The sequence below is a fragment of the Chelon labrosus genome (assembly GCF_963514085.1).
Source record: "Chelon labrosus genome assembly, chromosome: 14".
In the NCBI taxonomy this organism is placed as follows: Eukaryota; Metazoa; Chordata; class Actinopteri; order Mugiliformes; family Mugilidae; genus Chelon; species Chelon labrosus.
This window is the reverse complement of record NC_140347.1, coordinates 1,102,690-1,346,482: the sequence shown is the minus strand read 5'-3', so window position 1 is coordinate 1,346,482 and position 243,793 is coordinate 1,102,690. Positions and strand designations below refer to the sequence as shown.

The following is a 243,793-nucleotide window of genomic DNA, read 5'->3' as shown; positions in this document are numbered from 1 at the left end:
TATTTGAGAGGATGCTGTAATGTGATGCAAGATTTACAGTATTTAGAGGAACTTGAGATCCCATCAAACCTAAGGCTGATAGCATCCAAACTACCCTACAAACTCCGGGAAAGGTGGCGTACCACAGCTTTTGAGACACAACAGAGAACTGGCAGGAGAATTGGATTTCAGCACTTTGTGGATTTTGTGGAAAAACAGGCTAAGATGCTTCTGGATCCGTTGTTTGGGGACATTCTAGACCAAATAACAAAAAAATCTATCCCAAGAAGCAAAAATGAACCAAAATCAATAAGAGGCAAAAACAGCAACTTCGCTACTTCAGTAGCAGTGAATATGGAGAAAACGGGATGTGCTGTAAAACAATCATCTATTCCACAACAACCTTCTCAAACCACACCCAGTCCCATCATCCCTTCCTGTGCATTCTGCCATGGGAAACACACTCTGACCGACTGCTCACAATTCAAAACACAGTCACATGACAACAAGGTTGAATTCTTAAGAAGCCATGGATATTGCTTCGGATGCCTACTAAGAGGTCATCTAAGCAAAAATTGTAAAAGAAGATTAATTTGTCAAGTTTGTCAAATGAAACATCCTACTGTACTTCATATTCTCGGTGCAAAAGGTCCAAGACAGGAAAATCAACCAAAAGCCACTGCTGAGACAAAAGAAACCCCCATAAACAGTGCTCTTGTTTCAGCCGGTGATGCAACTGGGGCCGGGAGAGACTGTGCACTTGCGATTGTCCCAGTCAGAGTTAAAGTGGCAAAAGGGAGCAGGTATATTCAGACCTATGCCTTCCTCGATCCAGGCAGCACAGCAACGTTTTGCACAGAAAATCTAATGAACCAGCTGAATGTGAAAGGACGCAAAAAAGAAATACTTTTGCGAACGATGGGACAGGAAAAGCCTGTAGGGACCTATGAGATCAGAGGATTGGAGGTTGGAGACTTGAAGGGCTGCACATATCTGGATCTGCCAAAAGTTTACTCACAGAGTAAAATCCCTGTCTCAAAGGAAAACATCATCACACAAGATGATTTGAAGAGGTGGCCTTATCTCAGTGGCATTCAGTTAATGGAAATTGAGGCAGACATTGAGCTCCTCATTGGGACCGATGTTCCTCGAGCAATGGAACCATGGAAAATAATAAACAGTCAGGATAATGGACCGTATGCAGTCCAAACCTTACTGGGATGGGTGGTAACTGGACCACTCAGTGTTGATAGTGCGACAGAATATGCTGGGCCCATTGCAGTGTCAAGTAACAGAATCTCTGTTGTTGAGTTGAAGGATCTACTCATCAGACAATATAACCAGGATTTCTCTGAGAACTTATACGAGGAGAAAAATGAGATGTCAGTTGAGGATAAACGTTTTATGGAGATTGCTTCCAGCTCAGCATTTCTTAAAGATGGCCACTATCATTTACCACTGCCTTTCCGGGACAAAGACAAGGTTATGCCTGATAACCATGGTATAGTAAAGGAACGCACACTGCACCTTATGAAAAAATTTAGAAAGGATACAGTGTATGCTGAGGAATACACCTCCTTCATGGAGGACATCATCAAAAAGGGCTACGCAGAAAAGGTTCCACCACAGCAACTTTGCAGAGAGGATGGAAAAGTCTGGTACATCCCACATCATGGTGTCTACCACAAGCGAAAGCTCAAGCTGCGGGTGGTGTTTGACTGTACATCCTTATTTCAAGGAACATCTCTGAACAAAGAGCTTCTCCCAGGTCCAGACTTAACAAACACCCTCATTGGAGTTCTATTAAGGTTTCGCCAAGAACCAATTGCAGTCATGGCAGACATTGAGGCAATGTTTTATCAAGTACATGTTGATGAAAAGGACAGAGACTTCCTGAGGTTTTTGTGGTGGCCAGAGGGTGATATCAGCAAACCACTTGAAGTTTACAGGATGAAAGTTCACCTCTTTGGCGCTGTATCATCCCCGAGCATCGCAAATTTTGCCCTGCGTCAAACTGCTGATGACAATCAGAGTCATTACTCTGATGAAGTTTTGAAAACCATCAAAACTAACTTTTATGTGGATGACTGCCTCCGATCTGTGTCAACGGTGGACCAAGCTATAAAGCTTGTCAAAGATCTCACTGAAGTCTGCAGTCGGGGAGGCTTCACATTGACAAAATGGGTCAGCAATAACAGTGAGGTGTTAGCAAGCATTCCTGAGCATCACAAAGCAAAAGCAGTCAAGGAACTGGACCTGGATAAAGAAAAGCTGAAAGAACACATCACAGTTGAGCCAGCACTTGGAATCCACTGGAACACTCACAGTGACACCTTCAGCTTTAAAGTGACTGTCAGGAGCCAGCCTGCTACCAGAAGAGGTATACTCTCCACAGTAAGTTCAGTTTATGACCCATTAGGTTTTCTCTCTCCTTTCATCCTGAAAGCTAAACAACTACTTCAAGAGCTCTGCAAATCCAGGTATGGATGGGATCAAGTTATTCCACAAGAATCCACAAGGACCTGGCAGAGATGGATCGGAGAGCTAAATCAGCTACTTGGATTTCAAGTACCAAGATGCATAAAACCTGAGAATTTTGACCCAGTGGAGACTGCGGAGCTGCATCACTTTTGTGATGCAAGTGAGTCAGGTTATGGTACAGTAAGCTACCTTAGATTAATGAACCAACAAGGCAGAATCCATATCTCCTTCATATTTGGAAAAGCCAGAGTCTCACCTCTCAAGCAGATCACCATACCCAGGCTTGAACTCACTGCAGCAACACTGGCTGTAAAAGTGGATCGGATGCTTAAGAAGGAGCTGCATTTACCACTCACAGATTCAACTTTCTGGACAGATAGTACATCTGTATTGAAATATATTCGTAATCAAACGAAGAGATTTCAGACATTTGTAGCCAACAGAGTTGCAGTGATTCATGATCTCTCACACACAAGCCAGTGGAGATACATAAATTCAAGAGATAATCCTGCTGATTACACATCACGAGGGTTACATGTGGAATCTTTCTTAAAATCAAGATGGCTGAGAGGTCCGGAATACCTGGGCAGAGAGAAAAAGACATGGCCAAAAATCACACAAGGTCTAGGAGAAATATCAGCAAATGACCCTGAGGTGAGAAAGGAGGTTACAGTCAACAGTATGAAGATTGAAAACCAACATCCGATAAGCACATTAATCAAGTATCACTCATCATGGAACCGACTTCAGAGGTCTGTGGCCTGGATATTGAAGGTGAAAAAACTACTTCAACTGCTAAGCCAACTAAGAAAGAGTCAGACACACGTGTCTTCAGAGATGAAAAAGAAACTAAAAGATGAGCATGGGACGCAAAACCTGTCAGTGGAAGCTGTGCAAGAGGCAGAGAGGGCTATCATTTGTTTTGAACAAGGATGCTGCTTCAGCCATGAACTTACTTACCTGAAAAATGGCAAAACCCTCAGTTCAAGAAGCACCATCCACAAACTGGATCCAATCCTTGATAATGGCATCTTGAGAGTAGGAGGCAGAATAAACAAAAGTGCAATGCCAATGCACCAGAGAAATCCAATCATTCTCCCAAAAGGTTCTCACATATCTAACCTCATCCTACAACATATCCATTATCAGGTTGGGCACTCAGGAAGAAGCCATATGCTTTCCAGGCTAAGTCAAAAGTTTTGGCTCCCTCATGCAAACTCCTTAGCCAGGAAGATCATCAGAAACTGTGTATTTTGCAGACGCATGCAAGCGAGACCTGGAGAACAGAAAATGGCAGATCTTCCTGAGGATCGTTTGTATCCAGACCTACCGCCCTTCAGTCATGTTGGCATTGACTACTTTGGTCCCATTGAAGTGAAGAGGGGCCGAACTCAGGTGAAACGGTGGGGGGTCATTTTCACCTGCCTGGTGAGTCGAGCTATCCACCTGGAGATGGCAAACTTCCTAACCACAGACTCATGCATAAATGCTATACGCAGATTCATCTGCAGAAGAGGATCAGTTATAAGTATCAGGACTGACTGTGGGACAAACTTTGTTGGGGCCCAAAGGGAACTACAAGAAGCTTTGAAAGAGCTGAATCATCAGAAGATTCAAAACACCTTTTTAACAGAGGGAATAAAATGGATTTTTAACCCTCCTTTTGGAGCCCACCACGGCGGAATCTGGGAGAGACTGATCAGACTAGTCAAAAAGATCCTCACATCTGTTTTAAAAAAACAAACACTCGACGATGAAACTCTATCAACAGCACTGTGTGAGGTAGAAGCCATCCTAAATGATCGACCAATAACTACAGTGTCAAGTGACCCCAATGATTTGGAACCACTAACCCCAAACCATTTACTTCAGCTGAAGGCGAAGACAACTATGCCACCAGGGATCTTTGAACAAAATGATCAATATTCAAGAAAGAGATGGAGACAAGCACAATATCTTGCAGATCTCTTCTGGAGACGTTGGACAAAAGAGTATCTTCCGCTCATGCAAGAAAGAAGCAAGTGGAACAGCATAAGAAGAAACTTTAGTCCTGGAGATCTGGTTATTATTGTGGATAACACAGCACCAAGGAACTCATGGATTATGGGCCGTGTTGTAAAGACATTTCCAGATGCCAAAGGTTTTGTGAGAAGTGTTTTGGTTAAAACCAAAAGCAATGTGATTCAACGACCAATAGATAAGCTCTGTCTTCTAATGGAGGCAGCAGGATGAATGGAGAGAGGCCGTAATTCTCCAGCCTCTACTATGGACTGTATCAGACATTCTGACATGATTATGAACTTTGATAAGACAGATGGTCATCAAGTAACTTATTTGAACTTTGAACAGCATGATTATTTGAAGAGTATAAGTAATTTCCATTGTGTAATTGTTCTATTTTGGCTCCTTTGAATCTTATTTATGTAATTGTTTTGCTAAAGCCAACAATTAGGGGCCGGGATGTTGGAGCCTATTGATTCTTTATATTTTGGAAATGCTAATGTTAATGATGACTATGGTAGATGAACTATTATTTATTATAATTGTTTTTTGCTGCTCAAGCTCCTCCTCCTAGTCAGGCCATCCTCCTCCTGTGATTAAGGAGTGAGGACAGCTGGTTTGCTTGGAGTCTGTTTTTTTGTTGAAGGAATGAAAGGAGTGAGGAGTGAAATAGTTTATCAACCACTAAATTAAGTTTTTTGTTTTGCTTATTGTTTGAAGTCAACCCGGAGAATATTTCTGTTTTTTTTTGTAAATAAATCCAAAACCTTTTTGTTGGAACCGAAACCTCTCCGTGAGTGCTTATTATTTAGTGAGTCGTAGACCTCCTCCTCACAAACTACTCTGATGTTTTTTACACTATTTTTTTGAAAGCAAGAGTAGCCATAACAATAGTCATCTTTTAGATTAAAGCCATCTTAAAACCATTACTGTGAATCAAACAAATTATAGATGCAAAAATATCGATAACGAAAATAAACACACTACATTGTGGTCACTTACACAAATGATTTGATTGAAAACAGTAAAACATAGTGTCATGTTGTAGGAAGTGAAAACATTTGACGTCATCCACAGTGGAACTTTTTTAATCTTAGGAAGGCGACTTATATGTAGACAATGTGTTGCTCATAAACACATCATGTACAAAGTCCGATCCATACTGAGACATCCTGTAAAGGGAAAGGGGAGGAGCTGACCTGAGCAGGTGATCAAGTTACATGAGAACAGGGAGTGAACTCTGAAATCAGTGCAGACTTCCTTTTGAGTTGACAGAAGAAGGTTGAACGATGACAGGGTGAGTGTTAACATAATATTATCACTTTTTTGACAGACTTTGTCCTGATTCTTGTGTTCTGAGCTCACGGTCATTGTCGCTGGTTGTCCCCTTTCGACAGCCTTTCATTGTCACCTCTCAGACTGACTCCATTCGAGGAGGACAGAGCAGAGCCCATCTAGATGTCTGTTTGTGACGGGTCCAGACTTTATCCTCCAGATTTTAGAGATGAATCGGGACCTTCAGACACAAAGTAAGAGAACTGTTGCAAACCCTCCAAATAGCTGGAACACTGTTTAATATTGAAGGCCTGCAGCTGACTACAAAATCTGTTCTTCCTGTTTCTTATAGCACATCAGGTTAATAATACTAGGCTAACCTGACCTATGGTATTATGATTTATTTCTGCTAAATGCATTTAAAGATATTAGATATTAAATGTTCACGATGGAAGAGAAAAAAAGAAGCAAAAAGAAGTAAGTGGAGTTTTGTTTTTAGCACAGAAATAGCCTTGTTCAAGTACTGTAGCTCTATCACATGACGTCTCCTCACTTGAAGGTTTTGTTAGTTATGGTCTGTTTCTGTCCCATTTTTATTTTTTTTTTCAGACACAGAGCATCTGTACGTACAGCTTGATTGTTTCTACTATACAAGTCAGGAAAGAGTGAATTTGATGTTTTAGATTTTGTCATTATATTAAAGAAAGTTGTACATTTATAAGCAAATTGTTCCTTTAAAAATTGTGTACAGACCCACATCAAAGTAGTCAGTTATCAATTATTAGCCACTATCAGTGAGTGGTGGTGTGTTTATTTGCGGAGACTATGCCTTTATTTCCTTACTGGGTGTGCTCACTTCTAAGGTGTAACCTTTGGTCAGTGTGTGTGTCTGCTTTAAACTGTGTACTGTGTTTGTTTCTTCCTGTTTTCAGAGTGACTCTGAACTAACCAGTCTGTTATAGATCAATCATCCACTTCCACTGTTATGATATTTGTAACTATTTTATGTTAGAGATCACAGGCAACTACATTCAATCAAAGGAATATTGCATTAAAATATTGAAAATATTTCTGTACCTTTATAAATTTTGAAATCAGAATTCAAAAGTCTCCAGGTGAAAGCATTGTTCTTTAATTACTCCTTATAAATGAGCTGACTGAAGAAGATGTAAACTCACTGAGTGTTACTGGTTTACCCCTCAGACTGATAGAAGTCCAGAAGATGGAGGAAGAAGATAACACAGCAGAGTCTACACTATACAGCTGTCTGTCGTTGAAGAGTGACTGGTCCAGATATGAGCCTCCAGAATTTAGTAATGAACATAGACCCTCAAAAATAAAGTAAGAGAACTGCTATGAATTAGTAACATTTTGATTCATCGAATCATTTACTGAAATATATTTGCTGAAATACTCAAAAAGTTTTTGTGACCGAAATGGAAACAATGAATCCTGTCATTGTCTGATTGTCTCTGTCAGCTCTCAGTTATCTAAAACAGCTGTAATGTAATCTAATAACAACTGTTACAAACAGGAGACAGATTATAACTGACAGACAGACAGTAAACAGATAATAACTGTTTCCTCTTTTGTACTGCCAGCTATGGGTAACTGCAGTACTCCTTCTCTTTTTACTCACTTTAAGGCCTTTTGATTTTACTCACACAAATTTTCTATATGGTAACCAGTCTACAGTCATCAAGATAGGGTATGTTGTAAAATACATCTCAAAACACTTTAAATTACAGTCTTCTTTTCTTTTGGGTAATGTGTATAATGTTGATCTTATACAGATCTTGGTGTGTGTATACAGACAATGACTGTCTGAGGTCTAGAACAAATGGAGATCACCAAAGAATGGGTTTCCTTATTTGTGTTGCTTTGCCAGGTCTTTACTGCAGCTGTATAATAACCATATAATGGTAGTTAGAAAAATTACAAATGTTGTATCAACGTCCAAACATGGAACTAACTTAAATTACTTTTATTTCAAACTTTATCAGTGAATAAAAGTGGGTGAGTGAATATACTTGTTGTTACAGAAATGTGAACCACAGACAGAAAGCAGAGTCTACAGTATCCGGCTGTCTGTCGTTGAAGAGTGACTGTTCCAGATATGAACCTCCAGAATTTAGTAATGAACCTGGACCCTCAGATACAAAGTAAGCGAATGGTACCAACTTGTTTATGATACATTTTACATCACTTTTGCCAGTTACAGTATTTTTTCTGCCCATGAAGATCAAGTTCTACTTTGGAAAGGTTTCTCTGGCAGAGATGGAAATAATATTTTCTGTCTTCCTCTTAGCATCTCTGAAAGCTGTTAGAACGCTGTGATCTAATCTCAGAGGACTGTTGCAAACATGAAATCATCTCATTATCCGCAGTAGTTGTAGTTTGTGTGTATGCAGACAATGACTGTCTGTAGTCTAGAACCAGTTGACATCACCAAAGACTTGGTTTCCTCCATTGTACTTCCAGGCTACAGGTAACTGTAGTACTCCTTCTGTTTTTGGATAGCATTGTCTACATTTAGGCGGCAGCAAAATTGATCTCAATTTAAGACATCCAAAAAAGGTTCAAAAAGGGCAACTGGACTTGTAGAGATTTTCTCAAAAAACTCTACAAGTCCAGTTGACTTTTTTTTTTAACCTTTTTTTGGATGTGCCATGACCTGGATGACTGAGAACCTTTACAGACATCTTAATTTAAGGCAGTCTTTTACAGATCATGGTCTGTATATTCAGTCTCTATAATCACTTTCTGAAGTCTATAACCAGTAGGCATCACCAAAGCATGGTCTTCTTCCTCTGTGATAATTTGACAGGTCTTCTATTTTTGGTTGTCTAATCACTTCTGAACCGCTGAAAAAGGAAGACTGCATATAAAACTAGACAATTCCCCTGCGGGAAATCGCGAGAGTGATGCAGTGGCCGCAGCAGTCTGCGATACCATGCTATATTGCTGCGACAGTACGATGCTACGATGCTACGATGATGCTACTATGCCGAGATGCTACTACAATGCTATGATGCTAAGATACTAAGATGCTATGATACTAAGATGCTACAAAGCTAAGATACTATGTTGCTACGATGCTAAGATGCTACAATGCAATTATACTAAGATGCTATGATGCTTTAATGATCACCTGTTCATATAGTCATAATATAATCCTGGTGAAAATATTTGCGACTTACGTTGCAAATAATTTCATGTTTGACTACAAAAAGTAATGGTCAGGTCAAGACAGGTATGAAAGTATTCGCGACTTACGTCGCGAATGTCTTTACTAAGTAGCATGTCTTTACTACCATGAGCAGCAGCTATAACAAAAAGCACAACTCAAATAGTCATTTAAGGCCTGGTTCCTTCTGACTGGATGGGTGTGAGTTTGATGTCATGCAGGGTACAACAAACCAAACAGGATGAGGAGGATGCAGTAGGCCTGGCTGAGAGAGAGAGACACTGAGAAGGGTCGTCCTTTACGCCCTTCTACAAACTGAAGGGCAGGTACAGGCGGCAGACCCCTCCCAGCTCCACCTGAAAGCCAGCATCAAATAAGGAAGAGAGTGGGAGGGATCTCACTAGGATCCCCAGACAAAGAACGAGCAAATCGTAACAATTGATCGTTAATCATAATAATTTTAACAATAAAACTCATTACTCCTACCTGAGCAATAGTTTAACAGTTTACGGCACAGTCTTACAGTTAGAAAAACAATAATATTAAACTTAACACATCCAGGCTGTAACAAGGAATCAGCGATGAAGTGAAGACCTTCAAATTGTCCTGCGAGTCCAGCTCTTTGTCTCATGTTGGACGTCACTGCAGTCTGTCTCGATCAGCTGGAGGAAAACTATAGGCAGACAAATAGACATGTCAAATAATGTTATGTAACATACTTAATATAACTCTTATGAGTGTTCAACAGCTCATTATTTATTTAATTAAAAACATCATATTATATTAAATTACTCCAATTATATATATACTGTCATTAATGTTGTTGCAAGCCATAAATGTTTCCTACTTTATGTGGTGGAATAATATATTTTTCAGTTTGACACAGTTTAATTTAAAAATATCTTCCCTTTAAATTGTAAAACTTCAACATTATTACTGTGATAAGCACCCGCTAGCAAGGCGGCGAATTAGCCGGCGGCTAACCCCACTAGCCTCCGCGTTAGCTCACGGCGAACTGCCGCGGCTAATTCGTGTTTAACTCCCGCGGGTCCGCGGTTAAATCCCGGTTAGCTAGCGGTTAGTTAGCGGTTAGCTCGAGGCTAACTCCGCGGTTGAGTCCGCGGCGTTAAGCTAGCGGCTAGCTAGCTCCGTTAGCTCCGCTAGCTTGCTAACATACATGAGCTATGCTGGAAGGCTAGTCGTCGGCTAAATCACTGGGCGGCTAGTCGTTAGCGTCTGTTAGCAGTTTAGCTATTCACTGACCTAATAAGATGAAGGAAACGGGTCAGGGATGTTCAATTCAATTTTATTTATATAGCGTCAATAACAATACAAATCGTCTCAAGACGCTTTACAAAAACCCGGCCTGAAACCCCCAGAGCAAGCCTGAAGGCAACGGTGGCAAGGAAAAACTCCCTTTTAACAGGAAGAAACCTCGAGCAGAACCCAGCTCATATGGAGGGACCCATCTGCCTAAGGCCAGCCGGGTACAGACAGAAGAAAGAGAGAAGAGAACAGCAAAGAGAGAAGAGAAGAGAACAGCAAGATAAACATACATCTGTCATAGATACACATATCTGACTAAAGTGTACATGTGGAATCTTATGATACAAACTGATGATGTTACATGACAGTTTGAAAATGTAAGAGGAATCATAGGCAGGTTGGAGAATTGTTCATTCAGGTAGGAGTGGATAACTGCAGGATTCCATGAAGACTGGGCAGGCTGATGAGACCACGACAACAGATGTAGTATAGAGCTCTGTGCCAGAGAAAAGAAAGTGGAGGATGCGAGAGAGGAGAGAGAAGAAAGAAGGAGGACATGTGTTTGGTGCATCGTCCCCCAGCAGCCTAGGCCTATAGCAGCATAACTAAGGGATGGTTTAGTCCAGCCCTAACTATAAGCCTGATCAAAAAGGAAAGTCTTAAGCCTGACCTTAAAAATAGAGAGAGTGTCTGCCTCCCGAACCCAAACTGGGAGCTGGTTCCACAGGAGAGGAGCCTGATAGCTGAAAGCTCTACCTCCCATTCTACTTTTTGAAATTCTAGGAACCACAAGTAGGCCTGCACTTTCAGACCGAAGTGATCTGCTGGGATGATATGGTACAATAAGGTCTTTAAGATACGATGGAGCTAGGCCTTTAAGGGCCTTGTATGTAAGGAGGAGGTTTTTAAATTCTATTCTAGACTTTAAAGGGAGCCAGTGAAGAGAAGCTAAAACTGGAGTAATATGATCTCTCTTGCTAATTCCTGTCAATGCTCTTGCTGCGGCATTTTGAATCAACTGGAGGCTTTTTAAAGAGCTATTTGGACAGCCAGACAGTAATGAATTACAATAATCCAGTCTGGACGACACAAATGCATGAACTAGTTTTTCAGCATCACTCTGAGACAGGATGTTCCTAATTTTGACGATATTACGCAGGTGAAAGAAGGCAGTCCTGGTCACTTGCTTTATGTGACATTTAAAGGACATATCCTCATCAAATATAACACCAAGGTTTTTTACAGTAGTACTGGAGGCCAAGGTAATGCCATCCAAAGACACCATGTGATTAGATAATGAATCTCTGAGATGCTTAGGACCAAATACAATAACTTCTGTTTTGTCTGAGTTTAAGAGTAGGAAATTACAGGTCATCCATGTTGTGTCAGGAGTTTCAGCAAAGCAGCCAGATATAATTTGTGTTTAAAATAAAGGAAACGGTCATAATGTCAGGTTCTGGCCCCCTACAGTACTGCAGTAATGGTTTGGGGGGTTTTAATGTTTTGGCAGATCATGTTTTCCACTGAGAGCTCTTTTCCCGCCTCTCGTCCCCAGCAGCTGCGTGTGTGAACGTGTGTAAGCTGGTTGGGGTCTGGTTGTCATGGCTACCAGGGTCAACTGCTCCTGTTAGAATGTCAGTTGGAAGACGGGGAAAGAGAGAGAAAATGCTGAAAAATCGCCTCGAACAGGAAGGACTTGTGGCCAAACCGTATTTCCAATCATTGAACCGACTTAACTTTGGGCATCTTGAGGCTTTCCTGAACGTCTACATATGCAGTTTGTGGGTAAAATGAAGAAATGTGACCTATTAAAGCGATTCAAAGAAAGGTTACGTCTGCTTTCCTCCAGAAATTTCCCTGCCTTTTTAACATGGCAGTCTATGGAGCTGTGGGTGGGTGTTGCTGGCGCATCTTTGTGTCTGACGCCAAAACTATAAGACTTACAGCTTTAGCAGACGAATTTGAGTGAGAAGACACATTTTCCTACGTTTCTATGTATAAATTATGTCTGTCGTGTGAAATTTGTGGCCACGGGAGCAGTTTCTGTGCAGTTTTTTGACTAACTTTCTTCTCCCCTCCTCACTCTAGCTGATGATGTCATCCACTCTAGCACAAACATTCCGCGCAATACACACCCATTATAAACCCTGAAATTTGAGTAAAAACCTACACAAATCTGAGGCTTCATAGTTTAAAAACGGTAAAAGTTGTCGACAAGTGAAGTGAATCTCTGAAGAGAAGGCAAGAGTACCTACGTTTTAAAGTTTAAATGAAGTCTCTCGGTTAAAGTATGCCAGAGCAGTTCATTGTTGAAAATGTCTGTTGAATTTTTTTTTTTTTCGGGCTTCTCCATTCATTTCAATTGGGAAATTTGTCGCAGTTTTTTCGCGACTACGTCGCGAAAAAATCTTGTTTGAAAGAACTGTATAGAAGCACACCGAGTCCGATCGAGACGCACGTTTTGACGTATTTTGTGTCTGTGTGCGACGAACGGTATTTGAGTTGAAAGGTTTCGAAAATCGGCCGTAGGAAAAAGTTTAATAATAATAATAAGAAGAAAAACGTAGTGAAGAACAATAGTTTGCAGTGCTTCGCACTGCAAACTATTGACCCCCATAGCTTTGCTATGAGGGTCAATAGTTTGCATTGCAGGCACTGCATCACTAATGATCGTCGTTGTTTGAATACCCTAAAATCAATGGTGCACTTAACTGTAACTTTAAAAACTTTATCAGTGTCCAAACATGGAACTAAATGCAGAGCTTGATATGAGTAAAACATACACTATATTACCAAAAGTATTCGCTCACCCATTCAAATGATCAGAATCAGGTGTTCTAATCACTTGGCCTGGCCCCAGGTGTATAAATTCAAGCACTCAGGCATGCAGACTGTGAAACAAGACATTTGTGAAAGAATGGGCCGCTCTCAGGAGCTCAGTGAATTCCAGCGTGGAACTGTCATAGGATGCCACTTGTGCAACAAATCCAGTCGTGAAATTTCCTCGCTCCTAAATATTCCACAGTCAACTGTCAGCTCTATTATAACAAAATGGAAGCGTTTGGGAAAAACAGCAACTCAGCCACGAAGTGGTAGGCCACGTAAAGTGACGGAGAGGGGTCAGCGGATGCTGAAGCGCATAGTGCAAAGAGGTCGCCGACTTTCTGCACAGTCAATTGCTACAGAGCTACAAACTTCATGTGACCTTCAGATTAGCCCAAGTACAGTACGCAGAGAGCTTCATGGAATGGGTTTCCATGGCCGAGCAGCTGCAGCCAAGCCACACATCACCAAGTGCAATGCAAGGCGTCGGATGCAATGGTGTAAAGCACGCCGCCACTGGCCTCTAGAGCAGTGGAGACGCGTTCTCTGGAGTGATGAATCACGCTTTTCCATCTGGCAATCTGATGGACGAGTCTGGGTTTGGAGGTTGCCAGGAGAACGGTACATTTCAGATTGCATTGTGCCAACTGTGAAATTTGGTGGAGGAGGAATTATGGTATGGGGTTGTTTTTCAGGAGCTGGGCTTGGCCCCTTAGTTCCAGTGAAAGGAACATTGAATGCTTCAGGATACCAAAACATTTTGGACAATTCCATGCTCCCAACCTTGTGGGAACAGTTTGGAGCGGGCCCCTTCCTCTTCCAACATGACTGTGCACCAGTGCACAAAGCAAGGTCCATAAAGACGTGGATGACAGAGTCTGGTGTGGATGAACTTGACTGGCCTGCACAGAGTCCTGACCTGAACCCGATAGAACACCTTTGGGATGAATTAGAGCGGAGACTGAGAGCCAGGCCTTCTCGACCAACATCAGTGTGTGACCTCACCAATGCGCTTTTGGAAGAATGGTCAAAAATTCCTATAAACACTCTCCTCAACCTTGTGGACAGTCTTCCCAGAAGAGTTGAAGCTGTAATAGCTGCAAAAGGTGGACCGACATCATATTGAATTCTATGAGTTAGGAATGGGATGGCACTTCAGTTCATAGAATGAGTAAAGGCAGGTGAGCGAATACTTTTGGTAATATAGTGTATTTGTTGTTACAGAGGTGCATACCACAAGCAGAGAGCAGAGTCTAAAGTATCCAGCTGTCTGTCGTTGAAGAGTGACTGTTCCAGATATGAGCCTCCAGAATTTAGCAATGAACCTGGACCCTCAGACACAAAGTAAGAGACTGTTTCCACTGTAAATTCACCTGATGGAAGATGATTTTAGGATGAAGTAGAAATGTCCTGCTAAAATATGTTTTAATGCAGATAGGTAAGATCCTAAATGCCACACTTTTCCTGTTCTCTGTAAATGTCTGAGCTTCTGGACAGTGATGTCAAATGTTGATATTTTTCACCAGCAATCTGCAAATGATTTTAGTAATGAAGAAATGTGTTGACAGAGAGAGGAAGAGGAGTCCTGTTTCTGTGGAGGAGCAGCTGTCCTGCTGTGCTTTGTGTCGGGACGTCCTGAAGGATCCAGTCTCTACCAGCTGTGGACACTGGTTCTGCAGACAGTGCATCACCTCATACTGGGACAAGTCTGCTTCATCAGGAGACTCCTCCTGTCCCCAGTGTGGACAAAGATCTAAAACAAGTAAGACTGTACATCTGTCTGCTGATGGACTCTTTTCTGGAAACCTGTTGATTTAATCCAGACACAATGTTGTGTTCTACAGCATGGGGATTTAAGATCATTATAAAAATCATTCTAAATGAACTCCTAGTGAAATTTCATTACATTACTTCTGCTCCTTCATACAGATCTGTTCTGAATCAAATGACCTGTGATTTCTGAACAAAAAAATTGCAGCATCTCAAACAGCTTCAAAACTTGTTAAAAGTGGACACAAGTACCCAAAGTGTTCCACATTGGATTTGTACAAATGGAATCTGGGAATCTGGCTACAAAAGACTACTAATTGCACTACAGGAGGCAATGTACACACAATTCAACCTTTGGATATTTTATTTTGCCTGTCATCTGTGCACATTATTAAATCCATAAAAAATTTGATATTTCCTCCATATGGCTGTTGTCCACGCATGTAACCCAGGGAAACCAGTCACAAAGGCATGTTTCATACATGTTTGCAAAGGTCTCGTACCATGTGAGGTCATTTTGTGTTTGTTGTCTGTAGTACAACAATTAACCCACCTGATGAAGGCAAAGGACCATGTATGGAATCGAGGCACAGGGCTGAGATTCTGTCAGACAAGTCACCATGTTGTGCATAGTTGACGTGGAATCGTCTGGATAGGCTCAAAAGGACCACAAAAGGCAAACCAACATTATCAGTCCCATCTGATGTCAACTGTTTATGGATTTGATTAAATATTGAAACATAAAAAGACATTCTGACTGTAAAAGTCGAAGCTTGTTTTACATATTTCCTCTGTTAGCTGAGGCTAGCTGGTTAACTCCAGCTATGTGATGCTTTGTATCAATGGAAAGAGTAGCTTCTCTAGTTTCAAATGATATCCAGCATGGCAGATTGGATTGTGGGTAATGTTAAGTTCCAATTTCACTGTCCCTCATATTTAGGCTCAAGTATAAACTACACTTGCAAAAACAGTTGTTTGTGTAGGTTAAAGTCTGAAAACTTAGAGACATTCAAAAAAAACAATACAACACAAAACAACCTAATGGTAATTACATAACATTCTGTCAAACTATTTGTTTGCTGCGTGGAAGGGCTTACAACAGGGATGCCTGTTTGCTTTTTGTCTCACGTTTGTTCTTGATTCCAGCAGATGTTGGTCTGCAGGAGGTTTTAGATGAACATAAGATCAGTCTGAGGAGGAGATGTGAACATGTGACTGAAGGAAGTGATGTAACAGGAAGTGGAACCCTCCTCAACAGGATCTACACTGAGCTCTACATCACAGAGGGACAGAGTGAAGAGGTTAATACCCAACATGAGGTGAAGCAGCTTGAGACAGCTTCCAAGATGAAGGCCCTCCATGACACTCCAATCAAGTGCCACGACATCTTTAAAGCCTTACCTGACCAACAGAGACACATCAGAGTGGTTCTGACCAATGGCGTCGCTGGCGTTGGAAAAACCTTCTCAGTGCAGAAGTTCACTCTGGACTGGGCAGAGGGTTTGGAAAACCAAGATGTCAGTGTGGTGATTGTGCTTTCGTTCAGGGAGCTGAACTTGATCAAAGATGAGCAGTACAGTCTTCTCAGGCTGCTCCATGTTTTCCATCCAACATTACAGAAGGTCACAGCAGAGGAGCTGGCTGTCTGTAAACTTTTGTTCATCTTTGACGGACTGGATGAAAGCAGATTTTCATTGGACTTCAACAACAGTGAGGTTGTGTCTGATGTCACACAGAAGGCATCAGTCAACGTGCTGCTGACAAACCTCATCAAGGGGAAACTGCTTCCCTCGGCTCTGGTCTGGATCACTTCCCGACCTGCAGCAGCCAATCAGATCCCTCCTACACGTGTTGACAGGGTAACAGAAGTACGAGGATTCACTGACGCCCACAAGGAGGAGTACTTCAGGAGGAGGTTCAGTGATGAAGAGCTGTCCAGCAGAATCATCACCCACATCAAGACAACCAGGAGCCTCCACATCATGTGTGGAGTCCCAGTCTTCTGCTGGATCACTGCTACAGTTCTGGAGCACATGTTGACTACAGAGCAGAGAGGAGAGCTGCCCAAGACCCTGACTGACATGTACTCACACTTTGTGATAGTTCAGACAAAGAGAAAGAAGAACAAGTACCATGAGGGACATGAGACAAGTCCACAGGAGCTGATGGAGGCTGATAAGGAAGTTCTTCTGAAGCTGGGGAGGCTGGCGTTTGAACATCTGGAGGAAGGAAACATCATGTTCTACCAAGAAGACCTGGAGCGCTGTGGTCTTGATGTGACAGAGGCTTCAGTGTACTCAGGAGTTTGTACAGAGATCTTCAAAAGAGAGAGTGTGATCTTCCAGAAATCAGTTTACTGCTTTGTTCATCTGAGCGTTCAGGAGTTTTTGGCTGCAGTCTACATGTTCCACTGTTACACCAACAGAAAGACAGAGGTGCTGAATAACTTCCTGGGGAAAGACTTCAAGTGTAACACGGCGCCTCTGAATGACTTCCTGTATGGAGTCATGAAGAAATCCCTGCACAGTAAAAATGGTCACTTGGACCTGTTTGTTCGCTTCCTTCATGGCCTCTCTCTAGAGTCCAACCAGAGACTTTTAGGAGGTCTGCTGGGTCAGATAGAGAACAGTCCAGAAATCATCCAGAGAGCCATCGACAAACTGAAGGAGATGAACATTTATTTTATATCTCCTGACAGAAGCATCAACATCTTCCACTGTCTGATGGAGATGAACGACCTCTCAGTTCATCAGGAGATCCAAGAGTTCCTGAAGTCAGAGAGCAGATCAAAGAAACTCTCTGAGATCCACTGCTCAGCTCTGGCCTACATGCTGCAGATGTCAGAGGAGGTTCTAGATGAGTTGGACCTGATGAAGTACAACACATCATATGTGGGACGACGGAGACTGATCCCAGCTGTGAGGAACTGCAGAAAGGCTCAGTGAGTCCTGATCACATAATTTATTGTCATTAGTATATCAACAAAACAAAGCTGAAACAAGGGTAACCGGACTTCTTGTAGTTTTTTTCATCCAAGTAGCTTCTTCACTTCTAAAAAACTGGTGGATAGTAGGGGTTTAAATATTTGTGGGTGTTGCTCATCAGAAACTCACATGGTTAGGGATTAGGGTCACCCGTAGGTCGAGGAAACTAATTATTTCCTGTTTCTGATCATCAAATAATGGTATTCGAATAAGCTAAAAAGGGGCGACTGCACGTTCATCCAAGGAACCTACTTAGGACAAAACAAGTTACTTGGATGTGGGGTGTAACGTCTTCAAGAAATTCTACAGGTTCAGTTACCATTAATTTTTAATTTAATTTAAATTTAATAATCAGTTAAGGGCCAGGGACTCTAGTCTCAAGGTATGAACATGGGTAAAACTTTTTTTGTTGTGATTTTTACTTTTAAGTTGAGGAATCTTTTGATTCAGTATTTTTAACCATTTCTTTATCTTTGTGTAATGGAGGCACCATGCAAACTTGACAAAACCACTGAAGGTCATTCATATAATTTTCTAAAGGTTACTGAAGACATAGTGACCATGTAAGATGTTTGGAGATGCTAACAAAGCAAACGTATCAAAGAGAAATCATCTCTCTCTCACTGTCTCTAACTGAACCGAGTTCAGTTAATGTTCTGGAGTCAAACTGAAGAAATGTTCACTTCAAACACATGTCTTCATCCTGACTGTCAAATCACACTGGCAGACTGTGGACAGTATGGAAGCCTAAATGTAACTCCATTTTCCCTCCTTCAACTGCAAAATGAAAGTAGAACAGAGATTGTCATTAGAAGTCTGCAGCTATGAGAGAGACTGAAGAGAGTCATTGTGTCATGTCAAACACAGTAAGATGAAATGAGATGAACCAAAGATGTTCATCAGATGATCACCTCACTCTGTTTCATACTCATTCAGTTTGGATCTAGAATGTAAATGATCTGATTTTATAACAGATTTTATATGTTTTCTAATCACAGACTTACCGGATGTGAACTTGCAGAGACATACTATAAAGTTGTGGCCTCAGCTCTGAAGTCCAACCCTTCCTATCTGATAGAGCTGGACATGAGTGGAAATAAACTGAAGGATTCAGGAGTGAAGCATCTGTCTGCTGGACTGGAGAGTCCAAACTGTAGACTGGAGACTCTGAGGTCAGTTCACTGACTGAAGCTGTTGTAGGTTTTCTTTATTTTTTCAGTTCAAATCATTGACTGATGTGTCGAATGTTCTTTAGTTGATAAATGTTCAGTATTTCCATGAGCACAAATCTGAAGACGTTTCTTGTTTTTCTTAAATGTTGTGTTTTTCCAAATGGCTGAACAATAGTTTTTGCTTGTGGCTTCAAATAGAAGTGAAAGATTTGAGCAGGGTTCATTTAAAGGTGACAGAAGTGGAGTCATGATGAGCAGATGATGTGAGCCTCCACAGGTTCATGTTGTGAGAGAGACAGGTCAGAGAAAGAAGAGAAAGACATGAATGAAAAATTTGATGAAGCTGAAGTTAGAGGTGCAGTTTCTCAACTAGCAAAGCACCTGCAACTGCTTTGTGCCCCAAGTAAGTAAGAGGCCTAGATGTTCACCATCTCTTAACCCTTTAGAGAGCAGAGGGCGAATGAAGGAGAAGAAAGAGATAGCAAGGAGGGCCGTGGCATTTTTGGCTAATACCTTCAAGTTGACCAAGTAGCTCCTCAGGCAACAGAGGACAAGCTATCTGTCCTTCTCCAAGGACGTCTTCAATAACCACCTTAAATGCACTTACAGTGATGGCTGTAGAGAAGAACCACTGCTAATGCTCATAACACCACCAGAGCCTACCAATTAGAAGGAGACCTATCTAAGTGAAGTGGAGGAAATGGTGAGGAGAGCAACATCAAGCTCTGCACCAGGCCAGAGTGGAATGCCCTATAAGAACAGCCCAAAGCTATGCCAATCGGAGAGGAGAGGGAAGATTGCCCAGTCATTGAGATAATGACGCATTTTGTACCATATCCTTGCTCATAATGGAGAGCTAGATTTCAGCATTGTAGAAAAGAGACTTTCCAACTTTCTGCTAAGTAAGTAAATTAAAAAGTAAAGTAAAGAGCTCTAGTGGAGGGTTAACATGTCAGAGATACAATCGAGGGGCCATGACGTAGCAAGAAATGGGAGGAACCTAAAGTAGGACAGAAGCAGGGGAAAAAATGAAGAGGACTTTTAATGAAACTTACAAACAATAGTAACAAACAACCCTCCATTTGTAAAAACAGGTAAATCCAATAAATGTGTCCAACAAAAGGTAAAATCCAAAAATAGCAAAAAAAATAAAAAATCTAAAAAGGGGAACAATGGAGACACATGGAAGAAGAACCACCAATAACCACCAATAAATCCTCCTGTCAGGGGTGTGTACTCTCTTTGACTTTGTTTTGCTTTTTTGCTTGTTAATCCTGTTTTTTGTTGTGTGAGGAACACATACACAAGGGATGACCTGCTAAACATCAGAACTGCAACACCATCAGATTTATTCCAGGATTTTATTGCTCCATCTGGGGATATTTTGGACATATTGGTCAAAGGTGCGCTCACCTTTGCCAACGCGATACGCCGGCGACGACGCAGGAGAGGAAAGCGCGCTGGCGCACTGGTGCGCCTTCGTCAGCGCGGACATCGCACTCCGCTGCCGGGCATTTTCCTCTCTAATGTGCGCTCACTGTGCAACAAAATAGAAAAACTCCAGCTACGGATGGGGAAAAACAGAGACCTTTCTACATCTTCAGTCCTTTGCTTCACCGAGACCTGGCTGAGTGGATTAATACCGGACTCCGCGCTGCAGCTGGAAGGATTCCAACTCTTCAGAGCGGATCGCCACACAGAGCTCTCCGGCAAGACGAAAGGTGGAGGTCTGTGTTTTTACATCAACTGTAGCTGGTGTACCGATGTGACAGTGATCCAGCAGTACTGTTCCCCGGACTTGGAATCACTTTTCATAAACTGCAAACCCTTTTACTCCCCCCGCGAGTTTTCTTCATTCATTCTGGTCGGTGTTTACATCCCGCCGGCAGCCAACGTCCATGACGCACAGCGCGCGCTGGCCGACCAGATTCTACACGTGGAGAAAACTAACCCGGACTCCTTAGTTATTGTCCTCGGTGACTTTAACAAGGGAAATCTCTCCCACGATCTCCCTAAATATAAACAGTTTATCAGCTGTCCCACCAGGGAAGACAGAACTTTGGACCACTGCTACACCACAGTCAAAGATGCCTTTCACGCTGTCCCCCATCAGACCACGTCATGATCCACCTGATTCCAGCATATAGACAGAAACTTAAACTCTGTAAACCCGCTGTGAGGACATGTAAGATGTGGACCAGTGAAGCTGTGGACCGTTTTAGGGCATGTTTGGACTGTACTGACTGGGACACTTTCAAGGCGGCAACAAACAGTTTGGACGAGTACACAGAAGCAGTGACGTCATACATCAGCTTCTGTGAGGACTGCTGTATTCCAACACGCACCAGGGTGAGTTATAACAATGACAAACCCTGGTTCACAGCCAAACTCAGGCACCTCAGGTTGGAGAAGGAGAAGGCATTCAGGAGTGGAGACAGAGAGAAATTCAAAGAGTCAAAGTACAAGTTTAGCAAAGCAGTGAGGGAAGCTAAACGACAGTACTCAGAAAAGCTGCAGAGCCAGTTTGCAGCCAACGACTCGAGCTCTGTCTGGAGGGGCTTCAAGAACATCACCAACTACAAGCCCAAACCCCCCCACTCTGTGAACGACTCACGCCTGGCCAACAACCTGAATGAATACTTCTGCCGCTTTGAAAGACAATGGGACAGTACCACGTCCACCACCCCCCACGATGACACCTCTCCCACCAGCACTGGTATCTGTGAAACCTCACAGGCCCTCACACTAGTGCCCCCCTCCTCCCCAACAACAACAGTGGCCAAGGCTCCCTCACAGCCGGTGGTCTCAGAGCCTCCCCCCTCCATCTCACCTCTCACCATCCTGGAGAAGGACGTGAAGAGGCTGTTTACGAGGCAGAACCCCCGCAAGGCTGCTGGACCAGACGCTGTGTATCCATCCACCTTGAAGCACTGTGCTGATCAGCTGTCTTCAGTGTTCACGGATATATTCAACATCTCACTGAAGTCATGTCACGTGCCAGCTTGCTTCAAGGCCTCCACCATCATCCCAGTCCCCAAAAAGCCAAGGACTACTGGACTCCATGACTACTGCCCTGTTGCCCTGACATCGGTTGTGATGAAGTCTTTTGAACGCCTTGTGCTTTCTCACCTCAAGGATTTAACAGACCCATTCCTGGACCCCCTGCAGTTCGCCTACAGATCAAACAGATCTGTGGATGACGCCGTCAACCTGTTCCTCCACCTCATCCTCCAGCACCTGGACTCCCCCAGATCATATGCCAGGGTCCTGTTTGTGGATTTCAGCTCGGCCTTCAACACGGTCGTTCCATCTCTACTACAGGACAAACTCTCCCAGCTGACCGTGCCTGACTCCATCTGCAGGTGGATTACAGACTTCCTGTCTGACAGGAGGCAGCATGTGAGGCTGGGAAAACACATCTCAGACTCCCGTACCATCAGCACGGGTTCCCCTCAAGGCTGTGTCCTTTCTCCTCTGCTCTTCTCCCTGTATACCAACAGCTGCACCTCCAGTCACGAGTCTGTCAAGCTCCTGAAGTTTGCGGATGACACCACCCTCATCGGGCTCATCTCAGGTGGAGATGAGAGCGCCTACAGATTGGAGATTGACTGCTTGGTGACTTGGTGCAGCCGCCACAACCTGGAGTTGAACGCCTCCAAGACAGTGGAGATGATTGTGGACTACAGGAAGAACACAGCCCCACTCCTCCCCATCATCCTGTGTGACTCTACAGTCAACACTGTGGACTCCTTCCGTTTCCTGGGCACCATCATCTCCCAGGACCTCAAATGGGAGCTGAACATCAGCGCCCTAATTAAAAAAGCACAGCAGAGGATGTACTTCCTGCGGCAGCTGAAGAAATTCAACCTGCCAAAGACAATGATGGTTCACTTCTACACTGCCATCATTGAGTCCATCCTCACCAACTCCATCACCACCTGGTATGCTGCATGTCATTCGCTCTGCAGAGAAGGTGATTGGTTGCAGTCTGAAGTCTCTCGACGAGCTGTACGCTTCCAGGACTCTGAAGCGTGCAGCTAAGATTGTGGCTGATCCCTCTCACCCTGGACACGGACTATTCAACAGACTCCCCTCTGGCAGACGGCTGCGATCCATCGAGTGCAGGACCACTCGCATGGCGAACAGTTTTTTTCCATCCGCAGTGCGTCTGCTGAACAATGTCAAGCCCCCCCCATGAACACATCAAACCCACTACCATCCCACAGTAAATGTTCTGGTGGAATATACATATATATACTGTGTATATATTTTTGTATTTTGTTGTATTTTTATGTTTATATATCTGAGAGCAAGTTTCTATATTTATTCTATAATATAGTTTCTATATTTTATTTTATTTTATTTTATTTTATTTTAGGCGTAACAACACCAAAGCAAATTCCTTGTATGTACGATCATGCTTGGCAATAAAGTCGATTCTGATTCTGATTCTGATATCTTCAACTCACATTTTATTGCAGGGCACCTGGAAAACAGAGTACTGTCTGACAGCCAATCATAACTTCACCAAACTCCCAAACATACTCTCAAAACATTATGATGATCCACATTAACAGAAAATCCATTTTTAAAGAGAAAAAATATCTCATTAGGTTTTTATCTACATCTTTTTATTCAGACTGTGGCGCTGCGGTTTGTCAGAGATCAGCTGTGATTCTCTGGTCTCAGCTCTGAAGTCCAACCCCTCCCACCTGAAACATCTGGACCTGAGTGTCAACGAGCTGAATGATTCAGGAGTGAAGCATCTGTGTGGTTTTCTGGAGAATCCAGACTGTAGACTGGAGACTCTGAGGTCAGTTCACTGTCTGTTACTGTTGTAGATCTTAAAGATCTAAGCTTTAATCCACAACTGATGTACTGTGCTCTATACAAGTGATACCTTTCTTTCACCAAGACTCCACTGACAGAATGTTATCAACATGTTAAGTTAGGAGCCTAAAAACAATACATAAAGTATAATTACTTCAATTCAAGATTCAAGATTTCTTTATTGTCAATTTCTCAATACGTTTGCAACATACAGAAAAATCGAAAAAACGTTTCTCTCTCTTTCTCACATAGTAATAAATAAAATAAAATAAAAACCTAAATAGACCTAAAGTGGGTGAAGTTGGCAGTGAAACACTTGCTATGTAAACATTCTGTATATAATATAAATATAGTGAATAAATAGAAAATAGAAATTTCTATGTACAACAGTGCAATGTATAGTTACAGCTTGTTTTTTTTTTTTTTAGCTGTGCAAAGGTGCAGTAAGGTGCAGATTGCTGTCAGAAGGCAGGTGAGGTAGAGTCCCTGTGTGATGGGTGGGTTATGGTCCGGCAGGGGGCATGAGGCGGGGGGTGGGGGGGGATGTGCAGAGTTCAGCACCCTGACAGCCTGATGGACGAAGCTGTTCAGCAGTCTGGAGGAGCGGGCCTGGAGGCTCCGGTACCTTTTCCCCGATGGCAGGAGACTGAAGAGTGGATGTAGGGGGTAGGAAGGGTGACTGGCAATGCTGGTGGCTCTGCGAGTGAGGCGGGTGTGGAAAATGTCTGTGAGGGAGGGCAGGGGGGCACCGATGATCTTGCTGGCTGTGTTCACTATGCGTTGGAGGGTCTTTCGGCAGGAGGCAGTGCAGCCTCCGTACCACACAGTGATGCAGCCAGTGAGGACACTCTCAATGGTGCCCCGGTAGAAAGAACACATGATGGAGGGCGGAACTTGTGCTCTTCGTAGTTTCCGGAGAAAGTAGAGGCGTTTCTGAGCCCTCTTGGCCAGTGATGTTGTGTTGTTAGTCCAGGAAAGGTCTTCTGAGATGTGCACCCCCAGGAACTTGGTGCTGCTCACCCTCTCCACAGCAGCACCTTCGATGGTCAGCGGGGGATGCTGGGGGTGACCTCTCCTGAAGTCGACAACAATCTCTTTTGTTTTCTCCACATTGCGGATGAGATTGTCGTCTTTACACCACTGCACCAGTAGGCTCACCTCTCTTCTGTAGTTGGCTTCATCGTTGCTGGTGATGAGGCCCACCACAGTTGTGTCGTCTGCAAACTTGATGATGTGGTGAGTGCTGTAGGTTGGAACACAGTCGTGGGTTAGCAGGGTGAAGAGCAGCGGGCTGAGCACACACCCTTGTGGAGCTCCTGTGCTCAGCGTGATGGTCTTTGAGGTGTTGCTGCCAACCTGCACAGTTTGTGGCCTCCCTGTGAGAAAGTCTAGCACCCAGTTGCAGACGGAGGTTTTTAATCCAAGGTGGCTCAGTTTTGGTATCGGTTGTTGGGGGATGATTGTGTTAAATGCTGAACTAAAATCTAAGAACAGCATTCGCACATGTGAGTTCTTTGAGTCTAAGTGGGTGAGTGCTAGATGGAGAGCAGTGGAGATAGTATCCTCCGTGGACCTGTTTGGCCTGTACGCGAACTGGTACGGGTCATGGGAGGGAGGGAGGATGGATTTGATGTTCTGCATGACCAGCCGCTCGAAGCACTTCATGGTGGTGGAGGTCAGGGCTATGGGCCGATAGTCATTGTGGATGGATGGGTTAGGGGTCTTTGGGACTGGGATTATGGTGGCGGCTTTGAAGCACTTGGGGACAACAGCTTGGCTCAGGGAGATGTTAAAGATATCGGTGAGGACATCCTTGAGCTCCTCGGCACAGTCCCTTAGAACACGGCCTGGAATGTTGCCTGGTCCGGCTGCCTTCCGTGGGTTGATCCTGGAGAGGGTCCTCTTCACGCTGGCTGGGGCCAGACACATGGCCTGCTCGTTCGGTGGGAGTGGGGACTTCTGAGCCGGTGTGCTGTTGTGTTTGTCAAAACGGCCGTAGAAGTCATTGAGGCTGTTCAGCAGCTGTCACAGGTCCGTGGTGGGGGTTTATAATCTGTGAGGGTTTGGATGCCACGCCAGAGAGACTGGGCGTCTCTTGTGTCGCTGAAGTGTCCAGATATTTTACTGCTGTACTGTCGTTTTGCTTCCTTGATTCTGCGTGACAGGTTGGCTCTGGCTGTTGCTAGCTCTGCGGTGTCACCAGCCTTAAAGGCTGCATCTCGAGCCCCCAGGATCCTGTGAACCTCTCCTGTCAGCCATGGTTTCTGGTTAGCACGAACAGTGATGGTTTTTCTGTGGGTGACATCATCTATACATTTTGCAATGTATGCTGTGACAGTCTCTGTGTACTCCTCTATGTCTGTGTGATCATCGTGGGAAGCTGCTTGTTTGAAGACATCCCAGTCTGTTGTGTCGAAGCAGTCCCTGAGAGCGAAGGAGGCCTCCCCTGGCCACACCCGTACATCCTTTTGTGTAGGCCTGATGATTCTCACTCTAGGTCTGTATGCTGGTCTCAGCATGATGGAGATGTGATCAGAGAGACCTAGGTGGGGGAGGGGGGATGCCTTGTATGCCCCCTTGCAGACTGTGTACACTAGATCCAGTGTGTTGACTCCTCTGGTTGGAAAGTCCACATGTTGGTAAAGTTTGGGTAAAGAAACCTTTAAGTCTAGGTGGTTGAAGTCTCCAGCTATGATGAGAAATCCATCAGGCTGCGCTGTCTGTTGTTCACTGATTGCCTGGTAGAGTTCGTTAAGTGCTTCGCTTCTGTCGCTGCTATTTGCCGCGGGGGGGATGTAAACAGCAACAAGCAGAATAGATGTGAATTCCCTCAGTAGGTAGAAGGGACGGCACTTCATGATAATAAACTCCGCCACTGGAGAACAGTGTTTATGTACTACAGCAGCATCCCGGCACCAAGCATCGCTGATGTAAACACACTCCCCGCCGCGAGTCTTACCTCCTGCCGTAAAGACTCTGTCGGCGCGGTAGCACGTTAGCCCGGCTAGCTGGATGGCGGAGTCCGGCACGTTGTCATTTAGCCAGGATTCCGTGAAGACGAAAACACAGCAGTCCCTCACATCGTGCTGCGTAGATCTCAGAAGCTGTATGTGGTCCATTTTGTTGTCTATGGAGCGTACGTTGCCAGAAGGGAGACGGCATCGCGGCTCTGTGTGGGCTAGCAGCTAGCCTAGCCTGGATGCCTCCGTGCTTACCCCGCTTCTGTTTCCTCTCACACCGCTTCCGACGCCTCCTTGCGGGTTGGGATGTAGCGGAGCAGTCTGGTGAGGTGGTGACAAGGCGGAGAAGTCCCAGGCCCCAAAGCACCTCTGCGACTTCCTGGTCCAGGCTGTGATGTTTTTGTGTTTTCTGTAGTCTAAAAAGACAGCAGCGGCTGTATCCTCTGGGTGTTATCGGTAGTAGACTGCACGTACTCGCCTGTGTGCACAAAGCACTCGAATACACACTCGAATACACACTCAAACACGCACTTTCGGTCTCAAAACGAGGAGAGAGAGGGGCCGCTGCATCCGTACGTGCCGCCATCTTGGTTTCACATTTGACTTGTCTTTCATTTGACAAAAAGCTAACTCATACCACACTTAATGAACTTTTTTTAACTATCTGTTCAACCTCTGTGTGTAGTTGACCTGTATATTGTTGAAATCTCAAAATCCCTTCAAGACTAGACGTCTGTGAATGTTTTCAGTCATCCACATCACGCTATATCTAAAACACAGATCAAACAAAGACAACCAAGTCTTAATTTCTAAATGGGAGTTTATTAGGAACCTCTGTGGATGGTCTCCACCTGAAATACATATGACCATGGTCTGTTAACAACCATGTACTTGCCTGAAAGTAGAGGATGGTGTTCAGATTGGGTGATCTCTTCTTTTCCTGACTGGTGGTTCTCTAATAACACATTGATGGACAGAAACTCTCCATACGTTATGTGTGTTCCTGACCTGAAGAGCTCGCTCAGAAGAGCTCTCCTGAATATTTCCCACAATTTCTGTTCATCCTAATTGTGTACTTGAAATTGCACCAACACCAAGTACCAATATACATATTAATGTGTTAATGAAAATGGAGCACTTTAATCTCAATAGTACTGTACATGAATCTATGTATTTAAAATAATATAACATGTAGCTTGAACTCTTAATAAATCGGTATAGAGCAAAATGCAACAAAAATGCATACACAAGACAATGAAATTCTTCAAAATAATCTTGTGGAAATAAAGGTATAAAAGACAGAAGACGCAAATGAACGATGCTACCAAAAATGTCACATCAAAGCAGATGGTAGTCACTGGAAGTGCTAACCTCCATGAGGCACAACTGTAACTTCCTGCTGAAATGTGCCATAGTGAGGGAAATTATCAAAACTGATCATTAGATGGTGATATGGTATTTATTATTATTCAAACATGTGAGTGTTACAGACAAGTGAAATTCATTGTTTATGTCATATACAGTGTTACAGCAAATAAGTATATAATCATAGCTAAATCCATAATTTTATCTACATCTTTTTTTTCTTTATTCAGTTTGATGAACTGCAGTTTGTCAGAGATCAGCTGTGATTCTCTGGTCTCAGCTCTGAAGTCCAACCCCTCCCATCTGAGAGAGTTAAACCTGAGTGGAAACAGCTTGCAGTATTCTGATGTGAAGCAGCTGTTTGATCTTCAAGAAAGTCCGAACTATAAACTGGAGACTCTGAGGTGAGCAGAGTCACTTCCAGTCAGTCCATGCTGCTTTCATTAGTATTGCCCTAAACACAGTTAGTATCAAAGATCCAAGCCTGCGCGTCACGAAACCAGCATTACATTTAGTAACCATGAGCAGAGGCATCCCATACTCTGCAGGCCTGTGTGTGTTCACTCCAACAAGTTAACATGAAGCTGAAAGGAAGCTGGCTGAGCTCCACAGCTGCTCCACTACTGCTCTGAACAGGACTGAAGTCCCTGCTGCTCTTTCTACTGGATGTGATGATGAAGTGAGACTCTGGAAACACTCATTAATCTCCCCTGGTGTTTCTTTTTCTCTCTACAGGTGGAGAGGGTGATCTTTGTGAAGGGAGGCATATTTAATGTGAGTGTATGTGAAGATATGAACTGTATATCAGAAAAAGAACTCAAAATATAATGTTTAAAGATATTTAAGGATGAAATCACTTCAGGAAGAATGTGAAAAAGATTGATTAGGGCTTTAATGACCAATAGAATATAGTTGATTTCATAAACCAACTCTTAATAAGTGTTGTCAATACGTCATTGTTGATACCAGGTTAAAAGGTACTAGAAAGAAATTAAGAGTTTTGTTTTATATAGTCAGACTAACAGAAATATAGCTCAAGTGTTCTTTAGTAACATACTTATCCTACATTAACTGAATAATGTGTGACATTTTATAATGTTGTTTACATGTGATATTAAATTAAAATATATTTTACATACTTGAATGGTAGGGAATTGCCAGGTATGGTCAGGACACATATAGGGAGGACACATGCAGAGAGGAAAGTCACTAGAAATCCACCTATATATATATATATATTTTTTTTTTTTTTTTTTTGGAAAAATGACAACAGATTTTGAAAATGTAGATTGAGAACAGAGCGAAAGACTGAGCATAAAGCGAGAGGCTCTTTGTATGCTTGCCAAATAAACCTTTTAAACTAAATCTATGGCAGTTTTCAGAACCTTTTTTCTGGACAACTGAATTTGCTGAAGAGATTTTGGATTTAGTAAAGTCACACCTTAATTCATCTTCATTAATTAAAATGTTGTACTGGAGCTCATGCTCACTACTAGACCTCATATGGGCAACTACTGACCAATAACTGTAATCAATAACTTGGCTAGCCAGCCAGGAGACATAAAATTGTGGAGAACCATGCTCGGGTGAGCCTACCTACATGTCACACCAGGCGACCAAAAGAAAAGAATATAAGAGTCTGATTCTCTGAAGTCATCAGAAGAAAAAGAAGTAGTAGAAGAAAAAGAAGAAGAATGTTAACACTCACACCAAGACAAGAAAAAACTTTAAAAAAGACAAAGAAGACTGAAAATATCAAAGATGCTTAAATATATATGAAATCACAACAGGAGGAATATGAAAAATATCCCTAGTTGAGAAAAATATAGTAATAGCACAGAATTGCATGACTAGTAGTAGATAGGAAATTAGAGGGCAAGAGCTCTGTGCCAGAGAAAAGAAAGTGGAGGATGCGCGAGAGGAGAGAGAAGAAAGAAGGAGGATCATTAACTTGGCCAGACAGCCAGGAGAGATGCATTTGTGGAGAACCCTGTTTGAGCAAGCCTGCCTGCATCTCAGACCCAGTGGCCAAAAAAAATTAATGTAAGCAGAGTCTGAGTCGTTGAGAAGAAGGAGAAGAATGTTATCACTAACTCCAAAGTAAGAAAATACATAAAAAAGAGAGAAAGATAACATGATAATATGATCAAAGATGTTAAAAAAAATTATGATCTTGCAACTGGAACAATTCAAAATATTTCTCAGTTTGTTATTTTTATTGATATATTGTTGTGGGAAATACAGTAAGATACAGTGTGACCAGTTAAAAGGTACTGGAAAGTGTATTTTCCATGGTCAGATTAACATAGAAATATAGCTCAAATGAAAGTGTGCTTCAGGCCCTGCGATAGACTGGCGGCCTGTCCAGGGTGTACCCCTGGCTCTCACCAGATGACAGCTGGGATAGGCTCCAGCAGTCCCCCGCGACCCTTAGCAGGAATAAGCAGGTACAGAAGATGAACGAATGAATGAAAGTGTGCTTCAGTAACATGTTTAACCTACATCAATATAAGAATGAGTGAAACTTCAGAAATAATTCTTTTAAAAACTATGATCTTAAATACCCTGAAAATACTGGTATAACCTGGGAGTGTGGGGTATAATGCAGCCCGTACTAGTGTACTAATAAAATTCCAGATGTTAGGACACCATTAGAAGAAAGCACGTTGCTAGAACTGATGGAAGGCAAATTTTATTAAAAAAAAAAAAAAAAACTGATGGAAGCCTTGATAAAAGCAGAGTTCTGTGAAGATTGTGAAAAATTAAAAATAAAAATAAAAGAGTTTACATACCACCGAAGCACTTCAACCCTACGGTGCAAAGCATGTTGCAGTGAGCACCGGAGCTGTTAGCGCTAGCAGTCCCGGTCGAGTATGGATAAGACATGTCAGCAGCCCAAACTGTTTTTTCTTTCTTTTTCTACTGTTTTTAATTGAAATGCAATGAAATGCATTTTTCCAAACATTAAAAGAGCTTGAGTTTACAATATTCATGTCTGTGTCCTGTGTCTATTATTTTATTCAGTCGTCCACTAAAATCCATTTAGATTTAAAATGTTGTTTTTTACGGCAAATATTGTTATGCGATTAAAATGTGATTAATTGAGATTAACTAATTACAAAGCCTCTAATTAATTAGATTCTTTTTTTAAATGGAGTCCCACCCCTAATATATATATATAAATATGTATGGTCTAGCACTCATTTTTACAGTACTTCTTTAGTCAATATGATTCATAATGCTAACTACTAAGCTTGCTAGAGTTTTTCAGCAGCTCCTCTCATTTGAAAGCGGATCTGTGGAGAGATCTCAGACATCAACTATCTTGCAGAGTCACTGGAGCAAACCAGAAACTAAGGTCAGTAACACATAGCCTCAAAGAGATGTGCATCATCTATGGCTCAAGGAGAAGTAATCACATCTTAAACAGCAAGCAGAGAAACTTAAGTAGATGGATATAGTGGTACATTATTGCTCTTTGCTTGGGAGCTCAGCAGCAGAAAGTCTGAAAGCTGCCTTGAAATAACATTCATTAATAAATCAGTTTATCTTGGATAAAAAAATATATACGAATTCATAGCCACATATTTTTTTATTCCATAATAAAAAACATAGTTGAAAAATAATAGTTGTAATGGAGGATATGTGGGGGACATCTGACTGAACAGTAAGTTAAGATGAGGATCTTACATTGATATCTTTTGTTTCATGACATTAAAATTACAGCTTTGGTTTTGGGATTCTTTTGAAGAAACTCTTCTCTGTAGAAAGTGTGATAATGAAGGACTCCCAGGATTTGCCAATACATCAGCAAACAAGAAATCACTCTTGTCATTACTTGGACACATGCATCCTACATCAGATGTTCAAATGAGTCCATTGCTACTTTTCTGAGTTGATTCAGCATGTAGTTTGTGTTTTAGAACTACATATATGAAATGTGCATTTACCTGTAGAAGTATCCTGAAACAGTATTTCTCAGTATTATCAATGTTATCAAGTGTTTGAAATATAAACTTTCTACTGTGTGAGGACACTGCATCCAGTAACCACTGGATAATTAATTATTGGTGGTCATAGCAATACTTTTTATTTTATTTATAATCAGTGATGTTTAATCTCTTTTCATTTATCATTAGTACTGAAAGACATATTAAATAACAATCCTGATAACAGTCAATCTTGGAAGTTTAAAGTTTAATAATTTTTTGGTACATTATAGTGATGTCAAGTTATCATTAAATCCTGTTTAATTTATGAAAATATATGATTGTCTTGGTTTTTCATCAGATATTCTGAATTCAGGGCAACGAAGAAAGTATAGTGGCACATGAAGGAGAACAAAAGCTTTTATTTTGATAGGCGAGTCATGTGTTAAACCTAAAGCTTTGTGGAATCAAAGCGTAGTAAAGTTGGTCCACGGACACATTTCCTGTCAAGGACACCGACTTTAAGTTTTATAAGGAAATAAGGAAGGTACGGTAATGTACAGGATTGGAGGAGATGTATAAAAACAAACTGAACCAAAGAACAAAAATGGAAATATGCTGGATAATAATAACAATAATAATAATAATAATTGTCTTGATTTTCAGCATGACTTTCTCCATCTATTGCCTAAATCTGACACGGATGTTTGTCAGATTTGAAGATGCTAACACTAATTGCTGATGTCAGATTAGTTCCTATGACATGTATCTACAAACAAGCTGCTGCTGCGCCAACCTCTCAGCTCACACACCGTCCCCTTCACGTTTACAAAGATCAGCAGTCCCATCTGTAGAGAGGAGGAGAAAGAAGAGAAGAGGTAAAGGAGTGTTTCCAGAGTCTCCCTTCATCATCACATCCAGTAGAAAGAGCAGCAGGGACTTCAGTCCTGTTCAGAGCAGCAGTGGAGCAGCTGTGGAGCTCAGCCAGCTTCCTTTCAGCTTCATGTTAATGTGCTGGAGTGAACACACACAGACCTGCGGAGACTTTTAGCATCAAGTCTGTTTCCTCTGCAGATTTCACTAATAAACTGCTGAGAGTCCTGAACGCTTCATTACTGCACCAACACTTTAGTGATGGATTTACTGCTGCTCCATTTAAACAAAGATCAGCTGACTAAGAAACATGGAGGCTGTCATTGAAGAGATCTGATCAAACTAATGACACATGTGATGACTCTGCTCATGGTTACTAAATGTAATGCTGGTTCTGTGATGTGCAGGCTTCAGTCAGACTGATCTCAGAGCTGTGATCAGTTGTTCATCAGATTTGATGAATGACCACCACTGTCTCTATACATCTTGGAAGGCTGTCAGCTGGAATCCAGCTTTATTTCCTGGACACATCAACACAACAACAACAGTCGTCTTCACATCAACTCAAACACATGATCACAACAAGCTTCTGGCTCATCTGATCTGATTGGCTGACTGTTGTCTCTCTCTCTGTCTTTCTGTCCAATCCTGAATCCTCTCACAGCTTCACTGAGAAGCTGCAGGTTTACAGGAAACACTGGATCTGTGATACTAACTGTGTTTAGGACAATACTGATGAAAGCAGCATGGACTGACTGGAACCCTCTACTCACTCCAGAGTCTCCAGTTTATATTCTGGACTCTCCACAAAATCAAGAAGCTGCTTCACATCTGAATCCTTCAGATTGTTGTAACTCAGGTCCAGATGTTTCAGATGGGAGCGGTTGGACTTCAGAGCTGAGACCAGAGAATCACAGCTGATCTCTGACAAACTGCAGTCAATCAATCTGAAAAAAAAAAGATGTAGATAAAGTCATTAATAATTCAGTCAGATCAGTCAGCAATTTGAAGGGCCCAGAAAAAAGACACCACAAGGACAAGTACACAAACATACATACACTAACAAGCTATTTAATTAAATTTGTATTTGTTTGGAACAATAACCCTGTTTACATATCAGATCTACAACAGTAACAGACAGTGAACTGACCTCAGAGTCTCCAGTCTACAGTCTGGACTCTCCAGAAAACCACACAGTTGCTTCACTCCTGAATCCTTCAGGTTGAAGTTCCTAGTAAGATCCAGATGTTTCAGATGGGAGGGGTTGGACTTCAGAGCTGGTCCCAGAGAATCACAGCTGATCTCTGACAAACTGCATCTCCACAAACTGAATAAAGAATAAAAGATGGAGATTAAATCATGAATAATTCAATCAGATGTGTTCAGGGTTTAAACGTGCAGCTCAACATTACAGTGTCCTAACAGCCTTTAAGCTTAATTGACTTTAACAACTAACAGCGGACATTTTCTGCAGTTTCAGATACAAACACTCGTCTCGAACAAAGGGACATTTACAGATTCATGGAGGAAAGTTCTGGATGAACATGGATTAGATTCAGTTGGTGATTAAACATATCAGATCTACAACAGTAACAGACAGTGAACTGACTCCAGAGTCTCCAGTCTACAGTCTGGACTCTCCAGAAAACCACACAGCTGCTTCACTCCTGAATCCTTCAGGTTGTTGTCACTCAGGTCCAGATGTTTCAGATGGGAGGGGTTGGACTTCAGAGCTGGTCCTAGAAAATCACAGCTGATCTCTGACAAACTGCAGCTCCACAGTCTGAATATAGAATAAAACAAATAAATTAAATCATGAATAATTTAATCAGATGTGTTCAGGGTTTAAACATGCAGCTCAACATTACAGTGTCCTAACAGCCTTTAAGCTTCATTGGCTTTAACAACTAACAGTGGACATTTTCTGCAGTTTCTGCTACAAACACTCGTCTTGAACTAAAGGACATTTACAGATTTATAGAGGAAGGTTCTGGAGATTCAGTTGGTGATTAAACATATCAGATCTACAACAGTAACAGACAGTGAACTGACCTCAGAGTCTCCAGTCTACAGTCTGGACTCCTCACAAAACTGCACAGCTGCTTCACTCCTGAATCCTTCAGGTTGTTGTTTCTCAGATCCAGATGTTTCAGATGGGAGGGGTTGGACATCAGAGCTGGTCCCAGAAAATCACAGCTGATCTCTGACAAACTGCACCTCCTCAATCTGATTAAAGAAGAATTGATGTAGATTAAATCTACTCAGACGTGTTTGACTGACTTTGTCCTTCTGTTATTGTGGATCTTCATCATTTCTTCTTCAGACATCATGTTAAAGTTTCAATGATGACTTTCAGTCTGGTATGATGTTGGTCCCTGATTGTATCTCTGACATGTTAACCCTCCTCCAGTAGAGCTCTGTTATGAATTCCTGGGTCGAGGCTAAAAAACAGAGGAGACTAAGCCGTTGTAGGCAGAGACCCTCGAGTCTGGAAATGAGCTCAACCTTTTGTCAGGTTCAAATGAGCAGCAGAAGGAGAAGATCTGGGAGTTTGTGCTGCATGACTCCACTTCTGTCACCTTTAAATGAATCCTGCTCAAGTCTTTTACTTCTATTTGGAGCCACAAGCAAAAACTAGTGTTCAGCCATTTAGACAAACACAACATTTGAGAAAAAGAAGAAACTTCTTCAGATTTGTGCTCATGGAAACATTTATCAACACAATAACATTTGACACATCAGTCAGTGATTTCATTCATTCATTCATTCATTTTCTATACCCGCTTATTCCTATTAAGGGTCGCGGGGATCTGGTGGAGCCTATCCCGGCTGTCATCGGGCGAGAGGCGGGGGTACACCCTGGACAGGTCGCCAGTCTATCGCAGGGCCAACACAGAGAGACGGACAACAATTCACACTCACATGCACACCTACTGCCAATTTAGAATCACCAATTAACCTAATGAGCATGTCTTTGGACAGTGGGAGGAAGTCGGAGTACCCGGAGAGAACCCACGCAGACACAGGGAGAACATGCAAACTCCACACAGAAAGGCCCAGTCGGCCCATGGATTCAAACCTGGGACCTTCTCGCTGTGAGTACATCATTGCTAACCACCTCGCCACTGTGCCACCCCGAGTCAATGATTTGAATTGAATAAATAAAGAAAACCTACAACAGCTCCATTCAGTGAACCGACCTCAAAGTCTCCAGTCTACAGTGAGGACTCTCCAGTCCAGCAGACAGATGCTTCACTCCTGAATCCTTCAGGATATTTCCACTCAGGTCCAACACTGTCATATAGGAAGGATTGGACTTCAGAGCTGAGGCCACAACTTCACAGTGAGTCTCTGAGAGTCCACATCCAGCAAGTCTGTGAATAGAAAACATATTTTTCTATATACACTTTCTTTTCTCTGGCACAGAGCTCTTGCCCTCTAATATCCTATCTACTACTAGTCATGCAATTCTGTGCTATTACTATGTAGAATGTTTACTGCTGTGTGTGTGTGTGTGTGTGTGTGTGTGTGCGCGCGCCCCCCCCCCCCCCCCCTTCTTGTGAGTATCTCTGGCCTGGAGTGGTGTGTTTCCTGTGGAGCTCTATACTACATCTGTTGTCGTGGTCTCATCAGCCTGCCCAGTCTTCATGGAATCCTGCAGTTATCCACTCCTACCTGAATGAACAATTCTCCAACCTGCCTATGATTCCTCTTACATTTTCAAACTGTCATGATTCCACATGTACGTTTTAGTCAGATATGTGTATCTATGACAGATGTATGTTTATCTTGCTGTTCTTCTCTCTTTCTTCTGTCTGTACCCGGCTGGCCTTAGGCAGATGGGTCCCTCCATATGAGCTGGGTTCTGCTCAAGGTTTCTTCCTGTTAAAAGGGAGTTTTTCCTTGCCACCGTCGCCTTCAGGCTTGCTCTGGGGGTTTCGGGCCGGGTTTTTGTAAAGCATCTTGAGACGATTTGTATTGTTTTTGACGCTATGTAAATAAAATTGAATTGAATTGAATTGAATATTAAAATCTGTTGTAATCATTTACATTCTAGATCCAAACTGAATGAGTATGAAACAGAGTGAGGTGATCATCTGATGAACATCTGTGGTTCAGCTCATCTCATCTTACTGTGTTTGACATGACACAATGACTCTCTTCAGTCTCTCTCATAGCTGCAGACTTTTAATCACAATCTCTGTTCTGCTTTCATCTTGCAGATGAAGAAGGGAAAATGGAGTTACATTCAGCCTTCAATACTGTCCACAGTCAGAATGAAGACATCTGGTTGATGAAAAAATTTTTTCACTTTGACTCCAGGACATTTAGAATAAGTTGAACTCAGTGAACAGTTCCAGTTGGAGAGATGATCTCTCTGCTACCTGCTTCCTAGAAGGTGAAGGAAACAAATCTAAAAGAAAATAAAGACAGACACTCCTCTGCCAGACTGATCTTTGCCATGTGAGACTTTCCAGCATTCATCTGCCTGACTTCTTCATACTCTGCCTGTCTCTGACTCATCTGCTCCATCTGACTACTGTTAAACAATCTCAAATAATCTCAAACCTAGAATTTTGTCTTTGCCCTCTTGGTTCCTGTTTGGTTGATAATTCTTTGCCTGCCTGTGCCTGTCCGATTAAATGATAAAACTCCACACGATTCTATGCCTCTTTGTGCTGCAATTGAGTCCATGCATCACACATTTAAAAAAAGAAACTATAAAATGTTTTGTCTCAAAAACCTCCAGCTTAACCTCTGATGTCCTTCATTCCTTGTACCAGGTTTATACAAAGCACATCACTCAAAGATAAAGAAATGTTAAAAAAATATATAGACAATTAAACACAAATTTCTTCGACTTAAAAGCAAAAATTTACGTTTTTATACTCAAAGCATTTAAACAGCTTGAGAAATAAATACTCACAATGTTTGATGCAAAACTTAGAACAATGCCAATAATTTAATCCTGTTAATATCTGAAGAACTAAACTACTAATCTCCATTGATTGATTCTATTTATGATCACAACTCACCGAGCCTTTCTGCAGTTCCTCACAGCTGGGATCAGTCTCCGTCGTCCCTCCTCTGATGTGTTGTACTGATCTATGTCCAACTCATCCAGAACCTCCTCTGACATCTGCAGCATGTAGGCCAGAGCTGAGCAGTGGATCACAGAGAGTGTCTTCTTAGATCTGTTCTTTGACTTTAGGAACTCTTGGATCTCCAGATGAACTGAGAGGTCATTCATCTCCATCAGACAGTGGAAGATGTTGATGCTTCTGTCAGGAGAGATTTTATCAGTGTTCATCTTCTTCAGCTTGTTGATGGCTCTCTGGATGATTTCTGGACTGTTCTCTATCTGACCCAGCAGACCTCCTAAGAGTCTCTGGTTGGACTCCAGAGAGAGGCCATGAAGGAAGCGAACAAACAGGTCCAGGTGACCCTTTTTACTCTTCAGGGATTTAATCATGACTCTGTTCAGGAAGTTATCAAGAGAACTAATGGTGTACGAGAAGTCTTTCAGCACGTTGGTCTTCTTGATGTTGGAATTATTGTCATCATAATCATCATCAGCAAAATCATCATTATTGTCATCATTATAATCATCATCAGCAAAATCATTATAATCATCATCAGCAAAATCATTATAATCATCATCAGCAAAATCATCATTATAATCATCATCAGCACAATCATTATTATTGTCATCATTATAATCATCATCAGCAAAATCATCATTATTGCCATCATTATAATCATCATCAGCAAAATCATTATAATCATCATCAGCAAAATCATCATTATAATCATCATCAGCAAAATCATCATAAACATTGTCATCATTATCATAATCTTCAGCAAAATCATCATTATTATTGTCATCATTATAATCATCATGAGCAAAATCATCATTATAATCAGCAGCAGCAAAATCATCATAAACATTGTCATCATTATCATAATCTTCAGCAAAATCATCATAATTATTGTCATCATTATCATAATCTTCAGCAAAATCATCATAAATATCATCATCATTATGATGATCATCCACAAAATCATCATAAATATCGTCATCATTATGATAATCATCAGAAAAATCATCATAATCATCATCAGCAAAATCATCATCATTATTGTCATCATTGTAATCATATTGAAAATAGTCATCCGAGCCATTCCACCGGAATTCATCCAGAGACTTAGTGGGGACACGGTGATCTTTCCTCAGGAAGTCTTTCAGCACCTCTGTCTTCTTGTTGGTGTAACAGTGGAACATGTAGACTGCAGCCAAAAACTCCTGAACGCTCAGATGAACAAAGCAGTAGACTGATTTCTGGAAGATCACACTCTCTCTTTTGAAGATCTCTGTACAAACTCCTGAGTACACTGAGGCCTCTGTCACATCAAGACCACAGCGCTCCAGGTCTTCTTGGTAGAACATGATGTTTCCTTTCTCCAGATGTTCAAACGCCAGCCTCCCCAGCTTCAGAAGAACTTCCCTGTCAGCCTCCATCAGCTCCTGTGGACTCGTCTCATGTCCCTCATGGTACTTGTTCTTCTTTCTCTTTGTCTGAACCATCACAAAGTGTGAGTACATGTCAGTCAGGGTCTTGGGCAGCTCTCCTCTCTGCTCTGTAGTCAACATGTGCTCCAGAACTGTAGCAGTGATCCAGCAGAAGACTGGGACTCCACACAGGATGTGGAGGCTCCTGGATGTCTTGATGTGGGAGATGATTCTGCTGGAAAGCTTTTTATCACTGAACCTCCTCCTGAAGTACTCCTCCTTCTGGGGGTCAGTGAAGCCTCGTACTTCTGTTACCCTGTCAACACATGTAGGAGGGATCTGATTGGCTGCTGCAGGTCGGGAAGTGATCCAGACCAGAGCCGAGGGAAGCAGTTTCCCCTTGATGAGGTTTGTCAGCAGCACGTTGACTGATGCCTTCTGTGTGACATCAGACACAACCTCACTGTTGTTGAAGTCCAATGAAAGTCTGCTTTCATCCAGGCCGTCAAAGATGAACAAAAGTTTACAGACAGCCAGCTCCTCTGCTGTGACCTTCTGTAATGTTGGATGGAAAACATGGAGCAGCCTGAGAAGACTGTACTGCTTATCTTTGATCAAGTTCAGCTCCCTGAACGAAAGCACAGTCACCACACTGACATCTTGGTTTTCCAAACCCTCTGCCCAGTCCAGAGTGAACTTCTGCACTGAGAAGGTTTTTCCAACGCCAGCGACGCCGTTGGTCAGAACCACTCTGATGTGTCTCTGTTGGTCAGGTAAGGCTTTAAAGATGTTGTGGCACTTGATTGGAGTGTCATGGAGGGCCTTCATCTTGGAAGCTGTCTCAAGCTGCTTCACCTCATGTTGGGTATTAACCTCTTCACTCTGTCCCTCTGTGATGTAGAGCTCAGTGTAGATCCTGTTGAGGAGGGTTCGACTTCCTGATACATCAGTTCCTTCAATCACATGTTTACATCTCCTCCTCAGACTGATCTTATGTTCATCTAAAACCTCCTGCAGACCAACATCTGCTGAAGAGAAGAACAAACGTGAGACAGAAAGAAAACACTCATCCCTGTTTGAATTCAGAAAGACCAGAAAACTGACTTTAAATGTGTTGTAATGAGTTTTTCTTCTCACAATAAAATGTTTCTGGGGAAAAAAAATAATTCTTTCAGCCTCTGAGGGGGTGTGTCAGTGTTTGATTGACAGCAGAGGCAGCTCGTCTGCAGCACTTCACCTAACAGCTCACTCTTGTTTCTTATTTGCTGTAAAATTTCAGACTGTTCCTACAATTAAATGATAAACAATATGTTGACATCTTGTTCTTCACATCAAATAAATACCAATAATCCGGTGACAAACACAATGTATTTCCTCTGGCTATTTCACAATAAATACCTTTTGACAGTAATTGACAGAGCTCAGTTCAGTGTTGTTTTCGTCAACGATGATGGTGACGTAATTATTTTGTTGACGCCCCTTTTTTTTCATGATGATAACGAGACAGTGACGAGCTAAACATGGCTCTTTGATGACTAAAACATGACTAGACGAGTGTAAGCTGTCGTTGACGAGAAGAGACTGGACGAAAATGTTAGTGGGTGGTCTGTCAGACGTTCAAAATGCATGACATTTCTGCCTATTGTCTGTCAAAAGCTAAAAGGTATCAGCAATGGTGCTGCATCCTATCCTTGTTTGGTCACGCCCATCACATGGCATCACGCCAGCATCTGTGCACATTCTGCACAACACGCCTGCCGTCACAGTCACACTAAATGATGGACCTTAGTGGCAGCGGCAAGGGCCTTGGTGGTCAGAAACGACGAGATGATCTATGGCAGGGGTGCTCATTACGTCGATCGCGATCGACCGGTCGATGGCGAAGGTAGTGCGGGTAGATCGCGTGCCACTGAAATTTTTTTTTAGATGTTAGTCTTAAACATTTATCTGTCTCACCTCCAAAACAAACAGCAAGACAAATTTATTGATTTTTACTTTATATGTGCAACATGCCCTCAGTTCAGCAGCACACATCCACAGCCACAACTTCAACAACTACTCAAGACTACCGTCTTTCTTAAAGAGACAGCGCTATTTTTGTAAAGGTGCAGTGTCTGTTTTTATTTTTATTGATAAAAATAAACCCCTGCCTCTCGCCCGATGACAGCTGGGATAGGCTCCAGCAGACCCCCACGACCCTTAACAGGAATAACCGGGTATAGAAAATGAATGAATGAATGAATGAATGAATGATAAAAATAAAAACAGAGATGGATAGAGCTTTAAACACTGTAGCACTATGACAATTAATGACTATGTATATATATATATTATGGCATGCCGTTCAGGAAATGAATCTTTGAATATATTGAATGAAACTCGAATACATGGAATGAACCTTTGAATCTATTGAATGAAACTCTGAATATATGGAATGAACCTTTGAATATATGGAGTGAAACTTTGAATATATTGAATGAACCTGCGGCCATCTTGTTTAGCGTGTGGATGCTGCTGCAAAAAGTGACAGAGGGACAATGAGTCAGGCCGCTCGCAATCTCGTTGCGGCAATATTAAACAATGAGGACATGATAAACACACTGGCGAATGCGAGTACGGGCTAAAATCCTCCCGATACCCCTGCCCAATACCCTGCCCGTTCTTCTAAGAAGTTCGCTCCTTTTTGCAGTCCGCTGTGTGAGTAACGTGCCCAAAGCTGACAATGTGTCGCCGATCATCAAATACGTTCAATACTAAACTAAATATTCAGCCTGCATCGTCTATGAATGTGGGTGATTCTTATTGCATCTAAACAATATATGAAGAGCTTCTCTTTCAGTTCACGAAATCCCTGTAGCCGCAGCAGCTTCTCCAGTCCCGGAGAAGAGCCGCGTCAGAGCGCAGTGCCGTTACGCACAGCCATGCGCTAACTTTTATCTGTGTGTAATGCATAATCCTTATAGTAGATCAGAAAGTATTTGCTGTTGGGTGGAAAACTTGTCTGTCTAAAACCATTCCTTTATTATTGTAATTATTGGTGAAAATACTTTTTTTCTTTTAACTAAAACTAGACTAAAACCTTTTTGAGTTTTCGTCAACTAAAACCATCACATATAGAAATGACAAAAATGTGACTAAAACTAATAAGCATTTTCGTCCAAAAGACTATGACTAAATCTAAAATGGCTGCCAAGACCAACACTGGCTCAGTTATGAGTAAAGTCATCAGTAAAGAGTAAAACAAACAAAAAATTAACTGAAACTACAGGAATCTAAACTGATAAATTATTATACTGATATATGTTTTGAATCTGTTCAATGTGCTGTTATTCTTAAGCTACTTAGCTTTCTACTGTTTCCTACAAAGTGATGTTAGCAGACCAGTTTTCCTGAGTGGATGTTTGGTTCTTGTTCATCATGTTGGTCTTCAGGACAAGATGTGTGTCATCACATTTCACTGGGAGTTCATTTAGAATGATATTTATAATGATCTTAAATCTCCATGCTGTAGAATACAACAATGTGTCTGGATTAAATCAACAGGTTTCCAGAAAAGAGTCCATCAGCAGACAGATGTACAGTCTTACTTGTTCTGGATCTTTGTCCACACTGGGGACAGGAGGAGTCTCCTGATGAAGCAGACTGGTCCCAGTATGAGGTGATGCACTGTCTGCAGAACCAGTGTCCACAGCTGCTAGAGACTGGATCCTTCAGGACGTCCTGACACAAAGCACAGCAGGACAGCTGCTCCTCCACAGAAACATGACTCCTCTTCCTCTCTCTGTCAACACATTTCTTCATCACTTAAATCATTTGCACATTGTCAACATTTGACATCACTGTCCAGAAGCTCAGACACAGAGAACAGGAAAAGTTTGAATTGACTTCCTTTGATTTCAACTCTCCTGCTTTCATCAACACCAGTGAACTGCTTTTTCTATCTGGCTGTCTTATTAAACACTGAGTGATCTACATGCTGTTTGCTGTTAATACAAACTCAACACTTCCTGCAGAGACTTCACAGTAAAAGCCTTCCATCAAAGAGAGCTGATTATGTCCTTCACTGTTTTATCTTGAGTTAGTTCAGTCTGAACTGAGCTTAGAAGAGTCTAAGAAGTGTTACTGATAGTGAACTGGACTGATAGGGAGTATTGATCAGATAAAGATCACATTCTAACTATACTGGCTAGTTGATACACACTGACTATGGGAGGAGGAGAAACTGCAGTTCAATCCATCCACTGGTAGCCCAGCTGAAAAAGCTTTACACACTTCACATCATTCACTGTCAAATTCTGAAATAAAAGTGATTTCAATCGCTCTTCGGTTCATTCCACTCATTCAGGTCCGTATATGTTTTGATACTGAAACACTTTCTGTTATTTTTAAGTTACAGTTGAGTATATTATGGGATAAATATGGGATTAAAGATTTCATTTTGAGGGTATTCATACTGAACATTTTCTATTGTTGCAGAGAATGTTGTCCAAAAAGAGAAAGAGTACTGCAGTTACCTGTAGTCTGGGTGTACAAAGGAGGAAACTGTTCTGACTCGCCATCATCATAGAACTTTACTGATATAAGAATCCTTCCTGTTTCTCTGTAACCCAGCTTCATAAAGTAGGTTTTAATAAACCATATTTAATAACCATAATAACCATATTTGTCAGTGCCCTAACAGATAACTTTGATCAAGCATAACATTATGATAGGAATGGGAAAAGTCAATACCATTGACCATCTTATGACAGTTCAGTGTTCTGCTGGGAAACTTCTGGACCTGGCATTCATTGGTGTGGATGTTACTTAGACATGTAGCACCCACCTAGTGAGAGGTGAGGAGTGAGAGTGAGATCCAAGATGGCGGCGCACACAGTTGCAGCCTGCTCAGTGTTTCCCCAATCGGTGCTATGTGTGGCTGTTTTTGTATGTTACGTTTCTTGTTTCATGTATGTTTTGTCGGGTGAACAACATCTATAGCCGGCATGATCTCCTTAAGATCAGACTATGTTACGAGTGGTGCGTAACAAGCGAGTTTCTCCGCACACACAAGATTCTGGTGGAGTTAGCGAGGACCAGCGGCTCCCCATGGATTGCCATCCCAGCAGGGAGGAGGCGCAGGTGGCGTAGAGAAAGGAGGCAAAAGCGAGGCTACAGGGCTGGCGGGCTAGCCAGGCTATGGAGGCAGCCACTCAAACCACCCAGTAGTCTACTACTGGGGAGGCTGGGGAGCAAACAACAACGTGAAGGATGCATGCATTCTGCTTATCACAAAAACCTGGCTTCACCGTTCCATACCGGATTCTGCTATTGAGCTAGCAGGCTACACCACACAGCGCCATGTCAGAACAGTGGACTCCGGAAAAGAGCAGAGGAGGGGGACTCTGTGTGTACGTGAACAACAGCTGGTGTACCAACACAGTGAAGGTAGACAGTCACTGCTCTCCAGATTTAGAATATCTGACTGTTATATGCATTTATCTCCCAAGGGAGTTCACTGTGACCATGATTACAGCTGTTTACATTCCACCAGATGCTTATGCTAGCCTGGCTGTCGGACTTTTGCAAGCAAGCATTACCAACAAGCAGAGCATGTATCCTGATGCTGTGAATATATAATTTTAATCATGCAGACTTAAAGGCAGCACTCCCTAAACTCCACCAGCATGTGAAGTGTGCTATAAGGGGAAATAACACCCTGGACAAGGTGTACTCTAACATCAAACTGGGTTATAGTGCCAGACCACTACCACACCTGGGTCAGTCCGACCACTTGTCCTTGCTGTTAATCCCCGTATATTCCCCCCTCAGATAAACTGCTCCAGCCATCACAAAGACTGTTACCACATGGCCAGAGTGTACCTCCCAGCAGCTGCAGGACCGCTTTGAAAGGACCAACTGGAGGGTCTTTCAACACCAGGACCTGGAGCTGTTCACAGACAGTGTTCTGTGCTACATTAAGAACTGCATAGACACTGTCACAGTGGAGAAACGCACCCGGGTCTACCCCAACCAGAAGCCCTGGATGACACGGGGGGTCCAGCAGCTGCTAAAAGTGAGGAACACAGCATGGAGGTCTGGGAACAAAGACCTCTACAGCACAGCCCAAGCCAACCTGAGGAGGGGCATCAGTGAGGCCAAGGCAGACTACAGGAGGAGGATAGAGGACAGCCTGGGCAGTAACAACAGCAGGCAGGTGTGGCAGGGAGTTCAACATCTGACCAACCACAGGACCAACCTCGGAGTGGCTGAAGGTGACCGCGTACTGGCAGAGGAGCTGAACATCTTCTTTGCCCGCTTTGATGGCACAGCACCAGAGACAGCACAACTACGCCACACGGCCCACAGCAGCTTAAACATCACAAACCAATTGAAGAGCACGAGGTGAGGTGCATGCTGTGGGCCATCAACCCGAGAAAGGCGGCTGGGGTGCCTGCTGAAGGACTGCGCAGATCAGCTGGCTGGAATCTTCACAAATATCTTCCACACACAACCTGCATTTGGATCAACAGCTTCCTCTCCGATCGAAGACAGAGGGTCAGAGTGGGCCACCACACATCCACGGCCCTAAGCCTCAGTACCAGCTCCCCAAAGGGCTGTGTGCTGAGAGACGAAGTGGAGCTGCTGTCAACATGAAGCAGGACCGACAATCTGCTCCTCAACACCTCAAAGACCAAAGAACTCATCATAGAGTACTGGAGAAAGGAAACGGAGATTCCACCACTAATCATCAGCGGGGACCGTGTGGAGAGGGTGACAGACTTCCGCTTCCTGGGAGTCCACATAGAGGAGAGCCTATCCTGCAGCATGAACACCTCTGAGCTGCTGAAAAATGCTCAGCAGAGATTGTACTTCCTGAGAATACTCAGGAGGAGTAACATCACACATAGACTGCTGGCGTCCTTCTATTGTGCCTTCATTGAGAGTATACTGACATACTTCATGTGCATATGGCACACCAGCTGCACAGCAGCTCAGAGCAATGTGCTCCAGAGGGTCATCAACACCGCCCAAAAGATCGTCGGCTACCCTCTCCCCACACTGGCAGAACTACACAGTTCCTGTTGTCTCAAAAAAGCCCAGAACATTATAAAGGACACCCACCATCCTGGTCACTCTCTGTTTGAACTGTTACCTTCAGACAAACGGTACCGATCAATAAACACAAGGACAAATAGACTCAAACACAGTTTTTATTCAACAGCTATAACAACCCACAATGCTGCAAAAAAAATAATAATATGCACTATGCTGTTTTTATGCAATGACTGCGTGTGCATGACTGTGTGTTACTTATGCTGCCAATGTTGTTATATGTTTTTATTTATTCATTTTATTATATCTAATGATGCACTGATAGGAGAGCACTTTTAATTTCGTTGTACTTGTGACAATGACAATAAAGACCTATTCTATTCTAGACCAAACCAGACACCCCCACCCCATAACAATCAACACTCCTTGATGGCAGCAGACATCCCCAGCAGGATGCAGCCTGACACAGACACACACACGAAAACACTTTAGGAACAACTTAAAAAAAACATAAAGAACAGCACAAGGTGTCGACCTGGCCTCCAAATTCACTAGATCCCAAACTAATCAAGTATCTGTGGGATGATCCACAGAGGCCCCTCCCCTCAAAGGCCCCCCACTAACATCATTCTGTTGATCAGACACCACAGGACACCCTCAGAAGGCCAATGTCCATTCTCTGATGAGTCACCACAAGGGAGGCCTGCACAATATGATTTGATTTTGATTTGATTTTTTTTTTATTTTGATTTTATTATTGTGTCATGCATTAACATGCCAAGCCCACAAGGGCTTACAAGACACCAATATAAAACATAGACAGACCAAAAACCAAAAGTAAATGCTAAACAATACTAACATTAACGATACAAACTATCCTGACATTTCATCCAGGCTTTAGTAACAAAAGAGGCTAACTTATAAACATTAAAAGTAAACAAACATTCCATCCTAACATCATCATTACTCCAGAATATTTCAGGGTTTTGAGCAAACAGTTCACTTACAACAGTTATTCTTAGTTCATCATAGAAGGGACAATATAAAAGAAAATGTGATTCATTCTCCACTTCTCGTAAATCACAAAATTCACAAAGTCTCTGTTCCTCTGGGATATTTTTAAATCTGCCGACCTCAAGTGCCAGGGGAAGAATTCCCATTCTTAATTGGGCAATCAAGGATCTCTGACAATATTGGTGTTGTGATTAGTAATACGAGTTTGGTCAAGATTAAATAATTAATAATTATTATTAATAATTATAAATTATTAAATCAAATTAAGTTGTTATTAATCAAGATTAATATTACGGGGCACCACCCTGCTTACAGGGAACCTTGACCAAATGTGATACAGTCTCAAATCATAAATGTTGAAGTCATGAACTCCGAGCACAGACTCTCTCAACCAGCTTGACACAATATAAACACACAATAATCACTAGGAGTAGCTTACTTTAAGTACAAATAAGTTTATTACAATAAATGTTAATCAATTAACAATATCCAATCCACTTAACGTACTCTACAAACTACTCGTAATCATAACATTCCAACACAGTGATGCAGGTATGTGTGTGCGTGTGTATGTGTGTATGTGTGTGTGTGTGTGTAAATGAGGACGGGGAAAAGGGGGGAGGAGCGTGGTGATGTAAGGAAGGAGGAGGACAAAAGGGGAGAGGCAAGATGGCTGACTCCGCCCACGAGTGGGTTTACGTCACCAATGATCTTTGCCCCGGAAAATGGCGGACAATTCAAAATGGTGTGGCTGATGGCGTGCTGATCAGCCGACAACCACGTGGTTATCACTCAAAAGAGAGAGGGAGATTTACCGCTGGGTAATCTAGCTCTCCTTGACTAAGTAGAACCGAGAGGGTCCACGTGTAGCCTATAGGTATGTATATGTGTGTGGGTGTGTGCGTGCGTGGTTAGCGGAAAGCTCCAAGGGAGGAGAGAAAAGCAAAGTTTACCAAGCGGATCTCGTGAGGATCACGATGATTGTCTTTTATCTGTCCGGAATGGATAGACACGGACAGATACGAAGCAATCACCCGTTTCACACACGAGAACAAAGGAGCACGGCGGCTCACACACTCTAATTACACGATAACAACACTGGCGGACTCGCGGTCCGTAAACACAGCAAATAAAATAGGATCACACGAAATGCAAATAAAATAAAGATAAAATAAAATAAAATCCTAACTCTGCCCAGACGTTAACCTCTTACTTGGTGATGAAAGGGGGAGCGGATGGCGTGTGTCCTTGCGTCGTTGCGATTCGGCTCCGTGCGGCTCGAATACGACGGGTCCGTTGTGCGCGTCGCTGGCGGACAAACGGCGGCTGATCCTCGGCGATGGCGCGGGGGAAATCAGCGAAGTCGACTGGGTGAAGAATCTGGTTCTTCCTTCTGCAGGCACCGAGGGATCGCAGCAGCGGCGTTCTCGGGAAGTCCGGATAGTGGCTCGGGTTGAGCGTAGGTAGAATACAGGAATCTAGTCTCGTCCAGCGAGGTGAAGATGGCGTAGTCTCTTTGCGTAACGTTACGTTTGTACCTCCAAGGTAACGAAGTTACAACGGGAAGCAATGTGTTCAGAGTCTGCGGGGTTATTTATATCCAATTTGACGTCATAGAACTCTGCGGGAGTTCTGATGGCACTCAGCCAATCAGAGTCAGTGGGTTGACTCTGCTGGATATTGTACCTGGTCATAAAACCGCTAGGGCTGATGGGAAACGGAGTCCCTTTAGGACTCCCTTTGTTCTCCCAAACGTGCTGGCAGGCTTTATGAGTTACAACAGGCCTCACTCAGGCTTTGTGGGCCCAACAATCCCCCCTTTGGTCTGAAGAGTGGGGTGCTGGCCACAGTGTTCAGAGCAAATCCAGGGCCGAACAGTCTCTGTTGTTATTAATAACCAGATGGTTATGCAGTCCATCTTCACGATGAGGGATGAGGGTACAGTCCATATTCCTGAGTGTCAGAAAAGGGTTAAACAATCCGAAGTTTCAGAGGTTCGTCTGGGCAGACGAGGCACATCTGGGCAGATGATTTCTAACTAATCATAATAAATTTAACATCACATTTTAATACCATGAGGTATATCGCCTTAACCTTCATATTCCAACATTACTAAGATACTAATGTAAGAAAAGGGAAAAAGAAAGAAAAAGGAAAGGCAAGGTGATTAGTCATTGACTTACTCTCCCAGTGGGCTGGGGTTAGTCAATGGAGTGGACACAGACTGGAGTGCAAAACGTGGTGGCACGAGGAGGAGAGAATCCAGTCTGGCCTGTAGGTTTTTGGATGTACTTGTACATAGTGTATGCAACAATGCAGTGATGTAGACATTGTGAATGAGGTAGAGGAGGGGTCTACATCATGGTCTGCAGGTGTTGGTGGTGTATGAGTGCACTGTTTCTCCAAAACCGAAATTTAGTACAGACCTCAATCTATAGATATCTGCCTTTCCGTGGTTGGCAGAATTAAAATTAAGACTATATCTAAATTTTAGGATTTACATGAAGTGGTATTGCACTGCCAAGACTGTACGCTAGATGCTGTATGGGATTAGGGCATGCTAGTGGATGGGTTAGGCATGCAACTGTGTTAGTAGCGTTACAGGTGTACTATATACAGTTTACTTCTCATGGGTGGAAGCAGCTTCATCCTCGGGGGTTGAAGGCTGATCCCCCCTTTTGGCGAGAGCAGGTGGTTGGAAGGGCTTGATCTGATTTGAATGGACCCATTTGTATGTCGGCATTTGATACCTTTCCATCCCTTAACCGCTGGCTGTTGAGGAAAGTGACCGGTTGGTGACATGTCTCAATGATAACTTTCTGTCCACCAATGTAACTGCGGAAATGCTCAATTGACCATACAGTGGCAAGGAGGGCCTTTTCGCAGTCCGAGAATTTGATCTCTACGCTGCTCAAAGGTCGACTCGCATAGGCGACAACTCGCTTGTCTGTGTCATATATCTGAGCCAGTGCTGCACTGAGACATTGGTTGGAGAAGCTTGCTTCAAGGTGAAAGTCCTTATCTTTATCAGGGTATGCCAGGCAAGGTGCCGAGCAGAGTTTCTCCTTCATCCAGCAAAAAGATCGGTTTTGGGGGTCCCCCCATTGGAAGACTTGGTCTTTCCGAAGAAGTTCAGTGAGGGGTTTAGCGATCTCAGCATAATCCTCGATGAACTGACGGGAGTAATTGCAGACCCCCAAAAAGCTTCTGAGTTCCGACACATTGGTTGGCGGTTTGATGTCTTGGATGGCTCGGATCCTCCCCGCTTGGAAGAATGCTTGAGAATTGGGCATTGTCTGTCCCTTTAAGATCATCAGGCGGATGGGAGCACCTGTCGTCCTTGCGGGAATCGTCCCATCAACTTCACTGGCAACCTGACACGCTTGGGGAATTGTTTGACCCGATACCATGTGCTGGGGTTCCATGCTTAACGAGTGTTTGTCAGCTCCCGCTTGTGACCACAGGACTTGACTGACTGTGTCAAGCTGGGCTCCCAGTCTAACAAGTAGGTCAGCACCCACGTGGACTGGGATTTGGAGCTGGGGAACCACACTCATTCGGTGCACCACTTTTCTCTTTCCTATCTGAATGGTGAGGACGCACACCCCGATCGCCTTAAGGCGAGTCTGTGGCGACTCTGCGGAAAGAAGGTGATGACTTTGTTCTGTGAACCCAGTTGGGGTGCTGTACAGCGCCAGCTCGTCGAGCAAGCCTTGGCTGATCGCGGACTTCTCGGACCAGAGGGCCAGGAGCGCATCTGGGATTAAGGTGTCATTTACGCGTACCCCACCAACCACATGGGGGGTATATAAGGTCGGATTTGTGTTCTTCAGAGAACACAGGAAGGACTCGTGGTCCTGGAAAGGGATCTGTTCCCCGGTTTGTGACTGTGTTGGAGTCGTGGACCGCAGGGACGGATCAGAACCGGGATTAGGCTCTGGAAAAGGCATGAGCATTGGTAAGGGTCTAGACTCTTGGATGACAGCAACCTGTCCACCCTTGACTGGTGGGTTACCCCTTGGATTCAGGGGCCTTGGCGTGGATACCTGAGCCCATATGTGTCCGCGGTGGCAGTCAATGAGTGGGGCCAGCCGGTCCAGCAGATCCTGACCAATGAGCAATGGTTCTGTGTCGATAACACAGATGTAGATGGGATGGACTAAAGTCATGTCCTGGAAAGTGATGTCCAGCCAAGCGCGTTTGGTGATGGGGGAGCTGTCCTGCGTGTAGCTAGTGATGCTAACATTGCAGGTTTCTGTTTGCAACGGCTTGCCGAGTGAGAGCATTGCTCTAGCAACCTCTGCAAATGTGTCGGAACACATCAAGCTGATCTCTGAGCCTGAATCGAGGAGGGCAAGTGAGTTGACGCACCTCCCTACGACCACCGATGTATATATCCGACGGGCATTACCCTTGCGAACCAGGTCACCCAAGAAAGTCAAGAATGGAGGCGGTGACGTGTCAGGAGGAATGGTTGGGAGGTGTGAGTCGACCTGCCTTGGCTCTCTTCCCCACCCGACAAAGTACACTTTGCCTGCAGGGGGAAGAGGGTCTTGGCCTAGTCATGCCGATGGTGGAGTGGGATCCAGTCCCTTTGAAGGGTCGGTTGGTGACGGCAAGCAGTTGGACTTTCCCAGCTCCTTTACTGCCTCCGTCAGACACTTCTTGACCCAACCTTCCATTTCCGTCTTCAGGCTTTCCCCCGTGGAAGAGTCTAAAAACTTATCCTTACCTCCTCCTCTTTGGTTTCCATGTCTTGGCTTCGTGTCGAACCATACTTTACCTTTTTGTTGGGAAGTGTTTCCCCACCTTGGCCGGAATGAATCTGGAGGATGGTTTCTCTGGTTCCCACCCCCCTGGTGCTGTTGATTATTTGGTGGACGAGGTGTTCGGTGTTTCGGAGGGCCTCTATTGTTCACCTTGGCCCGAGGCATCTCATTGCCCTCGAGCGTCAAGTGAATCTGCTCTGGTGTCTGAATGCTGAGCACCCTGGAGTCATCTTCCCGACTCCGGCCTGGTCGTATGCGCGTTTCCCACACCATTTGTGCATATCTCCTTATTTCCTGCATGGAGAGGTGGCCCGACCGACAGTACATTGTTACGTCGAACCTCACGCTGTCGTGGAGGTTGTGAAGGAAAAGAGAACGGAAAGAGCGTTCCTCTTCCAGACCCGGTGCATTGCGCCCTTGGAAGTATGCCGTTCGTAGCCGGCGGTAATACTCTCGTGGGGGTTCAAACTTCTTCTGCGTGATTGCCAGAGCGCCGAGAGTGGCCGAAGTCTCGTCCATGTAGGGAGAGTATTCCTCTCGCAAAGCTCCGCAGAGGGAGGGGTAATGGTCGCGAGTGTCAGCTGGGAGGGTTTCCATGAAGGCGTGGACACTCCTAGCTGTAGTCTTCCAGATGAGCTTCAGCTTTTCCCGAGGAGTGGCATTGGGCAAGTCGACTAGGCAGCGCTCGATTTCCCGAAGGTAATCGTCGATGTTGGACTCTTTATTGCTAGGATCATAGCGCTCTATGTCCTTCGCAAAAGATTCCAGGTGACGTGTGCGCAAACCTGTCTGTCTGTGGGGCCACTCCTCTGACTCCTCGGATACACCGGGGTCACTGAAGTCGTCGTAGCGATGAGGCCGACCTGGAGAAGGAGCCAGGTTGGGGTGTGGCCGAAGACTACGGAGTGGCAGCGGACCCTGAGCTTGGGAGTAGTCCCCCCCTCGCCGTGGGGACGTACTACGGTCAAGGTGCGCCGACGTGCGGCTAAAATTGGAGTGAGGCGGACCTCTAGAAGGCAAGGCACTTGTGTCCTTGAAGCGGAGTGGCGGGGTTGCCTGGTAGGTGTCCAGACAGATTAAGTCAGCGACGACATCAAGGGCCGCTCGACTACTAGTAGGCGGCCTCCGGCTAGCTGGCAGGTTTGGCTGGGCTGCGTGGAGCTTCTGGCGCAGTTCAGCTTCTCTCGCTCGTGTGGCTCTGAGCTCCTGTTGCAGCCGCACAGCTTCATCCTGCTCAACTGAGGCCTCTCGGAGCAGGCCTGCTCCGGGCACACTTAAGGGAGGACCCTCTTCGAGTTCAGGTGCCAGGCGGCGGACCTCCTGGTCACTCGTGTTGCCAGTTGGTTTTACCTGGCTGGCTGGTTGTTCTCCGCGCTCCTCATCCTCATCAGTTCCCGGGCGGACGTGGTGGAGCTGCTCAACCAAGGTACGATTAGCCTCCAGTGTTCGAACACTTACCTCCCGAGCACGGTCTCGCTCAGCTTGGATGCTCTCGTGCTCCAGACGTAAACTCTGGTTGTTTTCTTCCATTGCACGGATCCTGTGTTGCAGCTGCGAGACCTGATCTTGGCGCTCCATGGCTTGCAGCCGAGATTTGTGCTGGTGGATGAGGAAAATCTGGCCCAGAACATCGGGGATGGTGCGGTCAGATTTTCCAACCGGGTTATTGACATACTCCAGCAATTCTTCCAATGCCTTATCACAACTGCTGATGTCATACCCGCAAAGGCTGTCTCTTTCATCTAAGGAGAGACGGAGGAGGGCAGCGACCGCATCCTGCAGGGCTGGGTCGCTCGCCCCCTTAGGGCCCTCAGCACCAGCAGGTGGGGGTCCTTGATGACTCATTTTTAGGATCAGTAAAAGTATTAGCCTTACTATTTACTCCTAAACAGCTGTTTCTCACAACTGCGCAGGTAATCTCGACCTGCGGCTTACACGTGTGTTAAAGTGTTAGGTAATATTAGTTGGTAACTTTGACAAGTATGGTTAGCAAACTTCTAGTGCAAAACACTGAGAAAAGGAAAAGAAAGGGGAACTTGCTAACCTACGTACTAACCACTGATGTAACACCTCACAATGCTGTGTTGGCAGCGCAATGAAAAATAAATTTCAAAATAAAATTTTCAAAAAAAAATTTTCTTTTTCAAAAATAAAAAAAATTATTGCACAGAAATATTATGACAAAGCTGGTAATATTGATGAGCCTCACACGGGGCACCAAATGTTGTGATTAGTAATACGAGTTTGGTCAAGATTAAATAATTAATAATTATTATTAATAATTATAAATTATTAAATCAAATTAAGTTGTTATTAATCAAGATTAATATTACGGGGCACCACCCTGCTTACAGGGAACCTTGACCAAATGTGATACAGTCTCAAATCATAAATGTTGAAGTCATGAACTCCGAGCACAGACTCTCTCAACCAGCTTGACACAATATAAACACACAATAATCACTAGGAGTAGCTTACTTTAAGTACAAATAAGTTTATTACAATAAATGTTAATCAATTAACAATATCCAATCCACTTAACGTACTCTACAAACTACTCGTAATCATAACATTCCAACACGGTGATGCAGGTATGTGTGTGCGTGTGTATGTGTGTATGTGTGTGTGTGTGTGTAAATGAGGACGGGGAAAAGGGGGGAGGAGCGTGGTGATGTAAGGAAGGAGGAGGACAAAAGGGGAGAGGCAAGATGGCTGACTCCGCCCACGAGTGGGTTTACGTCACCAATGATCTTTGCCCCGGAAAATGGCGGACAATTCAAAATGGTGTGGCTGATGGCGTGCTGATCAGCCGACAACCACGTGGTTATCACTCAAAAGAGAGAGGGAGATTTACCGCTGGGTAATCTAGCTCTCCTTGACTAAGTAGAACCGAGAGGGTCCACGTGTAGCCTATAGGTATGTATATGTGTGTGGGTGTGTGCGTGCGTGGTTAGCGGAAAGCTCCAAGGGAGGAGAGAAAAGCAAAGTTTACCAAGCGGATCTCGTGAGGATCACGATGATTGTCTTTTATCTGTCCGGAATGGATAGACACGGACAGATACGAAGCAATCACCCGTTTCACACACGAGAACAAAGGAGCACGGCGGCTCACACACTCTAATTACACGATAACAACACTGGCGGACTCGCGGTCCGTAAACACAGCAAATAAAATAGGATCACACGAAATGCAAATAAAATAAAGATAAAATAAAATAAAATCCTAACTCTGCCCAGACGTTAACCTCTTACTTGGTGATGAAAGGGGGAGCGGATGGCGTGTGTCCTTGCGTCGTTGCGATTCGGCTCCGTGCGGCTCGAATACGACGGGTCCGTTGTGCGCGTCGCTGGCGGACAAACGGCGGCTGATCCTCGGCGATGGCGCGGGGGAAATCAGCGAAGTCGACTGGGTGAAGAATCTGGTTCTTCCTTCTGCAGGCACCGAGGGATCGCAGCAGCGGCGTTCTCGGGAAGTCCGGATAGTGGCTCGGGTTGAGCGTAGGTAGAATACAGGAATCTAGTCTCGTCCAGCGAGGTGAAGATGGCGTAGTCTCTTTGCGTAACGTTACGTTTGTACCTCCAAGGTAACGAAGTTACAACGGGAAGCAATGTGTTCAGAGTCTGCGGGGTTATTTATATCCAATTTGACGTCATAGAACTCTGCGGGAGTTCTGATGGCACTCAGCCAATCAGAGTCAGTGGGTTGACTCTGCTGGATATTGTACCTGGTCATAAAACCGCTAGGGCTGATGGGAAACGGAGTCCCTTTAGGACTCCCTTTGTTCTCCCAAACGTGCTGGCAGGCTTTATGAGTTACAACAGGCCTCACTCAGGCTTTGTGGGCCCAACATTGGGAAGGTGGTCATAATGTTATGCCTGATCGGTGTATGGTCCTAACAGTAAATAAACAAATTACAGCTGCTGCAGATAATGAGATAGTTTTGTGTTTGATAGGAGTCGTCTGAGATTAGATCACAGCTTTTCTAGGTGACTGACAGCTGTCAGAGATGCAAAGAGAAAGACACAAGTCTTTATTTCTATTTGTCTCAGAAAAGTTTCTCAAAATTATTTTAGTAAAAATTAATCAACCATCAGGCACTGAAAATATACTGTTATTCAAAGTAAGTCATATAAATGAGTTAGTAGCAGTTCTCTTACTTTGTGTGTGAGGGTCCAGGTTCTTCACTGAAGTCTGGAGGATTACTTTTGGACCAGTCACTCTTCATAGACAGACATCTGGATACTGTAGACTCTGGTTGGCCTCTGTGGTACAGACTTCTGTGACAACAAGTATATTTTATTCACATCAATCACTGATAAATTCTGAAATAAAAGTAATTAAAGTAGCTCTTCAGTTAGGTCCATATATATTTTTTTTTTATTCACATAAAAAGACCAGTACGTCCACAGAAGACAACAGTGGTGGATGATCTCAGGATACTTTTCATGGTAAAGAAAAACCCTTCACAAGGGAAGAACACTCTTCAAGAGCTAGAGATATCATTAACCAAGTCCACTATCAGTACAGAGGGTTCACCACAAAGTACAAACCATTCATAAATATCAAGAAAAGAAAATCTAGATTAGACTTTGAAAAAAATCTAGATCAGTTCTGGAACAGCAACGTATGATAGATGAAACTCAACCTGAACCAGAATGACAGGAAGGAAAACTCTGGAGAAAACTTGGAATGACTCCTGGTCTGAATAATACAACATCATCATCTGTAAAACACACTGGAGGCAGTGTGATGATGAGCATGAATGGCTTCCAATGGGTCACTAGTGGTTACTGATGTGATCGATGAAGGGGAGGGGACACACAGCAGTTAACATGCTATACAGTAATAGCACAGAATTGCTTGACTAGTAGTAGATAGGAAATTAGAGGACAAGAGCTCTGTGCCAGAGAAAAGAAAGTGGAGGATGCGAGAGAGGAGAGAGAAGAAAAAAAGAGGACATGTGTTTGGTGCATCGTCCCTCAGTAGCCTAGGCCTATAGCAGCATAACTAAGGGATATCCAGAAGGTTGAAAAAAGGCAACTGGACTTGTAGAGTTTTTTGAGAAGACATTTCACCACTCATCCGAGTAGCTTCTTCAGTTCTAGGGAACTGGTGGGAAGTCTGAGGTTTTATTAGGAACTCCTCCTGTAACTTGCTTGTTATGCTAACAACCAGAAACCGGTGCATCTAATTTACATTAACGATTGGGTACTTACCTGTTGTGGAGGGGCGACTGTCCCCCCCGTAAAAGAACCACATTTAATTTTTACTTTGTCTCGGTGGGTGGATGGGCCACTGCTTTAACTCAGCTGCACTGTTAAGCTAACCTGCAAAACACTGGCGCTGCGGCGCTTATGGGCAGTGCACGTACTGTCAATGACATGGATTGGCAGCGTAAGTGAACCGCATCATATCATTGGCTGGACACCTATCACTCACTGAGTTACAGTGCAAAATGGTACATAAACAAATAATTTATTTGTTTAACTTATTTGCAGTTCATGTTGGATTTTTTTTAATACGCTGCATAGATTTTCTTGTGCGTGAAGAATGTGTGAGGAGTGTGTGATTGCGCAAGCGTGCAGCTTAGAGGGAACATTGTCTACCTCCCATACTACTTTTTGAAATTCTAGGAACCACAAGTAGGCCTGAACTTTCAGACCGAAGTGATCTGTTGGGATGATATGGTACAATGAGGTCTTTAAGATATGATGGAGCTAGGCCTTTGAGGGCCTTCTATGTAAGGAGGAGGATTTTAAATTCTATTCTAGATTTTAAAAGGAGCCAATGAAGAGAAACTAAAACTGCAGTAATAAGATCTCTCTTGCTAATTCCTGTCAATGCTCTTGCTGCGGCATTTTGAATCAATCGGAGGCTTTTTAAATAGTATTTGGATCCAGACAGTAATGAATTACAGTAATCCAGTCTGGACGACACAAATGCATGAACTAGTTTTTCAGCATCACTCTGAGACAGGATGTTCCTAATTTTGATGATATTACGCAGGTGAAAGAAGGCAGTCCTGGTTACTTGCTTTATGTGACGTTTAAAGGACATATCCTCATCAAATATAACACCAAGGTTTTTTACAGTAGTACTGGAGGCCAAGGTAATGCCATCCAAAGAAACCACGTGATTAGATAATGAATCTCTGAGATGCTTAGGACCAAATACAATAACTTCTGTTTTGTCTGAGTTTAAGAGTAGGAAATTACAGGTCATCCAAGCCTTTATGTCTTTAAGGCATGCTTGGAGTTTAACCAGCTGATTAGATTCATCTGGTTTCATGGATAAATATAGCTGGGTGTCGTCTGCATAGCAATGAAAGTTTATGCCATGTTTTCTAATGATCTTGCCTAATGGCAAAATGTACAACGTGAAAAGTATTGGTTCTAGCACAGAACCCTGAGGAACTCCGTAACTTACTTTTGTATAAGTAGAAGAATCATTGTTGACATGGACAAACTGGAATCTGTCAGACAGATAGGATTCAGACCAGTCTAATGCAGTTCCTTTAATCTTGATCTCCCTTTCTGACTGACTTTGCATGTCAGCCAGGTATATCAGATTCCCATACAATGCATCTGAACATTGACTGCACACACATTTATACAAAAGCGCCATCACATGATGAATTTGTAAATGTCAGCAGGAAACATTTTCATTCGATCAATGTACAGATCATATGTGATGCGCAAATGCAATTAACCAACACTGTGGCGCGTGGATGACAGCTGTCAAAGAGGACATTTTTGCACACTTCCACTCCAGTGAGTAGCATCTCCAATTCGCTTTCTATGAAGTTCTTCTTTTTTCCGTCTTACTCATTCTTATGCTTTCATTTTCTGATCGTGCAGAGAGGGGAATCTCAGATGCAGGGTCAATTTAGATATAACTGCATATTTAAAAGCTGCGTGGACAGGGAGGCGTCGGGTACGCTCGATTGGAATGTACAAAGGAGAAATGCTTCTAGATCTGAGCGTGCGCCACGTTTTAGAAGGAAATCCATGAAAGTCTTTGTACATGAGGCCCCTGATCTCCACTTGATGGATTTGTATTTCACCTGAAGACAAAACTAAAGGGGGGAAACTATATGTATAAGAGCAGCATTATATGAGGTAACCAAATAAAGAAATGAGGTCATTATTTAAAGTTGTCTGTGAGATACATTGTACAACTGTTAAGGCCTGTGGGCCAATTTCTTTAATTTGTGTGTGTGTTGCTGCAGTGCTGTTCTCTCTCTCTCTATAGGTGGATGCCACTCCCCCAGCTCACACTAGTTTCCAATCCCCTAATCAGCAGCCGGAGTTTAAAAGGAGGAGGAGAACAGTGCTCTGGTTGGTTGGGACACACTCTGGTCAGTTGGGACACAGTGCACTATGGTTGCGGTGGTGAGGTTGAACCTGTTTATTGACTGCCCTTCAGTGAAACGGTGTGTGTGGTGCACGCTAGTGATGGTGAGATGAAGCCTCATGAGGCATCGAACCACTTGAGCCAACTGGTTAAAGAAAGGGTTCATCTCTCGAAGCTTCACGTGCACACGAAACCACCTACTGGCCAGGTGTATAGTCACAGGCAGCTGTAGCTCTTAACTACATAATGTGTGATGCATTGATTTTTTGTGTCTGTAATGGCTCTTGGGAATGACTATGAATTACAAAAAACATGTATGACCATATCATTTCTCTACTTAAATGATCACATGTGTATGATAACATATTTTTTTGAATGTATTCTGTGTGTAAATTTTCCCAAAATGGTAGTATAATATGATATGGCAGGTTGTGTAATGTTTTTTCGTCACTTTAGGCAAATGGCACAGTTTAAGCAGGCATAGGAAAGTGAAAGTGCTTGTGGAACTAGGAAGAGGGCACTGAATATGTCTCTTCCTAGCTGGCTCCATCCTCTTACTTATCTTGCTCTCCTCACTCTCCTAAATCTTCAAACCATATCTCTCTCTCTAAACTCTCCAAACTATATAAACGCTATCCAAACTCTGAATTGACCAGACCAGACATCCCCACCCCATAGCAATGACACTCCTTGATGGCAGCAGCCATCCCCAGCAGGATGCAGCCTGACACAGACACACACACAAAAACACTTTAGGAACAACTAAAAACAAACATGAAGAACAGCACAAGGTGTTGACCTGGCCTCCAAATTCACTAGATCCCAAACTAATCAAGTATCTGTGGGATGATCCAGAGGGGCCCCTCCCCTCAAAGGCCCCCCACTAACAACATTCTGTTGCCAGACACCACAGGACACCCTCAGAAGGCCCATGTCAATTCTCTGATGAGTCACCACAAGGGAGACCTGCACAATATTAGGAAGGTGGTCATAATGTTATGACTGATTGTTGTATGGCCCTAACAGTAAACACACAAACTACAGCTGCTGCAGATAATGAGATAGTTTTGTGTTTGTTGTCGTCTGAGATTAGATCACAGCTTTTCTAGGTGTCTGACAGCTGTGAGAGATGCAAAGAGAAAGACACAAGTCTTTATTTCTATTTGTCTCAGAAAAGTTTCTCAAAACGATTTTAGTAAAAATTAATCAACCGTCAGGCACTGAAAATATACTGTTATTCAAAGTAAGTCATATGAATGAGTTAGTAGCAGTTCTCTTACTTTGTATCTGAGGGTCCAGGTTCTTCACTTAAGTCTGGAGGATTACTTTTAGACCAGTCACTCTTCATAGACAGACATCTGGATACTATAGACTCTGCTCCATCCTCCTCTTCCTCCATCTTCTGGACTTCCATCAGTCTAAGAGGTAAACCAGAAACACTCAGTGAGTTTACGTCAGCCTCAGTTCCAGTCAGTCTTCTCCAGTCAGATGATTTCATAACGGTCATTAAACCAGAAACCTGGTTACCATAAAACAAGGAGGAATCAGAGAAACATGATTTGAGATTCTGGTCAGTACAATGACATGAAGTTCAGCTACATGTTCAATGAGTCTCACTGGGTTCTGTCAAAGAGTCAAAGGAGCCGTAGTTATTAAATGCTAACAAAATATTTGAACTTTCATCTTTACTAAAATAATGTTCAGATTATCCAGTTTTCCAGCTCAGTAATAATAATAATACTTGTTTGTTTATCTTAGAATGAGGTCAGAAAACCACAGGAACATGTTTAAGCTTTAAAAACAAATCAATTTACTCTGACAGACGTTCAGAACAGAGGTATCTTGGTATCTGGTAATACTCAATAATTTAGATTCAAACTGTATGAAGAGAAATCTAACATTCTAACATAATATATATATTATTCATTTAGTTCAGTGAAACTTACACAAACCAACAGGCAGAAAAGTCAAGTTAAAGAGAGAAAAGTGTTAGAAGGAAACACATTGAACTTTACACCAATTCAGTAACAAAGCAAAGCATGTTTGTTCAAAGTCTTTCTTCTTTATTGTTTCATTTTCTGAGCTTATTTTATGTGTCTGTGTAATATACTGACCACCACAACTAATTCATATGTGTGATACATATGTGGCTTAACGATAATTCTGATTCTGATTCAAGAGAAAAGGAAACTGTCACAGTTTTCTGGTTTATGTCTCCAGTGTAGAGCAGTGGAGAGAAAGAAGAAAACAAGTTCATACTGTGGAGAAAATAACAGCAGTTGTTAAAATATGGGCATGGATTGAACAAATGATCCCCAACATTTATCTAGTTATTCATTTATTTATTCTATTGTTAACGCTGCAAATGCATCTCATTAGCTTTTAGTTTAGTTTTTATCTTGTTTTCATTTGTATGTAGAATAAATGTATCAGTACAGAATGTATTGATGTAAATGACCTAAGGGCAAAATAAGGTCTGAACATTCCCAAATGTGCTGGAAAGAATAAATAAATAAATAACTGACAACAAAACATTTCATTGATTATTTAAGAAGACAAAGTCCCAAAGACAAAACAGCAAACAGACAACTGACAGAGAACAGGAAGTAGGACTCACAACACAGTTTAATAAAAGCAGAACTCCAACTGATCACTCACAAGTTCTGACTTTTCTTCCCTCTGCAGAAGAAGAAGAAGAGTTTGAACACTCACCCTGCTTCAGTTTTCCTCCTCCTGCTAATATCTCAAAATGGAGTCTGTTCTTTCTTTTCCTGTATCAAAGTTCCTTCCCTGTTCTCATGAAACTTGATCGCCTGCTCATGTGAGCCCCTCCCCTTTTCTTTTACCGGAAATCAGGTCACATTACAGCAGCTAACTCACTTTTAATAAACTGCACATTAATCTCTGTGACTTGAATTTAATGGTAAATATTCTAGAATAAACTGCTGCACCTAATGCACCATGTCAGTGAAAATGTAGTTTTCTGTTCCTGTCCAGTAAAACTATGGATTATTATCCCCATTTGTTACAAACCATGAGTGTTTGTTGCTCTAAGTATGATTTGTTAATGTGTGTTTGCTTGAACAGGATCAGGTTTCTGTTCCAGGTCTCGTCTCTTTCTCTTCACAATACAATCATTACAACAGAAGAGATGAATAAGTCAACAGTACAGGAGTTAAACAGATAAAGAATCTTGTGGACTGTAGACTAGTCAACTATATTGCAAGAATAATCAGTCATATTTTAAAAGGCATTTGCCTTTAATTATGTTCAGTCTGGTCTAAGAATAAATTCACAGAATATTGTCCAAAACCAGAAGGAGTACTGCAGTTACCTGTAGCCCAGAGGCATAAAGGAGGAAACCCAGTCACCTCCATGGGTTCAGACTTCAGTCACTGTCTGCAAAGGATTCATGAATCAGTTGTTATAAATAAAACATTTTATTTCTGATTAGGTTCATTTTTTCATTAAGTCCCTAGAAATATAGAATGATTTATGAAATATGTTGTAATTCCTACACATCTTAAATATCCGGAAATTAAAGCTGACAGTTTGAACTTTAAGATCATATTCAATATATAGTTTTATGTTTTGTTACAAACAGATGTAAAATCAAATAAATAAACTGTCAGTGTCCAAACGTTTATGTTTTGATGCAGAATTCAACCAGACCACGTGGTGTCGCTGTCTCCTCAGCAGCCAATCAGAGCGCTCCATCCCAGAAACAGCTGATTGGTTGAAATGACAGAGAGGCTGTTATTGTTGTCTTTATTTGAGCTTCAGTCTGAATCTGGATCAGATGAAAGGAAACAAACATCCTGTCAACGAGAAACGAACTAAAAACCTGTAAAACGCGTTCGTTAATGATTTGATGATGTAATAAAATCAGCTCATCCTGGTCGACAGGGGGCGACAACGACTGTGACGCACACGTGAACGTTTGAGTGTCACGTTCCCCGAGCAGCCAATCAGATGGCTCGCCCTGGCTGTGACCCGGAAACAGTCTCTGAGTGAACTGTGCCGCTGGAGGGGAAGGACTGTTTTTAATCTCATCTGGTTTTAGAGGGAAAATGAAGCTGAACGTTTCTCTTCAGAGCCTGAAACTCGATCTAATGAAAGGTACAACACTTCCGGTCAGCGACAAACTCACCCAACACGCGTCACATCCGGGTTATTTGACGAAGTGGCGGAAAAGAAACCCGCACATTTACTGTGGATGAGTTCTTTAGTTGTCTGACGTTCAGTTCTTTTAACCTCCTCGTGTCAGTCTCAGCTGTCACCCATGAAAACACACACGTCGCCTCCAGATGCAGGTTAAAGTTGGGTTTTGGCGCTAAATCTCCATGGCGACGACGCCTCCAGGAGAGAGGGAAAGCGCGGCAGCGGGAAACCGAAGCAGGAATAAAGAACCAGAGACTCAGCTGGAAATAAATCAAAGATCATGAGACACATTTATTAAAAGAGGAGGATCTGAAGGCGACCTAAACACTTTATAGATCCAGCGATGCTTTATGAATAAATTATCATTTCACTGTAAAGCTGCTGGATGTTGAGTTTCCTCTCAAACATTTAATTTATCTGCTGGATCTTTAATGAGATGTGGATCTTTAATGAGATGTGGATCTTTAATGAGATGTGGATCTTTAATGAGTTAAGTTAACTCATTAAAGACTTTCCGTGACACTTGAACGCGTCTCCAGTCATGTCCGTGTCCTTCTTTACCAGCTGCTGTCTCCTCTCTTTGTCTCTGCTCTCTGTTTGACTTCGAGCTGAATAACTAAATATTAATAACATATAAATATATAAATAAACGTAGAAATAGAAATGTTTCGTAAGCGCTCGTGTCGCTGGTTTCGTAACTTCGGCTGAGGACAGTTTGGTAACAGAGCGCAGACAAAGCCTTTGAATCTCCCGCCGTGGTTGCGGAGTCACGTGAGCGCGCCTCTCCCTCTGATTGGCTCCTGCTCTGCGTCAGTTTAAAGGGACACCGCGAGCTGCGCTCCTATTGGCCGGCTGCTTTCTAGCGCCAAGATTTCAATAAAAAGGCAGCGGGGCAGCAGCAGCAGCGTCAGTGTCCTCTCCGTGTGTCTGCTGCTCGTTAGCTTAGCTTCCCGCTTCTTTTAGCCTCTTTTAGCCTCGTAGCTTCTCTTCAGTTGTCCCAGGACGTCGCCATGATCTCCGCTCGCGCTCCTCTCTCCGTCCACAACGAGCAGACTCTCAGCGGTCCCATGAGCAACATGTCCCTGGACAAAGAGAACACGGTGAGTACAAACCCCGCCGCTCCGGGTCTCCGCGAGCCGTTGAGCCGTCGCTGTTGGCGCTCTGTTAGCGCTCTGTTAGCGGGTTTATTGACGGTCCAGTGACGGTCTTTGTCTCCTTCCAGCCTCCGAGCCTCAACACCAGCCGCATCCTGGCCTCCAAGACCGCGAGGAGGATCTTCGCCGATGCCGCGGTGAGTGAAGGACGGTGAGGCGGAAGCTCCGGGAGTTCCGTGAACGCCTCATTTAAACTGATCAGACTCGGATCAACTTTATTCATCCACGAGAGAATCAGAATCAGAATCAGCTTTAATGGCCCAGTATGAACACATGCAAGGAATCTGACTCCGGAAACGTTTCTCTCTGGAACAGAAGCAGCTTAAATAAAATAAAATAAGATAAAAATAAAATAAATCTGAATCTGTACACATGAAATATAGGATAATATATATATATATATATATATATATATATATATATAACCAGGGTTATTATACAGTGACTATATACAACAGTGCAGAGTTGTAGTTTATTGTTCATGTGGATGGTCTCAGTTCATCAGAGCCACAGCCCGGGGGAAGAAACTGTCCTTGTGACGGGAGGTTTTGGCGAACAGTGCTCTGTAACACCGGCCTGAGGGGAGGAGTCTAAACAGGTTGTGACCAGGGTGTGAGGGGTCTGTGGTGATTTTACTGGCCCGCTCCCTGACCCGGGACCGGTACAGGTCCTGGATGGAGGGAAGGTCGGTACCAATGATCGTCTCTGCAGACCTGACTGTTCTCTGCAGTCTGTCCCTGTCATGTCTGGTGGAGGATCCAAACCAGACAGAGAAGAAACTGCTCGGTCACGTCACAGTAGCTTAGTTGTACGTAACAAAGAACCAGTGAGCTGCTGGTGACCTGCTGACGCTCTATCAGGCGCGAAATGACCGAGGGCGGTGTTGGTTGTTATTTATTATTAGTTTATTGTTGTTGATTGTGGCGCCAACTGTCAGCTGTCGGTGCCGCGCCCTGACGCTGCTGCGGCGCCCTGACGCTGCCGCGGCGCTCTGACGCTGCTGCGGCGCTCTGACGCTGCTGCGTCACCGTGAGCGTCACTGATGCGACTGTACAGCGACGTCACGTGGCGGAGAGATGGAACTGCAGATGATTTATTGAAATGAATGAAACTAGATTCTTTATCAAACTGATTATTCTGTGAATTAATAAATGTGATTAGTTAAACATGATGACGTCATCCAGATGGTTGATTGATTGACAGGAAGTTAATGACCAGTAGCTCCAGACGCTGATCAGCTGATCACAGTGATGAGCTCAGCGGGACGTCCTGCGGGTCCACCAGCTGAGGTCCTCCAGCGTTCAGGCCGTTTGTTCTTGACGTTGTCGTTTGTCTTCGTTCAGCCCAAAGCCGTGAAGAAGAGCAGCAGGTCTAAGGAGGAGGAGGAGCCTCTGCTGAAGGAGAACCCTCGCCGCTTCGTCATCTTCCCCATCAAGTACCACGACATCTGGCAGATGTACAAGAAGGCCGAGGCGTCCTTCTGGACGGCAGAGGAGGTAAGACGCGTCCAGACGTAGACGCCGCGGCTCCTGGGAGCCTCTCCGAGCTCCGCCGTGTGACGTTCAGGGTCTTGTTTGTCCAGGTGGACCTGTCCAAGGACCTGCAGCACTGGGAGGCTCTGAAGGACGAAGAGAGGTACTTCATCTCCCACGTCTTGGCGTTCTTCGCCGCCAGCGACGGCATCGTCAACGAGAACCTGGTGAGGGGCCGCTGGCCGGGTGGGGGGGTCCGTCCTGTCCGTGCGTCCCGTGGTTAACCGCTGTCCCGCCGCTCTTCTCTCTGACCACCAGGTGGAGCGCTTCACGCAGGAGGTGCAGGTGACGGAGGCCAGGTGTTTCTACGGGTTCCAGATCGCCATGGAGAACATCCACTCAGAGATGTACAGCCTCCTGATCGACACCTACATCAAGGAGCCCTCAGAGAGGTGAGCTGGGCTCTGATTGGACGCTCTCTGTCCCTGTGTCCCTGTGTCCCGAGTCTGACGCTGCGTTCGTTGACCCTCAGGGAATACCTGTTCAACGCCATCGAGACGCTGCCGTGCGTGAAGAAGAAGGCCGACTGGGCCATCAACTGGATCGGCAACAAGAACGCCGCCTACGGTGAGTCGGCCGACGCTGCGTTCAGGGACCCGGGAGGTTGTGGTTTAGGAGGCGTCCGGTTCATTAACTCCTTGATGTGTTGTTGACCTGCAGGAGAGCGCGTGGTGGCCTTCGCCGCCGTGGAGGGAATCTTCTTCTCTGGTTCGTTCGCCGCCATCTTCTGGCTGAAGAAGAGAGGCCTGATGCCCGGCCTGACCTTCTCCAACGAGCTCATCAGCAGAGACGAGGTGAGCGCCGCTAGCTCCCAGCTTTCCTCTGAGGCTTTGAACGCCCCGCGGCTCTAACCCCTCCCTCTCTCTCCCTCTGTCTCTGTGGTGCGTTCAGGGTCTGCACTGCGACTTCGCCTGCCTGATGTTCAAACACCTGCTGAACAAGCCGTCCTCTGAGACCGTGGTCAGGATCATCAGGGACGCCGTGGCCATCGAGCAGGTGGGCGGAGCTTCAGGCGTCCAGCTGCTGCTCTCTGCTGGAGCGACTGCTTGACTGCTTTTCTTGTGTTCAGGAGTTCCTGACCGAGGCTCTGCCCGTCAAGCTGATCGGGATGAACTGTGAGCTGATGAAGCGCTACATCGAGTTCGTGGCCGACAGACTGCTGCTGGAGCTGGGCTTCTCTAAGGTAACCGTGGCGACGGGGCCGGGAGGGGGCGGGGCTAGGGCCCGTGGTGGTGGCGGTGATGATGAGAGGCGCAGGGGTACGGACCTCAGCCGCTGATGGGGGCTGAGTGCTGCTGCAGACTCCGGTCAGAGGACGAGTGGTTCTCTGACGGGACGGCAGCAGCACGACACAGACGCCGGTCTGAACCGATCGGGACGCGGCCCCCTCGGGTCACGCGACCTCCGCTGGCCGACACTCATGCAGCTGTTCTCTGTTCTCTGCAGATCTACCGGGTGGAGAACCCCTTCGACTTCATGGAGAACATCTCTCTGGAGGGAAAGACCAACTTCTTTGAGAAGAGGGTGGGAGAGTACCAGAGGATGGGCGTCATGTCGGGCCCCACGGACAACACCTTCAGACTGGACGCAGACTTCTGAGGACGCAGGGGGGACATGGGGGACGCTGGGAACGGACTCGTAGCCAATCAGAGCTCATCTCTGGTTTTATCTTTGTACATACATTTTTGATTTTAAGATGTTTTTCTTTTTGACTCTGTACAGTTTAGTTTCTTTTAATAAATTAATCATAAAGTCTCTTGTTTCTTCTTCTTGTTCAACTGAGGCAGGCTAACACTTTCCCTCTGCTTCCAGTCTTTATGCTAAGCTAAGCTAATCAGCTGCTCATCAGCTACTCGTTGATTAGTTCAAGTTGTTTAAAGGTTCATGAATTAAAACAATAAGACTTAGTTTAATATAAACTTTATTTATCTTTAAATTAGTTTGATTTTATTTTTAATGATCAGCTGATCAATAATTTACTGGTTTCTACTGATTCTATTGAACTGAACCAGAAATAAGGTAATATCTTAATGCTAAGCTAATCAGCTGATCATCAGCTACTCGTTGATTAAAGGTTCATGAATTAAAACATTATGATTTAGTTTAATATAAACTTTATTTATCTTTAAAAATCAAACTAATTTAATGATCAGCTGATCAGTAATCATTTACTGTTTTCTATTGAACTGAACATTTTAACAGATCATCTTTAGAACACATCAGCTCATGTTTGGGTGGAGACTCTTTAATCATTATTAGAACCATGGGACTCGTCCCGGCTCAGTTCTCTAGGAGAGGACAGTGACGTCAGCAACCCGGAAGTACAGTCCGCGCTCATAGCGGTTTAAACTACATGGTAACACTGATTTAAATATAAATCGCACAGGAGCAGCTTTAATCGACACTTTTCTTTTTCACACGCGCTTTTAACGACGCGTTTGTAGTCCTACGCGTTGTTGTTGCTACTTCCGGGTTTGACGTCGATCTGTCTCATCCCTGAAAACCACGTCCGTCCAGGAAGTAAACAAACCGAGGAGCCGCGGGTCGCAGCTTTTTATCTTTCTGCGCCAAAAAGAAAATGTCGATTTCAGACCCGAGACAGACGTTTTCTAACCCGGTAAGATGCTGCCTGAGCTCCTGTCGATCGGCTTTATCACTTCTGTTTCATATTCATTGTTGAATCAAAGTTAAATCGACTTTTCATTGAGGTTTCTTAGGGGAAGCTAACATGCTAACTAACCGCGTTGACTACAAGACTTATTTTTTATTAAAAAAACAAAAAAAGCTTTATTTTTCTCAGTTTGTTTTTTCTAATGAATTCGGCTTTTAGTTTGAACACAGAGTAAATTTATTTCTACGACTTAAGTGAGAAGAACTTTATTCTCGGACTCGTTTCCGGTCAGCACGTCCAGAGTCAGTTTGGGTTCAGGTTGGGTTGTTTTTTGGATGAACGCGTTTGAAATAAATAAATTTCATGAAGCCGAATTAAAGACTTAAATGTCCCCAGAGTCTGTGCTGAGACTGAGTCAGTTTGGTCTTTGGTTAAAGAAGATTCCCCAAGATAAGTTAAAACATCCGCACATTCAGCTGCAGTTCGGCGTGGACTGAAGAGCTCCTCAGAGAAGCAGCTTTTTAGACTTAGACTTAGACTTAGATAAACTTTATTGATCCACAAGGGAAATTGCTTGGTTACAGTAGCTTAGTTGTCCATAAAAAACACACTCTTAAGAACCTCAGATAAAAAGAAAAGATTAAGTTAAATAAAATAGAAATAAAAAATAAGTAGAATAAGATCTAGTAACATAAAATAGAAATAGTATAAGCTAAAATGTACAAATTATCATATTAGAATATGAACAAATGTACAAGAAATGGAAGAATATAAATATATATTATATATACAGGGTAAGGTGTAAGGTGCAGTAGTATCCATTAACATTAATAACAATGAGTTATCTGTCACAGAAAGGTGAGTTGTTGTACAACTGGACAGAGAATGGTATGAAAGTAGTCCTGTAGCGTTCAGTGTGGGAGCGGAGCTGGATCAGCCTGTTGGAGAATGAGCTCCGCTGCCCCTCTATTGTCTGGTGTAGTGGATGTGACGGATTGTCCATGATGGAGAGCAGTTTGTCCAGTGTCCTCCTGTCCCTCACTGAGACAAACGTCTCCAACTTACTGCCAATCACATGACCAGCCTTTCGGATCAATTTGTCGATCCTACTTATGTCCTTTTTGCTGGTGCTGCTCCTCCAACAAACCACAGCAAAGTACAGGGCACTCGCAACAACAGACTGGTACAACATCATCTTTTTGAGGCTCAGTCAAGAAATAAACCTGACTTGAGTCTGAGCTGCCAGATGTTTCCAGATGTCTGCTCCTCATGTCTCCTCTGATTTCTTGTCCACAGTCGATCCCCTTCGCTGGGACCATCCTGGGGGGTCTGCTGCCGGGGGAGATGGTCCTCATCCAGGGCTCTGTGCCGTCCGACGCCGACAGGTGAGGACGCTTTTTGTTCTGAGTCCCCGTTTGACCCGTGGGCCTCCTTAAAGCTCTGTGGCCGCCCTGCAGGTTCCAGGTGGACCTGACGTGCGGCAGCAGCGTGAAGCCGAGGGCCGACGTGGCGTTCCACTTCAACCCGAGGGTCCGCAAGGCGTGCATCGTCTGCAACACGCTGCAGAAGGAGCGCTGGGGCCGCGAGGAGATCCTCTACCAGATGCCCTTCAGGGCCGGGGCCTCGTTCGAGCTGGTGGTCCTCGTCCTGAGGGACCAGTACAAGGTGACGAGGGCCCGACCTTGATAAACATCTGGATGAGGCCGAGTAGAGATCAATAAATAAATAAATAATAATTAAAGGTCATAGAAGGTCATGTCTAAGGAGATAAACTCTGGTCGTGGTCCAGGTGGCGGTGAACGGCGCTCACGTGTTGGAGTACAAACACCGAGTGGATCTGGAGCGAGTCGACACCATCCTCATCTCAGGAAAGGTCAAAGTTCAGGCGGTGGCCGTCCTCCCTCCTCCTCCTCCTCCTGCTCCTCTTCCTCCCTCGGTGAGTAGCAGGTCACGTGTCTGACGGAGACGCCTCCTCTCTCGCCTCACGCTGCTTCCTGTGTTTGTTTGTTTGTTTCAGGGCGGGGCTTCTCCTGCCGTCAGTCTGACCAGTCAGGACTCAGAGATGAACGTAAGAACAAACTCATTAAAGGTCCTGAAAGGTCATAGAAGTTCATAAAAGGTCCTTAAAACGTTAACGTTATCGAGCAAACAAATCAAATCAAATCTGAGACGCAGCCTCCTTTGACCTGCTCATCGTATCAGTGTGATGAATTAAAACAAACCTTCAAGTTCAGGACAGAAAAACTTTCAGTTGGTTTATAACAGAATTTATTTTAAATTATGACCGTGAGAAAAGATAAATCCATTAACGTAACACTCATGTCTCTACTGTTTTAAAATGAGGCTTTTACTTTGAAGGTAACAACTGTGTGATGACATCACATACAGGAAGTGAGACACGAGAAAGAAACAAATATTTCAATGTTTAGGAAAAGTTTCTAATCACGGACAATCTGTGAAGGATAGCACGCTAGGCTAAGAGTCTGCACCTTTAAAGGCTAACCCTGCTAGCACGCTAGGCTAAGAGTCTGCAGCTTTAAAGGCTAACCCTGCTAGCACGCTAGGCTAAGAGTCTGCAGCTTTAAAGGCTAACCCTGCTAGCACGCTAGGCTAAGAGTCTGCAGCTTTAAAGGCTAACCCTGCTAGCATGCTAGGCTAAAGGCTAACCCTGCTAGCATGCTAGGCTAACTCTTTCCTGTGTGTTATTAATTAATTGACTTGTTTCCTGGTTTGCAGCTGATGAGCTTGTCGTCAGGTGACCTGGTGAGTTTCATTCAAACCAGGTTCTGATCTCATTTAGTTTGTCTTTATTCTTTTATTATTGACGCTGTTGTTGTTGTTTCCTCAGAGCGTCCCCTTCAGAGGACGTCTGGTTAAAGGTCTGAGCGTCGGACGCACCGTCGTCATCAAAGGACAAACCAATCAGAACGCAGACAGGTATCAACACCTGCTCAGAACCCGATGTGTTCAGTCCTCTACTTCCTGTTATGATGTTTGATGATGATGATTCAGTTCTTTAAACATCACACTTTATTATTTTAATGTCTGAACGTCCCGGGTCGCAGTGACTAAAGCCCCTCATCAGCTGATCAGTGTGTTCTTATCTTGTTTGCTGTGGTTCTAGCTTCAGTGTGAACCTGCGGGTGTCGGGCAGCAGCGACATCGCTCTTCATCTCAACCCCCGACTGAAGAAGAAAGTCTTCGTCAGGAACTCCTTCCTATCTGAGAGCTGGGGCCCCGAGGAGCGGGAGCTGGGGGCCTTCCCCTTCGCTGCGGGACAGTACTTCGAGGTGAGGTACAGCTCCCCCTGGTGTCTGGCTGCAGTATAGGTCATAAGCTCCACCCCCTCCACGTTAGTGGGCGGGGCTTGGGCCAAACTAAAACACTAAAATACACGTCAAATAATTTATTTCAAGGATGTTTCTGTTATTTTTGGTAGTTAATATAATATTGATGAATGTTTAAGTGTTAATTGGATAAGTTTTAGTTATTTGACGCTATAGAAACAGGATGTGACATAATGGAGACCACCAGTTGCCATGCCAACCACTTCGTAAAGTGTATAATCCATCATCTCCTTGTAACAGGTGGAGGTAGAGCAGAGCGTATTAATCAAACTAAAACATGAGTGAGTCTGGAGGAAGTGTGGACGGGGCTCCACGTGGCTCCGCCCTCTACCAGTCTATAGGCGCGTTCGACTTCATGCAGATCTGACTTGACGTGATGCATGCTGGGTTGTTCTGCTCATAGATCTCGAATATGATTGGTTAAAATGAACTTGTTCAACCCAGCATGCATCACGTCAAGTTAAATCTGAACAGATCTGCATGAAGTCGAACGCGCCTTTTGTTTTAAACGCGTTGCCGTGGCAGCAGCAGCAGGGCGTCGTCTCATCGCTGTCACGTCTCTGCAGATGATCGTCCGCTGTGACGCTCAGGCGTTCAGGGTCGCCGTGGACGGACGCCACCAGCTGGACTACAAACACCGAGTCCAGGACCTGGGCAGCGTGGGACAGCTGGACGTGGACGGGGACGTGACGCTGCTGAGCGTCAGCGTCCTCTGAGCCCGTTACCACGGAGACCGGCTGACGCAGGAACAGGAGCTAACACGACCGGACCAGCATGCACTGGGGCAGAACTTTGCACATGATCAGAATAAAACCATCCACAAAAAAAACTGATTTAATCATTTGTTAATAAATGATCAAACTAATTAAACTAAACATGACTTGGTTTTATTATGACTTTAATAAAGTTTATATTGAACTTTATTTAAATTCATCTTGAAACAAACTAACACCGATGATCAGCTGATTAGCTTAGCATTAAGATATTACCTTATTTCTGGTTCAGTTCAATAGAAACCAGTAAATTATTATTGATCAGCTGATTAAATTCTTATCTTTAAAAATAAAATCAAAGTTTAACATAAATGTCTTTGAACTGAATGAAAACTAAGTCTTATTGTTTTAATTCATGAACCTTTAAACAACTTGAACTAATCAACGAGTAGCTGATGAGCTTAGCTTAGCATAAAGACTGGAAGCAGAGGGAAAGTGTTAGCCTGCCTCAGTTGAACATGAAGAAGAAGAAACAAGAGACTTTATGATTAATTTATTAAAAGAAACTAAACTGTACAGAGTCAAAAAGAAAAACATCTTAAAATCAAAAATGTATGTACAAAGATAAAACCAGAGATGAGCTCTGATTGGCTACGAGTCCGTTCCCAGCGTCCCCCAGCGTCCCCCCTGCGTCCTCAGAAGTCTGCGTCCAGTCTGAAGGTGTTGTCCGTGGGGCCCGACATGACGCCCATCCTCTGGTACTCTCCCACCCTCTTCTCAAAGAAGTTGGTCTTTCCCTCCAGAGAGATGTTCTCCATGAAGTCGAAGGGGTTCTCCACCCGGTAGATCTGCAGAGAACAGAGAACAGCTGCATGAGTGCCGGCCAGCGGAGGTCGCGTGACCCGAGGGGGCCGCGTCCCGATCGGTTCAGACCGGCGTCTGTGTCGTGCTGCTGCCGTCCCGTCAGAGAACCACTCGTCCTCTGACCGGAGTCTGCAGCAGCACTCAGCCCCCATCAGCGGCTGAGGTCCGTACCCCTGCGCCTCTCATCATCACCGCCACCACCACGGGCCCTAGCCCCGCCCCCTCCCGGCCCCGTCGCCACGGTTACCTTAGAGAAGCCCAGCTCCAGCAGCAGTCTGTCGGCCACGAACTCGATGTAGCGCTTCATCAGCTCACAGTTCATCCCGATCAGCTTGACGGGCAGAGCCTCGGTCAGGAACTCCTGAACACAAGAAAAGCAGTCAAGCAGTCGCTCCAGCAGAGAGCAGCAGCTGGACGCCTGAAGCTCCGCCCACCTGCTCGATGGCCACGGCGTCCCTGATGATCCTGACCACGGTCTCAGAGGACGGCTTGTTCAGCAGGTGTTTGAACATCAGGCAGGCGAAGTCGCAGTGCAGACCCTGAACGCACCACAGAGACAGAGAGAGAGGGAGGGAGGGGTTAGAGCCGCGGGGCGTTCAAAGCCTCAGAGGAAAGCTGGGAGCTAGCGGCGCTCACCTCGTCTCTGCTGATGAGCTCGTTGGAGAAGGTCAGGCCGGGCATCAGGCCTCTCTTCTTCAGCCAGAAGATGGCGGCGAACGAACCAGAGAAGAAGATTCCCTCCACGGCGGCGAAGGCCACCACGCGCTCTCCTGCAGGTCAACAACACATCAAGGAGTTAACGAACCGGACGCCTCCTAAACCAGAAGCTCCCGGGTCCCTGAACGCAGCGTCGGCCGACTCACCGTAGGCGGCGTTCTTGTTGCCGATCCAGTTGATGGCCCAGTCGGCCTTCTTCTTCACGCACGGCAGCGTCTCGATGGCGTTGAACAGGTATTCCCTGAGGGTCAACGAACGCAGCGTCAGACTCGGGACACAGGGACACAGGGACAGAGAGCGTCCAATCAGAGCCCAGCTCACCTCTCTGAGGGCTCCTTGATGTAGGTGTCGATCAGGAGGCTGTACATCTCTGAGTGGATGTTCTCCATGGCGATCTGGAACCCGTAGAAACACCTGGCCTCCGTCACCTGCACCTCCTGCGTGAAGCGCTCCACCTGGTGGTCAGAGAGAAGAGCGGCGGGACAGCGGTTAACCACGGGACGCACGGACAGGACGGACCCCCCCACCCGGCCAGCGGCCCCTCACCAGGTTCTCGTTGACGATGCCGTCGCTGGCGGCGAAGAACGCCAAGACGTGGGAGATGAAGTACCTCTCTTCGTCCTTCAGAGCCTCCCAGTGCTGCAGGTCCTTGGACAGGTCCACCTGGACAAACAAGACCCTGAACGTCACACGGCGGAGCTCGGAGAGGCTCCCAGGAGCCGCGGCGTCTACGTCTGGACGCGTCTTACCTCCTCTGCCGTCCAGAAGGACGCCTCGGCCTTCTTGTACATCTGCCAGATGTCGTGGTACTTGATGGGGAAGATGACGAAGCGGCGAGGGTTCTCCTTCAGCAGAGGCTCCTCCTCCTCCTTAGACCTGCTGCTCTTCTTCACGGCTTTGGGCTGAACGAAGACAAACGACAACGTCAAGAACAAACGGCCTGAACGCTGGAGGACCTCAGCTGGTGGACCCGCAGGACGTCCCGCTGAGCTCATCACTGTGATCAGCTGATCAGCGTCTGGAGCTACTGGTCATTAACTTCCTGTCAATCAATCAACCATCTGGATGACGTCATCGTGTTTAACTAATCACATTTATTAATTCACAGAATAATCAGTTTGATAAAGAATCTAGTTTCATTCATTTCAATAAATCATCTGCAGTTCCATCTCTCCGCCACGTGACGTCGCTGTACAGTCGCATCAGTGACGCTCACGGTGACGCAGCAGCGTCAGAGCGCCGCAGCAGCGTCAGAGCGCCGCGGCAGCGTCAGAGCGCCGCGGCAGCGTCAGAGCGCCGCAGCAGCGTCAGGGCGCGGCACCGACAGCTGACAGTTGGCGCCACAATCAACAACAATAAACTAATAATAAATAACAACCAACACCGCCCTCGGTCATTTCGCGCCTGATAGAGCGTCAGCAGGTCACCAGCAGCTCACTGGTTCTTTGTTACGTACAACTAAGCTACTGTGACGTGACCGAGCAGTTTCTTCTCTGTCTGGTTTGGATCCTCCACCAGACATGACAGGGACAGACTGCAGAGAACAGTCAGGTCTGCAGAGACGATCATTGGTACCGACCTTCCCTCCATCCAGGACCTGTACCGGTCCCGGGTCAGGGAGCGGGCCAGTAAAATCACCACAGACCCCTCACACCCTGGTCACAACCTGTTTAGACTCCTCCCCTCAGGCCGGTGTTACAGAGCACTGTTCGCCAAAACCTCCCGTCACAAGGACAGTTTCTTCCCCCGGGCTGTGGCTCTGATGAACTGAGACCATCCACATGAACAATAAACTACAACTCTGCACTGTTGTATATAGTCACTGTATAATAACCCTGGTTATATATATATATATATATATATATTATCCTATATTTCATGTGTACAGATTCAGATTTATCTTATTTTTATCTTATTTTATTTAATTTAAGCTGCTTCTGTTCCAGAGAGAAACGTTTCCGGAGTCAGATTCCTTGTATGTGTTCATACTGGGCCATTAAAGCTGATTCTGATTCTGATTCTCTCGTGGATGAATAAAGTTGATCCGAGTCTGATCAGTTTAAATGAGGCGTTCACGGAACTCCCGGAGCTTCCGCCTCACCGTCCTTCACTCACCGCGGCATCGGCGAAGATCCTCCTCGCGGTCTTGGAGGCCAGGATGCGGCTGGTGTTGAGGCTCGGAGGCTGGAAGGAGACAAAGACCGTCACTGGACCGTCAATAAACCCGCTAACAGAGCGCCAACAGAGCGCCAACAGCGACGGCTCAACGGCTCGCGGAGACCCGGAGCGGCGGGGTTTGTACTCACCGTGTTCTCTTTGTCCAGGGACATGTTGCTCATGGGACCGCTGAGAGTCTGCTCGTTGTGGACGGAGAGAGGAGCGCGAGCGGAGATCATGGCGACGTCCTGGGACAACTGAAGACAAGCTACGAGGCTAAAAGAGGCTAAAAGAAGCGGGAAGCTAAGCTAACGAGCAGCAGACACACGGAGAGGACACTGACGCTGCTGCTGCTGCCCCGCTGCCTTTTTATTGAAATCTTGGCGCTAGAAAGCAGCCGGCCAATAGGAGCGCAGCTCGCGGTGTCCCTTTAAACTGACGCAGAGCAGGAGCCAATCAGAGGGAGAGCCGCGCTCACGTGACTCCGCAACCACGGCGGGAGATTCAAAGGCTTTGTCTGCGCTCTGTTACCAAACTGTCCTCAGCCGAAGTTACGAAACCAGCGACACGAGCGCTTACGAAACATTTCTATTTCTACGTTTATTTATATATTTATATGTTATTAATATTTAGTTATTCAGCTCGAAGTCAAACAGAGAGCAGAGACAAAGACAGGAGACAGCAGCTGGTAAAGAAGGACACGGACATGACTGGAGACGCGTTCAAGTGTCACGGAAACTCTTTGATGAGTTAACTTAACTCATTAAATATCCACATCTCATTAAAGATCCACATCTCATTAAAGATCCACATCTCATTAAAGATCCAGCAGATAAATTAAATGTTTGAGAGGAAACTCAACATCCAGCAGCTTTACAGTGAAATGATAATTTATTCATAAAGCATCGCTGGATCTATAAAGTGTTTAGGTCACCTTCAGATCCTCCTCTTTTAATAAATGTGTCTCATGATCTTTGATTTATTTCCAGCTGAGTCTCTGGTTCTTTATTCCTGCTTCGGTTTCCCGCTGCCGCGCTTTCCCTCTCTCCTGGAGGCGTCGTCGCCATGGAGATTTAGCGCCAAAACCCAACTTTAACCTGCATCTGGAGGCGACGTGTGTGTTTTCATGAGTGACAGCTGAGACTGACACGAGGAGGTTAAAAGAACTGAACGTCAGACAACTAAAGAACTCATCCACAGTAAATGTGCGGGTTTCTTTTCCGCAAACTTCGTCAAATAACCCGGATGTGACGCGTGTTTGGTGAGTTTGTCGCTGACCGGAAGTGTTGTACCTTTCATTAGATCGAGTTTCAGGCTCTGAAGAGAAACGTTCAGCTTCATTTTCCCTCTAAAACCAGATGAGATTAAAAACAGTCCTTCCCCTCCAGCGGCACAGTTCACTCAGAGACTGTTTCCGGGTCACAGCCAGGGCGAGCCGTCTGATTGGCTGCTCGGGGAACGTGACACTCAAACGTTCACGTGTGCGTCACAGTCGTTGTCGCCCCCTGTCGACCAGGATGAGCTGATTTTATTACATCATCAAATCATTAACAAACGCGGTTTTACAGGTTTTTAGTTCGTTCCTCGTTGACAGGATGTTTGTTTCCTTTCATCTGATCCAGATTCAGACTGAAGCTCAAATAAAGACAACAATAACAGCCTCTCTGTCATTTCAACCAATCAGCTGTTTCTGGGATGGAGCGCTCTGATTGGCTGCTGAGGAGACAGCAACACCTCGTGGTCTGGTTGAATTCAAAATTTAGAGACTCATACGTAAATGGAAAAATTAACCTAATCAGAAATAAAATGTTTTATTTATAACAACTGATTCATGAATCCTTTGCAGACAGTGAGTGTTTGAAGTCTGAACCCATGGAGGTGACTGGGTTTCCTCCTTTATGCCTCTGGGCTACAGGTAACTGCAGTACTCCTTCTGGTTTTGGACAATATTCTGTGAATTTATTCTTAGACCAGACTGAACATAATTAAAGGACAATGCCTTTTAAAATATGACTGATTATTCTTGAAATATAGTTGACTAGTCTACAGTCCACAAGATTCTTTATCTGTTTAACTCCTGTACTGTTGATTTATTCATCTCTTCTGTTGTAATGATTGTATTGTGAAGAGAAAGAGACGAAACCTGGAACAGAAATGTGATCCTGTTCAAGCCAACACACAAACATATGATTTCCTGTAAATGAAGGGGAGGAGCAACGGGAGTGAAAGTGTTCAGTCTGTTTGTTCAGACTGAACACAGACTTTTGAGACACTGTGACACTGACGAAAGGTGAGCATTAACATTCTTCTTCTTCTTCTTGTACTTCTTGTACTTCTTCTTCTTCTTCTTCTTCCTCTTCTTCTTCTTCTTCATGTGGACTGTAGAGGGAAGGGTCAGAACTCAACAGTTTTATTCAACTATTCAAACTATTCAACTCGTGAGTAATCACTTGGAGTTCTGCTTTTATTAAACTGTATTGTGAGTCTTACTTCCTGTTCTCTGTCAGTTGTCTGTTTGCTGTTTTGTCGTTTGGACTTTGTCTTCTTAAATAATCAGTGAAATGTATATTTATATTTGCCCTTAGTTAATTTACACCAACACCTTCTGTACTGATTAATTTATTCTACATACAAATGAAAACAAGATAAAAATAAAAATAAAAGCTAATGAGATGAATTTATGCTAGAAATAAATAAATGAATAACTGGATGAGTAGGTAGATAAATGTTGGGGATCATTTGTTCAATCCATGCCCATATTTTAACAACTGCTGTTATTTTCTCCACAGTATGAACTTGTTTTCTTCTTTCTCTCCACTGCTCTACACTGGAGACATAAACCAGAAAACTGTGACAGTTTCCTTTTCTCTTGAATCAGAATCAGAATTATCGTTAAGCCACATATGTTCACACATATGAATTAGTTGTGGTGGTTAGTACATTACACAGACACATAAAATAAGATCAGAAAATTAAACAATAAAGAAGAAAGACTTTGAACAAACTGCTTGTTTTATGGTAACCAGGTTTCTGGTTTTACCTCTCAGACTGATGGAAGTCCAGAAGATGGAGGAAGAGGAGGATGTAGCACAGTCTACAGTATCCAGCTGTCTGTCTATGAAGAGTGACAGGTCCAAACATAATCCTCCAGACTTCAGTGAAGAACCTGGACCCTCAGATACAAAGTAAGAGAACTTCTATTGTAGGAGGAATCCTTTGCAGACAATGAATGTCTGATGTCCTCCTCTGTGCTGCTTTGCCAGGTCTTTACTGCAGCTGTCTTCATTTGGTGATTGTTCCTTTAGTTTTGTCTTCAGGTAAAATACAAATCCATCAGGTTGAGTCCAGGGGCCTCATGTACGAAGGGTGCGTACGCACAAAAACGTTCCGTACGTACTCGTTCATGGAAAAGTTCAGATGTATCAAGAGTGAAATGACCGTGTTTTCATTTTCTGATCGTGCAGAGAGGGGAATCTCAGGTGCAGGGTCAGTTTAAATATAATTTTCATATTTAAAAGCGGTCGTGGACAGGGAGGGGTCGGGTACAACATGTGCACTCAATTCCACGTTGGTTGGGATGAACAAAGGATATGTGCTTCTGGATCTGAGCGTGGGCCACGTTATAGAAGGAAATCCACGCAAGTCTTTGTACATGAGGCCCCTGGTCATTAAAACGACCTCTGCAGAATATTCCATTTTTTTACCTTCAGAAACTCATGGGATCCATTCATAGTTTGTTTTGCCTCATTGTCCATCTGTACTGTGAAACAAAATGTGTTTCAGCATCAAAGCATATATGGGCCTGAATGAGTGGAATGGACTGAAGAGAGACCGAAAACACTTATATTGTAGATTTTATCAGTGAATGAATAAAATATACTTGTTGTTACAGAGGTCAGTACCGAAGACAGGGAGCAGAGTCTACAGTATCCAGCTGTCTGTCTATGAAGAGTGACTGGTCCAAAGAAAGACCTCCAGACTTCAGTGAAGAACCTGGACCCTCAGACACAAAGTAAGAGACTGTTTCTACTGTAAACTGACCTGATGGAAGATGATGATTTTAGGATGAAGCAGAAATGTTCTGCTGAAAGATTTCTAGTCATGATGCAGATGTTTTAGTGCAGGTAGGTAAGATCCTAGTCTGGGTTTTAGAACCAGGAAGTACTGATGGTATTTCTGTAGTAAAACACCTGAGAACCTGTGAAGATTTTCAATCTGCAAATGATTTTAGTGATGAAGAAATGTGTTGACAGAGAGAGGAAGAGGAGTCCTGTTTCTGTGGAGGAGCAGCTGTCCTGCTGTGCTTTGTGTCAGGACGTCCTGAAGGATCCAGTCTCTAGCAGCTGTGGACACTGGTTCTGCAGACAGTGCATCACCTCATACTGGGACCAGTCTGCTTCATCAGGAGACTCCTCCGGTCCCCGGTGTGGACCAAGATCCAGAAGAAGACCTGGACTGCAGACAGCCAGTCAGAGCAGCACTGTACAAAGTAAGACTGTACATCTGTCTGCTGATGGACTCTTTTCTGGAAACCTGTTGATTTAATCCAGACACATTGTTGTATTCTACAGCATGGGGATTTAAGATCATTATAAATATCATTCTAAATGAACTCCCAGTGAAATGTGATGACACACATCTTGTCCTGAAGACCAACATGATGAACAAAAACCAAACATCCACTCAGGAAAACTGGTCTGCAGACTTCACTTTGTAGGAAACAGTAGAAAGCTAAGTAGCTGATGAGTAGCAGCACATTGAACAGATTCAGAACTCACTATAATCATTTATTAGTTTAGATTCCTGTAGAGTCAGTTATTCTCTTGTTTGTTTTAGTCTTTACTGATGACTTTACTGATAACTGAGCTCTGTCAATTACTGCTGATAAATTAAACTGATGCTGCTGATGCAAGCAGCCAGTGGGAGGTTTGCAGCGTGTTACTGTGTCTTTGTCACCTGATTATCAGTATTTGTTAGGTTTTCTGTGAAAATCAAGAGATGAACATATTGTTGATCATTTCATTGGTAGAACAGTGTTAGATTTTACAGCAAATAAGAAACAACAACAGTGAGCTATTAGATGAAGAGCTGCAGATGAGCTGCCTCTGCTGTCAATCAAACACTGACACGCCCCCTCAGAACCTGATAGAACAAAGAGCATGTCTAATGTTTCTATCTAAAATGTTTTGTTATGAAAACAAAAAACTGTTAATAAAACTTTCAAAGTCAGTTTTCTATTCTTTGTGAATTCAAACAGGGATGACTGTTTTCTATCTGTCTCACGTTTGTTCTTCTTTCCAGCAGATGTTGGTCTGCAGGAGGTATTAGATGAACATAAGATCAGTCTGAGGAGGAGATGTGAACATGTGATTGAAGGAACTGATGTAACAGGAAGTGGAACCCTCCTCAACAGGATCTACACTGAGCTCTACATCACAGAGGGACAGAGTGAAGAGGTTAATACCCAACATGAGGTGAAGCAGCTTGAGACAGCTTCCAAGATGAAGGCCCTCCATGACACTCCAATCAAGTGCCACGACATCTTTAAAGCCTTACCTGACCAACAGAGACACATCAGAGTGGTTCTGACCTACGGCGTCGCTGGTGTTGGAAAAACCTTCTCAGTGCAGAAGTTCACTCTGGACTGGGCAGAGGGTTTGGAAAACCAAGATGTCAGTGTAGTGATTGTGCTTTCGTTCAGGGAGCTGAACTTGATCAAAGATGAGCAGTACAGTCTTCTCAGGCTGCTCCATGTTTTCCATCCAACATTACAGAAGGTCACAGCAGAGGAGCTGGCTGTCTGTAAACTTTTGTTCATCTTTGACGGCCTGGATGAAAGCAGACTTTCATTGGACTTCAACAACAGTGAGGTTGTGTCTGATGTCACACAGAAGGCATCAGTCAATGTGCTGCTGACAAACCTCATCAAGGGAAAACTGCTTCCCTCGGCTCTGGTCTGGATCACTTCCCGACCTGCAGCAGCCAATCAGATCCCTCCTACATGTGTTGACAGGGTAACAGAAGTACGAGGCTTCACTGATGCCCAGAAGGAGGAGTACTTCAGGAGGAGGTTCAGTGATGAAGAGCTGTCCAGCAGAATCATCTCCCACATCAAGACATCCAGGAGCCTCCACATCCTGTGCGGAGTCCCAGTCTTCTGCTGGATCACTGCTACAGTTCTGGAGCACATGTTGACTACAGAGCAGAGAGGAGAGCTGCCCAAGACCCTGACTGACATGTACTCACACTTTGTGATGGTTCAGACAAAGAGGAAGAAGAACAAGTACCATGAGGGACATGAGACGAGTCCACAGGAGCTGATGGAGGCTGACAGGGAAGTTCTTCTGAAGCTGGGGAGGCTGGCGTTTGAACATCTAGAGAGAGGAAACATCATGTTCTACCAAGAAGACCTAGATCTCTGTGGTCTTGATGTGACAGAGGCCTCAGTGTACTCAGGAGTTTGTACAGAGATCTTCAAAAGAGAGAGTGTGATCTTCCAGAAATCAGTCTACTGCTTTGTTCATCTGAGCATTCAGGAGTTTTTGGCTGCAGTCTACATGTTCCACTGTTACACCAACAAGAAGACAGAGGTGCTGGAGGACTTCCTGGAGAAGATCACTGGGTCTCCATTAAGACTATGGATGACTTCCTGATGAAATACTTCCAGCATAACACTAACTCTCTGGAGGACGTCCTGTATAGAGTCATGGAGAAATCCCTGTTCAGTAAAAATGGTTACCTGGACCTGTTTGTTCGCTTCCTTCATGGCCTCTCTCTGGAGTCCAACCAGAGACTCTTAGGAGGTCTGCTGGGTCAGACAGAGAACAGTCCACAAATCATCAAGAGAGCCATCAACAACCTGAAGGAGATGAACACTGATGAAATCTCTCCTGACAGAAGCATCAACATCTTCCACTGTCTGATGGAGATGAACAACCTCTCAGTTCATCAGGAGATCCAAGAGTTCCTGAAGTCAAAGAACAGATCTAAGAAGAAACTCTCTGAGATCCACTGCTCAGCTCTGGCCTACATGCTGCAGATGTCAGAGGAGGTTCTGGATGAGTTGAACCTGAAAAAGTACAGAACATCAAAGGAGGGACGATGGAGACTGATCCCAGCTGTGAGGAACTGCAAAAAGGCTCGGTGAGTCCTGATGTGATCATTAACAGAATCAATCAGTGGAGATTAGTAGTTTAGTTCTTCAGATATTAACAGGATTAAATTATTGTCATTGTTCTTAGTTTTTAATGAAGCTGCTTAAAATGCTTTGAGTATAAAAATGTAGATGTTTTTGTTGGTCGTGATTTTTGCTTTTAAGTTGAAGAATCTTGTCTTTAATTGTCTATAACTGTATTAACTATTTCTTTATCTTTGAGTGATGGAGGCTTCATGTAAACCTGGTAAAACTAATGAAAGACTTCAGAGGTTGAGATGGAGGTTTTTGACACACATTTTGAGAAACATTTTATAATTTTGTGATTTAAAACCAGATCTGTGTCATTTTCAAAAGATTACTAAACTGACAGTGAGTGTAGAAGATGTTTTATTTTAATTACATGCAACAAAATTACTTCTCTCAAATTCCATAATAATTTAGATAAATAGAGATAGATAAGATTAGATAATCCTTGAATTAGTCCTACAAGAAATTCATCATTAGTAAACAGAGAGGGAGGAAGTACAGTCAGCAAAAAGGGACAAAAATTAAATAAAAGTATAGTGAGATAGAATGTATAAAGAGTATGTATAAAGTATGTGTCCAGTAGCTTCATCACATAGAAACATAATCATAATTAGGAGTGGGACTCGATTAAAAAAAAAATAATCTAATTAATTAGCGACTTTGCTAATATTTGCCCCAAAAAGCAACATTTTTTAAATTTAAACTACTAAAATCCATTTTAGTGGACAACTGAATCAAATAATAGACACAGACATGAATATTGTAAAGTTTGTGCTGCCGACATGTCTTGTCCGTAGTAGTGATTTTCGATACAACCGATTTCCTTTCCGATCCAATACTGAGTAAAATTCAGGCTGGTATCAGCGATACAGATCCAATACCAATACTTTGTGCAAATACAGCTAATGTGTCCGGTAAATCTAAAAAAGTGGTGACTATCAATCCGCACATCACTAGTCTTACTTGGACCGGGACTGCCAGCACTAACAGTTCCAGCTGTTTCTGTGCTCACTGTAACATGTTTTGCATTTAGAATAGAATAGAATAGAATAGGTCTTTATTGTTGTTGTCACAAGAACAACAAAATTAAAAGTGCTCTCCTATCAGTGCATTTTTAATAAGAAAACATTTAATAACATTTAGCAGCATGTTTAATACACGCACACATGCACACTCAGTCATTGCATAAAAAAAAACACCCAGTCATTTCATAAACGTGCATATTATTTTTGTGCAGCATTGAGGGTTGTTATTGCTGTTGAATAAAAACTGTGTTTGAGTCTATTTGTCCTTCTTGATCGGTACCGTTTGTCTGAAGGTAACAGTTCAGACAGGGAGTGACCAGGATGGTGGGTGTCCTTTATAATGTTCTGGGATTTTTTGATACAACGGGAACTGTGTAGTTCTTCCAGTGTGGGGAGAGGGCAGCCAATGATCTTTTGGGCGGTGTTGATGACCCTCTGGAGCGCTTTCCTCTGAGCTGCTGTGCAGTTGGTGTACCATATACACGTGCAGTATGTCAGTATACTCTCAGGGCTAGCTCTGCCCTTTGGACGTCATCAGCAGGAGGGTTGGAGATAGGGGCCGCCCTGTGCAGTGACTGCATGGTGGCTTTCAGGAGTTCCTGGTAAGTGCTGAACTGTTGGATGTCAGGTATTGCTGGACTGGTTGACCCCACCAACAGCCCGCAGAACACTGTCTTCCTCAGCTCCTCTACTTCCTCCTGCAGTTGAAGAAACGGTGTCCCTTGGCTCCAGCGATTCTCTCCAGCAAGCCGAGCCAGTGTCTTCCCTCTCGTAATGTCATCGGCGGGGTTGGTCCCTGAGTCGATATAACGCCAGGATGCTGGGTCCGAGAGTTCTTGTATCCCCGCAGCTCTGGTTCCTACAAACACTTTGTACCGGCATGAGTCGGAAAGGAGCCAGTAGAGTACTGTAGTCGACTCTGTCCAGTACACCACCTCCTGGATGTCAAGAGTGAGCTCCTTCTTCAAGATCGAAGCCAACTGTGCTCCAGTTAGAGCGCCCCACAGTTCCAGTCTGGGGATTGAGAGTTGCTTCTTGGGCACCACTCTTGACCTTGCAGCCAAGAAGGCCACATAGACTTGTCCTTCGCCTTTGTCAGTGCGCAGATATGCCACGGACCCGTACGCACATTCCGAAGCATCACAAAACACGTGAATACTTCGAACGCTGTTGCTGCAATCCAAGCGTAGATCGGTGTAGCATCTTGTCAGCGTTATTTGTGACAGCTGGGATAGTTCACTTTCCCACAGATTCCAGACTTGGAGCAGATCTTCTGGTGAGGATTGTCCCATCCTCTTTTCTTGTTCCAGAGGTGTTGCACGATGACCTTGGCTCTAGTGGTGTACGGGATAAGGAATCCGAGAGGGTCGTACTGCTGGGCAAGCAGTCGATAGATGTTGCACATGGTCAGCTCTGGACGTTCCCTCTGGTGATGCTTGTATCGAAGTGGATCGGACTTGCACTGCCACACGAATCCTAGAGTGCGCTCTTGAGGATCGACTGACTCTTGGGAGAACCAGAGTATGCTGCTCTCTGACCGGGACTCTGTCGGTAAGTGGCCAATGACTGCAGGAACATTACTAGCCCGTTGCCGCAGTTCAAATCCACCCTTCATGAGAAGAGACTGCAGGCAGTCCACCAACTTCTTAGCTTCCACTTCCGAGGGGAAACTCTGTAAACAGTTGTCAAAGTAGAAATTGTGTTCCACGGACAGACGGGCATCCTCTTCTGGCTTGGTGTGCTTCTGGATGTGGGACTGAAGTGCAAAGATAGTGCAGCACGGGCTGCATGTAGTCTCAAAACGGAGCACCTGCCATTTGTAGACAGTAGGTTTCTCATCTACCTTCATGTCTCGCCACAGGATGCAGAGGAAGGGTTTGTCTTCTTCCAGCAGACGAACCTGATGGAACATCACCTTCACATCACTACTAATGGCAACTGGGTGTTCCCGGAACCTAAGGAGGACTCCCAACAGGCTGGCTCCCAGTGTGGGCCCCGGCAGGAGGTAGTCATTCAGGCTCTGGCCCTCGAATGTGAAGGAGCAATTGAAGACTGTCCTGTCTTTCCCATTGTGGTGCACCATGTGGTGCGGGGTGAACCATGAATGGTTGCTCTTTGCAGCCTCTGCAGGTGACACGGGTGTGACATAGCCAGCATCGAGAAGTTTATGGATCTCCTTGGAGTAAGCCGGCGCCCTTTCTGGTTCTCTGGCTAGCTGCCTCTCTGTCCCACGTAGCTGAGCCAAGACAGCCTCCTGTGTAGCGCGGATCGGAGGAAGATTCTCCTTCCATAGTAATGGGGTGGCGTAGTGCCTCATTCCATCCACTGTAACCCCGATTGTCTTCTCCTCAAGCCCTCGGAGGGCCTCTGCGTCTTGTCTGCACCTGGTAATCAGTCGCTCACTCCGATACGGTAAAGTATTCATTTGCCACAGTCTCTCAATATGGCTGAAGAGCTCGGCTTCTGGTGAGGCACAGCGGCAGGTCCACCAGGGGGGCCCAGGCATACCGGCTCCACTGGGGTAATAAGATGTAGATTATCCAACCCAATGAGCAGCTGTGGCTGTACCTCCCTTATGTCTGGCAGAGGCAGGTCCTTGAGATGACGGTACCTCTCCTGTAGGGCTTTTACTGGGTAGGTATGGCGGGCGAGGCCAAGTTCCTTGGCGGTGAAGGCTCTGTGGATCTGGAAGGACTTGCCAGGCTGTGCTGCAGGAGCCACAGAGAATGACACAGTGGCACCATGGATGGTGCAAACTTCTTGCTGGACAGTGCGGAGTGCTAGGTCCTCAGGTTCCCCTTGAAGCCCCAAGTGATCCGCCGCCTCACAGGAGTATGGTTCGCTCCAAACCATCATCCAATATAGCATAGGTCTCAATCACCTTGGTACCACTCTTCAGGATGACGGGACTCAACTTGAGTAGAACCTGTCTGCTGCTGGTTGGTTGATCTACATAAAGGATCTCGGAGATGGAACTGACCGAGCAGGCACTTTCCTCAGTTGTGCTGGGCTTACCAGATGCTGGTGCATTTTGGCTAGTGCTGACTTCATGAAGAACTTCAAGGTGCCGTCGTTCTCACTCTTTCAGCTGGATACTTCAGGTTTTCTTGGTGACCGTCCTTAAAACCGCTATTCCTTTAGTTTACTTTATTCATCCCAAAATGATGGTATATGATGTTCTGTTCAGGATGATCACACCTGTCTCAGAAATCAACCTGACATCCTGGGTTCAGTTAACACACTGTGCTCGTATAAAAAAGACATGAGACTTAAAAATACAAAGATCTTAATCACTGGTTCTTAACAGACTGGCAGCAGTCATCAGATTTTTCCTGCGTATGGATGTGAACAGTCGTAGCTGACAGTAGTAGGTAGCAAAGAGAGATCATCTCTCCAACTGGAACTCTTCACTGAGTTCAACTCATTCTAAATGTTCTGGAGTCCAAGTGAAGATATGTTTTCATCAACCAGATGTCTTCATTCTGACTGTGTGGATCAAATCACACTGACAGACTGTGGACAGTATGGAAGCCTAAATGTAACTCTATTTTCCCTCCTTCATCTGCAAAATGAAAGCAGAACAGAGATTGTCATTAAAAGTCTGCAGCTATGCGAGAGACTGAAGAGAGTCATTGTGTCATGTCAAACACAGTAAGATGAGATGAGCTGAACCACAGATGTACATCAGATGATCACCTCACTCTGTTTCATACTCATTCAGTCTGGATCTAGAATGTAAATGATCTGTTTTATAACAGATTCTATATGTTTTCTAATCACAGATTTACTGGATGTGGACTCTCAAAGACTCACTATAAAGTAGTGGCCTCAGCCCTGAAGTCCAACCCTTCCTATCTGACAGAGCTGGACCTGAGTGGAAATAAACTGAAGGATTCAGGAGTGAAGCATCTGTCTGCTGGACTGGAGAGTCCAAACTGTAGACTGGAGACTCTGAGGTCAGTTCACTGACTGGAGCTGTTGTAGGTTTTCTTTATTTATTCGATTCAAATCATTGACTGATGTGTCAAATGTTCTTTATTTGATAAGTGTTCTGTGTTTCCATGAGCACAAATCTGAAGACGTTTCTTGTTTTTCTCAAATGTTGTGTTTTTCCAAATGGCTGAACAATAGTTTTTCCTTGTGGCTCCAAATAGAAATTGAAAGACTTGAGCAGGGTTCATTTAAAGGTGACAGAAGTGGAGCCATGACGGGAAGATGATGTGAGCCTCCACAGGTTCATGTTGTGCTCCATCAGTCAGTGAAGATGAAGTCAGTACTGATGAGGCTGTAGAGTGTGTGATGATGTGAATGAGGCTGTTGGAGATCTGATGATTGCAGATAAAAACAGGCTGCAGAGAGTCTGAGAGAGAGACAGGTCAGAGAAAGAAGAGAAAGACATGAATGGAAAACTTGATGAAGGTGAAGTTAGGAACTGTGATGATGTTGATGGGATCAGAAGCTGACATGGCTGCTACAGAGACAAGCCACACAGCTGCTGTGGTGAGGTGTGTGTTAAAGCAGAGTCCTAAACAGCAGCCTTACACAGACCCAAACATCCCAGCAAAGCAGGATTCAGGCTCAGTGTGAGGGTTTCAACCAGAAGCTGGAGAAGAGACAGGACTCTGTTGGAATGACTGCAGAAAGAAGGCAGGTGAGACCAGTCATAGTATTTGTGATTTAGAGCCAGAACAGAGTTTGTGTTCCTGAACAAATCACAACTATTTTATTTCTGAGGTTAAACATGGAGTGTATGAAGAGATCTCTGATCAGTAAAGTTTGAACTGCAGCACAAACTCTCAGATCTTCTGCTTCTGCTGCCCATTTGAACCTGACAAAAGGTTGAGCTCATTTCCAGAGTCGAGGGTCTCTGACTACAAAGGCTCAGTCTCCTCTGGTTTTTAGCCTCCACCCAGGAATTAGTACCAGAGCTCTACTGGAGGAGGGTTAACATGTCAGAGATACAATCAGGGACCAACATCATACCAGACTGAAAGTCATCATTTAAACTTTAACATCTGTTCTAAAATACACAGAGAAGCAGTGAAGGGATGCTACAACTGGTGTTACATGTTAGTGGATTTAGTCAGTAAGTGATGATGTCTGTAGAAGACATGATGAAGATCCCAATAAAAGAAGGAAAAAGACAGTCAAACATGTCTGAGTAGATTTAATCTACATCTTTTATTCTTTATTCAGATTGGAGAGCTGCAGTTTGTCAGAGAGCAGCTGTGACTCTCTGGGACCAGCTCTGAAGTCCAACCCCTCCCATCTGAAACATCTGGACCTGAGTAACAACAACCTAAAGGATTCAGGAGTGAAGCAGCTGTGTGGTTTTCTGGAGAGTCCAGACTGTAGACTGGAGACTCTGAGGTCTGTTCACTGCCTGTTACTGCTCTGATATGTTTAATCACCAACTGAATCTAATTCATGTTCATCCAGAACTTTCCTCCATAAATCTGTAAATGTCCTTTAGTTCAAGACGAGTTTTTGTAGCAGAAACTGTAGAAAATGTCCACTGTTAGTTGTTAAAGTCAATGAAGCTTAAAGGCTGTTAGGACACAGTAATGTTGAGCTGCACATTTAAAACCTGAACACATCTGATTGAATTATTCATCATCTAATCTACATCTTTCATTCAGATTGATTGACTGCAGTTTGTCAGAGATCAGCTGTGATTCTCTGGTCTCAGCTCTGAAGTCCAACCCCTCCCATCTGAAACATCTGGACCTGAGTTACAACAACCTGAAGGATTCAGATGTGAAGCAGCTTCATGATCTTGTGAAGAGTCCAGACTATAAACTGGAGACTCTGGAGTGAGTAGAGGGTTCCAGTCAGTCCATGCTGCTTTCATCAGTATTGTCCTAAACACAGTTAGTATCAAAGATCCAGTGTTTCCTGTAAACCTGCAGCTTCTCAGTGAAGCTGTGAGAGGAGAATGGAGACAGGCTTCAGGATTGGACAGAAAGACAGAGAGAGAGACAACAGTCAGCCAATCAGATGAGCCAGAAGCTTGTTGTGATCATGTGTTTGAGTTGATGTGAAGATGACTGTTGTTGTTGTGTTGATGTGTCCAGGAAATAAAGCTGGATTCCAGCTGACAGCCTTCCAAGATGTATAGAGACAGTGGTGGTCATTCATCAGATCTGATCAACAACTGATCACAGCTCTGAGATCAGTCTGACTGAAGCCTGCACATCACAGAACCAACATTACATTTAGTAACCATGAGCAGAGTCATCACATGTGTCATTAGTTTGATCAGATCTCTTCAATGACAGCCTCCATGTTTGTTAGTCATCTGATCTTTGTTTAAATGGAGCAGCAGTAAATCCATCACTAAAGTGTTGGTGCAGTAATGAAGCGTTCAGGACTCTCAGCAGTTTATTAGTGAAATCTGCAGAGGAAACAGACTTGATGCTAAAAGTCTCTGCAGGTCTGTGTGTGTTCACTCCAACACGTTAACATGAAGCTGAAAGGAAGCTGGCTGAGCTCCACAGCTGCTCCACTGCTGCTCTGAACAGGACTGAAGTCCCTGCTGCTCTTTCTACTGGATGTGACGATGAAGGGAGACTCTGGAAACACTCCTTCACCTCCTCTCTTCTTTCTCCTCCTCTCTCTACAGGTGGCTGGACTCATTGTTGTAAACAGGACGGTGTGTGATCCAGAGAGGTTGACGCATCAGCAGCTTGTTTGTAGAGAGACTCTAACAACAGATACATGCTGCAAATAAAACCACATGTTCAGCAATAAGTGAGCATCTCATCAGAAATATGAGCTAAAACACATTATACTCACAGTGATGCATATCTATGTCATAGGAACTATTAGTGTTGGCCTCTTCGGCGTATTTCCAATTTTTTTATAAAAAATTCCTCTATTCTTGTACATAACCGTATCTTCCTTAGAAAACTTAAGGTCGGTGTGCCTGACAGAAAATGTGTCCGTGGACCAATGTTTCCACGCTTTGATTCCACAAAGCTTACGAGGTTTGACACATGAAAATAAAAGCCTTTCTTCATTGCCCTGAATTCAGAATATCTAATGAAAAGCAAAGACAATCATATATTCTCATTAATTTAAACAGGATTTCATTAAAACTCGACATCACTATAATGTATCAGAACACTTTAAACTTCAGAGATTGATTGGGATTGCTACTTTTTTGTCTTTCAATACAACTGATAAATGAAAAGAGATTAAACACCACTGATTATAAATAAAACGGGCTCCTTTGAACATCTGATGGTGCATGTGTCTAAGTAATGATAAGAGTGACTTCTAGTTTCTTCTCTGCTTTCCTCAAAGACACCCATAGGTCACTGAATGTTCCATCTCTAGCTATTAATCATATTGTCCTGTTCAAATATCCTTTTGGTTTTGAGAAGGCTAGCTCTAGTCTGGTCATTGTTGTGTTGACGTCTTTGTGGTGGCAAGTGATTCTGGGATTTACTCATTATCATACTTTTTTACAGAGAAGAGCTGAAGAACTGGGGTGACGTGATCCATGGAGGGAGTTCTGGTGATGATACGAGCTGCAATGTTTTGCACCAGTTGAAGTTTATAGAGACATTTGGAGGATAGACCAAAGACAACAGAGTTACAGTAGTCGATGCGTGTGGTGACGATGGCGTGGACAAGAATGGCGGTGGTGGTGTTCTGTGGTAGGGATGGATGAGGTCAATTGATGTAGAGGAGGTGGAAGTAAGTGGACAGAGTCACGTTGTTGATGTGGGTTTCGAGAGACTCTTAACCTGAGGGGAGGGAAGTACAGTGGAGTTATTAACTTTGGCCAGAGTGGACTTAGAACCAACAAGGAGGACTTCTGGTTTACTGCTGTTCATTTGTAGGAAGTTGCAGGAGAACCTGGATTTAATTTCTGTTAGACAGGTGGAAAGGGCAGGGGGTGGAATAGTAGAGGTCGTCTTTGTAGACAAGTAGATCTGGGTGTTGTCCAGGTAGGAGTGAAAATGTACCTTATGTTTACGGAAGATATTGCCAAGTGGAAGAATGTAAATGATGAACAGTAGTGGACCCAGGACAGAGCCCTGGGGGACTCCTCTGGTGACGGGTGAGATCTGAAGTGTTTAAGTTGGACAAATTCACTGCGGTGGGACACATATGATGTGAACCTTCTGAGAAAAGGTGACGGTGATGCCAACGGAGGCAGCTGTTCGAGGAGGATGTTGTGTGAGATGGTATCAACGACTGAACTTAGGTCAAGGAAAATCAGAATAGCATGAAGTCCAGAGTCAGCTGCCATGAGGAGGTCATTAGTTATTTTTATAAGAGATGTTTCTGTGCTATGGGAGACAGAAGTAAATATTATAAACAGTAAAAATACTTTTAAATCAAAAAGCAACAAAGCTTTGAAATTCCTCATTTTAATGTTGACATTTATATTTATATAACTCTATTTATCCTCTTTAGTGTTCTATTTTTAAATCCAGCTGCAGTACCAGCCCTCCACCACTGTGCACCGCTGTTGCACCGCTCACGTCGCCCCCACCAGACTCCAGTGATTTTTCATTGATTTTTACTCCTTTTCTTTTGGCTCCTGTTGAATGTCGGTCAGTAAGGCAAGTGGGCGGGGACCTCGTCAGCCAATGGTGGTTCCTCTCTCGTGCTTCCGGAGTGAACGTCGTGCTCTCCCATTGGTCACACCCACCCGGAGCCGCCTCGGGATTGGACGGCGGTTGTTACCGGGGTGGGGCGGTGCGGGGCTCCGGTTGTATAACGGGAGACGTAAGAGCTGCGCTGTCGTCGAGCAGAACCGTCGTATACGAGACAATGTGTGAGTTTATATAAAGACTGCAACCCGGAAGTCAGAGTTAACCTCGTTTTCTGTCGCACAGCGCAGAGTTCCCGCCTTTAAGAAGAGATAGGAGCTCAGAAATAAAGAATAATAGATTACATTCATTCATTAATCAGTCAAATCACAAACAAGACACAAACTACCACAGAACATGTTAAGGCGTGTTACTGGGGTTTGATTATTTCTCCTGGCAAAAGGTGAAATAAAGAGCTATGTGTACGGTGGTCCAGAGGTGCCACATTACAAAATGTGAAACACTTTTACAAAACATTTTTACATATCATAAAACATTTACAAACATCAACCGGAAAGGGAATTTTTGTATTATAGAGAACAAAACCTCTTGAAATACTCGTTTGTTTTTTATGATTCATAAACAATTTGATAGTCGTGGATCTATAACAACTGAGAAAACACATGTTCACATACTTCAACATTATAAAAAACCTCTTTAACAAAAGCAACTGCTTATTTATGTGAACCAGTGACAACAAAGAACAAACAACGTCCAAGCTCTGCCTTATACAGCTCATGTGTTTGACACAAAACGGGCAAAACATCAGCTGATCGTTGTCCATCTTGGGTCACCATCAAATCCGTCAACGACAACAGCAACTGGTGTTGGCCGCTCCCGTTATCACTTCCCGTTCAATCCATCGGAGTTGGTACATTCCCATTCTGGTTGATGGTTGAGGTTTGTAAAAGTGTTTCGCGTCTTATTAATTTGTTTTCTGAAATGTAAACTTGTTTCAGGACTTGTTAATGTGTTATGACTTTGTAAAAGTGTTTCACATTTTGTAATTTTGTTGGTTTGCACCTCTGGGCCACCGTATATATGTGTGATCAACAGAAAACCAAATTAGCCGGTGTTAGCTTAACAAAGGTGCTACTTTCCAATGTTAGCAACGTTAAATAGGCAATGCCAAAAACGAATCCATCTCACCTGTAAACTATTATTAGCTTATTTAAGCTTCTATACAATTTGATCAACAGAAAAATAAAATTAGCTTAGCAAAAGTGCTAATTTTCAGTGTTAGCAACTAGCACAATAAATCAAGCTAGTCTCATCTTTACTCTAAAATGCTTTAATATTCTTCACAGGGAAGATTTTAATTGTGTAAAGTTTGATAAACAGAAAAGTTACACAAGCTAAACTAGCTAAGGTGCTAATTTCCGTGTCTGTGAAGGTTCTCAGTCATCCAGGTCATGGTATATCCAACAAAGTTTCAAAAAGGCAACTGGACTTGTAGAGTTTTGAGAAAAACTCTACAAGTCCAGTTGCCTTTTTGAAACTTTGTTGGATATGCTAATTTCCATGTTTATAATAAAAACACTGCAGCAGCCGGAGGAAGGCGACGCCCACTGAGTCTTTGGTGGTAAAGTTTTATTATAAAAGTCGTTTTCTTCACCATCACTTACAGGCAGATGTTCAGAAATGGGATTATTGAGATAGAAGCTGTTATTAAGAATGAACGTTTCATAAACATGAGGTATCTTGTGGCTACGCTATGGGCCCAAACCAAGCTGAGTTAAATAATAACAGGTAGCATCACAGTGATCAATACTGTCCACTGACATTTATAAAATATCAAGAAATGCAGACGGGAGTACACGTTCATATAGATATGGAAATATTTACAGTATGTACAGAGGGACGACACAGAGGCTTTGGCAAAAAGAAAGAGGGAAAGAAAAGAGTGCACGCTAAACAGGAAGTAAACAGGAAGTAAACAGGAAGTAAAAAACAAGAGTCAACAATCCAGTGCAATGTCAGGTTTGTGTTGGTTTCTGTCCGTGGTTGAGTAGCAGCCTGTCGCCTTCATCCTCATCCTCCTCTTCCTCATCTTCCTCTTACGGTGAGTTTGTGGGTTGTGGGAATAAAATGTCCTGAGTGAGTTAAACTCGGCAGCACCTCAAACAAACACTTCCTCTTCCAGCAGGGGGCGGCCATCTTGGTTCATCAGACCCTGTAAACACGGCCGGTGTCCTGAGGTGGCCCCGTGGCCCCAGGGGCTCGGTGGGCGGGTCCGTTAGTTACCGGCGGGAGCCAGCACACCGACGGGAAGCGCGGGGCCTCTGGTTTGGCCCTCGGGCTGCGGGGCGCCTCTGCCGAGGTCCCGGGTCTCGGAGGGCCACGAGGACGCCCTCTTGGTGGTCATGTGGCGCCGGGCGTGTTTGGTCAGGTGGTCGCTGCGCATGAAGCGGCGGTCGCACACGGTGCAGACAAACTTCTTCTCGCCGGTGTGCGTTCGGCGGTGACGGGAAAGCTCGTCAGAGCGGGCGAACTTTTTATCACAGCCGTCCCAGTGACAACTGAACGGCTTCTCACCTGCAAGACGACGGGACGGAGGTTAGTTCAATGTCTGTGGGAGATCTGAGTGTCTGAGGTTAGTTCAATGTCTGTGGGAGTTCTGAGCGTCTGAGGTTAGTTCAATGTCTGTGGGAGATCTGAGCGTCTGAGGTTAGTTCACTGTCTGAGGTTAGTTCACTGTCTGTGGGAGATCTGAGCGTCTGAAGTTAGTTCAATGTCTGTGGGAGATCTGAGTGTCTGAGGTTAGTTCAATGTCTGTGGGAGATCTGAGTGTCTGAGGTTAGTTCACTGTCTGTGTGAGATCTGAGTGTCTGAGGTTAGTTCACTGTCTGTGGGAGATCTGAGCGTCTGAAGTTAGTTCACTGTCTGAGGGAGATCTGAGTGTCTGAGGTTAGTTCACTGTCTGTGTGAGATCTGAGTGTCTGAGGTTAGTTCACTGTCTGTGGGAGATCTGAGCGTCTGAGGTTAGTTCACTGTCTGTGGGAGATCTGAGTGTCTGAGGTTAGTTCAATGTCTGAGGTTAGTTCACTGTCTGTGGGAGATCTGAGTGTCTGAGGTTAGTTCACTGTCTGTGGGAGATCTGAGCATCTGAGGTTAGTTCACTGTCTGAGGTTAGTTCACTGTCTGTGTGAGATCTGAGTGTCTGAGGTTAGTTCAATGTCTGAGGTTAGTTCACTGTCTGTGGGAGATCTGAGTGTCTGAGGTTAGTTCACTGTCTGTGGGAGATCTGAGCGTCTGAGGTTAGTTCACTGTCTGTGGGAGATCTGAGCGTCTGAGGTTAGTTCACTGTCTGAGGTTAGTTCACTGTCTGTGGGAGATCTGAGCGTCTGAAGTTAGTTCACTGTCTGTGGGAGATCTGAGTGTCTGAGGTTAGTTCAATGTCTGTGGGAGATCTGAGCGTCTGAGGTTAGTTCACTGTCTGAGGTTAGTTCACTGTCTGTGGGAGATCTGAGTGTCTGAGGTTAGTTCAATGTCTGTGGGAGATCTGAGCGTCTGAGGTTAGATCACTGTCTGTGGGAGATCTGAGCATCTGAGGTTAGTTCACTGTCTGTGGGAGATCTGAGTGTCTGAGGTTAGTTCAATGTCTGTGGGAGATCTGAGCGTCTGAGGTTAGTTCACTGTCTGAGGTTAGTTCAATGTCTGTGGGAGATCTGAGCGTCTGAGGTTAGTTCACTGTCTGTGGGAGATCTGAGTGTCTGAGGTTAGTTCAACGTCTGTGGGAGATCTGAGCGTCTGAGGTTAGTTCAATGTCTGTGGGAGATCTGAGCGTCTGAGGTTAGTTCACTGTCTGAGGTTAGTTCACTGTCTGTGGGAGATCTGAGTGTCTGAGGTTAGTTCACTGTCTGTGGGAGATCTGAGCGTCTGAGGTTAGTTCAATGTCTGTGGGAGATCTGAGCGTCTGAGGTTAGTTCACTGTCTGAGGTTAGTTCACTGTCTGTGGGAGATCTGAGTGTCTGAGGTTAGTTCACTGTCTGTGGGAGATCTGAGTGTCTGAGGTTAGTTCAATGTCTGTGGGAGATCTGAGCGTCTGAGGTTAGTTCACTGTCTGAGGTTAGTTCACTGTCTGTGGGAGATCTGAGTGTCTGAGGTTACCTGTGTGTGTGCGAAGGTGAGCCTTCAGGTGTGAACTCTTGAAGTAGGTCTTCTTGCAGCCGGGGAAGGTGCACACGTAGTTCCGTCTCCGGGAGAAGTCGGCCTGAGAGACGCCGCCGCCGCCGCCGCTGGGTCCTGACGGGATGTAGACGGGGGCCGGGGCCAGGGGTAGGAGTTTGGTGTTGCCCAGGGTCATGACGGCCTGCGGGGCCGGCGACGTCTGGGAGACGGCGGCCTGCGGCACCACGAACATCACGGTCCCCCGCGGCACCGTGGGGCCCACCAGCAGGGGCGGGGCAAAGCTGGGAGCAGGGGCCTGGGGCAGGATGGGCTTGGGGCCCCCATGAGTCTGCACCTGCACCGGAGCCTGGACGAAGGCCGAGATCATCCCCGTCCGACCGCTCACCGGGAACACCTGGCAGAGCACCGGGGGAGGGGAGGAGGGGGACAGCGGGGAGGAGCGAGGAGAGGACGGGTTGTCTGGCGGCGGCGTGGACGGCGGAGGAGAGCCGAAGCTGTCGGCGGTGTGGCGGATTACGCTGGTGGCCATGGCTCTGCTGGGCGGAGCCACGCTGGACGAGTCTGTGTGAGGGGGGGGCGCTGAGATCTCTGATGTGAAGGGGGAGGCGGGGGAGACGCGATGTAAGACCGGTCTGGAGACGGCGGCGTGGACGGCGGTGGTGGTGGAGGCCTCGGTGAAGCTGGGACTGTGAGGCGGCGTCATACACTGAGAGAGAGAACGACCATCGCCATCAAACGTCAGGGCTGTCGTCATGGAAACCAGTGCAAACAAAACACTGAGCGTGCTCAGTAGGGTGGATTCTTACCAGCGAGGACAGGGACACCAGGTCTTTGGGAGCGTCCCCTCCGTCCGGGTGGAGCTGGATGGAGTCACAGGAGTCGGACGTCGGGGTCAGTGGGCGGGGCTTGTGCGAACTTTGACCCCAGAAGCTCATGCTGACCAGCGCCTCGGCGGCTTCCAGGTCGTGGTACTCGACGCACGCCTTCTGCTTCATGGCCGCCGCTGTCCGTTCGTCCACACGGTCGACCTGAGGGCAGTCAGGAGGTCAGAGGTCAGAGGTCAGAGGTCACTTCTCTTCTTCTGCAAGAATTATATGAACCAAACGGAGAGTTACTGCCCCCTGCTGTTGATCCGGAAGATTACATTTACCTAAGCCAAGGCTAACCTTAGCTAGTTTATGCTAACCTTAGCTGGTGTAGGTCAACATTTTGGTTAACTTTAGCTTGTTCAGACTATCATTAGCTTGCTAAGGCTAGCATTAGCTTGAACTTCTTTAAACCATCTCATTTAGTCTGCTATTAGCTTGCTTAGGCTAACTTGCACTTGTTTAGGCAAAGCTTAGCTTTTTTAGGCTAGCATTAGCATGTTAGCGGTAACTTTAGCTTGTTTAGGCTAGTTTTAGCTTATTTAGGCTAACGTAGCGATAGCTCAAAACATGAGCTGGTTGCTGTATTAGCATTAGTAGCTAATGCTGCGTTCATATGAAATCGTGTTTTCCCTTTATCCCCAACGACTTCCTGTTCGCTCCGGAGAAGCAACGTTCAGTTTGGGTCAAATCAAATGAAAGTGTAAATAAAGTTCTGGTTGCGGGACGTTCTCAAGGGGTCATTGAACGCACCGCTTCTGCTCCGCGATCTACTGAGAGTTCCTTGAGGACGCCGCACTTCCTGCCGACCCCTGAACGCCACATCGGAGCAAACAGACAAAACTGAGAGTGGAAAATAAACGAGATGCTGCAGGTGGGAGGTGACGCTGTGACGGAGGGCCCCTGGGGGCCCCTGGGGGCCCCTGGGGGCCCCTGGGGGCCCGGATAGGTTGTCAGGCAACAGGAAGGGTGGAGGAGGAGAGAGAGGAGCGAGGGGCGAGGGACGAGAGAGAGAGAGAGAGAGAGAGAGAGAGAGAGAGGGGCCCCAGCTGAGAGAGAACCTCCCTGGACCCAGAATAGATGATGGGAGGCGTTATGCTCCCCTGACCAAAAACATACATTACAGAAAAAACAAGCCCCGCCCACTCTTCCAGAGAGGAACAGGAAGTGGACAAAACAAAGTCAGTGTGAGCGTCGCTGCTCCAACGCTGCGATTTCCTAGGATCCCACGAACACACCACACATAATGAGATTACAGCAGCAGAAACAACTTAGTGACCTCAGTGGATCAGCTGATCGGACCATCGATTAACTGATTAGTTGATTGATTGATTGATCAGCACGTGTCTTTCCTTTGTTTCCTGTCTCTCTTTGTTCCACAGATCAACAACAGTCTGATCAGCTGATCAATACCACTGCTCATAAATATAAACATGTTCAGGTGAATCAATACGAGACCAAACTAATCGATCAGGATTATTGATCACAGCAGCGACGACAACAACGAGAGATGATCGATTAATCGACCAATCAGCTGATGACGTGAACCTGAAAACATTCACTTTTATTTCATCAGCGACGCGACGGACGTAAATAATCGATAAAGAATCGATCCATCGTCGACTAATCGAACAAAGAATCAAAACAAAAAGAGCACAGCTGTCTCATCAGACAACATCTGGAAACACACACACACACACACACACACACACACGGTTCAGTGTGACCTCAGGTAAACCGGACCAGACCAGGACGCGGAGCCGCGGCGCAGCTTCACCGGGAAACTTTACCGGAGCGGCGGCGGCGGCGGCACCGGAGCCGGGACTCACCACTCACCTGACAGGAGCGGAGCACGAGGCGGGAGGAGGAGGAGGAGGAGAAGCGGAGCGGAGCCGAGCGGAGCAGCAGTGGATGAAGATGAGCTTCAGTCTGGCTTCAGCTGAGAGCGGCCAAAAAAAAACACACACACAAAAAAAAAAAAAACACAGAAACAAAATTCAGAGCAGTCTGGCGGGTGGTAACCAGCAGCCAATCAGCGCCATAGGTGTAGCGGGCCGCGGCCAATCAGAGGCGAGGCGGTGCGTGATCGGTACGTGGCCGCGACGCGATTGGCCGGAGCCGGGGTGCGTGGCTGTCGGGGGGCGTGTCCGCGGAGTCAGCGGTGTCAGAGTAAACCCGGTGAACCCGGGGGCGCGCACGAACTGGGGGAAAGGTTGGTGAGGCAGACAGGCGCGAGGCGGGACCGCGGGGGCGCGCGTCACAGGCGCGTGGCGGAAAAAACCCTGAAAGAAAGAAACAAAGAAGAAGAAATAAAATCAGCTGTTTGGCTCGTTATTAAACATTTAAAAGGGGATTTTATGGATTTAAATGGTTTATTAAATATAAAATAAACTCCAGGTTGTGTCTGGAGCTGATGTTTTTATCACTATTAACGAGTTCACAGATAAAATTCAGCTCTAGTGTCAGATATTTATGTTTTTAAAGGCAAGAAAATTAAAATTAAACTAAATCTATTAATAAAATAAATGTGATTTAAGTCTGTTTCTGGTTTTACATTAGTATTCGCTCCTAGTTTCATTTTATTGATGTGTTTAGTAAATCTATTAAATAAAAAGTGCAGGGTTTAATGTATTTAAATGTGTTTAGAGGGGTTACATGTTAGATGTTCATGTATTTGTGTTTTTAAAGGACGAACTGTGTCGACCCTTAGTTTCACGGTACGAGGACGTTGAGACACGTTCAAAGAATTAAAGACAGAAAACGAGACAAAGAGGAGAGAGGAGGAAAAAATAAAAGAGCTCTGGATTGTCTTCTTCCTCTGAGCCCCCCCCCCCCCATCCCCTCCATCCCCTCATCCTCTCCTCCCCACCAACATCCTCCTCATCCTCACCCCCTCCCCACCAGGCCGATGAACCCAGGGACTCCTATGCGTGGAGGTTGTAAACAGCCTCTCCAATAAAGAATTCCAGGGCGGGGCTACTAGCAGGCAGCCGCCACCTCCTCCTCCTCCACCTTCCTCCCTCAGCACCAGCTCCTTTGTTGTAGCTTAACCCTTTACAGCTGCTGCAGGGGGAGGAGGAGGAGGAGGAGGAGGATGGTACTGCAGCAGCTTCTACCTGGTGAGGTGCACACGACACACACATATATACATTTATTCATATATATATATACTTGTGTATAAAATATCTCCACAGGTTCTCTATTGTACTTCCTGGTTGGTGCATTTGAGCCGAGGTTAAGAATAAAAAACATAGACTGTAAATAAAGATAGAACAGCTCCTCTAAAGTGAAGCCAAATCAAGTAGAGCTCCCCCTGGTGTCTGGCTGCAGTATATGTCATAAGCTCCACCCCCTCCATGTTAGTGGGCGGGGCTTGGGCCAAACTAAAACACTAAAATACACGTCAAATCATTTATTTCAAGGATGTTTTCTGTCATTTTAGGTAGTTAATATAATGTTGATGAATGTTCAAGTGTTAATGTTTTGGATATGTTTCGTGGACGCTATAGAAACAGGATGTGACGTAATGGTGACCACCAGTTGCCATGCCAACCGCTTCGTAAAGTGGCCGTGAGAGTAAAATAAACACGTCCGGAGTATAATCCATCATCTCCTTGTAACAGGTGGAGGTAGAGCAGAGCGTAGTATTAATTAAACTAAAACATGAGTAAGTCTGGAGGAAGTGTGGGCGGGGCATCAATATCACAGTGGGCGGGGCATCAATATCACAGCTCCATGTGGCTCCGCCCTCAGACCGTACTGATCAGACTCTGGATCCAAACTCACAAGATGCCGCCGCCCGTATCCCCGGGAAAATAGAGTCAGTTTGACCAATGAGAGGAAGTGGAGACGTGGTGTCCATATTTATATACAGTCTATGGTCTGAACAGTTGAACATTTATTCTGGTTGTTTGTGTTTTATTCTTCTCAAAGCTCCTCTGTCATGAGGACAATAGAAATCTTTTTCTAAACCCAGACGCAGATGAATATGTTCTAGTTTTTAACGTCTGATCTGTCTGTCGGCAGGAGACTGGGACAGAAGCAGAGCGAGTCCTGGCAGCAGCAGCAGCAGCAGCAGCGGGAGGCTGAGAGGTGACGTGAGTTCATTTCCATTTCCAAGTTCAGCGAGGTTGTGGAATTTAAAAAAAGAGAAGAACGTGCAGGCGCTCGGTCTGTGGAGAGAAAAAAGAGAAGGAGAAAAAACGGTTTCCAGGCAGAAAACAGAGGCGGACTGTGTCCAGGATGGTCAGTGAACGCATCGTCACCTGGAGGCTACCTGACAACAAACACTCTGCTGACGGGACGTCCCAAAGATTCAGATACAGTTTTTTCTAAAAGACGTTTCCAGACGCCTGCTCTGCTTTTAAACCTGAGTCATGAAGGTTTTTTATAGTTTATACGTTGAAGTCTGGACGGACCGGGCCTGGGTTTAAAATAACTGCTTCAAAATCTAAATGAATCCGAGGTAACGGTTCCTCCCTGAATGCAGCATCCCTCCGTTACGCTCCACCACAGGTATCCCAGGTGATGGCTGGCTGGCTGTTGTCGTGGCAACATCTCAGAGCAGGAAACGTCTTCAGTGCGTCGGTTCCTCCCAGGTTTAGACTGTGGTTCTTCTCTCTGAGGCCTGATCCTGGTGCGGCCACGGCGGTGCGTTCACTGACACCGTGGCCCTCCACAGCAGCAGTGGTGCACATCACTCAGAGGGGTCAGAGGTCAACCCTCATTCCAGACTTCCAAGAACCAGACCTCCAGGAATAACTGCTGCTCACGTTCACTCCTGATTCATGTGTTCACCAGATCCCCACGATGCTTTGAGTCAATCACTCTGTCTCATGAGCCGAGATCCAGAACTCTAGTTCCTGGGGTTTAGTCTCTAACTCTAGTTCCTGGGGTTTAGTCTCTAACTCTAGTTCCTGGGGTTTAGTCTCTGACTCTAGTTCCTGGGGTTTAGTCTTTAACTCTAGTTCCTGGGGTTTAGTCTTTAACTCTAGTTCCTGGGGTTTAGTCTCTAACTCTAGTTCCTGGGGTTTAGTCTTTAACTCTAGTTCCTGGGGTTTAGTCCCCAACTCTAGTTCCTGGGGTTTAGTCTCTGACTCTAGTTCCTGGGGTTTAGTCTTTAACTCTAGTTCCTGGAGTTCAGTCTCTAACTCTAGTTCCTGGGGTTTAGTCTCTGACTGTAGTTCCTGGGGTTTAGTCTCTAACTCTAGTTCCTGGGGTTTAGTCTCTGACTCTGGTTCCTGGGGTTTAGTCCCTGACTCTAGTTCCTGGGGTTTAGTCTCTGACTGTAGTTCCTGGGGTTTAGTCTCTGACTCTGGTTCCTGGGGTTTAGTCTCTGACTCTAGTTCCTGGGGTTTAGTCTCTGACTCTGGTTCCTGGGGTTAAGTCTCTAACTCTAGTTCCTGGGGTTTAGTCTCTAACTCTAGTTCCTGGGGTTTAGTCTCTGACTCTAGTTCCTGGGGTTTAGTCTCTAACTCTAGTTCCTGGGGTTTAGTCTCTGACTCTAGTTCCCGGTATTTAGTCTCCGTCTCTAGTTCCTGGGGTTTAGTCTCCGTCTCTAGTTCCTGGGACAGTTTGGTCTTAGAAACCAGAGTTTGGTCGGAGCAGCTGACTTTCCTCCAAAACAACGACCTCATCGACCGGAGACACACCCACGCTGACTATGCATGTGTGTGTTTAAAGGGTGAGGGAGGGGTGAGGGAGGGAGGGGGTGTCGGGGTGGGTGGGGTCACTAAAATGTAGGTCACACTCCGTGAGTCATCCAGGACGAGACGGGAGGTGCACTGAACGTGGCACTTCTTCTTCTGTGGTGGAAAGAGGAGTAAACAGAGAACACCTGAACACAACACGTCACCTGGAACTTCTCACTCTGACCTGACGTTGGTGAAATGCATGATGGGAGAAATGAAGTCAGGACACTGTAAACAAACACTTCTTCTTCCCTCGTTTCCTGTCGACGACCGACTGCTGGTCATCCAGGACCACGCGCTGCGTTCAAGGACCAACAGGAAACTAGGTCCTCCTCCTTTTAGCTGAAAATAAATTCTGTTTTATATTCAGTTTAATATTTAATCTGTTTCACATGACATTTCATGACATTATGATACGTACCCTCCCTGGCCACTTCATTAGGTACAGTACTGACGCTGAACCATAGAACAGCTCCTTTAAAGTGAAGCCAAAGCAAGTAGAGCTCCCCCTGGTGTTTGGCTGCAGTATAGGTCATAAGCTCCACCCCCTCCATGTTAGTGGGCGGGGCTTGGACCCAACTAAAACATTTACATTATTTTTCAAGGATGGTTTCTGTCATTTCAGGTAGGTAATATAATGTTGATGAATGTTCAAGAATTAATGTTTTAGATGAGTTTCGTTTTAATTATTTGACGCTATAGAAACAGGAAGTGACATAATGGTGACCAACAGTTGCCATGCCAACCGCTCAGTCAAGTGGTCCCGTGAGAAATAAATAAATAAACATAGAAAAACGTGAGTGAGTCTGGAGGAAGTGTGGGCGGGGCTCCACGTAGCTCCGCCCTCAGACCGTACTGATCAGACTCAAGATGGCGCCGCCCGTGTCCCCGGGAAAATAGAGTCAGTTTGACCAATGAGAGGAAGAGGAGACTTGTCGTCCATATTTATATACAGACTATGGTTGAGGGACCTTCATAGAGACTGGATTTAGAGCAGGACTGGGTTCTCTAGTGTACCTAATGAAGTGGCCAGGGAGCGTATTATTTATTTCAGAAAGAACAGACTCCATAAAAAAGAACCAGACCAAATAAAAACTAGATCAATGATCCCAAATGTGACAAATAAAGAACAAATAAATCAAACGTGAGATTTTATTGTTATTTGTGTCGTTTTTAATAAAGTTTGTGTCGATGGAAACAGAATAAACGTCTCAAATGTTTAAACTAAAGACTCTGAACGAGGATAAACCCGTCAGAAGAGGAGGAGGAGGAGGAGGAGGAGGAGGAGGAGGAGGAGGAGCAGTCGTGTCCTGACGCTGGGGTTAACCAGCCGCCAGTGAACACACCGCCTGTAGCTCCTGAGGTGAGAGTACTGCGGTACTTTCCTTCCCTGCAGGAGTCATCTGAGGACAACGTGTCCCAGCGTACGTGAACGCAGCGCGATGCTGCTCGCAGCGGCGTTGTCACGGCAACACGTCTCCAACGCCGCGGAGTTACCTAGCAACCGCCACAGCAGAAAAGACATCCGAGGTAACAGCTGGTTTAATTCACAGGGTTTAATTAGATTCATTTTGATTTAATTTATTTTACTTTTAACATTTTAATTTTGTTTTTATTTCCTTTATTTTATTCAGTTTTGTCAAATCATTATTATTTTACTTTATTTCAATCATTTATTTAAATTAATTTAAATCTATATTATATTTTTATTCCCTTTATTTTATTTGTTTTCATTTATTTTCTTCTATCTTTAATTTGATTCATATATTTATTTAGTTCTCTTCACAGACCAACCAGGAACTTTATTATCAGTGATGTGTTCAGGGACACGCTGGAGATCATCATTTATTAATCTGATAAACATTAAGACGATCTCCTCCTCCTCCTCCTCCTCAGTGACTCCTTGTCTCCCCCTGCTGTCTCCTCCTGTCTCTGCAGACTGAAGGAAGACGTCTAATAAAGTTTTAAATCAGTGACACAAACTTTTTCTTCATCCTCTCCTCCTCCTCCTCCCTGTCTTCTCCTCCTCCCTTGTTGTTAAAGTTCCTTCTCAGATCATTTATTTATTGTCGTCTCCTGTCAGCAGCCAATCAGCTCCCTCCCTCCGTCTCTCTCTGAGGACGTGAGGACGAAGCTCTGGTCCTTGTCCTCTTCGTCCTCCTCTTCGTCCTCAGGACTGCGTCCTGGGGCGTCCTGCAGCCGAGGACCCGTCGCTCCACCTCAAGCACCTCCTCGTACAGGTAGGAAGGCTTCACCTCGAGGAGGAAGGAGAAGAGCTGGAGCAGCCAGACGAAGGAGAGAGGGAGCGACGCCTCCACCTCCCTGTAATGACTGCTGCACACACTGAGGAGGAGGAGGAGGAGGTGGAGAGGAAGAGGAGGAGGAGAAGGGTAGGAAGAGGAGGAAGAGGAGAAGAGGAGGAGAGGAGAGGAAGTGGAGGAGAGGAAGAAGAGGAGGCAGAGGAGAGGAGGAGGGGAAGGAAGAGGAAGAGGAGGAGAGGAGGGGGGAGAGGAAGGGGAGGAAGAGGAGGAGGAGGAGAGGAGGAGAGGAGGAGAGGAGGAGAGGAGGAGAAGAAGAGGAGGAGGAGAAGAAGAAGAGGAGGAGGAGGGGGAGGAGGGGGAGGAGGAGGAGGAGGAGCAGTACGTAGAGATCCATTAGAGACAGCAGAGTGGAGACATGTCTAAATTCCTGGATGTTCTGATGATAAAAGCCTGCGGGACATTTGTCCTGCGGGACATTTGTCCATCTGTCCTACCGCTCTTTGCAGGGTCTGAGCGCCGGGTGCCAGTACGAGGTGTTGGAGGGAACCAGGACGTCCTGGTCCCGGCCGACTACTCCGTCCAGCTTCATGTGGTGGAGACTGGGACCGTCTGCTCCGTCCTCGTCCCCCCAGCGGAACCTGAAGGTGGACGGGCCGACGCCCTGGACGCCCGCCGGACACGAAGACAGTCTCTCAAAACAGGTCTGGACCTGCGCTGCGATCCCTGTGGACGGACGGTGGACGTGTGTTTAGGTGTTTGACGGAGACGAGGACAAGACCAGGAGGACAGAGTCTTACTTTTCTTCTTCATGATCGAACATTTGTCTTTCTTCCTGAGGACGATGGGTTTCTGGGCCGTCCACTGTCTCCTGAGACACAATAAATAAATATATTTAACTCATTTATCTATTTTATTATTTTCACTTTGTCTCATTTATTTTATTTTTCTTTGTTTAATCTATTTTATTTATTTTTTTATTTATTTTATGGACGAACAGAGGAACCGTCTCACCTGGCGACGTCCCGGCGTCTCCTCTGCTGAGCTCCAATCAGAGCGGCCTGCACCAGACGGTACCACCTCCTCAGGTTGAACATGTGACCTGTGAGCCGGATCAGAGAAGACCCCGTTGGTTCAGGAGGACGATACAGAGGACGCATTGGGACGTACAGCCAGGTGTCGCATATAAAAAGACAAAGAACCCGAAGAAGAAGACAAAGAAACAAAGAACCAGAAGAAAAAGACAAAGAACCCGAAGAAGAAGACAAAGAACCAGAAGAAGAAGACAAAGAACCCGAAGAAGAAGACAAAGAACCAGAAGAAGACAAAGAACCCGAAGAAGAAGACAAAGAACCCGAAGAAGAAGACAAAGAACCAGAAGAAGAAGACAAAGAACCAGAAGAAGACAAAGAACCAGAAGAAGAAGACAAAGAACCAGAAGAAGACAAAGAACCAGAAGAAGACAAAGAACCCGAAGAAGAAGACAAAGAACCCGAAGAAGAAGACAAAGAACCCGAAGAAGAAGACAAAGAACCCGAAGAAGAAGACAAAGAACCAGAAGAAAAAGAAGAACCAGAAGAAGACAAAGAACCAGAAGAAGACAAAGAACCAGAAGAAAAAGAAGAACCAGAAGAAGACAAAGAACCAGAAGAAGACAAAGAACCAGAAGAAAAAGACAAAGAACCAGAAGAAAAAGAAGAACCAGAAGAAGAAGACAAAGAACCAGAAGAAGGAGAAGAAAGAGAACCAGAATAAAGAGAAGAACCAGAAGAAGGAGAAGAAAGAGAACCAGAATAAAGAGAAGAACCAGAAGAAGAAAAAGAAGGTACCAGCTACCCTCTCCACACTACATTAACTTTGACTGAAAGATTTATTGGACTGAATCCAGTCCACTCTAGGAGAAGACAAGGAAGACAAGGACAGACTTTAGGAAGACACAGGAGACCAACTCTAGGAGAAGACAAGGAAGACAAGGACAGACTTTAGGAAGCTACAGGAGACCAACTCTAGGAGAAGACAAGGAAGACAAGGACAGACTTTAGGAAGCTACAGGAGACCAACTCTAGGAGAAGACAAGGAAGACAAGGACAGACTTTAGGAAGCTACAGGAGACCAACTCTAGGAGAAGACAAGGAAGACAAGGACAGACTTTAGGAAGCTATAGGAGACCAACTCTAGGAGAAGACAAGGAAGACAAGGACAGACTTTAGGAAGCTACAGGAGACCAACTCTAGGAGAAGACAAGGAAGACAAGGACAGACTTTAGGAAGCTATAGGAGACCAACTCTAGGAGAAGACAAGGAAGACAAGGACAGACTTTAGGAAGACACAGGAGACCAACTCTAGGAGAAGACAAGGAAGACAAGGACAGACTTTAGGAAGACACAGGAGACCAACTCTAGGAGAAGACAAGAAAGACAAGGACAGACTTTAGGAAGACACAGGAGACCACCTCTAGGAGAAGACAAGGAAGACAAGGACAGACTTTAGGAAGCTACAGGAGACCAACTCTAGGAGAAGACAAGGACAGACTTTAGGAAGCGTCTCTTAGGACTTTAAGGCAGCGTCACCTGAGTCGTCCTGAGAACCAGCTCTGTTGGACAAATCCCTGAAAGACAGAAACAAATGAGTCATCCTCACACAGCTGGGCCGTCGCCATGGAAACAGCTGTACGGCGTGGGGGGGTATTTACCACTCGGTGTGGTCGTCCAGGCCGAACATGAGCTTCATGGTGACCACGATGAGGGCGGCGGCCTGGACGTCGTAGCGGGGCAGCACGGGACGGGACAGGGGGTCGAACGTGTGGAGCGCTTCATCCGCCATACCGGCGCGGTCCAGCAGGCGGCAGAGCCAGAGGTGGAGCTCGTCTGAAAGACAAACAGACGTCTCAGACAGAGGCTGGATGAGTCGCTGAGGGTCCAGGAGCTGGTCCGGTCTCGTCCGGTCCGGTCTGGTCCGGTCCAGGTTACCTGGAAGGTTGGCGTCGGTCAGGTAACGCAGGCTGAGCAGCGCCGGGTGCAGCAGAGACTGACGGCTGATTGGAGGAAAAGCAGGAAGCTCCATGAAGACGGCCAGAGACTGAGCCTCCTTATGGACCGCCTGGTGAGACGGGATGGACTGAGGACACAAGACACAACCATGTAAACCAGAGGACGATGGAGGACGTCTGTCCTCTAGAAGGCAGTAAGGCACACAGAGGGACAGACAGAGTCTCCTGAAATGTCTCTGACCTCCACTTTAAAGACCAGAGCGTCTTTTCTGATCAGCTTCATGTCTTCAGGGAGTCCTTCGTAGGCGTTGACATACGGGACATGACCTTCTCTCACCAGCCTGAAAAGACAACACCACCACCAGCTGAGTCCACGTCTACAGGGGTCCAGGTGAGACCAGGTGAGTCAGAGTGAGTTCAGGTGAGTCAGAGTGAGTCCAACTGAGTCTGAGTGAGTCCAGGTGAGACCAGGTGAGTCAGAGTGAGTCCAGGTGAGACCAGGTGAGTCAGAGTGAGTCCAGGTGAGTCCACGTCTACAGGGGTCCAGGTGAGACCAGGTGAGTCAGAGTGAGTCCACATCTACAGGGGTCCAGGTGAGTCCGAGTGAGTCAGAGTGAGTCCAGGTGAGTCCAGTCCAGTCCAGCCTCACCTGAGCAGGTCGCTGAGCGTCAGCGCCTCGCGGCTCCAGACCAGAGCCAGGTGGATCAGAGCCAGAGTCTTCGTCATGGTCATCAGGCCCCGCCTCCTCCTCCTCCTCTGCTGAGTGGACAGGTGACTGCTGGCGTCAGAGTCCGACCAATCACTGCAGCTGTCTGAGTTAAAGGAGCCACGTTTAAACCAGAGACACAGAGCTGGTGATTATTAATAATGACTCACTGATCACAGGTGAGGGAGGAGCTCAGTCACCTGTCAAAGGACCAGTGGACATGTTGGACTCAGGAGCAATGTCTGAGTCTGAGCCCTCGTCTCTCTGAGGACGACGGGACAGGAAGACGTCTCAATTAAACTTTATATTAACTTCAACAAATTATATAAAAAAACAATAATTTGAAAAAATATAATATTAAAATTAAAAAATATTAAAATTAAAAAATATATTTTTAAGAAATAAAATAAATAATAAATAATATTTAAAAAAATATATAAAAAAAAAAAATACGAAACAAAAAAAAAATTAAATTAACAAAAAAAGAACAAATCTGAGGCATTAAAATAATTTGTGGAGCAAATAAAAAACATCTAAAGTAATAAATTAAATATAAAATAAACATTTCTCACCGCTCTGAAGCCGGAGCTCCTCACCGGGGTACAGGTGTACGCCTGCTGGCTCGTCTGCAGGTAGCGTCTCCACAGAGGACACAGCACGCCGTCCTGGGACAGGGGAACGTTTTAGAAAAAGGACTGGACGAAGACAGACGAGCAGAAAAGCGAGAGAGGGAAGTGGGAGCCGTGAACCTTGAAGTGGGCGTGGACCCCCAGTCTGAGCAGAGCCTCGGCCTGGTTCCTCAGGATGAACTGGAAACCTTCACACACCGTCCACACGGGGCCGCGCTCTGAACACACACCAACACTTAAATCAGTCCCGTTAGCATGTCACACGATCTAAACCACCAATCAGAAGCAGTGCTGACCCGCCGTCTTGACTCGGGCCCATTTGGAGACGGTGGAGATCCTGTTGGACCCATGAAAGAAGGTCGGGTCCAGCACCTCCTTGGTTCTCTGAGGACATTCAGACACATTCAGTTACAACAGGAGTCAACAACAACAACAATAACAGCTGGGGGCCCCTCTGTGGCCCCTGAGCCGTCCCTTTACCTCGATGACGTTGTGGCAGGACCGGCAGTAGAAGCGTCCCTCGTCTGAGATGCCCCAGTTGATGGCTGAACACTGGACACAGGCCTCTCTGTACCCGTCCTGGAGACAAGACAACATCTACTTTAATGTTTCCATGAAGCTAAGCTAACACTGTGAAGCTAAGCTAACACAGAACCAAACTACATATAATTTATTTATAATAATAATGTGTCCCTGTGTAAAAACTATGTCCTCTATATCACGTGAACACATCTGGAGGGAGGATGATTGACACAGGAAGGAAACCACTGGGTTAGCAGCTCTTACAGCCAAGACTCCATTAACAAAAGATTGATTTTAAGTTTCCACGCTTATTCAAAGTTGTAAAAGATTCACAGACGCCAGATTAATCTTTTTAAGGCTCCTTTGAGATCTTCCGGAACATTCGGCAAAGAAACGGTCGCGCACTTAATTATGAATTGACGTTAAACATTCACGCTAATGAACGTTTGAGCTAGCAAGCTATGACGTTTACTTGAGGTCAGTGAATATGAGCCGATTATTAAATGATCTGCTGTAGATTCACGCGACACTGGTTGAAATGAGCTCAGAAAAACTTCCAGACTGAATTCTGTGCAAAACTCGAGAAATCGCGTAAACTGTGAACGGAGTTTGGTGGGAACCGATTGGCTAACACAAGCTAGCTAGCGTAACTTCACCAGAGAGACAGAAATGGATTCACCGTGTGTTCGTCGTCCATGTTGGATGTTGTTTTAAACAAAATTAATAAGATTTAAATTTAATCCGAGGGGGAAAAAACACGTGGAAATGATCCGAGTGTTTGGGGTTTTCTTCTTCTACTACAATTCGTTGTGTTGCTCTTCTTCTTTGGTTTCCGATATACTGTAATCCTCTGCTGCCACCCACAGTCTGGAACATGAACTACAGCTACTTCTTCTCTTGGGACAAAAACATCAGTTCATTTATAATATAGTATTAAATTTACTCACTTTAAGTATTTAAATTTGATTTTTTAAAGGACTGAATAAATAAATAAATAAATAAATAAATAAATGTTGTTTGTGTGCGCTGCTCCAGATGTTCGGGGTCAAAGCGGATTTGACGAGATCAGAGGATATAAATAAATAATCCTCTCTTCTTACATAAGCTGCAGGACAGAGGGTTTAATTCTCTGCGTCTCTTCGTGTGTTTATTCCGGGGCTTTGACTTTTTAAATCAGAGACGAGTCAAGCTCGACACAAGACAAACCGGAAGAGAGGGGGAACTGTCAAAATAAAAGCGTCTCCCTGAGCATAATATCCAGTCTTCGAGTCAAATTTTAATATTTACTGCAGTTATTGCTATAAATGATTCATTACTGACACAGTGATGAATTTAAACATTTAATTAAAAGGAATAAAATCTAAAATAAAAAGGTTTTAATCTCTAATTATAGCATTTGTTGTTTATCTATATTATTTTTATGTATTTATTATTATTTTTATTCATTATGAATAAACTGTAAATCCAACCATGGATGTATTGTGTATTTCTCATCTCATCTTCTGTAACCTCTTGTCCTGTGAAGGGTCATGGTTGGGGGGCTCTACTTTAGTAGGATGACCACAAAGTATTTGTCTTTAGATGATGTTCTTGTGCTGATGCTGGGGACTTCTTTAATAGTTTCTAAATTCTGCCTCATCTGGATTGAGACTTCTAGGAGTTTTCTTCTCCAGGTGCTGAGTCCAGAACAAGTAGGAAGGACGCTACAGGAGTGTGGGAGCAAGGCCAACCAGACTAAAAAACTATTTCTATCCACAGGCCATCAGACGACTGAATCACTGAATCATCACCCATTGACTGCAAATTTCAGCTTGAGTTTTACACTATTTTATTTTATTTTACTACATTTTTACCTGTATAAGCAAGAGGAGTCGCCATTTTGATCAAGAAAAACATTCAGTTTGAACCCTCTAGTGTTGTCAATGACTGAAATGGTCGCTACATCATTGCAGGACAACGATTTAATAGATATGTGGTTTGTCTGTTTTCTGTTAGCTGAGGCTAGCTGGTTAGCTCCAGCTTTGTGATGCTTCTGGAGTCATATACACGTATGCAGATGTTTTTATAGTCTTTTAGTCATTTTAAAAAAAAAGTCTTTTAGAGACGCCACACGCTGTTGTATGACCGACTGATTTTAAAAAATAAAAAGTCTCTGAGTCAAAAGACATTTATTATCCATGAAGATATAAATCTGTTCCATTCAATGTTACAAAATAAACTCATTTAACAAACAAAAGTAGAAGAAGGACAGAAGAAGAGGAAGAGAGGGTGGATGTTGGAGGAAGGTTTTAACACTGGAGGTCTCCACATTAAATGTGAAGAAAACAAACTTCAAGACTCTGATCGCATTCATCTGTCGGCTCTAAATGTCGTATCAGAACCAAGAACTATCGCACATCAATACACGACTGACAGAAGAAGCTTCAGACTGTTTTTATGTTAGGAGGACACAGTCCAACGTTGGTCCTGTGTCCTGAGATCAAGATTAATCTGAGAGGAAGAAGAAGAAGAAGAGGACGAGTGATGTGATTATTACACGGTTTAAATCAGAAAAGAAAAAGTTTTGTTGTTTCATTTCTAAACTACTGAGATTATCTTTGTCCTGTGGACTGAGAACCTTCTCACTGACTGAGTCTCTCTGGCGTCCTCACATGGTGAAGGAGGAGCCAGTCTTGCTGGACCCATCCGCCGAGCCGCGGTTGGTGGACACGAAGACCTCAGAGGTGACCCCGGAGAAGTGGCGGGGGGCGATGTACCTCTTCCCCAGACAACACAGGTCCTGGAAGATTTTCCGGAAGTGGTTCCTGAACTTCACCCCCACGAAGGCGTAGAGCACCGGGTTGAGGCAGCAGTGCAGGTAGGCGAAGGACTGCAGGACGGTGAGGGCCGTCTGAAGGGTGTCCGACTCCTCGCAGGAGCTCTCCCTGAACATGCTGACGGTGTCGTACAGCAGCGCCACGTTGTACGGCAGGTGGCACATGATGAACACCGCCACCACCACCAGAACCACTCGCACCGCCTTGTGCCTCTGGAAGTTTTTAGCTTTCAACAGGGTGACGATGATGGCAGAGTAGCAGAAGATCATGATGGTGAGTGGAAGGAAGAAGCCCACGGCCAGCTGGGTCCTGGGCAGTGCCATCTTGATCCCCTGGGCCACGTTGAACCCCTGGGTCATGTTGGTCCCCTGGGTCACATCCAACTTGAACTCACAGACGTTTTGGGATGGTGAGGTGTGGTTCAGCTCCTCCCCCTGCATGAAGAAGTCATTCATGTGCACTGGCTCGTACAAGTCGTAGAGGTAGAAGGTGGGGATGGACATCAGAATGGCGATGGTCCAGACGACTCCACAGATGAGGCATCTGTACGTCAGCGAGCGCAGGCGGAAGCTGCCTCGAGCCTGGACGATGGCGATATGGTCGGTGCTAATGCAGGCGAGCAGCAGCATGCCGCTGTACAGGTTGATACTGTAGGAGCCACGCAGCAGCTTGCAGGCCACGCGGCCCATCGACCACGACGTCATCTCGTTGTAGACGATGAACGGCAGTGCCACCACGAACAGCAGGTCGGCCACGGCCACGTTCAGCAGGTAGACGTCGGTCATGGACTTGGTCCTCTTGTAGAAGGCGTAGGTGACGATCACCAGACCGTTCCCCACAAAGCCCAGGATACAGATGATGGAGATGATGTACGGGCTGACCACCATCTCCGTGCTGTGGTTGTTGTGGTAAGCACAGGGTTCGGTCAGGTCGTACTCATAGTAGGTGAAGTTGTCATAGAACGTATCATTGTACCAGTCGTACATCGTTTCCTCCTCAAAGTTCATCGTCCTCGTTCACTGCAGAGAGAAGAGAGACAAGAGACAGAGGACAGGATTAAAGAGGACGTCTATGTTCGTCTTTATCTTCTATCTGCAGCTGCTCATGAATCAGAGAGATGAGAAAATAGAAACACAAACAGAGAACTGAAGTTAATTATTTCAGACAAACGTCTGGTGTTTCACTGCTTCATGATAGTGAGACACAAGCAGAGTGGTGAGATGATGGCGGCCAGGAATGATGATGGGGTGAGTCTCGTTTGTGCTTATGCCTGACTGCCCAATCCGGCCTCCTGTCCTAAGTAGTCGGTCTTGCAATTTCCACAAGCTGCTGGAAGATGGGATGTTGGATCCTGAGTTAATGCACTTGAGCTCCTCTGCGTATCACTCATTCTGGACACTCTTTACAATGCACACTTTGGCTTTTAGCAGCTCTTCCTCTGTAGGATGACAAATGTGCCGGCCCTAACATCCATTCTGAATGGAGTCAGCAAAGGAGTGAGCTACGTGGATTAAACGTGCTATGGCTGCGAGGAGAGTGCTGAACTTAGAGAAGAGTTCAAAGAATTGTGGGTGTACTACATCTCTGGTAACATGGGTGAGGCGTCACCTGGGGACACACTTCGGCATCGATGTCAGGGTCGATAAGCTCGTAAGTCTCTTGAAGCTCAGATGGATGCAAAGATACATCATAGAGAAATGCAGGTCCTTTGAGCCACGCTGTGCTGCTAAGCAGGGCTGGTGTCACAGTTCTTGACTCAGTGTCCACTGGGTTGAGATGCATTGGGTCGTACTTCCACTGACCAGGACAAGGTGATTGATGGATTCGCTAGACCCTGTTGTTCACGGAGATATAAAATGTCCTTGACTGGTTGTGGATGTACCTCAATACAACCTTGCTATCTGTGTAACAGGTGATGTTGTCGAACACTGTGTCCATCTCTGTAACTATTATCTCAGCGATCTCCACAGCGAGCACAGCGACACAGAGCTCAAGTCTTGGCATAGTTAAGCCAGGCTGGGGGGCCAACTTTGCCTTCCCGAAGACAAAGCCAATCTCAGTCTGTTCTTGGTGGCTTGTCACCTTGATGTAGGCCACAGTTGCTGTTGCTTTGACTGATGTGTCTGCGAAGACACAGAGTTCGCTGGATAGACAGATCATCAATGAAGAGATCTCGGCTCTTGAAATCCTTGGAGCGATCTTCGGATGGGAATGCTTCAATGACTGCAGGTCAGTTTGATGCAATTTGTGCAGCCTGAGGTTAGAAGCTGGAAGCATCTTCTGTGCGTGTGGGGGCAACTTCTGTGTGTGCCTTCTTGAGTATCTTCTCCATAAATTCTAGGAAGTCGGCTTTCATCTGCGGCCCTGTTTCCAATGAGCGCCGAAGTGAGACAAGACAGTCGAAAGCCTGTTTCCTGATGTTGGGCAGTCGCTGTCTCGCTGACCGAAAAGGTAAAGGTGCAGCCCAACTTTTGCAGCTGTCCTGGTAGGACTCGGCTTACATTATCTTCAGAAACTCTAGATCTCCCAATATCTGTCACTCTGATCTGGTTGTTGCATGGCTGGAAATGACTTAGAATGGCAGTTTTGTAACTTCTCACCTCCAGTGGTCTGTGAGCACCTCCAATGCACACATCCTCAATGACGACCCATCCTCGGTCAAGCCTTTGAGCAAACGGTGCATCTCCTGGGCCACTTATCTGCTCTCGGACCTTGTGCACCCGTAAGTTGTCTCTGCCCAGTAAGAGGAGAATCTTGGCATCCGGATCCAGAGGTGGTATTTTGTCAGCGATGCGTTTTAGGTGAGCATGATGGTTGGCTGCATCCGGGCTAGGATTCTCAGCATGGACATTAGGGATCTGGTTGCACTCAAGGAGTGTAGGCAGAGAAATGTTTAATTTCTTTTCCGCTGGTTCCACAGTGTAGCCACTGGCTCTCCTCCCCGCTGTTGTCTTGCGCATGCCTTGAGTGTGTATGAGTAGGAGCACCCGGAGATCTTAAAGACCTCTGACCTTGCAAGGGAGCGGTTACTCTGCTCTTCCAATATGGCGTACATTCTTTTGGACTCCTCTCTGCGCCTGTTTGGGAACATGCTGACAAGGCAGATCTTAGCACATGTTCTGGTGCAACTTGTGTGCACGTTGACTTGACCTCCTGGTTGTCCACTTTGTCCTCATTCCCACCATCCTCTGAAGTGGGAGGGGACGACTTAGATTTCCAGGTAGGTGGGTAGGGATGAAGAGCTGTAAGATGAGCAGTGCTCCAACACCCTGTACATGTTATCTCAGCGGTGCAGATCTTTGCAAGATGTTCTGTGGAGGAGCAACAGCGAAAGCAGATGTAGTGTTCTTTCAAAAGCTGTTTGCGATCATCTGTGGTCTTCTCACGGAAGCCTCTGCATTTCCTAAGAGGGTGGGGCTTTTTGTGCAGGGGGCAATGCTTATTTGGGTCAATTCGTTCCCTACTTCCTTTAGACTCAGACCTGGCAGTTCCTGAGACCTGTGTCTTGTGGACATAAACAGATGTCTTTGTGGGCCTCTCCCATTTGTTCTTTCTCTCTGCTTGAGCTCGCATGAAGAGGTTAAAGCTTGGTTCTGTGTGCGTCTTTGCCTCTGTGCAGATGAAGTTTACCAACATGGAGAAAGGTGGGAAGCTAACAAAGTGTTCTTGTTTGTATTTTGTGCTGAAGTATAGCAACTTTTCTTGTATATTTAATTGGAGTTTCTCAATGATAGGCTTAATTCTTCTGAAGGTATACACGTACCACAAGCCTGTGAGGTAGCCATCTTCTTTGGCAGCTTATGGCTCTGACAACAGATCGGCTAGATAGCGGAGTCTGTGGATCCTTTGTGGTGAGCTTTGGAAATTTTTCTAGTTTGCTGAACAGAACCTGCTCGATGGCCTACCGAGCTTTCACAAAAGTTTTTAAATAAACAGATGGATGAATCATTTCACTAGAATTCACTTCCTGGTTCCATAACGCCAGCCTTATCGACACATCTGTTAATCTGAATTGACCTGCCAGTTTTAAGTATTCAGTTTATTTATTGAGCTGTGTCAACTTTTAAAAACAGAACTTAAAGCAGATCTACTGATATCTGTCCTCTAGATGAGTCGGTTGGGTTTAAATGAACAGAAACTAATAGTCAGGAGAGCAGCGTTAGAGAGGAAACCAGTCTGATCTCATTTGATTAAAGTCATTTACAAACACCACATGTTGGAAGTTTGTCCGCATCGTTTTTAAATGACATTAAATGTTTAAAGCAGGTTAACTTGATCAACTTGAAATGGTTTCTAACCTGAGGCCACGTTTCCTCCGTGTTTCGGTTAAAGATGAAGAAAGATGATGATGATCCAGTTAATCATTTACAGATGTTGGACTCTCACCTGCTGAACTCACCTCAGGTTGATTTACTGACTCTTTCTACCTTCGTGTGTGGAGGAAAGAAGCTGCTTCTCTTCCGTTGACAGGTAGTTTTAATGGGCGGGGCCTTAAACTCACCTGTACTCTGTACAGGAGAGGAAATGAGGTGTGTCCAAAGTCTCTTCAGAATAAAATCGACCATAAAACAAGAAGAATACAGTGTTGTTGTTGCTGCTGACATATTCTGAAATCCTCAGAACAGGAAATAAAACTCTTTGTTTTTCTCTGTCTTCATGCTGTGATGCAGGTTTTCCAGCAGGTGGCGCTGTTGTAGAGGAATCAGATCATTCAGCAGAGAGCTTCAGAAATCCCTCCATCAACATTTAGTCATTCTGTTTTAAAGGTTGAACTGGCTTCATTAAATTGAAGGATTCAGGAGATTATTTCTAATTCTTCTCTTCATGTTTCCCTCCAGTAAATTCATTCAGTCATTAAACAGTCTGACTTTATTTTTACAAATCACTAAACTTTAACTGGATTACCATCAGTGATCCTGTTTGAATATCCAAAAAAGGTCCAAAAAAGGCAACTGGACTTGTAGAGTTTTTTAGAAGACATTTCACCACTCATCCGAGTAGCTTCTTCAGTTCTGGGGGACTGGAGGGAAGTCTGAGGTTTAAATAGGAACTCCTCCTGAAAAAACTTGCTTGTTCCCCTCCCCATAACAGGTAAGTACCCAGTCGTTAAGGGAAATTAGCTGCACCAGCAACCAGTTTCTGGTTATTAGCATAACAAGCAAGTTTTTTCAGGAGGAGTTCCTATTTAAACCTCAGACTTCCCTCCAGTCCCCCAGAACTGAAGAAGCTACTTGGATGAGTGGTGAAATGTCTTCTAAAAAACTCTACAAGTCCAGTTGCCTTTTTTGAACCTTTTTTGGATATACCATGACCTGGACGACGGAGAACCTTCACAGACAGATCCTGTTTGAAATGAAGCTGCCATTAAATGAGGAACTTCTTTTCCACATGTGCGGGGAAATCCTCAGTCAGTCTTCTGCTGCTGAGCCTCTGAAAGATGCACAGTGTTCAGTCTGCTCTGCATTAGTAGGATGACCACAAAGTATTTGTCTTCAGATGATGTTCTTGTGCTTATGCTGGGGACTTCTTTAGTAGTTTCTAAATTCTGCCTCATCTGGATTGAGACTTCTAGGAGTTTTCTTCTCCAGGTGCTGAGTCCAGAACAAGTAGGAAGGACGCTACAGGAGTTTAAGTCTAAGTCTAAGTCTCAGTCTAAGTCTGAGTCGACTCAGGAGCAGTTTCATGGACAGGTGTGGGATGTTCCTTCATTATTTCTTCAACATTTAAGCAGGTTAAAGTTCTGGAGTTGTTATCAAGTATCACATTTACATTTCTGCAATGTAGCTCTCAATGCAGTCAATAGTTTGGTTCATTTTAAGAAACAAACAACTAATGAATATATGTTAATTTAATTGATCTTGATTATCTACATGAAAATGAAAAATTCTGGAAAATTTCACAAAAGTAAAGAAGTCTTCTTATGCCCTACATTAACACACTAGGGTTGACATTTTGAATTTCCAAGTATTTCAGTGAGTGCCCTATAAAGGGTTAATCACATGTAGTCTAGAGACAGGTGTATTTTATCTCAAGGAGAACTCTAATATCTCCAGTGTCATCTTGGAATCCCCAAAGCTGTTTTCTGGCTCTTGGTGTTAATTTCATTTCAAATGTGATTTGGGGTCCAACAGCTCCTGTATTATATAACATGTGATTGACATATTTCATGAAGAGTTTCATATCTTTGAAAAAGGTGTGTTGATTGTGTTTAAAAAGACGAAGGATTTTATTTCAGCTTCATGTGAAAAGAGTTTGATATGAGGAACAGAACTCTGTCAGATGAACAGCAGGATCTATGTAATCCTCCTGTGACTGGCATTATCTGCAGTTTGTTCTTTTTTGCTGAGTCATTCTTCTTTAGTCTTTTCATCAGTTCTGATAACATACAAGAGAAAACGCTAGCATAGTGTTGGGCTAAATGCTAGTGATGCTGTAATAGCTAGTAGTTCTCCTTTTACACACTGATACCATTACCTTAACACCAGGGGTGTAGATCCGATGTCAGGATTGGGGGGGACACAAAAGTGATTTTTGTTTTTTGTCGGTATGCAACTCATACCATGGCATCATACAAATCATTTCTTTTTAGATGTGAATCTAAAATGTGAAGAATGTGAAGTCTGAAAATACATTTGTTCAATTTCGAATAATTTTTATTGGGGGGGACAATTCATGTTTTTCACATCCCCCCCGGGATCTGCACCCATGCTTAACACACAACAACAACCTTTCATTCATTCATTCATTCATTCATTCCAACATCATTCACATCACTGGACACATTAGTTCTTGTTTCTCTGAGGAAATAAAACACAGAGCACTCAGGCTTTTTGTGAATCACTTTAGCTTAAATAGATGCTGTCTTGTACTTTACAGCTGTAATCACATGATCCATATAGGGAACTGAAACAAAGGCGGAGACGTCTTACACACTTCTCTGCCGCTTCTCTAGGACTGTCTCACACCCAAAACCCTATATACTCCATAGATGTTCTGTCTGCTCACAGATTATTTAAACCAAAAAAACAACAAAAGAGGAGTTACTCATTGGAACCTTATACAAATCAATACAAGTTCATTGGTAGAACAGAATAATAGGAAAATTAAATGTGGTCTTTTAAATGTCATATCTCTCTCATCTAAATCTCTTTTAGTGAATGATCTGATAACTGATCATCAGATTGATCTATTTAGTTTGACTGAAACGTGGCTACAGGATGATGAATATGTTAGTTTAAATGAGTCTACGCCACCCAGTCATAGTAATTATCATATTCCTAGAAGCACAGGTAGAGGAGGAGGAGTGGCAGCAAACTCGTCAACATATATATATATAAATCCTCCTTTAACACTTTAACTCCTCAATCCAATTGGTTGTTCCAACTCAGACTAGACACTGTGAATCTCTCTGATGCAATATGTAAATATTTTTTGTACATAACATGTTTGTCTGCCGTATTCTATTTTTATTCTATTCTATTTTTTTTTTTGTATCTTCTGCATCTTGCACTGTTGTTTCCTGCCGCTGTAACGCCCTAATTTCCCCACGGGGATGAATAAAGTCTTATCTTATCTTATCTTATCTTCCACTCTGATTTATCTATTAATCCTAGACCTAAGCAGAACTTTAATTCATTTGAAAGTCTTACTCTTAGTCTTGCTCATCCAGACTGGAAATATACAAAAACCAATTCTTTTTGTTGTGGTGTATCGCCCACCTGCTCCTTACTCTGAGTTTTTAGCTGAATTCTCTGAGTTTTTATGTGATTTAGTTCTTAGAACAGATCAAGTCATTATAGTAGGTGACTTTAACATCCATGTTGATGTTGTCAGTGACAGCCTTAACTCCTCATTTACATCATTATTGGATTCAATTGGCTTTTCTCAGAATGTAAACGGATCAACTCACAGTTTTAATCACACATTAGATCTTGTCCTAACATAGAAACTGAAGGTTTAACAGTATTTACTCATAACCCTCTTCTGTCTGATCATTTCCTCATAACTTTTGAATTTACAATAATGGATTACACAGGAACTGAAAAGACATTTCATTACAGTAGATGTTTGTCTGACAATGCTGTAACTAGATATAAAGAATTAATTCCTTCTTTATTTACCTCAGTGCCATGTGTCAATGATGTGGACGAGAGCAACCACAATTTAACTCCTGCTCTAATAGATTATTTTGTTGATGGCTCTGCAGCATCTCTTAGTTCAACTCTAAACTTAGTTTCTCCTCTGAAAAAGAAGGTCATAAATAGGAGGAGGCTAGCTCCCTGGTATAATTCACAGTTGCGCTGTTTAAAACAGGCAGTCCGAAAGCTAGAAAGAATTTGGCATTCCACTAATTCTGAAGAAGCTCGCATAGCCTGGAAAGATAGTTTAACAACTTATAAAGAAGCTCTCAGTAGTATTAGAACAGCATATTATTCATCATTAATAGAAGAAAACAAGAACAACCCCAGATTTCTTTTCAGTACTGTAGCCAGGCTGACAAAGAGCCACAGCTCTGTTGAGCCATCTATTCCTTTAGCCCTCAGTAGTAATGACTTCATCAGCTTCTTTACTAATAAAATTGTTGGCATTAAAGGAAACATTCAAGGCATCCTTCCTCCAGCTGTCAAAGATGTAAGTACAGTGACATTAGAAACTTTTGAAAGACCTTATCAATATCTGGAATCCTTCTCCCCAGTAGATCTTCTTGAGCTCTCTTCAACAATTACAGCATCTAAACCATCAACTTGTCTTCTAGATCCCATCCCAACTAAATTGATCAAAGAAGTCTTTCCATTAATTAACACCTCCATATTGAACCAGATAAATTTATCTTTATTAACAGGATATGTGTCTCAGTCCTTTAAGATTGCTGTAATTAAGCCCTTACTCAAGAAAGCCACTCTAGATCCAGATGTTTTAGCCAACTATAGACCAATTTCCAACCTTCCTTTTATTTCGAAAATTCTAGAAAAAGTTGTTGCTAATCAGTTGTTACCATTTAAACAGGAATGGTCTGTTTGAAGAGATTTACGTTACAGAGTTCCTCAGGGTTCTGTGCTAGGACCAATACTCTTCATGTTATACATGTTGACATTAGGCAAGAGTACTAGAAAACATGCAGCTCTTTAAAAAGCCTCCAATTGATTCAAAATGCCGCAGCAAGAGCATTGACAGGAATTAGCAAGAGAGATCATATTACTCCAGTTTTAGCTTCTCTTCACTGGCTCCCTTTAAAGTCTAGAATAGAATTTTAAATCCTCCTCCTTACATACAAGGCCCTTAAAGGCCTAGCTCCATCATATCTTAAAGACCTCATTGTACCATATCATCCCAGCAGATCACTTCGGTCTGAAAGTGCAGGCCTACTTGTGGTTCCTAGAATTTCAAAACGTAGAATGGGAGGTAGAGCTTTCAGCTATCAGGCTCCTCTCCTGTGGAACCAGCTCCCAGTTTGGGTTCGGGAGGCAGACACTCTCTCTATTTTTAAGGTCAGGCTTAAGACATTCCTTTTTGATCAGGCTTATAGTTAGGGCTGGACTAAACCATCCCTTAGTTATGCTGCTATAGGCCTAGGCTGTTGGGGGACGATGCACCAAACACATGTCCTCCTTCTTTCTTCTCTCTCCTCTCTCGCATCCTCCACTTTCTTTTCTCTAACACAGACCTCTTGCCTTCTAATTTACAATCTACCACTAGTCATGCAATTCTGTGCTATTACTGCATAGAATGTTTACTGCTGTCCCTTGCTGTCTGATTGTTATGTAGTGATACAGATCATACTTGATCAGGAACTCATGAAGGCAGTGATTGATTTACTTATTTACTAGAAAGTTGAAGATTATAATTACAGGGAGAAATAACACATTGACTATCAGCTTGTTCCTCACTACACTCTTCTGTGTGTTACAGTCCATGAAACAAAACACAATACAACTCACTGCAGTGTGAAGAAAAGCTCAAACTAGAATCTAAACAGATTTTATATTTAATTAGATGAAAACTTACTTTGCTAGATGATCATTTCTGTCTTGCTGGAAATAGTAGATTAAAAGCAGCTTTTAGATGGACAGCTCCACCTCCAGAGGATAAATGACTGATTCTTTACAACCTGACAAAAGTAAAAACTGGGACGTGACATTAGGATGAAACCTTCTTTGAACGTGATGTAAAATGAGGAAGAATTCTGAAAAGTTAAACCTGACAAGAAGTGAAACTAATAAAGAGCTCAGTCAGCTGCCAGACACAAACATGACTTTACCACAAAGAGTTTGTTCCTTTTTAAAAAGGCGACAAACTGTAAAAGTGTTAAATTTTACTTGAGATCATCTGTCTTTCAGTAAGTTAATTAAAGGTGTTATGGAGAATGTATGAATATTTTTATTTTTCATTGTTGTGAATAAGTAGAGAATTCTTGATCCTGATTGGTTAAAAAGGTGTGCATTAACTACTATTAAGTAAACAGGAAGAATAACAAGACACTGTTGTTTATCTGCTGTTCTCTAATATAATTGTTATAACTGTTCGTGGTTCAGGCCGCATCAACATATCAGGTACGTTTGATTGCTTCATAGATGGACTTGGCTAAATTATTGACAGATTAGTCGTTGATAGTCACTGAATGGTGGGATAAACGGGGTTGTGCAGTGGCAGCGTGGAGGGGGTGACTCCAGGACGCTGGTCTTCATGTCTTCATGCTGCTTTGTGGGCCTACAAGAGTGAATACTGGAGCTGAATACGAACTGATGAGTTGTAGAAGATAAGTCATGAAAACTTAAAGTGAAACAAACTGCAGTCATTTATATAAACATAATGGGACTTTCTTATATTTTGGTCTTTGTATATAAAAATAATCCAAACATGATTTCATCTGAAGTCACACATGTGGTTCATAACCAGATTCCAGGTGGTGTCCTATAATATTTTGTCCTCAATGTCTGTCTCTGGGCTGGTTTGGACTGGATTCAGACCATCTCTCTATCAGGAACTAAATGTAGCTTTCAACCAGCAGCAGCATTTAAACTGTGTGTTTCTGACTGATGACTCAGCTGTCAGTGAAGTTATCTTGATGACTGAAGTCAAATTCTTAACTGGTGTTTAGTTAGTGTCAAACTTTTTAACTTTCATATAAAGCTGTGCCTTCAGGATGTTCTTCCCTGTGTTGAGAAGGTTTTATGAAGATGTTTTGAACAAAAATATATGTGATTGTAAGAGAAGACTTTATCTTTTTGAATTGTGTGACGACCAAGACAGAATGTCTCAGAGGCAGAGCAGTGGAACTATACTTTAGGTTCTGAAAACTGAACTGGTTAGACTGCTCTCAGGTTTGCCTCTGACATTAGACTGATAGAATTAATAAGTTTAATCAATGTCATTATCAGAAGTAGTAAACTGTAGATGCATTGACCTCAGTCTTCAGCCTTGAATGAATGAACAACACCATCTGGTGATAAATGAAGAGATTTTATTTTTACACACTTGTTAGGTCACATGACTTAGACAAAGAAAAAAAAACACTTTAGGAAACTAATCATCTCTTTCTGTAGTGAACATGTTTCTTCTGTTTGTTACCCAGCATCACCTCTCACCATAGCAACCAGCGTTAAAGGGTAGCCAACGTATGGGACCTTCCAGTGAGTCCAGCCAGAACTCTGCAGGTACCAGGCTCAGGTCCAACAAGGGTCTGGATCTGCTGATCAACGCTGTCCCTCCAAGACAGAGTAGGTGTGCTTCAGAAGCAGGCAGATGTGGAAGGAGACCTCTTGTAGGTCTGGTACTGCTGTGTTTGACACAAATGAAAACTTGACTCCTTGATCTTACTTAGTGGTAGAATGTATTTCTGACATAAACGTATGTGATTACAAAAATAGGAAAAAACTGGCTGAATAACAAATGAAAATATAGAAATAGTACAGGCAGAGCAAAAGTGACACAGTGCTGTATTACCTGAGTTTCTGGGATTTATTCTGGTGGATAAAACCAGCCTTTGGGCCACAATCAGAATTTCTCCTCACCTGATAAATTATATCAATTATGATTTACAAGAGTCATCTACTCAGAATCAGAATCAGCTTTAATGACAAGTATGTGCACATACAGGGAATTTGACTCCAGCAGCTTTACTCTCTTGTACATAAACACACAAACTTAAATAAGTGAAACATTATTATTAATGTGGATGGTCTCACTCTCACTCTCTGCTCAGAGTTCATCAGAGCCACAGCCCGGGGGAAGAAACTGTCCTTGTGACGGGTGGTTTTGGCGTACAGTGCTCTGTAACGCCGGCCTGAGGGGAGGAGTCTAAACAGGTTGTGACCAGGGTGTGAGGGGTCTGTGGAGATTTTCCTGGCCCGCTTCCTGACCCTGGACCGGTACAGGTCCTGGATGGAGGGAAGATCGGCACCAATGATCGTCTCTGCAGACCTGACTGTTCTCTGCAGTCTGTCCCTGTCATGTCTGGTGGCGGATCCAAACCAGACTGTGACGGACGTGGTCAGGACAGACTGGACTATTGTAGTGTAGAAGATGATCAGCAGCTCCTGAGGCAGGTTGAACTTCCTGAGCTGATGCAGAAAGTACAGCCTCTGCTGGGCCTTCTTCCTTATGGAGTCTATGTGGGAGGTCCACTTCAGGTCCCGTGCGATTGTGGACCCTAGGAACCTGAATGAGTCTGCTGTTGGGACTGTCCTGTTAGGATTGTGAGAGGAGGGGTTGATGGGGGTCTCTTCCTGAAGTCCACTGTCATCTCCACAGTTTTGAGCGGGTTTAGCTCCAGGTGGTTCTGACTGCACCAGAGGACCAGATGTTCCACTTCCCTTCTGTATGCAGACTCGTCGCCGTCCCGGATGAGTCCAATGACGGTGGTGTCGTCTGCAAACTTCAGGAGTTTCACAGAAGGGTCCCTTGAGATGCAGTCAGTGGTGTAAAGGGAGAAGAGCAGTGGGGAGAGAACGCATCCCTGGGGGGCGCCAGTGCTGAGGGACCGGGTGCTGGATGTGAAGTTACCCAGTTTCACCTGTTGTCTCCTGTCAGTCAGAAAACTGGTAATCCACTGACAGGTGGAGAGGGGCACGGTGAGCTGGGACAGTTTTTGGTGGAGAAGCTCTGGGACGATGGTGTTGAATGCAGAGCTGAAGTCCACAAATAGGAGCCGTGCGTAATTCCCTGCAGAGTCTAGGTGGTGCAGGATGTAGTGGAGAGTCATGTTGACTGCATCATCTACTGACCAGTTTGCTCTATAGGCAAACTGCAGGCGATCCGTGATGTCCTTCAGATGGGCCAGCACCAGTCGTTCAAAAGATGTTACATTAAACATCAGTGATTATGGAGAAATACATTAATACAGTTACACGAGGTAAAATCATCAAGGCTGATTAGATAGCGGTGTGGTCACAGAGTAGAAAAATATTTTAACAGGAAAACTTATACTTCAGCAAATGGAAAATATAGAGTAATACTGTTTGCAGTTCAGGATACATATAGAGCTGAATTCACAATAACCAGTTTCAGACATGAGACCTCTCAGTTTGATCTTCATGTGTCCAGGATTATCCAGATAGAAGTGATCATCAAAGTCAGTCCAGTTCTTCCAGGAGTTCAGTGGTTAGGAGATCATTTCACTACTTCTAAGACCAAACATATTCTGACATCAAATCACAATCAGTGATTCAACTGTAAACCAAAGAGGAACATCATCCACCATCAACATTTAAACCTCAGAGCTGAAGCTGCTGTCACTTCAAAGACTCTCCTTCCTCCAGAGAACACAGAGACAATGAGGAACCAGATGATGACCAGAATCTAAATCCAGGATAGAGAGGTTGAGTGAATGTGGTGTTGAAGGTGTAGAGGTGGATCAGTTTGTCAGAGGAGACTCTGTAGAAGGACAGAGTTCCAGCAGGACAGTCCACATACACTGATACTTTGTTAGAGACAGAGGAGGAGGAGATGAATGTTCTTATGTTATTGTGCCAGACATAGTAACCACCATCATTAGAGCAGCTCAGTCTCCAGGACTGATCATTACATCCAAACCAGCTGTCATTCTTGTATCCTCTCCTTCTGATTCCTCTGTAACTCACTGATACACTATATTACCAAAAGTATTCGCTCACCCATTCAAATGATCAGAATCAGGTGTTCTAATCACTTGGCCTGGCCCCAGGTGTATAAATTCAAGCACTCAGGCATGCAGACTGTGAAACAAGACATTTGTGAAAGAATGGGCCGCTCTCAGGAGCTCAGTGAATTCCAGCGTGGAACTGTCATAGGATGCCACTTGTGCAACAAATCCAGTCGTGAAATTTCCTCGCTCCCAAATATTCCACAGTCAACTGTCAGCTCTATTATAACAAAATGGAAGCGTTTGGGAAAAACAGCAACTCAGCCACGAAGTGGTAGGCCACGTAAAGTGACGGAGAGGGGTCAGCGGATGCTGAAGCGCATAGTGCAAAGAGGTCGCCGACTTTCTGCACAGTCAATTGCTACAGAGCTACAAACTTCATGTGACCTTCAGATTAGCCCAAGTACAGTACGCAGAGAGCTTCATGGAATGGGTTTCCATGGCCGAGCAGCTGCAGCCAAGCCACACATCACCAAGTGCAATGCAAGGCGTCGGATGCAATGGTGTAAAGCACGCCGCCACTGGCCTCTAGAGCAGTGGAGACGCGTTCTCTGGAGTGATGAATCACGCTTTTCCATCTGGCAATCTGATGGACGAGTCTGGGTTTGGAGGTTGCCAGGAGAACGGTACATTTCAGATTGCATTGTGCCAACTGTGAAATTTGGTGGAGGAGGAATTATGGTATGGGGTTGTTTTTCAGGAGCTGGGCTTGGCCCCTTAGTTCCAGTGAAAGGAACATTGAATGCTTCAGGATACCAAAACATTTTGGACAATTCCATGCTCCCAACCTTGTGGGAACAGTTTGGAGCGGGCCCCTTCCTCTTCCAACATGACTGTGCACCAGTGCACAAAGCAAGGTCCATAAAGACGTGGATGACAGAGTCTGGTGTGGATGAACTTGACTGGCCTGCACAGAGTCCTGACCTGAACCCGATAGAACACCTTTGGGATGAATTAGAGCGGAGACTGAGAGCCAGGCCTTCTCGACCAACATCAGTGTGTGACCTCACCAATGCGCTTTTGGAAGAATGGTCAAAAATTCCTATAAACACTCTCCTCAACCTTGTGGACAGTCTTCCCAGAAGAGTTGAAGCTGTAATAGCTGCAAAAGGTGGACCGACATCATATTGAATTCTATGAGTTAGGAATGGGATGGCACTTCAGTTCATAGAATGAGTAAAGGCAGGTGAGCGAATACTTTTGGTAATATAGTGTATATCAACACCTCCTCTCCTCTCAACCTCCCAGTAACAGCGACCAGTCAGAACATTTCTACACAGCAGCTGAGACCAGTTAAATCTGTCTGGATGATCAGGATATGGCTCCTCCTCTATCACATGTGTCACCTTCCTGTTGATGTCAGACAGTTTGAGGTTTGTGTTGACTGAGTTTGTGTCCACTTCAAGTTGACAGAAATCTGATGGAGAGAAAAGGACACAACACAGCTGCAGTTTATCATCTGACACATCTGATGGATTTCTTCTTTCTTTCCTCACTGATCTGTTATTCATTAATAGAAAGTTTAATGATGATACTTTTAGTCAGGATTCTCTTGTCAGTGATGTTTGAATGAATAAATACCACAACTATCAGCTTTGTACTTATAGACAAACTGACACTTTGATGTTTTATCATCATTAGTCAAACTTACACTTCCTCAGACCAGGTTTTAACCACTGCTCTCCACCGTGGTCCATCCTGGAGGAAGAAACACAGTCAGAATGATTTTCTATCCAACATGAGTCCTAACTGCTGTTCAACATGAAGCAGAGTTCATCAGTTTATCAGTGAGACACAGAAACAGACTGAAACTCATCAGTATAGACTGTCTCTGATGTTTCACTGTCTGAAAGATAATGAAATGTAGAAATAAACAGAGCTCAGTCTCCACTGTCAAATATTGATCATGAAACCAAAATGTGATTCTTTGTATTAATATTCTGTCTAAAACAGACACCTTCTTGTCACTAACTGTTAAAAGGTCTGCTAAATGTATGCCAGTGGTGTCTTACACAAGTCAATATAGTTTACTTGTACATTCATTTGACTGTGATTGTCAGAAATAAGCCTGGAACTAAACAAGAACAAACACTGTCATACTGAGAACATAATCTGATGACTGTGGTGGTCAGCCTTTTTCCTTAAATAAATGATGACCTGTTGAACAGTGCTAAGGGTTGTATTCAGTATGTAATATAACATTATTTGACATGTCTGTTTGTCTGTGTATAGTTTTCCTCCAGCTGATCCAGACAGGCTGCAGTGACGTCCAACATGAGATGAAGAGCTGGACTAACAGGACTTCTGGTCAGTGCAGAGAACAATTTGAAAGTCTTCACTTCATCACTGATTCCTTGTTACAGCCCAGATGTGTTCACTTTAATATTGATGTTTTTCTAAATGTAACATTTGACTTTAAATTGTTAAACTATTGGGCTTGAATAGCAGTAATAATGTAATGTTAAATATTAAATGTAAAGTTGAAATAAATATATGGATGTTCTGTATCACTGAGTTGTATTTGTCTTTATTTCCTGTTAACTGAGCCTTTATAAATACTTTATAAGGCATAAATAGTCCTCACTTTACATTAAGTTTAAATGGTTAAGGACTACCTTAATTAACCATGAATTACAGTAAGATTACATGTTTACAAACCATCTATTAACACACTTAGTAACTATTAATACATGTGTCAATAATAAGATGCTTATTCCTTTACTTACACTTTGTAAGTTTTCTTATGGACCACTGAAAACTCCTTAATAACTAGTTTCTAAATACATTAATTCTTTGTAAAGAATGAAAATACAATTATTAAACATGTTATACAGATGCTTATAAATGATGAATGAAGCATTTACAGCTGCATTTATAACCTGCTTACTAATGATCTTTTAATGTTGGACTAATGCTTTATAAATTATAAATTAAGTGTTTTCCAATGCTTTACTAATGCTTCATAGTATTATTATAAAGTGTTACTGACAAATAGTGTTGTAGTCAAGACCACCGAACCCGAGACAGAGTCAAGACCAAGACCAGAGCATACCAAGACCAAGAACAAGACCAAGACTGAGGAGGGGCGAGACCAAGTCTAAGACAGAGACCGAACTTTATAAACAGAAGCATTAGTCTATTTGTCATATTGAAAAATAAATTTATTTCAAATTGTTGGTAACACACTTCACCCTCGCCCCCATCAAAAAACAAATAATAACGGCTGATCATCTAAGGCAGGGATTCTCAAAGTGTGGTGGGGGTGCACGAGCTGCCTCTAGGGGGTGCGCGAGATGAAAAATGTAATGGCGGAGAAGAAGTTATCTTCTTCTACTACTGTATATGCGCACCGAGCCACCTGCACTGCTCTTGAAAATCCTCAGATGAATTTTTTTTTTTTATATATATATATATCTGTTCCTGAGCCTATGCTCTTTGTTATTTATGTTGTGGGTCGTGTGTACCTTTATTGCAATTTAATTCAAATAACGCGTTCTAATTGTAGAGTGTGCGTGCTCGGAGAGATTTTCCTTTTCTGTGTCGCTGCCGCATCCCTCTCGTATTCAGCATAGCGATCTGGATGTTTGGCGATAAATTAAACCCGACGTGGAGAAATTCTTCTGTAGATGCACCCCCCTTGAAATGTCAGCATTACACATTTTGCAAATCGCTATCCGTGGGTCTTTCTCAGATATATTGAGTACGTCCACACCGCAGACATGTTGGCCCTTCCAGGAAAGCCCGTGCTGGCCGCGGTTTTTGCTCACGTCATTCCAAAAATCACATTGTCTCGACTGGTCTTGACGAAAAATCCCGAGTCCAGCACGACCGAGACCGAGACAAGACCGAGCAAAAATGCAATCGATTCCGAGACAAGACCAAGACCTTGAAAATGCAGTCTCGAGACCAAGACCGGTCTCGAGTACTACAACACTACTGACAAACCTACACTGTGTGAGCTCATGTTGTCTATCCATACCTGAGAGTGTCCAGTCTCCAGAGTGGATCCTCCAGTCCAGCAGACAGCAGCTTCACTCCCTTGTCTCCTGGATGGTTGTAGCTCAGGTCCAGCTCTCTCAGATGGGAGGGGTTGGAGCTCAGAGCTGAGGCCAGAGAAGAACAGCCTTCCTCTGTGATCAGACAACCTGACAGACTGGAGACAGAAAAATATCAGAAACTCAAGAAGAAGAAGGAAAATCCTCCAGATGTTGAACTTCTGCACCAACATGAACCTAAATCAGGATTTAACTGATCAACAACCAGCTGTATCCTGACCTGAGAGTTTCCAGTTTACAGTGAGGACTCTCCAGTCCAGCAGACAGCAGCTTCACTCCTGAATCCTGCAGGTTGTTGTTACTCAGGTCCAGCTCTCTCAGGCTGGAGGACTGGGAGCTGAGAACTGAGGACAGAGCTTCACAGCTTCTCTCTGAGAGGTTACAACTGCTCAGCCTGAAGAAGAATCAACATCAAATGTTTTATTTGTCATTTACTAAATGAATCATGTTTCAAATAGTTCCTAAATCCACCTACAGAGCTTTGTTGGAGGCTTTGACCACTGGCAGCAGCCTCAGAAGAGCCTCCTCTGAAGCAGAGTATTTCTTCAGGTCAAACACGTCCAGATCTTCTTCTGATGACAGTAAGATGAAGACCAGAGCTGACCACTGAGCAGGAGACAGTTTATCTGTGGAGAGACTTCCTGATCTCAGGGACTGTTGGATCTCCTCCACTAGAGAACCATCATTCAGTTCATTCAGACAGTGGAAAAGATTGATGCTTCTCTCTGCAGACAGATTCTCTCTGATCTTCTCCTTGATGTACTGAACTGTTTTCTGATTGGTCTGTGAGCTACTTCCTGTCTGTGTCAGCAGGCCTCGTAGGAGAGTCTGATTGGTCTGCAGTGAAAGACCCAGGAGGAAGCGGAGGAACAAATCCAGGTGTCCATTTGGACTCTGTAAGGCCTTGTCCACAGCACTCTGATGGAGACGTGTTAGTTTAGGTTTGTTTTTAAAGACTTTAGACAACAGAGATGTAGTTTGTTGTTCTTCCATCAGGTTGACATCAGAGTTGATGAAGGTCAGATGGACATGAAGAGCAGCCAGAAACTCCTGAACGCTCAGATGGACGAAGCAGAACACCTTGTCCTGGTACAGTCCTCTCTCCTCTTTAAAGATCTGTGTGAACACTCCTGAGTACACTGAGGCTGCTCTGATATCGATGCCACACTCTGTCAGGTCTGATTCGTAGAAGATCAGGTTTCCTTTCTGCAGCTGATCAAAAGCCAGTTTTCCCAGAGACTCAATCATCTTCCTGCTCTCTGGACTCCAGTGTGGATCTGTCTCAGCTCCTCCATCATACTTGACCTTCTTGACTTTGGCCTGAACCACCAGGAAGTGGATGTACATCTCAGTCAGGGTCTTGGGCAGCTCTCCTCCCTCTCTGGTTTCCAACACATCCTCCAGAACTGTAGCAGTGATCCAGCAGAAGACTGGGATGTGACACATGATGTGGAGGCTTCGTGTTGTCTTGATGTGGGAGATGATCCTGCTGGCCTGCTCCTCATCTCTGAATCTCTTCCTGAAGTACTCCTCCTTCTGGGGGTCAGTGAACCCTCTGACCTCTGTCACCATGTCAACACACTCAGGAGGGATCTGATTGGCTGCTGCAGGTCGTGTGGTTATCCAGAGGTGAGCAGAGGGAAGCAGTTTCCCCCTGATGAGGTTTGTCAGCAGCACATCCACTGAGGTGGACTCTGTAACATCAGTCAGGATCTCAGTGTTGTGGAAGTCCAGAGGAAGTCGACACTCATCCAGACCGTCAAAGATGAACACAACCTGGAACTCTTCAAAGCTGCAGATTCCTGCTTCTTTGGTTTCAGTAAAGAAGTGATGAACAAGTTCCACCAAGCTGAACTTTCTCTCTTTCAACACATTCAGCTCTCTGAAAGTCAATGGAAACATGAAGAGGATGTCCTGGTTGGCTTTGTCTTCAGCCCAGTCCAGAGTGAACTTCTGTGTTAAGACTGTTTTCCCAATGCCAGCCACTCCCTTTGTCATCACTCTTCTGATTGGTCCATGTCTTCCAGGTGAGGCTTTAAAGAGGTCTTCTTGTCTGATGCTTGTTTCTGGTCTGTCTGGTTTCCTGGATGCTGTTTCAATCTGTCTGACCTCATGTTCATCATTGACCTCTGCAGTCCCTCCCTCTGTGATGTAGAGCTCTGTGTAGATCTCATTCAGAAGGCTTGAGTTTCCTGCTTTAGCAATCCCCTCAAACACACACTGGAACTTCTCCTTCAGAGTAGATTTAACTTTACGTCCACACTCTGCAGCACGAGTTCCTGAATGAACAAGAAATGTAATGAATCAGTGAACTCATTCATTTTAATAACATTCACATGTGACTGTTTTCAGTCCAGAAGAATTCATAGATGTGATTCAGATGTTTTCATCATATTAACATCAGAGTCTAGAAATATAAACTTCTCCCATGTTTCCTCCATTTCCTCTTTCCATCAAGTTAAAGCTGTTAAATCCTCTTACTGCTCTGCAGACAGTCAGCCAGCTCCTCCTGCTTCATTCTCCTCAGGAAGTTCACTGTGATCTTCACAAATAAATCTCTGCTGCTCCTCCTCTGCTCTTCATCCTCACCCTCCAACACCTCCTCATCCTCCCTCAGACTCTCTAAGCATTCTGGGTAATCTGGACTCAGAACCTTCTGGATCTTCTTCAGCTCGTTCTTCATAAAACTGATGATGTTCTCCTCCAGCAGCTGGAACAGAATAATAATCCAACTTAAATGATCAGAACACAATCATGTTGATCTGAAAGGCTGCTTGTTGACAGCATTCAACATGAAGACTTCTCCAACCAGAATGCTAGTTTGTGGTTGTTGAGGTTAGCAGTAGTAGCTGTGATTGAACATTTACTCACCATGAATATGGAATCCAGGTCTTTGTGATGATGATCACTGGAAACCACTGAGATCTCCTGCTGAAGTCTGTGGAGAAACATCTTTGATTCAAACTAACTTCTTTAACAAACACACTTTGGTGATGATCATCATTTTATTGATGCCACAAACACAAGATGAGAACAACAAACACTGCTCTGATTACTGAATGTGGTGTTTTAACAGAGGAAACTAAATGACAGATAAACTCTGGACTAAAACATGACAGTCTAATGAACAGAACTGAATAATGATTAATAGATCTGTGTTAATTCTGACCCTGGATCAGCAGACTGCTCTTCATCTTTGAAGACAACATGTGTATCCATAGACCAGTCACTCTTCATGGACACAGATGTGACTCCAGAGGGATCTGGTCTTTGCTGATGGATCCTGTTAAAATATAATGCAGATTAATTCACATTCTGAGTTATTTTGTAACTGGAACTTCAAAGCTTAAAGTCACATCTTTGTCAGATAAATGCATTTTTTCTTTTCTTACCCTGGATCAGCTGACTTCTGTCCATGTTTGAAGTCAACAGGTTGACTCTTAGACTGGTCTCTCTCCATGGACACAGCTGGATACAGGATAGTCTTATTTCTTCTGTTAGATCTTCCTACAAACACAAGACATAACATTTTAACAGTGACATATTCCTTATAATCAGTTCAGAGTGAAACAGCAATCACATGGAGTCTTATGTATAATCTAATACAAATAATGAATTCCTGGGAATGATTTTCTTTAAACTTTATTTTGAAGTAGTTGCTCTTCTCAATACTTAAAAATTAATAAGTTTATGTTCTTCCAGTAATGACCTCAGACTGTTAGATCTCCAAATATATTTAGTTTTTCACACAGTCCAACATTTTATAAAGTCATGAAATATGACCAGGACATTTTACCAATCTGCACCAAGTGCTTTCTGTTTGTAACTTTATTGTTTAGGATTGGAACTTAAAAATGAAAATGAATTGATGGATGTGTTGACAGCTGGTAAAATGCAGCTATGTTTTATCTAAGCTGTCACACTAGTTCTGACACTCCCTGCATAGTTTTTAGGTTACAGGTTATAATCACTTCATCTTTTATTCACCAGTAAAACACATGAGTGACTGTTCTTTAACTCAGAGGTTCTTAATGATCTGTACACCTGCAGACGTCAAGTAGATATTTAAAAGCAGTCAGTCATGAAGAAACATCTTTTACTGGTCAGTAAAAAAGTGAGATGAACTGAATGTAATCAGAGTGTTTATAAATGTTTCTTTATCTTTAGATCATTTCGTGTGTTTTCTTGCTTTGATTCAAATTCAAAGATTTTTATTGTCAATTCTTTATATATTCAGGACATATAGAAGAACTGAAAAGACGTTTTTCTCACACCTTAAAAGAAGCAGCTTAGATATAATATAATATAATATAATATAATATAATATAGACAGAGCAGCAACTATCGCTCTGTAACCACCTAGAAAAGTTGTTGCAGTATTGGATTTGATCTGAGGACGTCGTCACATCCTCATAACTTCAGAGTCTGTAAACACATCAGAGTGACGTTAAACCAGTTTAACCAGTGGGAGGTTCCCTGCAGTCAGAGGGAACTGTTTCTTGTTCCTCTCCGTTAACTGACTGACATGATCCATATGAGATGATGTAGTTCTCCATTGGTGCACTAGATGGTAATAACTATATAAACATTATCTAAACTAGAACCATATTCACAAAACATCTTGAGGTTCAAAGTAGTTCCTAACAGTCAGTAAAAGCTGTTCACAGTCAGTCACATCCTGCAGAAGAACTGTTAAAATCTATTCATTTTGTTCATAAAGTTTCAGTAGTCACTAACAAGTCAAAAGAATCAGTACACATCTCTCCACAACTGAAATCACTCTAACCTCCACTTTCTGTCAGAATGATTAATGAAACCAAAATGTTCACATGTATTTATTTAGAAATGAATACTATGAGGACGTGACGCCTCCCTTACTCCCTCCAGATTGTTCAGATTCTGCTTAAGTGACATGACAAACTGCTGCTGGTTCATGTCTGAGGAAGTTCACCTGGTTCATGTTTAATGTGGAAAAACTGAAGAATTCTGCTTCACTAAACTTAATGTGGAATCGGTGTGTCAGTTTACCTATCTATCTAGGTGGTGTCCAACACCCACGGGTGTGGTGGTGGTGGTGGTGGTGGGGGACTTGACTACCCAGGACCCGAGTAGGGAGAGGGCCCATGAATTATTTTTTTTAAATGAATGAATTGGGCCCTCCAATTAATTGGTGTCATAATGTATTTCAAATATACTGATAACATCAACTGAGAGAATGAACTTTGTGTCACAACCCTCCCGACATATCAGACATTCTGGGGCCCCCCTCTTGGAGACGCAAAATGGTTTTGTTCGCCCAAAGACAGCAGCCGGCAACAAGTAGGTCAGTGAGTGCAGACTGAATGACCTGGAGGCTAACTGTCATCATGTCACCCAAAAAACACAAATCAGGGTACCAGAAAAAGAAAGAGCGGAAAGAAAAAGAAATAGAAAGTGTTTTTAAATCAAAATGTGTCATCAAAACACAGTACACAAAAAAGGTGTAGCCTAATGTTTATAGGTGTTTGAGCACAAGTAGGCCAAATGCATCAACTCAGGTGGTGAATAAAAGAACCAGTCATCAATATAATTTGATCTGATTTTAGCTTAAAACACAATTTATGCTTATTTATTTATAAATAAATGCCCCCATTTTTATTTATTTTTTGCTTGCATGCTTTGTGCACTGGCATGGATAGGGGCCCAGTGACATTAAGAGTGTACAGGGCCCAGAATTTGGTGCTACACCCATTGTTGTATTCCTCCTTTGGAACACTTTCTGGGGAAAGCCTGGTCTGATTAGGAGAGACAGCCTCCAACACACCTGGACCAGTGGTCACCACGGAGACTACTTTCTTGACCAGAGGTCACCATAGAGACTACTTCCTGGTTTATTGTTTTGTTTTTTTTGTCTTGTTGCTCTTTTAGTTTTTTAATCACGTTAGTAGAAAGTTAAGTCTCATATTAACTTTCTCTTTGTTTTAGTCGACAGAAAAAAATTAAAAGTTGTTGGTTTTATCAATACTTTGACTGTATCATCTTTAAATGCTGCATGTAATCATGTTTCAGGCCATTTTAATAGTTTTTCCTTTTCTTTTAGATATTTACACAAATTAAAACATTTTAATAAACAGATGAATTAATCATTTCACCAGAATTCACTTCCTGGTTCCATGACGCCAGCCTTATCAACACATCTGTTAATCTGAATTGACCTGCCAGTTTTTAGTATTCATTTTATTTATTGAGCTGTGTCAACTTTTAAAAACAGAACTTAAAGCAGATCTACTGATATCTGTCCTTTAGATCAGGGATTCCCAAAGTGTGGTGCGCGAGCTGCCACTAGGGGGTGCACGAGAGGAAAAATGTAATGGCGGAGAAGTTTTTTTCTTTTTCTACACACCTAGCTTGTAACCTCTTACGTTATTCATTTCATTCATTTTCACAAATATGATCAAATGGCTGAAATCAGGGAAAGTGGCAGGTGGAATATCTCAAGTTGAGAAGGATGATGAGGAAGGAGAGGAATCAAGAGAGATTAAGGAATCTGAGACAACAGAGAAGAGAAATGTTATGGGTCCAGCAGAAGGAAAAGTGTTTACAAGGCTTTCTGAACTGCGACACGCTTCAGCAGTTTTTTTAAGGACAATCCGTTTCATTTGACTTCCAGTCTACATGACGAAGACTTTCTGAAAAGGCTTGCCTACCTGGTGGACATCTTTTCTGTTCTGAATGAACTGAATCTAAGTCTGCAGTGAGTCAGTGTTACCGTGTTCAACACGCAAGACAAGATCGAAGATATGATTAAGAAGCTACGGTTCTGGGCGAGCTGTGTGAGGGGGAACACACTCCTGTGTTTCTCTACACTTCACAAGTTCTTGAGCGAAAACTATGTGGACCTGGGTGAGCATGTGAAAAGTCTCATAATCGAACACCTCAACCAACTCGCCGAGCAGCTAAAGAAATACTTCCCACTTGTGGACACATCTCAAGCATCTTTGAAGTTTCCCTTACGGTCCCACAGCTGACGTTTACGAGCAGGAACAGCTGATCGAGCTGTCAGCTGATGGAACACTACAACTGCAGTTCAAACGAAAGCCACTTGTGGATTTTTGGACTGAGTCAAGACCATCATACACAGTCCTGGCAAAGCAGGCGTTGAGAGTTTTGATGCCCTTCACTACAACTTACCTATGCGAGGCTGGTTTCTCTGCTCTGACAGGAGTTAATCTGAAACCTGTAGTGTACTTCTCAAAAACAGTCAGGAGAGCAGCGTTAGAGAGGAAACCAGTCTGATCTCATTTGATTGAAGTCATTTACAAACACCACATGTTGGAATTTTGTCTGCATCGTTTTTAAATGACATTAAATGTTTAAACCAGGTTAACTTGATCAACTTGAAATGGTTTCTAACCTGAGGCCACATTTCCTCCGTGTTTCGGTTAAATATGAAGAAAGATGATGATGATCCAGTGAATCATGTTGGACTCTCACCTGCTGAACTCACCTCAGGTTGATTTACTGACTCTTTCTACCTTCGTGAGTGGAGGAAAGAAGCTGCTTCCTGCTTCTTTTTTTTTTTGTCTTCTTCTTTTTCTTCTTCTTCTATTTTTATGGCGGTGAGCAAACAGCTCATGGTTCATTACTGCCACCTTCTGTTTTTAAATTCTCTTGCTTAGCCCAGTTTTTTTTTTTCTCCAAATATTTGAATACTAACCTGTATCCCACATGTCTAGATTCAACTGCAGCAGTTCTTTCGGCTCTTCCAATTTTTTGTTCTTCCAGTTTTTCTTTTAGTATCCGTCTATGTTGTTAGTACTGACTACATTCCAGAAGTACATGTTCTACTGTTTCTAATGCGTTGCAATATTGACACTTGACAGTTGGGTGTTTTCCAATGATTTTTAGAGAACTGTTGAAGTTTCTATTGTGGTGTGGGTGAGTCAGTAAGAGGAACCAGACGCACAGTTAGTAACTTTACTGAACTCACAGTAGCAGGGTTGTTATGTTTCTCCCAGTACATAAGCAATAAAACGAGTCAGACACAAACTGTTCTTTTCACGTGGTCTTCAGTTTACTGCAGCATTCATCAATAATCCACATCACAGATATATCACTCCGCTAAGCTGCTTTAACAACCAACATAAAATAGTGCCCTTATAATTTCTATGCATAACAATAAAATTATGCTTATTGTCAATACATAACAATTCCTCCCTTCCAGCATTGATGTGCTTTAAATCCACAGCAACCAACAACAACAAAAATATAATGTTTCAGAAGGAAAACATTTTCATACTTTAAAGAAATCTGAGGCACCATTACCATTATGGAATGTTATACATAACCAAACATAAGCTTCCTTTTCACAGCAACAATCAGCTTAATGAACTCTTTATAACATGAACTACAAGTCAAGCCTCAGAGGTGGTTTCCGGCTTCGTTCAGGGTAACGCCGTGCTGGGGCTTCTGAACCTGTTACACTCTGAAGATTAGAGTCCACAGTTTCTGGTACTGGAACGTCACCGTTGACAGTGACACAGCTTTGTGTCATGAGTGTGTCGTCAGCGTCCTGAGTTGAGTGCTCTGGCGGTGTGGGAATTTCTCCAGCCGGTGCATCCAAGAGTTGATCAACGTGCCTCCGCCAGATCATGTTGGGCCCCACACGAACAGTGTAGGACAGGGGTCCTGTCTGTGTTAGTATCTCACCAGGCTGCCATTTCTGGGTCGGACTGCGATAGTCTCTGGCAAGCACCCTCTGTCCAATGTCAAAAGTTCTCAATGTAGTTTGTTGCTGACTGGGGGAACACTGTTTCTCCTGAACATGTTTGTGAATGTCCGGTTTAAGCAAATCCAAGCGTGATCTCAGATTTCTTCCCATGAACAGCATTGCAGGTGTCTGTCCTGTTGTAGCATGTGCAGCATTTCTGTATGCCAGCAGGAATTTGGCTATTTTCTGTTTCAACGGTATGTCCTCCTTCCTACTCGCTTTCAGAGACTGCTTGAATGTTTGAACAAAACGTTCTGCCAATCCATTTGTTGCGGGATGATGCGGCGCTGATGTGATGTGCCGTATGCCATTGCTCCTGAGAAAGCATTGAAACTCCTCCCCTGTGAACTGGCTGCCATTGTCACTCACTATCTGCAGAGGCAAGCCTGTGCGTGCAAAAAGCATTCTCAGTAGATCCACTGTCTTAGTAGCTGTTGCTTTCTTGACCATAAAGATTTCAGGCCACTTGGAATGAGCATCAACCACAATGAGAAACATGTGATCCAAAAATGGGCCTGCATAGTCAATGTGAATGCGCTGCCAGGGGGTGGCAGGCCACTCCCACGGGTGGACAGGTGCAGGTTGGGGTTGTCGCTGAGTCTGTTGACAACCAGGGCATGATTTAGCAAGGTCTTCAATTTGGCTGTCCATGTCAGGCCACCACACATAACTTCTCGCAAGGCTTTTCATTTTAACTACACCCAGGTGTCCTTCGTGTAAGGAGGCAAGCACTCTTGAGCGCAGTTTTGGAGGCACAATAACTCGCGACCCCCACATGATGCATCCTTGACACACTGAGAGTTGATCTCGTCGCACAGAGTACTCTGGAAACTGAGCATCTCCATGTGCTGGCCAGCCATTCACAGTCAAAGCATAGACCCTGGCTAGGACAGGGTCATTTCTTGTCTCATTTTTCACTTGTGTGTTTGTGACAGGAAGAAGTTCCATCTGGGACATGTGTAGTCCCACAGCAGGGTCGCCAGCCTTTTCAGATGTTGTTTGTGGGAGGCGAGACAGTCCATCCGCATTTCCATGCAGTTTAGTACCTTTATACTCTATGGTATATGTGTGTGCTCCTAAGAACAAAGCCCAACGCTGCAGGCGGGCAGCTGCCATGGGTGGAACACCCTTTTGAGGACTGAAGATGGATACCAGGGGCTGGTGATCAGTAATCAGAGTGAAATGTTGTCCATACAAGTATTGGTTAAACTTTTTCACACCCCATACCAAGCTCAAAGCCTCTCTGTCAATTTGTGCATAATTGCGTTCTGCAGGTGTTAAGGAGCGAGAAGCAAAAGCAATAGGTCGCTCTGACCCATCAGTCATTCTGTGTGACAGTACGGCACCAATGCCATACGGTGACGCGTCACAGGCTAGACGCAGGGGAAGGCATGGGTCATAGTGTGTCAGCACTTCATCAGAGGTTATGAGCTGCTTGGCCGCTGCAAAAGCATTTGCACAGTCTTTAGTCCACATCCATTTGGTGTTCTGCTGCAGCAGTGCATTTAACGGGTGTAACACAGTCGACAGGTTGGGCAGAAACTTGTGATAATAGTTGATTAAGCCCAGGAATGAGCGCAGCTGGCTCACGTTTTCTGGCTGTGGAGCATTCAGGACAGCCAGAATCTTGTCCTGCGTCTTGTGAAGCCCTTGTCTGTCAATTTTGTGTCCACAGTACTCAACGGAGTCTTTGAAAAACTCACATTTTCTCCTGTTAGCTCTCAGTCCATATTCCTCCAGTCGAGTCAGAACAGCCTCAAGGTTTGCCAAATGAGTGGCATCATCATGGCCAGTTACAATAATGTCATCCAGGTAGCATTGGGTGCCTGGTATCCCTTGCAGCACTTGGTCCATTGCACGCTGCCAAATCGCTGGAGCACTGGTGATGCCAAACACTAGCCTACTGTACTGATAGAGGCCTTTGTGGGTGTTGATGGTCAGGTATTTTTGAGATTGTTCTTCGACTTCCATTTGAAGATAGGCCTGAGCAAGGTCAATCTTTGAGAAACGCTCACCATTTGCCAAGGATGCAAAAATGTCATCTATGCGTGGAAGAGGATACTGGTCTGCATGTAGAACAGGATTCACAGTCACTTTGAAATCCCCACAGATGCGTACTTTGTCTGTTGTCTTTTTGCCAACGGGCACTATTGGCGTTGCCCATTCAGACCATTCTACCTTGGATAAAATCCCTTGATCCACGAGGTGTTGAAGCTCTGCTTCCACTTTTGGTCGCAAGGCATATGGGACAGGGCGAGCCTTGTGAAACCTTGGCTTTGCGTTTTCCTCAAGTTCAATCCGTGCCTTGATGTGTTTTAGGGTGCCAATGCCCTCTCTGAACACTTCTGAGTGTTTATCCAGTATGTTTGTCAGTTCCCTGTTTGCACACTGACTGGCCTGTTTAATTGTTGCTTTGATGCTCTTTATCTCTTTCCAGTTGAGACGGACTTGACGCAACCACTGGCGTCCGAACAGTGGCACACCCCCATGCTTCAGTACAAATAACTCAAGGTTGCGTCTCTGGTTCTCATATTTTACTTTTACTTTAAGTTTTCCCAGAGGAATGACCCTCTCACCTGTGTACGTTTTCATTCTCACAGCTGTACGTTTCAGCTTCAGCTTTGGGAAATGTGCTTTGTAGTCTTTGAAGGATATGACGGACAGTGCTGATCCGGTGTCCAGTTCCATTTTTAATGGCATTCCATTAACTTTAGGTGTCAGCCAAATCACTTCACTGTCATCAACTTCTGTGGAGTACAGATCAAGACAGGATAAATCCCCTTCATTTGAATCATCTGAGTCTGTCTTTGTTACTTCATGCACCCCTTTGTCTCTTTTTCCTGTTTTCTTTCCGTGTTTCACACTCTGTCTTGATTGACACATTTTCTGTATGTGCCCTTTTTTATGACACAGCCGGCAATCCTTGTCCTTAAACCAACAATCTGCAGGATCATGTGACTTTTTACCACATCTGTAGCAGGACTGTGTTTTTTCGTTGTTTCGTTTTGTGTGAAATTTGTGCACTGTACATGCTGAAGAGCTTTTGCCTTGTAATTCGCCGGCATCTTTTGCTGCAGTTTCCATTGATACGGCGATTTCCAGTGCGCGTATTAAAGTCAATCTGTCCTCTGTCAGAAGGCGTTTCTGTATGCCCTCGTTGTGCAGCCCGCAGACCAGCCGGTCTCTCAGCGCGTCTGATAGCCCCTCCCCGAACTGACAGTGCTCCGACAGCCTGCGGAGCTCCGCTATATACTCCGATACAGATTCAGTCTTTGATTGATTTCTCTTGTGAAACCTGAAGCGCTCCGCTATCACCAGTGGTGTCGGATTTAGGTGCCTTTTCAGGATTTCCGTGATCTCTTTAAAGGTTTTGTCAGCCGGTTTGACGGGTGCGATGAGGCTGCGGAGCAAGTTGTATGTTTTGGCTCCCATTACACTGAGTAATACCGCGACTTTACGGTCATTACTTATTTCGTTGGCCAAACAATACTGCTCCACTCGTTCAACATAAATTGTCCAGTCCTCCACTGTGCTATCAAAACTGTCCATATGCCCCACACTTCCAGACATTTTTGTGCAGTTTTAGGTCCCTTCCACAGCAGAATATCACTTTGGTTTACCTTTCTCCTCGTTTTTACGGGCCCCCTCCTTGTGCTAGCTTGTTAATCAACATAGCATCCATACATGGGGTAAGGCAGTAATCCAAAGAGAGAAAAAAAAAAAGTCAATAAACTCCACTTTTTCCGTAGTTTGTGCGTTCGTTGTCCACTACCTCGTCGCCAATTCTGTTATGTTTCTCCCAGTACATAAGCAATAAAACGAGTCAGACACAAACTGTTCTTTTCACGTGGTCTTCAGTTTACTGCAGCATTCATCAATAATCCACATCACAGATATATCACTCCGCTAAGCTGCTTTAACAACCAACATAAAATAGTGCCCTTATAATTTCTATGCATAACAATAAAATTATGCTTATTGTCAATACATAACAAGGGTACATCCATATGCATACATGGCTTAACATGGCATCCAGATTACTTCATCCGACAGCCCCACCCACTGGCCGCACCGTGCAGCATCCCAGCAGGTGAGTGGCGGGGTCCACCCTGGACAGGTCTCCAGTCTATCACAAGGCTAACACACTCACACCTACGGCCAATTTAGAATCACCAATGAACCTAACCAGCATGTCTTTGGACAGCGAGAGGAAGCTGGAGTACCTGGAGAGAACCCAGGAGAACATGCAAACTCCACAAGGCCCCAGTCCACCTTGTTTAGAACCCAGAACCTACTGGCTGTCAGGCACCAGTGCTAACCACCACACCGCTGTACCACCCACAAACAAAACATCTCCCCGTTACTCATAGAAATACTACCTGTCTGTACGAACAATTTCTAGCTGAAGTGGAATGTTCTATTCAGTCTGTTAATGTAACATTACAACTGTAACAGTGTTAATGTAAACTGAAATTTCTATATCACACTTAGAAAAGTGGCTGTACTGTAAACTTAAACAAATACTGTATACATATAAAGCATTACTTTTAACAGTGAAGTACTATCTGACCACATAAAGTTTCTGTAACAACATGAATTTTTCAGGAATTTCAAGTAACCTTACTTTAAAAGAATAACTCACTGAAATGTGACCTATATACTGTAAATTCAAAATGTAGCAACTGAAAATCACATTACTGTCACTTAATCAGCTTCACATTTGGTTTGCTTTATGCTTGGAGCTATTTCATCACATTTGTCACTTTTATCCAAACTGGTTTCTGTCTCTCTCTCTGAGCAGTTTGTCTTGTTATGGTCTCAGTTGAACTGGTGGTCTGTACTGTACCAGCCCTCCGTGCCTTCTCTGTGATCTCTGGGCAGAGAGAAAGGTGTGCTGCATTCCACCGTTTCCCGTCACTCAGGATGAAGGTGCTCAGTCCTGTCTGTTGCTCCACAGACATGGGGTCAGTGTACTGTCTCTCCTCTTCCAACATGAAAGGGCTTGCATACCCGGGCTCTATCACCAATTGTGACCTTGGGAGGTTTTGCACCTCGTTTCTTGTCCGTGTAGCATTTGCTCTTTTCCTGCCGTAGGACAACTCTAGCTGTGACGTGATCATATTTTGTCTCTAAGGGCTGGCAGGACATTTAATTTCATCCACATCGGTCGTCCTCTCAGAAGTTGGAAAGGGGATTCACCAGTTGTCGCATGAACTGTTGCTCTGTAACTCTGCAGCATTTCAGTGACTGCTGGTTTCCATGGGTGTTGAGCTGCTTGAGCTGCTTGAATACAGTCCTTGAGCACTCTGTTAAAACGTTCGATACATCTGTTTGCTTAAGGGTGGTAAACACTTGCTCTGATGTGCTTGATGCCTCTCTCTTTGAGAAACTCAGCGAAGGCAGAGGATGTGAACTGTGGCCCATTATTGGTTGTAATGGCACAGGGATTTCCTTCACGTGCAAAGATGGAAGCCAGGAATGTTATGACTGTAGCTGCAGATGAAGTAAAGGCAACTTCTGGCCATTTACTGAAATAGTCAACGGGGATAAAGGCAAATCTGCAGTCATAGGTCCCCCGTTAAAACGGACCGACAATGTCCACAGCCACATGCTGAAAAGGGCCTCCTGGAAATTCAACAGGCTGCATTGAGGAAGGAGGAGTTTGGGCTGTTTTGTCACATGACTGACAGATTGTGCAGGATAACAGAACTGCATGGGCTAGGTTGTCCATGTGTTTCACTCTGCATCCAAGAGACTTAAGCACTGCCAGGTGAGCTCCATGGAAGATCAGTGTCGCCTCGACAGCAAGTTCATGTCGCTCTAGGAAGTACGGCTGCACATAACTTGGGAGAGACTTTTTCATCTTAGGCCATCCTGACTGAATGACCTGTCTCAGCTTAGTAAGTTCATGACAGTTCTCACATTGAGCTTTGAAATCTGCAAGTGGCAGTGCTGGAGCTGGCGAGGGGAACACGTCAAAGACAGTCTGCCAAGACATTCTGTGTACACGGACGGTACTGCACATCGTACTGAAAACACATCAGTCTCACTGACCATCTGGCAGTCCTCATGCCAGCTCTGTTCATGCCCTTGGTGTTGAGAAGGGTGGTGAGAACTTGATGGTCGGTTCTGAGTGTGAATCTGTGTCCCCAAACATAGGTTCACCATCGTTCCACAGCCCATACACAGGCTAGGGCCTCTTTTTCTGTTGTGGAGTACTTCCTCTCGGCAGCTGACAGTGTACGGGAAGTGATGGAAACAACGTGTTCAGCATTGTCCGAGTGTAGCCGCGTCAGGACAGCTCCTAACCTAAGCGCTCAAGAAGCATGGTTTTCAGCTTAGCCAAGCTTTTGTCTGCTGCTGAGTCCCATTGTAGTTCAGTTCAGTGTTTGTTCTGAGCAGCTGTCCTAGCAGCTCAACTAGCGTTGCATAGTTCCAAAGAAACTTGTTGAACCAGGAAGTTGAGCCCAGGAAAGAGTGTAGTGCAGCCATGTCATTTGGTGCAGGAGCTTCAGCGATGGCAGTCATGTCATCTGGGCTCAGGCACAGACTCTCCTTTGAAATTACATGTCCGAGGAATGGAATGCAGGTCTGACCAAACAAGCTTTTTTTAAAGTTGATCTGAAGGTCAGCATCTCTCAGCTACTGTAGAATAGCTTGTAGGTGTCGATCGTTTCTTTTGAGTTCTTTTGTTGACCATAAATTATGATGTCATCCAAGTAGTTCTGTACTCCCAGCAAATCCTTCAGGATTGTCTGCATCATTTTCTGAAAAGCAGACGGTGCTGATGCCAGGCTAAAGGGGACTCATGTAGATCTGAAGATGCCATCAAAGCAGTTGGTGGTAAGCAGAACTCAGGTCGATCTGGCTGTAGTGTGTAGCACCAGCCAGTTCTGTGAATATGTCCTCCATAGGGAGAGGATAACAGTCCATGATCACACTCTTGTTGGGCTCACGTAGGTCAACACACAGCTGCAGTCCTCCCCCACGTTTTCGTGCCACGACCAGGAAACTCACCCATTCAGACACATCCGCACGTTCTATGATGCCAGCTTGAAGTAGGTGGTTGAGCTCTGCTGACACCTCCTTACGTATACTCAGTGGCAGGCGTCTCAGCCTTTGACGTACTGGCTGCACTGTGTTGTTTACTTGTACTTTGTGAATGAACCCTTTCACACATCCAAGCTGACGTGATGAAGCCAAATCAGCGATCTGCACTGAGGATTTTTGAATGTTAGTAGCAGGTGTGTTTGAATCATTCTACTTGCTGCAGTTCACCTTGCCTCCAATTATGTTGACATTGAGTGCTTTAATCAAGTCCAGGCCCAGCAGAGGTGATCCAGCTTTAACAATGTGGAAGGAGGCTGGGACCTGTACATTGTCTCTGGCAGAATAGACACAGACGCTCCAGTATCAACAATCAACTCCAGGACATAAGAATTTCCTTCTGGTGCTTTAATATTGACATTGTAGGTGATTTTTGTCATAAGTTGCTGCAATAACTTTAACATTTTCCACCCACAGTACAGATAGATAGATAGATAGATAGACGACTTTATTGATCCCTTTGGGAGGTTCCCGCAGGGAAATTGACATCTCCATCGCAACCAGCACTTTCAGACATACATGTAGGAAAACAGTATAAAAAGCCCAGAATACCAATACACCCAGTGAAGAATAATGAAAATAGTAATACAAAAATAAATATTGACTGTACATGCATGGTTGTTGCACGACCTCCACCTCCTCTGCTCCTATCAGAACTGGTCTGGGGTTGGGTCTGTCCCTCCGAAAGTCAATGACCAGTTCCTTAGTCTTTGAGGTGTTGAGCTGTAGATTGTTTGTGTGACTCCAGACAACAAAATCCCTCACCAGGCTCCTGTACTCCTCCTCTTCGTCGCCAATGATACACCCCACAATGGCCGTGTCATCTGCAAACTTCTGGATGTGACACGTGTCTGAGATGTAGCAGAAGTCCGCGGTGTACAGGGTGAAGAGGATAGGGGAAAGTACAGTCCCCTGTGGAGCTCCAGTGCTGCTGACCACAGTGTCAGACGTGATGTCCTTCAGCCTGACATACTGTGGTCTATCGGTGAGGTAGCTGGAAATCCAAGCAACCAGGCAGGGGTCCACTCGCATTCTGGAGAGTTTTTCCTGGAGTACAAGGGGCTGGATCGTGTTGAAGGCACTCGAAAAGTCCAGGAAGGTAATCCTGACAGTGCCTTTTCCCTTGTCCAGATGCGAGTGGGCTCTGTGTAAGAGGTAGAGGATGGCATCCTCTACACCAACCTCTGCCCGGTAGGCAAACTGTAGAGGGTCCTCAGCGTGCTGCACCTGAGGTCTGAGGAGCTGGAGGAAGAGCCGCTCCATCGTCTTCATCAGATGTGATGTGAGTGCCACCGGTCTGAAGTCATTCAGCCCGCTGGGCCGGTTCCTCTTGGGGACAGGAACGATGCATGAAGTCTTCCAGAGGGTGGGCACTCTCCCGAGTTGCAGGCTCAGGTTGAAGATGCGTTGTAGCGGCTCCCCGAGTTCAGCAGCGCAGGTCTTCAGAAGCCGTGGACACACCATGTCACAGCTAGCTCTAGGACTACAACTTCTCTTACTTCACTTACAGCAGATTTACGTTCTTTGGCGAAATGCCCCTTTTTACCACATTTATTGCAGTTCACTGAAGCAGCTGGACAGTTCTTATCGTTAGCCAGATGCTTGTTGGAGCCACATCTGAAGCACTTACGTTGCTGCTGGTTTGTGTTCCTCTTTTTATCTCGGTTGGGAGCTGGGGCTTTCGTAGTACGAGCTCCTCTTTGCCCTCGGAAACGCTCCTTGGATGCATTGACAGCTTGAACTGGTGCAGTCGGGACTGGTTTAGCTGAAGAAAGCAGTGTGGGGTTTTTAACCGCTGACTCCACCTGGCATGCCATTGTGAGAGCTTTCTCCAGTGTAAGATCATCCTCGAGCAGTAGGATGATGGTGCCTCTAATGCAGACGCTGCCACGTACATGCTCCACCGAGTCTTCTCCACCAGTGAAGAAGAGACGTTGCACCGTGGCTAAGAGCGGAGGAATGTTAAACTCCTTCTTAGTGTAAAAATGCACAAATTAATTTTAAAAAAAATCACAGTAAGTGCTTATTTTTTTGTTTGCTTCAATAAACATATATATACCAGGGGTCGCGTTAACCGAATATTTTCCATCAATGACTGTTTTTTTTTTTTAAACGTTACAGTAAAATCTGAAGGCCATCCGTCATTTTGACAGATTGCAATTCACACCCCTGACAACTTGGTGGCGAGTGACCTTATTAATTGGCTCTTGTCTCTCATCGCAGTTTGCGGTCCAAACATCACGGAACTTTTGTCGGTGCACGATTTCCTGGTACACCGATTACACTGATGCACACGTCAGAGCTCGGCTAACCATAGACCATATACAACATAGACATATATACATAGATGCCTCATTGAGTGCTGGACTGTAGGTCAACGTCGCCGCCATATTGGAGGAGGCAGCTCTGTCGCCAATACGAGTCAATGGAATGAACTTTGTAACTGCCCACGTCAGTTAATACATTTATTTATTTTTGGTTCCTACCTATCTTTTCGGGCTCATTGTTTTTGTTTCTACACGGTACCCTTTTAATGATACACCGCCTGGCAGAGCACGGCAAGGGAGAAATCACGGCAGGTTGTCTCCACACACATTAAAGTAAAGTTAATATAAAGAGTTACAGCGTTAAATGTAAACAAAGAAGACAGAGAAAGAAGAAAAGACAAGATTCAGCCCCTTTGGTAGTGTGCAGCCTACGAGGTGTGGTTTATTGTTGTATTGTGTAATTACATTAAGCTACGAGCTCTGCATCAGCATATTCATTTACGTGATTGTTTGTTTACTTCCTTTGCTTCAGTTCTCACGGGTCTGTCTGGGTCGCTTGATGACTGAATAAACCCTGTTTCATAAAATGATCTCGGGCCTCATGCTTTACTACCGAGAGGAGCTACAAACTTTATTAAGCGTCTTCTACAAACTACTATAAGCATTTACACATTCACACACGAACGTATATATTCAGGAAACCGATAGGAACCAAAAACAACATCTGTAACATTCTGAGTAGTTAATGATCAACAACTCAATAAAAACAAATATCACATCAAATCAAAGTTCATAGTTCTATGCTTAGCTTAGCTTGACTAGGCCCAGGTCATATTACCAGTTTGGGGAAACAGCCACCCTCTGGTGTGTTGGTCTTTTAGCTGGTGATCCCTGGTGGAAGTCTTTGCCGTGTGGTCCTGACGGCCGTCATTGGAGGGAAACTGGAGGCTCTTTTGAAGCCCTTTGAAGTAGCTTGTTAGCAGCTAAATGCTAACTAGCCGTGTGGCTCCTGTTTGGGGTTTTAACCTGCAAACCTTCTGTTTGGTGGCTAATAGAACTTGTGCAGATTCCTCAGTTGTTGCTGTTAGGACAGAGGCCTTGAGAAGCTGCTCTAATTGGCAGGCTACTGAGGCAGCCAGTTGCAGCTGAGCAGCTGGGGGTCCCGCAGTGAAGGAGGAGAGAGGAGTTGAACAGAAGAGAGACAGACAGGACAAAGGCCAAACAGAGCCTTTATATGACCTGATGACCTCAGAGGTCACATGGCACAGTCAGCCAGTAGAAGCTGCTGGATCAGTTTTACACCTGGAGGATTGTTGTACTTTTAGGGTTGTGGGGGTTTCCTTTGTTTCCGGGACAAAGAAAGCCATGTGCTCAAAACTTGGTTATGCATGATGAGCTTCTATCGCTCACCACCGGGTTCAGGTCCCAACACAAGTAATACAGTTTGGATTTCAGGATACGTGTAGTCCCGTTTCAGAAATGAAAACTCTCAGTTTGATCTTCATGTGTCCAGGATGATCCAGATAGAAGTGATCATCAAAGTCAGTCCAGTTTTTCCAGGAGTTCAGTGGTTAGGAGATCATTTCACTACTTCTAAGACCAAACATATTCTGACATCAAATCACAATCAGTGATTCAACTGTAAACCAAAGAGAAACATCATCCACCATCAACATTTAAAGCTCAGAGTTGAAGCTGCTGTCACTTCAAAGACTCTCCTTCCTCCAGAGAACACAGAGACACTGAGGAACCATATGGCCAGAAGACAAACCCAAACCCAGGATAGAGAGGTTGAGTGAATGTGGTGTTGAAGGTGTAGAGGTGGATCAGTTTGTCAGAGGAGACTCTGTAGAAGGACAGAGTTCCAGCAGGACAGTCCACATACACTGATACTCTGTTAGAGACAGAGGAGGAGGAGATGGATGTTATTCTGTTATTGTGCCAGACAGAGTAACAACGATCAGAGCAGCTCAGACTCCAGGACTGATCATTACATCCAAAGCAGCACTCCTTCATGTTTTCTCTTCTTCTGATTCCTCTGTAACTCACTGATATATCAACCTCTCCTCTCCACTCAACCTCCCAGTAACAGCGACCAGTCAGAACATTTCTACACAGCAGCTGAGGCCACTCAAATCTGTCTGGATGATCAGGATATGGCTGCTCCTCTCTCACAAATGTCACCTTCCTGTTGTTGTCAGACAGTTTGAGGTTTCTGTTGACTGAGTTTGTGTCCACTTCAAGTTGACAGAAATCTGATGGAGAGAAAAAGACACAACACAGCTGCAGTTTATCATCTGACACATCTGATGGATTTATTCTTTCTTTACTCACTGATCTGTTGTTCATTAATAGAAAGTTTAATGATGATACTTTTAGTCAGGATTCTCTTGTCAGTGATGTTTAAATGAATAAATACCACAACTGTCAGCTTTGGATTTAAACACAAACTGACACTTTGATGTTTTATCATCATTAGTCAAACTTACACCTCCTGACATCAGGTTTTAACCTCTGCTCTCCACCATGGTCCATCCTGGAGGAAGAAACACAGTCAGAATGATTTTCTGTCCAACATGAGTCCTAACTGCTGTTCAACATGAAGCAGAGTTCATCAGTTTATCAGTGAGACACAGAAACAGACTGAAACTCATCAGTATAGACTGTCTCTGATGTTTCACTGTCTGAAAGATAATGAAATGTAGAAATAAACAGAGCTCAATCTCCACTGTGAAATATTGACCATGAAACCAAAATGTGATTCTTTGTATTAATATTCTGTCTAAAACGGACACTTTCTTGTCACTAACTGTTAAAAGGCCTGCTAAATGTATGTCAGTGGTGTCTTACACAAGTGAATATAGTTTACTTGTACATTAATTTGACTGTGATTGTCAGAAATAAGCCTGGAACTAAACAAGAACAAACACTGTCATACTGAGAACATAATCTGATGACTGTAGTGTTCATCATTCCTTAAATAAATGATGACCTGTTGAACAGTGCTAAGAGTTATATTCAGTATGTTATATAACATTATTTGACATGTCTATTTGTCTGTGTATAGTTTTCCTCCAGCTGATCCAGACAGGCTGCAGTGACGTCCAACATGAGATGAAGAGCTGGACTAACAGGACTTCTGGTCAGTGCAGAGAACAATTTGAAAGTCTTCACTTCATCACTGATTCCTTGTTACAGCCCAGATGTGTTAACTTTAATATTGATGTTTTTCTAAATGTAAGATTTGACTTTAAATTGTGAAACTATTGCTTGAATAGCAGTAACAATGTAATGTCAAATGTAAAGTTGAAATAAATATATGGATGTTCTGTATCACTGAGTTGTATTTGTCTTTATTTCCTGTTAACTGAGCCTTTATAAATGCTTTATAAGGCATAAATAGTCCTCTTTACATTAAGTTTACTAACAATCAATAAATGGTTAAGGACTACCTTAATTAACCATAAATTACAGTAAGATTACATGTTTACAAACCATCTATTAACACACTTAGTAACTATTAATACATGTGTCAATAATAACGTGCATAAATGTACATTTAAATAGTTTATTATTACTTTAATTACACTTTCTAAATTGTCTTATGGACCACTGAAATCTTCTTAATAACTAGTTAGTAAATACATTAATTTTGAATTTATAAATGACAAACTAATCATTTGTGAAGAATGAAAATACAATTATTAAACACGTTATACAGATGCTTATAAATGATGAATGAAGCATTTACAGCTGCATTTATAACCTGCTTACTAATGATCTTTTAATGTTGGACTAATTCTTTATAAATGATAAATTAAGTGTTTACTAATGCTTTACTAATGCTTCATAGTGTGCAATTATTATATAGTGTTACCGACAAACCTACACTGTGTGAGCTCCTGATGTCTGTCCATACCTGAGAGTGTCCAGTCTCCAGAGTGGATCCTCCAGTCCAGCAGACAGCAGCTTCACTCCCTTGTCTCCTGGATGGTTGTAGCTCAGGTCCAGCTCTCTCAGATGGGAGCTGTTGGTGCTCAGAGCTGAGGCCAGAGAAGAACAGCCTTCCTCTGTGATCAGACAACCTGACAGACTGGAGACAGAAAAATATCAGAAACTCAAGAAGGAGAAGGAAAATCCTCCAGATGTTGAACTTCTGCACCAACATGAACCTAAATCAGGATTTAACTGATCAACAACCAGCTGTATCCTGACCTGAGAGTTTCCAGTTTACAGTGAGGACTCTCCAGTCCAGCAGACAGCAGCTTCACTCCTGAATCCTGCAGGTTGTTGTTACTCAGGTCCAGCTCTCTCAGACTGGAGGACTGGGAGCTGAGAACTGAGGACAGAGCTTCACAGCTTCTCTCTGAGAGGTTACAACTGCTCAGCCTGAAGAAGAATCAACATCAAATGTTTAATTTGTCATTTACTAAATGAATCATGTTTCAAATAGTTCCTAAATCCACCTACAGAGCTTTGTTGGAGGCTTTGACCACTGGCAGCAGCCTCAGAAGAGCCTCCTCTGAAGCAGAGTATTTCTTCAGGTCAAACACGTCCAGATCTTCTTCTGATGACAGTAAGATGAAGACCAGAGCTGACCACTGAGCAGGAGACAGTTTATCTGTGGAGAGATGTTGTTTATTTGTCGGTGATGATGTGAAGATGATGAAGGAAAAGATCTCCGCTGACACTGTCTCCATTGCATATAAGAAAGGTTTATTACAAAAGATTACAGCGTCCAATACAAGCATTGCAACTGCTTGGAGAGCCCCTCTGCCAAATGGAGACTCTCCCGATCTCCTCCGGTCGTCTCCTTTTATACCCAACATGTTTATCTAGATACATAACATAAGATACAAAGGTCATCGCTCCACCATATGGAAAACATACAGAATTCCTTACTCATGGAAAAGATATCTTTACACTCAACTTAATAGTTACTTTTCTAACTCCAAAGTTCCTGTCTCCAAACATTAACCTATACATTTGCCGTTTCCACACCTGACCTTTAATCGCTTGTTCTTCAACTGTACCTTATCTTTGCTTCTTCTTCTGTTCTTAATCTGTTGGACCGTCTATTTCCTAACCCTACCATAAACACTAACTGCTTTATCCATTGCCTTGGTCCACAACTTATGAATGGTTAACTTCACAGAATGTTTCTTTTGAAATATACCTCATTTCCCCCCTTCGAGGCTAAACAAGCCTCGACAAACAAAGGAATAAAACATACAAGTTTAACATTGTTTACAGAAATAACAATTCTGCTTGTCACATAAACTTGGCAACGTAATAATTTTATGGAGTGTGAAAGTGAAAAACCTGTCAGGCAGCTATTTATCCTTAAACATCCCTCAAACAATCAAGACAGGAAAACTTCTCTCACGGCCCCTCTGCCCTAGGTGGCCACATTTAGCACTCCAGCCCAATCAAACTTTAATACTATGTTTAAGGATATGACTTAAGCAAATACACATGAAACCCCAGAAAATAAAATCAATCTAATGTCCATCTTCCGGCTAGTCGTCCCATCGGACCTTCCAATGGACCTTTCCCTGCCTAATTCCTATATCCCTAAACACCGAGAAAAAGAAAAAAACATCTGAGGTACAAATATATTTGCCCAATGGCAAAAACCATCATTCCTCAAACAAGTACTACTAAAATGATACATATGTCTTCATCATATAACAGAAGAAAATTACAAACTATTGTGACTATAGCTAATACAGTCCAATAATGAAAACATATATATGTGAAAAGAAGGTATCCATCTGCAACTTTTCTGCAGCGTTGGCTCTCAGTATGGTATCGCTGATCCGTTGAATCCCAGCATCCTCATTCAGAGCCTTCCAATCCTTCTTATTGTCCATGTTCGAATATATGCAAATTCCCCAATCTTGCTTCTTAGGAGAAAAGAAAAGAAAAAGACAACCAGTATCGTCTTCACAAACAAACAAATGAATCACAATATCATATTAATCACATTCCATTTCCCCCCTTTCATCATAACACTCTATAGGAGGAACTAATAGAAAGCAAAAAATAATCAAAAAATATAACAAAGAGTATAATATGATTCGACATTAAAATGGATATTTCTCCACCAATTCATCTCCCAATACCACTTCATCTACATCAGTTGTTTGCAATAGTGGCATCTGGGTTTGATCCCCAGGCATCACTACTCCAACCCATCGCACTATCATTGTCTTCGCAAAGGTCAACAATAATGTACAGAAACAAAACATCACACTCAATGCTAGAAGAACTGCGACCAAAACTTGCACTAGCACTGCTCCTATTGGTCCTAATTTGTCCTGCAACCAAACGTTCACAGACCATCCAGCTCCTTCTGATGGACCAAATGCATCTCTTATGGTCCTTAATGCTTCTATAATACTAGTCATATTCAAATCTCGCAGCTCACTTGAGTGACATGCCATTAGTGCCAACGGAAGTGCCGCTACCCAGTTTAAGCCCGTATGCTGACAGATCTTAACAATGCGATTCTTTAGAACCCCATTCATTTTTTCACAAATTCCTTGACTTTGCGGGTGATAAACTACCCCAAGACGTTGTTTAATCCCCAACTTTTGTAAGATCAGCTTGATCGTTTTATCCACAAATTCCCTTCCATTATCTGAGGATATCCGATCCGGAAGTCCCCATCTACTTATAACCTCTCTGCACAAAAATTTGGCAACCGACTGAGCATCCTTTCGCTTGATTGGACAGGCTTCAGGCCAACGTGAAAATCTATCCATGACAACCAACATGTATCTTTTCCCTTCAACCGGTCTTATCATATCAACAAAATCCACAACTAGTTCACGCATAGGACCTCTCGGAGTGGGAATATACCCAGGGGGAACTGATACACCCTTTCGAACATTATTTTTCAAACAGATAAGGCATCTGCCTATGACATAGTCAATCTGTTCAAGCAAATAGGGTGCCCAAAAGCCATATTCCTTCATGATCTTTCTCCTAACTTCCCCCCTTGCAACATGAGCTAACCCATGTGCTTCCTGAATCATTAACCCTAACAAGTCTGGAGGTGCTACTGTTAGCCCCTCTGATTTCTCCACAGACCAGTAGAATCCTGAGTCGCTCCTCGATACATCCATCCGATGTGCTGCACATTTAGCTATTGCTATTTCTTTAGGTTTCATCATAGCATGCAACAGCTTCATTATTTGAGCATGGTGTTGTATTGGAGAACCATCAGTTTTCTTAAACCCTCGGCTCTTCCACACCGCTCCAAACAAGTGACACACATTATGTGCATATGCAGAATCAGTATATATTGTCACTCGCTTTCCTTCTGCTAACAAACATACTTCAGTTAGCCCTATGAGTTCAGCAAGCTGTGCAGATGCAGGCTGTGGTATAACTTCAGCCTTCTCAACAACAAATTCTGTTCCTTGTGCTCTTACTACTGCATAACCAGCACTCAATTTGTCTCCCACACGATAACAGGAACCATCAGTCCAATATTCCAAGTCTGCCTCACACAATGGGAGGGCTTGCAAATCTGATCTAAGCCTTGAATATCTCTCTGCTTCTTGAACGCAATCATGTGGTTCGCCATCCTCTGGTGTTGGCAAAGTTTCAGCTGGGTTCACTGTAACACATCTTACCAAAGTAACATCCTCCTGCTCTAAGAGTCTATGGTAATCTCTGAGTCTAGGCATAGTCTATGTATATTTACCATAGTTCAAAAGATTTCTAAGACTATGATGTGTAAGAATTGTCACCGGATAACCCATCGTGACTGATGACGCCTTGTCGTACATCCAATAGACTCCTACCATCGCCCTATAACACAGTGGTAGCCCTAGCTCTACCTCTGAGTATGCAGTAGAATAGTAAGAAATCGGTTGAGGATTTGTCCCAATACCTGTTGGCTGACAAAGAACTGCACACGCATATTTACCTCCAGTAGAAGTAGACACATACAACAAGAAATTCTTGGAGTAGTCTGGAAGCGATAATGCTGGAGCCTCTTGTAATCTCTGTTTGATTGTCTCAAATGACACAAGACCATCCTGCGTCCAGGTCAGATTACAATGAAGCTGAGCATTGCCAGTATCTTTAATCATAGCTCTCAAAGGCCCTGTCAGGCTAGCATAATCCTCTACCCATGCTGAGGAATATCCAGCAATGCCAAGAAATGTCATCAACTCTCTGACGGTTCTAGGCTTTGGAGCCTTACGAATAGCTTCTAACTGATTATCAGAAATACTTCTATGTCCCTGCATTATTGTTTGACCCAGGTAAACTACCTTCTCCTGACAATACTGCAGCTTTTTCTGAGAGGCCTTATGCCCCTTCTCTGCCAGTATCTGTAGTAGTTTAATTGAGTCCTTGTGACATGTTTCCTTATCTGGTGAACAGATGATGATGTCATCCACATATTGAACAACAATACTTTTCAGTACTTGATCTATTCCTGCCAAATCATCCTTCAATACTTTGTTGAAAATATGAGGACTATGTTTGAACCCTTGTGGCAATCTCTCATACTCATAACTCTGCCCGTTGTATGTAAACCCAAACAACCCTTGACTTTCAACACTGAGTGGAACACTAAAACATGCACCACACAAATCCAATACTGTGAAATGCGTCGCATCAGGTGGAATTTGAGCTAGCAAAGTATGTGGGTCTGGTACTTCTGCTGGAAAATCAGCTACTATGTCGTTCACTGCTCTCAAATCATGTACCAGGCGATAAGAATCATCAGGTTTTTGCAAAGGCAACAAAGGTGTATTACTCTGTGGATTCTGAGTTATCTTCAAAACACCTGCCTTCATAAGTCCTTCAATTTGAGGTTCAATCCCTCGAACTGCTTCTTCTTTCAGTGGGTATTGATTCTTCCACGGAGGTCTAACTCCTGGTCTGAGTTCCACTCTCACTGGTTGTGCTGACTTCACAAGTCCAATATCAGTACTATGCTGAGACCATAACCATTCTGGAACTTGTTGCAACATCTCCTCTCTCGTGGGGTCTGAGTCCATTTTAACATTACAAATTGACTCATGTGTCATTCGTACAATTTGTGGCTGTCCTAATCCTTGAGCAGAGATCATAATCTTAATAAATCGTTGATCTTCACTCTTCCAAATAGCCAAATTCTCTGTCATCAGCACAAAAACAACTTTCTCTGCTTCTGCCATCATTTCTCCTACATGCTTCTGATCGTACTCTTCAGTTACCAACAAAGTCACATGTGGGACACTGTTCTTGATATCAAATTCTCTGTCCAAGTATTCATTTGCATTTACCTTCATAGCTGCTCCTTGTGGTCCCAAAATTATACAACCTGAACTGAGTTGAACCTGGTTTGGCTGACAACTCAACCATTCATCTGAACCTGTCTGATCAGTATTCTTAAAATGCTTAAGCGTGCAATGTAGCGGATACTCTGGAGGTTTTGCATTGGGCATGTTTGCCACAATGAACTTTTCCCACAGCTTCACTGGTTCCAAAAAATCAGTACTAAAGTTTCCAATCCAAAATACAGAGGAAGCTTCAGTCTCCATAGTCACCAACAATTGGCGAACAATATTATTTGGCACTTCCACCAAACAACCATCAAGTGTACATTTTATTATGCAATTCAATTTGCACAAAGCATCTCTTCCCAAAAGTGCAATAGGTGTATGTTCTGACACCAATATAGGTATTTTAGTTTTCAGATTTTTATAGCAGAGCTCAATTGGTTCCGTGAGAGGAATCAGCTGTTTTACTCCCTCAAACCCGATTGTCCGAATCAATTGACCAGACATGGGAAGATGTGTAGCATCTTCAGGCCGAATACTGGTGAAAGCAGCTCCGCTATCTGCCATTACTTCCATTGGTTTATTATTTACTCTCACCACTATTGTTGGATCTCTTTCCGGCCCTGATACTACCAGCTGACATCCCCCCTTCGGATCCTCTGGGCACCCCTAAAATCCTAGTTCTGGGCCCCTGAAGGGGTTCACCAGTCTCCCAAATGGTCTCGACTGGCCCCTGAATCCTTCTCTGAAATTTCCTCTGAAGTTTCCTCCTTGTCTATTGCACTCACGGGCGAAATGACCAATTTGTCCACAATTGTAACATACTTCTGGAGACTGTTGAAAGTTTGAATTAAACCTTCCTCCTTTACCTCTACCAAAAGTTCCACAACCTCGTCCTCTCCAAAACTGCATTTGGCCCGAAGCTGGCTGTGGATAAGAAACAACTGGTGGCTGTGGTGATTGAAACTGAACTTGATTTGGCTGAGATTGTACCTGATGTACTGGCGGTTGAGCCTGTACAACCACAGCCTGTTTCTTCTCCTTCTTTTTACTATCCACCAGCTGTATTTGATTAAGCTTTCTAAGAACTTGCTGATCCTGCTGTTTCTGATCAAACTCCTTCTTCCTATATAACTCCACCTGATGAGCTATGTTATCCATGTACGTTCTCTTTGCTGCACTTCCAAGACCAACAACCTCTTAATGTCTCCCATGGCAATTTGTGTTCCCACCATAATTTCCTCTAATTTTGAAATCCACGGATATGCTCCACTCTGTAGGGTTGGCAGCTTTTCAAGTATGTCAGACATATCTGTATTCTGCCATGGCTTGTACTCCAAATTCTGTCCTCGAATTATCACTGGACACATTTTATCACTTTCCTTCTCTTTAGAATGCAATGAATACCTCTTCTCTTCCAACCTTCACCAACATTCTCTTATTGCCAACCAGTCTTCTACACATTTCACTGTCACGTTCCTCAGAGGAGGCTTATACATCCTGTCGTCTCTACTGGTGCGAGCAGTGTCCACAACTAACTCTGGGCAGCTGTCTCCCCAACTCTCGCACACCACAGATAGACAAGAGAAGAACAGATAGGATCTCAGTATCTTCTCCTCACAGATCTTTTATAATAGCTTAACATATAATTCAATATAATTCACACCCATTATCTATCAACCTCTAATATTTGCTTAACTCTTTTGAACTCCTAACATCACAATTACACAAACTTTAATTTATTTTACTTTAAAAATCACCTCAAATCTTTTATTAATTATTACTCACAAACGATATATAATATTACCTTTTTCCTCTACTTCTTTATCACTTATTATAACAATCACTCATGCGTGTACACACTAACCACCCTTATCTATTTGTCTTCAAATCTAAATGTCCTTTGGGAACTCATCCTTTAATGTTAGTGTGTGTTAACTCAGTGTTAATACGTCCTCAACTGAGGCTTATATAAAATGTTTCCCAAAAGGCTCATTACTTTTATCTTTTTCCTCTTATTAACAAAAAGTCTTTCGAAAAAGCTCATAGGTTTTTAACAGATACAATCCTTTTTATTTACTGTCTTCTCAATGAAGCTCATAAATTTTAGCAGATATAGTCCTCTCAGTTTGAGGCTCATGTAATAAACGAATAGGAGACAAATATTTCCCTTCTAATTGCTAAAACAACCTCCTATTTTCAACCGTAACCTATGTATATATTTTCAATATATATATATATTCTTATTATAAACCACATACACCAACTCATGCTTCAGCCATTCACACACACAGAGACACAGAGAAAAGGAGGCTCCACTCACAGCGGAGAGTGCAGCGCTGAACACATACACAACACACACAGGGAGACCGATCCTCTCACACAGAAACGCACACACACAGAGAGTCCGATCCCCAAACCAAACATTCACAACAAAATCACAAACAACATCTAATCTCAAAATTTCTAAGTCGACTCATTCATACATTCCCTATAGCATGCTTTTCTGCCGCTCCTTTTTCTCTTTATTTTCCTTTTTAAATTTATGCTACCTTTTGAGGTGTAGAAATTCAATGAGAGGCTGCTTCAGACACTGTTCGTCAACTAATGTTCGAGTGGGAACTTCAATTGAATTTTAATTCTACATCCCCAGTTCCCAGAACTGACCTGAAATCCACCTAGTGAATTTTCAGGTTTTACGGCCCATCTAAGATCGCCTCCCTGAGGGCTTTAGTCAAATGACTAATGCGGCTTTTTCCTTTTAAAACTTATTCTTCACTTATCTTTACTTTAACTCTTTAAACCTTTTATTTTCTTCACTTCTTTTTACTTCAACTCTTTATTTCTTCAACTCTTTTTACTTTAACTTCAACTCTTTTTCCTTTATTCCTTTAACTTCAACTCTTATTTCTTTTTTCTATCTTCTCTATTGTACTCCCCCCTTTTGCGTTGCCTGTAACGCAATAAAATTGAATTTAGAACGGAGTACCTCCATCAACATCACAGGACACACACCCATACACAGTCCTTTACGGTGTAACCAAGCAGCACGCACGCACACACACTCAGTCCCAACGGACAACGCTCACCGTTTCGGCCGATGCGGTGAGAAAGCGAAGGTTCGCTGGAGCCGACGGCGACGCTGCAGGTCACAGCACGTCCGGAGTTCGTGACGCCAATGTTTTGTTGTTTATTTGTCGGTGATGATGTGAAGATGATGAAGGAAAAGATCTCCGCTGACACTGTCTCCATTGCATATAAGAAAGGTTTATTACAAAAGATTACAGCGTCCAATACAAGCATTGCAACTGCTTGGAGAGCCCCTCTGCCAAATGGAGACTCTCCCGATCTCCTCCGGTCGTCTCCTTTTATACCCAACATGTTTATCTAGATACATAACATAAGATACAAAGGTCATCGCTCCACCATATGGAAAACATACAGAATTCCTTACTCATGGAAAAGATATCTTTACACTCAACTTAATAGTTACTTTTCTAACTCCAAAGTTCCTGTCTCCAAACATTAACCTATACATTTGCCGTTTCCACACCTGACCTTTAATCGCTTGTTCTTCAACTGTACCTTATCTTTGCTTCTTCTTCTGTTCTTAATCTGTTGGACCGTCTATTTCCTAACCCTACCATAAACACTAACTGCTTTATCCATTGCCTTGGTCCACAACTTATGAATGGTTAACTTCACAGAATGTTTCTTTTGAAATATACCTCAGAGACTTCCTGATCTCAGGGACTGTTGGATCTCCTCCACTAGAGAACCATCATTCAGTTCATTCAGACAGTGGAACAGATTGATGCTTCTCTCTGCAGACAGATTCTCACTGATCTTCTCCTTGATGTACTGAACTGTTTCCTGATTGGTCTGTGAGCTACTCCCTGTCTGTGTCAACAGGCCTCGTAGGAGAGCCTGATTGGTCTGCAGTGAAAGACCCAGGAGGATGCGGAGGAACAAGTCCAGGTGTCCATTTGGACTCTGTAAGGCCTTGTCCACAGCACTCTGATGGAGACGTTTTAGTTTAGGTTTGTTTCTAAAGACTTCAGGCAACAGAGGTGTAGTTTGTTGTTCTTCCATCAGGTTGACTTCAGAGTTGATGAAGGTCAGATGGACATGAAGAGCAGCCAGAAACTCCTGAACACTCAGATGGACGAAGCAGAACACCTTGTCCTGGTACAGTCCTCTCTCCTCTTTAAAGATCTGTGTGAACACTCCTGAGTACACTGAGGCTGCTCTGATATCAATGCCACACTCTGTCAGGTCTGATTCATAGAAGATCAGGTTTCCTTTCTGCAGCTGATCAAAAGCCAGTTTTCCCAGAGACTCAATCATCTTCCTGCTCTCTGGACTCCAGTGTGGATCTGTCTCAGCTCCTCCATCATACTTGACCTTCTTCACTTTGGCCTGAACCACCAGGAAGTGGATGTACATCTCAGTCAGGGTCTTGGGCAGCTCTCCTCCCTCTCTGGTTTTCAACACATCCTCCAGAACTGTAGCAGTGATCCAGCAGAAGACTGGGATGTGACACATGATGTGGAGGCTTCGTGATGTCTTGATGTGGGAGATGATCCTCCTGGCCTGCTCCTTATCTCTGAATCTCTTCCTGAAGTGCTCCTCCTTCTGGGGGTCAGTGAACCCTCTGATCTCTGTCACCATGTCAACACACTCAGGAGGGATCTGATTGGCTGCTGCAGGTCGTGTGGTTATCCAGAGGCGAGCAGAGGGAAGCAGTTTCCCCCTGATGAGGTTTGTCGGCAGCACATCCACTGAGGTGGACTCTGTAACATCAGTCAGGATCTCAGTCTTGTGGAAGTCCAGAGGAAGTCGACACTCATCCAGACCGTCAAAGATGAACACAACCTGGAACTCTTCAAACCTGCAGATTCCTGCTTCTTTAGTTTCAGTAAAGAAGTGATGAATAAGTTCCACCAAGCTGAACTTTCTCTCTTTCAACACATTCAGCTCTCTGAAAGTCAATGGAAATATGAAGAGGATGTCCTGGTTGGCTTTGTCTTCAGCCCAGTCCAGAGTGAACTTCTGTGTTAAGACTGTTTTCCCAATGCCAGCCACTCCCTTTGTCATCACTCTTCTGATTGGTCCATGTCTTCCAGGTGAGGCTTTAAAGAGGTCTTCATGTCTAATGGTTGTTTCTGGTCTGTGTGGTTTCCTGGATGCTGTTTCAATCTGTCTGACCTCATGTTCATCATTGACCTCTGCAGTCCCTCCCTCTGTGATGTAGAGCTCTGTGTAGATCTCATTCAGAAGGGTTGAGTTTCCTGCTTTAGCAATCCCCTCAAACACACACTGGAACTTCTCCTTCAGAGTAGATTTAACTTTACGTCCACACTCTGCAGCAGGAGTTCCTGAATGAACAAGAAATGTAATGAATCAGTGAACTCAATCATTTTAATAACATTCACATGTGACTGTTTTCAGTCCAGAAGAATTCCTAGATGTGATTCAGATGTTTTCATCATATTAACATCAGAGTCTAGAAATATAAACTTCTCCCATGTTTCCTCCATTTCCTCTTTCCATCAAGTTAAAGCTGTTAAATCCTCTTACTGCTCTGCAGACAGTCAGCCAGCTCCTCCTGCTTCATTCTCCTCAGGAAGTTCACTGTGATCTTCACAAATAAATCTCTGCTGCTCCTCCTCTGCTCTTCATCCTCACCCTCCAACACCTCCTCATCCTCCCTCTGACTCTCTAAGCATTCTGGGTAATCTGGACTCAGAACCTTCTGCATCTTCTTCAGCTCGTTCTTCATAAAACTGATGATGTTCTCCTCCAGCAGCTGGAACAGAATAATAATCCAACTTAAATGATCAGAACACAATCATGTTGCTCTGAAAGGCTGCTTGTTGACAGCATTCAACATGAAGACTTCTCCAACCAGAATGCTAGTTTGTGGTTGTTGAGGTTAGCAGTAGTAGCTGTGATTGAACATTTACTCACCATGAATATGGAGTCCAGGTCTTTGTGATGATGATCACTGGAAACCACTGAGATCTGCTGCTGAAGTCTGTGGAGAAACATCTTTGATTAAAAGAAATATCTTTGACCAAAATACTTTTGTTGTTTATCATTGTTCCAACTGGCAGAAAGACAAGATCAGAACAAGATCTGCTAATTACTGAACGTGGTGTTTAATCTGTAACTAAATTAAAAACTCTGGACTAAAACATGACAGTCTAACGAACAGAACTGAATAATGATTAATAGATCTGTGTTAATTCTGACCCTGGATCAGCAGACTGCTCTTCATCTTTGAAGACAACATGTGTATCCACAGACCAGTCACTCTTCATGGACAGAGATGTGACTCCAGAGGGATCTGGTCTTTGCTGATGGATCCTGTTAAAATATAATGCAGATTAATACACATTCTGAGTTATTTTGTAAGTGAAACCTTCATATCCTAAATACAAAGTCCTATCTTTGTCAGAGAAATGTATTTTTTCTTTTCTTACCCTGGATCAGCTGACTTCTGTCCATGTTTGAAGTCAACAGGTTGACTCTTAGACTGGTCTCTCTCCATGGACACAGCTGGATATAGGAATGTCTTATTTCTGCTGTTAGATCTTCCTACAAACACAAAACATAACATTTTAACAGTGACATGTTCCTTATAATCAGTTCAGAGTGAAACAGCAATCACATGGAGTCTCATGTAGAGTCAAATTATTATCTAATTATTTTATTTAAACTTCATTTTGAAGTCGTTGCTCTTCTTAACACTTCAAAATGAATAAGTTTGTTTGTTTGTATATGTTTTTCCAGTAATGACCTCAGACTGTTAGATCTCCAAATATATTTAGTTTTTCACACAATCCAACATTTCATAAAGTCATGAAATACGACATTTTACTAATCTGCTCCAAGTGCTTTCTGTTTGTAACTTTATTGTTTAGGATTGGAACTCAAAAATGAAAATGAATTGATGGATGTGTTGACAGTAAAATGCAGCTATGTTTTATCTAAGCTGTCACACTAGTTCTGACACTCCCTGCATAGTTTCTAGGTTACAGGTTATAATCACTTCATCTTTATCCACCAGTAAAACACATGAGTGACTGTTCTTTAACTCAGAGGTTCTTAATGATCTGTACACCTGCAAACGTCAAGTAGATATTTAAAAACAGTAAATCATGAAGAAACATCTTTTGCTGTTCAGTAAAAAAGGGAGATGAACTGAATATAATCAGAGTGTTTATAAATGTTTCTTTGTCTTTAGATCATTTTATGTGTTTTCTTGGTTTGATTCAAATTCAAAGATTGTCAATTCTCTATATATTCAGGACAAAAATTTAAAAGATGTTTCAGTATCTGGAACAGCTGAGACATTTCCAGATTTCTCTGGTAGGATTCTCACCTGCTGAACTTACTTCAGGTTGACTTTCAGGCACTTTCCACCTTCATGTGTTGAGAAGAAGCTGCTCATTCTCTCTCATCAGTCCTTGATCTGAGGACGTCGTCACATCCTCATAACTTCAGAGTCTGTAAACACACCAGAGTGACGTCAAAACCAGTTTAACCAGTGGGAGGAACTGTTTCCTTGTTTCTCTCTCTTACCTGACTGACATGATCCATATGAGATGATGTAGTTCTACATCTGTCCACTAGATGGTAATAACTATATTTAACTAACCTAGAACCAGATTCACAAAACATCTTGAGGCTCAAACTTTATGAACAAAATTAATAGATTTTCTCCTGTTCTTCTGCAGGAGCTGACTGACTGTGAACAGCTTTTACAGAGTGTTAGAAGTTTCTAACAGTCAATACTGCTCTGCTTTGGTAGGATGACCACAAAGTACACTACTCACAATAAGTTAGGGATATTGTGAGAGACTCAGTGGATGTCATAAATACGGTGTTTGTTTCACTTCAGAGATTTTTGGGATAGGGAGGCAATTGTATTGGGGTGATAGACACACCTCAATTTGTGTTTTCCACGTAATGGTCTCACTGTGTACAGTGTGCCTTACATATTATACAAAAATACTAAAAGACAACCCTTTTCAATGTGGCATCAGTTTCAACATTCTGTGGGTATAAAAAGCTGGTATTGTCAGTAAGTCATTCCAAGTTCATCATTCAATCAGCCATGAACACACAACGTCACTTAACGGACGAGCGCCACCTGGCCATAGCGCGCCTTCGGGTCGGTGGCAGTCAGATGTTGCTTGTGAACTTGGTGTGTCTCAAAGTGTCATCAGCAGACTTGCATGAAGACACAGAACTACTGGCAGAGTTTGTGACAGACCCAGGAGTGGAGCCCCACGAGTGACAGACCGCAACGATGACCAGTACCTAAGGACCTATGCACTCAGACATCATTATGCAACTGCCACACAGCTGCAGGCCCGTTTACGAGATGTGAGGGGTACTAGGGTTTCCAGACAAACCATTCGCAACCGACTCCACCGCTTTGGCTTGAATGCCAGACGACCGTTGCAGGTGATTCCACTGACACCAAGACACCGCCGTGAACGTTTGCAGTGGGCACAAGATCATGTGACCTGGACAATGCAGCAGTGGTCTACCGTCCTGTTCACTGATGAGTGTCAGGTCACCTTGCACAGAAATGATGGTCGTCAGCATTGCTGGAGAAGGCGAGGTGAGCGATACACCGAGGTCAACATGGTCCCCAGGGTTCGCTTTGGTGGAGGAGGTGCAACAGTCTGGGCAGGCATCACCAGTCAGCGCAAAACAGATTTGGTTATTGTAGATGGCTCAGTCACTGCACAATCTTACCTCAGAGATATCATAGGACCCATCATCATCCCCCAATTCCGCCAGCACACCCCCAACTTTCTGTTCATGGATGATAATGCTCCACCACATGGTGCCAGAATTGTCACAGCTCGACTTCAGGAAGTTGGAGTGCCTCATATGGTATGGCCAGCAGTGTCCCCTGACCTGAACCCCATAGAGCACGTCTGGGACCAGCTGAAGCAGAGACTGGATGATCATACCCCACCCCCACGTGACCTGGCAGAACTGCATGTAGCACTTGTGGAAGAGTGGAACGCATTGCCTCAGAACAACATCATGAGGCTAGTGAGGAGCATGAGACGTCGCAGTCAAGCTGTCATTGCGGCAAATGGTGGAAACACCCGCTACTGACATTGTCAATTTTTGTTATTTGGGGCTATCCTTGTTATTGTCTAAATGTTTGGGCCTCCAAGACTTCAGAGTCGTTCGACACTATCTTATGGAGCCGCAAGTTTGAGGCAGCAAGCGTCTCTTGTATTCTTTTGAGTAGGTCGATGGCCTTGGCTGCTAATGAGAAGGACTTGAGGCCATCATTGACATAGAAGTCTTGCTCTACAAAGCGTTTGGCATCCGTGCCGTATTCACTTGCTCCATGCTGTGCCGCACAATGAAGACCACGGATGACTAACGCTGGTGACAGGCTATTGCCGAATACATGGACTTTCATCCTGTACTCGACAATCTCATTGCTGGGTTTATTGTCCTTGAACCAGAGGAACCAAAGAAAGTCTCGATGGTCTTCTCTGACGACGAAGCTGTGAAACATCTGCTCGATGTCCGCTATCACAGCCACTGGCTCTCTTCAGAAATGGAGCAAGATTCAACGACAACTCTGATTTGAGTTGGCTTACGAGGGTGGTATACACCAAAGACAAGTTCTTCACTTACGCTTAAGTTAAGTCCTCCTATGGCATTGTGAAATGAGGACTTCCATGCCCAGTGGCTCTCTGGGCGATCATTGAACTTGTTGAGGCCAGAGTTCACAAGCTCGCGATGCACCTTGTGATATCACTCATACCAGTCCTATCATCATTATGTAGCTGTAATGAGACCCTGTTGAAAGAGAAAGTTTCTTGCAGTGCGAAGGGAGGGTTTGCAGGGGGCTTGCGATGAATGGCTGGCGTTGGCCTATTGGGTTGTTGTGCCTTATGATCGCTGTTGTCTGTCATGGTGCATTGGCAAACCACCGGCGTTGACCTCTCTGGCTGCTTTGCTGCAGGAAGATCACTGTTAGGTAAGGCATGAGAAGTGCTGCTGTCATCTCCACTGGTGGCTCACTTTTATCTGTTTGGATCAGGCCAGCTGACAGTCTTGCCTGGGCCCTGGACGAGATAATCTTAGATGATTTTAAAGAACCCCCCCCCCCCCGGCTCCACTCTCTCTCTCGCGCACGCTCTGCCTTACTCTGTCCCTCCTCCCCAGGACAGCGGGCCCCTCCCGCATCACTCTCTCTGTCACCTGACTGCAGCTGGATCTCTCTCCTCTCTGTCTCATCCTCTCTGACGGCGCTGCCAAACTCAACTGTTTCTGTCAAAGATAATGTACTGTGTCAGGCTTTTATACAAGCTAATGGACGTTAACATTAGAGCTACGTTACGTTACAAGGCTGGTAAACGTTGGCTGCGCTGTTTGCGCTGGTTCTTACATTGCTCTACGTTCACTTTACTAGTCCCAGCTTCACCGTCACCACCTTTTTTCAAATATTTGTTAAGAAAATCTTTAAGGTCTCTATTTTCTTCTTCTCTTCTTCTCTTTTCTTTCCTTTTCTGAGCACCGGACTTGTGCTGACCGGACATTTTGAGCGTACGGAACTTCAAATCAAACGGCAACATCAAATTTTGATCAGTGGCCAAACCATTTTTGTGTTGGGGGTGGTGAGGTTCTTGACCACTATTTCAAGGACAATTAGGAAGAAAACAAATAAAAAGCTTTTATGTAACTCAAATATTACATGTTTTTTTTTTTTCCACAAATAGGCCTACTTTAATTATTATTATTTTTTTTTTTAATTATTCCATAATTTAATGAGGGCCCAGTTCTGGGCCCTCATTAAGTTCTGGGCCCCCCCCCCCCCCCCATGGTCGCGGGTACGCTGCATGGCGATGTGAACTGAATCGTGATGACTCCTGCTGCCCTCTCTGTCTTCTGCCTCTTCTGCTGCTTCAAGAACTTCAGCTTCTGCCAAGGCTACAGCTACCTCCTTCTAGTGTTAATTTCGTCAGATGAGACGAGACTAAATATGTTCGTCAACGACCTTTTTTTCCATGACTAAGACGAGACGATTATGAGACTGCACCATTGTCCAAAAACGCTGACTAAGACTAAATTAACATCCATTATTGTTGACGAAAAAAGACGAGACTAAAATGTTTTGCATAAAATAAAAACTAAGATAAAATCTCTCTTCAGTTTCGTTTACAATTGTCTCTACTTTTTCATCGTGAGATAGAATACCGTAAATTCCGGACTATAAGCCGCTACTTTTGTCACTTGCTTTGGACCCTGCGGTTTATACAACGGCGGATGGATTTTTACAGCTAACGGTCACCAGGGGCGCACTATCATGTCATAGACGATGACACGAGGATTAAGAACTGACTTTTCTGGTATAGTAGGCTGGTTATTTTGATACAGTAAACGGCCGTGTTACTGCACCTTTACTGCTGTGTTGGCTGTTTTCGAAAAAGATGCTGGTTATTTTGTTGAGCAGCCGGGTTACTGCACTTTTGCTGCCGTGTTACAGGCAAGCACTTTTAAAATCTAATTAAATGTAGCCATTTAACGTTATTGCCTCGTCAAGCGTTGTAAGCTTTGTTTTTTGTTATACTGCACTACTACGGTACTATGACTGCAGGAAGTGCGCTAGGAGCGCACCGTTGTATTATTTGTGCACTGCACGAATGCTGTTTGTAATGTCAATGATGTGAAAGTTTGATCGATTGATTTTTTGTTTGATTGATCGAAAGATTTATGTTTGTCAAATGTAAATAAATGGGACGCTTTGCGTTTCCAAACAGTAATTTCTGTCCCGACAATCCCCTTCGTGGTAGAAGAAACTCTTACGGTAATTAAACATTAAAACACCAGCGGTTTATAGTCGGGTGCGGCTTATATATGGCACAACCTGTAGTTTCCCCAAAATTTAGCTGGTGCGGCAAATATTCAGGTGCGCCTTATAGTCCGGAAAATACGGTATTCAACTGTTAGGCCTTCAAAATATTCCGAATGAGTTCGTGCTGTTGCTGCCAGCCTGTGGCTATGCTGCCAACATGTGGCTGCAACATGAAACTACATGGAGCAAGAACACCCATAGATAGACAGTAGCAAACACCAGAGAGATTTCTGCCAGAGTGGGTGCAGACGTCGACATGCTAGGTAGAAGGAAGAGGCTCGGTATTTGACTGAAATGGTTATCAGAAATAATCTCAGAAATAATTTGTTATATAAAAAAAGACTAAAATGTTTTGACTAAAACTTGACTAAGATATATTGAGTTTTCTTTTGACTAAAACTAGACTAAAAATGACGAGACTTTTAGTCGACTAAAACTTGACTAAGAAAAAAAGATATGTGAATGACTAAATATGACTAAAACTAACAAGGACATTTGGCACAAGACTAAGACTAAGACTAAATTAAAAATAGGTGACAAAATTAACACTACCTCCTTCTCATGTCTTAAAGTTGATAGCTCAGCCAGTTTGCGTGCCTCTTTGACTTTCACATCTGCAGTTAGACAGGCCTCTTCCACCCTCAACTGAGTGGCTAAACGAGCCTCTGCTAATTTTATTTCTGCTTCTTGCTGAATGAAAGGACTCTTGCACGTACAGCTTCGGCTTTAGCACAGGCTCTGGCTGCTGCCCTGCTAGCTGAGGAAGAATTAGATGACTTGAAGGAGATAGAACACTGAGATTTTGCCTTGGGCGCGGAGTCCTTTTCTGTAACACCATGACCTTTGTCAGGTGATTGTTCCTGTCTACCTTCACTACCATGTGACATCATAGATTGAGCTCCTCCAACGAGGTATGAGAAGAGTTGGATATGACGACCCTGAGCATGTGGCGTTGAGCTAGCATAGTACCTGGCTTTTTTTTGATGCTGTAGAGCCTGCTGTGAAGTCACTTTTTTACTATTCTGTCCTCAGTGTGTGTGTCAGCAGACACATCGACAGATAGTGAACAAGCTTCAAGAGAAACTCAGAGGTTGAAGTAAAGTTGAATGGTCTTTAATGATGTCTTCATTCTCATGAAACAATTTTGTAAAACTGAACTGATACAAAAGATATAGCACTAATTACTGACTGATTACTCAAATATAATATATTCACAGATGTGATAATGCAGATTACTGTAGTTGTAGTTCAGTGTTAATTTACCATTAGCACATTTACATGGAAATAAACTAAACATTTATGTATCATATCAAAAAACACTACACAAATACCTGTGTAACAACAGAATTCAATGAAAATGTGAACACAACTCACAAGCGATAATTTTCCTTGGAACAAACAGTGAGAGGAAAAGAGATGATAGCTGGAGGTACAAGCAGACCACATAGCATGTAACGCTAATGCTTTTCTGATCAGTCTCTCTGCACGGTGTCATGTGACTAAATCTACCTATCTGAACAAAGGCTGGAATTAAACGAGATATAATGTGCTACTCTTAAACGCCAGTAGGAGGAGGAAAAGCATTACAAATACAGGCATTAGGCCACATGATAAATAAAATAAAATTAAATAAAAGCAGAACATTTTCTAATTTTTTATCTTTTTTTCTGTAGTGAAAATGTTAGTTCAGATAACTAACCAACATCAGCGCTCATCATAGCAACAGTGGATATATGCAAACGTCCAGCGAGTTGATTGCATCTTCGTATTCATCAACAAGATTTTTGATCCTGATAAAGGAAAAGAGATTTAACTGAATACAGGGAAACACAATCACACAGTTACACAAGGTAAAATAATCAAGGGTTATTAGATAGCAGTGTTGTAGTGCAGCAGAATAATGGATTCAGTATTAATATGCATACGTCAACAATCTGACATAACAAGTAATACAGTTTGGATTTCAGGATACGTGTACCCGTTTCAGAAATGAAATCTCTCAGTTTGATCTTCATGTGTCCAGGATTATCCAGATAGAAGTGATCATCAAAGTCAGTCCAGTTCTTCCAGGAGTTCAGTGGTTAGGAGATCATTTCACTACTTCTAAGACCAAACATATTCTGACATCAAATCACAATCAGTGATTCAACTGTAAACCAAAGAGAAACATCATCCACCATCAACATTTAAAGCTCAGAGTTGAAGCTGCTGTCACTTCAAAGACTCTCCTTCCTACAGAGAATACAGAGACACTGAGGAACCAGACGACCACAATCTAAATCCAGGATAGAGAGGTTGAGTGAATGTGGTGTTGAAGGTGTAGAGGTGGATCAGTTTGTCAGAGGAGACACTGTAGAAAGACAGAGTTCCAGCAGGACAGTCCACATACACTGATACTCTGTTAGAGACAGAGGAGGAGGAGATGGATGTTTTTATGTGATTGTGCCAGACATAGTAACCACCATCATCAGAGCAGAACAGTCTCCAGGACTGATTATTCCCTCCAAACCAGCTGTCACTCTCGTTTGCTGTCATTCCTCTGTAACTCACTGATATATTAACATTTCCACTCCACTCAACCTCCCAGTAACAGCGACCAGTCAGACCATTTCTACACAGCAGCTGATTCCAGTAGTTAAATCTGTCTGGATGATCAGGATATGGCTGCTTCTCCTCCACATGTGTCACCTTCCTGTTGTTGTCAGACAGTTTGAGGTTTGTGTTGACTGAGTTTGTGTCCACTTCAAGTTGACAGAAATCTGATGGAGAGAAAAAGACACAACACAGCTGCAGTTTATCATCTGACACATCTGATGGATTTCTTCTTTCTTTACTCACTGATCTGTTGTTCATTAATGTAGGGACCCCTGTTGTCCTGTTAATCTCATCCCCTTTCTGGAGGTTGCCCTGCTGAAGAACCCTCCTTATCGACCAATCTTTACATCTTAGCAGTAAAGGTGCCAGTCTCTGATGCTGAACAGACCCATGCTAAGGGGCCTCTTTGAACACTGAGGACCTCGATGAGTGAAAAGATGCAGATTTCCCACTCTTTTCCAATTAGTCTTGAATTGAAAGATGAGAGGAGTTATCTCTCCTATTTCATATGGACAGAATCTAGAAGTCTTAACATTATATTCCATTAACATTTTAAACCTGTGATGCATTACTTCTTCCTTTTCAGAGATACACACATGCAGACATGCTGAACCCTTCTTTCATCTCACACCAGAATGACCAGGGGAGGAAATCCAGATAAAGGTCGTAAATTCCATACCTCCCAGTGTAAAGGATCACAATGAGACGATTTTGATCCTTGTACGATAAAGTTGAGATGATCTAGACCAAATTCATATAATTGTTCCACAGTAAGATGGATCAACAGTGTCCTCAAGTGGCTATGCTTAAAATAAATTTTCTTTCTTTTAAACATTGTTAGAACTAAAGTGTGTTGAAAGTTATGTTCTTATACTAACAGTAGCTATAACTATTGAAATTGCTATCATAGAAACCATAATATTTCCTTTATTAGTGTATTTTGTCATTCAGATATGTCATCTTGTAATATTATTGTTAAATGTTGCTGCATAGGCAAAAGCATTGCTAACGAACCATGGTGAATGATGGAATGATTAACTTAGTTAATAAAAAGTAGGTTAAGAAGATCAGGTAACAGGATATCTTTAGACAAAGGACTATGGGTGTTGTCTTTCTCTTTCTGTGCGAAGAATATGGAAACCCAATCCAAAACCCGCCCCGGGAAATGACATATAAAACCAGCTGGACGTCTTTGTCTCGCTCTCTTGGCTTCTTCCTCTCTTCCTCTTGTTTTCTCCGTACTTTAGCTTTTTCTTCACTTTTTCTTAGTCCTCTTCTATGCATATATTCGCATTTTTATACTTTGTAACTTTGTCTATTTAACAACAACTTGGGTATTTGTCTGCAGAACTTTTCCCAAGCTTTGTTGTTTCTTGTCTGACCCTTTTTTTTTTAACAACGCACAATTTTTGTAGATAATTTAAATTTTTTAAGTTTTATTCGTTGTTCTATTCTGCGCGCCAAAGTACCAAATAAGAAAGCCAACCTCAGTTAACACTCTTCCACACACCAAGAACCAAGACTATCACCATAGCAACGACGCTACTCTAGAGAAACCATGACAACCTGGTTTCCTCTGTTATCTACAAAGGTATTGTAAAGTTGCAATCTACTGCTTTTGCTTGTACACCTACAACGCTCTTGGTGGGACCTGAACCTAGTGGTGAGTGATGGAAGCTCACCACACATAACCAAGTTTTAAGCACATGGCTTTCTGAAAACCTCAAGAGCAGGGACGTGCACAGGGGCGCTGCACGCGACCGGCAGCAGCCCTAGTAGGAGCACGTCGAGGTTGTCGCATAGACAGTAAAAGATAGGGTTGTCGGGTGAGACGACTCAACGTTGTCGGAGAAGGTGAGTTTGTGATGTATAACAAATGAACGATCATCATCATCAAGTTTTATTAAATGAATTAAAATCTTCATAAATCCAGGCTGAGTTTGCCACGTTTAGCAGACAGATAGCTTGCAGACAAGCAGCCCGTTATCACACAGCCTAGGCTATTTTTTAGGCATTAGGCAAACTAAGCTACATGTCTGCTGATAGTTAGTTTCTCACATTTCGTTTTAGCAAGAAGAATGAATGATGGAAGTAATGCATCACATTAATTATTTTATTCAAAATGGTTAAATGCTTAAATCCTATCACTATTTTTGGTATTGTTTGAAGCCAAGATGCCCACCGAAAAAAGGCGGATTCAGGAGAGGGAGAGACAATTAAGGTAGGCAGCAAAGGGCAGCACAAAAGCCAACCAGCAGGTGAGACAGAGACTATGCAAATTGATTAATTAATCAGACTCATATTTTAGCCTACTAATGGCAATGTTTCATAATTACATTACATTTAAGATGAGGAGCAGTCACAACTATGTGAGGAGCAGTCACAACTATGTGAGGAAAATGTGGACCACCAGGAGGACGAGGCACATAGGGCAGGTACGCCTAAGTGATGATCACCAAATATGAGATGAGAGGACCATGCTAGAAAGTACAGGGTTAAAAAGCTGCATGCTAAATAATTGTAATCTGAAAAAACATAGGCTATTTTAGAATTAATTTCAAAGATCTTGCCTGAGCAGAACATAAATACCACTAGTGGGCATTAAAATAATAATGATAATGGCAATAACAATAATATGTAATTGGACAGATGCATCAGCTGCATTCAGAGAGCCAGAGCCAATCCCAGATGAAAATCCTCCTCTTCTCTTCACTTACTCATCTCCACGCTGGAGGCCCCCAGCTGCTCAGCTGCAGCTGGCTGCCAGGTAGTCTGCTAAAGAGAGCAGCTACTCCAGGGCTCTCCTATTTAGGTTTTCTTTTATTATTATGTGTGTGTGAGAGAGAGAAACGTTTTATTTATTTATTTATTTTTTCGAGTTTTCTGTATGTTGTGAACGTTTTGAGAAATTGACAATAAAAAAATCTTGAATCTTGAATCAAAGCAGCGACGCGGAGCTTGCTGAGGAATCTGCACCAGCTCTATTAGCTACCAAACAGAAGGTTTTCTGGCTAACTCTTCAACCAACAGGAGCCACACAGCTAGTTAGTACCGAGCTGCTAGCAGGCTACTTCAAAGCAGAGAGCGACTTTTCCACCAAACTGGTAATATTACCTGGGCCTAGTCAAGCTAAGCTAAAGCTGTATTGAGCTGTTGTTATCATTTTGGTCATAAGGTCATAGTAAAGTTGACTCCGTTGACCTCGGCTCCGGCGGTGCCGTGTCGTCATCACTGCATCAAACCGGAAAACGCCGACCCTCTGCCATCACCGTCCTCTGCTGAGAAGACTCTACGAAAAGTAGGCTGAATCTTTCTGCTGTTAACCGCTTGAGATCAAGAGTTGGTGTCATTAACTTTGAAACTCCCCATTAATATCTTTAAGAGAATTTTGATCAGATCAGTTATCACAGGTAATCCACTCCCGTTAGTTTAACGCTATAATACATCTCCATCCTTCACCATCGCTCCACAAACACTCCTAATTTGTTATTTCAGATCTCATCATACCCATTCTATTTGATTTTACAAATATGTGCATATGTTCTATTAGTACCTCATTTATTCATAGTTGTTACTTCAGTAAATAAATATTCATTTGCACTTGAGAAGTTGTTTGTGACATTCTTTTATGGCAGAGAATGAATGGTAGAAAATGTGTTAAAGAATTCATCCCTTTGGTTATGAAATATATTTGAGATTGATAAATTGATTTGAAGTGTGTTTTTCCAACGTTAAAAGGAGGTGGTGCCCTAACGATTTAAAAAGCATAACAAACCCTACATTAACATAAGGTTTAATGATGATACTTTTAGTCAGGATTCTCTTGTCAGTGATGTTTGAATGAATAAATACCACAACTATCAGCTTTGGATTTAAACACAAACTGACACTTTGATGTTTTATCATCATTAGTCAAACTTACACTTCCTGACATCAGGTTTTAACCTCTGCTCTCCACCGTGGTCCATCCTGGAGGAAGAAACACAGTTAGAATGATTTTCTATCCAACATGAGTCCTAACTGCTGTTCAACATGAAGCAGAGTTCATCAGTTTATCAGTGAGACACAGAAACAGACTGAAACTCATCAGTATAGACTGTCTCTGATGTTTCACTGTCTGAAAGATAATGAAATGTAGAAATAAACAGAGCTCAGTCTCCACTGTCAAATATTGACCATGAAACCAAAACGTGATTCTTTGTATTAATATTCTGTCTAAAACAGACACCTTCTTGTCACTAACTGTTAAAAGGCCTGCTAAATGTATGTCAGTGGTGTCTTACACAAGTGAATATAGTTTACTTGTACATTCATTTGACTGTGATTGTCAGAAATAAGCCTGGAGCTAAACAAGAACAAACACTGTCAAGACTTTTTCCTTAAATAAATGATGACCTGTTGAACAGTGCTAAGAGTTATATTAAGTATGTTACATAACATTATTTGACATGTCTATTTGTCTGTGTATAATTTTCCTCCAGCTGATCCAGACAGGCTGCAGTGACGTCCAACATGAGATGAAGAGCTGAACTAACAGGTCTTCTGGTCAGTGCAGAGAACAATTTGAAAGTCTTCACTTCATCACTGATTCCTTGTTACAGCCCAGATGTGTTAACTTTAATATTGATGTTTTTCTAAATGTAACATTTGACTTTAAATTGTTAAACTATTTCTTGAATAGCAGTAACAATGTAATGTTAAATGCTAAATGTAAAGTTGAAATAAATATATGGATGTTCTGTATCACTGAGTTGTATTTGTCTTTATTTCCTGTTAACTGAGCCTTTATAAATGCTTTATAAGGCATAAATAGTCCTCACTTTACATTAAGTTTACTAACGATCAATAGATGGTTAAGAACTACCTTAATTAACCATGAATTACAGTAAGATTACATGTTTACAAACCATCTATTAACACACTTAGTAACTATTATTAGATGTGTCAATAATAAGATGCATAAATGTAAAATTTATTTAAATAGTTTATTAGTCATTTACTTACACTTTGTAAATTGTCTTATTAAGGAGTCTTGAGAACTCCTTAATAACTACTTTGTAAATACATTAATTTTGAATTCATAAATGACAAACTAATAATTTGTGAAGAATGGAAAATACAATTATTAAACACGTGATACAGATGCTTACGAATTATGAAGCCTTTACAGCTGCATTTTACTAATGATCAATTAATGTTGGACTAATGCTTTATAAATGATAAATTAAGTATTTACTAATGCTTTACTAATGCTTCATAGTGTTATTATTCTAAAGTGTTACCGACAAACCTACACTGTGTGAGCTCATGTTGTCTGTCCATACCTGAGAGTGTCCAGTCTCCAGAGTGGATCCTCCAGTCCAGCAGACAGCAGCTTCACTCCCTTGTCTCCTGGATGGTTGTAGCTCAGGTCCAGCTCTCTCAGATGGGAGGGGTTGGAGCTCAGAGCTGAGGCCAGAGAAGAACAGCCTTCCTCTGTGATCAGACAACCTGACAGACTGGAGATAAAAAAATATCAGAAACTCAAGAAGAAGAAGGAAAATCCTCCAGATGTTGAACTTCTGCACCAACAGAACAGGTGACTTTAATATAGACTGGCTCTCGCATAACTGTTCACAAAAAAACAAACTGTTAACTACTACTTCTGCCTGTGGTCTTCAACAGCTTATAAATATACCTACTTGAACATGTCTGAGAGGGCGGGGTATTAAGAGCTCAACATGTATTGACCATATATTCACAAATGCTCCTAAACAATGTCTCACAACTTTTTCATTGCCTATTGGTTGTAGTGATCATAACATGGTGGCGGTGGTAAGGAAGGCAAAAATTCCAAAAACGGGACCCAAAATAATTCTTAAAAGATCATACAAATGGTTTAAAACTGAATGCTTTAAGGAGGAGGTAAAGAACCTAAGTTGGGAGGAAATTCTACAAGAATGTAACCCAAACAAAGCTCTGAACACATTTGATGAAATTCTGATGCCGGTAATAAACAGGCACGCTCCTCTCAGGAAATTCACAGTCAGAAACACACATACACCATGGTTAGATCATGAAACCAGAGAGCACATGAAACACAGAGCTCAAGCAAAGAAAACTGCAATAATAGCAGGATATGAGTCAGACTGGATAATATATAGTAAGTTAAGAAATTGTGTTACAAAGTTAAATAGAATAAAAAAGAAATTTTACTATGAAAATAGGATTATTGATATAAAAAATGATAACAAAAAAGTATGGAAAACACTGAATGAATTAATGGGCAAAAACCCTCAAACACCATCATTCTTAGAGGTGGACAGCAACTTCCTCACTCGACCATCTGACATTGCTAACTATCTTAATAAATATTTCATAAATAAAATTGATCAATTAAATAATAATATGCCGCCTATTGATATAAATAACATATCCAATCTATTAATAAAATATAACATTATGAAGGATAAACAATGTACATTTAAGTTTGATAAAGTAGGTATTAAGAGTGTAGAAGATATGTTACGAACTTGTAAAAATAAACCACCAGGCATTGATAATCTTGATAGTAAGCTACTAAAGCTGGTCGCAGAGGAAATCACACCTCCTATCTGTCACATTGTAAATATAAGTTTTGCCAACTATCAGTGTCCACTACAATGGAAGCGTGCCAAGATAATTCCATTACCAAAAAATAAGAAACTGCAATTTTCAGGAGCCAACAGTCATCCCATTAGCCTTTTACCTGTATTAAGTAAAATTGTGGAAAGTGTAATGTTTGAACAAATGACGAACTACTTATCTCTGAATAATTTACTTACAGATTTTCAACACGCATATCATAAGGGTCACTCCACAACATCAGCTCTAACTCAAATGACAGATGACTGGCTTAGGGAAATAGATAAAAAGAAACTAGTTGGTGTGGTTACGCTTGACTTCTCAGCTGCAATCGACCTAACTGACCACAATTTACTGTTGAACAAACTTGAATGTTATGGGTTTGAGGTGTCCTCTTTGTCCTTCCTAAGGAGTTATCTAACTGACAGAACACAGACAGATTGGTGTTTTTCTGAAGAGAATGTTGTGTCATGTGGAGTACCACAGGGGAGTTGTTTGGGACCGTTATTGTACATTATTTACACCAATGACCTACCACTTGTTCTGAGAAATGTAAACATAGGAATGTATGCTGATGACTCAACCATATATGCCTCTGCACTATCCAACGGGGAGCTAAATGCTGTTTTGAAAGAAGAGTTAATAGCAGTTGTGGACTGGGTTAACTGCAACAAACTTGCTTTGAATATATCCAAAACCAACTGTATGATAATGGGCTCGCACCACAGCATTAGTAAAAATCCTCAGTTAGATTTGAAAATCAAAGAAGTATGTATCAATCAGGTTCAGGAGACCAAGCTGCTGGGAGTTGTCATTGATGACAAACTTACATGGAAAACACATATAAACATGGTTGTTAATAAAATGGGAAGTAGCATCTCTGTTATAAGAAGATGCAAAGCATATTTATCACCAATATCAACTAAACTAATAATACAAGCTTTAATTCTATCAAATCTTGACTACTGCTCAGCGGTCTGGTCAAACGCCACAGCAGACACAATTAATAAACTTCAAAAAGTGCAAAATAGAGCAATTCGCATTGTCCTGGGTTGTGATCTTAGAACTAATGTATTTAAAATGCATAGAAATCTTGGTTGGTTGATGGTTGGTGATAGATTGTTTTATTCATTACTGATATTTGTAAGAAATGTACTAACAAAAACCCCACAAGTTCTACACAAAAAACTACAGTATAGTTCAGACAATCATAGTTATACAACGAGACATGCGGCCAGTGGAAAGTTTTCACTCCCAAAAATAAAGACGAACTACAGTAAAAGAACAGTAATGTACAGAGCTATGTATGCTTGGAACCTACTCCCCAAACAATTTGGACAAACCACTAGCACAAGAGAATTTAAATTGTTAGTGAAAAAACATCTTTTAAATGGATACATACCGAATCCTAACCATGAATAAAGTAGGATGGTTAAAATATATATAATATCTGAAAATAAATGGATGTTAGATATATATGATATTGAGTGATATTATAATGGAATGATGTGGAATGCATGAATTGATTTGTGAGTGAGTTTGAAGGATTGTTGTAAATAAATGTCACCTCTTTTATTTTTCTGTAATAATTTTTTTTTATATATATACATATTTTGTATTTGTTTGTTTGTCTGTCTGCTTTTGCTTTTTTCTTTTAAATTTTTTTCTTGTACTGTATTATATGTCAGACCCCAGGAAGAATAGCTGCAGTTCTGCTGCAGCTAATGGGGATCCAAATAAACGATAAAAACAATAAAACATGAACCTAAATCAGGATTTAACTGATCAACAACCAGCTGTATCCTGACCTGAGAGTGTCCAGTTTACAGTGAAGTCTCTCCAGTCCAGCAGACAGCAGCTTCACTCCTGAATCCTGCAGGTTGTTGTTACTCAGGTCCAGCTCTCTCAGACTGGAGGACTGGGAGCTGAGAACTGAGGACAGAGCTTCACAGCTTCTCTCTGAGATGTTACAACTGCTCAGTCTGGAAAATAGAATTTGAGAATTTACACATTTTACCTCATTTATATTAATATTCTATTTGATTATAAATTCTTTTTATCTATCACATTTAGTTAAAAGACTACAAATGTTTTAAAGGACGTTGTCATTTTGATGAAAGTGAAAAACACTAAACGGGCATGTTTGTGGAAAACCAACATGGTACTTAAGAAATGTTTTTTTAATTTTACCTGAGAGTTTCCAGTTTACAGTGAGGACTCTCCAGTCCAGCAGACAGCAGCTTCACTCCTGAATCCTGCAGGTTGTTGTTACTCAGGTCCAGCTCTCTCAGACTGGAGGACTGGGAGCTGAGAACTGAGGACAGAGCTTCACAGCTTCTCTCTGAGAGGTTACAACTGCTCAGCCTGAAGAAGAATCAACATCAAATGTTTTATTTGTCATTTACTAAATGAATCATGTTTCAAATAGTTCCTAAATCCACCTACAGAGCTTTGTTGGAGGCTTTGACCACTGACAGCAGCCTCAGAAGAGCCTCCTCTGAAGCAGAGTATTTCTTCAGGTCAAACACGTCCAGATCTTCTTCTGATGACAGTAAGATGAAGATAAGAGCTGACCACTGAGCAGGAGACAGTTCATCTGTGGAGAGACTTCCTGATCTCAGGGACTGTTGGATCTCCTCCACTAGAGAACCATCATTCAGTTCATTCAGACAGTGGAACAGATTGATGCTTCTCTCTGCAGACAGATTCTCACTGATCTTCTTCTTGATGTACTGGACTGTTTCCTGATTGGTCTGTGAGCTACTTCCTGTCTGTGTCAGCAGGCCTCGTAGGAGAGTCTGATTGGTCTGCAGTGAAAGACCCAGGAGGAAGCGGAGGAACAAGTCCAGGTGTCCATTTGGACTCTGTAAGGCCTTCTCTATACTACTCTGATGGAGACCCGTTAGTTTAGATTTGTTTTTAAAGACTTTAGGCAACAGATGTGTAGTTTGTTGTTCTTCCATCAGGTTGACATCAGAGTTGATGAAGGTCAGATGGACATGAAGAGCAGCCAGAAACTCCTGAACACTCAGATGGACGAAGCAGAACACCTTGTCCTGGTACAGTCCACTCTCCTCTTTAAAGATCTGTGTGAACACTCCTGAGTACACTGAGGCTGCTCTGATATCGATGCCACACTCTGTCAGGTCTGATTCATAGAAGATCAGGTTTCCTTTCAGCAGCTGATCAAAAGCCAGTTTTCCCAGAGACTCAATCATCTTCCTGCTCTTTTTATCCCAGTGTGGATCTGTCTCAGCTCCTCCATCATACTTGACCTTCTTCACTTTGGTCTCAACCACCAGGAAGTGGATGTACATCTCAGTCAGGGTCTTGGGCAGCTCTCCTCCCTCTCTGGTTTCCAACACATCCTCCAGAACTGTAGCAGTGATCCAGCAGAAGACTGGGATGTGACACATGATGTGGAGGCTTCGTGATGTCTTGATGTGGGAGATGATCCTGCTGGCCTGCTCCTCATCTCTGAATCTCTTCCTGAAGTACTCCTCCTTCTGCGGGTCAATGAACCCTCTGACCTCTGTCACCATGTCAACACACTCAGGAGGGATCTGATTGGCTGCTGCAGGTCGTGTGGTTATCCAGAGGCGAGCAGAGGGAAGCAGTTTCCCCCTGATGAGGTTTGTCAGCAGCACATCCACTGAGGTGGACTCTGTAACATCAGTCAGGATCTCAGTGTTGTGGAAGTCCAGAGGAAGTCGACACTCATCCAGACCGTCAAAGATGAACACAACCTGGAACTCTTCAAACCTGCAGATTCCTGCTTCTTTGGTTTCAGTAAAGAAGTGATGAACAAGTTCCACCAAGCTGAACTTTCTCTCTTTCAACACATTCAGCTCTCTGAAAGTCAATGGAAATATGAAGAGGATGTCCTGGTTGGCTTTGTCTTCAGCCCAGTCCAGAGTGAACTTCTGTGTTAAGAGTGTTTTCCCAATGCCTGCCACTCCCTTTGTCATCACTCTTCTGATTGGTCCATGTCTTCCAGGTGAGGCTTTAAAGAGGTCTTCTTGTCTGATGGTTGTTTCTGGTCTGTCTGGTTTCCTGGATGCTGTTTCAATCTGTCTGACCTCATGTTCATCATTGACCTCTGCAGTCCCTCCCTCTGTGATGTAGAGCTCTGTGTAGATCTCATTCAGAAGGGTTGAGTTTCCTGCTTTAGCAATCCCCTCAAACACACACTGGAACTTCTCCTTCAGAGTAGATTTAACTTTACGTCCACACTGTGCAGCACAAGTTCCTGAATGAACAAGAAATGTAATGAATCAGTGAACTCAATCATTTTAATAACATTCACATGTGACTGTTTTCAGTCCAGAAGAATTCATAGATGTAATTCAGATGTTTTCATCATATTAACATCAGAGTCTAGAAATATAAACTTCTCCCATGTTTCCTCCATTTCCTCTTTCCATCAAGTTAAAGCTGTTCAATCCTCTTACTGCTCTGCAGACAGTCAGCCAGCTCCTCCTGCTTCATTCTCCTCAGGAAGTTCACTGTGATCTTCACAAATAAATCTCTGCCGCTCCTCCTCTGCTCTTCATCCTCACCCTCCAACACCTCCTCATCCTCCCTCTGACTCTCTAAGCATTCTGGGTAATCTGGACTCAGAACCTTCTGCATCTTCTTCAGCTCGTTCTTCATAAAACTGATGATGTTCTCCTCCAGCAGCTGGAACAGAATAATAATCCAACTTAAACGATCAGAACACAATCATGTTGATCTGAAAGGCTGCTTGTTGACAGCATTCAACATGAAGACTTCTCCAACCAGAATGCTAGTTTGTGGTTGTTGAGGTTAGCAGTAGTAGCTGTGATTGAACATTTACTCACTATGAATATGGAGTCCAGGTCTTTGTGATGATGATCACTGGAAACCACTGAGATCTGCTGCTGAAGTCTGTGGAGAAACATCTTTGATTAAAAGAAATATCTTTGACCAAAATACTTTTGTTGTTTATCATTGTTCCAACTGGCAGAAAGACAAGATCAGAACAAGATCTGCTAATTACTGAATGTGGTGTTTAATCTGTAACTAAATTAAAAACTCTGGACTAAAACATGACAGTCTAACGAACAGAACTGAATAATGATTAATAGATCTATGTTAATTCTGACCCTGGATCAGCAGACTGCTCTTCATCTTTGAAGTCATTAGGTTCACCCATCGACCGGTCACTCTTCATGGACACAGATGTGATTCCAGAGGGACCTGGTCTTTGGTAAGGGATCCTGTTACAACATAATGCAGATTAATACACATTCTGAATTAATGCTTTCTGGATTTTGTTAATTGAAATCATCAAAGCTTAAACACAGAGTCCTATCTTTGTCAGTGAAATGTATTTTTTTTTTCTTACCCTGGATCAGCTGACTTCTGTCCATGTTTGAAGTCAACAGGTTGACTCTTAGACTGGTCTCTCTCCATGGACACAGCAGGATACAGAAGAGTCTTATTTCTGCTGTTAGATCTTCCTACAAACACAAGACATAACATTTTAACAGTGACATGTTCCTTCTAATCAGTTCAGAGTGAAACAGTAATCACATGGAGTCTTATGTGGAATCTAATACAAAGAAAGAATTCCTGGGAAATATTTTCTTTGAACTTCATTTTGAAGTCGTTGTTCTTCTTAACACTTCAAAATTCATAAGTTTATGTTTTTCCAGTAATGACCTCAGACTGTCAGAACTCCAGAAATATTTAGTTTTTCACACAATCCAACATTTTATAAAGTCATGAAATACGACCAGGACATTTTACCAATCTGCTCCAAGTGCTTTCTGTTTGTAACTTTATTGTTTAGGATTGGAACTCAAAAATGAAAATGAACTGATCAAGTGTTCAAAAAGATTGGCAGCTGGAATAGAAAACAGAGGCACAGCCATTAGCCTCTGATTAGGCTTGCCTGTGAGTTGACACATATGACATGTCCTAATGTATGCAGCAACATCCCTTTTCAAACGTGGCCAAAAGAAATGCAGCAGGACCCAATTGTAAGTTTTACTGTGCTAACTTCAACACAGCCTCCCGATAGCTGGCATCACAATCTGGATAATGGGGTCGCCAATGAAACTGTCACCATGTGGAACTTTCTCACAAGAACCTCATCGTGAATGAAATAGCCTCGAGAGCTATCGTTCACTACCCCTACTGGAAGCACCTGCTCAACCAAAACCGACAGAGAGGGATCAGCTCATTGTTAAACCTTCAGGTCTTCCTGCGAAACTGAAAGAGGAATATCTGACAGAGAAAACGTACACAATTCCGACGCTTCATGCTTCAACTCGTCTTCGTGAATGGCATCGGCCCACACACAACACAGGAACAGAGGATCCAGTGTTACTCCCCTCTGAAAAGGGCAGCAGTCAAACGTAGCAGGGTCACGTAGAATCTTAACTGGTACTTTCTTCTCACTTCCCACCAAACAGACAAAGCCATGTGACACAAAAGGTAAGAAAGCATCAAGCTCACCAGATAAAACCTCTTACTGCATCCCCTCCCTTTCCATATCAACTTCATGCACTTTTGGCACTGACACAGCTAGATAAACGCCTTTCGCTTGTTGGGACCTGAACCTGGTGGTGAGTGATGGAAGCTCATCATGTATTACCAAGTTGTGAACACATGGCTTTCCTTGTCTTGGACACAATGGAAAGCACCAGAGCGCGAGAGCCTGCTGAGGGATCTGCACAGTTCTATTAGCCACCAAACAGAAGGTTTGCAGGCTAAAATCCCAAACAACAGGAGCCACACGGCAACCATAACTAGATGTTAATGTGGTAATTTTGGTTCTAGTTATTAAGTTAATTATTAATCAGAGTACCAAATTGACAGTTTTTGCTTGAAGGTAACAGCTTCGCCGAGTGACTGGAGAGGCAGTACCTTAAACCTGCATGGACAACAGTGCAGCAGCCAAATCAATCCCCTCTTAAAGGGGCAGCACATATATTTTGACTGATTTTGTGAATCTTTTCCCTTCTAAGAAGGGTGGTGCCCCGATGTGATCTTGTAATTTAGATTCAATTATTTAATAAGAAATAATTAGTTTTGATAATTATTAATTATTTATGATAGCCAAACCCCAATATTTAGTGCCCTTAGTACACAGGCCCAACAAATGATGCCCCGTGTGAGGCAGGGTACTGTTGGCAGTTATTCATAATCGTGCAATATTAATTTGAGCATAATTTTGGCCAAAGCCAAAAATATTTTTGAACAACTTTTAGACTTGACAAAAGTCTTAACGTTCAATCCCACTAGTCTACCACAGAAGTAGATGTCCAGTTATACTACAAACAGGTGCAGTGTGGTCAGTTTGGTTCATTTTCAGAAACAAACAACACACTGGTGAACTCAGCAACTTAGGAAAGACAGGATGTCTTTTCATCACTTCTGATAACATGCAAGGGAAAATGCTAGCATAGTGTTGGGCTAAATGCTAGCGATACTGTAATAGCTAGTAGTTCTCCTTTTGCACACTGATACATTACCTTCACACACACAACAGCCTTTCATTCATTCATTCATTCATTCATTTCAACAACATTCACATCACTGGACACATTAGTTCTTATTTCTGTGAGGAAATAAAACACAGGGCACTCACGCTTTTTGTGAATCACTTTACCTTAAATAGATGTTGTCTTGTACTTTACAGCTGCTGCAGAGACTGTTTAGCCCTTCTAAAACAGTTCATTGACAGGAAGTGTCCAGTCAGCTTTAGCATGTGATTATCACACAACCAGAGAAACCAGCTGTAATCACATGATCCATGTAGGGAACTGAAACAAAGCATCTAAGCAGTGATAGTTGTTTTATTCTATAATGTCATTTATCTTTTAACATCCAGTCCTCCTTTGAGACGTTTTTACTCTCCTATGTTATTCATACTCTTTTGCTGTCTGTTATGTAGTGATACAGATCTTACTTGATCAGGAACTCATGAAGGCAGTGATTGATTTACTTATTTACTAGAAAGTTGAAGATTATAATTATAGGGAGAAATAACACATTGACTATCAGCGTGTTCCTCACTACACTCTTCTGTGTGTTACAGTCCATGAACCAAAACACAATACAACTCACTGCAGTGTGAAGAAAAGCTCAAACTAGAATCTAAACAGATTTTATATTTAATTCGATGAAAACTTACTTTGCTAGATGATCATTTCTGTCTTGCTGGAAAGAGTAGATTCAAAGCAGCTTTTAGATGGACAGCTTCACCTCCAGAGGATAAATGACTGATTCTTTACAACCTGATAAAAGTAAAAAGAGACGTTAGGATGAAACCTTCTTTGAACGTGAAGTAAAATGAGGAAGAATTTTGAAAAGTTAAACCTGACAAGAAGTGAAACTAATAAAGAGCTCAGTCAGCTGCCAGACACAAACATGACTTTACTTACAAACTGTTTGTTCCTTTTTAAAAAGGTGACAAAGTGTACAAGTGTTAAAATTTATTTGAGATCATCTGTCTTTCAGTAAGTTAATTAAAGGTGTTATGGAGAATGTATGAATATTTTTATTTTTCATTGTTGTGAATAAGTAGAGAATTCTTGATCCTGATTGATTAAAAAGGTGTACATTACCTACTATTAAGTAAACAGAAAGAATAACAAGACACTGTTGTTTATCTGCTGTTCTCTAATATAATTGTTATAACTGTTTGTGGTTCAGGCCGCATCAACATATCAGGCACGTTTAATTGCTTCATAGATGGACTTGGCTAAATTATTGAAAGATTAGTTGTTGATAGTCACTGAATGGTGAGATAAACGGGGTTGTGCAGTGGCAGCGTGGAGGGGGGTGACTCCAGGACGCTGGAACGCACTGTTAAGCCTTCTTGAGGTGTCGTGGGCCTAACTTAACCAAACATGGGTGAAGGGAGGTGCCCACTTGAAAACCCCAATGACATGCTGCATACTGCTGTTGACTAGGCCAGGTATCTGATGTCTTCACGTTGGTAGAGATGTTTCTGTGTTTGGTTGGCTGCTGAGCGGGACATACAAGCCAGCAGAATTTGGTTAGCTTATATTTCACAAGGTTTGAATTATCCTCCTAACAAGTATTTTTACACACTTGTTAGGCCACATGACTTTGACAAAAAAAAAAAAAAAAAAAACACTTTAGGAAACTAATCAGCTCTTTCTGTGGTGAACATGTTTCTTCTGTTTGTTACCCAGCATCACCTCTCACCATAGCAAACAGCGTTAAAGGTTAGCCAACGTATGGGACCTTCCAGTGAGTCCAGCCAGAACTCTGCAGGTACCAGACTCAGGTCCAACAAGGGTCTGGATCTGTTGATCAACGCTGTCCCTCCAAGACAGAGTAGGTGTGCTTCAGAAGCAGGCAGATGTGAAAGGAGACCTCTTGGTACTACTGAAATGAAAACTTGACTCCTTGATCTTACTTAGTGGTAGAATGTATTTCTGCCATAAACTTATGTGATTACATGAATAGGATAAAACTGGCTGAATAAAAATGAAAATGCAGAAACAGTAGAGGCAGTGCAAAAGTGACACAATGCTCTGTTACCTGAGTTTCTGGGATTTATTCTGGTGGAGAAAACCAACCTTTGGGGCACAAACAGAATTTCTCCTCACCAGATAATTTAAAATATGATTTATAAGAGTCACCTACTCCATGTTATATTAAACATCACTGATTATGGAGAAATACATTAATACAGTTATGCAAGGTAAAATTATCAAGGCTGATTAGATAGCAGTGTGGTCACAGAGTAGAATAATATTTTAATAGGAAAACTTCTACTTCATCAAATGGAAAATATAGAGCAATACTGTTTGTACTTCAGGATACGTGTAGAGCTGAATTCACAATAACCAGTTTCAGACATGAGACCTCTCAGTTTGATCTTCATGTGTCCAGGATTATCCAGATAGAAGTGATCATCAAAGTCAGTCCAGTTTTTCCAGGAGTTCAGTGGTTAGGAGATAATTTCACTACTTCTAAGACCAAACATATTCTGACATTAAATCACAATCAGTGATTCAACTGTAAACCAAAGAGAAACATCATCCACCATCAACATTTAAACGCTGCTGTCACTTTAAAGACTCTCCTTCCTACAGAGAACACAGAGACACTGAGGAACCAGATGGCAAAAAGAAAAATCCAGGACAGAGAGGTTGAGTGAATGTGGTGTTGAAGGTGTAGAGGTGGATCAGTTTGTCAGAGGAGACTCTGTAGAAGGACACAGTTCCAGCAGGACAGTCCACATACACTGATACTCTGTTAGAGACAGAGGAGGAAATGGATGTTCCTCTGTTACTGTGACGGACAGAGTAACCACCGTCAGAGCAGCTCAAGCTCCAGGACTGATCATTTCCTCCAAACCAGCTGTCCTTCATGTCTCCTTTCCTTCTGATTCCTCTGTAACTCACTGATATATTAACTTTTCCTCTCCACTCAACCTCCCAGTAACAGCGACCAGTCAGAACATTTCTACACAGCAGCTGAGACCAGTCAAATCTGTCTGGATGATCAGGATATGGCTGCTCCTCCTTCACATATGTCACCTTCCTGTTGTTGTCAGACAGTTTGAGGTTTCTGTTGACTGAGTTTGTGTCCACTTCAAGTTGACAGAAATCTGATGGAGAGAAAAAGACACAACACAGCTGCAGTTTATCATCTGACACATCTGATGAATTTATTCTTTCTTTACTCACTGATCTGTTGTTCATTAATAGAAAGTTTAATGATGATACTTTTAGTTAGGATTCTCTTGTCAGTGATGTTTGAATGAATAAATACCACAACTATCAGCTTTGGATTTAAAGACAAACTGACACTTTGATGTTTTATCATCATTAGTCAAACTTACACTTCCTCAGTCCAGGTTTTAACCACTGCTCTCCACCATGGTCCATCCTGGAGGAAGAAACACAGTCAGAATGATTTTCTATCCAACATGAGTACTAACTGCTGTTCAACATGAAGCAGAGTTCATCAGTTTATCAGTGAGACACAGAAACAGACTGAAACTCATCAGTATAGACTGTCTCTGATGTTTCACTGTCTGAAAGATATATAAGAAAGAAATAAACAGAGCTCAGTCTCCACTGTCAAATATTGATCATGAAACCAAAATGTGATTCTTTGTATTAATATTCTGTCTAAAACAGACACCTTCTTGTCACGAACTGTTAAAAGGCCTGCTAAATGTATGTCAGTGGTGTCTTACACAAGTCAATATAGTTTACTTGTACATTCATTTGACTGTGATTGTCAGAAATAAGCCTGGAACTAAACAAGAACAAACACTGTCACACTGGGAACATAATCTGATGACTGTAGTGTTCATCATTCCTTAAATAAATGATGACCTGTTGAACAGTGCTAAGAGTTATATTCAGCATGTTATACAGTATAACATGATTTAACATGTCTATTTGTCTGTGTATAGTTTGATCCAGACAGGCTGCAGTGACGTCCAACATGAGATGAAGAGCTGGACGAACAGGACTTCTGGTCAGTGAAGAGAACAATTTGAAAGTCTTCACTTCATCACTGATTCCTTGTTACAGCCCAGATGTGTTAACTTTAATATTGATGTTTAAATAGTCCTCACTTTACATTCTACATTTACATTTACCGCCCCCCCCCCCCCCCCCCGCACACACACACACACACTTTGTACAAACATTGTAATCAATACAAACCTCAACCTTTTTTGAACAAATTAAAGTAAACTTCATGTGTAATTATGTTCAGTGTAGCCCACAAAAATACTCCTGTCATATCCCGATCACATGACTGCCCCCTTACTGTGATCCGCGGGAGTCCTGAAAAATTGTCACACTCTAATTCCATCCACGCCCTGCGTCCCCCCTGCAATGGCTGTGCACCACCTCTAGGGGGCGCGCCCCCGCTTTGGGAACCACTGCTTTACATTAAGTTTACTAACAATCAGTAAATGGTTAACTACCTTAATTAACCATGAATTACAGTAAGATTACATGTTTACAAACCATCTACACATTGCTTTATAAATAATCAATTAAGTGTTTACTAACGCTTTACTACTGCTTCATAGTGTGCAATTATTATAAAGTGTTACCGACAAACCTACACTGTGTGAGCTCCTGTTGTCTGTCCATACCTGAGAGTGTCCAGTCTCCAGAGTGGATCCTCCAGTCCAGCAGACAGCAGCTTCACTCCCTTGTCTCCTGGATGGTTGTAGCTCAGGTCCAGCTCTCTCAGATAGGAGGGGTTGGAGCTCAGAGCTGAGGCCAGAGAAGAACAGCCTTTCTCTGTGATCAGACAACCTGACAGACTGGAGATAGAAAAATATCAGAAACTCAAGAAGAAGAAGGAAAATCCTCCAGATGTTGAACTTCTGCACCAACATGAACCTAAATCAGGATTTAACTGATCAACAACCAGCTGTATCCTGACCTGAGAGTTTCCAGTTTCCAGTGAGGACTCTCCAGTCCAGCAGACAGCAGCTTCACTCCTGAATCCTGCAGGTTGTTGTTACTCAGGTCCAGCTCTCTCAGACTGGAGGACTGGGAGCTGAGAACTGAGGACAGAGCTTCACAGCTTCTCTCTGAGAGGTTACAACTGCTCAGCCTGAAGAAGAATCAACATCAAATGATTTATTTGTCATTTACTAAATGAATCATGTTTCAAATAGTTCCTAAATCCACCTACAGAGCTTTGTTGGAGGCTTTGACCACTGGCAGCAGCCTCAGAAGAGCCTCCTCTGAAGCAGAGTATTTCTTCAGGTCAAACACGTCCAGATCTTCTTCTGATGACAGTAAGATGAAGACCAGAGCTGACCACTGAGCAGGAGACAGTTCATCTGTGGAGAGACTTCCTGATCTCAGGGACTGTTGGATCTCCTCCACTAGAGAACCATCATTCAGTTCATTCAGACAGTGGAACAGATTGATGCTTCTCTCTGCAGACAGATTCTCACTGATCTTCTCCTTGATGTACTGGACTGTTTCCTGATTGGTCTGTGAGCTACTTCCTGTCTGTGTCAGCAGGCCTCGTAGGAGAGTGTGATTGGTCTGCAGTGAAAGACCCAGGAGGAAGCGGAGGAACAAGTCCAGGTGTCCATTTGGACTCTGTAAGGCCTTGTCAATAGCACTCTGATGGAGACGTGTTAGTTTAGGTTTGTTTCTAAAGACTTTAGACAACAGAGATGTAGTTTGTTGTTCTTCCATCAGGTTGACATCAGAGTTGATGAAGGTCAGATGGACATGAAGAGCAGCCAGAAACTCCTGAACGCTCAGATGGACGAAGCAGAACACCTTGTCCTGGTACAGTCCTCTCTCCTCTTTAAAGATCTGTGTGAACACTCCTGAGTACACTGAGGCTGCTCTGATATCGATGCCACACTCTGTCAGGTCTGATTCATAGAAGATCAGGTTTCCTTTCAGCAGCTGATAAAAAGCCAGTTTTCCCAGAGACTCAATCATCTTCCTGGTCTCTGGACTCCAGTGTGGATCTGTCTCAGCTCCTCCATCATACTTGACCTTCTTCACTTTGGTCTGAACCACCAGGAAGTGGATGTACATCTCAGTCAGGGTCTTGGGCAGCTCTCCTCCCTCTCCGGTTTTCAACACATCCTCCAGAACTGTAGCAGTGATCCAGCAGAAGACTGGGATGTGACACATGATGTGGAGGCTTCGTGATGTCTTGATGTGGGAGATGATCCTGCTGGCCTGCTCCTCATCTCTGAATCTCTTCCTGAAGTACTCCTCCTTCTGGGGGTCAATGAACCCTCTGACCTCTGTCACCATGTCAACACACTCAGGAGGGATCTGATTGGCTGCTGCAGGTCGTGTGGTTATCCAGAGGCGAGCAGAGGGAAGCAGTTTCCCCCTGATGAGGTTTGTCAGCAGCACATCCACTGAGGTGGACTCTGTAACATCAGTCAGGATCTCAGTGTTGTGGAAGTCCAGAGGAAGTCGACACTCATCCAGACCGTCAAAGATGAACACAACCTGGAACTCTTCAAAGCTGCAGATTCCTGCTTCTTTAGTTTCAGTAAAGAAGTGATGAACAAGTTCCACCAAGCTGAACTTTCTCTCTTTCAACACATTCAGCTCTCTGAAAGTCAATGGAAATATGAAGAGGATGTCCTGGTTGGCTTTGTCTTCAGCCCAGTCCAGAGTGAACTTCTGTGTTAAGACTGTTTTCCCAATGCCAGCCACTCCCTTTGTCATCACTCTTCTGATTGGCCCATGTCTTCCAGGTGAGGCTTTAAAGAGGTCTTCTTGTCTGATGCTTGTTTCTGGTCTGTCTGGTTTCCTGGATGCTGTTTCAATCTGTCTGACCTCATGTTCATCATTGACCTCTGCAGTCCCTCCCTCTGTGATGTAGAGCTCTGTGTAGATCTCATTCAGAAGGGTTGAGTTTCCTGCTTTAGCAATCCCCTCAAACACACACTGGAACTTCTCCTTCAGAGTAGATTTAACTTTACGTCCACACTCTGGAGCACGAGTTCCTGAATGAACAAGAAATGTAATGAATCAGTGAACTCATTCATTTTAATAACATTCACATGTGACTGTTTTCAGTCCAGAAGAATTCATAGATGTGATTCAGATGTTTTCATCATATTAACAGAGTCTAGAAATATAAACTTCTCCCATGTTTCCTCCATTTCCTCTTTCCATCAAGTTAAAGCTGTTAAATCCTCTTACTGCTCTGCAGACAGTCAGCCAGCTCCTCCTGCTTCATTCTCCTCAGGAAGTTCACTGTGATCTTCACAAATAAATCTCTGCTGCTCCTCCTCTGCTCTTCATCCTCACCCTCCAACACCTCCTCATCCTCCCTCTGACTCTCTAAGCATTCTGGGTAATCTGGACTCAGAACCTTCTGGATCTTCTTCAGCTCGTTCTTCATAAAACTGACGATGTTCTCCTCCAGCAGCTGGAACAGAATAATAATCCAACTTAAATGATCAGAACACAATCATGTTGATCTGAAAGGCTGCTTGTTGACAGCATTCAACATGAAGACTTCTCCAACCAGAATGCTAGTTTGTGGTTGTTGAGGTTAGCAGTAGTAGCTGTGATTGAACATTTACTCACCATGAATATGGAGTCCAGGTCTTTGTGATGATGATCACTGGAAACCACTGAGATCTGCTGCTGAAGTCTGTGGAGAAACATCTTTGATTCAAACTAACTTCTTTAACAAACACACTTTGGTGATGATCATCATTTTATTGATGCCACAAACACAAGATGAGAACAACAAACATTGCTCTGATTACTGAATGTGGTGTTTTAACAGAGGAAACTAAATGACAGATAAACTCTGGACTAAAACATGACAGTCTAATGAACAGAACTGAATAATGATTAATAGATCTGTGTTAATTCTGACCCTGGATCAGCAGACTGCTGCTCATCTTTGAAGTTAATAATTCGACCCATAGACCAGTCACTCTTCATGGACACAGATGTGATTCCAGAGGGATCTGGTCTTTGCTGATGGATCCTGTTAAAATATAAAGCAGATTAATACACATTCTGAGTCATTTTGTAATTGAAGTCCTCAAACCTTAAATAGAAAGTCCTGTCTTTGTCAGAGAAATGTATTTCTTCTTTTCTTACCCTGGACCAGCTGACTTCTGTCCATGTTTGAAGTCAACAGGTTGACTTTTAGACTGGTCTCTCTCCATGGACACAGCTGGATACAGGAGAGTCTTATTTCTGCTGTTAGATTTTCCTACAAACAGAAGACATAACATTTTAACAGTGACATGTTCCTTATAATCAGTTCAGAGTGAAACAGTAATCACATGGAGTCTTATGTAGAATCTAATACAAAGAATGAATTCCTGGGAAATGTTTTCTTTAAACTTCATTTTGAAGTCGTTGTTCTTCTCAACACTTCAAAATGCATAAGTTTATGTTCTTCCAGTAATGACCTCAGACTGTTAGAACTCCAAATAGATTTAGTTTTTCACACAATTTTATAAAGTCATGAAATACGACATTTTACTAATCTGCTCCAAGTGCTTTCTGTTTGTAACTTTATTGTTTAGGATTGGAACTCAAAAATGAAAATGAATTGATGGATGTGTTGACAGTTGGTAAAATGCAGCTATGTTTTATCTAAGCTGTCACACTAGTTCTGACACTCCCTGCATAGTTTCTAGGTTACAGGTTATAATCACTTCATCTTTTATTCACCAGTAAAACAAGTGAGTGCAGTCATTCATGAAGAAACATCTTTAACTGCTCAGTAAAAAAGTGAGATGAACTGAATATAATCGCAGTGATCCAGTTAATGAGACATTTCCAGATTTCTCTGGTAGGATTCTCACCTGTTGAACTCACTTCAGGTCGACTTTCAGACACTTTCCACCTTCATGTGTTGAGAAGAAGCTGCTCATTCTCTCTCATCAGGCCTGGATTTAATCTGAAGACGTCGTCACATCCTCATAACTTCAGAGTCTGTAAACACATCAGAGTGACGTTAAAACCAGTTTAACCAGTGGGAGGTTCCCTGCAGTCAGAGGGAACTGTTTCCTCGTTCCTCTCTCTTACCTGACTGACATGATCCATATGAGATGATGTAGTTCTACATCTGTCCACTAGATGGTAATAACTATATGAACATTAACTAAACTAGAACCAGATTCACAAAACACCCTGAGGTTCAAAGTAGTTCCTAACAGTCAGACTAACCCTAACCCTTCCTGGTTCCATAACACCAGCCATACCAACTGTGGCGTAAGTCAGCCTCGTGTTTATATGAGCTGGCTCCCAGAGTAGCCAGTAGAGGGCGCTACGAGAATGTTTACTGTTACTCATGCAGTTCTTCTTATATAAAAATAAAGTACTGAGTTGATGCTAAGCAGACGAGCCTCCGTCCGTCATTGATAAATGCAAACCCACATATCACATGGTGTCAGAAGTGAACGAAGTTTTCTCTGGAGCACTTTGTTGCGGATTAGCAGCTGGTGATGGCGAAATTCCCGGCGCCGGAGCAGTTTGATTTTGCCAAGCCGGAGGACTGGCCGAACTGGAAGCAACGGTTTCTGAGGTATCGAGTAGCCACTAAGCTAGATAATGAGTCGGCCGACATCCAAGTGAGTGCGCTGATATACTCCATGGGCCCAGAAGCAGAACAAGTGTACAAGTCGTTTAACCTGACGGAGGATGAAGGTGATGAAGATTTTGACTATGTATTGTGCCTTTTTGAGGAGCACTTCGTGCCGAAGCGAAACGTGATTTTTGAGAGAGCGCGTTTCCACTCGCGGACCCAAGCGGCAGACGAGTCAATTGAACAATACATACGGCACCTGTACGATCTCGCTGCTCACTGTGACTTTCATGAGGAAGAAGAGGAGATACGAAACAGGCTCGTCATAGGAATCAGAGACAAAGATCTTTCACTCAAACTGCAAATGACCAGTGATCTCACATTGAAAAAAGCTGCGGAAATAGCCAGACATTCTGAGTTAGTAAAGCTCCAGAACAGTAAGACTGGTGCGACAGGACACATCGATGAAGTGAAGACAAAGCCATTTAAAAGTAAGTGGGAAAACAAAGGGGCTACTGGCGGGCATAACACAAATGACAGAAGAAAATGCGGCAGATGCGGACGCACTCATAACAGAGACCAGTGCCCAGCAAGAGATAAAGAATGTAACAAATGCCACAAAATTGGCCATTTTGCTGTCAAATGTAGAACAAAACAAATTCATGAAGTGACTGAGGAGCTCGACAGCTTGTTCTTAGGCTCTGTAAATGAGACTGTTAATCAGAGTACAGTAGATGAAGTCATCACCGACACAGAGCCACCATGGCGTACCACGGTAGTGATGTGTAAGACTGCAGTCAACTTTAAGATTGATTCCGGTGCAGACACCACAATAATAACTGATAACGGACTCCGTGGAAAGCCGAAGCTGAGACCAGTCACATCAAAAATTGTCAGTCCAGGCGGAAAAGTGGACAATAAAGGACAGTTTTTGGCTTGAATAAAGGTAACAAAAGGAGGGAGAACAAAAGACTGTCATTTCAGAGTGATAGTGGCAAAGTCAACATGCGACAACTTGCTTAGTAGGTCAGTGGCAGCTTACCTAGGCTTGATACAGCACATTGGAGAAGTGGGTGTGTATGGAGAGCTGGGACTGCTTAAAGGTGATCCTGTGAAGATAGTCCTTAAAGAAAACGCAAAACCATACAGTGTCGCAGCACCCCGCCGTATACCCATACCACTCCTATCAAAAGTCGAGGAGGAGTTAAAGCGGATGGAACAGAATGGCATTATCGAGCGAGTGACTGAGCCAACAGAATGGGTTTCGCTGATGGTGCCAGTGCTCAAGCCGAATGGAAAAGTAAGGATTTGTGTAGGACTCACTAAGCTGAATGAAAACGTAAAAAGAGAAAGGTTTGTCCTTCCAACGGTCGACGGTATTCTGCACAAGTTAGCTGGAAGCTCAGTCTACACTACGCTGGATGCAGCCAGTGGATTTTGGCAAATTGCCTTGGATGAAGAAAGCTCAAAACTGACCACGTTTATAACTCCAAAAGGTCGCTATTGTTTTAAGCGGCTCCCCTTTGGAATAACTTCCGCACCAGAGATATTCCAAAGAAAAATGCAAGAGCTTTTGCAGGACCATGATGGAACAGTGGTCTACATGGACGATATCCTGGTGTTCGGAGCCTCAATGGAGGAACATGACCGTAACCTGAGAAAAGTCATGGACACCATCCACAGGTCAGGCTTAAAGCTTAACCGACAGAAATGCAAAATGAGACAGAGCTCACTCCACTTCTTGGGTCACGTGATTGGCCGGGATGGCATTGCTCCATGCCCACAGAGAGTCACAGCCATCACCGCCCTGGAAACACCGAACAATGTGTCTGAACTGAAACGAGTACTGGGTATGGTAAACTATGTCGGCAGGTACATACCTCATTTGTCAGACATCCTGCATCCTCTTAATGAACTGTTAAAAACAAATGTGACATGGATGTGGGGCCCTCAGCAGGAGGAAGCTTTCAGGACAGTTAAAACGTTGATATCCTGCGCACCTGTACTCCAGTACTTCGACCCAAAGCAGCCCACAGTAGTAGGCGCCGACGCATCAAGCTACGGACTCGGTGGCGTACTGCTGCAGGATCATGGAGGTACGCTGAAACCTGTAGCTTACTGTTCTCGAACGCTCACTGAAGCGGAGAAAAAATATGCTCAGATAGAGAAGGAATGTCTCGCTGGGGTGTGGGCTTCAGAGAAATTCTACCTTTATTTGTGCGGATTGGAAAAGTACAGACTGTTAACTGATCATAAACCTCTGGTGACGCTCATCAACCACAGAGACTTAGATAGAGCTCCCCTGAGATGTCAAAGACTTCTTATCCGCCTCATGAAGTTTAACCCTGTTGCTGAGTTTGTTCCAGGCAAGAACCTGATCATCCCTGACACCCTCTCAAGGCACCCACAGCCCAATGAGGATGACACCGGACTTGAGGAGGATGTCCAAGCATATGTGGATGCTGTGGAAGAGCAGGAGAGAAACAAACCAGTGTTAGAACGCATAAGAGAGGAGACGGAAAAAGACGACTCCCTGCAGCTCGTTAAAAACTACATCAGGAGGGGGTGGCCACAACATGAAAGAAATGTCTCAGTGTGTGCTGTGGACTATTTCAAAGAGAGAGGCAGTCTAAGTGAACAAAACGGACTGTTAAAGAGAGGAAACCAGATCGTGATTCCACAAACACTGAGATCTGAGATGCTGGAAAGGATCCACCACGGGCACCAGGGCATGACCAAATGTCGCCAGAGATACAGAGATGCCGTCTGGTGGCCAAAGATCAGCCAAGCAGTGACAGATAAGGTGCTGTCATGTTCTTATTGTAACAAACACAAACCAAGCCAGCACCGTGAACCACTCATTACCACACCGTGTGTGAGGTTAAAGGCAAAAACTTCCTTGTAGTTATGGACTACTACTTGAGATGGCTGGAGATACTGAGCCTTACAAAGATCACAAGTGAAGCAGTCATGAGCAAGCTCATGAGCATTTTCACATGATTTGGACTTCCGGAAGAACTGATTACTGATAACGGCCCTCAGTTCGCCTCCCAGCAGTTTAAGGATTTTATGTCCAAATATGACATACAGCATATAACTTCAAGCCCGTACTACCCCCAGACCAATGGGTTGGCCGAGCGTGCGGTACGAACAGCCAAAAGCATCTTGAGACAACCAGACCCTCAGCTTGCTCTTCTGAGTTACCGGGACACTGCTACAGAACCGACGAAAGAGAGTCCAGCCAGACTCCTTATGGGAAGGCGACTACGGACCACAGTCCCCAAGCTCAATCACCAGTTGAGGCCAGCTTGGCCTGATTTGTCGACTGTGAAGCTGAATGATGCAAAAGCTAAAAGAACCTATGAAAGATCATACAACAGGAGATACTCAGCAAAGCCACTTCCTGCTGTTGACGTGGGTGACAGAGTACGTCTCAAAACTGACACTGAAAAGGAATGGAGCCAGTCTGGGGTTGTCCAGGCTAGAAGTTCAACACCACGTTCATTCGTTGTGAAAATGCCTGGAGGAGAAACCATCAGACGGAACCGCAGGCAATTGCAAATTGTCAACAAAGAACTTGATGAGACTCAACCGGTGACAAGCTCAACTTCACCAGACCGCAGTGTTATCACTCGCAATGTCCCAGACCCTGCTGGTCTTGAACCAGAGACCGCTGTTGAGACACGCACACCAGGAGTCAAAGTGACTCGCTCTGGACGTGTAGTGAAACCTGTTGTCAAGCTGACTCTTTAGTTAGTGGGAAGGGAAGCCAAATGGGGCAGAATAATCCCCTTTTCCGTTCCACCAGGGAGTGGTAGTCCACCCACTACCCTGTAGCCTAGAAATGTGTTTCATTATGTTATGTATGATTGAAAAAATGGGATGGATGAATGAGAAGGGTTGATAAAATAATTAGTTTATTACCAGAAATGAGGGAAGTGTTAATTTGAGTGACTTGAAATTTAAAGTTACTATTCAGAATATGTTTCAGAAGTAATCGTTAAAGTTCAGAATTCATAATATGATGCAGAATGTTCCTTTGAATTTAAAAGGGGGAGATGTGGCGTAAGTCAGCCTCGTGTTTATATGAGCTGGCTCCCAGAGTAGCCAGTAGAGGGCGCTACGAGAATGTTTACTGTTACTCATGCAGTTCTTCTTCGATATATAAAAATAAAGTTCCGAGTTGATGCTAAGCAGACGAGCCTCCGTCCGTCATTGATTAATGCAAACCCACATATCACACCAACATATCTGTCATTTGTGACATTTTTTAGAGAACTGTTTAAGTTTGTATTGTGGTGTAGGTGAGTTAATAAGAGGAACCAGAAGCACAGTTAGTAACTTTACTGAACTCACCGTAGAAGGGAGGGACTGGTGAGAAGTTTGATGACTAGTTTTGCTCCAGTTTCTGGTTGTTAACAAAGAGTCATGAAAGATTCTCATGGGTTATATCCACAGAGTCTCCTATTTAAAGATAAGATAAGACATGTTTATTTATCCCACGCATGGGAAATTTCCTTGTCACAGTAGCACGGAATTTGGCAAATATATATACAGAAGACAATGACAACTTCGACATGGTTAAAAAAAGAGTTACCAAAACGACACTATACAAATTTGAAAAATATATACAAAATAACAATGCTCTGAACAATGCTCTGAAAAATATATAGAGAAAAAACTAGAAATATAAAGACATTCTGTATATACAGTTTGCCAACGGTGGAATAAAACTCTACAAATAAATAATTACTTAAACTATGAGATGGTGAGGTTTGTGCAAAAAGGCAGATTTATTTATTTGTGCAAAAAATGATTGACTCAGGCTGGTGTTGTTCAGCCTGATGGCAGCTGGGATGAATGACCCGCGGTGGCGTTCTTTCTTGCAGCGTGGATGGAGCAGTCTGCTGCTGAAGGAGCTGCTGAGGTCTGAAACAGTCTGATGCAGTGGGTGAGAGGGGTTGTCCATGATTGATGTCAGCTTGGCTAACATCCTCCTCTCACCCACCTCCTCCATGGAGTCCAGAGAGCAGTCCAGGACAGAGCCGGCCCGTCTGACCAGCTTGTTCAGTCTCTTCCTGTTCCTCTCTGAGCTCCCACTGCTCCAGCAGACCACTGCATACAGGATGGTAGAAGCCACCACAGAGTCATAGGAAGTCCTGAGCAGTGCCCTGCACACTCCAAAGGACCTCAGTCGTCTAAGCAGGTGGAGACAGCTTTGGCCCTTCTTGTACAGGGCGTTTGTGTTGCCCTCAAACTTCCCACAAGTCTTTAAGAACTGAAGAAGCTACTCGGATGAAACGTCTTCTAAAAAAATACTCTACAGTCCAGTTACTTCTTTTTCTAAACGCTTTTTCGGATTTGGTGCCTGTGCTTTTACTGTGAAGGCCGTCGGGCCTACTTCCGGCCTGCCTCCCCGGTTCTCGCTAGCTTTCCTGGCCGCTGTCGGGCTTCCTGGTTCGGGGGAGAGGAGGCGGATTTCCTGCGCGTCTCTGGACCAAACAAAGAGTTTTATTTACATTTAAAACTAACTTTAACTCAGAGTCAGAGAAATGCGACTTAAATCTGATGTTTTTATCTGAACGCTTGACTTTGTTCAGTTTGACGCGTCGAGGCTGAGCCGAGCAGCGACCTCCGTCCTCCCGTTAACAGCCGCCGACATGAGGCCGGGGATCGGCCTCCTGACCCCGGCCGTCGGCCTCCTGACCCTGGCCGTCGCTTTGACCGAGGCCGCCGTGTCTCCGTCCGCTCACAGCGAGGACCCGGAGCTCGGTGAGTTTCTACCTGGATCCAAGTTACAGCGAGAGAGGGGGCGGAATGTATGGAGGACCAGTGGTGTCAACCATAAATAAAAGTTATGGATTCATTCACATTATGACATAATAATTCATGATTTATTTAATTATTGTTAAATCAAAACCTTTTAGGCACAGTTATCAGATTTAGTTTTTATTTATTTAATTTTATAACAGCTGTTCCTCCTTTAAAGTGTCACTGCCTGTACTCTTCTGTCCGTCATCACATTAAGCCCCGCCCCCAGACGATCTGATTGGCCCGTCATGATCAGTAGCAACAATAATAACAACAATAATGTTAATGTAGAGCAACACTAAAGTGAAATGATGTTAGAACCTTGACTTTGAGTTTTACGTCCTTGTTCTAGTGTTGACTGTGTTACATGTTACGGGTCTTTTTATTTTATACTATTTTATTTTACTAGAGTTTTACTTACATTTTATTATTTTTTACTATTATATTTTACTAGCTTTTTACTTTTACTGTATTTTATTATTTTATATTACTTTATTTTACCAAATCTTTACTTATATTTTATTTTATTATTTTATACTGTTATTTAATTTTACTAGATTTTTACTTTTATTTTAATCTTTTATATTTTCGTTTTACAAATTTTTTTACGTATATTTTATTTTACAAAATTTTTACTTTTATTTTATTCAGTTTTATTTTATTTTATTATTTTATATTGTTTTATTTTATTTTATACTGTTTAATTTTATTTTACTAGATTTTTTCTTTAATTTAATTTTATTTTACTAAATTTTTACTCTTATTTCATTTCATTTAATTTAACTGGATATCTTACCGACTGACTGTTTGGGTCTCAGCGTCCCTCGGCTCGATGCTGGACGACTTCGACGTCCTGCGCCTCTCCAGCCTCCAGACTCACTCCGTCCGCCGCCGTGACCTCCAGACTCAGACCCACGTGGAGAAGCTGCTGACCTTCACGGCCCTCCAGAGGTCAGACTCCTCCTTTAACCTTTGACCTTTGACCCTTTGAGTGTTTTGATCCCTGACATGCTGAGAGCGCCCCCCCGCTGGCGCCCCGTGTCTCTGCAGGCAGTTCAGACTCTACCTGAGAACCAACGACCAGCTGTTCGCCGACGACTTCAGAGCCGTGGTCGTGGACGAGGACGGACAAGAGCGGAGCTACCCGGTGGACAGACACAGCTACTTCACGGGACACGTCATCGGTGAGTTGTAGTCTCAGTTTGACCAGGAGGAGGAAGAGGAGGAGGAGACACAGTAAAAGATAATAAAGACCCTTTCCGTCTTTTGTCCTCCAGGGGAGGAACACTCTCGTGTTCAGGCTCATCTGGACGACCACGAGTTCTCAGCTCACATCCTGACGGACGAGGGCGAGTACAGCGTGGAGGTAGATGAAGATGATGATGATGATGAGGGACGTGGTTCTTCCTCTGGGGACCATGAACGTCTGACCCTGTCTTCTCTCTTCAGCCTCTGTGGAGGTTCACGTCGGCGCCCCCCGATGGTCGACTCCTGGTCTACCGCTCAGAGGACATCAGGAACATCAGCCGTCTGCAGCGGCCGTCCGTCTGCGGCTACGTGACCTCTGACCCCAGCCGCCTCCTCCCCGACGGCGTCAGGGCGGCCATGTTGGAAGAGCAGGAGGAAGAAGGTCAGTCTTCTCCCATGCTAATACTGTTAGCATACGTCTGTGGCAGTTTACATTCAGTAAATTAGCGGTTAGCAAACAAAATACGTTCATGACCAGTTTTAATATTTGAATCCAGCACACAGAGGTCTGCTCTGATTGGCTACTCTGATCCAAATGGAGCGACCTGATTGGTCTAAACTGTCCCTGTCTCTGTCCTTGTCCCCATGTTTCAGAGTCTGTCCTCAGAGAGAGACGTCAGCTCCACGACCACAACAAGAACACGTGTCCTCTGCTGCTGGTGGCCGACCATCGCTTCTTCAAACACATGGGACGAGAGGAGGAGAGCACCACCCTCAACTACCTGGTCAGAGCTCTGGGGGCGCAGCTCCCCCTTAGCACACCCTACACCCCAACACACCCCACACCCCCACACCCCCACACCTTCCACCCCAACGCCCTAACACCTCTGGCTGTGTTTTCAGATCGAGTTGATCGACCGAGTGGACGACATCTACAGGAACACGTCGTGGGACGAGGAGTTCAGTGGCTATGGGGTCCAGATCCAGCAGGTGAGGAGCTGATTTAACCTTACTGCTCCGTTCCCTGTTTGTCTTTTCAAAATAAAACCAACTTCCTCCGCCGTCCGCTGCCAGATCATCATCGAGAAGAGTCCGACTCCCGTGGCTCCAGGAAAGAGTCACTTCAACATGAGAGGAAGTCCAGTGGAGGACAGAGACGTCTGGGACGTCAAGAAGCTGCTGGAGGTAGCGCTTGATGAGCTGACATGCTAACAAGATGCTAACAAGATGCTAACTTTAAGACAGAAACCTTTAAGCAGTAGCTCTGTGCTCGTCCGTCTCCTTGCAGCAGTTCAGCGTAGACATTGCAGAGAAGGCGTCCAACGTCTGCCTGGCTCACCTCTTCACCTACCAGGACTTTGACGAGGGGACACTGGGTCTGGCCTACGTCGCCCCGTCCAAACCCGACATCCCCGGAGGTCTCTGCTCCAAAGGTGAGTCCCTCCGCTCCACCCTGCGTTCTGCCTCATCACCAGAGGAGCTCGAGTATTAAAACCTTTGTCCCTCGGCAGCTTGTCCTTCGACCGCTAACGAACACGGGTCCATCTACCTCAACACGGGCCTCACCAGCACCAAGAACTACGGCAAGACCATCCTGACCAAGGTCTGAACCCAGTCTATTACATATCAATGATATTTTAGCTAAAGTCTGCTAATGATTAGCCTTTGAACTGTGACGAACAGGAAGTGTTTAACTGTTGACAGGAAGCAGATCTGGTGACGACTCACGAGCTCGGCCATAACTTTGGAGCGGAGCACGACCCGGACAACATCCCGTACTGCGCCCCCCGAGAGGACCAGGGGGGGAAGTACGTCATGTACCCCATCGCTGTTAGCGGAGACCACGTCAACAACAAGGTGCTGCTCCTGGTTCCTCCTCAGACACCTGGAAGACGCATGTTCATAGCATGGGTCCTAGCATGCTCCTAGTGTGTACCTGTTGCTAATGTGTATCCTAGCATGAAGCTAATGTGTTCTTACTGTGTGTCCTAGTGTCTAGCTAGTGTGTATCCTTGTACATATCCTATTATGGGTCGTAGCGTGTATCCTAGCGTGCTAACCCTGTCCCTGTGTCCAGCTCTTCTCTAACTGCAGTAAGCGCTCCATCGTGAAGCGTCTCCGCTCCAAGGCTCCGTCCTGCTTCAGACTCAGGAACATCAACGTCTGTGGGAACTCTCGGGTGGAGCTCGGCGAGGAGTGCGACCCCGGGCTCCTGCACATCAACTCGGACAACTGCTGCACCGCCGACTGTCGGCTGAAGCCCGAAGCTCAGTGCAGGTCCCACAGGACGCTCAGTGATCACGTCCCGTAGTGTCTGTCCTCTGTCTGTGACACTCTCGTCTCTGTGTCCAGTGACAGGAACAGTGCGTGCTGTAAAGGTTGCCGGTTCGAGTCCAGAGGTGAAGTGTGCCAGGAGCCCATCAACGCCACCTGTAAAGGACACTCGTACTGCACAGGTCAGCCGCCGCCGCCGCCGCCGTGTCTCAACGCCTCAAACTGATCATGAACCAGAGACCAGTTCAGTTCTGTGTGTGTGTTGACAGGAGACAGCAGCGAGTGTCCTCCTCCGGAGAACGCCGCCGATAAGACCATGTGTTTGGACAACGGGGAGTGTCTCAACGGAGAGTGTGTCCCGTTCTGTCAGGCCGTCTTGAAACTGCAGCCCTGCGCCTGCAACGGTACGACCACCTACCGACCTGCCAGCAAGAGTCTGTTATTACATTTGAACATATTAGTTCAAAAAACAAGTCACATTTAAACGTCACATTACCCACAATCCTCTCTGCTCCACTCTCTTGAAACTAGAGAAGCTTCTCTTTCCATTGATACCAGGCATCACATATCTGGAGCTAACCAGCTAGCCTCAGCTAACAGAGAAAACACAAAAACAGACTTTAAGTGTCTCAGTCTTCATGTCAGAGTTTCTTCTTCTGTCTCAATATTTAATCAAAACCAAAACGTACTGACAACAAATGTAGCTGATCTAGTTTTATTATCTTCTGTCCTTTAGAGTCTATCCACATGATTCTACATCAACTATGAACCACATGGTGACTTGACTGATAGAATCTGAGCCCTTTGTCTCAAGTTTACCTCCATCTAGTGGTCTAACGGTGTTTTTTTCCCCCAGAAACCAACACTTCCTGTAAAGTCTGTTGCCGTAACAGCGGCGGCGTCTGTGCTCCCTACCAGGACCAGGACGGCCACTTCCTGTTCCTGAGGAAGGGGAAACCCTGCACCGTGGGCTTCTGTGACGGAGCGGTGAGCCGAGCGACCAATCACACGCTCCCTGGCTCCCCGGCTAAACTCTGACCTCTGACCTGTGGTCCTGTCTGCAGGGGAAGTGCATGAAGCAGGTGCAGGACGTGGTGGAGCGTCTCTGGGACTTCATCGACAAACTGGACATCAACACGTTTGGGAAGTTCCTGGCGGACAACATCGTGGGCTCAGTGGTGGCGTTCTCCCTCCTCTTCTGGGTCCCCTTCAGCATCCTGGTCCACTGTGTGGTGAGACCCTGTCCCCCGTCTGTCTCAGTCTGTCTCTGTCCTCTGTGTGTCCTCCGTCCTCTGAGACGTTCTTTGTTGTTTCAGGACAAGAAGCTTGATCAACAGTATGAGCAGACGACCAAGTCTCTGTTCTTCCCCAGTGTGAGTTCATCTCATCCATCATTCATTCATTCATTCATTCATTCACATACATCAAAGCTCAGGTTTCACTCTCTATTTTCCCAGAATGCCGAGCTCCTGAGCAGCCTGGACTCGGCGTCCGTTCGCATCTTCAAACCTCCAAACTTCGGCGCCGCCCCCCCGCGGCTCCAGCCCGCCGGCCCCCAGCAGACCAGCACCCCCCCAGTCTCAATCGCTGACCCAGGCCACACCCCCCCGCCGCTGGACACCATCCACGAGGACCCCAGCCTGGACTCCCACCTGGACGAGGACGCCCTGGAGGAGGCGTTCGGGCGCCCGTCGGGGGCGGCGGCGGGCGGGGCGCGGCGCTCCTTTGAGGACCTGACGGAGAAGAGCGCGGCGAGTCGCAGCGAGAAGGCAAAACTGTTCCGGCTGCAGCGGCAGCACCAGATCGACAGCAAGGAGACGCAGTGCTGAGGCGCGTCTCCACGGCAACGGAGACACGCCCACTCCGACGTCATCGCAACAGTGTTCCACCGCGCCAACGCCAGCTCCTGAACGCACCACAGGACACGGTGACAGCTTCACCAGCAGCCAGAGAAGAAGAAACTCACTTCCTGTTTACATTCATCCAGGAGTCTGTTAGTGCCTTGCTCAAGATGCTCTGCCACGGGTTCTAGTCTAGAAACTTCTGACGTCTCATGTTTTATAGAAAAGAGCCTTTAAATAATAATAAGCTTTTATATTTTATTACGTAAATAAATAAATACAGAACTTTAACGGTTTAAATCTGACGTAGTTACGAGCTTCATGTTGTTCCGTTTAAAATGACAATCACTCCTCTTCTTCGCTGGTGTTCAGTATTTAATGTGTTTCTATGGAGACGACGCTCTGATGCCAAAGAAAACATTTGGGAGAGAAATAAAGTTTTTTTAAAAAAAAAGAATTCCCAAACGTCCTGCCATGCTTTTTTGTTGTTTTTTAAGAAACTAAAAACGTCTCGAGGTGAAACTCAGTAGGCTAACTGATTAGCATGCTAACGTCCAGGTTACGTAAAGTTTTTCTGGAGTCTCTGTGTGGGCGGGGCTTAATGTGATGGACGGAAGAGTGACAGTAATCATGTGATTAGTTTGAGTTTCTCCTAATTATAATTTACTATTAAATACTTTACGGTCAAGTATATTATAACACCAGCAAATGATTCTCAATTATCTCATAAGATTTGAAGATAATTAGTTAAATGGTTAAATAATAGATTCAGAATTTTAATATTTTGACTCACGAAGTCGTGAATTAGTAAATTTTACGTCGATGATAAACGAGTCAAACCAGAATCAACTAAAACTTACCAGACACATGTTTATTTTTACACATGGACTAAAAAAAAAATAATCATAACGTTGTCATGACAACAATAACAAAATCAGTAGAAAAGTGCCTCTGGTGGGCGTGGTCAGTTTGAGGGGGCGTGCCCTATGAGAAGGCGGGGTTAAGGGCGTCGTGGAGACGATGGACGGCGACTTCAATCATCTCCCTCAGAGTCTCGTCTTCCTCACACGTCACCGACTGTAACACACACACACACACACACAGGTCAGAGGTCATAGCCAGTTCACTCTCTGGCTCCGCCCACCACGCCACACTCACCCGTGTCTCTGGGTCGATGGACGCCGTGACTCCATCCACCGTCACACTCAAGTTCTTGTTGTCTTTGAAGTTCACACATTCGTCCCCGAACATGTCGCTGCAACGAAAAAAAAAACGATGACTTTTATTTTGAAAATCTGTGTTCCTTCCTCTAAGAGACTCCACCCACCTGGTTCTCCCCAGAGTTAAAAACAAACCAACTCACTGCAGCATGAACTCCAGACGCTCCACAAACACCTCCACGTCGAACGCCTCCCTCCGACCTTCCACGACTGAAACAAACAAACAAACGTTAGAGGCGCCGTGAGGTCACTGAACGTCTCGGGCCGTCGTGTTGCGTTTACTGACACTTCTGGGAGTTGGGGTTGGACTGGACCTCCAGCACCACCGTGGTGACGGCGTCGGCGTACATGTCGTTGAGCGGGTTGGCGATCCACTGAGCAGGAAGTCAGAGAGACGTTAGTAAACATTTAAATAAACACAAGACGCTGCGTTCAGGGACAGTCTGCGACTCTGACCTCCAGCAGCACCATCCCAGCTTCATGGACCAGAGTGATGCTCTTAAAGATCTTCACCGTGATCTTCTCTGCTCCCTCCACCTGCTCCACGTCACCTGAGGACACATACGGCGGCCATCTTGTTTGATAAGAGCAGGAAGTAGCGCCGACGTAAACATTGATCGGACAAAACAGAACTGCTAATCATCTGTAAACCCTTGTCTATCTTTTAGCCTAGCATGCTAGCAGGGTTAGTCTAGACTGTTAAGCTAGCAAGATTAGCCTCTAAACAGGAAGACTCTTAGCCTAGCATGATAGCAAGGTTAGCCTTTATAGCTGCTGACTTTTAGCCTAGCATGCTGCAGTTGAACAGTTGTAGCTTCAGTTTCTGCTGGATAAAGCAGCAAGGACACCGAGTCCAGGTGAGTCCAGGTGAGCCTTACCTGTCAGACTACGTAGCTGACTGACCAGCAGAGAGATGGGTCCAGAGAAGGGGACGGCCTGAGTCTGTGTCACTGTTCCCATGGAAAGATCTGTGTAGTCTGAAGGAGAGAGAACAGGAGTCAGGAAAGAACCAGGGAACCTGAACGCAACACAGGGATGAGTTCAAGGGTTCAAGTTAACAGCAGTTTATGTTTATATTAATAATAAAGGGTTAGGGTCATTCATCAGAGGACCAGGTTACTGACTGGAGAGGTCGGAGGGCGTCAGGATGTGGTAGTTGAAGTTCCTCTTGACCAGGATCCCTGAGATCCTCTGACCCTGAGCACACTTCCTGTCGGCCAGAGAGCCCATCACCTGAAGCAGAGCATGCTGGGAGTTAACAGGGCCACCGCCACACTATCAGACCTGGATCTGGATCTGGATCTAGACCTACCTTTGCCAGTTTCTCTCCTCTGAAGTTGAGCGTGACGGCCTCTGTGTTTCTGGGGTTGTGGACCTCGATGTGGACCTCGTCGTTGTCTTCGTACTCTCGGATCAGCGCCGCCTTCAGCCGGGCCATCTCGTTCTGCTCGCCGTGGACCAGGATCTGTCGACAGAGGCCCGGAGCTGTCAGAGACTTGCGTGGTGCTGGTAGCATGTTAGCATGTTAGCATGGAGTTAGCGCTGTTTACCACGTGAGGAGGTTTGAGGGCTCTGATGAACTCGCTGGTCTGCTGGTAGTCGGTGTGAGCAGAGAAGGAGATGTAGTCCACCGACATCTTCAGAGGAAGCTTCTGACCGGACATGGTGGAGATCTCATCTGGCTCCGTCATGATGTGCTGCAGGAGACGACAGGTGACGACAGGAGACGACAGGTGTCAACAGGAGACGACAGGAGGCGACAGGTGTCAACAGGAGACGACAGGAGACGACAGGAGACAATAGGTGACAACAGGAGACGACAGGAGACGACAGGTGACGACAGGAGACAATAGGTGACAACAGGTAACAACAGGAGACGACAGGTGTCAACAGGAGACGACAGGAGACGACAGGAGACAATAGGTGACAACAGGTAACAACAGGAGGCGACAGGTGTCAACAGGAGACGACAGGAGGCGACAGGTGTCAACAGGTGTCAACAGGAGACGACAGGAGGCGACAGGTGTCAACAGGAGACGACAGGAGGCGACAGGTGTCAACAGGTGTCAACAGGAGACGACAGGAGGCGACAGGTGTCAACAGGTGTCAACAGGAGACGACAGGTGTCAACAGGTGTCAACAGGAGACGACAGGAGGCGACAGGTGTCAACAGGTGTCAACAGGAGACGACAGGTGATGACAGGAGACGACAGGTGACGACAGGTGTCAACAGGAGACAACAGGAGGCGACAGGTGTCAACAGGTGTCAACAGGAGACGACAGGAGACGACAGGTGATGACAGGAGACGACAGGTGATGACAGGAGACGACAGGTGATGACAGGAGACGACAGGAGACGACAGGTGTCGACAGGAGACAACAGGAGACGACAGGAAACGACAGGAGACGACAGGAGACAACAGGAGACAACAGGTGTCGACAGGAGACGACAGGAGACAACAGGTAACAACAGGAGACGACAGGAGACAATAGGTGACAACAGGTAACAACAGGAGACGACAGGTGACGACAGGAGACGACAGGAGGAGGGGGCGCTGGAGGAAAGAGGGAACAATGATGTATCCAACATGGCGTCCAGGGGGCGGGGCTTACCTTGGCCAGTGTCCCCTCTACACAGTAACCAGCGATGATGACCCCGTTCCTCTTGTCCGTGCACCAGCTCTCAAACAGTTCTCTGGACAAACCGCTCTGCATCATCCCAGGGGACGCCATCACCACGCTGGGACCGATGTCGTCAAAGTGGTCCATGCTCTGCAACGAAACGGGGGCACGTCAGCTGCTTCCTCACAGACCAGAGCGGACCGCACGGCCTACCGCCGGACGTCCTACCGCCGGACGGCCTACTGAGCGCGTTCCCTGACCTTTAAGTTGCTGATGTGCTTGAAGACAAAGGGGTTGTTGATGTTGATGGCCTTGCGGATCTTGTCGTTCATGGCGTTGATGTAGGTCTGGTAGACTGCCATGCACTTCCTGGCCAGGGACGAGGCGTAGTAGATCGGGATGTCATGGAGCTCAGGATGGTTCTGCCAGTACTCGTCTGGGTCAGACAAGAGAGACCACTTAGACCCTCAGACCCTTTAGACCATCAGACCCTTTAGACCCTCAGACCCTTAGACATTCTAGACCATCAGACCCCCTAGACCCTTTAGAGCCTCAGACCCTTTAGACCCTCAGACTTTCAAACACAGACCCTTAGACATTCGAGACCCTCAGACCCCTTAGACCCTTTAGAGCCTCAGACAGACTCACCTAGGATGAGGAGCAGCTCCTGGGCTCGTCCCAGAGCGAACACGGGGATGAGGCATCGACCTTCTCTGTTGACGATGTCGTGGACCGTGTTGCAGAACCGGGCCTCCCTCTCCTCCCTCTTCTCGTGGATGTGGGTCCCGTACGTGGACTCCTGACGGACACAAGGAGGCGTCAGAGCAACGAGACCAGACCCAACCAACACCTGTCCCGACGTTTACTGACCGTGATGAGGATGTCCGGCTTCACGCTGGGGATCTCCGCCGCCATCAGGTGACGGTCCTCCTGGCGGGAGAAGTCTCCGGTGTACAGCAGCTGATCGGAGACAGACACGGACCAGATGATTGACAACGTTCTACTTCCTGGTTCTGTCCAGCTCTACTTCCTGCTGAGACTGACCTTGACGCCGGCGATCTCGATCATGAACATGGCGGCTCCCAGGACGTGTCCCGCGTGGTAACACCAGAACTTGATGCCGGCCACTTCCTTGACCTCGTGGAAGTTGATGGTCTCGATCTTCTCCATGCTGTCCTCCAGGTCTGTCTCCGTGTACAACATGTCGTCTGCAGAGATGTTACTGCAACACACACACACACACACACAGGTCCGTCCTTATAATCTGTCCACACACACACAGGTCTGTCCCTTAAACCTGTCCCCACACACACACACACAGGTCCGTCCCAATAATCTGTCCACACACACACAGGTCTGTCCCTTAAACCTGTCCCCACACAGACACACACGTCTGTCCCTTATACTTGTCCCCACACATACACACAGGTCTGTCCCTTAAACCTGTCCACACATACACACAGGTCTGTCCCTTAAACCTGTCCACACATACACACAGGTCTGTCCCTTAAACCTGTCCACACACACACACAGGTCCGTCCCAATAATCTGTCCCCACACAGACACACACGTCTGTCCCTTATACTTGTCCCCACACATACACACAGGTCTGTCCCTTAAACCTGTCCACACATACACACAGGTCTGTCCCTTAAACCTGCCCCCCTCACACACACAGGTCCGTCCCTCTAATCTGTCCCCACCTGACTTTGACGTAGTCCGACAGCAGCCAGCGGTAGATGGCTTTGGAGGCGTGAGTCATGAAGGTCCGACCCTTGAAGCTCGTCTTCTGGAGGAACCAGGGCAGAGCTCCACAGTGATCCAGGTGGAAGCTGGAGGAGGAGGAGTGGGTTAACCAGGAAGAGGAGGAGGAGGAGGAAGAGGAAGAAGGAGGAAGAGGGTCTCTGAACTCACTGGCTGATGAGCAGCAGGTCTATCTCTGCCGGGTCGATCAGGTCGATGTAGGGCAGCGCGTCCATCCCCTCCAGACCTGGATGGATGCCACAGTCCAGCTACAACACAAACAAACATGTTTCTAGTCTGACTCTACCGTCTAACAGCTGATGTGATGGAGGACGCTCAGTCACCATGATCTTCCGTCCCTTGAACTCCAGGATGATGCAGGACCGTCCCACCTCCTGACCGGCTCCTCTGAACACAGACACTCATCATGTGACAAATACATTTAAACCCTCCAAGACCCGAAACCAAACTCCATTCAAAATTCATCCAATTTAAAAAAAAACAAAACAAAACTCCGATTAAATAAAAGTTACTTAAAGCCGAATTGAAAAGCTGCTCCCGGGGATTCATTAGAAGTACTGAACGTGTGTATTTAATTCTGTATTCTCGTCTAGTTTGAAAACAGATTTCATAATTAGATGATTTCTTTATGGAGTTCTGTCGCGGGAGCAGCTGACACTGAGCGGCGCTAAGCGGTGAATCAAGCCGAGGTGTGTGAACTCACAGCGGGCGGATGAGCAGCTGGTCGCTCTCCTCCGCTGGAACCGTCGCGTCGGGTTTACGTTTGGCCGCCATGGTCGCTCTGAAACCGGAGAAACTTTAACGAACACACCGGCTCATAGCTCCGTTAGCTCCGTTAGCTCCGTTAGCTCACTGCACCGCGCCGAGATACAAAGTTCCTCTTAATGCTCCGTTTCCGGTTCCTGATGAAATCGCTCCGTGTAGAAAAATGAGTCGGAACTTATTGGTTCCGCCAGATTTTTATTTATTTATTTATTTTTTAAATTTAAAACATTTTTAATAATTTTTACTTAGTTAAACTATTATAACTTATAAAACCATTAAGACTTAACATTAATATAGTTTATATTTAAAATGTTTCAACAAATTTACTTATTTATTCCAAAAACTTATTGATTTATTATAAATTAACACGTGTCACTAGATGGAAGAAGATGATGAAAATGAAATAAAAAATAAATATTAAAGGAAGAAAAAGAAGAAAACAAAAGAAAGACAAAGAAAAGCAAAACAGTAAGAAAATAAAAACGAGAAATACAGAAGAAACAAAGAAAAAGAAAAAGATGGCAAGAGGGAAACAAGAGAAAGTCACAAAATAAAACTGAGGAAAAAGAAGAAAATATTAAAAGAGAAAAGAAAGAAAGAAAGACGTGTCTCATGTGTCGTTATTTTATATTTCAGATGAATATTTAAACACATTTTATTAATTAGAAGTAAAGCTTTTCTCTTCGTTACTGCTTTTTATTGTTTTCAGCTTTTCAATCACAACGAGGAAACAAAAAGTCATTTATTCATTCATTCATTCATTTATTAAACATTGGTTCATTTTATCTTCCCATTTGAAGCATCGTCTGAATTCATCCTGAAACATGAAGAATAAAATAAAATAAAATAAAAACAGCTGGAAGCAGGAGAGAAAGATGAAATACTGTTGATTGACAGAGAAATTATTTGTTAGTCGGCAACAATTTGGAGCCCGTTGGAAAAACTAAAGTAAATAAATAGAAGGAGATGAAGAACGACAGGGAACGAGGAAGTAAAACGACTAAAAGACTCAAACCCAGATTCATTAGAGGTGTTTTTAATAAACTGACCTCCCACCAACAGGTTAAATGAATAAAAATGTGACGTCTGTCCTGAAACACAACGGTCACAGCTCAGGTTTGATGTGGCCAAAAGTATGTGGACGAAGCTTTTCTTTATGTTTATTGGAACAGGAAAACATTAAACATTAAAACCTGTACCTAATGTTCTGGTGCAGAAAGAAACCCAACAGGAAAAAAGAAAAGAAGAAGAAGAAGAAGAAGAAGATTATTTGGTTTGTTCTTCTGTGTTTCTTTCCAGTTGAGTTGGTGTAAGTACTGCTCTCTGCCTGGGGGGGCGCTGTGCAACAGGTGGAAACAGAGATCAGCTGATTTCATGTCCTCTCTCAGGCCGTCTGACGGAGACGGCGTCCGGCGTCTTTCACTCGGTGATGAAGTGAACGAAGGTGACGGGAAACGCTCCCCGACGACTCGGCTCGCCTTCAACATGACCTACCTGAAACACAGAAGACGGAGACGTTAAAAGCTCTGAGGACGGGGGCGGAGCTTCCTGTGGGGTGAGGGGCGGGGCCTTTGTCACTCACCCACCACTCGCTGTCCTCCTCCCCCTCTACCACGATCACCTCCCCCTCTTTGAAGGTCAGCTCGTCTGGATTATCGGCAGAACAGTTGTAGATGGCCTTCACCCTCTGAGGCTTCTGCTTCTACACACAGACCACAGTCAAGATCAAACCACGCAACCAAAGCCCAGCCATAAAACGTTCAATTTAACAGTCTGAGGACGTACTGAGAAGGTGGATCTGGGTTTGGGAGTTGGAGGAGACAGACGCTGGGGAGATCTGGACGGAAGACCTGGAGGAGACAATGAGTCTGGTTTGATGAAGAACGAGAAGAAGAGCAGGAATAGGAAGAGGAGAAGGAAGAGGAGAAGAATAAGAACAAGGAGCAGAAAAAGAACAAAGAGTAGACAAAGAGGAAGAACAAGGAGCAGAAAAAGAAGTACAAGGAGTAGACGAAGAAGAAGGAGCAAAAGATGAAGAACAACAACAACAAGAAGCAGAAAAAGAAGGAGTAGATGAAGAAGAACAAGAACAAGGAACAGAAAAAGAAGAACAAGGAGTAGATGAAGAAGAAGAAGAAGAAGAAGAAGGAGCAAAAGATGAAGAACAAGAAGAACAAGGAGCAGAAAAAGAAGTGTTAGTAGTAGTTCTAGTAGTAGTAGTAGTAGTAGTAGTACCTCGTTTGTCCATGGAGCCCATCCTGACCGGAGGTCTCTGAGGACTCTTCACTGACCTGGAATCAGTAGAAATGAGGTCAGACCGGTTCAGACCAGTAGAGGTCAGTTCAGACCACGTACCGACCCACGTACGTACCCGGTGGGGGATTTGGGGGATTTGGGGGACTTGGGTCCCGGAGGTCCTGGAGGTCTGTTGCCCTGGTGACTGGGCACAGGAGGGGGCAGGGCTGGAGGTTTGTAGTGGGGCGGAGGCGGTGGGACGGAGGGAGGAGGCGGGACCGGAGGTTCTTGGGGGATGAAGGGAAGTCCAGCTGGCGGGGGAGGCAGCGGAGGGAGAGGGGTGTTCTTGGCTGACATGGTCTTCACGTCCAACATGCTGGACCTCTTACTGACAGGAGGTCCCACCGGGAGCACTGGGAGGAGAGAGAGCATCGCTAAGCCCCGAGTTATGTCTGCAGGTTCATCCTGCGCCTGTAGCCGGTAGGTCAAACACTCACCGTACATGGACGTGTTCCTCTCTGGGGTCTGAGGGTTGGGGGGGTCCGAGGACGAACGCTGTCGTCCTACCGTTTCTATGGCAACGGGTTTACCACCACCTGATCCCGGAGAGAACATCAGACCACCATTGTGATCATTATACAATCCAGAAGAAGATGGAGATTTCCTCGATGTTGTTCACACATGTAACTCCCCAGGGAAACCAGTCACCAAGGCATGCTACATATCAATGCTAAGCTAACTTTCACGACAAGATGACTGCGTTATGTTTATTATCTGTAGTACCACCTTTAGACTACTAGATGGAGGCAAAGGATCATCAATTAAACTAAGACAGAAGATAATAAAACTAGATCAGCTACATTTTTGTGGATTTGATGAAATATTGAGACAGAAGAAGAAACTCTGACATGTTGACTGAGAAATAAAAAGTTTGTCTGAGTGTTTTCTCTGTTAGCTGAGGCTAGCTGGTTAGCTCCAACTATGTGATGCTTGGTATCAATAGAAAGAGAAGCTTCTCTAGTTTCTAATGAAACCCAGCATGGCAGAGTGGAGCAGAGAGGATTGTGGGTAATGTTAGGTTCCATTTTGACTGCCCCCCACACTTACGAGGATCCTTATTCTTAGCCAGTTTCAAATTTGTTTGACAAAGCGACGACCTCTGACCTCTGTTTGGTGCTCTGGGGGGCAGCGGTGGTGTTGGGCCCGGCGGCGGCAGGTTCAGGTCCAGCATGGTTCCGTAGGTCTCATTGCTGATGATAGTATTAGGGATGGGAGGCCTCTGTTTGTCCCGGGCCAGGCCGGCCACGTCCCGGGCCAGTGCCGCCAGGTTGGACTGCATGGGGTTACTGCTGGACACGAAGCAGCTGACAGGACGCTCGTCCCGTCGGTTGGGGATCGGCTGCAGGACAAACAGAAAGCATGGTGTAACTTCCTGAACGCAAGAGATGAAGCTTAACGGCGGATGCTATCAAAAAACTACTTCTGACCTTGTCTTCCATCTCGTCCTCGCTCTCGTCCAGGTCCTCGTTTTGGAGACGCCACTCGTACTCAACGTGAACGTGGACGTTAAACTTTCCCGTCTGGGCCTGAGTCAGCTGGAACACAGCGTTTGGAACTGTTATTACTGCACATCCATCAACGGGTGTTAGCCTCGCACATGTTAGCTTAGCCTCACTTAGCTTTTATTAACCTCTTAAACCTTGAAGGGAGCTGGGGGAGGTTAAACTCTAAAATGACCAAATAAATCTGGACTACCTCCAGAACCATCAGGTCCATGTTCCTGACCCTGGTCTCTATGGACCCTGGTCTCTATGACCCTGGTCTCTATGGATGGGTCAGACTTCAGTGTCATTAACATTGTGTCTGTTCCTATGTCTGAACCAAAGAACCCAAAGTGTTCCACATTGGGTTTTTACCTCTTGAAAGGGAATCTGGCTACAAAATCCTACTGATTCCACTACAGGAGGCAACGTACACACAATTCAACCTTTGGACATTTTATTCAGCCTGGACATCATCACATTCTACCACTGTGCACATTATACAATCCAGAAGAAGATTGAGATTTCCTCCAACTATCACTACAAGATGGCTGTATTGTGTTTATCTGTAGTACCACCTTTAGACCACTAGATGGTGGCAAAGGCACAATGATCAGATTCTATCAGCCAGTCAGTTAGCTGAGGCTAGCTGGTTAGCTCCGGCTATGTGATGCTTGGTATCAATGGAAAGAGTAGCTTCTCTAGTTTCTAATGACACCCAACATGGCAGAGTGGAGTAGAGAGGATTGTGGGTAATGTTACGTTCCATTTTGCTAAAGTCTCACCAGCTCTTCACACTGAGTATGTCTCAGACGCTTAGCGATGTCCAGTGGCGTTTCTCCAGCTTCATTGGCTGAGGAGACAAATCCAGATGTTTAAAACATTCGATCTCAAAAAAACTCTTTGAACTTTAAAATCTTGACAGACAGGACAGGTGCCTAAAGGTGTTTGTGATAAATTAGCAGATATATGAATGGAGTCTGGTCCTTTGTCTGTATGAGGTCATTACAGTCTTCTTACTGATGGACACGGAGGCTTTCCCTCTCAGCAGCAGCTTCAGACACTCGCTGTTGTCGGTCAGGCAGCAGTAATGCAGCGCCGTGCTTCCTCTGGACGTCTGCTTGTCCAGGTTACCGCTGAAACAAACACCTCGTCATTGCTACACCGAGCAAAGACACTGAGACACACTTGTCTGGAGGCGTACAGGTGCTTCACCCGTTACCTGTTTTGGGCGAGGAAGTCGACGATGTGGAGGGAGTTCCTGTCGCCCATCCGGACTGCCAGGTGGAGCACCGTCTCTCCGGGTTCCTGACAGAAACAACGTCTTCAGAGATCAGAGACACTCGACTCTGAGACCTCTGCTCCACATCATCAACACTTCACTGATAAACCTGCTGTAAATAATCTGATCCTCATCATCTGCCCCCTGGTGGATTCATCCAGGCTCTGCAGTCAGTAGCTTTTGGCAGCTACTTCCAAAATGGCCGCCGTTTTCAGGGAAATCTTTGCTGATGTTGAAAATGTTTTGCTAAGGATATCATTTATGTTGTTACTGATATTTCAATATGAATATTTACTATAATTATTTAATACTTTACACAGACAAACGCTTATGGATGACCTCTTACAGCAGCTAAGGAGACACAAACAGAGGACAAAGACAAGACCAACAAGTACTACTGTCAAGTTTTATAAGTGGGGTCGTACGTGTTCGTTGGGTTGTGGGGCGGCCTCCATCAGGTCCACCCCCTCAGCGTAGACCTGGATGAGGGACAGGATGTCTCTGTTCCTGACGGCCTCGTACAGAACCTGCAGTCTGGACGCAGCGTCGGGACAACGCCGCTGGGCGAAACGTTTCTCCGTGTACTTGGCCGTGATGTAGTCCTTCCTCATCTGCCTGGAAGACAGAGACAACGAGTCAACTCCAGGACACGTCCACGGACCTGAGCCCAGGGGGGACAGGCACCTACATGTCGCTGGTTGAATCCGGCTTGGTGACGCCCTGCACTGACAGATCAGCCTCCATGATCTCGTTGAAGCTGGCGTTTCCCACGTTCTTCGCCAACTGAAACACAACATCAAACTCCTGGTCATCCTACAGAGACGCTTAAAAGTTTCTGTTTCTTCAGAGTTTTCTACATTTCTTCATAAAAATGACTCAAAACATCAGATGATTTACAATCAAGCTCTGATTTCCCTAACTTCTCCGTGGACAGTGAAGGGCACTCACCAGCAGCTCGGAGGTTCCCAGGACGTCCAGGTCCAGACTCTGGATCCTGGAGTAGTGGACGCCCATCTCTCTGTGGATCCCCGAACACTCGATGCAGATCAGCACCCCGAGGTTGGTGGACAGCCACGTGGGACCTGACGGAGCGTTAGCAGGAAACACTGACAAACTGCTTCAAACATTTAAATTAATCTGGTGGACCAGGTGTAGAGGTCTAGTGTGAACCGCTGTTTCTGACCTGCAGCTCCACAGTCGCAGCAGCCGTCGTTGCCGCTCATTCTCTTCACCTCTCCTACGATGGCCTTGGTCAGCTCCTGGACGATGTTGTTCTCTCCTTCGTCCTGCTCTCCTTGGAAGGCCTTGTTCAGCGCCTCCTCTTTGCTGTTCTGCAGCACCGACACCCATCTGAAAGACAACCCACCGTCAGCGAACGCACCACCGAGGCCAGAGCAAACACCTGACCATACTCACATCTGACACTCCCCCTCGTCCTCGGCCTGGAAGTGATACGTCCTGTCGTCTGAGGGAAGGACACGGACAGGAAATAGTTAAGACGGTAGTTAAAACATGGAGGGGTTTATTTTAGCGTGTTAGCGTGTTAGCATACGTGTGAACAGGTCGAAGCTCTTCTTCTCTTCAGGATTCCTCTTCACCTGGCCGGTGAGCAGGTTGATTCTGATTGGGTCTTTGTTCGGCTGCAAGACAAGACGAAGGGACAAAGGTGAGACAGCGTCAAACATGGACACCCAGAGTGTCCGACCTCCAAAACGTTCAGACACAATATAAAACTCATTGAAAATGAGACTCAGTAATCCACCGTCAGGTCATCAACATATAACATTCATTGTCTCCTGAGGACGAACTTTTCTAACCTACTTCCAGATGACCTTGTTGCTTCCTGTCAGTAGTTGTTGTGTTGATTGTTGTTGTTGTTTTGTTTGTAGAACTATTGAACTGACACGTTACTTAGAAAGACTTCACTAGTGTACCTAATGTTTTGGCGAAGGAGTGTACAGTTCAAATCAGTTATTATAGATTTATTACTGGTTTCTTTGACTCATTTTACATCTTGTTCTGACTTCACTAGTGTACCTAATGAAATGGACAGGGAGTGTATGGAACTGGTTCCAGTAAATAATCTGAATTATCTTTTAACAGTTTAAACCATAGACTGTAAATAAAGATAGAACAGCTCCTCTAAAGTGAAGCCAAATCAAGTAGAGCTCCCCCTGGTGGCTGACTGCAGTACAGGTCATAAGCTCCACCCCTTCTATGTTAGTGGGCGGGGCTTGGGCCAAATTAAAACACTAAAATACACGTCAAATAATTTATCTTCATGGATAGTTTCTGTCATTTTAGGTAGTTAATATAATGTTGATGAATGTTCAAGTGTTAATGTTTTTGGATAAGTTTCGTTTTAGTTATTTGACGCTATAGAAACAGGATGTGACATAAAGGTGACTACCAGTTGCCATGCCAACCACTCTGTAAAACAATCCAGTGGGACACTGAGAGTTGTAAATAAAAAAATAAACTAGTCCAGAGTATAATCCATCATGTCCTTGTAACAGGTGGAGGTAGAGCAGAGCGTAGTATTAATTAAACTAAAACATGAGTGAGTCTGGAGGAAGTGTGGGCGGGGCATCAATATCACGGCTCCACGTGGCTCAACCCTCAGACCGTACTGATCAGAATCATTTTGACCAATGAGAGGAAGAGGAGACGTGTAGTCCATATTTATATACAGTCTATGGTCTAAACTCTCACTGAACACCTGAGCTGATTTATTTCATCCTGATTAAACTGATGTGAAGTGAAAGATGGTGAAAGCTGAAGCAGAAGTAAAAAGGCTGAAGCTCAGTGATGAATAATAAAGACAACCCATGTCCCCCCCGTCCCCCCGTCCCCTGTCCCGCCCCATCTCCCCCTGTCTCCCCCCTCCTCCCCCCAACATCTCTAATCGGTCACATTTTAATCCAGACTCGTCCTCTTCCCACCCTTCTCTTTTTCATCCTTTTCCTCAAGCTCTTCCTTCTCCTGTTTCTCTTCCTGTGACGCTTGCTCTGTCCTGATTGGTCGTTTGACTCGTCACGTAAAAACTTCAAAATAAAAGACAAAAAGAAGGAAGAAAAAAAGAAAAAAGAAAAGAAGAAGCAAAAATAAGAAACTAAATTTAAAGAAAAACGAAAAACCATCAATGGCAGCTGATGATGAACCCGTAAGGTGGCTTCTGATTGGACATGCAGGTGGGAAGGGGGCGGAGCTTGTCATGCAGGAGGACCAATGGGGAGAAGAGGATCTTACCGTGCCGTGGGAGATGAACAGGAAGCCGTTCTTCACCGAGCACTTCCTCTTCTGCCACACCTTCCTCAGCCTGAGGACGAGACGGACCAATCAGACGACAGGGACAAACACCTGTAACCGTGGCAACCACATCCTCGGAGCAGAGACTGGAATGCGTTTCGTTTTCCGTCACTAAAATATTTTGTTCACGTTCTCCAAAGAAAGTGAGGCAGACAGGACAGAGGGCCTCCAGGTGAGGGGGGAGCCGGGGTTCTCCTGTGGGATTCTGGGACTTTGAGTTCAACTCACCCCTCGCTCTTCTTGAAGAGGACGCCGGAGCGCTCGGTGCCGTGGGCCTTGTTCCCCTGCAGCTGATGGAGGCTGTAACCGGCGCTCTGCTTGGCCTGAGCGTCCTGGGATGAAATTAAATGAAATTAAATCACGATGGGTCCAGTTCATCCCTCTGATAAAGACTCTTACAGTAGTAGAAGAAGAAGATGAAAATGGTTGGGTCAAAAAAAAAAAAAACATCCTGGTATTTTGACTGGAGTTGGTCAAATGGTACTTTGAACTACAACAGTAGAAGAAGAGATAGAAGGAAATGCAGAGCAAATCCTTCAAAATAAAAGAGTTGAAGACTGAGCTCTACACTGTAGAATCTATGACCACTGTGTCTTTAAAGCGTAGCCGTGCTGGTGGAGGTGGTGTTCTAGTGAAACCAGTAGTCATGTCCTCGTCACCTCTTTCTGCTCCGACTGCAGCGAGGCCTTCAGGACGTCCCGGAGCTGAATCAGCTGTTTCCTTTCTCCGTCCTGACTCTGTTTAATCTGCACAGAAACCACAAGACACTCAGCTCTCAGCCCTCAGCTCTGATCAGTAACCAGACGCCAGGTCGCCGTCCTCACCGTCGTCAGGTCTGAGGCCAGTTTCTCCACCGACGGCTTCAGACTCTCCACAGCTTTCAGTCCGTCCTGGAAAAAACTGGACCAAAAAAAAATACACCACTCAGTTATTTCCTCCTGAGCGTTAGACGACGTCACATGATGCTTTCATGGAGAGACGTACTTGCACTGAGCGTGGAAATACTTGATGAGGTTCTGGAGGAAGTCGGCGCCTTTCTTCACTTTGATCTCGTTGACTTTCAGCAGATACTGTAGAGACAAAAAGATTCACCGTTCACAGCTCAACGGTCCACGGACAAAACCTAAAAACAGAGCTCAGACTACAGGACTGTTACTGAGATTATCCTGAGAGATCAGGAGGCAGTGAACGCACCACCTCAGGTGATCTGACTGTAGAGAAGAAGAAGATGAAGAAGATGATGAAGATGACGATGACGACGTAGAAGAAGAAGAATGACTACTGTGGCTTAAGTGATTTCATAAATGAGTGTAGATGAGAAAATGGTCTGGTGTCTGTTCTTCACTCAGAACCAGAGGAGATAAATTAATCTCCGTCTACAGTAGCATGCTAGCTAACGTTAGCCTAGAGGGTTAGAATGTTTACTGTTGCTTAGCAACGCCATCAGCTGCTCCATGTCCTCATGGACTGGTTTTCCTAAACATCAAACATTAATCTGTGAGTCTGTGAAGATCTCACACTAGCAGATAATCTGATCTGATCCTCGTTCACAAACAACAACCTCAACCTTCCTGTTTCTGTAACAGCTGACCTCTGACCTCTGACCTCTGACCTCACCTCACACATCTGCAGCTGGAACATGCGTCTCTCCTTCTCCATCTCCTCTGCGATCTCTCCTCCACTGAACTCGGTTCTGATCATCCCGTGCTGCTTGGCGTGTTCCCTCTTCTCCTTCTCAATCTTGGCTCTGGACACGTTGAAGGAACCGGTTCAGACTAACAGAGACTATGTTCTGAATGATAACAGTAACCTGCTGATGCTACGTGATGCTACATGATGCTACGTGATGCTACATGATGCTACGTGATGCTACATGATGCTACGTGATGCTTTATGATGCCACATGATACTACATGATACTACATGATGCTATGTGATGCTACGTTATGCTACGTGATGTTACATGATGCTACGTGATGCTAAATGATGCTACGTGATGCTACGTGATGCTACATGATGCTATGTGATGCTACATGATGCTACGTGATGTGTTTCTCTTACAGCTTGGTCTCGTAATCCTTCCAGGATTTATCAAACGGCTTCTTCAGGTCCTGAAGGAAAACAGAGACACGTCACAGCTGGTCTGTCTGAGAGAACTCTGATAAAAACTAGTTTAGTTTGTTAAACTGAACCAGACGCACAAGAAGATGGAGAGAATTACTGGTTTGATTTAAAGAGCTGTTTTAAAATGACATGAAGTAAAACAGATGAACGAAATTCATGTTGGTGATGCATAAAGGAAGAATTTAACTTTTTACACCTAGAGTCACAGAGCTAACCAAAGCTAATGTCACAGAGCTAACTAAAGCTAATGTCACAGAGCTAACTAGAGCTAACATCAAAGAGCTAACTAAAGCTAATGTCACAGAGCTAACTGCCTCTAACATCATAATCAGTTGTGTAACGAATTAATTTTATGGTTCTGCTCCTTTAACTTTAATCTTTTAATGTTTTCAGGTTCGTTTTAATAAACATATTAAAGTATTTTAAAACTAAACTAACAAACCCCTTTGACTCCTTTCAGATCTCCCTTCAGCAGACTGTCCAGAGGAAACATGATGATGTTGTTCATGTTCTGCATCTACAAACAGGAAGTCTTGTTAAAGCACAATGTACATACATATAATACATATATTATATATATATATATATATATATATAAATATATCCTGTCTGCAGCTTCCCATCAGTCTGGGCTGGTCTCAGACCCTCACCAGGTTTTTGAAGAGCGCTGTCAGCTCTTTGGTGAACACGGCGAACTTGAGGAAGGCCGAGCCGACCTCTGTGTCCTCCCTGTACACACAGTTGTCCCCGAACTTCTCCATGGACTGGATGTACTGCTCCTCATGTTCCACGTGAGCTGCAGGACAGAAACAAACCCTCAGACAAACCGTCCCATCAATCACACCAGGAACATCAGGAGGGACCACGTCCACCAGCCAGAACACAACTAAAACTAAATAAATGACAATTATACTACACTACAGATTAGAATGAAATAAATATCAGATAATAAGGTATAAAACAGAACAAATGATTTATAAATGAAGAAAAACATTAATGAAGGTCAAAACTTTGATGATGTCACTGTGAGCTGGATTCAAAAGTCTCAAATCTACATGGAGACAATAACAACAGCAGATACCTACTTTAAAAACTACTATATATATGTGTATATTATTATATTTATATGTTTATAGTATTTAATGTTTCATCCTGCAGGACAAACGTGCTGCGTGCTGCCTTCATTGATCAGAATGTGCTGGTGTCCACATACTTCTGGTAATATATTCAGTGTTTGTGGTTAACAGGACGTCCTGTGAACGTCTTGGTTAGGATTCGTCTGTCCCTCGGCATGCTGGGACAGGAGGCGGTATGACAGGAATGTTAGACTCCGCCCGCCTCACCGCCGCGTTAACAAAGCGCTCACAGGTTCAACGAGTGGAAAGCTTCTAATTTAACAGGCTTTTATTTTGGTAGCGTGTCTGACAGAGTGAGCGGCCGCAGACAGGAAGCTCGAGGCGTCGTGACGCGTTTGTATTTTAGTTGAGACGTGAAACCGAGTCGCTCACCCAGACCAGACGTGTTGATGGCCTTCACAGACTTCTTGATCTTGTACAGAACCGACCGGTCCACGTCCAGAACCTGAGGAGAACAAACAGGAGAACATTAATAGCACTTAACATGGAACATGGCTCACCGGCCACTTCATTAGGTACACCACTGAACACATGTGCACCAAATCTTCAATCTTCAAACATGCTAAGCATAACGTTAGCTTCATGGTTCATCCTCCCAGTGCCAAGACACAAGCTTCTTCTCTTCTGTTTTGTTTTTGTTGAGCAAGAAAAGACTAAAGAAATAGTTTTAATTTGCAAATGGAGATTTAGTTTTGAAGGAGGTCCTGTAGCACCACTACACTGACAGTCATGATCCCCAGAGGACAAACCATAATCAATAGGCCTCCATACCACCACGAGGCTAAGATTTAGAGTCAGACTTCCCTTGACCTCAGATAAAAGTCGCGTTTAACATGTTAACACGCTAAGCTAACATGGTGAACAGGGTAAACATCATACCTGCTTAGAAACAGCATGTTAGATTAGTTAGCATAAGGGTGCTAGGATGACGATAGATTGTTCTGTGACCCTACAAAGTTTGGGAGGCTAGGAAGCTAGGAAGAGCTACTATTAGCTGGGAGGCTAGGAAGCTAGGAAGAGTCATTGTTAGCTGGGAGGCTAGGAAGCTAAGAAGGGCTACTATTAGCTGGGAGGCTAGGAAGCAAAGAAGGGCTTCTGTTAGCTCCTCCTCGCTGTCAGCTCTCTGAACACTTGTTTTTGGGTGAGTCCTCTAGCTGGAGGACCTCTGTCCTCTGAGACAATAAGTGGACATGAAGAACCTGTTTCCTGTCCTCAGCTTGTCTTCAGTCTGATTAAAATAAAAACTCACCACCGACACAAATACACCTGGTTTTCAGCTCAGTGTCGGTGACGTTAAACCGCAGAGTTCAGCCTGGTTGACCTGACTCTGACGTGTTCGTGGTCACCTCAACGTTCGTATTTAACTTGAACGTGACAGAGTTTCTAAAACACCAGAGACAGAACGAGGAGCAACAACCAACACCACAGAGAAGAACAAGTGAGACACTAAAGAAGAACTACAAATAAATGTAAAACGAGTTTAACACCACAAACACAACTTAACTACCAGACAACCACAACTAAACACAAGACTGCACACAGACACAAACTACAACAATATGCACAAAGAGCTGCAAAATGATTTAAAAACAACACAGACACTAAACAGGAAGAAACAACTGAATAACTAGAACAGACACACAACAGCAACAAGTGAAACACATGATCAGATTCAGTCCTTTTCATCTCTATAAATCTTTTCCATGTTAAATATTAAACACGCCTCCTGCAGCTACAGAAACATGTTTTATTCTGGTCTCTAACGGGATGGACGAGTTCAGACTGGACTAAAGGAGAGAACACAAACATATTCATTAGAGGCAGAGGGAGGACGGGGATGAGACGGGTCCTGTCTGGACTCGATCGGACGGGTGAGGCTCTGTTGTCGTCGCCTTCGGGTCTGATGGGCGGGACCATCCCAGCATGCAACAGGAGGAGGAAGACGTCCCAGGTTTACATGTATGTTTGAACCACGTTCAGGAAAATAAACTGACGTGAGCTCTGAGACACTAGATCAGAGACCATCAACCTGTCAACAACCACCAGGAGACTCTAGCTCAGGGGCCCCTGTGGACGTTGGCCCCAGGTCCACAAGACTACTTCAACATGACTGAAAAACCACCACAAATACACAAAACTACAACTACAGCACAGAATAAAGAACAAACATGCACAAACACACACAGAGACACATAACAACTATACAAGGACGTAAAACGACAACAAAAGATGAAAAACTACGACAGAAACACAACTACTACACACAAAGGTACCACCTAACTACAACACAACTACAAAAATACACTAAGCTTCAACTAAAGGAACACAAAGACATGTATACAACTACAACCCCTAACATTAGTCATACAAGACACGGCTACAAAGAGACGACAACAAAATAATACAACAGAGTTTTATCACAGGCAGAACGACTGAAATATCACAACATACACAAAACTGACACAGACATAATCACAATGCAGACACACAAAGATGGAGAATAACTGTAAAATGATGTGAAACCACAACAATAGACGTACAAACCACTAGAGTCACAATAATAACACAAAGGCACCAAAACTACAAACTGATGGAAAACAACCAAAAAATCCCCAAAACATTAAAAACAACTGAGCTGCATCACAACAGAGACACAAAACTACTGCAAAGAGACCCACAACGAAATGAAATGAAAACAAAGAGACGTACAACAACTAGAAAACTGGTTGATCAAGATCAATAACAGCTGCAGAGACATTTAAACATCACAACAGAGACACAAATAAAGATCCAAACAAGCCCAGACACACAAAACAACAATAAACGGAAGGAAAACTCAACAACAAACAACACAAAGAGACACGAGGGCAGAACCACCTTCAACGAGAAACTAACAGATGTAAAACAACCGTAGAGGAACAAAAGACTACAAATAAAGATGAAAAACAAAGAGACAATAAAAACTAAACCTGGAGTAGAACGACGACCAACACAAACACAGCTGAGACGCTTCACATGCAAACAAACCACTGTGATCATCAGCTCACAGAATGACTACAGTCCTGCCAGAGTATAGTCTGGGGACCCGGGGTGCCGGGGGCCCCTAAGCATCAAGAGGCGTGACTCCCTTGGACCTTTGACCTTTAGCTGCTGCTTCCTGCAGCCTTCAGTTGAGAATGTGCCTGATCATCAGAGCGTTGCCAAACAAAAAGAGGCAGTGGAGACGTTTGTGTTACAACAGCAGGAGGAAGTGAAGCCGTCTCTTCCTCTTTCCACATGAGAAACAGAAAAACTCTCTCCAGACACTAAGAACGGTTTAAATTCACCTCTCCTCACATTAACACAGTGAACCTGATCATTTCATCAAACCGGCTCGGTTTACCTCCTCCAGAGCCGCCACCGTGTTCCGGCAGTGGGACATCCGGGTGGTGAAGCTGGACGTGGTGGGGGCTTTGTAGTCCTCATTGGTCTCCGCAATAAAATCCGTCACAGAGATCAGGGCCGGCATGGTGACCCGTCCGGACGCACACGAGCCCTCGACGGCGCACAAGCTCAGAGCGCAGGCGCAGGTAGCGCAGCCACACCTGGGCCGAGTCCGACTAAGCGTCACAAAGTGCCTCCAAAGATCCTCTGCTGCTTCCCGGACGCGCTGCTCCTCATCCCCAAACACTCAAATCACATTCTGGAGCCCGACGTCGGTTTATTGTCCACGTTTGTTCCGCGGAGTTGGAGCACCGACGGTCCGTCACATTCCTCCGTCCTGCGTCTCACCTGAGGAAGAACCGGGGGGGCGGAGACACTGAGGGAGGCCAGAGCGCTCACTCTGCTGCTGTTTCCTGGAACCACGCACCACAGAGACTTTTTAGGACACGCCCACAACTTCATTTAACACATAACACTTTCTGACAGGTTGGATTTAAATACTCAATAATATTTAACTATCACACGTTTAAGAGACATTTAAATAAAAAGATAATTCAGCCCCTAAATAAAATGAACAATGAAATAAAAACCACTGCCCCTAGGAGCCATCATAAACACAGCTGACTTCTAACAGTATTTAAAGACTTTTTGATCTTTAACATACATGAAATATGACTTCAGTTGATTCTAGCTAATCTTATTCAGACATTTAGGAATATAAACTAGATGTGGTTCTGGTCTGGTTCTATCAGGTCTGTTTTAGAACTCATTACTGTCAAAGCTCTTCATGGTCTCAGTTAAATCACTGAGCTTTTAGCTCCATACAGGTCAGAACCATAGACAGTAGAAAGATAGAACAGCTCCTCTAAAGTGAAGCCAAATCAAGTAGAGCTCCCCCTGGTGTCTGGCTGCAGTATAGGTCATAAGCTCCACCCCCTCCATGTTAGTGGGCGGGTCTTGGGCCAAACTAAAACACTAACATACACGTCAAATAGCATCAGATCCTCAGAGGTCTACACAGCCCCACAGCTGAGGATTAATCTATTTAAGGAAAACAGATCATCTGACTCTGATCTCCTTTAAATCTCAACTTCAAACATAAATTATTCTGAGAGCCTTTCCTGGTTTTACTTGACTACTAAGTGAGTTTTAATTAATAATCACAGGTGAGTTAGCTGCTTCCTGGTCGGCCTCAAGCTGATGGGTCGGCCCCAAATGAGTGGGTTCTGGTTCTGGTTCTGGTTCTGGTCCTCCACTCAGCTCAGAGTCTCCTGGAACTACAAGACAATGACGTCAGGATGCTCATCCTTTAATTGTCTCATCCCAGATATTTAAGTCAAAGCAGCCTCCAGCTGTTAAACTAGGTCCATACTGTTCCTCCACCACCATCCTCAGCACTGGCTCCACACAGGGCTGAGTTATACACTCATACCCACCCTACCTACACCATTAGATGGTTTCTAGATGACACCACCAGATGACTTTGAGGAAACTTAAGAATCTCCTCAGATTTTAACCTAAATTAGTAATAAACTGATTATCTAGTAATATTGAAGAGCTTTGGGACTACATATAAGAGGTTGCCAACATTTGCTCTTATACAACATCAAACAAACCAGCTTTAATATTCAAAGTATTTATTGATAAGATGATACAGTGAAACACAATATATACGTAAACGTATCATAAAAATTACAAAGTGTGAGTCAGATGCACGGCAGAAAGGCTTTCTTTCTTTGTTGGTCCTCTTGGTGTCTGAAAGACGTCCACATTCAGTATGTTGGTCAGAACAAAGGAATTAGTGGAGCAGGTGATTTTAGCCTCCTGTAAAAGTTAGCAGCTCTGTGCTAACTGGTGTCCTAGCCTCCTTTTACTGGTAAACTTAGCAGATACAAGCCTGAGGGTGATGGGGACAGAAATAGTGTCCCCCTCTGTGTCTACAACCATGTCTACAGTTTGTTTTCATGTTGCTTAGTAACTGTCAAACAGATGCAATACTTATTTACACCATCTAAATTACAAATGTGATGAATCAGAAGATATTAGAATCCACTGTCAGCAGACTCTGGAGTTGTCTTTGTGTCCTCAGATTGTGGAGGACGTGTGATGTTGATTGGCCAAGAGGAGGAGAAGCTGGAGAGATGTTTCCCAGCACTACCATGGTTCTGTTGGACAATCCAACTGAACAGTTTCTTATCTGGTCCTTCCCTCATCTCTGTTTGATCTTCATGTGTCCAGGATTATCCAGATAGAAGTGATCATCAAAGTCAGTCCAGTTTATCCTGGAGTTCAGTGGTTAGGAGATCATTCCACTACTTCTAAGACCAAACTATTGGGCCTGGGTACTAACGCACTCAATATTGGTGTCTGGCTATCATAAATAATGAATAATTATAGAATTATTTATTATTAAATAATTGGATCTGAATTACTGGATCACCTCGGGGCACCACCCTTCTGAGAAGTCAAAAGATAGCCAATTGATCAAATCAGTCCCATATTTACTAAATTGTCAGTTTGTATTTCTGATTGATAATTAACTTAATAACTATAACCAAAATTATCACATTAACAGCTAGTTAAAGTTGATGGAATTTAGAGTTCTTGACAGTGTAGAGGTTGGCAATATTCATTCTTGTGCAACATTACACTGACAACAGGTGTTGGGCCTGGGTACTAAGGCACTCAATATTGGGGTTTGGCTATCATGAATAATTGATAATTATCAAAAATAATTATTTATTATTAAATAACTGGATCTGAATTACCAGATCACCTCGGGACACCACCCTTCTAGGAAGGGATAGGCAATTAATCAAATCAGTCTCATAGATTATACTAAATTTTCAATATGGATTTCTGATTAATAATTAACTTAATAACTATAACCAAAATTACCATGTTAACAACTAGTTAAAGTTGAAGGAATTTTGAGTTCTTGACAGTGTAGAGGTTGGCAATATTCACTCTTGTGCAACATTAAACAGACAACTGGTATGTTTAAAAGACATTTATTACAAGAATAAAAAACATACAATCTAATTACAGTGTACTCTATACAGGTGTGTGTGTGGGGATGTGTGTGTGTGTGCCAAAATGGCCGCTGGTTGTGGGTGTGTCAAGATGGCCGCTGGGGCCTTGAGGTTCTTGAACACAAAGGAAACAAATGCTGTTGAGTAGGGAGACTCAGACTATGTGCTGGCCAGTAGATATGTGGAATGTGATAAGGGTTTTATGAGGTGCCAGGTTAGAGGAAGAGTGGTTAGTTTAGCACGCAAGACCCTGAGTCTATGTGTTGCATAATCTAAACATCAAACCACTATACTATAAACACTCAATAAACACAAATATTCAATTCAATTCAATTCAATTTTATTTATATAGCGTCAATAACAATACAAATCGTCTCAAGACGCTTTACAAAAACCCGGCCTGAAACCCCCAGAGCAAGCCTGAAGGCAACGGTGGCAGGAAAAACTCCCTTTTAACAGGAAGAAACCTCGAGCAGAACCCAGCTCATATGGAGGGACCCATCTGCCTAAGGCCAGCCGGGTACAGACAGAAGAAAGAGAGAAGAGAACAGCAAAGAGAGAAGAGAAGAGAACAGCAAGATAAACATACATCAGTCATAGATACACATATCTGACTAAAGTGTACATGTGGAATCTTATGATACAAACTGATGATGTTACATGACAGTTTGAAAATGTAAGAGGAATCATAGGCAGGTTGGAGAATTGTTCATTCAGGTAGGAGTGGATAACTGCAGGATTCCATGAAGACTGGGCAGGCTGATGAGACCACGACAACAGATGTAGTATAGAGCTCCACAGGAAACACACCACTCCAGGCCAGAGATACTCACAAGAAGAGGGGGGAAGAGGGGGGAAGGGGGGTGGGACACACACAGCAGTAAACATTCAAATCATTCACATCAAATCAGCATTTCTAGTTCTATGTTTAGCTTAGCTTAGCTTGACTAGGCCTAGATCATACTACCAGTTGGTGGAAAGTCCATTTCTGGTGTGTTGTTCCTTTAGCTGGCGGTTCCTGATGGAAGGGCCGAGCTGGGAAAAGTTGTAGTCCTTGCTGTGTCTTCCTGATGGCAGACGTTGGAGGGAAACCGGCCGCTCCTTGAATCCTTTGAAGTGGCTTGTTAGCAGCTCGGTGCTAACTAGCCATGTGGCTCCTGTTGTTTGGGAGTTTAGCCTGTAAACGTTTTGTCTGTTGGCTAAAAGAGCTGGTGCAGATTCCTCAGCAGGAACTCGCTTCGCTGCTGTAAAGAGAACAGGCCTGGCACCCAGCTGCAGCCAAGCAGCTGGGGGTCTCCACGTGGAGGTGTGGAGTTGGAGGGAGAGTAAGAAGGTGAACACAGGCCAAACAGCGCATTCTTTATGACCTGATGACCTCAGAGGTCACATGCCACTGTCAGCCAGTGAACTGCATGGGTCAGTTTTCACACCTGGAGGATTGTGGGACTTGGGTTTTCCAGGGCTTCCCTTTGTTTCCAAGACAAAGACAAAACGTGGTTAACTTGATTATGCATGGTGAGCTTCCATAGCTCACCACCAGGTTCAGGTCCCAACATTCCCCCTTTGGTCTCACGATTTCACTTGAGGTGTAGTTGTGAGAGCACAAGTGTCTGTGTATAATCCAAGTTGGATGTGGATAAGGACATGTATGACTAGCAAAAATACTACTGTGGAGTTGGTTCAGGTGTATTTGCAAAGTTAGACAGTGGGTCTGGGTCCAATCAGAATTTTGGCATTTCTCAGCTAGTAGTGATAGGTGTGACTATTAGTGACTTGAAACTATGGAGTTTGCTGCTGTTGCTAACAAATCAACAAGTTTGCCTACTTAACTGCAAAGAACATAAAGTACTTAGTACCTACTGGCAGTACAGGAATGGACTGTGTTATCACTGCGAAGAAGGAACTCTGAAATTGTGTTGCCTTAAGTTTTTATGAACTCGTGGCTCAGGGCTGTATGTAGGCATAGAGGTATTCAGAGACGTTGTCACTGTCTGCTAAAATCATGATCGTCCAAGCTGCACTCAGAGATGCTGCGATCATCTGAGCAGTCTATTGGTTGATCATACTGCTGGGCCATAATTTCAGAATAAAGCTTTCTACAGCTTCGACTGTGTAAATGCCCATCTCTGGGAAGTTGACAGACATGGTGGTTACGCTCAGTGTCCCTGTGTGGCCCTTTATCACCCCCCTTTGGTCTGTTGTGAGGGTGATGTTTCAAGGTGGTACACCGGGTGATGCTTTGGTGTTTGAGCTGGAGGGCTCAACCGTCTTCCCTCTTGCCTTGGAAGTGACAAAAGTTTCCAAAGCCACCTGTGTCATCTTTCTGATGTCCTGCATCGAGGGGTCACTTTGACGTGTCATTAGTACAACGTGAGTGCGCACACATGGGTGAAGGTTCTGCAGGAACAAGGACTTCAAGGTGGAGTTTTCTTCTAAGCCTGGTGCATTCTTGCCCTGGAAGTACACATGTCTCAAATGTTTGTAGTAATTTCTTGGATGCTCATGATGGTTGTGTGTTTAATTTGGAGGGCTGCAACCATTGAGCCAATCTCATCGGCAGTAGAAAATAATTCTTCTATCTTCTTCTATGGACAGCTTTAGAGCTTGTCTTCCATACAAGTTTAACTTTCTCCCTTTGAGTTGCATGGGGCAAATCAATTAGGGTCTAAATCCCAAGTGTAATTGTCATCAATATGATTACAACTGTCTGGATCAAAATGTTCAGTGTCTTTAGCATGGAACTCAAGCACTTTAAAGCGGGGACACTCTGAGGTCCGGATGCATCACATCCAACAATTATCTCTGGTGAAAAGGCAGGAACCAAGCAAACCTGGGGTGTTCTAGTCCCTCCTTCGGAGAGATGGGCATGGATGGGATTGACATGCGTCATGGGCTGAAAAGATTGGGCAGACTATCTTCTGGATGATAAACTAAATGTCTCTTCATGGTCTATGTCATTGAGATGGGACGTCAGGCAACTGTTACCTCGGTCTCTCAGAGGAGGTTGAGGAGCTGACTCCATTCCCAGAAACTTAGGGTTGGCCGGAAATTGTTCCCATCTTGGGGAGGGTGTTAACCCCCTACACAGGGGTTCTCCATTGCTATGTGGGATGGAGGCAAGGTGTTAAAAACAACAACAAAGCAGTGGTGTTAGCAATTCTATGCTAAGTAGCTTACATAGCTTCTAAGGCTAGAAAGGTAGCTATGGCACCATCTAGTGGCTCTAGTGGGCAGGTTTACAAATTGACTTACCAAAAACTCACCGTGCATTAACTGAAATGCAGAGTAGTAACAGTTAGAGGCGTGATTCTTAAAGTTAACTTAGGCTGGAACACGTGTTAGTAGCAGCTAAGTATATAACTTATATTTCACAGGGCTGGTAGCACACTGTGCCTCTGTCTCAGGCTTTTTATCTCACTTATCCTGAAATGCATGGCAGTGACAGCTGGGAACAAGTTCTTTGTGTCACAGGGCCGGTGGCACACTGTGGTTTAATTCAAAAGGGGCACTTAAATTAACAGGAAACAGCTTGACAAGATTGCATGAATACATGGTATTCAAATGCAGAAATTCTTACAATTAAGAAAAGTAGGTTCAACTTGAGTTAGCTAGCAGCAAAAGCAACTCTTAATGTAACGCTATGGAACTTAAAACAGTAGTTATTACCACACAGCACCTGTTTGTAAGTACAACTGGACATCTGCTCCTGTTGTGGATTAGTGGGGCTGGATGTGAAGACTTTTGGCAAGTCTAAAAGTTGTACAAATATATTTTTGGCTTTGGTCAAAATTATGCTGAAATTAATATTTCACAACTATGAATAACTGCTATGAAAGTACCCAACCTCACATGGGGCATCATTTATGTTGGGTCGGTGTACTAAGGCACTCAATATTGGGGTTTGGGTATCATAAATAATTAATAATTATCAAGAATAATTATTTATTATTAAATAATTGGATCTGAATTACCAGATCACATCGGGGCACCACGTTTTTTGAGAAGGGAAAAGTCAATTGATCAAATATGTCTCATATTAACCTAAATTGTCAATTTGGATTTCTGATTAATAATTAAATTAAAAACTATAAGCAAAATTACCACGTTAACAACTAGTTAAGATGAAGGAATTTGGAGTTCTTGACAGTGTAGAGGTTGGCAAAATTCATTCTTGTGCAACATTAAACAGACAACAGGCATGTTTAAAAGACATTTATTAACAAGAATAAAAGTAAAAATTTACAATCTAATGACAGTGTACTTTATACAGGTGGGTGTGTGTGTGGGTGGGGGGGTGTATGTGTGAGTGTGTGTGTAGGTGTGTGTGGCTTTGAACAAAGAGAAAACAAGATGGCTACTGAGTAGGGACACTCAGACCATGTGCTGGCTGAGTGTATATGTGGAATGGGATAAGAGTTTTATGAGGTGCCAGGTTAGTTAGTTAGTTAGTTAGCATGCAAGAGATCCTGAGTCTGTGTTGCATAACCTAAACTAATATCAAATCACTATACTATGAGCTTACGATCACAACAACTAAGTAAAAACAAATATCATATCAAATCAACATTTCTAGTTCTATGCTAGGCCCAGGTCATACTATCAGTTTTGGTGGAAAAGTCCATTTCTAGTGTGTTTCTCCTCTAGCTGGCGGTTCCTGATGGAAGAGCCGAGCTGGAAAAGTTGGAAGTCTTTGCTGTGTGTTCCTGGTGGCAGACGTTGGTGGGAAACTGGCCGCCCCTTTGAAGTAACTTGTTAGCAGCTCGGTGTTAACTAGCTGCATGGCTCCTGTCTGTTGGGGGTTTAGCCTGTAAACCTTCTGTTTGTTGGCTAAAGGAAGAGCTGGTGCAGATTCCTCAAGCAGGATCTCACTTCGCTGCTGTAAGGAGAACAGGCCTGGAGTAGCTGCTCTTTGTCAGCAGACTACCCCAGGCAGCCAGTTGTAGCTGAGCAGCTAGAGGTCCAGGAGAGGAGAAGAGAAAGGACAAAAGCCAAGCAGAGGGTTTTATGTGACCTGATGACCTCAGAGGTCACATGCCACTGTCAGCCAGTGAACTGCTGGGTCAGTTTTCACACCTGGAGGATTGTGTGACTTAGAGTTCTGGTGCTTCCTTTGTTTCCAAGACAAAGACAGCCATGTGGTTAACTTAGTTATGCATGGTGAGTTTCCATCGCTCACCACCAGGTTCAGGTCCCAACATAACATATTCTGACATCAAATCACAATGAGTTATTCAACTGTAAACCAAAGAGAAACATGCCATTTGCTTCTTCTAACTCTCCCAAATTAAACTTCATTTCTTATCTTTATCTTTATATTTAACTATTCAAAATGTGAATTGGTCAATCTCAGGCTACTTTATTTCAAGTTCTTACAAGGTCTCGAAGCCAAAGTTAACTATGTTGTTTTCAGTCCTGTTACCAAAACTCAAGTGACATTTAAAAAGTATGTTTAAAAGCACAGCAACTATTTTTTTTGTTTTTTCCTCAAAAAAGTGTTCATATAGTGACCTATGGAGACACATTACTCTTTTTCATACGCTAGACTTGCTTCTTGTACTTTTCTGTTTTTTGGGTTTGTTTTCCCAATAGACCCTGTAGTTCCTGAATTTGTTTCTAAAGTTTTTTGTGGCTTGTTCTCTGCCCTTGTTTGCGTTGCCTAAAGACATATAAACACATCTGTGCATTTCTTCCAATGGAATTGTAATTGTCTCCTTTGTACATTAGTACATATAGTAATAATGAATAATAGTATAGTATAACAGTATAATATCACATAATATTCCCACTAATAAATCAATTAAAGCAGGCACTCTACTCAGTCCTGTTACTCTTTATATGAGTAACAGGACTGAAAGTAACAGGACTGAGTTTTTAGCATAGAATTAGCTAATACATGGAATTAAGCCGTAGGGCGTCATTGCTAATAGCAAGAGCACACTTCGCACATTCTAGTGATTTCTTTTTAAAAGAAACAGATATCATCTAAGAAATAATTGAGGTAACAGGACAGTATGTTGAGATTGACCTCAGTCAAAGTTCAAATATCATCAAATCTACAGAAAAATAAATGAGAGAGCTAACTTTTGGTCTTCGCATGGCCTTCAGAAGATACAACTGATGTCACTTCCTGTTGAGCATGTGATTTATGGAATGGTCCAAATTTGTCAGATGGGGTAATGTGGACTGAGTGAAAACCCAGGGACACAACTAAAATGTGGATTTGAACTCAAATATTGTGGATTTCTTAGGAAACAAATCTATTTAAAGCATAGATATGATATGGAGTCACACAGCAGTGCAACAAAATGCTGTTTCTGAAGGATCTGAATCAGAATATTTCATGGTAAAGTAGAATGTTAGAGTGCAGGGACAGGTAACACATGCTACTTTTTCAATCTTCGAGGTAATTTTTATCAGAAATTTGAAATCAGATCAATGTGCAGGACACTTTGCGTAATAAGAAAATGGATTTTAAAGTCAATGTTTATGTGCATTCATACATATAATGTTCTAGGGACAGAAATCGCACCGATTCAGTGGAATAGCTCTTAAAGCTCAGAGTTGAAGCTGCTGTCACTTCAAAGACTCTCCTTCCTACAGAGAACACAGAGACACTGAGGAACCAGGTAACCAGAATCCAGGATAGAGAGGTTGAGTGAATGTGGTGTTGAAGGTGTAGAGGTGGATCAGTTTGTCAGAGGAGACTCTGTAGAAGGACAGAGTTCCAGCAGGACAGTCCACATACACTGATACTCTGTTAGAGACAGAGGAGGAGATGGATGTAAATCTGTTATTGTGATAGACAGAGTGACCATGACGATCAGAGCATCTCAGACTCCAGGACTGATCATTCCTTCCAAACCTGCTGTCATCCATGTTTCCTCTCCTTCTGATTCCTCTGTAACTCACTGATATATCAACATCTCCTCTCCACTCAACCTCCCAGTAACAGCGACCAGTCAGAACATTTCTACACAGCAGCTGATCCCAGAAGTCAAATCTCTCTGGATGATCAGGATATGGCTGCTCCTCCTCTCTCACATATGTCACCTTGCTGTTGTTGTCAGACAGTTTGAGTTTTTTGTGTACTGAGTTTGTGTCCACTTCAAGTTGACAGAAATCTGATGGAGAGAAAAAGACACAACACAGCTGCAGTTTATCATCTGACACATCTGATGGATTTCTTCTTTCTTTCCTCACTGATCTGTTGTTCATTAATAGAAAGTTTAATGATGATACTTTTAGTCAGGATTCTCTTGTCAGTGATGTTTGAATGAATAAATACCACAACTATCAGCTTTGGATTGAAACACAAACTGACTGTTGTTTTTTTGTTGTTGATTCTCCAAACACACAACAAGCCAACCCCAAGGCACATACTGAGGCTCATTTGACAGTCCTACATCTTTCCATTCATCTACTTCAATATTATTATTTTCAAGAAAAGAACTAAATGTCCTCCAGATCTTCAAACTTGTCTAGCTTGTCTTTAGCTGTGTAACTTATCTTCTCCAGAGCAAAGTTAAAGCACATTCCCTTCATCAGATGGTGTGGCTCTGATTTCTGTAGGACCAATGCTTTGGACTGTAGGCTCCACCCAGTGAGGAGTGCTCCCACCACTTTTAGCATTTTTCTCCAGGTGTGTGGATGTGAAAAGTCAGACCCATTTTTGCTCTAAAATCCGTTCCCTTGCCCTTCTTTCTCAATCCACCCAGGCACAATTTTCACAGTACGTGCGTGGGAGCCACACTAAATAGTAGAGGACAGACAGCTGACGCTCACAATGTGTTGGTTTTCCTGATAGGACTTGTAGTTTTTGAGTTGTGTTCATTTGTTCAGAGGGCAAATCCTAGGGTATAAAAGATAATGCTTTAGAACATCTAGAATATCATGTGCAGCGTGTAGTCATGGCACCGGGCCCTGACCAGCAGACATAGCACAGGTGAACACACAAGGTGCTAGAAGATAGGTTGGATGGAAATCGGTTTCCACGCAAATTTCTAGTAAGGACAACTAATTCGGGCTAAGAGTGTACTTGACTCGCATGAAAAACAGTCTTTTGATTTTTTATTTAGGTGGAGAATCAGAAAATGAGAAAATAGGGCTGATCGATCATGGCAAAAATCATAATCACGCTTATTAAAGATGATAATTCATTGATTTGAGAAGAAGCATTTATTGTACTTTTAACTCTGGTAAACAGACTCATCCAGGACTGTTGCATTCTGCTAATAATGGAGACCTGGCTCCACTCATCCATTCTGGACACAGCTATTGAGCTAGCAGGCCACACAGCCCATGGCCGTGACAGAGACAGTAACTCTGGTAAGAGCAAAGGAGGAGGGTTATGCATCTATGTGTGAATAACAACTGGTGTACCAACGCTACGATCACCGATAGCCACTGCTCTCCTGACCTAGAGGACCTGACTGTCAAATGCAGACCTATGTATCTTACACCCGAGATTACTGTTGTCATGGTGACCGCTGTATATATCCCACCAAATGCTAATGCTAACGTAGCCCTTAGCCACCTGTTTCTTATGACTACCCGACTGTTATTCTCCAAACTTTACACGGGAGAGCTCTGTCACGCTTCCACCTAGCGCAGCGCCATAACCAGACGTCCAGCACAAACTGACACTTTGATGTTTTATCATCATTAGTCAAACTTACACTTCCTGACATCAGGTTTTAACCACTGCTCTCCACCATGGTCCATCCTGGAGGAAGAAACACAGTCAGAATGATTTTCTATCCAACATGAGTCCTAACTGCTGTTCAACATGAAGCAGAGTTCATCGGTTTATCAGTGAGACACAGAAACAGACTGAAACCCATCAGTATAGACTGTCTCTGATGTTTCACTGTCTGACATCAACAGTTTGACCAACATTCACACATCAACAACAGTTTCAGACTGTTCACAGATCAGTCTAACCTCCAGATTCAGTTGATTGTCTTAATTTACATATTCCAGATAGAGGCTCTAATGATGTAAAGTGCTTAGTCCATATCAGAAAAGACTGTATTTGAAAGTTAACCCTTAGATAAATCTTTGAGGTTACCAGAGAATAAAGGAACCAATAAAGGATTTCAGCAGCAGGTTATTTGTAACATTAATTTTATCACTGTTTAGAAATCTGCTCATTCTTTCTGCCTTAAATGTAGAATACTTAAGTTGAAAGTGAATTTTAAAAGAAACAAAAGTTGAATCCAAAGTCTTGGACATATTAAAATTCTCTGAATAATCACAGTCACAGAAGATTATTCTCTCTACACTTTACACCAACAATCCATCCATCGACAGTTGTTGATATATTTCACTAAAACCTAAAACTGTAAACCAGCTGATAGAGGAGGGTTCATCCTCTGAGGTTTACTGTGACTCCAAAGAATTTAGATATTGGACAAGCTCCTGTTGTCTGTCCATACCTGAGAGTGTCCAGTCTCCAGAGTGGATCCTCCAGTCCAGCAGACAGCAGCTTCACTCCCTTGTCTCCTGGATGGTTGTAGCTCAGGTCCAGCTCTCTCAGATGGGAGGGGTTGGAGCTCAGAGCTGAGGCCAGAGAAGAACAGCCTTCCTCTGTGATCAGACAACCTGACAGACTGGAGATAGAAAAATATCAGAAACTCAAGAAGAAGAAGGAAAATCCTCCAGATGTTGAACTTCTGCACCAGCATGAACCTAAATCGGGATTTAACTGATCAACAACCAGCTGTATCCTGACCTGAGAGTTTCCAGTTTGCAGTGAGGACTCTCCAGTCCAGCAGACAGCAGCTTCACTCCTGAATCCTGCAGGTTGTTGTTACTCAGGTCCAGCTCTCTCAGACTGGAGGACTGGGAGCTGAGAACTGAGGACAGAGCTTCACAGCTTCTCTCTGAGAGGTTACAACTGCTCAGCCTGAAGAAGAATCAACATCAAATGTTTTATTTGTCATTTACTAAATGAATCATGTTTCAAATAGTTCCCAAATCCACCTACAGAGCTTTGTTGGAGGCTTTGACCACTGGCAGCAGCCTCAGAAGAGCCTCCTCTGAAGCAGAGTATTTCTTCAGGTTAAACACGTCCAGATCTTCTCCTGATGACAGTAAGATGAAGACCAGAGCTGACCACTGAGCAGGAGACAGTTTATCTGTGGAGAGACTTCCTGATCTCAGGGACTGTTGGATCTCCTCCACTAGAGAACCATCATTCAGTTCATTCAGACAGTGGAACATATTGATGCTTCTCTCTGCAGACA

At 43.8% G+C, this 243,793-nt stretch overlaps 16 protein-coding genes and 1 pseudogene across 23 annotated transcripts in view; 5 read left to right on the top strand and 12 right to left on the bottom strand.

Annotated features, from left to right (window-relative positions):
• Positions 1 to 14,273: 14,273 nt before the first annotated feature.
• LOC311499749 (protein NLRC3-like) lies at positions 14,274 to 28,972 on the top strand. Its single transcript, XM_084560870.1, has 5 exons — positions 14,274 to 14,774; positions 15,929 to 17,723; positions 18,765 to 18,938; positions 23,578 to 23,751; positions 28,324 to 28,972. The coding sequence occupies exons 1-5, from the start codon at positions 14,519 to 14,521 to the stop codon at positions 28,499 to 28,501; spliced, it is 2,577 nt and encodes an 858-aa protein (XP_084416996.1). The 5' UTR covers positions 14,274 to 14,518; the 3' UTR covers positions 28,502 to 28,972.
• A 3,310-nt stretch (positions 28,973 to 32,282) lies between these two features.
• On the bottom strand, positions 32,283 to 63,019 carry LOC311499742 (NACHT, LRR and PYD domains-containing protein 12-like). 4 transcript variants are annotated; one of them, XM_084560860.1, is made up of 11 exons: positions 62,291 to 63,019; positions 60,859 to 60,996; positions 56,383 to 56,502; positions 42,994 to 43,187; positions 37,932 to 40,434; positions 36,096 to 36,269; positions 34,948 to 35,121; positions 34,505 to 34,678; positions 34,046 to 34,222; positions 33,669 to 33,842; positions 32,283 to 32,870 (listed from the first exon to the last, which is right to left on the bottom strand). In XM_084560860.1, exons 2-11 carry the CDS (start codon positions 60,990 to 60,992, stop codon positions 32,858 to 32,860), a joined length of 3,837 nt encoding a protein of 1,278 aa, XP_084416986.1. In that variant the 5' UTR covers positions 60,993 to 60,996; positions 62,291 to 63,019; the 3' UTR covers positions 32,283 to 32,857. The 4 variants fall into 4 exon arrangements, with proteins under 4 accessions (XP_084416986.1, XP_084416989.1, XP_084416988.1 ...); XM_084560863.1 differs by having other exon boundaries at positions 37,932 to 40,431; XM_084560862.1 differs by having other exon boundaries at positions 56,383 to 56,499.
• A 1,642-nt stretch (positions 63,020 to 64,661) lies between these two features.
• Positions 64,662 to 68,180, top strand: LOC311499758 (ribonucleoside-diphosphate reductase subunit M2). Its single transcript, XM_084560880.1, has 10 exons — positions 64,662 to 64,839; positions 64,962 to 65,030; positions 66,237 to 66,389; positions 66,476 to 66,592; positions 66,684 to 66,817; positions 66,898 to 66,992; positions 67,086 to 67,219; positions 67,317 to 67,421; positions 67,495 to 67,608; positions 67,872 to 68,180. Exons 1-10 carry the CDS (start codon positions 64,750 to 64,752, stop codon positions 68,022 to 68,024), a joined length of 1,164 nt encoding a protein of 387 aa, XP_084417006.1. The 5' UTR covers positions 64,662 to 64,749; the 3' UTR covers positions 68,025 to 68,180.
• A 381-nt stretch (positions 68,181 to 68,561) lies between these two features.
• Positions 68,562 to 73,249, top strand: lgals8a (galectin 8a). 3 transcript variants are annotated; one of them, XM_084560881.1, is made up of 9 exons: positions 68,565 to 69,042; positions 70,333 to 70,421; positions 70,494 to 70,701; positions 70,826 to 70,972; positions 71,054 to 71,104; positions 71,773 to 71,799; positions 71,885 to 71,973; positions 72,161 to 72,326; positions 72,950 to 73,249. In XM_084560881.1, the coding sequence occupies exons 1-9, from the start codon at positions 69,004 to 69,006 to the stop codon at positions 73,097 to 73,099; spliced, it is 966 nt and encodes a 321-aa protein (XP_084417007.1). In that variant the 5' UTR covers positions 68,565 to 69,003; the 3' UTR covers positions 73,100 to 73,249. The 3 variants fall into 3 exon arrangements, with proteins under 3 accessions (XP_084417009.1, XP_084417008.1, XP_084417007.1); XM_084560883.1 differs by lacking the exon at positions 71,054 to 71,104 and having other exon boundaries at positions 68,562 to 69,042; XM_084560882.1 differs by lacking the exon at positions 71,773 to 71,799 and having other exon boundaries at positions 68,562 to 69,042.
• A 385-nt stretch (positions 73,250 to 73,634) lies between these two features.
• On the bottom strand, positions 73,635 to 77,189 carry LOC311499757 (ribonucleoside-diphosphate reductase subunit M2). Its single transcript, XM_084560879.1, has 10 exons — positions 76,984 to 77,189; positions 76,793 to 76,861; positions 75,427 to 75,579; positions 75,224 to 75,340; positions 74,999 to 75,132; positions 74,824 to 74,918; positions 74,597 to 74,730; positions 74,395 to 74,499; positions 74,208 to 74,321; positions 73,635 to 73,944 (listed from the first exon to the last, which is right to left on the bottom strand). The coding sequence occupies exons 1-10, from the start codon at positions 77,071 to 77,073 to the stop codon at positions 73,792 to 73,794; spliced, it is 1,164 nt and encodes a 387-aa protein (XP_084417005.1). The 5' UTR covers positions 77,074 to 77,189; the 3' UTR covers positions 73,635 to 73,791.
• Positions 77,190 to 79,809: 2,620 nt separating this feature from the next.
• LOC311499372 (NLR family CARD domain-containing protein 3-like) lies at positions 79,810 to 92,246 on the top strand (annotated as a pseudogene). Its single transcript, XR_014699984.1, has 8 exons — positions 79,810 to 80,019; positions 80,727 to 80,838; positions 81,041 to 81,372; positions 82,092 to 83,977; positions 88,825 to 88,993; positions 90,237 to 90,412; positions 90,682 to 90,855; positions 91,665 to 92,246. The product of XR_014699984.1 is annotated as an NLR family CARD domain-containing protein 3-like (transcript).
• Positions 92,247 to 95,203: 2,957 nt separating this feature from the next.
• Positions 95,204 to 100,622, bottom strand: klf11a (Kruppel like factor 11a). Of its 2 annotated transcripts, XM_084560875.1 has the most exons (4): positions 100,482 to 100,622; positions 98,586 to 98,807; positions 97,759 to 98,485; positions 95,204 to 96,183 (listed from the first exon to the last, which is right to left on the bottom strand). In XM_084560875.1, the coding sequence occupies exons 2-4, from the start codon at positions 98,772 to 98,774 to the stop codon at positions 95,885 to 95,887; spliced, it is 1,215 nt and encodes a 404-aa protein (XP_084417001.1). In that variant the 5' UTR covers positions 98,775 to 98,807; positions 100,482 to 100,622; the 3' UTR covers positions 95,204 to 95,884. The 2 variants fall into 2 exon arrangements, with proteins under 2 accessions (XP_084417001.1, XP_084417002.1); XM_084560876.1 differs by lacking the exon at positions 100,482 to 100,622 and having other exon boundaries at positions 98,586 to 99,360.
• A 4,884-nt stretch (positions 100,623 to 105,506) lies between these two features.
• taf1b (TATA box binding protein (Tbp)-associated factor, RNA polymerase I, B) lies at positions 105,507 to 112,362 on the bottom strand. Its single transcript, XM_084560872.1, has 15 exons — positions 112,119 to 112,362; positions 111,398 to 111,496; positions 111,214 to 111,301; positions 111,038 to 111,135; positions 110,861 to 110,953; positions 110,489 to 110,552; positions 110,232 to 110,394; positions 109,824 to 109,923; positions 109,563 to 109,710; positions 109,286 to 109,460; positions 109,164 to 109,201; positions 107,608 to 107,695; positions 107,394 to 107,464; positions 107,091 to 107,319; positions 105,507 to 106,678 (listed from the first exon to the last, which is right to left on the bottom strand). Exons 1-15 carry the CDS (start codon positions 112,134 to 112,136, stop codon positions 106,426 to 106,428), a joined length of 1,725 nt encoding a protein of 574 aa, XP_084416998.1. The 5' UTR covers positions 112,137 to 112,362; the 3' UTR covers positions 105,507 to 106,425.
• A 1,237-nt stretch (positions 112,363 to 113,599) lies between these two features.
• Positions 113,600 to 119,228, bottom strand: LOC311499756 (C-C chemokine receptor type 6-like). Its single transcript, XM_084560878.1, has 2 exons — positions 118,554 to 119,228; positions 113,600 to 115,274 (listed from the first exon to the last, which is right to left on the bottom strand). The coding sequence occupies exon 2, from the start codon at positions 115,260 to 115,262 to the stop codon at positions 114,087 to 114,089; it is 1,176 nt and encodes a 391-aa protein (XP_084417004.1). The 5' UTR covers positions 115,263 to 115,274; positions 118,554 to 119,228; the 3' UTR covers positions 113,600 to 114,086.
• An 8,757-nt stretch (positions 119,229 to 127,985) lies between these two features.
• On the bottom strand, positions 127,986 to 144,610 carry LOC311499369 (uncharacterized protein; the record flags this gene model as incomplete). Its single annotated transcript, XM_084560324.1, has 13 exons — positions 127,986 to 128,332; positions 129,573 to 129,791; positions 130,026 to 130,072; positions 132,354 to 132,527; positions 132,650 to 132,823; positions 132,905 to 134,708; positions 134,911 to 135,139; positions 135,301 to 135,367; positions 135,599 to 135,712; positions 135,822 to 135,936; positions 141,118 to 141,226; positions 142,520 to 143,244; positions 144,208 to 144,610. 13 exons carry the CDS (start codon positions 144,608 to 144,610, stop codon positions 127,986 to 127,988), a joined length of 4,527 nt encoding a protein of 1,508 aa, XP_084416450.1.
• Positions 144,611 to 148,438: 3,828 nt separating this feature from the next.
• On the bottom strand, positions 148,439 to 196,062 carry LOC311499368 (uncharacterized protein; the record flags this gene model as incomplete). Its single annotated transcript, XM_084560323.1, has 12 exons — positions 196,017 to 196,062; positions 195,627 to 195,855; positions 193,624 to 195,427; positions 193,369 to 193,542; positions 183,133 to 183,306; positions 182,751 to 182,924; positions 179,664 to 179,837; positions 154,768 to 154,941; positions 154,472 to 154,645; positions 149,916 to 150,090; positions 149,487 to 149,725; positions 148,439 to 148,562 (listed from the first exon to the last, which is right to left on the bottom strand). Exons 1-12 carry the CDS (start codon positions 196,017 to 196,019, stop codon positions 148,439 to 148,441), a joined length of 3,618 nt encoding a protein of 1,205 aa, XP_084416449.1. The 5' UTR covers positions 196,020 to 196,062.
• Positions 161,987 to 165,065, bottom strand: LOC311499752 (protein NLRC3-like). Its single transcript, XM_084560873.1, has 2 exons — positions 163,568 to 165,065; positions 161,987 to 163,081 (listed from the first exon to the last, which is right to left on the bottom strand). The coding sequence occupies exon 1, from the start codon at positions 164,934 to 164,936 to the stop codon at positions 163,569 to 163,571; it is 1,368 nt and encodes a 455-aa protein (XP_084416999.1). The 5' UTR covers positions 164,937 to 165,065; the 3' UTR covers positions 161,987 to 163,081; position 163,568.
• Positions 173,977 to 174,597, bottom strand: LOC311499352 (stonustoxin subunit beta-like; the record flags this gene model as incomplete). Its single annotated transcript, XM_084560308.1, has 1 exon — positions 173,977 to 174,597. One exon carries the CDS (start codon positions 174,595 to 174,597, stop codon positions 173,977 to 173,979), a length of 621 nt encoding a protein of 206 aa, XP_084416434.1.
• Positions 196,063 to 202,755: 6,693 nt separating the features above from the next.
• Positions 202,756 to 209,562, top strand: adam17b (ADAM metallopeptidase domain 17b). Its single transcript, XM_084560869.1, has 18 exons — positions 202,756 to 203,754; positions 204,612 to 204,744; positions 204,844 to 204,977; positions 205,071 to 205,159; positions 205,243 to 205,423; positions 205,636 to 205,766; positions 205,885 to 205,971; positions 206,056 to 206,166; positions 206,270 to 206,414; positions 206,493 to 206,584; positions 206,686 to 206,838; positions 207,059 to 207,258; positions 207,334 to 207,437; positions 207,525 to 207,659; positions 208,112 to 208,242; positions 208,320 to 208,487; positions 208,572 to 208,628; positions 208,713 to 209,562. Exons 1-18 carry the CDS (start codon positions 203,643 to 203,645, stop codon positions 209,082 to 209,084), a joined length of 2,535 nt encoding a protein of 844 aa, XP_084416995.1. The 5' UTR covers positions 202,756 to 203,642; the 3' UTR covers positions 209,085 to 209,562.
• A 384-nt stretch (positions 209,563 to 209,946) lies between these two features.
• Positions 209,947 to 215,585, bottom strand: LOC311499750 (cleavage and polyadenylation specificity factor subunit 3-like). Its single transcript, XM_084560871.1, has 18 exons — positions 215,406 to 215,585; positions 215,026 to 215,089; positions 214,853 to 214,950; positions 214,642 to 214,770; positions 213,983 to 214,160; positions 213,809 to 213,898; positions 213,587 to 213,737; positions 213,199 to 213,374; positions 212,930 to 213,088; positions 211,867 to 212,013; positions 211,629 to 211,781; positions 211,441 to 211,549; positions 211,195 to 211,293; positions 210,773 to 210,867; positions 210,603 to 210,690; positions 210,460 to 210,526; positions 210,255 to 210,351; positions 209,947 to 210,173 (listed from the first exon to the last, which is right to left on the bottom strand). Exons 1-18 carry the CDS (start codon positions 215,474 to 215,476, stop codon positions 210,081 to 210,083), a joined length of 2,064 nt encoding a protein of 687 aa, XP_084416997.1. The 5' UTR covers positions 215,477 to 215,585; the 3' UTR covers positions 209,947 to 210,080.
• A 620-nt stretch (positions 215,586 to 216,205) lies between these two features.
• Positions 216,206 to 232,036, bottom strand: asap2b (ArfGAP with SH3 domain, ankyrin repeat and PH domain 2b). The gene is made up of 28 exons (XM_084560866.1): positions 230,477 to 232,036; positions 227,467 to 227,539; positions 226,609 to 226,754; positions 226,401 to 226,475; positions 225,896 to 225,945; positions 225,452 to 225,581; positions 224,819 to 224,904; positions 224,659 to 224,734; positions 224,494 to 224,580; positions 224,063 to 224,166; positions 223,775 to 223,844; positions 222,078 to 222,165; positions 221,942 to 221,990; positions 221,709 to 221,875; positions 221,474 to 221,607; positions 221,214 to 221,308; positions 220,951 to 221,140; positions 220,466 to 220,551; positions 220,264 to 220,379; positions 220,029 to 220,096; positions 219,190 to 219,297; positions 218,867 to 219,101; positions 218,200 to 218,298; positions 217,839 to 218,115; positions 217,703 to 217,758; positions 217,253 to 217,317; positions 217,050 to 217,169; positions 216,206 to 216,961 (listed from the first exon to the last, which is right to left on the bottom strand). The coding sequence occupies exons 1-28, from the start codon at positions 230,600 to 230,602 to the stop codon at positions 216,887 to 216,889; spliced, it is 3,051 nt and encodes a 1,016-aa protein (XP_084416992.1). The 5' UTR covers positions 230,603 to 232,036; the 3' UTR covers positions 216,206 to 216,886.
• Positions 232,037 to 237,583: 5,547 nt separating this feature from the next.
• The window catches only part of LOC311499739 (uncharacterized protein), a 350,319-nt gene continuing 344,109 nt past the window's right edge, over positions 237,584 to 243,793 (bottom strand). Inside the window, exons 19-22 of the mRNA XM_084560856.1 lie at positions 243,280 to 243,453; positions 242,984 to 243,157; positions 242,225 to 242,271; positions 237,584 to 240,670 (exon numbers count right to left, since the gene is read on the bottom strand). Of these exons, the coding sequence (XP_084416982.1) occupies positions 240,144 to 240,670; positions 242,225 to 242,271; positions 242,984 to 243,157; positions 243,280 to 243,453 (922 nt within the window). The 3' untranslated portion in view covers positions 237,584 to 240,143. The remainder of the gene's footprint in view (positions 240,671 to 242,224; positions 242,272 to 242,983; positions 243,158 to 243,279; positions 243,454 to 243,793) is intronic.

Coding starts and splice junctions, on each gene's coding strand:
- LOC311499757 (XM_084560879.1), bottom strand. CDS start 77,073: ATGATCTCCGCTCGCGCTCCTCTCTCCGTCCACAACGAGCAGACTCTC. Junction 75,580..76,792: donor GGATCTTCGCCGATGCCGCG/GTGAGTGAAGGA, acceptor GTCTTCGTTCAG/CCCAAAGCCGTGAAGAAGAG. Junction 75,341..75,426: donor CCTTCTGGACGGCAGAGGAG/GTAAGACGCGTC, acceptor TTGTTTGTCCAG/GTGGACCTGTCCAAGGACCT.
- LOC311499742 (XM_084560860.1), bottom strand. CDS start 60,992: ATGGAAGTCCAGAAGATGGAGGAAGAGGAGGATGGAGCAGAGTCTATA. Junction 35,122..36,095: donor TGTAGACTGGAGACTTTGAG/GTCGGTTCACTG, acceptor TTCTTTAATCAG/ATTGAGGAGGTGCAGTTTGT. Junction 33,843..34,045: donor TGTAGACTGGAGACTCTGAG/GTCAGTTCACTG, acceptor TTTTTTTTTCAG/ATTGATTGACTGCAGTTTGT.
- LOC311499749 (XM_084560870.1), top strand. CDS start 14,519: ATGTTGATATTTTTCACCAGCAATCTGCAAATGATTTTAGTAATGAAG. Junction 14,775..15,928: donor TGGACAAAGATCTAAAACAA/GTAAGACTGTAC, acceptor TCTTGATTCCAG/CAGATGTTGGTCTGCAGGAG. Junction 18,939..23,577: donor TGTAGACTGGAGACTCTGAG/GTCAGTTCACTG, acceptor CTTTTTATTCAG/ACTGTGGCGCTGCGGTTTGT.
- adam17b (XM_084560869.1), top strand. CDS start 203,643: ATGAGGCCGGGGATCGGCCTCCTGACCCCGGCCGTCGGCCTCCTGACC. Junction 205,424..205,635: donor GGAAGAGCAGGAGGAAGAAG/GTCAGTCTTCTC, acceptor CCCATGTTTCAG/AGTCTGTCCTCAGAGAGAGA. Junction 207,438..207,524: donor AGGACACTCGTACTGCACAG/GTCAGCCGCCGC, acceptor GTGTGTTGACAG/GAGACAGCAGCGAGTGTCCT.
- asap2b (XM_084560866.1), bottom strand. CDS start 230,602: ATGCCGGCCCTGATCTCTGTGACGGATTTTATTGCGGAGACCAATGAG. Junction 224,167..224,493: donor TGCAGTCGGAGCAGAAAGAG/GTGACGAGGACA, acceptor ATTTCATCCCAG/GACGCTCAGGCCAAGCAGAG. Junction 221,309..221,473: donor TGGGAACCTCCGAGCTGCTG/GTGAGTGCCCTT, acceptor GTTGTGTTTCAG/TTGGCGAAGAACGTGGGAAA.
- taf1b (XM_084560872.1), bottom strand. Junction 111,136..111,213: donor GGCCCGAGTCAAGACGGCGG/GTCAGCACTGCT, acceptor GTGTGTGTTCAG/AGCGCGGCCCCGTGTGGACG. Junction 107,465..107,607: donor AGACGCCGGGACGTCGCCAG/GTGAGACGGTTC, acceptor ATTGTGTCTCAG/GAGACAGTGGACGGCCCAGA.
- LOC311499750 (XM_084560871.1), bottom strand. CDS start 215,476: ATGGCGGCCAAACGTAAACCCGACGCGACGGTTCCAGCGGAGGAGAGC. Junction 215,090..215,405: donor CAGCTGCTCATCCGCCCGCT/GTGAGTTCACAC, acceptor GTCTGTGTTCAG/AGGAGCCGGTCAGGAGGTGG. Junction 214,771..214,852: donor GACCTGCTGCTCATCAGCCA/GTGAGTTCAGAG, acceptor CTCCTCCTCCAG/CTTCCACCTGGATCACTGTG.
- LOC311499758 (XM_084560880.1), top strand. CDS start 64,750: ATGATCTCCGCTCGCGCTCCTCTCTCCGTCCACAACGAGCAGACTCTC. Junction 66,390..66,475: donor CCTTCTGGACGGCAGAGGAG/GTAAGACGCGTC, acceptor TTGTTTGTCCAG/GTGGACCTGTCCAAGGACCT. Junction 66,993..67,085: donor CAACAAGAACGCCGCCTACG/GTGAGTCGGCCG, acceptor GTTGACCTGCAG/GAGAGCGCGTGGTGGCCTTC.
- LOC311499756 (XM_084560878.1), bottom strand. CDS start 115,262: ATGAACTTTGAGGAGGAAACGATGTACGACTGGTACAATGATACGTTC.
- LOC311499752 (XM_084560873.1), bottom strand. CDS start 164,936: ATGACAAAGGGAGTGGCTGGCATTGGGAAAACAGTCTTAACACAGAAG.
- lgals8a (XM_084560881.1), top strand. CDS start 69,004: ATGTCGATTTCAGACCCGAGACAGACGTTTTCTAACCCG. Junction 70,973..71,053: donor CTGCTCCTCTTCCTCCCTCG/GTGAGTAGCAGG, acceptor TGTTTGTTTCAG/GGCGGGGCTTCTCCTGCCGT. Junction 71,105..71,772: donor GTCAGGACTCAGAGATGAAC/GTAAGAACAAAC, acceptor CCTGGTTTGCAG/CTGATGAGCTTGTCGTCAGG.
- klf11a (XM_084560875.1), bottom strand. CDS start 98,774: ATGAAGCAGAAGGCGTGCGTCGAGTACCACGACCTGGAAGCCGCCGAG. Junction 98,486..98,585: donor TGGTGTCCCTGTCCTCGCTG/GTAAGAATCCAC, acceptor TCTCTCTCTCAG/TGTATGACGCCGCCTCACAG. Junction 96,184..97,758: donor TCACCTTCGCACACACACAG/GTAACCTCAGAC, acceptor GTCGTCTTGCAG/GTGAGAAGCCGTTCAGTTGT.